We start from the raw sequence: 288358 nt of genomic DNA on the forward strand, positions 1-288358 counted from the left end.
GTTGGAAACTTAATCCCTGATGCGACAGTGTTGGGAGGTAGATCCAACAGGAGGTGATTGAGTCATTAATCTATTAATATGCTCTGCCCTCACTAATGGATTAATGTTATCTCAGGAGTGGGTTAGTTATCAGAAGAGTGGGTTTGTTGACCTCTCTTACCCATCCACCATCTGCTATGGGAGATGAAGCATGTAGGCCCTCACCAAGTGCTGATGCCATGGTCTTGGATTTCTCAGCCAAATAAACTTCTATTGTTTATAAATTGACAAATCTGTGCTATTCTATTATAGCAACACAAAGTGGGCTAAGACAATATGTGACCAATATAATGATTATATGAATATAATGTGATAAATATATAAAGTGATTAATGGGTAATATTATCATTATATCTGCGTTTCATTCAACATGGACCTCAAAAGTCATGAACAATGTGACAAAGTCCCTACACTTCTAAAATTAGGTGCTAGAAGTCTTTAAGACATATTCAGAGATTGTGAAATTGGCTCAGTCAACATTGTCCCATTAGCCATTTCCAGCTGAATATAAGAAAACAAAGAATTATCTGAGATTAAAAATTCTGTAGGGAGAATTGTTTTGTAAAGAGTTGACAGAGTATGATATGACCTCCTCTCAACTGCCCATGGGAGGAAGAAGAAGAGAAAGCCAAATGGAAAAAAATTCAAGATAATACTCTGGAGCTGTTAATATGGGTCCACTGGAGCTTGAAGACCACTGAAACAAGGACTTGCATCACACTTGCAAAGTGTAAAAAGGAGGGGCTATGCCTGAGTGGAGTACTGAGGAAGCCTGGGAAAAGGGCTTTCATGTGGAGCAAGCTATGCTTGTTTGGGCAAAGCATTTCGGGGGATGCAGCTGGCTCTGAGACTTTTCATAAAGGACCCCAAGGATTCTCTTGAATGGAGAGCAGGAGTTGTACTGGCAAAGGCAAGAAGCCAAGGGAGGAGTCACAGGCAGCTAGCATGTCCCACCTGCAATTGGAAGGTAACATTAGGGAACTCTACAGTACTCAAACAAACAAACAAACAAAAAAACAAAAAAAAACACCTACTCAAAATATTTTCAAAATGGAAAATCTTCCATCAAAGAGGCTAATGCCTGTAAGGTTCAAGTCCTTTTAATTCTCTGCCACTTCATGAATATGAGGGACCTAGATGCAGGCTCTGGTGCATACTAGCAGAAGGGCACATTGCAGCCACTCAGGGAGAATTAGGTGGCTCAAAGGGAGGCACTGCCTGAACCAGCCCCTGACGGTTGCATCTGGAACACATCTGGGACACAGTTTTCTCTGCCCAAAGTTCCAGCTCTGATGAGTAAGATTGTCTTATTATATATGTGGCTCCCTCTCGACGAAGACAAATCTAGTCCCATGAACACAAGGTCAGGGCAGAAACCAGCTCTCTGCCACCTTATGAACCCAGAACACCAAGCTCCTAGTGTCCCATCTGTCATCCACGTGGGGCCACAACCTTTGACAAACCAAGGCTATGGCCTCTTAGCCATTACTAAGGAGAGCAACTCCCAGTGATTTAAAGATGTATTATCCATCTAACCAGAGCTGCCCTCAGTGATTCTACAGTAATTTCTCATCTTTATTTGCCTGTAACATTGTGCCAGGTTTTTTTTCCCTACCAAAGAGAGGGGGAAATCTACACATTCACTCTCTTGTTAGGCAACTGGGAGGGAAGGGCACCCGCTATGTGTGAACTGCAGTGGATCATGGCTCTCTACTTAGCAAAATGTGAAGTGACTGAAAAATTTCAAAAGGGGCAATGATAGGATGTGACAATGAGTAGAGGAGGAATGTAAACATTTCTTTTCTCGAAATTTAAGAGAGTAAAAGTTATGCAATTCCATTCTATATTACTAAGCTCCTTTTCATTGCCACTTGATCCCAACATTTTATTTTTTAATTAATGTAACTTCCACTGTCCATCACTTTTTTTTTTAATCTTCTGGTGGTCACACATTATTGTTAATATATAAGTTGATGTCTGGTCCAGTAACATAACCTTTTTTTCACTTTTTTCCTGTTCTGCCCACTAAGGGAAGGGAATATACCACACAGAGAAGAAACCTCTGTATGCTTCCAGTTCTCTGGCTTCTCTTGGGTCCTGCCTGAGGAATTAAGTGTGGAGCTACCTTTACTGGGCATCACATGCTCCAGATGTGATAATATCCCCGCTCCCACTCTTACCATTTTGAAACTGAAATCAAGTGCATTCCATCACATAGCAGCTGGGCTAGGCATATTTTGGGTATTCCAAATGCTCAGACACCCAGGTTTTTTTTTTTTTTTTCTAAAAAAAAAAACCAACCCTTTCCTCTGCACTGCTATACTTTTCCACAGGGGAACCAACACATGCTGCTTATGCTCAACCTTTGTCTTTTTTTTTTTTTTTTTTTTTTTTTTTTTTACAGAAATCTTAATGAAACATTTCCCTTTTTATTTAGAATCCCACCAATCCTTCGAATATCTGCACATTTGCAAGACTCATGTATCATATTAGACCATTACTGCCTAGATGACAGATATTTCAAACTACAAGTAACAAAAAATAAAACAAGTAACACGAGGCGCTTCCCTGTGTGATTAGACTTTGTTACTAGCTTCTCTGCTTTATTCTCTCTTCCCTTCAAGGGGATGAGTTAGGTCTTTCATGAGATTTTCAAGTCCCTCAAGGAATTCACTTTTGCAGTCTGCCTCATCATTCATCCAAATTTGAGAGAATCCCGTAAGTGAGCAGAGTTTGGGATGAAGTTGGCATCTCTCCCTCAACCCAATCCCACTTCCATTCCACCTACTGAATTCTAGAAAATGACAAAGGATGAACTTTGTCCCTCAGAACCCTTTAGTTTCTTAAAGCTTTCCCTTGGGGCCACCATGAGAAAGGAGAAAGGGTCCAAGTTGGTGGCGTTTTGTGCCCCAGCTTCAACAACAGTAGCTCTGCTTCTATCTGTTTTATTTTTTCTCCCTCATGAGCCTCCTTTATAAGGAAGAGTTCCAAGAATTTTATTATTTCCCAATCCTGAATCAGTGCTAAAAAGTGGTCAGAGTGATAAGTTATTCAACATTGATAGCTATTAGCTGTAACTGGTATTAGTGTAGTCAATCCTAACTTTTTGCAAATAGATGGTGACTATCAGGCAATTCAGGAGAACATACTTTCAGGGTAAAATTTGTCTTCTCCCTAAACTTTCATTATTAACAGTGGCATAAAACTAACATTACTTTGAAGTGTCCTTGCCTTTTGATATGGTTTGGCTCTGTGTCCCCACCCAAATCTCATCTCAAATTGTAATCCTCACATGTAGAGGGATGGAACTGGTGGGAGTTGATTGGATCATAGGGGCAGTTTCCCCCATGCTGATCTCATGATAGTGAGGGAGTTCTCATGGTATCTGATAATTTACATGTGGCAGTTTCCCCTGCACAGTTTCTCTTTCTCTCCTGCCCCCTTGTGAAGAAAGTGCTTGCTTCTGCTTCTGCTTTAATTCAGGAAACCAGAATTAAGTTTCCTGAGGCTTCCCCAGCCATACAGAACTATGAGTCAGTTAAACCTCACTTTTTAAATAAATTCCTCAGTCTCTGGTAGTTCCTTATAGCAGTGTGAAACGGACTAATACACTTTTGAAAATTAAATTCTCTTGCCCTAAAATATGTGTATAAAGATTTTTCTCAGGAGATTGAATATATTTATCACTGCTACAGTCTTTGCTTTGTTGAGGCATACACTACAGTTAGTTTTTCATACTGTTTGAAAGGCATGTAGAATTGAAGTATCGTGACACTTTTTATAGTACAGCTATTTTGCCTCTAAATAGTGCCAATTTAAATGTGCATTATTATCTTTGGTGGTCTTAGTTTCTAAAGTCATTATTTGAAATACTCTGTGAGTGTTGCTAGATTGTTACCTGCATAGTTATTTTAATAGCCTGGTCACCTTTATCTCTTAATTTCAAAATGTTTTTCCTATTGTGTTATTTTGTAACCTACATAGAGCACAGTGAAAGGTTAATGGTGAAAAAGTTGATGTGGTACAGTGCCTGGTCTCTGGCTTGGTGAGCAAAATATTTCTAAATGAATCAACCAACCAATCAACAACCAACAACCAAAACCCTGAAATCAATTTATAAAGCAAGAGTCATCTGGGAATCCCCTTGTCTCTTAGAGAACTGTTCCAACTCGACTTGAACCTACGGCCTAATCCAATCTAAGACCCTCAAAGAGAGGTATTTGAGTTTTTAGGGTTTATTTCCTCCTGTGACTCCTTACCTTTAAGCTGTTGTACCTATAAATACTGCCTTAGCTTTGCCTCATATCAGGGTGAATGTGAAGTCTAGGTAATTCATTGGCTTCAGAAAAATCATGAGACAGTTTAGCTTTGTGAATATTGAAGACTATCATGAGAGAGAGTCACCTACCAGAGTGACAGGCCTCTGCTCCTAGTGCTGACACCTCTTCCAACTCTTCCTCTCTTCCTCTTATCCTTCTTCCTCTCAGAAGTAAAAGGCAGCTCTTCAGGTCTCCCCCTGAGACAGTTCCATCCGCTGTCAAATGTCCCAGAGTCTGACAGGCTCACTTCATTTTTTTTTTTTTTTTTTTTTTTTTGAGACAGAGTTTCACTCTGTTGCCCAGGCTGGAGTGCAATGGCGTGATCTCAGCTCACTGCAACCTCCGCCTCCTGGTTCAAGTGATTCTCCTGCCTCAGCCTCCTGAGTAGCTGGGATTACAGGTGGCCACCACCACAACTAACTTTTGTACTTTATAGTAGAGACGGGGTTTCATCATGTTGGCCATCTGGTCTCAATTTCCTGACCTCAGGTGATCTGCCCACCTTGCCCTCCCAAAGTGCTGGGATTACAGGCGTGAGTCACCACGCCTGGCCAGGCTCACTTCTTAAGTGTTCTGGTGAACAAGTCTTTCACCATTTCATTACAGGAAAAACTTAAGGAAAGTTTTGTTTTATTTTGCTTCTTGTAGTACTTTTGTAGTTGTTGAGAGTTGGAGGGGGTGACAGTTTTGCTGGGTTGCTAAGCCACTTCTTTATATAAAGGAAAGGATTTCCTAAGTTGTGGAATATGGTCATAAGTGGATTTTCCCTTTCATTAATATGCAAAAATATCATGAATAAGAATGAATTAATGTATCTATTAAACCAGAGATAGTAAATCAGAGTAGTGGAATTTCAGATACAGCTAACATTTAAAAAGTAACAGGAAAATAGGAAAACGTAAAGAGAAAAAGCAAGCACATTCTTATTTCTGTTGAGTTGAGCTGAAAAACATAGTTTGCAGTTTATAAATCTAGAATGTTATAAAGAAGGGAGGACACAGAACTCTTTTGAACTTAGTTATTGCTCTAATTTCACTTTATTTCTATAGCTACAAAATCATCTGTAGGCTTATTAGCAAATTAGAAGTTCTCCATGTGGATTTTATTTTCAAGTAATGATAATTTTAGAATGTGTTTTCACGTATCTTGAAAATACTGTGTGACAGATCTTAGGCACTATGCTTTATGTAGATTTTCTCATTTAATCCTTTTATCAAACTACCTCACAGAGGCAGGTGCTATTTCTATTTCATTTTAACAGTGAGAAAATACAAGAACAGCAAAGTTAGTCATTTGCCTAAGTACACACAGCCAGAAAGTGCAAAGCAAGGATTTACACTCCAATAATCTCAGGGTAGTATCAAAGGTCATTTTTAAGAAGATCTTGAAGTTCACACTGATTAAGATGACTTTGAATTGTGTTTTGAGCATCAAGTGTTTTAGTATGATTAACAGAGTGGAAGGTTATCCCAAATAAAATAATACCTTTTAATTAATTATACCTTAACAATTTAAAATGTCTGATAACAAACTTATAATTACCTTACAAATTTTACTGATGGAGTTGATAGAGTATTTTCAAAATGCATGCTTTTGTTCCATTGATTAGTGCTACATCTCTTATTACTCATTAGTAGATTTGGAACAGGAAGCAATATAGAATTAGAACAACTAAGGTGTTAACTATCTTATTCACGTTGTGTACATTTTGCTGAGACATTATCATCCCAGACTACGTTAATAATTGCAGTACCCTTAAAAAATGAAGACTCCAAATTCAATCCCAGAAGCAAGAACACTGGGAAACAATGACAAATTAAAGAAGAAAAAGAAATGACACTTCTCTTTCAGTGTGAGTATCTACATAGTAGCAGAGATTCAGAAATGCATGGTAATTAGGAAATATCCTGCATTAAATTGTTTAGGCAATATTCCTTCAGGAGAATCACAGTAGTATTTACTGTGATGGCTATTGCAGACATATCTAATTTAATAGCACAGTTTAAATGAATTCTGATAACTAGTTTGTACTTCATCTATGTTACCTACAACAATTGGTATGCAACCTTTCACAGACATAGAGGCAGCCTTGTCATTTATTGGTGTTGTCAAGAAGCATAAATAATCACTAGGTGACATTTTGACACGAGGGTTTATTTAGTGATGTTTGCATCTTGACATTGACAGAATATGTGAGGACATTTTATCAGCAGCACCTCCAGCCTCACAGAATGCAAAAAAGAATGTGCACTTTACTGATAACTGAAAGCGAGATTTGACCTCCCTCTCCCAACTTCCTTATGTTTTCCTCCACATTTCTCTAATCGTTACATCCCCATTCTTTGCTTTTATTAAAAACAACTTGCTAATAGAACCTTCCTTGTATCCAGGAAGTTAATTCATTATTTGGTAATTTCATGACATATTTTTATTCACTTTTTGACGTCTGTTTGTAACATTAACTACACAGAATGTTAATGTTAAACAATAGGTATCTCCTTAATATTATGTGTCTGATACAGTGCTAACATCCATTCACCCTCTTTAATAGGGAAATTTGTGTATTTTCAAAATTCTGTCAATCATCTTTGTTGTGTTTGGCGAATAGATTTTCCAATTAGTAGATAGAGATGAGAGAAGGAAAAAGAGTAGCTTTTGAAAATCATTACATTTTATATTTTAATTGGCTATTTGAATACCAAGATGTTTCTAGAGTCACATCACCTATGTGGTAATAATAAATAGGTAGATGCAGGCCGGGCGCGGTGGCTCAAGCCTGTAATCCCAGCACTTTGGGAGGCCGAGACGGGCGGATCACGAGGTCAGGAGATCGAGACCATCCTGGCTAACACGGTGAAACCCCGTCTCTACTAAAAATACAAAAAACTAGCCGGGCGAGGTGGCGGGCGCCTGTAGTCCCAGCTACTCCGGAGGCTGAGGCAGGAGAATGGCGTAAACCCGGGAGGTGGAGCTTGCAGTGAGCTGAGATCTGGCCACTGCAGTCCAGCCCGGGCTACAGAGCAAGACTCCGTCTCAAAAAAAAAAAAAAAATAAATAAATAAATAAATAAATAGGTAGATGCTCCCTATGAATGAATTGAATACAATTTTTATTTTCAGATTAGTTTTAAATAATAATTGTTAATTACTCAAATGGAAATTTGAGTTACAAGCATGCATCTTGTAGGGTGGAGGAAAGACCATGTAACAAGGAAGTAGAGAATTTTAATACATTCCCACTCTACCAATAAAATCATCCCCAGGTCCTCTTCCGTTATTTCCAGGAAAATCATGAAGATGATTTGAGGCTGGGTAATCATGAAAGTGGGTGAGTTTTAGTGGCCATTTTGTAGGGTAAACTCAAAACAGTTCTTTCCTCAAATGAAAATATTTTAAAGTTCCCTTGAGTAAAAACTGGGAGAAATTCTACAAATGAGTGTGTAAAAATGACATTCTAGTTTCTAGCATTTTTTTTTCTGTAGTTGTTTTTTACCCACTATCTAGAGATCTAAATAATCATATTATATAGAGCAGGTGACCAGCATGACTGAACCCGGCTTGGCTCTGTATCTTTGTGGACACACAGTGATGTGGTCTTCCTCCAGCTTAATGGTAGCCTTTGTGAGAATTTTGATTTTTGTGTTCTTCCTTCCTCCTGGGAAGTATGATGCATAGTGGTGAGAATTATAAAGACAGAACTTCTACACACACACACACAAAAAGCAGAAATATTACCAACGGAAGAAGTTTAAACATTTATGGTCTTTACAATTCAGCCGCTCCAGACTCCCCCATCCATGTTCGTTATTTATGCCTGCATGGGTGGTGGCACTGGATGAAACTGCAGTCACTGTACAGTGTGTCCTGCTTTTCCCAGTTGCTTTTCCACTGAGGGGAAGATTCTCCCATGAATGAAAGTTTATATCCACACGTTGGACTCTTGCGATCTGTGAGAGAGCAGGGAACCAGGGTTTAATTTCAGCTGTTCCTGCTGCCAAAGAATGAGGGCTCTCAGGAGTGAGGAAGGAAGATTGATGGTGTTTCTGTGTGTGACATTTCCCAGGGAAGCTCCTCTGCTAACAGGCATGCCGTTCCCATTGATCAGTTTCTTAATACTAGCTGTGTTGTCAGAATCACCAATGGAGCTTCTGAAAAATACCGATGCCTTGGTCCTCCCCCAGATGTATAATTGATTGGGAGTGGAGTCCTGAGGTGATTCCAATGCATGGCTAAAAACTATAAACACAGCAATTTAATTTCAGAAAATTCATTTCACCATTCTCCCTTTATGTTCACCATTCTGTTTACCACTCTAACCTGTATTACCTGCCATTAAATGTTTGAGTTCTATTCCCTACCCCTTTGTCACTGAGGGTCTTTCCTGCCTTTCTGGCTTCTCCCTTATTCCCCGTACATCCTATTGTCCAACTATTCTGTTTCTCCCTTCTCCGCCTCCGTACTGGAGGATGCTAGAGGAAGTTACATAGATACATGTATATCTTTTAGCCAATTATAAGCAAAACAAAGATGAGCATGGATGGCTATGGGTTATGCCCTATACCTCTGTCACCCTTCACTCCACAAAATGGAATTCATGTGATTGCACCGAAACTAAAATCTAATGCATACATTCATAATCAGCTGATTAGATTATAGAAACATTTCTGGATATTCGTAACAAAACTTCTGAAGAGATACCCGTAAGTTCCATTTCTCTACTCTGTCTGGCAGCCATGGAGATATGCCACTGGATCTTCCTTCAGGAAGAGCTTGCCCTTCAGCTGGAGGCCATGCAGTTAGCTCACGGCCTCCAGCTACAGCACCCTTCCAGATCTGAAGTAGCATTCAGCTGAAGACAAGGACTGACAAGGGCAGCTCCCAGACACTGACAACTCGGTGGGCCATTAGGACCAGGCCATCTTTTCCCAATGTGGTACTCTTCTAACGGGCAAGCTGGGCTCGGGAGCCCCCGATTGAGTTAGCCAAGACTTTATCTGACTTACATCTGATTTACATCATAGTCTGGGTCCCTCTCTACTCAATTCTTCCTACACCTCTCCATCTTTCCTTTCATGGGTGTCTGCATCAGAGTTGAAGGCTGTCTCTGCTTCATTTTCTTTTTTCCCCTTTTATCTTTCTTAGGCATTGAACCCTGAGAAATTTCCCCTCTTAGCTTTCTCTCAGCATCTGCTTCCCAGATAAGCTGTGTTGACATTATTATCTGCCTTAATATTTTTAAACATTGTTTAAAAGTTGTATTACTGTTTTCCAATTATTGAAAAATAATTTCAATCTTTTCTGTATATATATATATACACACACAGAAAATTAGAGTGAAAACTTTACCACCTCTAAAATCTACTGTTTGTATTTTTCTCCCAGAATTTTATTACATGTTTGAAAGGTTCTATAATGTGGTTACAAATTATTTCTTATTTTATTCTAATTGTGTAAAAATCTTACCTCTTAAAAATGTTGTCATTAAAAATCCATTTTCAGAGTTCTAAAATTAAGTAGTCTGAGCAGAGAGAATTTAATGTTGAACCAAATGTAAGTGATTCCAGTTTGATAGGTTTGGAAAACTCCCATTAGACAGAGCCATATTTCCTGAAGGGACTTACTAGTTCCTCTGACTGCAAATAAAGCAGTCCTCTTCCTTTAGGTACTTACCACATTGTATTGATTATTATTATTTTCATTATTATTTTGAAAAAATACATGTTGTCATAATATATTTTGTGGCATAATTTCTTCCTTTCTGATCTGCACAAACCTTGGCATAGTGCTAGATACATGGTTTGTGCACATTAAGTGTTTATTGTACTGAATTAGGCAAAATTCTTACAGATGTTTTGACATTTGCAACTTCATTGGTGTTCTCAGGGGAGACATCCTCGGTATAACTTCCATGTACATATGAGAATAGGAAATTGTTATTTTTCTGTGAAGCCCTGCCAGAAAAACTTTAGGTCTGATAAAAGTTATTTCTTTTTAAACAGATGTCGAGCTCTTGAAGACTTTAAAAGTCCTTATTCTTTCATAAATCAGAATACTCCAATGTACAGCTTTGCAGTAAAGAGAGGGTTTAAGTCAGGAAAACCTTGCTAAATAAATGGTCTACAAGTTAGAATGGCATATTGCCTTTCTCTGAATCCTCAGGCAGAGGCCAGGGTTTGGAGCCAAGATTAAAGGCTGGATGAGTCATCTGCCATGGTATGGCAATGCCTCTGTTCTCACGTCTGCGCAATCAAATCTCAAACTGATTTCTCCTTCTCGTTTTTTTCTTCTCTTTTTGGCAAGAGAGAAAATAACTTCAGCATTCTTTTTTAGGAGGGTAAAAAAAAGGAACACCATTCTATTTCCCAAAATTGCATATAGAATTTCAAAGAGTGACCTCTTCCCAGATATAGCAAAACTTATGGTGGCAATGGGAATGTGTCACCTTTTGAAGTATGAAAGCATTAGATCCCCAGGCCTGCCCATCTCTTCATTGTACTTTTGGAGAATGGTAGGATTAGGAGTAAAGGAGTATTAAATATAATATCATCTTCCCAGAGAGTAATTAATATTTCTGGCCATGCAGACTGTCACGTGGTATGTCACAGTGGCAATAAGTGAATGACGAGAAGACAGACTCCAGGGATACTGAGATGTTCAAAGCCTTGCTTTTGTCACAGTTGGCCGATTAAGTCATTTTTAGAATTTGGACTTCTCAGGGGCAGAGGTTTTTTCTTTCATATTAGATATACTCTTTTCCCCACACCATTCAGTTACATAATAGGATAAGTGCATGTACAAAGTCATGCCTTTTTAGTATAAAACACAGAATCATATTCATTTTTGAAGTTATAGTTATTCATGATATTACTAATTTTGGACACAGCAAATAAGACATTGCCAGAAGTACTTTCCAGGCAGAATAAATATGTAGCTTGCTCCTAGCCGAGTTTGTTAAATATAGCTTTGATCCCCCCACCCTCATGAACTGTATGGTAGTTTTCTCGTAATCTACCACCCTATCTTTAAATGTTAGACTCCAGATGATTTTGTATTCTGCAGTTACATTTTCCAGATCTTTCCTGGCTTTGTGACTTGGCCTGAAGTTGTATGCCTCTCTCTCCTTTGACCCATTCTGCTTGCAGTGTTTCACTTCAGTTCATCAGACAGCACCTGATTAGGAGGCCTTCTATCGTCCATTCCCCACACATCCGCCTGGCCTCTGCACCATGGGGCTGGCTGCCCTCCAGAAGCTCATCCTGGAAGCAGCTGCCCTCACAGGAAAAGATGAGTTTGGTTCATCTGTGAACATTTTCAAGGAGTTGGACTCAATGTCACAAATAGGTCAAAGCCTCAGTCACATTTAAAGTGTGACACAACGGCATCCTTAAAAATATTTAATTTCCCTGGCAGGACTGTGTCATTAAAAGAATAGAAATCTTGACAATAAGCAGATGTGTTTTGGAATTACTGCTTCACTGCCTTTCTATCTATATAATATAAATACTAACCTGTAAAGTTCTAAGCACATTACCTGGCACATTAAAGTAGGCTCTTAATAAATTTTGGTTCGCTCTAAAACTCTATCAAGTGTTTATCATGCACAAGGTCAGTTTGGATCATGGAATAACGGATGGTACCAAATTATTAAGAAGTCGATGCTCAGGGTGCTCAGAGGGAATCTTGGTAAATTCTAAGCTGAAATACAAGTTAGAATGTGAAAAATGCCACATTGCAAATCTAGGGAACTGAGAGTTCAGAGGAGGAATGTATTACTCTTAGTGAGAGTATAAGGAAAAACTTTATGACAGCAATAGCAATTGAAATAAAACATGAAGAAATCCTTCCCTTTCCTTACATACTAGTGTCTATTATTTGGACTTCGCAGGTGTAGAAAAAAGATATTCTAAGTGATGAGAAAAAAAGCGAGCAAATGAAGATAATAGAGGGCATGTTTGAGAAATACCTAATAGTGAAAGTTGGCTAGAGCAAAGTACCCATTAAAAGGAAGACAGGAGATAATTTGGAAAGCTAGATTACGCCATATGTTGGAGGATCTTAGATTTCACCTGCATGAGAAGCTAGGCCTATTAAGGAAGAAGACCTTTGCTATGAATCAGGAATCCTAGGTCTCTTTCTTACTCTGCCACTACCTGGTAAGGGACGGCAGAGCATCCAGGTTCTACAGTCATATTGTTCTGTGGTCAGATCTCAGTTTCCACTTAATCAACTCTGTGTCATTGAACAAGTTATTTTGCCTTTCTATCCCCAATTTCCTCACTTGTAAAATGAGAGGATTAGACCAGACCATGTCTCCTGAAGTATAAACTTATTTGTTTATAAATTTGGTTGCTAGAAAATGGCAAAGGTTTTTCATGAAAAAGTGTTTTTCAAAAAGTGGGAATGTTTTAAAATCTTCCAGATGAAATAACTGGAGAACTTTTATTTTCTATGGCAATGCTAAACATATGGTGTAAGGCGAGAGATCTAGTACTACTATCCCGGGCAGTCTGAAGGAGAGGAAAACTGAATAAAGGCAAGAAAGTTATTCAAGTTGGGCCTAACTTGAAATGAGAATTTGAAGAAGGATAATGATATTTTTTTTAAAGAGAGGGGAAATTATGAGAGATATTGCAGCAATAACAATAAAAAAAGACTTGGAAACTGATTATCATTTCTAAAGCTAATGAGCATAGGAAGTATTACTCTTTTTAAACAAAAACTTACATGTTTTTTATATTGTCATATAAGTGATCTGATTTAGTGATTACTTTTATTTAGTTCCATATTACTCAGAGAGTTTCAATGCATGTAGAGTTTCCAGTGATATAGATTGGCACGTTATTGATCTAATACATATTTATTGTGGACCTAGTATGTGATACTCTTCTAGGTGTTGGAGACATAGCAGAGAACAAGACAGACAAGGTCCTTCCTCTTGTACAGCTTACATTCTACAACTGATAATGGTGGAAGAGAAAGACAACAAACAAATGAAGAAAACAGTAGCTGTAAAAAAGAGCGTGATGAGGAAGATAGATAAGGTTGATGTGACGGGAATACCTGTGATGCTAGGGAAGGCTTCCCTGAGAAGGATGCATTTAGATTGAGAGTTGAATGAGTGAAGGAGAGAGCAACATGGAGCGGCAGAGCAAGAACTTTCCAGGTAGAGGGAACAGATCTAGTGCAAAGGTCCAGGGCTGGAGCTATGCTCTGGTGGGTATCAGGAATTGAAAGAAGCCAGGCTGCCAAGGGCATAATGAGCTTGGGAGAGAGTAGTCAGAGATGAGATGAGAATATAGGTGTTAGTTCACAGCATAAAGCTGATTTGTAATCTCTTCTTGGCCTCGTTGCAACTTTATAGTCCACTATACAACATTCTTCATAGCAGAAATTAAAAAACACATTTACTCTCTTTTTTCATACCAACACTAGGAAAATGTTCAAACTCCCAATTTTTCAGGGGAGAAAATTAGGTCTCAAAGTTGTTCAGCTACTTGCTCAAGGTCACACAGCTTGTAAATGGCACAGATGCGACTCAAATCAGGTCTTATGATTCTAGGACCAGAGAAGTTTCCACTTCCCACGGTGTCACTTTCCCTTCTTATGTAATCTTAAGAGAACAAACAGAGAGTTACTGACCTTTTATCAGCGAACTGGCAGGAGAAGCATCTGTAACTGAGGATAGATGTTTTAACCAAATAACAGTGAAAGAGTCCCCTGCTTATGGCTGACAACCTGACACGCACTTTCCTGCAGTTGGTTTATAAGTAGAGAGGTAGAGAGGAGTACCTATTGGCAGAGAATGCAGAGAGTAAATTATGTACTTATTTTCCTTTCCATGGGAAACTTATAGCAGCCTTTTGCTTTTATAATGCCATGATTTGATGAATTTCCAACAAAATCAACTTCATGTATCTGGGTTGACTGAAATATGCCATAAGATACCATGGCATTTTAAAGCAAACGTGAAATGTGGTAAACAAGCTGGTATTTACTCATGGGCACTCTATTAGCTATTTCTGCACTTTGCCCCTCCATTAAGTTAACTGCCAGGCTGAGGCCATTAAAATCCAGCCTTCTTCCTTCAATTACAGGCACACGTTAACTCTAGATATTCTGAGCCTTTCTAATAGAGCCATTTCCAGAAAGGATTTCTATTAGTGTCTCTCTTCTTTCTGTTCTCATCCTAAGGCCCCTCCTGCTTCCTGCAACTTTGAGTTCTGAATATGCCTACCTCAGAGCCAGTTGGGATCTCTGTTTATGATGCAACCCCAAATCCAGGCATCCGTTTAAACGAGTGCCCAGTTATAGAGACATATTGTACTTCTCTTCTTTCAGAGAGCAGCATTTGCTTTTTGCTGGGGGCTTTCTGACTGATGCAGGGGGCGAGGAAGGAGAGTTGGCGGGCGTTTGGGAGCAGATTTAGAGCCGCTTCTCATTGGAGGGTCTCGCTTTTCCTGAGCTGCCAGACACTGCAGGCTCAACTGAGGCTCGGAGGTGCAATTCAGGCTGGTGGAGCAGCGGGGGAAGGCAGGGACAGGCGGGGCTAGCGCAGCTCTGCAGCTGATCACACGCACCACCACACACACCACATTCCTGCTGCCCCAGCTTGCGCCTCGCATCTTCCACCCGGGGCCACCGAGGCGCTGAAAAGGAGTGGGGGACAGAAGAAGGAAGAGGCAGAGGAAAAGCTAGAGCGGCGCTACTGTTTAACCTGAAAGTCTGACCGGCAGCCCAAGGCTCGAACCCCGTCCAGCAGCACCGCTGTCGCCTGGAAGGAGGGCACAGCGCCAAGGAACCCACGAGCCCCCGCTCGAGTCATTCTGTGGTCTGTGCGCCAAGGATCTTTCTGGCAGGGACAGCGCGGTGCCCTCAGGGAGGTGCGGAGCTTGGGGGACCTGCATTGGCGCCCATCGTGGTACACCAGGAAAAGTGGGAACGAGGAAAACAGCCGTGAGCGCAGAGTGCGAGGCCAGGCTGCCGCTACCGCCCGCTGCGCCGCCTCCTGCCCTCTCCCGCTGGGTGAGTGCCCAGGCTTCGCGCACTGCCGTGTCTCAGCTGAGCGCGGGGGCGGCCTGCGGGCCCTTGAGGGTCCGCCGGAGGGCCCCGGTGGCGCCCGCGGAAACTCGGCGGTCGGGGGACGCCAGGCGGACAGGTCTCTGGAGTCCAGAACCCGGGAATCTGAGCCCGGAGGGCGCGGGTAGGGGGCGTTGCACCAGTACCCGGCAGACATGCCTTTGGGCGGGATTTTGGCTAAAAGATAGGAGACAGGTGCGCCGGGGGTGCGGGGAGCGGTCCCAGGGGGCGGGAGATTGGGGAGCGGCGGGGAGGGGGGAGGGTCTGGTCCAGGCAGGTAAAGGCAGCTTCTTAGTCAGCCAGCGAGTTGGCAGGTGGATTAGGGCTCGCTGGTCAACTCATTTATTTTAAGCAGCCAGTTTGGGGGTACTGCAGGATAATCAGGAGGGCCGTGGGGAGTCAAGAGGTGACCCGGGATGCCGGTGGTGGAGAAAGAAAAGAGGAGCCTCGGGAAGCTTGGAGGCAAAATTGCGCTTGGGTTCCTGGTCCTTGCATCCCTCCAGCCTTGAGTGCGGGAGAACACTTTTTTAAGACTCACCTTGGCAAGAAAGCCTCCGTCCTAGGGGAGAAGGAGAGGCGTCTTCTGCAGGGGGCAGAGACCGCAGCTACCTGCCGGGTGCGCCCCCCACCCAGGAGCGCTCGCTTCGCCCCCTTTCCTCCCCCGCCCCCACCTCTTTATTGGTGCTAGTTTGCAGCGCCCAGCTCCTGCGCCTTCGCTTTGCGTTTGAATCTGGCTCGCCCCTTCGTATTATGTCTGCACTCCGAAGGAAATTTGGGGACGATTACCAGGTAGTGACCACATCGTCCAGCGGCTCGGGCTTGCAGCCCCAGGGTCCAGGCCAGGACCCTCAGCAGCAGCTTGTGCCCAAGAAGAAGCGGCAGCGGTTCGTGGACAAGAACGGCCGGTGCAATGTACAGCACGGCAACCTGGGCAGCGAGACGAGCCGCTACCTCTCGGACCTCTTCACCACGCTGGTGGACCTCAAGTGGCGCTGGAACCTCTTCATCTTCATTCTCACCTACACCGTTGCCTGGCTCTTCATGGCATCCATGTGGTGGGTGATCGCCTACACTCGGGGCGACCTGAACAAAGCCCACGTCGGTAACTACACGCCTTGCGTGGCCAATGTCTATAACTTCCCTTCTGCCTTCCTCTTCTTCATTGAGACCGAGGCCACCATCGGCTATGGCTACCGATACATCACAGACAAGTGCCCCGAGGGCATCATCCTCTTCCTCTTCCAGTCCATCCTGGGCTCCATCGTGGACGCCTTCCTCATCGGCTGCATGTTCATCAAGATGTCCCAGCCCAAGAAGCGCGCCGAGACCCTCATGTTCAGCGAGCACGCGGTGATCTCCATGAGGGACGGAAAACTCACGCTTATGTTCCGGGTGGGCAACCTGCGCAACAGCCACATGGTCTCCGCGCAGATCCGCTGCAAGCTGCTCAAAGTAAGTGCTCCCCGCCCCTTCCCCACCGGGAGACCTGCGTCCCCCAAACCCGGGGAGTAACTCGTCTGAGAACCAGCCCGGGCCCCCTCCCCTGGTTCTACCTATCGCCACAGGTAAACTTCCTTTTGTGAGGTTGAGGGTTGGAGGACTGGGCAAAGAATGCGGTTGACAGTTCTGTTCCTTTTCCACTCACTCTCGTGCTCTTGTTTATATTCGTCATTTCGGATGTGCTTGTATCACTTACTGGACTAATAACACTTGAGGACTGGTGTTGGCTCCTGGAGCCATGAGGGCAATTAGTGCCCTGTTCCCCTTCCTATCTCTGTTGTTTCGCTCTCCAGAGCGATTTTATTTGTTGTCGACACACTACCTCATTCAATGTGGGGTACTAGAACTCAACTGAACAGCTGTTATTTTGAAGAATTAGGTGCTGAACTTGCCTCAACTTTCACGATGGGCTTTTCTTATTTATTTATTTATTTATTTATTTACCACCTAATAGTATTGGAGGCGGATTACTCCTCTAGACCCAATGACTTTAACTCTATGGTCATCTTTTTAAGAAACAGATACAGGAAGCAGATAATAAAGTGAAAGAAACCACACTTGGTTCTTTTAAATTTTTATTTTTACCAAATATTTTCTTAGAGAAGTATTCTTTGAAAGCTTGAGTGCTTTTCCTGTAGGGCCTCTTGTTAATTTTGTTCTTAATTGCCTGTTTCTATGAAGGCTTTGTCAATTACAGATTTCACTTGAAGCTTTCAGTATCCATTAAAGAAGATTGCTTCCTACCATCAACGGTGTAAATGCTAAAACAAATTGCACATGGAGTCATTATTAAAGCAAGGTCCGTCTAGTCGTTAGAGGGCACCACCACAAACAAGAGAAGTCCTTCTTAATCACTCATCCAATTAGAGTATGGGAAGGGAGACTTAAAGCCCAGTTGTTTGTCTCTGTGTGATTTACAATTCATTTTTTTCCCTAGAGGGATTTGTCTTAGTAGTTTTCAAATGTTCATAAATTGAAAAAGATGGCCTTAAATAAATAGTTCATACAATGAAAAATATTTATCTGAGGTTGTGTAGAGAACTGAAGCTAGATTCTGAATTTAGTATTAATAAAATGAAAATCTGATCAATATTTGAGATTTTGCCTTTGAAATTTCAATTTCCACTCTACAAGTACATATTGTTTTACACAGCCCCAACTTAATGTTGTAGTTAAAAGGGATCCAATGTGCTTTTAAAAAGTTTTACTCTTGTGTCATTTTCATTATTCATTTACAAGATGTTAACATAATTATCCTTGACCAAGTTGCTCAGTAAAGTGTTTAAATTAAAGCAGTTCACTTGTCCTGTCACTTCATATCATATACATATTTACTGTGTTACATACAGTAAATAAACTAAATGTTGTATATACCATGGTGGAAAATTATCAACCTGGTTCTGATGTAAGTGTTCATTAAGGTAACTATGAATAAATAATTTGAGTAGATCATATTCATATATAATTAATTTCAATGAACTGCATACAAAATTTTACTTAGTGTATTGTTATTGACCACTGTTTGAACCAAGCAGTTTGTCAGATCAAGCTGAGCAGTTGTGTTGTAGATATGTTATTACAATGGTAACTGTATGTGTCTGTATCTTTGCATAGACCACAATATAGCACCTGTTTCTTTAGGTTAGGCCTACTAGACAGATAGAAATACTTTGTTACTATAGTGGCAAGGTTTCTGTTCAAGCAATCCATGTTTATGAATCACTTTGAGACTTACTGAAGAGTAGTTTACCATATTAATTGATGTAATGGAAATTGAAAATTAGACATTAAACGTTATTTATAGTCATTTTCTAGTTTTTTAAACATATAAGGTTATTTATTACAGATGTTTTTTCTAGACAAAATATTATTGATGTTTATAGATTTTATTACATTTTATTTCAACAAAGCCAGTCATAATTAGAGTTAACCTATATGTTAGTTTTTGGTTCTTTTCTTGATACAAAGGTACGATGATTCTGAAGCACCCAGTCTCTACACTGGTGCAGAGTACTGATTATAATTTTTCTGCCTAAGGAATGTACCACATATACCATAAAGAGTATGCTAATTAAAAAGATGAAAGCTTTATAGTGTTGACAAATTTGGAGCAAGGTGCTATATTAACACAAGGTGATAAAAACATCTAATTAAAATAATACATATAATATTCTTATAAAGTCTTTTACTTTTGATTCGTTAGGAAGATGTCAGTGCTAGACGTAAATATGATTTACCTGTGGCATCAATTTATATTTAAACACAATGATGGTGAAATTCTCCCCTGTTTTTTGTAAAGGGAGAGAGTTGATCCGTGGGTAACTTTTCAACTAGCCAGTTAGTGTAATTTGTTCAAAGTTAGTATTTCCTGTAGCCATGGTAATTTAAATGAATTATTGTAGCTCTTGTTATTCCTCAGACTTCATTAAAAAGGAGTCATATTTTATTGGGGAAATAATAACATTCAGCAAAATTAGAGGAGAGATTTGCCTTTAACAAGTTGTTCTCATTTTCTCTTAGGAACTGAGATTAAGTGACCTAAAACAGTCAACTCTATTTTTAAAGAGAAGCTATACCAAAATCTTGAAGTAATAATATGTCCCTATCAGTTTTATACATTATTATTATTAAATGTACACACAGTTTCCCCCTTTAAACTTCGATTTAACAATTTAAATGCAAAATTTATGTGTCTTTAATGCAGAATGTGTAGAATTTTTAAGGCAACAAAATCCAGTATAATATTTAATGCTAGTAACTATAGTGCATATATGCTTTTCCTATTACCTAATTTAATTTACTAATTTTTCTATTGCTGTTTTCTTATTTGCTAAATAAAAGCTTCTTTAGATAAATACAACAGTTCTATTTAATAATTAGAAAGCACTTTTTGATTCTTGGGGAGACAATAAGAACATGAGCATGGCTTTCTAATGCTTTCTGTTATGAAATTTCTCATGCATAATAGTTTTCAAATGCCTAACTTTTGGTGGAAGTTTTTTTGTAAAACTTCTTTGCCTAATTTTTAATTATGCTTTTCACTTATTTGAAAGCATATTTTATCTCATCTCTATTCCTGTCATCCAGCCTTACAAACACTAAAATTTCTTTCAGTAGTCAAATATAGATCTTTCAACTTTATGCCTGGAGGGGTCAGTCCTTTTTCTACTCATAAAAAAAGAAAGTAGATTAAATAAAAATCAAAGGCTATAGTTTGAAGTTCCTCATTAAAGTCTGTGATTGAACTATAAATATAGCCATAGACAGCTCTTTTAAAATGAATATTCTTTCTTCCTCTCCTCCCCATATTGAATTTTTACTTGAATTTTCCATTTATTTTAGCTGTCTTTTCTTTTTTGGCTTTACCCAGAAAATAGGGACTAGCTAGTATCATGGCTATGCTAAGTTACTATATCATCCAATTGAAAGTTTTTATTAAAATGCCTGGATTAGGGAGTTGAGACCAGTAGTTGTAATGTTGAACCCTATAGTTTAGTGCTGGGTTTAAAGGATTTGGAAGTCTTACTTACTCCTTTCTACCAACCTAACAATAATGGTTAATAGACCTAGGCATACAACTTGTTAGGCCAAGAATTAATTACTATTCTTTGATACACTGTTCAATAAATTACAAATTTATTATCTCAGTGCCATCATGTATATGGTTATATTCATCCAGTCAGCACACATTTTTTATATAAACATAAAATAAACTATGATTGCATTCATATTTTGAAACAAAAAGATAAGGATTAATTTTCTGGAAGCATAATGTTACTTCCTTGTAGTTCTATTTATTGCCAATAGGCATCCTCTTTCTTTCCTAAGAGGTCAGCTATGCAGTCCTTAACTTTCACTTGTCAAAAGGTAATAGAGTACATTCTTTTCCTCTTCTAACATCACATATGTTATTTTTGTGCTCACCTTCTTTTATCCTCCACATATATATGTATATATTTATATATATATTCCAAATTGGATATTGTCTTGTTTCTCCATATGACTATTATCAAGTGCAGATGCAATAAAATATGGTGGCCTGAAAAACCATTAAGCTATTTATCCTCATCATATGTCCTAACATTTTGCTAATCTAACCACAATTCCTGAATCACAGGATTCCTGCAGTTTTCTCATATATTTATAGGTTTGCTTTCATTTTATATCTTGCAATGAAATGTGATTATGTTTTTGACTCAGTATGATCTTAATTTTATAACTGACTCTTCACCAATTGACCATGGCCAATTTGAACTTTATTTTTAATCATGAGACAATTATTTACCTCCCTTTCCAAAAATAAAATCCACAAATGAATAGCTAGATTTGTATAAGCCCTGTTCTTCTGAATATCATCTAAGCCATTAGTAAAAATACTCTAGTGGTCTAAAGCTGAGTACCTCAGAATGCTCAGGAGCTAGGTCCCATATTGATTGGTGAGTCCTTCAGGTAGATTCATTTTATCCTTAAAATTAGCACAGTTCCTATTTAGTCCAGTTTTTCTTTCTCTGACACAAGTATACTAATTCTCTAATAAGTATAGAACTTGGCTTCTAAAAATATAATTATTATTCTCTTTGAAATAGTAGTAATGCATTTTGTTTGGTTTGGTTTTTTATTTTTAATATGATTCCTGAAAAGTAAAGGGTGGCTTGTGCTCAGGGAATAAAAAGTGAACAGAAATGAGGGGCATAAAGACCCACAAATAAACAGCAGTAGGTAAGAACAAATGATAAAGAGAAGCAGGAAAAATCACTTGATAGATTGGAGGGTGTTTGGTGAGTAGGAGGAAATGTGCAGTAGGGTTACAAAGCCTGTCCTCAGTTATTATAAATGCCACAAAGGCCCTCAAAGAATTAGAAAGCTGCTCTTTCATTTGAATGGTATGAAAGTCTCACATAATCTATTATAAGATAAATTACATTGCATTATATAAGAAATGTTCTTTTCATAAAATTGAACATATTTTTGTGGGTTAACTGGCTCAGCATTAAAAATCCTTATTTTGGACTTGACATTGGGTCATAGTTTTCCACCTAGTGTTCATGTAATTTCAAGCTTAAGGAGTCCAAATAAATGTACAATGTAATTGTAGACAATGCCAATAAAATTCTAGGTCTATATTCCCCTCCACCTGACTACTTAAATTTTGGTCTGGGCACCAAAACCATTGCCCTAACTGCTTTGGGTCACAAGGTACTTTTGTCCCTGATCCTGGTACCTGCGTTTGGGTCATTTCCCAATGTTAGTTTCCAGATATTACTCTGACCTCGTTCCATGTAATTTTTTTTATGACCGCAGCATATATTCAGCATGCACACATACACGCACACACACACATAAATGCATATTACAGGTATAAAGAGGATAAGTGAAATTACAGATAAAATGGTGGGGAGGTGGTAGGCAAGAATGGCCTGCTCTCTCTGTCTTAGCCTTCTTTGCTTCCCTTCCCAGACCACTGGCCCTGTGGGCCCTTTTCCAGCAAGGACTTGTGAAAGGGGGTGAGGCATGGATCAAACTTTAGAATATGATAGAGATAAATCTATAGTGTAGGGCAGTAGTGATTTAATGTGCTATTCAGAATTCCTTAAGCCTCACTCTAAGGTAGGAAAGAACATAGTTACACATTAGAGAGATGGGAGAGAGAAAGGGAGCAAAGATATGGATTGCATTGGTGAAATGTGGCCTTGACAAATGAATGTGGACACTTGGCCACATATCCATCAGAAGGAGCGGGGGGGCAAATGTGGATTTGCTTGTGCCAGGGCAGTGCTAAATGTGTATCCTAGGATCATGTATGTATATGGATGTGAGTGTCTGTCTTTGAATAAGCACTTAACAGTTGCCCTCTGTAATATAAAGACTGTTTGTCTGCAAAGTACATGACAATGATGATCCATCCCTTCTAGGCACCTGTGACTTTTGATTCTTTTTCCACCTATAGTGAGAATTGTAGTTGATTATCTTGTAGGCCTCTTTTGGGGCTCTAAGGAAGTTCAAAGGCCTTTGACTTGAATTGCTTCTTTGAAATTAGTATAAATGACTATAAAATGTGGCACAACACTTAAATTCTACACATAGGGTATTTACATATAATGAAAATGTGACTAATTGAAATATTATTATTAAATGATATATGTATTACAAGTAACTTCAAAATTATTGCCACAACCAAAATTGTACAGAATTACCAAAAAATGCCTAATGTTCACATTATAAATTTTTGGACAGTTAATTTAAACAGTTAATTTATTTAAACAAATTTTAAGCTCTAGATTTCTTCAACTTTTCTAACTCCCAGAATTTTTTGTAATGCAATCAACAAGATATACTAAAATGGTGGAAAGACCTTTATTTCCTTCCCAAGATTCTATAAAATTGAAAGGAGAAGTTGTATGGAAGTCATTCTCAAGCCATAGTTTTTTCAAATTATCTTACAAATTTTTAAGAATTAATAATTTTTATTCACTTTCTTTAAACTTCTCTCTTCCTTATTTATTCCACAGTTCTTGTGATTCTAAATATTTTTCTTATAAACTAAAAGTTAAACTTAGTAATCAACCTTCTTAGAAATTTAAATAATTTACTGCATAAATCTTAACTTTTAGCAATCGCTTTGAATTTGGAAATAATTTAAATTATTGTTGATCTAGACCATATCAATTTATACATTTGTATCTAGAAAATGATTCTGGTTCTATGTTTCCTTGGGAATTAGAAATTTTATTGAGCTAAAGGAGATAACTGCATCATCAACAAATTGCTCTATCAATGGAAGGTTTCTTATAATGCTTAATATGACACAATGAAGAAAGGTTAAAGTGGTTTTTATCTCAAAATATTCTGCTTATTATCAAATATTTTTGAGTGAAATATGGTAGTTAATTGCTAAGTAATATGAAACTGATGGAGTATCAGTGGTGCCAATTTATTATATACTCAAGTTACAGAAGAAAATTGATTTTATAAAGACACATACATAACTCACCTTTATTTTTTCTTTCACTTTCATATACATGTGTTTATCACAGTTCCTTGAACAAACATTCAAACACTCTCTCACTCCTCTTATACAAGTTGAGATTTAAAATTAAGACACAGGCTTTTTTTTTTTTTTTTTTTTTTTTTTTCCTCCTGCAAATCCCCAGAATTGCACCAGAATTAGGACAGCCTAGATTAGAATTATTTAGAAGCCTAAAGTAGAATGTATGTGCTTCTGAAAATGTATTTGGTAAGCATGTATAGGTTTTGAGAGCATCAAAAGCATGTGACTAAATCCTGCTAAGATAACTTGGCTGTAGTCAGAAGCTCAGACTTCAAACAACTCTAGTATTCCAGGCACCTGCCACATTATAACCACACCCTTCACTTTTGACCTGAGCCAAAGTCTATGGAATTTCAGTGATTAAGAGGCTCCTCAGTGTACTACAAAGTCAAAGAAGAAAGAAAATCAGGGAAGTGAACGTATTAATAGTTGAAATAGTTGGTGACCTAATATAAAGGAAGAAGGAACTGGGCAATAGAATTGTGAATATGTGTAGCATCTTTGTCATTTTAAGAAAGGTTAAGTCATATAGTATCCACTGGATACATATGTAAATAATTTGATACATATGTAAAGAATTTCACTTATCTGAAAAATATATAAACATTGAAAGCATGTTTCCCAAAGTGTCATATAATAGGAAGACCTGGATAGGATATAAAGTATTTGCGGTGGGAGGGTGGGGATAGGGTAATTTTGAGTACAGGTGTAATTTTGAGTGTATAGAGCAAATATTTAAAATCAGAAGGTATATTAAGTCTGAATGGAACAGATCTATGCATATTTAAGCCAAAATTACTTATGTCTGAATGAACTACTTTGGTAAAAATAAAGTATTTCTTATTCCAAGTTGTCATCCTCCTGATAGCCTGCCTGTTTCTAGACCACTTATATCCATGGGTTGTTAAGTGATTAGGGAATACAAAATTTAATAGCTTACTCTAAAGCCTTTTAGAATGAGGCACAGGTATAAATAACAAATGTATGAAAAAGGAAGACAAATTTTAGTATTTGTGTACATATATAATACTTGGGAAAATATATCTTCTTTGGGGAAAATTAACTTTAGAATAAATGGGAGATTTAGTTTCTAAAAGAATTATTATTGTCAACAATGCCATGTAGTTCAGAAAAAGCAGAACTTAGAATGATCAGCAAAAAGACCCAAATTAATTATACACATCAGAATACCACCTTGTGTTTATATAGCACCTGTTTCTTAGTAGGTGAGAGAAAAATGACACAAGGTTTTTGTTTTTGCTGCTTTAATTTTGTTTTGTGTTTGGAATTTATTTTGTTATATTAATCAATACTTGTTATACAGCCATGTAGTTGGAAAGATGTTGGTCTCATTTATATTTTACTAATTTGAGAATAGATTTAGAAAAACAGGTGACTCAAAAAGGCTCTTTTGGGAGCATTTTCAGGATGTCTTGGACACGCCTAGTTTTCTCCAACATTGGTTGCTAGAGCTGCTGTTTTAATTTTTGCACCATCAGATTTTTCAATGGGCTCTTTTATTTGTTTGTCAGTAACCGTTTTTTTCATAGTCTTCTTTTTTCAGCTACACACAAGTTAGAGAAGAAAAATAGTCTCCCTTTCATTAGGATTTTGTCTACACAAATAGTGTCCCTGAATATTTCTAACTACAAAGTAGCCTCTCTAGTTGACTAATTCTCCTGTTGAAACTCTTTGTAACCATTGCTGCCATAATAAAGCACCACCAATTTGGAACCCTTCATTCTGTTTTGCCACAAAGGACATGTTGCTAAGCCACATTTCTCAGTGTTTTCAGACTCACTTACTCCACATAAAAAGTCAATGCATTTTTTTTTTTTTTTTGGAACTCTGAGAGTAAGAATTTTGTCTTCAAACTATAATTTCATTGGGCAGACCAGTCTTATAGATTGTTTTGTTATTAAATTAGTTTTACATGGAATCTATTAAAATATATTGGATTCATCAAAGTCCTATTTGACCAGCAGCGTGCTCCACCTTCCCCCCATTTTTTCTGTATTTAATTCCTAACCACCTAGCCTTTATTTCACCCCATAATTACATAAATTAAATGTATATGTTTGCTTGTGCATGATTATTATATGTGACAGATATGGAAAACAAAGAGAAAATGAAGATGAGTAATTTTACTCTTATAGTTTGCTAATTTTTAATAGTCATATTAAATTTTCTCATAGAGTCCTAGCATGAACACAATTTACTTAATTAGAGTGATTTATACTGAAACTGAATGCCACTACCTTAGAAACATTTTATTAAATTATGTTTCTCCGGTATAGCTTTTCGAAATTGCATTTTGATTAAAGAAAGTTCAATTTAGTGCAGTTTTTTCACTGTGTTTTAAAACTCATGGAATGACAGAGAAGCAAATATTTATAATGCAGTTTATTATTAGGAGTTTGAAAACCATTAGCTAACAACATCTGCCATTTATTTTTATTATGTAAGCTCTTGTGTACATAACAGAGCTTAATATGAGAACATCTTCACTCTTCTGTTCAATTTTATATATGTTTGTTACTTTTCGAAAGTCTGAAAAATAAATTGTTGTGTTTTGATTTTTAGTAATCAATAAATCTCTTTCTAAATGATGGTCAATCTTTGTCAGCTTTAACACACTCCATAAAATTGCCTACTTACTTATTTGCTTTGTCGAGAAAAAAAATATCTGGCATGCAATGAGTTATCCTGCAGTGATTGCTGTCAAGCAGCAGCACATGCACACTCAGTTCCACAGTTTGTGCTAACAACCATTGTTGGACCAGGCATTTCTCCAAAGCTCATGAGTTAGGGAATGGTAATTATAGCAAGTTGTGTATTATAAATAATGCATGTATGTTCCGCATGAGCTATGTGGGATTTCGGCCCATTTGCTAGAACATAGTTGCATAATGATTTGTTTGGATTTTGTTGCAGATGATTGATAGTGCAGAATGTTGGCAATGATGTAAATTACTGTTGGGCTGCCTTGAAATTTTCAGTACAAGTGGTGATTTCTTCTCTTTTTCTGTGTGCTTGTCTAGTCTCGGCAGACACCTGAGGGTGAGTTCCTTCCCCTTGACCAACTTGAACTGGATGTAGGTTTTAGTACAGGGGCAGATCAACTTTTTCTTGTGTCCCCCCTCACAATTTGCCACGTGATCGATGCCAAAAGCCCCTTTTATGACCTATCCCAGCGAAGCATGCAAACTGAACAGTTCGAGATTGTCGTCATCCTAGAAGGCATTGTGGAAACAACTGGTGAGTAAAAACAGATATGCCATAAAGTTTCTTTATACCATAATGACATTATATGATATGCACAATACCTGTCATGAATTGGGCGAAATGACTCAGAGTTTACAATAGTAAAAGTAATGATTTGCCTTTTATTTATTTGTAACATTAAATTGATACCGTTTTGAAAATTAAAATGTACTGTGTTGATGGTTACATACATAATATTAACTCAGGAACACTCACTGTAAAAAAAAAAAGTGAGATGACTGCTTATAAATGATTATGATGTTCTATTGTAATTACAAACTTGACTTTCTTATAATCATGATTTTTCTTTAAAGATTTAAGGCTCAAAAAATGTAGGGTAATTAGTGAGCAGCCTGAAATCAGCATTCATATTCTGGCCTTGGGGATGGTGATTTGGGGTGTCATTGATAGAGCTTTGATATCCGCTATGTGCAACCTCAGTGGAAAATTCCCTGTGTGTGTATCTGTGTATGCTGTGTGTGCTAAAGCAGCATTTTAATTTCGAAGTGGGTCAGCGGATTTCCCCAGCTGAACCTTGACCAAAATTTCATTTCAAAAAGAGATTTGTATTCTTTTTCTGCTCCTGTATAGCTATGTGCTATGTGTTTTTCCTTAGCATGCAATATTACATTGGTCTGCCCCAAATACCAATACCATTTGCTATTGTCTGAGGACAGTTAAGTTGACAAAGGAAATAAACAATAGTTATGAGCATATTATTTGGGGCCTAAACATTTCTTAGTCTGGAACCTACTGGATTTTTGCGATTAATAATGTAGTATCCATATAATTGTATGTATATGTGTGTGTGTGTGTGTGTGTATTTTGAGTTGTACACTTTCTACAAGTACTGAGAAGACAAGAAATATTTTAGCTTTTAATTGTTTTCTACTAGTATCATCTGAATTATATAATGCTAATGATTATGTATAAGCTATAGCAATATTGAAATTAGCACTGGCAATACTATAGAGAAATTCAAGCTTTATACCAAGGTGGAAGATCCTTGATTACGTAACAGTCAGTATTGTCCAAGGAACAGAGGGAGGCAAGTCATTGTAATTTTAGCATGTCTGTCACATAACACCTATCTGAAATTTGCGCAACATATCTACTCTCTTAAAGCTTCTTTTCCTCCTCTTCAAAGTGAGGATGATATAATAACCACCTCAAAGCTGCTTGTAGTATTTTAAACTGAAGTACTATTATTAGTTACTGAAGCACTATTATTATTACGATTTTAAGGGCAGTGAAAAAAGATTTAATGTATTAATCTATATATGAAATTTTATTTCTGCATACTATTTTATGATTTAAAGCTCTCACTCATTTTTTCAACTTATAATTGAAATATCATAATATTTTTAAAAATACCATATATTGGTAAAAAGTATAACCAATTTATAAAGGCTCTTAGTCCAAGAAATCTTTACATTTCCATTTTGATTCATCTCATTTATTAAAGTAGTAATGTATTAGGGCTGAAAAACAGATGTTGCCATTTTTATTGGTTTATTTCTTATGGCATATGATTCTTTCTTTCATACATCTGCTTATAGTTTACCAATTGCTTATTACTATTCTCATCACTGACATTAATGCATTTTTGTTTCACTTGATAGCCTTAAACATGTTTTATTAGATCTATCTATCTACTTATCTATCTAGGTACCCATTCATTCATTTATGTTTTTCCCTAAATACTGTATATATTTGTTAGGCGTGAATGCATTTTTCTATGAAATCACAGTCTAAAGATGAAATAGTTCTTCAACATTATTTTGTGTTTCTTAACCTTAATATACTTGAAAAATTGGGCCAAGCATTTTGTGGAATGTCTCAATTTGGATATGTCTGTGGTATCCTTATTCATTCTTTTGATATTTGGCTCTTACATGGCATCTTAAGGGAATACTGAAGCAGGTTGTTTGTAAATTTTACCTATTTTTCAGAAGATCATGGTTAGTACATAATATCCTATATGAGATTATAAAGAGTTTTATAACATAAAATGTTTATCAGAATTATAGATGTTATTTTACCACTTCCTCCCTCCTGCCTTAAAAAAAATAATAAGCTGGAAGATAATACTTTCCACAGAAAATGTGAAAACTTGGCTGGAGACTGAATTTCTTATTTAGAGATTGCCTTTTTTGGAGAAGAGCTTAAAGTCCACTTCCTCTTAACCTCTTAATTAAGCCTGTTTTCTAGATCTAATATAGCAAGACAAATAAGAAAAACGTTACTCATAATTTATAGAATTTATTTTGTGGAAAATTTATCTGACATTTTGTTTGTGTGCATGCCCTAACTAATTAAATCTCACACTGTTCAAACTCTATAAAATCTCTGTATATTTCCAGACCTCCCCGAACCTGGTAAAAATAACAAAGACATGTTTATGTCCATTTGATCATTTAAAATTTTACTGAGATTTATTTAGGTTCATCTTTAAGGATGTTTCTTCCTTTATCCTTTCATTCATAATCAACTTTACCTTCTCATAATATGTATTGCCTAGAACAAGAGAAATACGATCTTATGGGATTGTTTCAGGGAACAAGGATACTGTTTTTACTTCTTACTATCTTGTGAATAAACTTTTCACTACTTTGTGAATGAAGTTAGTTGATGTAACTTTCTATCATATTTAGCATTAAAAAACAGCTTTTCATCATTCAGTCACTCATGTATTAGATAAGTATGTATTGAATGTGTGTTGTGCGCTTGAAAGTGTGTGAGATGCTAGAGATGTAGCGTGACCTGGATAGATAGAATTTCTTTCCTCAGGGGGGTTATATTTTAAGGAGGTGGCAGAGTACAACACCCAGATAAATAAGGGAAATATCAGATAATATTGTGCTGCTGGGGAGTGGGGAACCATACTCAGGAGGTGAAGTGGAAGGATCGCTTGAGCCTGGGTGACACAGTGAGACCCTGTGTCTAAAAATAAAGAAACAACAAAACCAAGGTGATGGGATAGGGATAAAGGGTTCCTGTAGGCTGCTTTAAGCTAATAGTCAGGGAAGGTCTGAAGAGGGGACACTTAAGCTGAGACCTGACTATCCAGAAGGCCCTTCTGGGACAGTCTGGGGGAAGAGCGTGGCAGACGCTGTGGAACAGCTGGTGCAAGGGCCCTGAGCTGGGAATGAGCTTGATTTATTCTGGTAACTAAAAAAAAGGTGGAGGTGGTTGTAGCAGAGTGAGCCATGTGGAGAGTGGGGTGAGAAGTCAGAGAGGAGGAAGGGCCGTATCTGCATTCTAGATGGTTTTATTGCACCTATAGGAAGTGTTAGGATTTCATTTAAAAGCAGAGCCTGTATTTATATGAAAGAGTAATAATTTAGTAATCTCAAAGTGTATATAACAACAAAAAATCCACTTTTTACCCATAGTGGGTTGCATGTAGTTAATTTAAAAATTAGTCATTCTGAATGTCTTGGAAATGCATTCTGAGTCACTCTGATGTCTCAAAAATGCACAAAATTTTAGACAGCTACCACTTTTGTATTAATTGTATTCCCTCTTTTACCCTCCTACCCTAGCACCCCTACCCAATTTCTCCATTCACAGCACTGCGCTGGTGGTGAGAATCTTCTCATTTCATTTAGTTTTTGCTCATTCCCATTGTTGTGGTCTCAGCAGGAGTGGTAGGGGGAGGGGAGTGAGAAATTAGCTTTCTAATTTCCTTGAAAGTTTCAGCTTTCAGCCTAGGACTCAAATGTTATTTTCCCCACTTTTTTGGAAGTGCTCCTCATTGATCAGACACAGGTTTGTTGCCCTCCTTGCTTCAGATGAGTTGGATTTTCATTCTTAAGCTTTGCCTCTTCATTAATAAGCTTTACATCTTTGCTCATCTAGCAAATTTCAAAACAGAGGTTACCTCTCGCTCTTGCTCTCTTTGCAACTTCTCCCAGGAGAGAGAGCACTGCTAGCGGCAAACAAAGCATTGCAGATTTGGCTCATTAGAACTCCATGCTTTCAAACTTCAATCTGGTTTCTGCTGCTATTTGGCAGTCTTTTTAATTGTCTTTTCTGTACTCTCAGGCCTGCTCCCCATGGGATCTATTTTAGACCTTTTCTCTCTTTCTACACTCCCAGTCCCAGCTGTCCCATCCCTGCCTTGGCATGTCATCTCTCCACCTAGTCTATTAAAAAGACTGTGACACTTCAATTTTTATACATTTCTTTATCTCTATTCTTTTCTCATAGTTAGCTTCTCTTTCTCTTTCCTGGTGTCTGGAGAAAAGTGTCTATTCTTTTCCAAAACTATGTCTTTTATAGCTGCAAATGTTTCTTATGCATCGCTTTCCACCACCTATGACTCCAGCTCCAGTTCTTAGCTTCCCTGACATCTAAAATCCCATTGACTCCTTTCTGTTTGCTCTGAAATATTTTCAGTTCTTTCATACTGGAAAAAAATAAAACCCTGTTATTTATTTGTCCCTTTATACATTTAAGGTTCTCTCTGAAATTCAGAGACACTACATTTTCCCTGCTTTCTCTCTTTTTTCTTTCTCTTTATATTTTTCATTTGTTCCATATATCCTACATCCCTGCCTCTTCTTACTCCTCCTCTCTCCTGTAAATATTTTTTAGTTTTTCCTTTCTAGTCTAGATATTTCCTTCGTTTTAGTGAATTCACAAAGTGCCCACAAGCCCATCATTTCTTTTATCTCCAACTATGAAACTTCCCCCCAGCTGTGATCTTCTATTTGTTATTTAATTTCTAGGCCATTTTTTCCCACTTGAATGTCAGTATTTTAATTCAAAGTCACCTTGTTCAAATACCAAGTCATCAACATACCCTCAAATTATATCCTCATTCAGAAAATCTGCATCTATTAATGGTAGCTATTTTATCCCAGCCCCCTGTTTTTTCTTTTATTTAATTAATTTGTTCTTCCAGCAAATGCTTATTGAGCAGGTATTGTAGGCTAAACAATTCTAGACTTTAGGAGACACAGTTTGCAAAACAAAATCCCTGTCCTGTATGGATACTTACGTTATGTGGGATACAGACAATAAACAGAATGAAGTGCATCATCTAGAATGTTAGAAAATGATAAGTGCTTTGGGAAAAAATTGCAGCGAGGCAAGAGGGATTGGGAATGTAGGGAGGTCAGGGAAGGCTGAGTAAACAGGTGATAGTTGAGCTGAAACTCAGTATTTTGAGCAAAGCAAATACTAATAACTCAGAGTAGAACTTTCCAGGTAGAAGTATCAGCAATTACAAATGCTCCAAGCGGGGAGGGTACCTGGCTGCTACTCCCTGTTAGTAATAACTCTCAATTTAACTGTTCCTTTTTAAGCCCACATCATGGTACTTCTAAATCACAGTAGTTGTCTCAGAAGTGGATTTAGTACCTGGAGGATCTCTGTTTGCATACAGATAGCACACTACTGCCTGGTAAATTTGTGTATAGCACTACTCTCCTGATATACTTGTGCTCAAAGCCCCTAATGACTGCTCCATCAAAACACACACATTTCTATTTATTTATTTATTTATTTATTTATTTATTATTATACTTTAAGTTCTAGGGTACATGTGCATAACATGCAGGTTTGTTACATATGTATACTTGTGCCATGTTGGTGTGCTGCACCCATCAATTCGTCAGCACCCATCAACTTGTCATTTACATCAGGTATAACTCCCAATGCAGTCCCTCCCCCTTCCCCCCTCCCCATGATAGGCCCCGGAACACACACATTTCTTATTGAGAAAATTAGGCTGCCCTTCCTATGGTACTGCTCATACACTGATGCTCATTCTTGCCTACCATATTTGTGATCATGTCATTTTTCACTGCCTAGGATTTCTGTCTTTTCTCATATAGCACAAGAGTGACATATTTGTTGAATCTTCCCTGGGCAACTTTAATCCATAGTTTTTATTTAATACCTTATTAAAACACAACTTTTACTATGCAAGTGCTATTAAATGCATTCTTATTATAGAAAAAATGTAAAAATATGCAAAATATAAAGACTTTACTCTTAATTTTATCTGTTGCACTGTCAACACATTTGTGAGTAACCTTCCAGGGTTTATATTCAGATATATTATACTTATGCTACATGTGCCATGTTATAACTGGCTTTATTGTTTAATCTATTATTAATCTGTTTCATGTCAAGTTACTGATCTACACCATTAGTTTTAATGACTTTACTGTATGCTAGTTTATATATCTATCTCAATTTTTTATTATTTATCTCCTAGTTTTGGATCTTGAGGCATTTCATTTTTAATAAGGTTAAATACATTTATAGGTCCTAGTTTCAATGTACTTATCACCAACTTTACCATTTTAGATATATTCTCTGCAGACAGAATTTCTGGGTAAAGGCTCACATATATCTGCTGGTTCATAATACATATTTCAGGGTTGCTACCAAGTGCCGATTTCCTCATACCCTTGCTAATAATGGACATAATTATTTTATTTTTTCAATATTTTTTCTCTTTGATTATTAATAGTAGTGAGATTGAAATTGTTGTGTCTCTCTATTGGCTATGAATTTTATTTTGCAAATTGTCAGTTAATATCGGTCATTTGCTTGCAACTCTTCTTATGCATACATTGCTTGTATAATTAGCACATTATTAGACAAAATCATAGTTCTAATAGTCTGAATACTTTTATCAAAATGTCTTCCTAATGTATATGTGTATAATTATATTTATCTCAAGTGTTTTGCTACATCTCTGAATAAACTATAAACTTCCGATATTGGTTATGGACCTTGTTTATGGCTATTTTATATGCCATAGATCCTGGAAAGTGATAGAACCTAGTAAACACACTTGATCTGTTTGTTTTTATTTTTAACTGATTTTAATAGAGTTGCCTTCCTCTTATAAGCTTACTCTTGTGGAATTTTTTCTTACAGGAAATTAATCAATAAGTGTTTGTTGGTTACCCATGTTATTTTAGGTTCAAGATAGTATAAGATTGATTAAGGAGAAAGTCCGAAGTCCAGAGGGAGAAAGGAACTGAATGAAATCATAGTAGCACTGTGTACTGAAATGAATAAATTAGGCTACAGCAGGGACTTAGAGGAGTGGTCCCTAATGGATTTCTTCCAACGGAGGTCTGAGAAGTCTCTCCTGAGAACATGGTGTGAACTGAAACCTGAAAGTGAAGCAGAAGCTCAACAGGCGAGTACAGGGAGCTAAGCCTTCTGGCCAGAGACAAGTGCAGGCACTTAGGATTCATTTTATTAGGGGTGTCATAAATAATTTGGTATAATGAGAGTGTAGAACAAGTCTAGGGGAACTGACTGGAGATGAGCCTAGAATTAGCCCTGGATAACAGTTTGGACCTAATTCTACAGACCATAAAGCTCTTGAAGGATTTTAAGCAAGAGAATGCCATGATCATATTGGTGTGCTAGAAAGATGCCTCTGGCTCCAGGTGGAGGATGGATTGAGTGTGGCTGAGACTGGAGACAGCCCAGTTATTAAGCTGTTACAATAGGCTTGACCAGAGGTAATTGGGTCCTTCATGAAATTTTCTGGCTCAGACAACCTGGGACTGTTTAAAATAACAAAAAAAAGCCCTTGGTTTCCAAGATGTTACTTGTGATTAGGGAAAAATGGCCTCAGGATTCTTCCTCCCGAAGTTCTGTAGGCTACTTAAAAAGCCAAGACACCTAGATAAATAAAAATGATAAATTAAGAATGATAAATAAAACAGTACTATCAAGCCATTGACTCTTTTCCTTATTAGTGAAAAACAGCTAGGAATTTTCTAATGAATATATCATAAAGTAGAAGCTCCATTTGTGAATAATTGAGGTGTACCTGTAATTTTCCTCTCTGAATGATTGGACAATATTTAGCTTTATTAATTGTAATTAATCATTACTTTTTAGTGATCTGTCAAAAGACAGTGATCAGCAAACTACCTAGTGTTATGGTAAGTGAGGTAGGACTCTACTGACCATTGGAAATGTTCTTTATCCTTCCGAATTGCAGTTTCTGGGTCATTAACCTGAGAGCACCGCACTCTTGTTATAGCCATAATCTAAGTCAGGGGTGTCGTGTTTACCTCTCTAGTTTCCCTGTTTCTGCCCAGATTGCTGATTCCTTTTAAATTAATTCCTGGTGTTTTAGAAGACTTGCTACCTCATCAGGAAAAACAAATGACACATGTATTTGTATAGATTGGACATCTCGAAGTAGGCTCCTCCTGGTAATTTCCATTGTTATTTATTTACTATTCATTGCTTCTTAATTGTGAATTTATTTCTCTTTAAGACATATCTTATCAGTAATTCATAGGTCAAAACTCAAACTTTTTGGGACCACAGATTCCTTTTCAATCTAAAGCAACTTTTTATGAGGAGTTCCTAACTAAAATCCTACTTTATTATTTTATTTTGATAGGTAATTGTAGAAATTTTCTGCAGACTAAAAAAAAAAACAACTTAAATATTGAAGCATGAAGTAGGGTGACAACTGTCTTAGTTTGCCTGAGGCTGAAAGGTTTTCCAGAACATGTGAAACTCAGTGCTAAAACCAAGAAAGTCCTGTGCAAACTCTGATGGCCACCTTACTCAGCAGTCTGAGAATGTTAATTCAGCCTTCCTAACTGCCTGCCTCAATTTAATTGGGCAGTTTACTCTACTGATAGTGAAATATCTTTTTGCACTTAGGATTGGTATATTCCACCATTTCCTGACTTTACTTTTGTCAAGGCTGAAATCACAAAAATACATGGAAAGGATATTTGCACATATGTTATTTTCTGTATGGTTTTCATTGCAGTGTTTTATAGAAAATTTCATTAATACAGCCCTTAACATCTTAGGGTGGACATTTTTCATTTGCTATGTGGGAGATTGGTATGGGTGAATTACCATACTAATGTGAAGTGGGTTGAAATAGGGCTGACACTACATTTGTCATGATCAGGACTTATATGGACAAAGGAAGTCAGCACGCCTTATGGATAATCTAGTTAATTTTTAAATGTAAGCACAGGAAAATTGTAGTTGGGGGACAGGCAGTTTTGGTTAAGATGTGTCATCATGCAGTGACAAGGAACTGCACAATTTACAGTAATTAATTTCCAGAGTTTTTCAAGATGAGGTCTTGGGACTCCCTGTATCGTAATCTCATGGGATTATTATTAAAATGCTGACTTGCGGGCCCTCACCTAGATTTTACAGTGTTAAAATGTCTGAGGTTTGTGGTCCAGGAAATGTGCATTTTTAAAAAACACACAGATGATTCTTAGTAAGAGCACTAAACTATAGAACTCCTCCATCTAGCAACTAGGAAAGCCACTAGGATTTATTGAATTAACAACTCAACTGCAATAGCTTGACTTAACCTAAACCATCGGCATGTGGTAAAATTCCAAGAGAACATAGCCCTTTAAATTTCTGAAGTCTTTGGAGGTGAATCTTTGTTGTTAATTCAGACTGTGCCGATCAATGTAGCCAAATGAAAATTAATGTGGGTAGAAAACAGTGAAAATCAAGAGTATGAATTAAAATGCATGACTATTCATTATCATAACCAAGAACAAGATGTGATATTTATTGTGGAACATTGTGTGAAGATGTAATATAAATGCCATATGAGGATGTTAGTGCCACTCACTGATGGAGAGAATTCTGATCCTTGAAACTGCTACACACTCATGAAACCAGAACACCATGTGCGATTATTTACTGTTTCATGGGAGAGAATATCATTATGCTTACAGCAAAGTTCAAAATGACAATTCTCATAATTTTACACGGAGGCTAACCCTGGCTGTTAGTCATTAAAACTAAACTATTTGAGGGCTTCCTTTTCTGGGGAGAAATTTCCAGAGTTAACAGCGATTAAATATAAATAGGCTTTTAAGAGGTAATGATAATGAGTTGATAAGGTCTGAGGTCCAGATACAGTGAGTCTCTCTTGACAAATAAACATTCTAGGCCTACTTTGACATTGCCTCAATTTGATTCGTTTTAACTTTGTTATTTCTATGCCCTAGGCTCTGTCTGAGAAAGAGCTGAGATTATTTGACCTACTCGATTCATAGCAGTGACCTTAGCACTCAAATTCCAGTGGAAAATCATAGCTGCTCTTGTTATTATTACTGTTGAAAATACACGTTCAATGAGATAAAATAATATGACGTTATTTTATAAACTGGAACATCCTAATATTTATTAATGGTAGAAGCAGAGCACCATCAGAATATTGAGAAAATATCCTCTTGGGACAGGCTAGGGAGGGAAGGAAGGAAGACCATCAATCCTTTGTTGTCCAGGGGTGACTTACCCTTGGAGCATATTATTAACTGTGGTGATTACATATGGTGTGTATTTGTTTAGCCTTTTATGTCAAAAATATACTCATAAGCCTAAGAGTAGCTCTAGTTCTGATCCATTCCTGCCGCCCACCTCAGAGAATAGCTATGTCTAGACCATTTTAGAGGGATGATTAGATCTTAAAGCCTTTTGAAGAAAGAACATCTTAGTCTCCCTTAAATTACTGTCAAGCAATTTTTCCATATGACTCTAAATTAATTTTTAATATAATTTAAGCCCTTAATTTTATTTTACTCTATTTTCCTTTCAGATTCCTTGTCATTTAAGTTGGAAAATGTCCTGTTCATATTTCAGAGCCATCTTATTCACATGCAGTACCAACTCTGTGCTATACCTTACCATTTAGATACAGGTAAAATCTGGTTCCTTGGAAACAAAATTTTCTCCCAAACACACGTGAATATGAGAGGATAAGTGTAGGAAGGGATGAGTGCATAGTGCTTTAATGACTAGAGAAGGTTTGGACCTTATGAACTGAACGTACGTGTATGTGTATGAGCTTTCAGCACTATTTTAGTACTTTTTCTTCACTAAGGGTTTACTTTCTGACTCATGCTCCTGATTCAGCAGTTCCCCAGAAATGGCTTCAATCCTTCTGTATTTGGCAGCACTACTTAGAGAATGTAGAGGGAAAATGATGTAGCCTCTTTGTGTGTGTGTGTATTTATTCAGATTAGCATTATCGGCTCTAAAAATGTTTTAGCATGTGTTATCTAGTTTTTTTTTTCTATTTTTGCTTTGCTATACATTTTTCCCAGTGGCCTTTTAAAAAATATGCTTCATTACCCTCCATTTTAATTTTTCTGCATTCTGTGCAAAGCTTTGTTAAACTCATGTGATTTATTCTATTCATTCAGTTAAGATTTTTAATGTTTTATAGCCTGTAGATTGTAGAACAGTAGTGCTTTACAATAATCGTTTATGCAAAAGGTCAGGTCTTTTAAGTGTTTAAAGCAAGTTTTCTAAACTTGAGGGTAGGCTTTGGTCTTGAACTTTCTATGTCCCATGCTGTGTAGCACACTCATCTATTGGTTTTAATTCAGTTTTAATTAATTGCATATTGTTGGAATTCAGTCTAACAAGCTGAATTTGTCTTGTCTGCTAAATATATCTAAAATGTTACTAAATGAAGAGATGTAACAGAGAGCTCTCCTAGGTTCCAAGTTCTACTAGACCAGTAGTACATTTAAAATATTGTTTCTTATTTGAATTGATCATTTAATCATATCTACTTGATATGTCTTCTCTGGCTTGGATATGCTTGGTAAAATCTAACATGACATGTTCAGCTTTGGAAAGTATATTTCTTTATTTTTTATAGTGGAAGCCAAAATATTATTGGAACCAGAAAACAATGAGAGTTGGAAAAAAGGCACATTTATGATTTTTTAAATCTTAGCTGCCATCAAGTTGAAAAGTAGAATTGGAATGATAAAATTATAAAGATAAAATGCATCTTAATGATAATCTAGTTAAAACTCTCCATTTTACAGAAATGGAAACTATGATTATTGAGATGAAACAACTTGTCTGTCTTCTCAGAGTCCATTGGTGGAATGATCTGGAATATGTTTTTGTGCTTTGATTCTTATTCCAGCGTTCTTCCCATTACCAATAATGTTTCAGTTATTTAAATGCATGTCTTGCTTGCCCACTTTAAAATAATTTATAATGACATAAAGACTATATTTTGTTAACATTTGTCAATAATCTTTTCTATTTCTAGGGTCTAAGTTTCAGATGAGATCTGATAGTTACCTAGCTAACTAGAGAGGAAGGCAAGTCAATAGATTTTTGTTTATAGGTAGTCCTTCTCTTGAACAAAATTGCAAATAATTTTTTTTTCAGCAAATACACTAAAAGTTGTAGCTATTATGACAGCCATATTGTCTGTAACTGTGCATAAACAAACTACGTGTCAAGCACTGTGCCAGACACTGAGTACACAATGTTGAATAAGAAAGTCCAGGGGTCTCAGCCAGTGTAATTCATAATCCAGTGAGAGACAAAAACATGTACACAGGCAGTGATGAGTAGTGTAAATTGGGAAATGTACCATGCTACTAGGGGATGGATGAGATCACAACTTAGGCTGAGGAAGAATGAGTGAGACTTGGCAAAGGAGGGGAAAAAGAAGATTATCAGAGGAGTGAAGAAAGTTCGGAGACCTCAAGTGTAAGAGAAGAGAAATACTTGCTGTTCAAATTACTGAATGCTATTCATATGGTTAGAGGTAGAGTGTGTGTGAGCTAAGTGTGTTTCAGGAGATATTAGTGGAAGAGTAAAGGCTGGAAAACATAGCACTCCTAAGTCACATATGGGCACTTAATTGTAAACAGCAATGGGGGAGCCACAGATGGCTTTTAAGCAGGAAAATGACATAATCACAATTGTGCTTTAGAAAAAAACCACACTGGCTGACCTTGGAGACAGTGTAAAATAGGACAAAACTGGAGGTAGGTAGAACAATTAGGGTACTACGGCAGTAATTGAGTTGAGAGATGATCATTTATTCATTTATTGCTAGAGGAAGTTTGAAGAAGCATCCACTTTTGCTGGGGTGTAGGGGAAGACTTAAAAACTCAAAGTACGTAGCATTTAACTTTTCCCTTGATAAAGTTTCATGCTTGAAGATGGAGAGGAAGACATTTAAGATGGTAAAACAGTGCAGGTTTTAGGGTATGAAAATGCAGGATATAGGCTGAGCGTGGTGACTCATGCCTGTCCTCGTAGCACTTTGGGAGGCTGAGGCAGTTGGATTACTTGAGCCCAGGAATTCAAGACCAACCTGGGCAATAGAAGAAGACCCTTTATCTGCAAAAATTACAAAAATAATAGCTGGGTGTGGTGGCGCGTACCTGTGATCCCAGCTACAGGGGTGACTGAGATGAGAGCATTGCATGAGTCTGGGAAGTCAAGGCTGCAGTGAGCTGTGATGGTGCCACTGCAGTCCATCCTGGGCAACAGAGTGAGATACTGTCTCAAAAATAAAAAGATAAAGTAAAAGCAGGAAATATATAATGGAAGAATTTCTAAATTCAGATTTGGACTGCGGGGTGAGATATATGAAGAGGAATAAGATTAAACAGTAAGGTGTAAGCTAGAAATGTATTGGGAGTAGGTTGTGGATAGCTGAGAGAGCCAGACCTTCACTTTATGAGGCAAAAAACAAACAAAAAAAGAAGCTATCACAGATTTTTGAGCAGGAGATCGCTGGGATCACATTTGTATTGAAGGCCTTTGGGTAATAATATGTAAAATAAGTAACAATAGTATACGTAAGATTGTCTTTCTCATTTTATTATGTTCTGTGTTCATTTTGTCCCTTTTGTGAGAGGATAAATGAATCTAGTTTGAATTCATTTAGATTTGTAAAAAATGCTTTACATTAATGGGATAAGTACATTTAAAAACTAAATTATATATGCTCAGTATTTCAGTAAAAATAAATTGTCCAAATTATTATTTTTACAAGTAAAAAAATTACAAAAGTTTACTTTTAGGAGAGTATTTAGCTACCTAGAATTAGTTTGTGTTCAAAACATAGTCTTTTAAAAATCCTTCAGAGTGATATGAAAAATAAATTACAATTTATAGCTTAAATTATAATTCCAAATTATAATTAGATTTCTAAAAAGCTTTTTAACAGGAAATCTGTGAAAGCATTTGAATCACCCAACTATACATTTGTATTTCATAATTTAAAATTAAATTCTAGAGAGCACTGTTGAATCATGCACCGTTTGTCTTTCAGAATTCTTTGACAAAGAAAAGAATGACTGTGAAGAAAAAATAAAATATCAAAAACTTGATATGTGTTAAATTAGATTTATGCTTTGTGTGAAGATAAAATGATGAATGTTATAGTTACAGAAATTAGTCTTATGGTGACAATGTCCCATTAATAAATACCAGGAAGATCTGAGATTACACAGTGTTGTTGTGGGTGTGTGTCTGTGTATGCCTTCTGGCTTCTGATGCACACAGTTAAGGTTAATCAAGGACCATTAAAATATAATCATGGTATTATTATTTTATCTATGCTATTATTAGAATAGCTTAGTTCAGTAAGTGCTGACTATAGATAAATTCTGCCCTTTTTTTTTTTCTTTTTTTTTTAACAAAATGCATTTAAACTGATTCAGGGAGAGAAAGGTATAGATAAGTCCACTTTTCCTACAGCTCGAGAATTTTCTTTTGATGTGTCACCAAGGTCAGCCTAAGTTATTAAACCTTTCCTGCCCATGCAGTGAGCGAGCAAAAGTGAGAGTAGAGCATAACCTGTTGAAGAATGCCTTCCCTACACATTTCAATTCCTGGAACTGTGCCGGCAATTATGTACTATAGGAATGGTTTATTGCCTTTTAGCTTTAGCTTTGCCATTCTCCAATATAATGTCATGTCAAATGGGAAAATGAAGATTTTTTAACTGCCTGAGAGAATAAAACTTACTGGAATGGGTGTAAGTAAACTCTATACTACTATCATACATGTAATGTTTATTTTAATTATTTATAAATAGAAAAATGTTATGTTTTATTATATATGTGTGTATATATACAAGATATATATATACACACATAAATATACATATATATATGTATATACACACCTTTGATGCAGACCTGAGACATGAAGAAATACTTTACTCTGAAGAGATTTTAATGACTCACCTGGGCTTTTAGTGTTTCCCTTGGGAGATTCTTCTGCTCCTTAATGGTACGTGTTTCAAAAATAATTTTCTTAGACATTCAAATATCTCCTTCAAGAAATATAACTTTATTGGTATCATATCAACTATAGTCTATTGTTTGTTTGAAAATAATGTCTTTCTAATTGTTACTGGTTTTGATCACATTCCAACCTTGTCATTCTCTAGTCAAACAATAGATGGTTATGTTCTGTTTTTTTTTTTTTTTCTTCAAACTTCTCTTCTATAGACATGCCCTCTACTACTTTCTATTTTTTATATCTCACCATTCTTCATCAACTACCCAGATGTTTTGGGAAGATATCTTTTCTTTGTAAGTTTGCTTTTTTTTTTTTTTTCCAGAAAATAGTAGTAATAATATAGTAGTAATAATAGCATCTCCACGTAACTGTCAGATTTATCCTGAGAAACGCTTTCTAGCTCAGTGTGTCATTTTGTCTTCCATTTTACATTCCCCCATCCCCTGCAATTATTTAAAACTATAAACTTTCATTGTTCTACTCCCAGTGTTTCTTTCTTAGAAATGCTTGATAATTTTCCTGTATCAGACTTTATTTTATTAGTTCTTCTAGAAAAAAAAATTCTAAAATTCATATGAAACCAGAAAAGAGCCCACATAACCAAAGCAAGACTAAGCAAAAAACAAATCTGGAGGCGTCACGTGACCCAACTTCAAACTATACTTACTATCAGGTTACAGTCGCCAAAACAACCTGGTACTGGTATAAAAACAGGCACATAGACCAATGGAACAGAATAGAGAACCCAGAAATAAAGCCAAATACTTACAGCCAATTGATCTTTGACAAAGCAAACAAAAACATAAATTGGGGAAAGGACATTCTATTCAACAAATGGTGCTAGGATAATTGGTAAGCCACATGTAGAAGAATGAAACTTGATCCTCATCTTTCACCTTATATAAAAATCAACTCAGGATGGATCAAGGACTTTAAGACCTAAAACCATAAAAATTCTAGAAGATAACATTAGAAAAAACCTTCTAGACATTGGCTTAGGAAAAGATTTCATGACCACTATCCCAAAAGCAAATGCAACAAAAACAAAGATAAATAGATGGGACTTAAACTAAAAAACTTCTGCACAGCAAAAGATTATTTCAATCAGTGGAGTAAACAGACAAGTCACAGAGTGGGAGAAAATTTTTGCAAACTATGCATATGGCAAAGGACTAACATCCAGAATTTACAAGAAACTTAAACAAGTTTCTTGTTTTAGCAAGAAAAAAAGAAACCATCCCATCAAAAAGTGGTCTGAGGACATGAATAAACAATTCTCAAAAGAAGATATGCAAGTGGTCAACAAACACATTAAAAAATGCTCAACATAACTAATGATTAAGGAAATGCAAATCAAAACCACAAAGCAGTACTACCTTACTCCTGCAAGAATGGCCATAATCAAAAAATCAAAAAATAATAGATGTTGGTGTGGATGTGGTGAAAAAGGAACACTTTTACACTGCTGGTGGGACTGTAAACTAGTACAACCACTATGGAAAACAGTATGGAGATTCCTTAAAGAACTAAAAGTAGATCTACTATTTGATCCAGCAATCTCACTACTGGATATCTACTCAGAGGAAATGAAGTCATTATATGAAAAAGATATTTGCACATGCATGTTTATAGCAGCACAATTCACAGTCACAAAAATATAGAACCAGCCCAAATGACCATCAATCAAAGAGTGGATAAAGAAAATGTATATATATACACCATGGAATACTACTCAGTGAAAAAAAGGAATAAAATAATGGCATTTGCAGCAACCAGGATGGAATTGGAAACCATTATTCTAAGTGATTCAAACTCAGGAATAGAAAACCAAATATCCTATGTTTTTACTCAGTGAGAGCTAAGTTATGAGGACGCAATGGCATAAGAATGATCAGTGGACTTTAGGGACTCGGGGAAAGGGTGGGAGGGGACTGAGGGATAAAAGACTACACATTGGTTACTATGTACACTGCTAAGGTGATGGGTGTGCCCAAATCCCAGAAATCATCACTAAAGAACTTATCTGTGTAACCAAGCAGCACTGTTCAAAAATGTATAGAAATAAAAAAAATTTTTAAAACCTCTGTTTTACTAGATCTTAACAATACTCTTAATTTTCCATTTTTATCAACTTGTTGTAATCTAGACAGATCTTACAGTGACCTGAAAATTATATTAATTTATGAAAAGAGTGTAAATGGCTGGGCACCGCGGCTCACACCTGTAATCCCAGCACTTTGGAAGGCCGAGGCGGGAGGATCACCTGAGGTCAGGAGTTTGAGACCAACCTGACCAACATGGAGAAACCCCACTTCTACAAAAAAAAGAAAAAGAAAAAAAAAAAAAAGAAAATACAAAATTAACTGGGCATGGTGGTGCATGCCCGTAATCCCAGCTACTCAGGAGGCTGAGGCAGGAGAATTTCATGAACCCAGGAGGCGGAGGTTTGTGGTGAGCCCAGATCGTGCTATTGCACTCCAACCTGGGCAACAATAGCAAAACTCCGTCCAAAAAGAAAGAAAGAGAGAAAGAAAGAAAAGAAAGGAAAGAGGGAGGGAAGGAAGGAAGGAAGGGAGGGCATGAATTAAATTTATTTTAAAACTGTTTCTTTTAGTGTTTACAGAATATCATAGGTTCAATATGATTTCTCTCGTTAAAAATTTGCTTAGATTGAAAATTTCTAGGGTGCGGCGTTTGTACATGATGTTAACTTTTTTTAAAATGGCGTTTAGGATAGTCTAATACCTGTGAGGTCAGCTGTCGTAGTAGAAAAAATGCTGGGTTAGAATCCAGTTCTGTCCTTTACTGGTCATGTTATTGTTGCCAAAGTCAAATAATAATCTTGACTATAATTATCTTTGTTTATAACATATAATTTATAATATATAATATATTTTTTTATTTAGAGTATATGGATAATATATTATCCTGGAATTTGCTAAATAAAGTGAAATATTTTATAAAATTATCAAGTTCCATAATGTGAAAAACAATGATTTTGATTAATGAAAATAGCTTAAATATTATTTTCCCATTATTCTTATTAGTATTTCATTCAATTTCATTTCATTAGCTCTTTTTTTGATTATATCAAAATTTCATTAGTATCCTATGTCATATTGCATACGTATTAGTATAGATACATTCTTGGTTATTCATTTAGATCTCATTACTCTTAATGATAGTGTGGTTATAGCCAGTAAAATTGCTGATACTCTTAGCATTGTTTATTATTTACAGAAATGAACTTGTGTCTTAATTTTATCTACTTGCTTATTGGATGCTTGTCTTTATGTATTTTTCCAATGCTTTGCTCTAGTGCTCTGATGCTAGGCAGCCATACAAATGGCCAAAGCCATACAAAAAAAAGAACTGCTTTTTATTGATGTCAGTTTGGAAAGGGGATATCTAAAATAGCATATCTTCTCAAAGTTTTGTGAAGTTACAATAAACCTTTTCCCTATTAATATACCACAGGCTTGGTCTCACTTTTTGGGAATTTATGTGGTTGTTTCCTGGAAACACTGGAACAAATTTGCCACCTTTAGTAAAAAAATTCAATATCCACAGAGTTGTCTGAATTTCCTGTAGAAGAATGTACGCCGGGCGCGGTGGCTCACGCCTGTAATAGATTCCAGCACTTTGGGAGGCCGAGAGGGGCGGATCACGAGGTCAGGAGATTGAGACCATCCCGGCTAACACGGTGAAACTCCGTCTTTACTAAAAATACAAAAAAATTAGCCTGGCGTGGTGGCGGGCACCTGTAGTCCCAGCTACTCGGCAGGCTGAGGCAGGAGAATGGAATGAATCCGGAGATGGAGCTTGTAGTGAGCCGAGATCGCGCCACTGCACTCCAGCCTGGGCGAGGGAGTAAGACTCCGCCTCAAAAAAAAAAAAAAAAAAAAAAAAAAAAAAGTAGCACATGATATTTAAAACTTGCCAATTTAAAAATATGTCAGGTGATTGGGCTATAGTAGTTTGAAGATTTAGCACCTGTGGTGAATTTTGGTCTAGACTGGAGTCAGATTGCCTGGTTTTAGTTTCTATATGCTATGTAGTATTTGTGGGATTCTGGGTCAGCTGAATAACTTCCCCTGGCCTTGGTATCTTCATACGTAAAATGAAGGTAGAAATTATACCAGTCTTTTTTTTTTAGTAGGAAAGGGAAGGATTAAATTAACAATATTAAGGTGTTAACAATATTAAAACATGTTAGTGGGCTTAGCACATTATCTAGTACTCCAGGCCATCCAGTAAATATTAGTAATTGTCATTTTTGCCATCAAAATCATTAATATCATAGGGTTCTAAGTTAAACTCAGTTCTGAAGACTAATAATGTTTTAACATCTGTAATATATACCAATTTCTTAAATTCTCTAAAATCATTAATCAAGAACGGAAATTGTTTGAAATTACAACATATTTACAAGAAAACCTTTTTAGTGAGTGCCAGAAATGAAGTCTTCTTCAGTTTCAGAATTTTTTTAGTTGACAAGTGCACATTTAGCGTGACTTGAACAAACTGCAAATCGGGTTTCTGTATGCCATTTTGGGAGGATTACTTCCAAAATTTATATGCTGTACAATTAACTTTGCTAGCCAGATCATCATAGAGGAGTTTAACTAATCCTTTAATTTTTAAATGCAATAAAATGTCATAAAGTGATAAGAGGAGAAACTTTTAACTGATTGAGCCACAGTCATTTAATTAAGTTCCTTTGAATTAGACTATGAACCTAAATATAGTAGTCAGTGTTCTCAATACCCCTTGTAGATTTTATTTTATCAACAACTGTAAGTTTAACTCCTAGTTGATTTAGGCCTTTTTGTTGTTGTTGTTATTGTTACATAGCATTTTTGAAAGTGTTTTTCAGTAGCTTAATCATTATATGGACCATCTGCAATGAAGCAGAATATTGGTTTATAATGTTTGATAACAGAAGTTAATTACCATGAGTTCTCATCATCAATGAGAAGCAGAGACTGGGGACTAAGATGCTATATATAAAGCAATACAGACGACATAAATCAATTTTTAAAAACAGAGTGAATAAGAATAATGTTTTATTAGAAAGCAAACTGTAATGAAATAATTTTAAATCAGAATAACTTTATATCAGAAATCTGGGTTTATACTTGCAGTAGATTTTCTTCTAAATAATACTGCATGAGTTAGAAATGCATTTGATTGCACATAGTAGAAAACCCAACCAACCATTACTTAAATAGCTGAGTGCTTATTTTTCATCTGTAAGGAGATGTTCAGCAGCAGGCAGTCAGGCTGGTCCATCTGCTCGAAGACTTCATATAAAGGCCCAGGCTTCTCTTACCCTCCTTTACCGTCTTTAACACTTGCTTTTCCTAGTTGGGTTCATTGAGATGGCTGCTGCACCTCTAGGCATCATTTCAGAGTTATAAGCAGAAAACAGTTGCCCCTGCTTTCTGCTTATAACTCTGAAATGATGTAACTAAGGACCAACAGGGCTTTCTCCGGGAGAGACTCTGCCATTTTATTCAGAACAGGACATTGCCTAGGAAATTATCTCTCCATTGCATTGATCAGAACAACCTCCTCCTACCCACTGACCCCAACTGGAAGAGTTAAAAAATGGAGTAGTTTTAGTTGTACATATTTTTTGATTAAATTAAAAGATTCTCTTAGTAAGAAATAATGAGATGAAAGAATGGATAATCCGAGAAAAAAGGAAATCCTTCCTCAGCCAAGTTTTAAAAGTTATGTTAATAAAGCAATAAAATGAAAAGGTATTATTTTATATAAAATTTCTCAAGCTTAATAATTTAAAAGTCCAAGTAAGACAATGAAGATATTTAATATTTTTCCCATAAAAGCTAACTTAAGTAGGAAAAATAGTGGTAAAGAGTATTAAAATTATTAGTTTTAGTGATTTGGTGTTAACCTGTATTGCTTTTTAAATATGAAATAAGGCTAAGGTGTAAATAAAGAAAAGCTGCATCAACTTTTTTTTTTAACTACCAATTAATTTTGCAAATATAAACATTAAACCTCATAAAATATTACAGAAACAACAAATTTTATTGTAACCTTAACTGTGCTCAGATGAGAAGCTCTTTTCTTCCATTCTTTTCAACACATTCTAGTTTGAATCTCATCATAGATTAAAAATGCCCTTCCACTAGATGGTTCTTCATCTACAATACACTGTCAGATCACACTCTGCACTAACCTATAATTATTCCCTATTTGAAGTATGGTGAAATAAACCTACCAAAAATTGAAATCACATTTAAAAAGTAATTTAGCATATTTTTTTCTAAAAAGAGGTAAGAATATAATTCATTTAGACTCTGTGTTATGATTCTTATAATAGAAGGATGTGGAGTACAGAAGGATCATTTAGATAAGAATATGATTAAATGCCTCTGAGAGTTTGAGGTCAAGGTAGCCTATTCAGATGAAATGTCATCTCACTAGAATTTTAAAACGATGAATAGAATTTTAGCCAGCACTAAGAGCAAAGGCTTGAAGGAGTGACACAGTATGGTATGATTTGAGTAACATTACCTGCCCTTCTATGTGAGACAGGGTGTGAGAACTCTGAAATTCTGCCTATCAAAAATAAGAGGTGGAGTTGCCATATCATGAAGCTATTCAAATAGATTCTTTTGGATTAGCAAAATCCCGAACAATTTTGAAAACTCAAATTTAGATGATGAAAATTTTATGTTAGAATTAGTAGCTTTAGTTTCGTATCATTTTTACACTTTGTACCTAAGTACAAAGTGTGAAATTTATCTGTTTTGTGAATTTATCTGTTTTGTGAATAAGATAATTTATCTAGTTAATTAAAGGAATATACTTTTTCTGAAATGTATGTGTTATATACATATTTGAGTTGCTCTGAGTAAGGCAAATAACTTCTTTTGGTATCTTTTAAATATATGTATATAATATATATATAAACTAGTGCTTTTTGTTTATAAGGATGGTATCTATGCATTGCTGTCTTATATATTTGTTGTCATATGAAATTGCCTTTTCAAATAGTGATAGGTGAACAGATCTTGCTCTGGAAAAAACAGAGAGACAGTTTTTGTATTCAGTTCTTTTTCAAATAAAACAATCTGATTCACTTTTTTTTTGTCTTTTAAGTGGAGGGGATTCCAGGGTAAGCCCATGCATTCTTAGATAAAACATCTTCCTATCAAATGAAAATAATTCATTTCAGTGGGTCTTTGTATGGTAAAAAATTATCATCATGTTCTACTGATATGTAATGCTAGTACAGCAGTAGTGTATTCATTACAATGTGCCAGGGAAGACAGTAAACATGTTAAAATACACCTTTTTTTTAAACTCACACTATCTCCATGAGTTAGGCATTATTTCCCCATGTTTGTAAATGAGGAAATGTCAGAGAATAACTTGCCTCTTATAAGTCAAAGTCTCAATTTAAACTTTGACCGGCGTGATAAAAAGTCAAGGTACTGCCTATTAAGTTAAAAAGTACTAGAAATACATTTTATTAATTTTGATCTCCTTATGAAATGCAATTTTTAGAGTTTTGTAAGAAGTTAATTTTGCACCTTGCATACGTGTGCATTTTTTATTTCTAAATGTCTTATTTATCCCAGGACAATTTGGTTGCTACGGGAATTTGTCACTGTTTCCTAATTAGAATAGCATTTATGGGTTCTGTTTTTCATTCCTTACTTTACTTCATGACAGTCAATACTTTTCCTACCCATTGGTGTTTGGATAAATGAAAGACAATTGCAGACTTTAATGGATTCTTGAGAAACAGACAAACAAAAACATGTTACAGGCTCATATTTTGGAACAAGATTCAAAAGACTTGTGACTTCAATCAGTTTTTTTCATTGTATTACCACTCGGTTTGAAGTTTTGTGTGATAAAAAATTATCATCATGTTCTACTGATAAATAGTGCTACTATAGCAATAGTATATTCATTACATTGTGCCAGGGAAGAGACTAACACATGTTAAAATATACCTTTTGTTTACTCACATCATCTCCATGAGTTGCCATTCCAAGTAGCTCATTAGCTGCTCATTTCTGTTTTCTTTGCACTGTTTTGTTAACTGCCTATCAAAATCCAATGTGTAGCTTTGGGCCTGCTGTTAACAGTCTGGCAAGAGATCATTCAAAATCATGCATTATTTACAGATCACTTGGAAGTACCAGGGATTAATCAAGGATGGAAAGTACAAAAGCACATTTAGCATTTATCAGTGATTTATTTTAAAAGTGGAAAATAAATCACATGTTTAGTGTATTTCTAGGAAACAGAAGCCAAGTCTGCCCAGAACAACACTGGAAAAAGCAAACTAATAAAAAGTTAGTGTTGATTTTTGGTTAACCTATTTGTAGGTACATATTTTGTTTTATTAAATCTACTTTCCTTTTTACAAACTTAGAGATAAACCAGTCATTTTACTTATGGTAAGAACCCATACTGGGTGTTGAAACAGATTCTATCACTGGCAGATTCTGTTTTACTTCTTTTATTACAAAATTAATTTTTTAGTGTCTGTATTTGAACTATCTACCCTTAAACCTAATTCTCAAGTGAATGCTTTTTAAAATTAACTTGCTCTATATTGATTATACATTTAAATTTAAAAATCTTAGAGTCCTACCTCCTGCAAAATTAACTTGCAATGTTTTCCTTTTCATTGAGATACAATGAACATTTATAATAAACAGTGAATGTTGTGCTTTGTTTCTATTTTGCCTTGAAAAACAAAAACAAGTTTTCCTAGGAAAATAAAATAAAATATAAAATAAATTTATCTTCCTGCATATTTTCATTAGTTTTAAGTTGAGGCCCTCTTTGGATGAAGGAGGAAGCCTGAGTCAGTGATATCCACTTGCATTGTCTCAGGTGAATGAATGCTTATATAATAGACATTTCTATGAAAAATTCCTTGCTGTCTTAAATTGAAAGGTTGAAGCCCCAAAGCTGAAATTACTGGGTAAAAAGTGCCTAGCTACATTCATGTAGGACTGTCAAAAACGATTGAAAAACTACTTCAGTGACTATTCACCCCCATTGCCAGTCTTGATTTGTGGAAGTATGTTGACAAGAATTATTAATGCAGAATGTGTCAGCCTATTGGGGAGTTTGTCGTCCTGGGGCATTTCATCATTCTTATCCCATAGAAGATTGAAGAGGACAAATCCTAGTGAGAGTTCCTAGGAGACCTGACACGTGTTTGATGCTGTTGGGGTTCGGTGTGGCTAAGTGAATAGAGACTGTCAGAAGCATCCAAGATTTGTGAGTCCTGAAACTTATACAATATAAAGAACTCTATATTATGTTTGCAAATTTTACAAACTTTCACAATGTCAACATATTTCTAAGTCTCCTTTATCAGGAATTTGGAAGAGTCTTATGGAAGGGATGCTGAAGTTTAAATATCCTTAATTTCAAAATGAATATACTTCTAACAGAAACAAATATTTGCACCCCACTTGCATGAAAATGTGCTGAAGATACCCTAGAAGACAGAATTCTTCAAGACTGAAAGCAGATAATGCGTCTAGCATTTTAAATGGCAAGGATGCCTTAGTTTGCCATAAGCGAACTGCATTCTGGAGGAAATAGCTGGAAATACCTGTCCTAAGAAGAATTTGCCAAAAAGGGCTACTTGCTGGAGGGGAGCACCTCCTAACCTTAAGAAAATCTAGGATGATTTTCCGTGGTTAGAATCTGAGAAAGAAGTCATTAGAATTACAGCTCACCCTTTCCTTCATCCTCTACAAAGAGTGAATTAGTAAAGTATCAACCATAATTAAGTGTGAGGCACCTCAGAACAAATCAAAACAAACAACAACAACCCTATATGTGTCCTATAAAAAAAACCAGTATCTGTTGATTGCTAGAATGGAGAGCAAGACCACCAGCGTGTGCTCCACAAGATAGAATCGAGAGGTGCTTGTGTTTCACCCCTGTACTATTAATTACCATGCCTACTGTCCTGTCCAATTTTGTAAGAAAGAGAAGAAGGAAAGAGGGTGAGGGAGGAGATGGAGAGAGTGAAAGGTCAGACTATACATCCCTATTGATAGCGAGTGAAAAAAATTAAGAGTGAGGTTTGATTTTAGAGAGTTTTGAACTACTTAGTAATAAAAGTGAGTTGTAGTTATCGGTAAAGGTACTCTTTTATACCAGGAAGTTACCTGAAAGGCTGAGATGTTGTCAGAGTATTTAAGAATGAGGACTCAACAGAATGAAATGAACGGCAGAAAATAGAGAAAAAGGGAGACTTCCCCCCCAGCCCCACATCAACTTCAGGCTGTTCAGTAAACAAGTTCCACTTATGTTTAGTCAAGTAATAGTCTTGGCTTTAGCTAGCTAACTTTTCACTCCCCTTGTGGGCCTCTTTCTCTCTCTCTCTCTCTTTCTTTCTTTCTGCTGTGGTTTTTTTTTTTTTTTTGACGGAATCTAGCTCTGTCACCCAGGCTGGAGCTCAGTGGTGCGATCTCGGCTCACTGCAAGCTCCGCCCCCTGGGTTCGCGCCATTCTCTTGTCTCAGCCTCCTGAGTAGCTGGGACCACAGGCGCCCGCCGCCACGCACGGCTAATTTTTTGTATTTTTAGTAGAGACGGAGTTTCACCGTACTGTTAGCCAGGACGGTCTCGATCTGCTGACCTCGTGATCCGCCCACCTCGGCCTCCCAAAGTGCTGGGATTACAGGCCGTGAGCCACCTCGCCCAGCCACGGGCCTTTTTCTTATTCTATATTCCTGTTCACTTAAACCACCTGAGATTGGAAGACAGTTTTATAGGGTAAGAATTATTTTAATTATGTGGCAGCTTTTCTCCAAACATGAAGAGAAACGTTAGAAATATACTTAATAAAATTCTGTATTTTGTTTTCTTCTGGGAAGTAGTTAATTTAATTTTCTTGACTTTTTGATGTTAGTACAAAACGTTTTTGGTTATTAAGAATTCCAGATGTTCAATTTAAAAATGGAACTAGACATACATACAGGCATTAACAATTGTTCTGAAATGTAGTTTGTCCTTTATAAGTTATCTTAGATGACTTCATTTAATTACTATTTTAATATTTATTTTCTACAGAATATTCCACATTTTTGAAGAAATACATTGTTTGGAAATCTTTCACTTCGCCTGCCCTATAGTTTTCAAAGCAAAAGAAAACTGAGTAATCTTGGAGTGACATGCCTTTCACTGTTTCATAGCAAATTGTTATGGCTTGGATTTAAAAAATTATCTCTATCTTTCTTAATTGATACCTTAAAATCTGTAATAAGTCCCATTTTGAGTTTTAAGTTATAATTTCTACTATTAGGGAGAGACTACTGTGTCTCTATTTAAGTCCGAGGACAGTGCGTAAAATTTTTTGTGGCTTTACTTTTTGGAACCTTGCAATGTCTCCTAAATTATTCTTGGAGTTTCTGTTTCCTGTGCTCCTCTTTCCTCTCTTGTCATTGTAAATGATATATAGTTTTTCTAAGTTTGTCATATTTGGTTGGTATAACGAGTCATAATCTTAATTATTGCAGCTCTTATTGTGGGTCATTTTAATACTTAGAACCTCAGCCTATTTTAAAACTAAGAGACACTCAAGGTGCGAAAAGTGCGTACCTGTTTGCCATTGGATCTTGCCCTTTTACAGTGGAAGAGAGTGACAGGAGTAACTAGTTCATAAAATAGTAATAATAATAAAAAAATAAAAATTAAAAACAAACTTGACACTGGATTCTGCTTGTGGCCCCCTGATTTGACTTACTCTAAAACAACAACAAAAACAAAAACAAACCTGACATTGGATTCTGCCTGTGGTGACCCTGAATTAACTTACTCTTACCAACTCAGAGGGTTTTACAATGTATATATGCAATGAAGCAACAGAACTTGTAAAGAGCAACAAGTGTGGGGAGAAAAGAACAAAAGAACAGACTCTTATCTTTAAAAGGATATATATGAAAGAAAAGCAAATCCAAAATTCCATACCTTCAAAGATGGAGTAACAGGGACAAGGTATACTCTTCTACCTGAATCAACTGAGCAAAATATATTAAACACCAATTTTCAGGAAAATTGGATGTCAGACAAGGAAGTCCGTGATTCCTGAGAGACAAGAAACAAATGAGGTAGGACCTAAAACTGCCCCAGCTTACTGCTTATCCTTTTTCCAGATTGTGGGTGCAGAGAGGGGAACCCATGTGAAGCATAGAGGTGTCCTTGAGTTGAGGAGAAGTTGGAATCCGGAGAGGTCATCATAGTGGCTAGAGTTTATAGACAAAACATCAGAGAGGGGAGAGCTACAACAGAGAAATAACTTTGGACATCTGCAAAGATCTATAGTCTTCACCTGGGGACTGATGAGCTCATGTCCATGAATGAGGACACTACCTGAGGCTGAGAAGGAACCACTCAAAGTGAGTAGAGGTCATGTGCTGGAAATCAGGCAAGGCCAGGGAAAGTTCTTGTTCACCCAGACAGAGAAGAAAACCTCATAATTTTGTGACATTGTGTAGAATATGCAGGCAGGTTTTGTTTCAATATTGGGGCAAAATTGTCTCTAGATTGAAGTTTGTTCTAGATCTGCTTAAAAAGGTTTAAAAGCAAGATTTGAAAAGGTGAAACTATTTACAAATAAATTTGCTCAGAAAAAAACTCAAAAATATTTATGGAAATACAAAAATATTTAGTACCTAATAATGTAAAGTTCACAGTTTCTGTCATCCAATAAAGTAAATTTCACAATTTCTGGCATCCAATTAAAAGTAACCAGGCATTCAAAGAAGCAGGAAAATATGATCCACAAAGAGGAGAAAAATCAATCAAGGACATTAAGACAGTTATTAAAACTGTATTCCTTATGTACATAAAGCTCGAGGAAGGACTGAACCAGTAGAGATACATAGAAATATTAAAAATACTCCAACCAAGCTTCTAGACTTGAAAACTGTAATGTTGGAGATGAAAAACAAACTGTATGGAATTAATGGCAAATTAAACATTGCAGAAGAAAAGACTGGTGATTTTGAAGACATGGTAATGAAGACTATTCAAAATGAAACACAGAATTTTTTTTTTTAAAGATTATCAGTCAGGTGGGGGTTCTCTTAAAGGTGAAGAGTGGGGAGACGAAATAGTTGAAGAAACAGTAGCCACAAATTTTCCAAATTTAATGAAAACTAAAACTCCGTGTACATATGTATTCAAGAAGCTCAATAAATCTCAAGGAGTTAAAACAAAGAAAACTACACTAAGACATACCATAATTAAATTAATTAAAATTAATGATAGTACTCCATTGTATATGTACCACGTTTTCTTTGTCCATTCATCTGTTGATGGACACTTAGGTTTCTTCCAAATCTTTGCTAGTATAAACAGTGCTGCAACAAACATAGAAGGAGATCCAGTCATTTGCAACAACATGGATGGAAATGGAGATCATTGTGTTAAGTAAAACAAGCCAGGCACAGAAAGACAAACATTGCATGTTCTCACTTACTTGTGGGATCTAATAATCAAAACGATTGAACTCATGGAGATAGAGAGCAGAAGGAGGGTTGCCAGAGGCTGGGAAGGGAGGTGGGGGGGTGGGGGTGGGGAGATGAGGATTATTAATGAGTACAAAAAAGTAATTAAAGACTGAGTAACACTTATTATTTGGTAGCACAATAGGATGTCTGTAGTCAATAATAACTTAATTGCACATTTTAAATAATGTAATGCCTGTAACTGAATTGTTTGTAACTCAAAGAATAAATGCTTAAGGGGATAGATAACCCATTCTCTATGATGTGCTATTTCACATCGAATCCTGTATCAAAACATCTCATGTACCCCATAAATATGTACACCTACTATGTAGCCACAAAAATTAAAAACTATATACTACAAAAAAACAATTAAAAATTAAATTAGTGTAGACAATCTTAAATGTAACTGGAGAAACAAAAAGACACGTAGGTATAGAATAGAGGATGACAGCAGATTATCCTCAAAATGAATGCAAGCCAGAAGACAGTGAAAAATATCTGTATACTGAAAAGGGGAAAAGAAACCAAGCTAGACTGCTGTAAACAACAAGGACTATCTTTCAAAAAACGAAGGTGCAATTAAGCAATTTTTTTTCATACATACAAAATTGAAATAATCACCGAAAGCTCCACATCACGAAAAATTTTTAAAAGAAGTCCTTCAGGAGGAGGAGAAAAATAGTACCAGATGAAGTGAAGAACATGGAAATGGGGACTACATTAGTAAATATCTTAGAAACCCACCCAGAGTTCTTACTTTAAATTACTTTATTGTTGTTAGTGTATTACTTATTTAAAAAACTAGAAAGCAGAAATCATAAATTGTATAATTAAGAAAAAATAACTTTCAGACTTCTTACCTTCTAAAGTTACTTTTATGGGAGTGGGTAGAACCTCAGGTGCTGTTTTTATACTTTTTAGTATAAGGGAGTTTTTGAAATCTGTAGCATGTGGGAGTATTAACCTATTATACTATTTCCTATGCAAAACGAGATCTTAAATTACTACAGAGAACTAAGTGTTATTTTTATACGATAACCACTGTACCAGCTTCTGAGAAAATTTTCAACTGTGTCCAAAATTTCACATTGGACAGAGCGCAAGATATTTTTTCTTTCATGTCCTCATTCCCACATAAAGAGTTCAAGTTCCCAGTCTCTATTTAAGATTCTTAGAATAAGCGTCCACTTGAATTTTCCATGAGTGATGAGTTGGTGCTCTCATACAATAGTTGGTTACTCTCTTTTTCTCTATCTTTCTCCTGTCATTTGGCTTCCTTATTACCACTTGGGGAAGGACCATCCATCCTTCTTCACCTTCGTTTTCATATAGCTATAATTTCCTACTCCCCAGAGATTCCCAACCTTAATCCTATCTTGGCTTTTGGAACAGAACAACTCAAGCATACATCTGAGTCTTTCAAATACTTCTTCTATGCCCAGGGGCTTGAGGCTTCTTTGAGTCATTGTTTTAATATGGGTAGGGGAAAAGAAAATTAGCTCACAAACTGGAGTTCCCTTCAGATTACGGAATGAGAAGTGTGCACAAAATGTATACAGAAGAGTACTCAGGTGAATACTTCAAGATACAGCTCACCAAATATGTTTTGACAAATGTGTGTTTTCTGCCTTTATTTCACTATTTGGCAAATAACTCAGCATTTTCATATGTGTTCAGCAACAAATATGGCATTGTATCCTATAGGGACATATATGAGTTTTCCTCTCTGTAAATAGAAACGAGAAGCAGTGGGGTACAGAAATGGAAAGGACTGACTGATGAGAAGAAAATCTCTTAATCTATTAGCCTTAGAGTAAAATGATATAAAGCAAACATAAACTCCCCAGATAATAGTAGTAATTATAGATTAGTTTTCATTTTTAATGCTGGATGTTACCTTTGAGTTACCAATTTTTATTATCACATAGTTGTCAGTGTATTGTTAAAAAAGACGGATATATTTCCTTATTGTTTTTAACTCTGCATTAGGATTGGAAACTATTTTTAGTAATGGCTTCTGTTATTATTTCCCTGATTGATTTTATGTTTCCTGTTGTTGCCAGTGATTAAAAAAGTACCTGCTGGTCTCTTAGAAACTTGTTCAATAGAGTACAGATTTTACTTCCAATACCACAGACCAGTATGTTCATTTTTGTTACTAGAATGTTAGTAGTGTAACTATTTAATGGAAGCCATTCTTCATTAAGGAGGGCGTTTTGTTTTTTTCAATAATACCTCATTGCCATTGTGGTGACTGTTGCCGTTTTCGAGAGAAATTATAGGACTCTGATGTCACGCCCTAGATGAGACTTTCCAGTTTTAGCATCTGTCCCCTTGGCATGTTTCCTGGTGTTGACAGTTGGGTAAGAAGACACCCCTGGGTTTTATAAAGTCCTCCTGCTACAGATGGTAGGCTTTTGCTTTTAAAGAGTCTGTTTTAGCACTGACTCTCTTTTTAATCTCCTTTCTATATTTTTTGGTGAAAGTTTTATATAATCAAAAAATGACAATTCTTGCATAGAAAATCAGTACAAAATCATTTTAATGTGGTACATGAGATGAAATCAAAACCACAAGTTTTGGATTGTCAGAATCTACCAGTTCTAGATCTGCATCTGACTTGTCAGATAGAAAATAATGCAAGTTGCAAATAAGACCAGTACAAAGCACTTTAGTCACCTTCCTTGAGTGTTTGTACTGGGCATCAAATAGCTGAATATTTCATCCAGCACAATATAGGTTTCTATAGAATCTTGTAACTGTAATTAATGTTGAGAGAATATTCAGTCTGAGTTTCTGGGAACCACTCCATGTATGGTTTCTGAGAACCACTCCATGTATGGTTTCTGAGAAACACAGGTTTTAATGATCTTAGGAAATATTTATTGAGAAATTGTCAGATGCTGGTCTTTATCTTAAGTGTTTTTATAGATTATTAAGCCTCACATTACCTTATGAGGTATAAACTGTTATTACATTTTACATTAGATGAATCTGATTATAGGAAAGATTAAGTAACAACTTCAAAGCCACACAGCTAGTTAATGGTGCATCTGAGATATGAACCCTTGCAGTCTGACCACAGACCACATTCTGATAACTGCTTATCTCCAGGATAAACTATAAGCCCTCTTTTGACCCACATTTCCCTGATGAGTTTAATTCTAACTACCTTATAAACAAAAATATGTTTTCGTTAACTTTGATACGTCATTTTATAGAGTTGCATTTTAACTAATTTTTTTTCCATTTAGGCTTTTTGTTTTAGTCTTCCTTAAAATGATTGACAGAGAATCAGTTGTGTTAAAAATTATCAGCATCAAAGTGTTTTATTATTATTGGGATGTGGTTATTTCTTCAGTCAAATCATCTGCTTAGGGAAGTAGGTAAAATCAGATGAAAATCTAAGTAAAATGAATTTACAATAATTATATGGAAAATCATAGCTGAAAACAGAATTTAGAGGACTGACTTGAGGTTTATGATGGCAGATTAAACACGTGAGTTTAGTTCCCCTCATTATCCAAATTTATTTGAAATGACAGAGAAATATATGTGCAAAGAAATGAGTCTGTAACAATCCTGGGAAACAGAAAAGAATACTTACAATTATTGATGTAGCTTAAGACATTTTGATGAATTTTGTAGTTTTCAGCATACAAATTCTGTATTTTTTTGTGGTAAAATACACATAAAGTTTACATCTTAACTATTTAAAATATACAATTCTGTAGTATTAAACACATTCATAATGTCATGCAATCGTCACTATCATCCCTCTCCATAATTCTTTTCCTCTTAAAACTGAAGCTCTGTACCTGTTAAACAATAACTCCTCATTCTCCCAGACATGCTCAGTCCCTGGAAACCACCATTTGACTTTCTGTCCCTATTATTTTAACTTCTCTAAGTACATCATCTAAATGGAATCATATAATATTTGTCTTTTTATAATTGACTTATTTTGCTTACCATAATGTCCTTAAGATATAATCATGTTGTAGCATGGTCAGAATTGTCTTTCCTTTTAAGGCTGAGTAATATTCCATTGTATGTATATACCACATTTTGCTTATCTGTTGATAGGTACTTGCATTGCTTGCATATTTTAGCTAATGTGAATCTGCTGTAGTGAACATGGGTGTACAAGTATCTCTTTTAGGACCCTGCTTTCAGGTTTTTTGGGTATATACTCAGAAGTAAAATTGCCAGGTCATATGGTAATTTTATTTTAAATTTTTGGAGGAACCACCATAGTCCTTTACAGCAGCTATTCCCTTTTATATTCCCACCAACAGTGCACAAGGGTTAAAATTCCTCTACATGTTCACCAACACTTGTTATTTCTGTTTTGATACTAGTCATCCTAATTGATCTGAGGTGGTATGTGATTATTGTTTTGATTTGGAGTTCACTAATGATGACTGATATTGAGCATTGTTTCATGCTTTTTGGCCATTTGTTTATTTTCTTTGGAAAAATGTCTGTTCAAGTTCTTTGCTCATTTTTGAATTGGGTTGTTTGTTTTATAGTAGTTGAGTTTTAGGAATTCTCTCTATACATCAGATGTCAATTCTTTATCAGATATATGATTTGCAAATGTCATGGGTGGCCTTTTTACTTTATTGATAGTGTCTTTTGAAGCAAAAAAAATTAAGTTTTCATTAAGTCCAATTTGTTTTTTATTCTGTTTTGTTATCTTTACCTTTTGTATCATAGCCAAAAAAAATCAATGGTCAATATTGTAAGCTTTTGCCTTGTGTTTTCTTCTAGGAGTTTTATGGTTTTAACTTTTACATTTAGGTCTTTGATTCATTTTGATTAATTTTTGTGTGTGATGATATGTAAAATTCCAACTTCATTCTTTTGCTTGTGGGTATTAGGTTTTCTTAGCACCATTTGTAGCAAATTCTGTCCTTTCCCTCATTAAATGGTCTTGACATCTTTGTCAAAAATTATTTGACCATGTACATGAGAGTTTATTTCTGGGCTCTTTATTGTATTCCATTGGTCTATATATCTGTATAAACCCATACCACACTGTTTTTATTTTTTATTACTGTAACTTTATAGTGAATTTTAAAATCAGGAAGTATGAATCTTCCATCAATTGTTTTGGCTATTTGGGGTCTCTTGAAATTCCAAATGAATTTTAAGGTGGGTTTTTCTGTTTCTTCAAAAAATGTCATTGAGGTCTTGATAGGGATTGCATAGAATCTATCAATATTTTTGAGTAGTATTGACATCCTAACAATATTGTCTTCCAGTCTATGAAGATGGGATGTATTTCTGTTTATTTATATCTTCTTTATTATTTCAGTCATGTTTTGTAATTATATACATTTTGTCAGATTTACTGTTAAGTGTATTCTTTTGAGTAGTTATACATGATGTATTTTTTTTTGTTTTAGTGTCTATATGCTCATTCATTGCAAGTGTATAGAAATAAAACTGATTTTTTTGTGTTTATCTTATATTTGTAAACTTGCTGATCTTACGTATTGTTCCAAGAGGTTTTGTATTTAAAGGTTGCTAATTTTTTTTTCACAAAGAAAATCATGTCATCTCCAAAAAGGCAGTTTTATTTTTCTCATTTCAATGTGAACACATTTTCTGTTTTGTTGTTGTTGTTGTTGTTTTGTTTTTTCCTCCCATAATGTGGAGTCTTGAACTTCCAGCACTATGTTGAGTAAGAGTGATAGGTGTGGACATTCTTGCCTTATTCTCTATCTTAAAAAGTAGCTTTCAATCTTTTAATATTAAATAAAATATATCTGATTTCTGTAGACATTCTTTACAAAGTTGAGAAAGTGCCTGACTACTCCTATTTTCTGTATGTTTTTATTATGAATGGGTATTGAATTTTGTTAAGTGTTAGTGGTATTGTACTAGCTGTATCAGCTGATATGATTTTGTGATATTTCTCTTCAGTTAGTTAATATTGCAGATTAAATGGACTGATTTTGAATATTGAATCAGCTTTGCAAACCTGGAATAATAAACCCTACTTGGTTATGATGTATAATTCTTTTTATATGTTGCTGAATGCTATTTGCTTAAATTTGTTAGAAATTTTTATAGCTTAAGTTCGTGAGGGATATTGATGTGTAGTTTTCTTTTTTATGCTGATTGTGTCTGCTTTTGGTATCAGGATAATACTAGCTTCAAAAAATTAACTGAATAGACTTGTTTTTTGGAAGGTATTGTTTATAACTAGTGTTAATTCTTCTTTAAATGTTTTATAAAATTCTACAGTGAAATTAGCCTGAAGTTTTTATTTGGGCATTTTTAATTAGGAATTCAATTTCTTTATGGCTATGTGACTATTCAAATGTTCTATTTCATATCATATTTTGGTAGTTCATTTTTTTAGAGAATTAGTTCTTCTAGGTTGTCAAACTTATATATGTAGAGTTGTATATTATATTCCCTGTTAACCTTTAGATGTCTGCATTGTCTATAGTGATATTCTCTGTTTCATTGCTGATATTGGTAATTTGCATCTTCTCTCTTTCTTTGCTAAAGGTTTATCAATTTTATGGATCATTTCCAACAACCAGGTACATGTCACATTGATTTTTGAGTTGTTATTCTGTTTTTAATTTTATTGATTTTGCTCTTGTCTTTATTATTTCTTTCCATCTGCTTGCTTTGGATTTATATAGTGCTATAAGTTTCTGTCTCAGCACTGCTTTAACTGTGTTGCTCTAATTTAGATATGTTGTGTTTTCATTTTAATGCAGTTTAATCTATGTTTTATTTTCCTTGAGATTTCTTCCTTGACCCACGGACTATTTAGAAATATGTTGCTTGGTTTCTGTTTGGAAATTTTTTTGTAATCTTTCTGTCACTGGTTTCTAGTTTGATTCCATTGTGTTCAGGGAACACACTCTGCCTCATTTAAAACCTCTTACATTTGCTAAGGCTTGTTCTATGGTGCAGTATAGACTATCTTGATACATGCTCTATTGGTACTTGAAAGAAGTATGTATTTGATGTTAATTGGTGGAATGTTTTTTATGAATTAGATCCTATTGGTTTATGGTGTCTAGAGTTCTTCTATATCCTTACTAGGTTTTTGTGTAATTGTTCTATCAATTGTGGAAAGACAGGTGCAAAGTCTTTAACTCTTGCTGCCAATCAGTATATTTCTTCTTTCATTTTTATTATATTTTATTTCACACTTTTTAAAATCTCTGATGTTAGTGTATATACATTTAGGACTGCTATATCTTCTTGATGGATTGACTCATTATTTAATATACTTCTCTGTCCTTGGTAATTTAAATTTCAGTTATTGTGTTTTTCAGTTCTAAAATTTTCATTTGGTTCATTTTTATATTTTGCATTTCTTTGCTGCCAGTATTTTGTCATTGTTTTCAAGTGTGATTACAATTTCTCATTAAAGCATTTTTAGAATGTCTGCTTTAAAACTTTTTTCTAGAGAAGTCTCACACCTTTGCCATCTTCATTTGGCCATCTATTGGTTGTCTTTAACATTTATCTTCATGGTTCTTGGAATAACTAGAGATTTTCAGTTGAAACCAGGACATTAATTGAAACTTAACGTTATCTAAATTTTCTGGTTCAGCTGGCTTCCTTTCATACTACTTGAGCAGAGGAAGGTGAAGTACCACATCATAACTGCCAGTTGTAGGTAGAAGTTCAGATTCCCACTCAGCTGTCATTGATGTCATAGCTTTCTTACTGCTAGGCAGAGGTGGTAGTGGCCTCCTGCTAGGTCTCCATTCCCTGTCTGGGAGGTGTAGAAATGCCACACTACTGTTCCCCAGGTAGCTACCCCTAAGACATCAAGACCAACTCCTCCTCTTCCTCTTCTTTCTCAGCTTATTCAACTTGTACATGACAAGAATGAACACCTTTATGATGACTCACTTCTACTTAATGAATAGTAAATAGATTTTCTCTTCCTCGTGATGGGTTTTTAATAATGTTTTCCTTTCTCCAGATTACTTTACTATAAGAATTCAATATGTAAACATATAACATTAAAATATTTGTTAATTGATTGTTGAAGTTATTGATAAGGTTTCCAGTAAATAGTAGAGTGGTTATGTTTTGGAAAGTCAAAAGTTGTGTGTAAACTTGTGCCTGCATGGTAAGTTGGCAGCCCTAGCCCCCACATTGTTTAACGGTGAACTGTATAACCTATGTACATCCTCCTATACGCTTTAAATAATCTCTAGATTACTTATAATACCTAGTATAAAATAAATGCTATGTAAATAGATGTTATACTATATTGATTTTTATTTATATTCTTTTTATTACTGTATTATTATTTTTACAAATATTTTCTATCTGCGGTTGGTTGAATCCATGTATGCAGAACCTCTGTATATGGAGGGCCAACTGTATGTGTGTGTGTGTACACACAGATATATATATATATATGTATGTTTTCAAATATTTCAAGATATTTCAATTTTGAAATTTATTTGGAAAAGGAAACACAGGGAGCACAAGACAATTCATAAAGTCGTTTAAAAACTACATAGGAAATTAACAGGCACCAAACTCTTCCAGTTGGAGGTTTTCTTTCTATAACTTCCTGGAAAATGATTTGTGAAATATATTCCCTAAGTCATTACATCATAATAATATGGACAATTATTATTATCTAAATTAGCAATAATAGCAAGTTGCTTGAATCTTACCAGTAACATCTAGTCTGCGTCTGGTAAAATGACAGTAAGAACTTCAAACAGGAAAACTACTTTCTGCTGTTGCTGTTGAAAGAACAGAGAAGTCCCATTACTTTTGTACAACAGGTAGCACATCTCAAACTTACAGTATATTTTTATTGTATAAAGCACTTGAGAGTTGTATTTTATGGTTACTGAGTAAGAAGTGAATTATTTCCATTTTTTACTTAGTGACTATAGATAATAGTTTATAATTTGCCTCTCTAAGGAAATCAGTATTGTACTTGTCATAAAACATACACCCTTTGAGCTATTAACAATTAGTCCTTTTACTCGTATGTCAGTATGATTAGGGCTGTGGTCCCTAGTTCTTATAGAATTATTTGTAAAGTAGAAGAGTTGTAAGAGATAAGATTAAAGGGTTTTTGAGGGAGAATTTGAAAAGGTTTAATTAACATTCTACTTCATTTTTAATCTTTTTGCTTATGTACGTAATTATAAAACTTATATAACAAGGTATATTTTTAAGAAAAAAAACCAGTGCCCAGGATTTTTTGTTGCTATTGACACATTAGGAAAGAGTGGTACTAATTTGTATTCTCCCCATTTCCAGGTAGGCAGGGTTGGGGAATAGCCTTAATGTTTTCACAAGTCTGACCTCTCCTTATCTTACCCCTGTCTCCATTATAAGTGAACAGCTTTGTGATTTCATTCCTATTCCAGAATAGAGAAAGGAGAGGTTATTGCTTTAATTTGAAAAAGACAAATAGCCCTGCGTGGAGTTAATTTCCCAAGAGAAATGAAATTAGAGTTGTAGGTCTTGGAAGTGGAAAAACTTTTAGCCTAAAACTTATAGAACCCCAGATAAAGGCCTGATGTTTGATGAGTAATGTATGGCTCCTGGGAGCTGAATACCAGGGACCTTGGTTTGGGGAAATAAGGTGAAGATTCCAGTGGCCAAGGCAGAAAAAGAATCAATTGTTGGTCAAGTACATGGTCTTGGTCAGGAAGCATCCTGACCAGTTCTTACCAAACTCAATGTTCTTCTTCAAGTTTTTTGGATGGAGAATGCCTCTTTGGGAATCTAATAAAACCCTAGAACCCTAGAGATTGTTGAGGGTCCCTACCTCCATCTCCCATCCCAAAATACAATACATGACTGATTTAAAATTTTCTGTCAACCCTATGTGACAAGAAGAAATAAACCATATTAGATTATTTTTGATTTTTTGAAAAGTTGTGAAATGACTTTTCTTTCACTTGAATGACATTCGTGGACCAAATTCATACCTAAATACACGTATTAAATAACACTCTTTTTATAAAAAATATAATGTGACTTTCATATTAAAATTAACTTAAAATCACTTGATTTATTTCCTTTTCTCTTTCATGTGCTAGGGATATAGTGGCCTTTCAAATAAAACTTGCAAAAAGATAAAAATACATTGGCATTTTGAAGGTTTGATAGTGCTCCTTCCTTGTTCCCTCTAAGAAACGAAAAGTAGAAAATCATGTGTGGAGTTTCTGTTAAAAACTAGGTTTTCCTTTCAACTTGTTATGGAGTGTGATGTCATCTAGTGAGAGCAAGTGAGGAAGCAATTCTACATGACATTTCTGGGATGCCCAGTGCCCTTTGTCCTGTGCCTTGGAACCAAACTCATGCAGTTGTAAGATATCTAGTTTAAAATAAATATGAGTGAATTGAACACTATCAGTCGTACATCAATTGACAGATTACTGTCAGTAGCATAGAAACCTATGCTTGTCTTCATTGAGTTGTATTAGGAAAATAGAATAAGTAATTACTTACACCCTCAAGAAACAGTGATAAAATTCAAATGTTTCTTTTAAGTACAGCTGTCAGTGAGAAGACAGATCAACATACTAGAAAACACAAATCATTTCACCTGTCGAATCTTTGGAGATTAGACATTTGGTAAATGTACCATGGAAATGGACATATTAACAGTTATCTGTCAGCTACGTGACTTTTCCTCGCTTTACAGTGAAAAATGAAGTGACTTGTAAGGCACTTTGCAAGTTTCAGCTGACCTGACTTATCACAATGGAGAACTACCAATGTTTTTATTCTCCAACATCAACAGATATTATTCCCATTTAATTTTTAAAAGTTACCAGATGTGCTGTGTACTGAGAATCATTACTTTTGTTTTTGTTTGGAATGGGCAGTGGTGGAGTGAACTGAGCCCATGCAGAAGTCAAGCTGTTCTTGTAGAAGTCATTAGTTATAAATTATCATTTGGAAATTAGCCACTGAACACTAAATAATAGATTCACTAACAAGTAAGAGACCTTTCAAATGAATTTCGATGATACCAAGAGACCTCCCTCAAAATTAATTAAACTTTCTGAGATATGTGCCTTTATAGCAGGCTCATCTACATGTCCATGGAAAAGTAGGATATGCTCAACAGTTTTAGCAGATCTGCTTTGTTATGGTTCATGCAAGTAATCAGTTTGCCAGTCCTTAGGATGGTAATCTAGTTCTCTGTCAAACTCAACATTTAGCAGGCATGTTGTGGGCAAATAAGCAAAATTTTTTTTCTTGCATCTAATTGTGATAATTTTGCATAGACATAACTTGAAATTTTGAACTCTGTGAATATGTAGCCCATGTCAGAGGGTTGTACTGCAATATCACGTGTTTTGTGCTTTCCTTTATTTTAAGATGTGTTTGGCTGCTGGTTTGGTCACATAGTTTTATGACCTTGCCAAAGTAACATAAATTTCTTCACACTCATTTTCCCTTATCTGTAAAGTGGGAACAGATTATTACTGAGGGAGTGGTAGTGAGTGCATATATGTAATTTTTTTTTTCTTTTTTTTCCTCTTTTTTCTTGGCCCCTTTCCTCCATCTTTGAAGACAGCAATGGAAGTCAAGCTTTCCTCATGTCTTGGCTCTCTGACATCCTTTGTGTCTCTTCCTCTATGTATAAGGACTCGTGTGATTAGAGTGGACCCACCTAAATAATCCATAACAATCTCCCTGTCTCCAAACTAGCTGATTAGTGACCATAACCACTGAAATAAATGCTTATTTATTTACCTTTGTATAGACTCAAAACTGAAAATCATGCCTAAAATAGTAGTTTATTGTAAATGTCTTGTGGAAGAAAGCCTAGCGAATAGGAATAAAGCAAGTATATCCTCTCATTAGGGTGTTGCATTTCCAGAAGTTATATTTTTTCTCATATTTCTCCTATTGAGCAGTATTAAAGAATACATTATATGAATATTATATGCAACATATAAATGAAATAAGAGCTTCCTTATGTTTTATTTGTACACAATTATATTACACTGCTATAATTAATTAAGTGATTAATTGACAAAGACTTCATTTTAGTTTCAGTATCTATAGTGTTAGGTCATAAACTTTGCTAATTTGTAATAGTATTATGCTACTAATTGTTGCTAATAAAATTGAAATATCTGTACTGAAGAAATTTTAGATGCAACTAATATATGTAAATTATGGAACTTTTAAACATTTATAAAGTTACGTTGCTCCCTAATGCAATGGTAACTTATTCCAAAACTGATTAGAATTCTATTTCTGTAACTTTTATAAATTCTTATCTTGAAATTATGTTATTTATGAGATAGCTTCTAAACAGCATAATTTTATTGCTATCCGGCTAGCATAAACAAATAGAAAAATACACAAGCAACAACAATAAAAACCTTACATTATTGATTTATTATCATAGCTGCTTGTGCCTTTCATACAATTTTTTCACCATCCGGAACTAATTTAATCTATGGCTTGGATATGTCCTTGTGGATTTGTAGATTTGTGATCAATAGCAGCTTTTGCTATTTTGTTTTCATTGCAACTCTTCCTTCTATAGATCAAAATGAACAAAGGTGTAGGTTTGGAGCCTCAAATAACAGTGAAAATTCTCATTATTTATATTTTCTAGTCAAAAATAAGTATATTTCACTTTTTTCCATGGTGGTAGATAATTATTTTTCTCCAGAAAAACTGAAAATTTGTATTTGCGATTTGGAAAAACTGAGTTTTACATATTATCATTGTAATAGCAAAACCCTTCGTTGTCTATATTGCTTTATAATAATAACTTGGGGGTGAGGGATAAAAGACTACAAATCAGGTTCAGTGTATACTTCTCGAGTGATGGGTGCACCAAAATCTCACAAATTACCACTAAAGAACTTACTCATGTAACCAAATACCACCTATTCCCCAAAAACCTATGGAAATAAAAAAATTTAAAAATCATAAGTTATTTTACTGATATTTTTCTATTTTTTGAAATGGAAGTTTAGCTTATTGACTTTTGGCTTATGTTTTTAATATATGCTGTACACTTTCTTCTAAGATGCAAATTTCTCTCTAAGGAAAGCTTTAGCTATATCTCATAAATTTGAATAGTATAGTATTTCATTACATATCAAAATAATTTCTAATTTTTATTTCATTTTTGAACCAGGATATTTAGTACTTTATTTCATAATTTTCCAAATATGTGACATTTCAAATTAAGCTTTATTATTTGTATCTAGTTTAGTTGCTTTATAGACAAAGAATATGTCCTACACGATCTGCATCCATTCACCTATCCATTTTTATTATGTGTGCCTTTCTGTGTATTTATTACATTTCACCTAAAAGGTTGAAAGGTTAAAGCAGTCTCTCATAATATGTAATACAATTAAATAATTATATCCTTTAAAAAAAAAGGTTTTGTTTATTTCTATTATAGTAGTTTGTTAGGGCTGTCTTAATAAAGTACCGAACAAGATGGCTTAAGCAATAGAAATTTGTTTTTTCACAGTTCTGGAGGCTTGAAGCCCAAGATCAAGGTATCAGTAGGGCTGGTTTCTTCTGAGCCCTCTACTTGGCTTATCAATGGAATCTTCTCCAAGTGTCTTCACATACTTTTCCTTATGTGTTTGTGTGTGACCTAATCTTCTCTTCTTATAACGACAACAGTCATATTGGATTAGGGCACCTTAATTACTTCATTTTAACTGACGTACCACCTCTTTAAATACTCCTTTGCCAATACAGTCACAGTCTGAGGAATTGGGGGTTAGGGTTTTAACACATGAATTCTGGAAGGACACAGTTCACACCGTAACACCAATTAAAATTACTTTTTACTAATTAAAGGCAATGTAACTTCCTTTATTTTCATTACAAAGTAATTTCATCTTACACATTTCCATACAAATAAAATAGCTTGATGTTTTCTTAAGTGCTGAAAAATATATTCTTGAACATGTAAACATTTTGGCGTACTCAAATTGAGACTGTTTTTCTTTAGAAAGTGCTATTGTCATCATAAAAGTAATACAACAAAAATATAGTAGTTTTCCTTTGCAATAGCAATAGTCAACTAGGAAATGTGATGGAAAAAAATCAAATCCATTCATAATAACAACATAAACTACCACATAAACTACAAAATACAGATGAATATATCTAAGAAAGAATGTGAAAGATAGACAAAATGAAAAGTATAGAACTTTAAAGAAGGATTTTAAAAACGATGAAATTGAGAGATATATGTTTTTGGTTAAAACAAAACTTATAAGCTATTAATTTACTAAAATTATTTATATGGTACATTATTAAGTATAAAAATTGGAGATATTATGAAACTTTCTATGATGATCCCAGTAATAGCTAATCACTAAGTTTTCCTGACTGTTTACTATTTGTAAATTTTCAAGTGCATATTATTTGTCAGGTCCAAAAATTTCTCAAATATTTACTATTTGTAAGATTCTATGTGAGTCTTCATACTTCTTTATCCTTGATATCCCGAACTGTAAATTGGGGACAATAATTGTGCCAGTATGACAAAGTGTTAGTTAGCTTGAAACTCTGTTAAACTACATAAACATATAGAACACTGTAAGTAAAGGAAGCTATTCATGATGTGACTTGATGCAGATTAAAATTTCTTTATCATAAAAAAAATCATGAAGAGAAACAATAACAAAACAATTATGTCTAAAACATTAAAAATATATAACCAATCAGTATGTGACACTGTTAATAAAAATATGTTGATCAATCTTTAGGTATCAGTTATTGTTCTAAGACAGCAATTCTATTTGGTTAGCATTATTGACCTCAGATGAAGACTCTAATTCTCTCTTATTGGATAAGAATTTTTCTCTAATGATGTTTAATGCAATGACCATTGTTTTTGTAGCAAGACTTTTTCAGTGATTAAAATATTTCATTGTAATGGATTGCTAAAACTATAATTATAAAGTAAAAGGCCAGTGATATGAGAATCCCCTGTTGCTTTCAATACAGGTTATACCAATTATACTCCCACAGAAATGGATGATAGTAATGTTTATTAATAGAAACATTCTGATTGACTAAAAGCCATTTAGAAATTGCATGGCATGTTCGCTTATTAAAATTTTGTTGCTACTAACGTTAGGAAAAATGTCTGTATTTCTTTTGTTATTTCTTTATTTATTGTTGCCTTTATGCACATTCAAGATTGTAAGAAATCATATTAATTGTGGAGTTTTTTTCCCAGATTTTAGCACTGAAGTATAAATCCCAGTCCTTCACTCAAGTTTTAATTTTCAGTGGAACTACCTTTTCTCACACTTACTGTGTTTTATGTTATGATTTCAGATCCTGAATATTTTGATTTCTTATAATTACATGAATTGTTTTTAATCATGGTTTTAAAATTACATTTAAAAATATTATGTATTTGACAACTCTGAAAGAATGGAGATGGAAAAGACTTCTAGAAGGTACTGCAGGTGTTGGGAAGGGCTGACTCTGGCATTTATAAGTGACAGATTTTAAACGTCATTCAGAAGACATTAAAAAAATTATACATTTTCTTCTGTTGTATAAACATAGATTTGTTCATTTATTCATGAAATTTGTCTTATCCTTTTTTTAGAAAACATATTATTTTGAAATAATTCTACAGAAAAGTTACGTAATTAGCAGAGTTCCCACTTACACTTAACCTCACTTTTAATTTTAGTCTTTTAGAACCATAGTACAATTATCAAAAACAGAAAATTAGCATTGACTCCATAATTTTTTACTACGACTCTTACTTGATTTTTGTCAATTTTCCCACCACTGTTTTTAATAACCTTTTTACTTTAGAGTAGTTTTGGATTTTATAGGACAGTTGCCAAGATTTACAAAGTTCTCATCTATTCCCATTTTGTATCATGAATAAATACTAACCATTATCAAATACTATTTCTCAATCTACTGAATGGTCTTTTTATGACATTAATGTGATAAACAACATTGATGTTTGAATATTAACTTAGCACTCTTTTAATAAACCTTGTGTGAACATTTCTTTCTTTCTTTCTTTCTTTTTTTTTGAAACGGAGTTTCTCTCTTGTTGCCCAGGCTGGAGTGAAATGGCACGATCTCAGCTCACTGCAACCAACCTCTGCCTCCTGGGTTCAAGCGATTCTCCTGCCTCAGCCTCCCGAGTAGCTGGGATTCCAGGCACGTGCCACCACGCCCAGCTAATTTTTTGTATTTTTAGTAGAGATGGGGTTTCACTGTGTTGGCCAGGCTGGTCTCAAACTCCTGACCTCAGGCAATCCACCTGCCTTGGCCTCCCAAAGTGCTGAGGTTACAGCCGTGAGCCACTGCACCTGGGTGTAAACATTTCTTTAATGATACTTCAATACATGGTATAATATCCTTTTTATAATTTGAGTTGGAACTATTTTACTTAGGGCTTACATGTCTATTTTTGAGATACTAGCTTACAGGATTTTTTCAGTGAAAGTTATATATAATGTCCTTGTGAAGTTTGTCATGAGGTTATACAGGCCTTATAAAACTAGTTGGTAAAACTTTTCTCTATTTTTAAGAATGCATAAGATTGATATTATTTCTGCTTTAAATATTTGATAAAATTTGCTTGTGAAGTTATCTGTGGTTGGCATTTTTAATGTATCAGGTTTTAATTGCAAATTTAATTTTTAAATCAGATAGAACACTATTAAGATTTTCTACTTTTTATTGTGTTGGTTTTGGTCAGTTATATTTCTAAGGAATTTGTCTATTTATTCTAAGTTGTCAAATTTATTGATGTAAAGTTGTTTGTGATACCTTTGTATTATTTTTATAATATTTTCAAGATCTGTAGTGATACATCTCTTTTCATTACTATAATTGGAAATGTGTATTTTTTTACCTTTTTCTTCCCATCAGTATTGCTAGAGATTTTTCCACATTTTTAAAGTTTTTCAGAGAATAAAATTTTGAATTTCTCCATTGTATGTCTGGCATATTTGCCACTAATTTATTCTATTACCATTCTTTTTTTATTTATTCTACTTCTTGAGATTGATTTACCATGTTTGTTTTGAGATGTAAGCTTACATTAATGAGTTTTTAAATTAAATTCAAAATATGAGTATTCTCTGGTTTTCATTTGCATAAGTTTTATCATGTGTGTTTAGAGTTTTGTTGCTAAATTTTCAAATATTTTAATGTTTTACAAAATCTGATATTAGTCATTTACAAACATTATTCTGCCTAAGGAATCCATGCCACAAAAAAGGTTAATTTATACCTGTAAATAAATGTAGCCATAGGAGGTACTCAAATTCAAGTAATTTTGCTTTTTATTCCAGCATACTAGATTATTTCTGACCATGGTCAGCATTTTATGTTCCTAAAATCTACGAGGGCATAAATATTTTGTACTAAGGTTCTTATTCACATTGTTGTTACAAATCTGTTTTTCTTCTTTGCTTGAAATTGAATGCAAACTAATATGTTCCTTATTGCTTTTTAAGTTTGCTTAGAAATGAAGTTATACAAAAGGAATGTAGAAAATGTAACAAATAATTCCATCTAAAGGCTAGTGTGATAGGGTGGGCAATTTAGATTTGGTTCTGTCTTGTACTAGCTTTCTGATATTAAGTTAATTAATAAAAGTTTCCTTGAGCTTTTTCATATGTGAAATAGGGATAGTTAATAGAGATACAACTGTCTCGAAGATGTTAAAACAATTTCTGTTACATTTTAAATATGCCATTTTTCCTGTACATCATCTACCCCTAAAGATGTCACTTTGGGGCAGACCTTTTTTATTTCAGTCTTCAGCATCTTTATATTGTGCTTCCTAGATATCCAGACGGGTTTATATCTTTATGTAAGCAGCATACTTATTACGTACTTTTTATTATTGATATTTGATCGATCTTTCTTACAGTCTTCATTTTGAATAAACTACAGAACTTGATACCAGTATCAACTAGAATTAACCATTACCTATCTAGATAAATAATAATGATAACGATAGTAGCAATTGTCATATATATTATTTCTTATAGGAAGGTTCTAGCTAAAATACTTTACAGTTGGTATTTTATTTTTCAAAACAGCACTGTATTATATATTTATGCTCTGATATCCTCCAGCCTAATTGTGACTCATGTTTGGTAATTTAGTGAATATCAAATAGATATATAATATTAGATTTTATATAACTGGTGCTGTAATATTTTCATAATGCCATTTTCATTGAAAGTGTTGTGTCCTAATGTTATCCCTAATGCTATCCCTCCCCTAGACCCCCACCCCCCTGACAGGCCCTGATGTGTGATGCTCCCCTCCCTGTGTCCATGTGTTCTCATTGTTCAACTCCCACTTATTAGTGAGTACTTGGGGTGTTTGGTTTTCTGGATAGAATTAGGAGAAATACCTAATGTAGATGACGGGTTGATGGGTGCAGCAAACCACCATGGCACATGTATACCTATGTAACAAACCTGCACGTCCTGCACATGTACCCCAGAACTTAAAGTATAATAAAAAAAAATAAAAAAATAAAACACAATAAAATAAAATAAAATAAAATAAAATAAAATAAAATAAAATAAAAGTGTTGCATCATATAATAGAGCAAAGTCCTTTGTTTTCAGTTTTATTTAATATTTAGGACAAAAGCAAATTTACAAATGTGACACCTAAGACATTTGTACCGTAGAAAGAGTATAAGATATGTGTGAGAGGATTTTGACTGAAATATACTCCTGGAAACTATATAATCTTGGAAAAACTGAACTCATCTGTAAACTCCTATATTCTTCCAGGACAAATGTATACAATAGGATAATTTCACAATTCATTAGAAATAAATTAAAAATGAATTTAAAAAGTATTTTTAAATGTCAAAGTATTATATATATATTTTTTTTCACAGCAATATGGATTTTTCAAAGTGGAACAGGACATATATGAGTAGATAAAATATTATAAATCAAGAGTATAAGTCAAGACATTTGAATTCAACAGAATGCCCTTTCCATCCTTGTTTTGTGTTTTGGGCAGGTAGGGTGGCTTTTTTCAAGATGAGCAACTAAGGAAAGCTGCTGGTTTTCTATTTGTGAGCAGTAGAGCAGTAAAATAAGTGAGGTAAATATTTTTGGGAAGAAAGTTTAGTATTGCAAAGGCTGGCTCAAGCTGTTCCCTTATCAGAAATAGTGTTTCTAGAGTATCAAAAGGAGGAATAGGAGCATAAAATACAATTTTTACTCAACTAAATTAATTCTGTGCCCTTTTCCCCCTGCTGTAAATTTCTCTCCATATCTCCCCATTCTATATATGTGCATATTTTGTTGTTTTTTTCCCACATGGAATCTTATTATGTAGTAAAAATTAGAAAAAAAGGATGTAGATGTAATACTTCACTTTATTTTGTAAATTTGTTTTCAGTCTCTGATTTTTACGGTGTCTTAAACTGTTCAGGCTGCTATAACAAAATGCTTCAGGCTTTGTGATTTATAAATAATAGAAATTTATTTCTCACAGTTCTAGAGGCTGGGAAATCCAAGATCAAACCACCAACAGATTTGATATCTGACGAGGACTCTCTCTCTACTTCAGCAATGGTGCATTGTTGCTATGTCCTCACATGGTGGAAAGGAGCAAGGGAGCTCCCTGGAACCTCTTTTATAAGGGCACTAATCCCATTCGTGAGAGTGGAGCCCTCACGGCTTAATCACTTCTCAAAGACCCTACCTCTTAATACTATCAAATTGAGTATTATGTTTTAATATAGAATTTTGGGAGGACATGAATATTCACATCATAGCAGATGGCATTAAAAAATTATATGCTTAGTATTTGAGAAGTACTCAGCATTTCAAATTTATTGAACATTATTTCTGCTAGATAAGGTTCCTTTATTTCAGGCCTTTTAAAATTTCTTAACAATAGAGAGCGTCTTGACACTTGTTTCCTACGTTTAAGCTGAGTGCATTTGCAGGGCTTTTGGTGGGGAATCTCAGAATTTCAGAGTAAGGATTGTTTTTCTTATGGCTACTATGGCACTTGATCAGTAGCATTGTTTAGAATTTATACTTGGTGTTGACTTCTAGAGAAGTGGTACATTAAATGAAATTGAATAAAAATTAAAGACAAACATACAACATAGTACAGTTGTTCCTTGGTATCTGTAAGGGATTGGTATGAGGACCTACCTCAGGTACCACATATGTGGGTGCTGAAGTTTCTGATATAAAATTACATAGTATTTGCATATAACCTGTGCACATCCTCCTGTATACTTTAAATTCATCTGTAGACCACTTATAATACGTAACACAATGTGAATGCCATATAAATAGCTGTTATATTATATTGTTTAGAAAACAATGACTAGAAAAAATGTCCTTACGTGTTCAGTGCAGACATGACTATCCATTTTGTTTCTGAGTATTTTCAGTCCCTAGCTGGTTGAATCCACAGATGGGAAACCCCATGGATACCCAATAAAATACAGTTGTGTTCTAATACTAGATGTCTCTGGAGAAATTACAGTCTTGCAAATCAGATGACATGTGTTAAGGGAGAAAGCTTCTTTTGTTGACTTGAAAAAATTGTGACTTGAATCAAATGCTGATCTCCATGTTGGATTAAACATTAAACTGAATATGAAAGAGGACAGTTGAACCAGTTGAGAACCCAGCTTTAAGGAAAAGGGCGTTCTAAAGTATTTGTCTTGACAGCTCTTTTTTAAGCTTTTTCTTCAGGGCATTATGTTTAGTTATTTCAAGTTTGCTTCTCATGCTGTTGATTGGAGTCTTGGATTTGCCCTAGAGGCCTTTAAAAACAGAAAAACAAGTTTCATAAGCAAAAAAATAAAATGGTTGGTGGAAATTCTCTGTTTATGCTGACTCAGGAACAGATGGTACTTATAATCCTTCTATTAAATGCCCATTTAGAATGTTCATATCTGTAGCCAACACAGAGCAAGTCTCATGGCTATGAAAGCACAGGATTGTGTAGAATTGAACACTGCCACAGCTCCTAGTGCTGGGACACTGAATTTTGTTCTTATTTTTTTTGTATAGTTGAACTAATATAATACTTTGATCTTGTGTTTGGACTGAGAATGAGTCTCTAATGCACCAGAAGGATTTTTTTTGATATTGATAATGGTTTTAGAAGTCTTCTTTTTTACCATTTGAGCTGGGTTTTTTTGTTTGTTTTTTGCAATATACCTAAAGGACCTTCATATTGGTGTTAAATTCAACTTAATTTTATTTGTACAATATATTTCAAACATATAGGTAAGAATAAATCCTTGTGTATATAGCCTCCAGATATAATAATTGTTTATATTTTGAAATATTTGTTTTGTATTTCTTGAAATATTTATTTTTTCTTTTAAAAAAATCTGTCTATAGATATATTATATATAGATAGATATAGACACATATCTGTATACATAATCACTAAGGCCAAAGCACCTTTTTCTCTCTACTTCTTACTTCTCCCAAGGAAATTCAAATCCATATATTGATTTTTATTTTAATCATATTTATATAAGCTCATGAAAACAAATATTGTTCTACTTTTAAAATGTAGGTGAATTGTATCATTTGCAGTTTGTTTCTTTAACTTCATTGTACTTTTCAAAAAATAAAATTTTCTTCATGTATTTGAACTGCTGGATGGTCTTGCATGCTATGAAAGAGTGTTCAATAATCAGTATTTCATTGATGGATCATTTGTTTCTAATTTTACATATTAACCAGCGCCACTGAAATCCATATCATTTTAGATGTTTCTTTAGATAAGACAGGGTTTTACAAGCCTACAGAACTATTTAAAGAAGTACTGATTGGTAGGGAATATACATCAACAGATTTTCTAAATACTGTAACACAATGCCAAATTGCTCTGCAAAGTGATTACTCCAGTTACACTCCTACCAGCTAGTCATGAACTCTATAACTAAGACATACTAACCAGCCCTTGATGTTATTAAATCTTTAAAATTTTGGGCCAGCTGGGTTACTATGAAATGTTACACTGTCATTGTTTTAATTTACATTTTCCTGATCCTAGTAGAGTTTAACCTTTTTTTCATATAATTATTACTCATTTGATTACCTTCTGAATTATCTATTATTTACTGACTTACATGAGATAGTCATTATTTTTCTGACATAACCTTTTATGAGATATGTGTGTTATGACTATTTTCTCTAAGTTTTGGGCTTTAAATATTTATGTAGGAGTTTTTGTTGCATAGTAGCCTTCAGCATATTATTAAATTTATCGTCTCTTCCTTTAAAAATTAGTTGTTTTGTTTTAAGGGATCTTAATTACTTTGAGTGAATTCAATTTTTCCAAATGTTGTGAAGTTTTGCTTTTCACTTCTCTCTCTGTCTCTCGACAGAATCTTTCTCTCTCTCTCTCTCTCTCTCTCTTTCTTGGCAGAATCTCATTCTGCCACCCAGCCTGGATTGTAGTATTATAATCGTGGTCTGGTGTAGCCTAAAGCTTCTGGTCTGAACTAATCCTCTCACTTCAGCCTCCCAAGTAACTAGGCTTACAGGCTCATGCCAACACCCTGGCTATTTTTTAAATTTTTTTTTTTTTGTAAAGACAGGATCTTACTATGTTGCCCAGGCTAGCTTTTTACTTTTGGTCTGTAATCCTTTTAGAATTCATTTATCAGTATTATATGAGGTAATGATTTAACTTCAACTTTTTTTTTTTTTTTTAATTTGGATAGTTGACTTGAACAGAAGAAACAGAGCATATTTTCTCCATCAAACTGTAGTGCCACTTCTACCTTCACAAGTTTCTGATTATATTGCCATCTGTTTTTAGGTTTTAACTTCCTCAGAGATATGTATATCTATCCCTATATCAATCCCTACTAATTTAATTATTGCAATTATAAAATAAGACATGATACCTTGTGGGCATATGCCCCATCATTATTTTTTGTCATTTGATCTCTTTTATAATTTTAGGATCAGCTCTATCAAGCTCAGAAAAAGGCTTACTGTGATGCTGGTTAGAATTTAATTGCACTTTTAGATTTATTTAGGAGAACTATGAACTTCATAATATTGGGTCTCTACATCCTAATATGTCTTTTAATTACATCTTATTTTATTATGCTTTCTAGGACACACATACATATCGAATGAAATAGATAGGATTTTTTGACTTTATTCCATTTTTTACTTTAAAGGGAATAATTTAATTTTTGCCATTAAATGTGAATCCCTTTTTTAACTTCTGGAAATGGCTATATCAGAGCCTATGAGAATTATGTAAAATGTAATTAGTTAGGGTGTTTGCTTTTTAAAATTTACCTTTTGTAGTAAGCAGAAAAATGACTCCTTAAAGATATCCAGGTCGTAATCCTCAGAACTTGTGAATATTTTACCTTACATGGCAAAAGAGACTTTGCAGATGTGGTTATGTTAAATATACATACCTAGATTATCCAGGTGTACCCAGTGACATCACAGAGTCCTTATAAAAAAAAAGTCTGAGAGGAGGATATAATGATGCAAGTGGAGAATAGATTGATGCAGCCAGTAGTCAAGGAATGTGAGTAACCTCTAGAGGCTGGAATAGACAAGTAATGAACTCTCTCTTGGAGCCTCCAGCAGGAACACAGCCCTCTCAATGCCTTGGTGTTATACTTCTGATCTCCAGATAGTAAGGTAATTAATGTGTGTTGATTTAAGCCATTAAGTTTGTGGCAATTTTTTCACAGCAATAATAGGAAACAAATATACTTTGTCATGAAATTGTTTTGCAAGACTCTGATCGGATTCAATGTAATAATAATAATAATAATAATAAAGCGCCTTTAATATTATGTGTCAAATAACAAATGTTCGTTTAGTGACATTAATCTAGAAGTAGAGAGGCATTTAGAGAAGGTTCAGTCTTAGCAGTTAGACATTCATGATTTATGCACAGGCCCCTGGAGAGTGGGCTAGGATTTAAGGCTGGCTGAATATAAGGGAGGTAGCCAGTTGTAATAAGGAAGTTCTAGACTAGATTTTTTAAGATCTGATAGTCATTTCTTTACAAAAGTATTCCCAGCAAAGCCAAATCCCCTCGTGGGAACTTGGTTTCCTTTTGTAAAATAGGGTTATAATAACTTTATTTTTTTTCTTTTTTTTTTTTTGAGACGGAGTTTCGCTATGTCGCCCAGGCTGGAGTGCAGTGGCGCGATCTTGGCTCACTGCAAGCTCCGCCTCCCGGGTTCAAGCCATTCTCCTGCCTCAGCCACCTGAGTAGCTGGGACTACAGGCGCCGCCACCACGCCCGGCTAATTTTTTCTGTTTTTTAATAGAGACGGGATTTCACCGTGTTAGCCAGGATGATCTCGATCTCCTGACCTCATGATCTGCCCTCCTTGGCCTCCCAAAATGCTGGGATTACGGGCGTGAGCCATCGGTCCCAGCCAGTATATTCTATCTCCAGGAGTTGTTGGGAGAAGTAAATAAAATCTTATAACTAATTCTCAAATTATATACAACATAATATGATAAGAGGAACTCCACTCCCTGGGACCCACATAAAGGAAGCAGTATTGGAAAGAGGAAGGCAAATTGGTAATGACATTACACTGGCTATTGACTTAAAAATGTAAATGGCCTCAATGGTTAGAGGGCTGGGAAACTTTAAGCTACATGGCCTAGAGAAATAAAAAAGGGGGCCGGTAGGGGTGGATACAATGCCTTGTAAGTGGTGTCAAGGACAGTGCAGAGAAAATTTCATTTTACCATGAATTATCTTCTCAGATTCGAAATTTAATTTCTCCAAGCCTAAGTTTCTTCATCTGTAACATGACAATTGCAGAACTGTTGTGATGATAAAGGGAAATAATATAATGACAATACCCATTCCATTGTATCTGTAACTTTGGGATTCACATTTCTGACAATTTTGTGAGAACTTTATTAAAAGCATAAATATCTTAGAGTGCACCTTTTAAGTTTGTTTTATATGCTGCTAACAGAATGAATCTAGTCACTTGGCTGTGTCTACCCAATAAGGCTTAGAAGCTAATGTGCTGTCTAGAAGACATAAACGGAATCTTTTTCTTCCCCATTGGATTTTCTCTAGGTGGGGCTATGGTTTTCATCCTTTTAAGGTGTTTCTGCACAGGCCTACGCTGCTTGGAATACTAGCATTTCTTACTAACATGAATGCTTGTTCTTTTCAGCTGCTGCTTTTATCTGCATTACTTTTGGTGACCTGGAGGATGTGAGATAGTGCTGATCCATGTCACTGACCCTCTATTCACCATTGACCCCAGGGCACAGGATGTGATAGGCTTTCTTCATGAGAGAAAGATTTGGATGTAGGTGCTCACTTCAGGGTCTTCCCAGCAGCTGTTAGAACACTAAGGAGCTAGAATGCAGAAGAAGAATCACTTGCAGAGTAGAGGAAAGCTAGGTTTTCCCCTTTACAGAAGGGAAGTATGATATGGTAGGAACTTGCATAGCGAGAGATGCTGATAATCAAACCCCAGCTCTACCTTCTAGCTTCCAGCTTCTAGCTTCTAGCTGCCAGAGCTGGACAAGTGACTTTTCCTTGTATAGACTTAGTTTTCTTTTTCTTAAAATGAAGATATTTGAGAGGTTAAATAGAAACAAGTGAAAAGATTTAGCTTTAAATGTGGCATATACAAACTAGGTCTTTAACAAATACTACATCCCTTCTCTTTCTCTCTGTTGTTCAAGTGCTAATATGAGGAACAATTTTTAAAGAGTCTTTGTTGCTTATCATAGATATTGTCTGATGGTCTATAAATTAGGATGTTGCTGACTATGTGTATCACCCTTGAAATATCCAGAATTATCATTCAAACCGAGATAGTCTCTCTGTTCTCAAGTGTGATATCAATGTTAGTTGTCAGCTTACTACATCATTGAATTGTTTAAGCATGAAAAGTGCTAGCACTATCTCAGTTATATTCTAGGCTAACATGAATATTGTTAAGAGTAATGAAAGTATTTATTGAAAAGGAAAGCTAAGGGGTGAAGATAGCTCTGATTATATTTTTAGAATGCCCTCCTCTCTTTTACCCTTTGGTTGCTTTGGTTTGATCAGGTTAGGCTTGATCAGCCTTCAGAATCTGCTAGCTGCTTAGTTGCCAGCACATCCATGGTATGGCCACTTAATGACTGTGTGGGTTTTTGTATAGACAACTTGCCTTCCATCCTGTATCACATTTCGTAGAAGAAAATGTCGAATACTATATACAGCCTGGCACTGGCATGAATAATTAAAATAATAACCATTAATCTTCCTTCTACTCTAAGGAATATTCAGGCAGACTCACTTTTTTGATTACATTTTCTTCTAACTTTCTTGAGTGAATGTTGAGAATTACTGCAACTTTCTACAGCTGGTGGTGTCCAATCTTTTGGCTTCCCTGGGCCACATTGGAAGAATAATTGTTTTGGGCCACATGTAAAATGCACTAGCACTAACGATAGCTGATAATCTAATTTAAAAAAAGGTCTGGGCATAAATTTCATAATGTTTTAAGAAAGTTTATAAATTTGTGTTGGGCCTTATCCAAAGCCGTCACGGGCTGCATACAGGGCCATGGGTTGGACAAGCTTGTTATCCTTCATTAACACCAGCCCTCTCTTGGATCCTTGAATGCACCATGCTTTTTGCATTTCAGAGTCTTTGCACATGTTGTTTGCTCTAGCGGAAATGCCCATTGATGCTCTCCACCCCCCAAACATACACCCACATACACTTTTTTGGCTATTTAAAAACTTTTACACTTAAGAACATTATTTCTCAAGGTGGACGCGATTGACATTTAGGGTCAGGTAGTTTGTCGGGGGAAAGGGGCATGAGGGCTGTGCTATGCATTTTAGGTGCTTAGCAGCATCCCTAGCCTCTACCCACCATAGTGCCTGTAGCATTCTCCACAGCCCCAGTTGTAGCAACCAAAAGAAATTTGCCAGATGTCCCGTGGGGAGCAAACTCGCCTTCAACTGAGAACTACTGCTTTAGAGCTTACTGCAAATCTTATTTGCTTATTAAGGAAGCCTTCTTTTATCCCCTGAAATAACTTGGCTCCTTTCAACTTTATTTATTCTCAAGTCATTCTATCCTATTCGTCTATCTAAGTCTCCTTTGTGACACTTATTACCAGTATCAACTACAGAATGAATATTTATGTACATATTTTGCTTTAATTTCTCTTGCTAGAATGTAAATCCCAAAAGGAAGTGACTTGTTCTGCCTGGTTCCCTACTGTATTTCTAGTGCCTAGCATACTGCCTTGCACATAGTTGGCACTCAATATGCATTTGTGAACTTAATGATCTTTGATTTTGGTTCTCTTTATTCCTACTACGTAAAACTAGTATTTTTGAAACTAGCGAATATTTGCAGTGATCAGAATCCTAACAGTGAATTTTGTTATTGTGATTATATTAATATTTAGCCTAGTGGTTCTTTAACTGGGGAGCACAGCACTGCAGTGAACTCTTGGGAGACTGTGGAATATTTTAATCTTCAAGGAAAATGCAATAACATTTACATACATCCTGGAAACTAGTAGCTCTAGTTAGTTCACAGCTTCAACACTATAGCACATTACATTACTTCTTACGATGTCATATCTTTGCAAAGCTGTATTTTTGACAGTTGCTGTGATGAAAAAGCAAATACTAGAAGCAAAATCAATGTGGAACAGAAAATGAGGGTGGTGATGTTTAGTCTGATTCTAAGATTCCAGAAATGGTGTGGCACCAAACAGGTGCACACATGCCATTAGTAAGTAACTGTCGTTACTAAAGAATGAAATGAAATGCTATTTTTCTATTGATGTGTACTAGTTTTTGAAATGATCATCAAGTTGCTAAGGACATAAATAATTAGTAGGTTGTTTGAATTTAACTGCTTAAGAAGCAGAACAATAGATACTCCTTTTTGCAAAGGGGCATAATTAGCAAAAACGATAAGGGGGTGATGAAGTGAGAAAATTTGGAATCTGCATTAACCAGTTTAACCATTTTCATTCTAACCACTTTCTTTTTATAGACACTATTTTGCATTTCCTTATTAAGCAATAATATATTTTAACAGGTCTGAGTGTAATATATTTATGCCATTATATATCATTGTGATCTGTAGAATATATGGCAAGAAACTTAGGAAAGATATAGGTGCAGGTTTTCTTCTGCTGTGATGCTAAAGCTCAGTATTCAAAGAAACTGGTGCTGATTTTAGAGACTTTTCCAGGTTACCCAAAGTAGATAAAGAAATTTTAATAAAAATGATCCATCGTTATTTATATATTATTTATTTATTTACTTATTTTTATTTTATATATTTTTAAGACGGAATCTCACTCTGTCACCCAGGCTGGAGTACAGTGGTGTGATCTTGGCTCACTGAAAACTCCACCACTGGGTTCAAGCGATTCTTCTGCCTCGGCCTCTCGAGTACCTGGGATTACAGGTGTGTGCCACCATGCCTGGCTAATTTTTGTATTTTTAGTAGAGTCGGGGATTCACCATATCGGACAGGCTGGTCTCAGACTCCTGACTTTGCGAGCCGCCTACCTCGGCCACCCAAAGTGCTGGGGTTACAAGCATGAGTCACTGTGCCCGGCCTAATTTTTATTTTTATAGGGACCATCTATCTGGTAATGCCGAAACTAAACTGTTATGCTGAGTAGACTTTATGACTGTATCTGCCAGAGGGTTACTAAGCTACTCATAGGCTATTAATATCTTGACTGTACTAGATAAGGCTCTTAGAAGAATTTGTTTGGAATAAGTCTTACCTGTCACTTTTCGTTAAACTATAAATTTCTTTACTTTTTGTTTTTTCAGTAATTTTCATTCATTCGTGCCACAGAATGCAAATCCTGTTTAACTGCTAGTACATTCTTTACCTTTTTTTTAATGGACTTTATATACTATCCCAACATTCTGTGGTTATATGAATTACTGCAGAAATAGGTGGAAGGAAAGCTTTATGAATCACAAAACTAATAAGTTTTGCTTATTGGTATTTTTCCTCCATTGATAGTTTTAATGAAGAAATTTTCAGTAATAAATTCAAGCTTTTTAAAAGGTATTTTAAATAAGATGATTATGTCTTCAGCACTATATTATTACTGGTTCTGAAAAAGTATTTCTAGTGAAAGATTAAGTTTCAGAATGAGTTGCCCACCTTGACTGAGGAGACAAGTATGTCATCGGGAGGCAATTCAACAATCTGCAATTCTCAGTATCAAATATATTTACCACAAAGTTTATAATCACGAGCTTTACTTTGCTTCCTTACACCCTCTCCTTAGTACATAGCTTTCCATTTAACTGCCCTCTGAACAATCTTCTTTGAAATCCCAGATATTGTACACTAAAGTAATTTGTGAAGAATTTGTATCACTGAGACTTCTTAGAAAGAAGAGTGGATTTCATGTTGGTGGAAATCTTCCTAGTTCTTAATTCTGTTCCATCACAGCTCTTGGAAACTGGGAGGAGCATTTTTGGCAGCTTGAAGAAATTTGAGAAATGGGATTTTTTTTTGCCGCAATTTTTTCTTTTTCTCTTTCTTTCTTGTCTGTAGTGTTTTAAGGATATATTATTGTGTAGTATCTTGATCATTTCCTTCCACTGTTGATAGATGATTTTGTAATTCAAATGAGTTGTCCTCAGTCTATTTAATTTATTCCACTGCTGATTCTTTTTAAATCATAGTTTTATTGTTGTTTTGGATTTTGAAAAGTACTTAAGAGTAGGTTAGGAATCATAAAGATCCATAAAGCTCCTCTAATTTTCATTCACTAGAAAAGTAGTTTTGTTACTCCCTATTGTAGTCTCTGGATGACAGCTCTTCTACAACAAAATACTCAAGACATCATTTTGAAGGTGTGAAAAGAATTTGATTTATGGGATAAATTTGTGATTGTAAAAATGTTAAATTTATTTTCATAGTAAGTCTCAAGACGATTTTTTTTCTTTTGTTTTTTTGAGATGGAGTCTTTCTCTGTTGCCCAGGCTGGAGTGCGGTGGCACAATCTCAGCTCACTGCAACCTCAGCCTCCCAGGTTCAAGTGACTCTCCTGCCTCAGCCTCCCAAGTAGCGGGATTACAGGCACACACCACCATGCCTGACTAATTTTTGTTATTTTTTGTGGAGACGAAGTTTCACTATGTTGGTCAGGCTGGTCTCAAACTCCTGACCTCAAGTGATCCACTCGCCTCAGCCCCCTAGAGTGCTGGACTTACAGGTGTGAGCCACCGTGCCCTCCCAAGAAGATAATTTTTAATGGTTATTTATTAAAGGAAATTTATCTGGAAGAGGAAGGGGAAAAGCCATTGATTCCGTCCACCATGTAAAATATGGCTTTTTAATCAATGATGTTGGGACAAGTGAACAATCATCTGGAAGAGAAAATAAATTCGGATGCATCACTTGCCTAAGCTAAATTGCAAATATATCAAATATTTAAATATATAACCTGACAGCATGAAAGTAGTAGATGAAAATACTGGAGAATTGCTTTATAAACATGGAGTGATCCTATGAAAAGCTAATTTGATTTCAGTGAGCAGGAATCTAGAAGAAAGTTTGGAACTACTGAAGTAGGGCAGCTAAAGGGATAAAAATGAGTGTGCAGAATAGGGCATACTCAACCATGGGACTAGAGAGGTTGTCTGTTCCAAAAGGTAGAGCCCCGTATACTCTGGACCAGTTATCAAGCAATTGTTCTCCATTACAGTTGGTATCAACTGTGTCCAACTTGGCTAGAATGTTTTAAGACTCCAGTAGAAAAGGGACAGTTCAATATGGTTTAAGAGGCAAATACACTCTGGGAACTAGACAATATTGTTGAGAGATGGCAGGACCATACCTTAGATTGGGGTCATGGGTTGTACTTCTCTAGTCTTAAGGGAGGAATTGGTATCAGCAAGGTTGAAGCACTATGCAAATTACTAAATAGATACCCTGGAGTACAATAGTGGTGGCTTCACACCCACGGTCACTTGTTACTAAGTATTAGAGTAATATGCTAGCTTGAATTCCTATTGCTTATGTTTGCAAATACTGTAATTGGAGAAACCACCCAAGGTTGAGGACATTTAACTTCATGTGTGCTAGAAACAGATGCAGGGACAGAAATGAAAGATCTGTTGTCAAGAGGCTAAAAATACATAAACTGAAAGATGACTGATTGGCCTTGAGTGAAGCCGTAAAACAACATTGACACTAACTAATCATTTGTAATGACAATTTGAATTTAAGCGAAAATCTAAATAGTGATGAATATTTTACTAACTGTTTTGCAAAAAGATAGGATATTTTTGTATTTTATATAGTGAATATTGTCCTGAGTGGATCGGTCTCATATTCCTGTTCCCACTCCTTACATATGGGATAGTACATTATAAAAAAGAGAGAGAACAAGAGATAAAGGCTGAGAGTCACTATGGCGAAGGGTTTGCTTTTTAATCTCAGTTCATTTCTTAATTTGCTGCATACATTGGAATATATGAAAAGCCTAATGTGTTTTCATGGGTATTAAAAATACTTCATGGAATTTGTAATGGTTGAAACACAAGTACTATAAAATCTACTTTAAATGTTGGTTTTATTCTTGAAATAGGATTTTTGAAAGTACAATGCTACATGGTCATTTTAACCTTTAACTTTCCATTTTACTTTCCCTCAAATTGTTAAAAACAAATATGTACTGTATAATGAATGAATGTTTACAATATTTAATCTAGTTTAAACATTAACTGAGAAAATAAGAGTCATCTGAAGTCTGGGAGTCATGCTGCAATATTATCCCTAAACTTCTGTTTTCAGAGACCATTTCCTGTAAACCTAAGTAGAGATGACTGCAGCAAACTTCGAGCCTCAGTGTCTTTACTCATCTCAGTGTCTGAAAGTCACAGAAAGCTTCAGTCATACAAACTGCAGTTAACCAAGTGTGATGATTTTTTTTCCCCAAAGTAATTTTATTAACTCAATTTTGTTTTAAAATAGTATTTCCAAGTTTAAATATACCTTATTCTAGAAAAAAATCATTGGAATATTTAGTGCTATAAGATCTACAATCCATGAATCCCTAAAAAGTGGGATTGCAAATTGCCCTGAATACATTAATATAAAGTAGTGAACTAAATTAAGCAAGGGATAAAAAAGAAACCTTTGGTGAAAAGTTATCACATGTAATTGGGGAAAAATAGCACATTTTCACTATTGAAATTAACTGTTAATATCCATTATTTTAATGCATTTAGTCTTTGCTTTTAATATGTAAGCATCTTTTTGCATGACTTACTGTATTTCCCTACACATCATATCATAGGATTGCTTTCTTTTTGATTACCTGCTGAGATTAGCACCAAAATATAAATTTTAAGAGCATGTGCATGTGTGTGTGGTGGTTAAGGATGATATGTATCTTTGGAGCATGGGCTGTTTTGCCAGCTGGTTGGCTTAAGTGTGATTCTGAAATAGGAATTTTGGGGTAGATTAAAGGCAACATTAAGATATTGGGTATGGGGGGGGAGATTTATTGACCCAGAGATTAACTTTGTTTTTGAAATAATTTCCGGTGATATTTAGATCCATGGTGCTGTCAAATTCACTTGCTCTTCCACATGCCAAGGACGATTAAGCCAGAGTCATGTGAAGTCATGTTTCAATTAATGTCTTTTTATTCTGACTTTGATATCACTAGTATTCTGTATTTTAATGGCTCTTTTAATAATTCAGACCTGTCTTTTTTAGGTTGCACATTTTTCATTTATGCATTTTCAGAAGTTTTGAAGGGTTATTAAATTGATTGAATGTCTGATATTCACACTTGAAGCATGTCTTAATATGTAAATTATATCTACTAAAAATATTGTGTAGTTATTATGAGATGTTAACTTTCTTCAATACTTTGTCAGAGAATGACTTTTTCGTTGCAAATGTATTAGTCTTTAGCTATTTTTATACTTACTATCCAGCTTTAGTACCACCAATTCATAACTGCCTGATGTTGTTCTTCAATTCTGTCCTTTCCCTGGGATTCGTATTTCCATATATATCATCCCAATGAGCTGCAAAGAAGGTTTACAAATGTAATTTTGACATGTTAAGTTACCAAAGATGCATATTGCTCTCCTATTTTATTATGTTTAAAATTTCATTCAGTAATACTTTAATATCACTTCCAAGTAGACTGACTCTCATTTGGCAATCATAATTAGCTTCTAGCACATTATTTTAGAAATGACATATATTCTCAAAATGAAACAACTCACTGGTCCAGGACAAATTCTTTAAAGGAGATTTTATAGAATAGAACTAGTTTATTCAAATAAAAACCAATTTCCATCCCTGTAAACTCTACTTCATTTCATCTCATCTCCAAGACTAGTTTTACAACACTTGGATAAATAAGGCTATGCTCATTTACCTTTTCATCATTTGCATTGCTTCAGTGTCTTAATGTAGCAATTTATGGTCAGAAGGGTATATCATACTATATAAAATATTTATAAATATTAACATCTTCATTTAGAAAAAAATGATGTAATTTTTGACAACATTTTTGGCTTATTTTAAGATTTAATTATTTAAATTAATATTTGTGAAGAAAACGATAGCCTTTAGAGGGGTAATGATTTTCATTGGTTTAAAGACCTGCTGCATTACAAAAATACAAATATTTTCATGAAATGGTTAAATCAAGTGGGAACACTATTCTGTAATACATGGAAAAATATCTTAAAATTATGAAGATATTAGAAATGGGGAAAAGGCAATTGCAAAGTTACTTTTATGAAATTATGATAAGCCCTTTAAGATGTCACATTTTTTAAGCTTTTATAGTGACTATCACTGGGAACTTTTATGTTTAAAATTTAGATAAAGAAATGTTGAAGTTATCCTTCTATTTTTGTTAACATCTCCCAATGAATTTTATTTTTGCTAACTTTTTTCTTTTTTTGTTGTTTTTGTTTGGTTTGGTTTTAGAGATAGGATCTCACTCTGTTGCCCAGACTGGAGTTCAGTGGCACGATCATGGCTCACTGCAGTCTCTCTACCTCCTTGGCTCAAGCGATTCTCCTGTTTTAGTGTCCGGAATAGTTGGGACCACAGGCATAAGCCACCATGCCTGACTAATTTTTGTATTTTTTGTAGAGATGGCATTTCACCATGTTGCCCAGGCTGGTCTCGAACTCCTAGGCTCAAGCGATCAGTCCACCTCAGACTCTCAAAGTGCTGGGATTACAGGCATGAACCACTGCACCTGGCCTATTTTTGCTAAGTTTTCTTTGTTGTAAGACGAAAGAATTGCCTTCTTCATAATATTTAGTGAATATCACAAAAAATTATAAATGACATGTTTTCAGTTGGGTAGAATTAAAAAAAATCATTTCAAAGATGCTTGGTTAATTTATTACACTATTCTGGAATCAGTATTTTGCAGCAGACATTTTGCTAAACCACTCATCTATATTATTCGTATCTGATTCCTGTATCATAGTGCTATTTGCTTCCCAGAATTGGGCATGATTTTTTTAGATGTTTCCTTAATATGTACATTCCTTAATGTATTTTACTTTTGTAAATATCACAGACTGCTAAAAAATAAAAGATTGAGCTTACAAAGCATTTTATGAGATAAGTAAACAAAAAAAAAGATCAAATAATACCATTTACTTAAATATACTAATTGAATTTAGAAGAGATTTTTATTGTTATACATGTCACTAGGTACCTCAGTATTCATTTTAGGATTAAGGAAATTCAATATATGTCCTTTTGGGAGTTTACAGAGGTTCTCCACTAAAAGCATTTGGGTACAAGTAATTGCGTAAAACATGAAAAGACAAAAGCTTAGACCAGGACAACTTTGGGAAAATATAAAAAGTACCAGGAGAAGGGGATGATGTAACAAAAGTTTAAGTAAACTTACCTATGAGGCAGACAAAAATTCCTTCCAAAATACTGAGCTTGTTTTCTTCATATTGTATTCTGCAGTGCATAGTAGCATTTCTATTTTTCAGACAGATAAGCTTTTTAAAAAAATGAATTCAGGAGAAGGGTTTTTTTTTTTTTTTTTTTTTTTTTTTTTTTGAGATGGAATTTCACTCTTGTTGCCCAGGCTGGAGTGTAGTGGTGCGATCTCGGCTCCCTGCAACCTCCGCCTGCCGAATTCAAGTGATTCTCCTGCTGCAGCCTCCCGAGTAGCTGGGACTACAGGCACATGCCACCACGCCAGGCTAATTTTTGCATTTTTAGTAGAGACGGGGTTTCCCCATGTTGGGCAGGCTGGTCTCGAACTCCTGCCCTCAGGTGATCTGCCCTCCTTGGCCTCCCAAAGTGCTTCGATTACAGGCGTGAGCCACCACTCCCGGCCAGGGATTCTTAGTATTTGTGCTCTTCCTGCATCACAGTTCCGTTTCCTATCCCCAACCCCCATCTCCTACAAGGTTTAGAAAATAGCTGGGGAGGGAACTTGAACAAAAGCATTTGTTCGTTATTGGCCATCACAAAATCATGTACACATAATATATTGACACATATATTAATTAATTAAGTGGATTTGAAGCTGAAGATTTCAATTATTTCATGGTAACTTTCAAACCTCATTATTTAGTAAAACAGGTTCTTATCATTCCTGAAATTGTCACATATCTAATTTAGGAAACATTCTTTCAATTATATGACTGTACCTCTAGAATATAATTCAGTAAGGAGACATAAGTACTTTGAAAATATTAATATGATTATATTGAATTAATATCCTAGTCCCTCTGACGAAAAGATATGTAACTACAATCTCAGTTGAAAAAAAATACCATAGTTAAATGATTATGACAGTACTAGACATTTAGCAGTGTTCCCAAGATGATTGAAATGTTATTATCTTTGGTCTTTATTTTTACATTTCTTAGCAATCCATTGGCAATAAATAGAAAAAAAAATTCCTCTACATTAACAAAAAGGAACTTAAGAAGAGTGGAGTTATGATCTAGTGTTCTATTTTAAAATGACATCACACATACCAGGCACACTCCATTTCTTAATGTTCCAAGGAAATCTTGTGCTAGTTTATCCAGAAGTCTTTCCAATCAGTTTTCACACGTACACACACACACACACACACACACACTCATTAAATTGGAAAGATGCAGTTGGGACATGAGCTAAATTTGTCCAAAGGATCAAAATAGCAAATCCAGCCTGCAAATATCTCCATACATAATGCACATATATGAAAACATTTTGTGTAACTAGGGTCTTTTCAAACAGTTTTCATTGAGAATGTTTGAATTGCATTGCAATAGGCCTCATTATTTTCCTGTGACTACAGTGTTTCTACGACTTATTCTTGAATCTGTGTGTGTGTGGTTGTTCGTGTGTTTGTGTGTGTCTCAAACGTAAGCAAATATTCTTTTAAATTTCCCATCCTCAGTGAAAACCATGTACATTTATTGGGTTAGCCAGGTTGGCATTTTCTGCTATCGAAAATTACTGACCCAGAGCAAACCAAAAACAAACAGTCTTGTGAAATTTATAACTTATCTTCCTTTTCTGTCACAAATTTTATTTATCTTTTGTTTCTACTTCGCTTTTTCCCCTTCTTCATTTCCTGCCTGCAAACTGATACTTTTTTATAGCTCTGCATGATATAGGATATTGGAAGGGGTATTATTATTAGTTGAATCAGTAACTGCTTTTTCTCCCACCCCCACCGTGTGGTATATCCTGTTTAGATACATAGGACTTTGGGAGTGTTTTAATTTTTTTTTCTTTTGAAATGTATTTCTTCAGTAATGCTTTTGCAAAGGCTTAAAATATTTTTCGCATAAACCTACTGAATTTTTCAACTCTAGCTTCTCTGAGTCAGTTGTCCTAATTTAATTTAGACTCGGTTGGCAAAACATACTGAGGAGAAAAAGGGAGATTGGCTTTATGGTAGCCATTATAAAATAAAACATGAACATATATATGGATCTTTAATATGGAGCTTTCATGGCAAAAACGAGCTCAATAAACCACTTCATCAATAGTTTGTGCTTCCTGCTATGCCAAAGTAGTGGATATTCCCTAGCTAGTTTATTAATTTATACTCTCCTAATTCTTCTTCACGAAGGAGAGGAATAATTAGAAATCGTAAAGAAAAGATACTAGGTGTAATACTTTATAGCATTGTGTTGCCTTCTAAATCTTTACTGAAGAGTCCTTAGGTCTAGCTACACAATTTGATTATTGAAATGATAAAGGTTTCTTCAGTTTTTATGACCAAATGCTTATTTGTAGTTTCACTACTGAAACTCGTATTTTGAAAAAAAAAAAATTCTGAAAAAAGTGTTATGTAATAACTCATTTTGTTCTTTTATTAAAACAAAGACTTAGCAATCATAGCTTCTAATTAGTATGTGGTTACCAAGATTACTGTAGTGAATTGAGATATTTAAAGGCTAGTGCAAAACAACAGATCAAATTGTCCCTTGAAACTCTTTCAAGAATAAATGACAGATTTCCATGTGATAATTTCTGTCTAGTAACCAAAATCCCTAGGACGGGAAGTATGTTCTGCAGTATCAGTCAGGAAGTGTTGTTTATAGTGACTGAAAACATTAAGCTCCTTTCAAACTCTTAGCCTATTACATTATAATGAGATTTGTCACAGAATTAGACAGGGATAGATTTCCCTTAAGACAATTAAGCACCATGTAAATGATGGAATAGGTTTAGGAGCTGAGATAATTTTTATTTAATTATTATTGATGTATTTAATCATTATACATATGCATATGCTCTTTTTTGAAAACAATAATATTCTTATAAAATTATAGTTGAGATCAGGAATAGTTCTTTTTTTCTCCTCCTTTCCTGTGGTTAGAAGAGTGGTTAATTACTGAAATATTTTTTTCCCTTAGGTCTATGGGGATGTAGAAAAACTTAAGAGTTTAGGGCATCAGCTTAGTTACTGAAGGGGTCTAAAACTTTTTACCTTAGCACCAAAAGGTTGATGCAATGCCCTAAATTTTAGTATTCCCCTATGTGAAATAGAGATAATAATATACTTCTGAGGTGCCATAGGATTAAATATGTGTAAATTTCATAGGAGAGTGCTTGGCAAATGGTCGGTACCTAATAAAACCTTAGCAGTACTTATTCTGAAATGAAATAAAAATTATTGCTAATTTTTAAATGATTTATTCTATTCTTGTGTGGTACAGGGAAAACCACACAATACACTGACCACTCGTTGTATAGCTTAGAGCAAGATTTCATGCAGAATCATTTGAGAAGTTTAATGGTGTTGGTTTTGAGTCACTTACCTCTAGCCCAAAAGTGATTTCTGTAGACCTTGTGCAAACAAATTATTGGTAAAAAGAGACCACATGAGATGGTGCTTAGGAACCTAAAAGTTGCTCAAAATACTGGCTTCTCTAACAGGAGAGCTCCTCCTGCATCCCAGTGGACTCAAATCCTCGTAGACTTACGAGGTCAGTTTATTAGACTTGATATACATATATATGTATATATATTACATATATATATATATATATATAATTTTGGAGACAGAGTCTTGCTCTATACCCTAGGCTGGGGTGCACTGGCATGATCTCGGCTCACTGCAACCTCCACCTCCCAGGTTCAAGGGATTCTCCTGCCTCAGCCTTCCAAGTAACTGGGACTAGAGGCACACGCCACCACGCCTGGCTAATTTTTGTATTTTTAATAAAGACAGGGTTTCACCATGTTGGCCAGGATGGTCTCAATCTCTTGACCTCGTGATCCGCCTGCCTTGGCCTCCCAAAGCACTGGGATTTCAGGTGTGAGCCACCGTGCTCAGCCAAGTTTGAATCTTTTATGTGCCTTACTAGTTTAGGATTATGATAAGGTATTATAATTTTATTTTCTATGGCTTCACAACATGCCTCTGTTTGTACTGTTGTCTTGTTAAAAGGAAGAGGAAAGGAAGAGAGGAAAAACAGGTGTGTGTGTGCATGAGAGAGAAGCAAGGGCATACATTCAAGAGTAATGTAATAAACACTCTAATAGAACAGTATATCATGTACCATGGGAATACAGAGAATGAAATGTAATACCTTGGAAAGGTCAGGAAATAATTTACTCATGAAGAAATATTTGAAGTGGATTATGAAGAGGAGTTTTTGAGACACATGAAGGAGGGATTGCAGTAAAGAAAAAAAGGCACAAATGCAGGAGGCAACCTGGTACGTTCTGGTTATAATAAGTGTTTCAACATGGATTAAAGTGTGTGTGTGTGTACATGCACATTCGCACAGGTTTGTATGCCTGTATTGTGAGAGAGGCTTGTGTTTTAGGTGATATGACAGCTGGATAGAAACAGCTGCTTTCTTAAATGACTTAAGTTTATCCTGTAGGTGATGGAGAACGATGCAACAATTTTAAGCAAAGAGGACATGATAGGATTTACATGATGTATAATGACTGTGTCATCAGTATGAAGGATGTTAGGAAAGGAAACCACTGGTAACAGTCAGTAGGAAGAATTCAGGCAAAAAAATGAATGGGATTCAGAGCAAGGCAGTGGAGACAGAGAAGAGGAAGCTAGTTATTAGTGCAGTGGGTTAGCAGGAGTGTTGTGGGTTGGGGGCCAGGGAGGGGCTCCTGAGTTCCAGCTTACACGGTCTCTCAGATATGGGCTACAGTATATTAATGCTTATGATTTTTTTGTTTCATACATATATATCATACATAAATGTTATACATGTATATCATACACATGTATTTAGAAATATATGTCCCTCCAGCTTTCCTCTTTTTTGAACAAAGAAGTTGACATAAATAATTTCTGAACGGCAAAGAAACAATGGTCCTTTTGTGGTAGGAAGAATAATGGCTGCCCAGAGGTGTTCACTTGCTATCCCCAAACAGCTAAATATGCTGCGTTACATGACAAAAGAAAATTAAGGCAGCAGCAGGAATTACAGTTGCTAATTAGCTGACTATAAAATGGGAAGATTATTCTGAATTATCTTGGAAAGGGCTTTCACTGTAATCGCACTTGGTCCTTAAATGAGGATGAGAAAGGCAAGAGAGTCAGCTTCAGAGTGATGAGATGTGAGGACAACTGGCCTTTTGAAGATGGAAGCAGGCCGGACTAAAGGCAGCCTTTAGAAGGTGGAGAGGCAAGGAAATGGATTCTAGCCTAGAATCCCCAGGAAAGATTGCAGCCCCGCCAGCACCTTCATTTTAGCCCAGTGAGACATGTTTTAGGTTTTTGATTTATAGAAATGTAAAATGATCTTATTTTTATAACAAATAAATTTGTGGTATAGCCACAACAAGAAATTAATTCACCCTGGACCATGAATGAGCCTTATGGCTGTGTCTTTTTTTCTGCCATCTTGTGCTCAGTTATTTACGTGAAGTTTGCAACTGATAGATGAATATGAAATTATCCATAACTTTTCCAAGGAAGCCTTACCTTTGAATTTTAGTATTTTGCTGAGAGGAAAAAAATATAGTCTCAGAAAGAAAAAAGAAGCAGCACACAACGAAACAAAGTACAGATGCAAGAATTAGCTATGAGGAATCTATTTTGAAATCTGTACCACTTAAAGTGTATTTTAATTGCTGAAATGATAGCAGAATTTAATAGCGTGCAAGATCTTGACTTTTGATTGGTTTGTTTCTTGGCCACTGATATTGCAGGTTAAAAATAGATCTTAAATTGAAAAAAAGTCAATATTTAGATAATTGTTATTTGCCTGAACCATTTAATAATTTGTTTGCAATAGCTATGTCTAATGAATATAGAGATTATGATGTAGATGTGGAGTATATCTGTGACTTTTAATTTCTCCAACAATGCTTACTTTACTCTTAGGAAGGGCTCAATAGAGCCCTAAGGAGTATAATTACATTTATTCCGTGTTTTAATTAGTCTGGTTTAACAAATGGTGAACTGGTCTCTAAGTTCAGTGGTTTTGAGTGCTTAGAACATTCTTATTTAACCGGATAAATAATTCTTTGCACTTTTAAATCTGTTTTTGTGATGATTTTTTTCATGATATTGAAGTGTATACAATTATTGTTTAGTTTTGGGGTACTTGTAGGAGCTTCATCATGTTCATGTTTGTGCATTCAGTGATTATTAGGAAATCTTAATGAGTGAGATAGTTTAAAGAAACATTGTAATGCTTCAGAGGAAGATCCAGGGAGCCAGAATACCTGGTTAAACTTGGTTCTGCTACTTGCTAACCAAGTAATTCTGGGAAAGTTTCTCATCTGTCCATGCATCAGGATTTTTACTGTGTATAAAATGGGGATAATAATAATGCCTATTTCACAGGGATGTTGAAAGGATTAAATGAGTTAATACATTTAAGGTGGTTTGAACAGTGATTGACCCATGATAGTTGCTAACTAAATGTTAGCTTTAATTATTTACGTAAGCAACATATTCTATTGAAAATAAGTCAGGCTTGCATTTAAAATTGTCATGATATGTAGCATAATAATACCCTACATAGTCATATTCCTACAACATACAGGCACACACACACACATACTCACACGCAGACTTTCACATCCAACATGCATTTTATAGGTCAGAAATTGAAGGCAAAATGACATGATAAAATATCTACTAATAAATCTGTGTCCCCAATTGCCTGTCTAGTGCCATGCATGACAATAATAAGTGTTCTCTCTGTGAAAAGATTTGGAAGAGAGATATGGTTGTCTCACAGTGTTCTACAACTCAGATCAAAGCACAGAGAAGCCTATCCCTACATGGTTTAATTTTTCAGTTGGCCAGGGTGTATACAAGTACAGAAGAAGACTCGGGTTAAAATTAAATTAAAACTTCATATTTCCTTTTGAGCTAAAAGCTCTGAATTTAAATCCCAAAAGAGTACTTTTAGTCTAGGCGTGGTGCCTCAAGCCTGTAGTCCCAGCACTTTGGGAGGCCAAGGCAGGCAGACCACCTGAGGGCAAGAGTTCGAGACCAGCCTGACCAACATGGGGAAACACTGTCTTTACCAAAAATTCAAAAAAATTAGCCAGGCTTAGTAGCGGGCACCTGTAATCCCAGCTGCTCGGGAGTCTGAGGCAGGAGAATAGCTTGAATTCGGGAGGCAGAGGTTGCAGTGAGCCGAAATTGCGTCACTGCACTCCAGCCTGGGTGACAAAAGTGAAACTGCCTCAAAAACAAAACAAAACAAACAAACAAAAAACAGTACTTTTAGTATGTTTGGGTTAAGAAATATGCAGAGGAGACACTGAAACAACAAGTAGGATTTTAATAGAATTGGAATAATCAAAGCTGTTAAAAAATTTGTATGTGCTTCTTCAGTGCATTTTACATAACTCAGATTTTTTAAAATGAGCTTTAGTGATGTTAACAGATCTGTTCTTTGTTTGTTGGATTCTTTGTTTTGCTTGGAACAAGACAGAAACAAGGAGACATCAGAATATGCTTTCACATGATGCAGCAAGAAAAGACTCTTTATTATATTTTCCTGCCACTAGTAACACCCTGGATCTGTCTCAAAATTATAATACTTACGTGACTTTTGAAAAAACACATACAGAAGATGGTATGTTCAAATCACATTTTAAGTGCCTTATAAATATTAACTTATTAAATTTTCATAAAAACTTCATGAGGTAGGTATTATAGGCATTCCCATTTTATGGAAGAGAAACTAAGGCACAAAGAGGTGAAATAATTTTTCCAAGTTGGCACAGCTGCTAAGTACTAGAGTCAGATTTAAACCTAGGTGATCTTATACCCTACCTCCTTAACTACAAGAGATAGTGTTTCTTCTCTTTACAAGAAACTCAATGGCAACTGTTTCCATTATTCTATTTTTTTTTTTAATTTGCTCAATTTAAATTCTATGTATGCTGCAACCTTAGAATGAATTTGGATTACCACTATTATTGATTGAATTAGATGCAAAAATAATTTCCTGAACATATATAATGATGGAATAATACAGCATTGATTCATAGAGGAATGATAGAAGAGTGTAGTGCTTTTTTATTTTACCAACCTTACATAAAAATCCAGTAGTTAAAATTTCTTGCTGGGTGATAACATTTGAGGTTTATAAAATGACTTACTTAGATGTGAAGGTATTGCTTTAATGATATGTCAACAATTGTAACAAGCATAAGTACATTTGTGAATTGATAATGTTAACTCAAGGATTTTCAAACCATGTTTAGTATTTAAAATTTCTAATTTATCACAGAAATATTATTTGTTATAATGGCAAAGTTGGACAAAATTTAGATTTAGCTTATCTGAGCTAAAAAGATCTTTGCATTTTGTAAAAGAGAAAAATGCTTGAGTGAAAAGTGGACGTGACTTTTGTAATGAAGACAGGTTATTTTAACAGAGCGATTGAGATAGAATGAAAAACAGTCTGTTTGTTTGTTTGTTTGTTTGTTTGTTTTTTGAGATAGAGTCTTGCTCTGCACCCCAGGCAGGAGTGCAGTGGCACAATCTCGGCTCACTGTAACCTCTGCCCCTTGGGTCCTGGTTCAAGCAATTCTTCTACCTCAGCCTCCCAAGTAGCTGGAATTACAGGCACATACCACCATGCCCAGCTAATTTGTGTACTTTTAGTAGAGACAGGGTTTCACCATGTTGGCCAGTCTGGTCTCAAACTCCTGACTTTGTGATCCGCCTGCCTCAGCCTCCCAAAGTGCTGGGATTATAGGCGTGCCACGCGCCCGGCCTGGACAGTCTAATTTTTTAAAAGTCAAAGTGGTATTTTGGTAACCCTTTAACATATTGGTTAAATAACGCAAGTAATGTTGTGCTATCTACATTGCATTTGTAAGCTAGCTCTGCAACTTTGGTCAAGTTACTTAATTTCTTTGTGTCTGTTTCCAAATTTTTGAAGTGAGCACAGCAATAGTACCTACCTTACAGAATCATTGTGATAATTAAATGATTTAGTGTGCAAAGCTTTTAAAGTAGAGCCTACAACATACTATGTGCTCAATAAAAGTTAGATTATATTGTGATGGCGATAGCAATGTGAGGAGGAGAAGAGGGCTTTACTGAATAATGGTCTAAATGTGCCAAAGAGCAGATAAGACATAGCAGCATTACATGAGTGAAGTATTACTCCAAATGCTGATGCTATAAACTCTTCTCTCATAGAGAATATATGATGGCTAAATAAAATGTGTAATTTCATGTAAATAGCAAGATGTGTGGTAAAGTCATTGGGTTAGTTTGCTAGGGCTGCAGTAACGAAATTCCACAGATTGGATATCTTAACAGAAACTGATTCCTCACAGTTAGGAGGATCCTAGTCCAAGATCAAGGCGTTGGTAGTTTCGGTTTCTTCTGAGGACCCTCTTCCTGCCTTACAGATGGCCATCTTCTTGCCTTGTCCTCACATGATCTTTTCTCTGTGCACATGTGCTATGGTTTGCGTGTTTGTCCCTTCCAAATCTCGTGCTGAAACTTACTTGTCATTGTAACAGTATGAAGAGGTGGGGCCTTTAAGAGATGACTAGGTCATAAGGGATCCACTCTCATGGGTGAATTAATGCTGTTATGGAGAGAGTGTGTTAGTTACTAGGGGAGTGGGCTCCTCGTAAAAGGTTCATTGGCTCCCATACCATGTGATGCCTTTTACTAATGGGCTTACCCTCCCCAGTTGCCATTACAGTGCTCTGCACTTCTCCACCTTCAGAAATTTGAGAAATAAATTCCTTTTCTTTATAAGTTACCCAGTCAGTGATATTCAATTATAGCAACAAATATGAACTTAGCACATATCCCTGGTGTGTCTCTCTGCATTCAAATTTCTCCTTCTCATAAGGACACCAGTCAGATTGGATTAGAGCCCATCTTAATGGCCTCATTTAAACTTAATTACCTATTTAATGGCCTTTTCTCCAAACAGAGTGACATTCTGACATACTAGGGGTTAGGGCTTCAACGTAAGAATTTGGAGAGGAAACACAGTTCAGCCCAAAGCTGTCACTTTTGAGGTAAATGAATTTTAAGACCTGTGACTAAATGTCTCGGCTAATGTTAAGGTGTCAGTGTTTTAATCATGAAATTGATGGTTATCTATCTTTTAGGACTACTGTAGTAATATGGAGCTTCATCTCTTGGGGAAATGGATTGCTTGTAGTAGAAGCACAGCTCACTCAGACTGAGGCCATTGTAAAGTTTCAGATCTGGTGCTTTTAGATTAGGGTTTTGACTACATTTATTTAGAGATAAAATAGCCACCAGTTAGAAGAATTTAGTCTTTTTACCTCAGTGTATTTCTAACGAACATTTTATTCCATTACTTTGATAACTGTGGGAGGAGAATTATAAACATTTCTTTCTGTAGACCCTTTGGAACCAAGGGGACATAGAAAACCAAACATTTTCTAGAAAAATAAGTACTCAATTTATAAATATTTCATTCATTTCTGAAGGATTAGACAATAGACATACAAAATGTTTTCAGTATCAATGATGCTATCCACCAAAGCTGTATAAATTAACAATTTGTTATTGGACACCATTTATGTGAGGAATGAAATGTCACTTGCCACATTATTTTCAGTCAGTCGAATTGCTTCTGAGTACTTGACGGTCTTCTATTTTGTACCAGTGAGATGCAGATATATATGTATATATGTATTTAAGATTCCTCTATTATGTATTGCCCCCGGCCCAAACATGCCAAATGAAAATATTTTCTGCCTACATCATGAATTGCTGTACACCATAAATAAAGCTGTCACAAAATGAATTTTTAGTTAACTGAAAAAAAAAATCAAGAAAAAATACATTTCCCTTTGTTTAGAATAGTAGTTGCCAAAATTGAATTATAAAATGTATTGTTTTTCATTGAAGAGCAAACCAAAAATAGACATGGACTCTCAGGGGATAATGTCCACTGGTACAGGGAAAGCAGATTTAGTGGGTATGTTTGCAATATGAGCCAGAGAATACTAATTTGTTATTCTAAAATGTAGCTTTCTATGTAACTTGAGGTATGAAGTGGGAATAGGCTGTTAATAATTATAATGGTTGGCTTACTTGTTGAATCTTCCAATAAGTGTTTTTATGACCACTAGAAAAAATGTGTGTAAATTTAAAAATAGTTATAAAGTATATTGAAAAGATAATTTTAAAATTGAAAAAGGAAAAAAAACAACTTTTAATATTCTGTTGTGGAATTATGACTCTCTTTCATCCTCCTCACATTTTCAGTAACACTTAGTATTATTGACATAACTTTGTCTTACTTGAATTGCTTCTTGAGCTCTACCATTCGCTGGTGGCTTTTGCTTTTAGCATTGTTGTGAAAAAATCAATTTTCAGTCTTTTTTTTTCTTTTTTGTGACTTCTTAATACTGTTTTTGAACAAAACCTTTAGTAGAATTTCAACATATCATGGAGCTGCTCTCAATCAGGAATTGACTCAGCCTTGTGCGGGGACTGAACTCTCTTTTTCCCTCTTCCTCCACCACTGCAACAATCATCAAGAGCCTCTTTGAAACCTCAGGACATCAGGAGCAAAGGGTGAATGTGGCTATTCCCAGCAATGCAGATCCATGTATTTACCTCTTCTTATTCTTTCTGTTTTCTCAAACTTTTCTGAGTCCAATTCTCACAACAAGTACCAATTAATATATGGCAAAGCCATATCTTGGTGGATTTAGATGTAGATAATTTGGCATCTCTTACCCACTCTTCATGCTGTACTGCTCAGGTTCCTTGAAACTAGCCTGTGTCATTTTGCACTCAAACATTTTTTTCATGACTTTCCCTCTAACTGGAACACAACTTTTTTTTTTTTTTTTTAAATCTCTTCCATTTGAAAACCTGTACATCATTTGGTAGTCATTTGTAGTATTCCAAATATAATTTACTGGTACTGTCAAACTAAATGAGATCTAGTACTTTTTATGACAATTATTTAACCCCTTGCTTATAATATGATTCAGCATATACTTGTGTTAATTGGTCAAAAGCCAATTGGTTTTTGGAGAGAAGAGTGTTCAGAAAGACACATAGACATCTGTCCACACCCATTTTTTCAGTCTAGAAAATTAAGAGATGGAACAGCTGATATTTCTATAAAATGCATGAAAACTGAGCTGGGAAGATGTGCTTAGACAGATCATAGAAGGTAAGCAATATTTAAGATACAGAAAAGAAGGCCATCAAAGAGAGTGAGAAGAAGCAGACACATCCTACATCTAAATTCTTTTTTGCTATACAAGGTAAATAAAATCAACATAAGTATAGTCTAGCCAAAATATGCAGCTGGCAAAATGGAGATATTGGGAAGCTGTAATAAAGAAACTAGAAAAAAATATTGCAAATTATTATATTCAGCTGCTTTCTGGTAGATAGAAATTGCTTGAGTTTAAGTTCAGGAGGAGAGTCAGTGGCCCCAGTGAATAATAGACTGGTGATATTCTAGACTTTAATCAAGGTGCTATATTGCTACAATTGTGAAAAAATGGTGGTCTTTTTGCATTTTGCAGAAAAAGCAATTTACTGGTTAGAACTTTCCTGTGTCTAAACAGATGTTTTATCATTTTTCTCATATTCCTTTGATACTTACTACTGTTTGTCTGCTAGTAAAAGTTGTCTTTTAAATAAATATTGATGGGAAAATTTGAGAGAGCCAGTAACACTTATTATTGACATATGTTTTGCATGGTCATGAATTTTTCCTCTTTTTAACATAGTGATTTAAAATATATTTATGCTTCCTGCTGTTAAAATTTCCGTAGATTTTAATATGGTTGGGAAAATATCAGTATGTGAGTGTGAGGTGTTTTTTATTTTTTTTAAAAAGAAAAACTCAGGTGTAAGAATTACTAGCAAATATATTTGAAAGGATAATTTTCAAGAAGTGAGGCATCATGCTGCATGAAAAATAAATGAGGATATACTGGAGAAAAAGGTTACTCAAAATTTGCCTCAGCGTGTCTATAGCGGTTCTTTAAAAGAGCTGTGTTATCTGTTCTTGATTCAGAGTGGTGTATGACTCTCATTGTGAAGTTTGGTTTTAAAGTTTGAGAAACCTTTACCACATGGTTGAGAATTTGTTGGTATGAATGTTATTTTTTTGCTATCATAGATTGTCCTGTGTTACGTTGACTCCAAAACCTTCAATTTGTTGAAGATATGGACATTTGGTGGCTATTTTCCAAGTTGCATACTATTGCAAAAAGAAAAAGCACAAGGATCTTTGAATATTAGATTTTTTAACCAACAAAACCAGAAGTTACCATGTACCTAGGGCCTAATAGTAATTAGTAAAGTAAAGAAGACAGTCGCCACAGGGGAAATTAAACTGACTGTCTCCTTGTTTGTTGGAATATCATGGGGCTTTTATGTGAGGAAAACATATTTGTTTTATTTAATAATCTAAATTGTGTAAATTTGCTTTATGCAAGGCTTTATTAGGAATTAGAAGAGCAAACGAAGCTAGGGACCTAGAGTTACCTTCTTTAGAAAACATATTGTGCCCTTGATATAATTAACAGATTGGTGTAGAAGTCAAACCTGATTACTGGGATAATGCATTCAAAAATGCCATGCAAAACACCATTCAAATGTTAGATATTGTTAGTTTATTAAAACATAAGCTTCTGGGCAAGGTAAAAAAGTAGCCAGAAAATACATATGCGTAATTAAACTTACTCCGTTTATCCTCTGTCCTCACATTATATACACACATATGTATTTGCACTCAAGTAATCCAAATTGTCGTATAATTTTTAAAATCTTCGTTGATGTTCAGTGTAAAATATGTGACTTTGTTATTGAAATACTTGCCTAGGAAAGACTTTAGCTATTCAAACATAAATAGGTCTAGAGATAATCGAGAGTTCAAAGATGGTGCAATGGGGAAAATAAGGTTTTGCAACAAAGAGAATTTGAGGCAAAATAAAGGAATATAAAATGAACACTAATTTTATCAGAGTTCTTTAATAGGAATATGATGTATAATAATTTATAATGTTTGAGGATTTCACAGAAATCAAGTTCCATCAGGTCTTAATAAGAGGCAGTTTCATTCCCTGTAGGAAAAAAGGAAAGTAAATGATCTGACATGTTTCATAAATGCCAGTGTCATTGGGAGGCATGATCTTACCTCTCTCTGATGACAGATAAACAGACAGAGAGAACACTTTTTAACAGAAAATGTCCAAAAATTGCACGGTGTTCAAGACAAATTGACCAGATTATCCAACGTAAAGCAGAGAACTAGAAAGATAACCAAAGAATATTTGTTTTTCCATCACAGGTGATGCAGTGATTTATAGAACAAACTATAACTTTAATAATCCAACTCTAGAAACTAAATGGCTAGGGAAACAGAGCAGCAGACACCAAAGATAATTTGTACCCTCTCTGACACTTCTGATGTTTTCCTAATGGTGTTGTTGCATAAACTTCAATCATCTCTTCCATTTGCTTTTGTTATGTCTCTTACATAGTTTTTCTGAACCTGACACCCTTGAACTCATCTGAGGCTCCCCAAAAGAATGACTAGGAGGATATGATGATAGGATGATAGATACACTAATGCTTAGCTATGTTGCATGTCTCTCATTTCTCACTGTACTTCCATGGTGAAGTTAAATGCTTTGAAGAAAGGTATCGCCCCCACAAAATATCAAACAGGTTATGAAGTGTCAGTTATCACAAGATATAAGAGTGTTTACTTCTTCATGTTTAAAATTTTGCATTTTGGGGGGATGTAGAAAACATAGGCCACTTATTAGAATGCCTACATTTTCAAGTCCATGTACTTTTAATGCATGTGATGATCCTAGCAGAAAGATGTATGCAATATACAGCAGGAATTGCGTGGGAGTCCTGAGAGGTCTGCCAGGGAGAATCTGCCTGTTTTGACAAGGAATGGGGTAGTGGAGAGACCCCCAGAAAGGGGAGAGAGTGATCTTTGAGTAAGTCAGAAAATAATAAGAGATTACCAATTTTGTATTTCAACAATCTTAGTAAAGTAAGACTTTCCTCTTATCATCACATTTGTCCCCCTTATCTCCAGTATGGGGCCCCAGAAGCTGTACAATGAGTACAGGGTGGGGCTTGGAGGAGGTGAGGAAGAACACAGGAAAGAGTACTGGAGAAAGACAGAAGCCTCACTCCACTGTTGGCCGGTGAGATTTGCTGGTCTTTTTAGGGAAGTGTTGAAATTTTATTTGGTTAAGATTAGAGTCTTAGTAGCTTAAAATACATCACCTAAGAATTGCTTATTAATTAATTTCTGAAAGCCGTTAAAGTGCTAAAGCTTATGCCCAAAATTTGATCTAGGAAAGAGGAAGATAAGGGCGCCAAAGCTGATTTTGGAGGTGTTAAAACTAAGTGATAGAAACAAGTAAAGTTTGTTATTCTTTCCTTAAGCCTTCGAGTCCAGGCTGTTCTGTAAACTGGTTACATGTGCTTTACTTCATTGAATCCTTATGAGATGGATTCTATTATTGTTATTATTTGAAGAATGTGCATTCAAGAGAGGTTATAAAACTTGTCTGAGTTCACACAGTTAGTGGATGGTAAGGCCAGATTTTGAAACTAGACACTAACCCTTATCCAGGATGGATAAGTATGAGAATTGGGTAAAATGGGAGGTAAGAGCCCATGACTGTGGACAGCAGCGGTATAAAAGCTCTGAAATAGATAAAGGATAGGAGATTTAAAGCCAGGGTTTGGGAACCAGACGATAAAATCAGAGACTAGAAAGCCTTTAGTGTTAGTCTACAGGGTCAAGACAAATTTTAATACAGCCAGGGTTAGTGCTTCAAGCAGAAAATACACAAGATCTGTGTGGTTAATCAGCAGAATGCTCAATAGAATGTGACAAGTACACTGGCAAACAGAATTCATTTACTCATTCAAGAAAAATATATTAAAAACTCTAGTACAGGCGAGATTTTGTATAAGGCCCAGAGATTGCATTAGTCAGCAAAGCAAATCAGGGCTTCTGTCCTCATGTGGCTTCTTTAGGAGGCAAAGTAAAAGTGGGTGTTTTGTCTTTTAGCTGCTTTTATGTTTCTAGTCCTGTACACGTGGCTTCCCAAACACAAAACAGTGTTCAGATCTGCTGGAAGGCAGTCCACCGCCGTCATCTTGTGCTCCCACTTGTCTTCCTGGGTGTGCCAAAATGACAAGGCCCTGACTATTCCTTCACCTGTGCCTTTTCTCAGGATTGTTTATGCAGCAGCCATTTCTGGAAACTGAGGCCATGCATCCCAGGAATGCATCATGTTTACCTGAGGTATGCTTGGTCTCCCCATGAGTAGAACAGAGGCTTGCTTAATGTGTATTGTAAAAGTAGTGTGCTCCTTAAACTCAGGGCTCCTCTCTGATGATACACCCTACTGAATATACAGTCTCTACCTAGCCCTTTGGGTTGCCCTGTGGAATTTAGGGCTTGGGGAATCAGCACTAACTGATCAACAACTGTGCTGATATTTCTGCTTTTGTTACCCAGGAGTCCTGTGTCTGCTGTCAAAGTCCATGGAGCTCGACAAGCTAATGAGTTAGCTTATACAGTTGTTGCAGTGTGAATCGTCCTGCTACAAGGTCCCCTCCCAATATCACACATATTGAAGTAGGGTAAAATTTCAACAGACTCCTCTTAGGAGCCATGCAGATTATTCAATCAGTCACTAGTATGAGATTGTGTTTGCCAGGAGAATCATTCTCTACTTTTTCATCACCAGTCCCAAAGGCAGAGATATCTATGGCCTCACAGAATGGTTGTCCTTGTTTATTGTTTTCTCTTTTCGTTATTTGGGTGTTTTTAAAGAAATGACTATTCGACCTAAAAATATTTGCTTAGTTTATCATGCTGTCAACCATACTTCAACCCACTTGGCAAACTGTTTTCTGAACAAAGTTGTCTTGTAATTATAAATGGAGACCATGGAGGTAGGAGAAAGATAAATGTTTACCACAAATCCCTAGGATGAATCTTTAAAAAGATGTCTACAACAGTTTTATTTGAAATGAAAGGCCAGAGTTGTACTAATTAGCACACTGGAAAGTGCTTCTTTACATGGTTTGTTTTATGGGAACAGAATAAATTTAGGACACAGTCTGATTTAAGATTTTTTTTTCCCTCCGAATATAGTATAGTTTCTAAGTATTCGTATCATGACATTCGAAAGTGAAAGACTTCAAGATTTTGTGGAAATAAGTGAGTTCATGAAAAATGCAAGCATAGGTCATAAGGATTATATTATATTGGCGAGTTTTTACTGTATTTTTTTCCCTCTCTTTGAGGCAATCCAATACTTGCAATCTTCTTTTCACGACTTCTCTTTGCTCACCGGACAATATTCACTGATGACAGTGAATCATTTTGAATAATCAAAGGTTACTGCATAAACCCTATCAGGTTTGTGCCTTCTAGGAACATGCTTATCAATTTATGGTGAAAGCTAGCAACTGCAGGCCTATATACAAAGAGAGAAAAACAAGAAACCCACACTGTATGAGTGATCTTCCTTTTAACATCTTTTTTAAAAAATATGATTTCCAGGACAATAGTGTATCAGAAAAGTGCGATTGCTTGGGCTTACCGTGACTACATGGCCCTGAATTCTTTCAAAAATATTTCTTATCAAATTAAATTTTCTAAAGTGTTGTCTAAAGCTGTATCTGTAGTTTAAAACACATACACTTCTAAAATTTTAGTTCTGCGAAGTATTAGCCACTAGAAGTTTCTGATAAACACAGATACACACGTAAACTGAACTGAGGTTTAAGTTTTCCTGAGATCCAATGACTAACCGTTAATATGTTTATCTGTAAGCTCTTCAAGTAGTACAGGGAGCCTGGCATTTAAATATTTGCTGGTTGAATGAATAAATGAGTGAGTTGTATCAGAGGGAATGGCTATGGATTAAATACATGTAATTGGATTTAATGCCTCTAGGCACTTGTACTGTAGATTCTGAGCCCAAACATTATGGTATTTTTTTTTTTTTTTTTCCTGAAGCAAATGCCTTGCTATTTTCAGGGACTGTTATGTGTTCACTTTCAGCAATGTAATGTGGAGGTGTCTGGAATCTCCTCAAAGCTAATCTATGAGAAAAGTTTGGTTTTGCTGAATTGGGAGATGACATTTCAAATCTAACTAAAGAACCAGATTAATATATTCTATAATTTTATGTCTTGGGCTATTGGGTAAGAATTTCAATTGCTTTATTTTTAGGAAGCTGGTCAGATAAGGTTGTTTTTGCCAGATAAAAAGTGACATGTATTTTCCTGTCATTTTTCTTTGATGTTTTTATTTCCTTTAAGAGAAATGATTTTACATTAAAACTTTTATTCTTATTCAGTATTTCCTTTCAACATTCTTTAAAAATATCTGCCAATGAAACTAATTCACCTTCTTGCAAAATGTTAACATTTTCAATTTTAAGTAGAAACCACCTTGCCAACAGTGTTATTTCAAAACGTTTGATTTGTCATGATATGTTCAGTCTATTTTTAAGATTCTCCAAATTGAATTTTGAGGTTGGTGCTTGTTCCAAGTTAGAGCAGCATGCAATATGTTGCAGTATGACTGAGTGGAGGAGAGAAAGAGATCCAGGAATAAATATATCTAGAAGAGTGCTCACAGAAAAATTCTGTCTTTTCATTTCCCCAGCAAAGAAGATTAACTTGCCAAATGGCATCTTGCCCTCAAAGTCATAATGAATCTCATTGATGAACAAGTGTGATAGTTACTTTTGATGAATATTTCCATTTATGTGAAGCACAAAATATTGCTGAAGAATAAATGAATTATCTGATTTCTCATTTTCAGTCAAAATAGTTTAGTGATTAGTCATATTGAGATGTTTGTGCACGATGCTGAGCACATAGTAGGTATTCAGTAAATACTAGTGAACGATGAGGTACTGAACATCCTTAAAAGAAAGCCTACTACTCGTCCTAACAAAGAATAATTTTCTTTTCTAATACCCAACACTAAATGCCAAGCACTGTTTAATTAGACATAAAAATGAGGATAAGACAACATTCTAGCCATCAGGAAGCTCACAGTGAAGTGAGGGATACAGACCTATAATACTAAGGGGGAAATATTGCTAAGGACATTAAGGAACCTTCATCAAGGAAGACTGTCCTCTTAGTGACATTTACAAGTATCTTGGAATAACTGGATTGAAACTCCACCTTTTTGAATAATCTGCTTTTTAAACAGCCATAGTTTCTTTTTATTTTCTATATGAATGCTATGTTTTAATTTAGCAAACACGTATACATTGTTTAACAGCAATACACATATCCCTTGGCACAAATCAGTGCTCCTCAGTAAACAATTTTGATTGAAAGAATGACTCTTTACTAGATTACATTTAGATTTTTAATATTAAACATGTTGATTTCTCTATCAAGAATGTCCCAATTTTAATTTTTTTCTTCTTACATTTATACTTTAAGGAAATCTATGATTTTTACTGACCCTCTTGTTACTCCTTAATTAGGCTTGGTGCATAATTATGACGTATTTTCCACAATTTTGGAAGAAAATCTGTGTTCTATAAAATTGGAGATTTTAAATCAGTAATCTGTTGCAGTTAACATTGTTTCCACATTTAATGGAATTTTTACGTCTTTAGCTTATGAAGGGCATTTTTATTTAATGTTCCAGAGTCAATCTAATAGGCTTAAAGTCTTTAATGTTTCATGTTGATTTGGTAGCTTTCTAGATGAAATAATTTATGAGTTTTTTTTTATTATGTACACTGGGAAAACAGGCCTCTTTTTGAGTCATATAAGAATACCTGCTGCTTTATTTTTGCATTTCTTTGTGAAGTGCTTTCCCTTTTATCCCCTTTGCTAAATCAGTGTGGAGCCCAAAGCATCGTTACAGCATAAGGAAAGAATTGAATTTCTACTTGGGAAATTGGATTTTGACGAGTTGGATTTCCCCAGTGGAGTATGAATGACAGTAACTCAAACTCTAAGAAAAGGGCATCTTTGGAATATCCTTGTAGAATAGTTCACAGAATCCTGGGCCATAATTTTAGTGTTCTTTTCTTTTACCCTACTAGATTGTAAATTTCCTCATGTGCCTTTCTTTAACTATCATGCATATAACCTGAGTGATGGACTGAAATGCAAACTGTGAAGATTGTCTTAACAAAGGTTGGGATGCAGTGCTAAATTCCTTAATCGTGTGAGGTTATCTGAGGAATTAAAGGAATTGAGGTCTACTGCTGAGGTACAGTGTCTATTTGTACAATAGAAGGATTCATTCTAGGAGTGGCACTGAGAAGATGCAGTCAGAAAAGAAGAAATGCCAAGCTGGGTGGACATTCAAAAGCTTCTGTGGATTTCTGTGGACGTATAATACCTCTTCATACCAAAATTAAAAATGCAGTTTTCCAATTATGTTGTCCAGACAGTATTGAAGTATTCCAATTTCCTTTATTATTATATCTCAATGATTTCACTGTTATATTGACATAGTTACTTGCTTTGTATCTTTTAAACACCTGACCACCTTGCTAAATGAAGTGATACCTTTTGGGCATTACTCAGTTGAGGATCCTGGGTCATGTTTTGTACCAAATGCAGGCAAAGAATTTAGCATTTGAGAAGGCAGTGTAGAAGTCTGTGCTGCTTATTAATGTTTGAGTCACTGAACTCAAATCATGTTTTAAAGTTTTTGTGATAATTATGAAAAAGCATGCTATATAACAGAGTTGAATGACCTGATGTTGACAACATTTAAAGTAGGTTACCTAGAATACTAGTTGATTACCTTGTTAGCATTATTGCAATTTATTAATTTAAATTGGGAAGGGTGCTTAAGAGTCACAGAATATGCTTATTAGAAGAAGCTATATTATTCAATTTTATAAAATATTCTCTTAAGGATAAAAAATAGTTTTCAAAATACTTGCATCAAAATCAGTAGCTATAGCTGGCTGAGCCAGCCCATTTTATTCTAGACTCATTGTAGCCCATTCTATTCTAGGACTGCTGGCCTAGAGACTTTAGCACATACCTGTTGAGCGATGTCTAGCAAAATGCTCACCTGTACAAGGTGTGAGAGGAGAAAGAGCCTCAAATTAGATGTTAAGATTGCTGGTCTCTAGAAACAGTCTATCTTTTATTCATGCCATTGAGCTTTTACTGAGAGACACAATGCTCCACCTAATGTGGGAGGTGTTTGGCAAATGTGGGCAGCTGTCACTTGTCTGGTGTCTTAGTTACATTCTGTGGAGCATCTTTTGACTTGTTTTCTCATTTGTAAAACTGAGGTATTAATGTGTGGTTGTGTTTCACAAAAGTTAATATGAACTTTAAATTAGATAATATATTTTTGGAAAAAGCCTTTTATTTGATACTATGATACATACATAAATATATATTTAATTATAAAAGTAAAATATGAAATATGTCTTCTTTTTAAAATATTCAATAAACCAGAACTCCATAAAATAAAAAGTGAAATTCTTCCAGGGCAAACCCTGCTGTTTATAGTTTAGTGTGGTATCTGATGATTTTAGCCGTGGTTATGTATAGAAGCAAACACATTTAACTTTGATATTGTTGCTGTTTTCAGTGTTATTATTTTATAAAAATTAAAAGATGTATGTATGTATGTTGGTGTAATTATATATACATATACATATAATCACTATATATATGTATTCATATAAAATCACATATGTACATATGTCCTACTGTAACTTGCCTTCTCCTTAGAAGTTAAATTTACATTGGGCACACTCTTCCTATATAAAATGTTTTACAGAATATATGATGATTTATAAAACCATTCCCTTTAGATTGAACATTCAGATTGTTTCTACTTATTGTTATTATATTGTATTATTATCATAAAAGTACTTAACATGAGATATACTCTCAACAAATTTTTAAGGGTAGAATACAGTATTGTTATCTGTGGGCACAATGTTGAACAGCAGATCTCTAAAGCATATTCATTTTGCATAATTGAAATTTTATACTTACTGAACAATTCTTCATTTCCTGGTCCTCCCAGCCTCTGGCAACCACCATCAGCACTATTCATAAGAGCCAAGATGTGGAAACAGTGTTACATGTTTACACACACTACACATAGAGCATTCACATACACTCCACACATACCATGCACATATACACACTACACACACTCTAAATGTACATACACCACAAACACCCATCATTCCAACACCACACGCACACACACACAATATCTGTTCTCTAGCCGCAGAACTCCTGCCCACTACAACACCAAACGAAAGACATATGGTTAAACTTAAAAGATTACTGGACTAAAGGTCCTATGCTTCAAATACGTCAACTTTTCCCAAATACATATGAAATTCAGTGCAATCTTAATCAAAATCTCAGCAGGTCGCTTTTTTTTCTGAGGGCGTGTCAAGTTTATTCTAAAGTCCATCTGGAAGACAAACTGTGCGAGAATAGCCAAGATATTTCTTAAAACAAAGTAGAATATTAAGGGATATTTCTTGCTATCAAAACATACAGAAGGTCGCAGTGATTAATATAGAATGGTTTGGTGTCCTGGGATATATTGGGATATATCAGTGACAAAAAAATAGAGTCTGTGAATATTGGAACCTGAGCATTAAGATAAGTGAACCATGTTAGTCCCTGCAACTTCATTTAATATTTTTAAAAAGGTAGTCTGCCCTTCTCTAATGGGAATATTACCTTAGCATAATGTCCTCAAGGTTCATCCATGTTGTTGCATATTGCAAAATTACCTTATTTTAAAAGGCAGACTATTTCATTGTATGTTTATAGCATATTATTTTCAGCCATTTATCCATCGATAGAAAATTAACATTTTTTCCACATCTTGGCTGTTATGAATAGTACTGATGGTGTGTATAGTGATGTGTATGTGCATGCCGTGTGTGTGTGTGTATGCCATGTGGTATGTGTATGTGGTGTGTAGTGTGTGTGGTGTGTCAGGTGTGTGTGTATAGTGTGTGAAGTGGGAGAGAAACAGGGATGAATACATTAGATGGTAGATCTGTGAGAATTATGTATGTAATTCTATGAATTTAGCAACTCCAAAGTCAAAAGAAAAGAAATCGTAAGGTTTTCTGTTTTGTTTTTGTTTTTGTTTTTGTTTTTGTTTTTTGTTTTTTGTTTTTTGACAGGGTCTTGCTTTGTGGTCCAGGCTGGAGTGCAGTGGCACGATCTCAGCTCATTGCAACCTCCTCCTCCCAGGTTCAGATGATTCCCCTGCCTCAGCCTCCCAGTAGCTGGGATTACAGGTGTGTGCCACCACGCCCGGCTAATTTTTACATTTTTATTAGAAATGGTGTTTCACCATGTTGGTCAGACTGGCCTCGAACTCATGAACCTCAGCCTCCCAAAGTGCTGGGATTACAGGCATGAGCCACCATGTCTAGTCAAAAAAGTAAAATTTTAAAGCAGTTCCTGATAAAATTCTGAGGAAGGAGGAGGGGTGACTGGGTCTGGAGGGAGGAGGATGGAGAAGACAATGATCTAATCAACCCCAAGATGTTTCCAAGGCTCTGCATGCTGGACGCAACTACCCTTTTTTCTTTTACCTTGGACAGTGCAAAGGCTCAATCTATAGCCATTAGAACTGTCTCCAGACTTAGCATACAGTTCCCTCTTCCAATCTACCATTTCAACCATATTTCAGGTTCTTTAAGTGTAAGTACTTGAGGCCTGCTATTTCCTACTGTGTGTGCAGGCTGCTCTCCAACAACTTCCTAGGTACTTCACTCCTTAATAAATCGAACACTTGTTGATATCCTAATATGCATCAGGTCCTCTGTTCTTGGAATTCATACCTGAACAGCATTAAAAATGTCCCATCCCTCAAGAAGCTTACATTCTAGTCATAATTCACAAGAAATTGTGTAGTGTGTTAGCAGATCTTAAGTGCAAAGGATAAATAAAAGTCGAACAGAGTGGGATCTAGCTGGAGAGTGGGTTGAACTTTCAAACAGGATGGTCAGGACAGAGCCAAAGACAAGATAACATTTGTACCAAGTCTTGAAGGAGATTGGTGGATTTATCAGTGGAAATACCTGGACTCTACACTAAATATCATGTTTTCATTACCCTTGATGCTCAAAACAAGATGTATATATTGGTCCATTTGCATGATGCTTGTCTGGTCTTCATTGTTTTATTTTGATTTATAGGTTTGTGACCTCTTTGTCTCCAGCTCTAGAAAGCTTACTATTAATAACTTTGAATATAGTTTAGGCTGTTCTGGTTTCCTCTGCAGGCATTAAAAGTCAAGCAAAATGAAATCAAGTGTTCTGCTTCTTTCAGTTTATAAATTCTGTAAAAATATGGACATGATTTTAAAGGCAAGAGGTTTCGATTTTGGTCAGTCCCAGGTAAATACTTGTTAAGTATTTGTGAAATGGAGGAAGGAATGTAGAGATTTGTACTCCATTCTCTTTCTCCCACACCTATCACATTTCTTGTAGTTTTTCAGTGACTTTCTTCTTTATTTTCACAGTGCTCTCATCAATTTTATGTTTTAAATTCTACTTTTTATTGCCTTCAAGATGACTTTTAATTGAGCCTTAGTATTTAGAATATTTTGCATTTTTTCTTATTTCTGCCGACCTCTTTATACTATCTTGTTCATCCTTGCTTGTCTTTTCCTTATGGCTCATTTTCCTGTTTCATTGATCTTGACACTTTTTGATGACACCAAGCAATTATTTTCAGAAATGCATTTTAAATCCCATTTAAACAATATTTGTCACTGCTGTGCTGTTCTATAGTGCCTTTAGAGAAAGATTCTGCTTTTTGTATAGATTATATTTGAAGTACAGTGTATAAAAGTATAGCTGGAAGATGTCTACACAATGCAGAATTATTGGCGGTACCATCACCATCAAAAGAACAAGCTCCTTGGCCTTCCTATCCCTATGAGCCTCCTGCCCCTCTGGCTCCCACGTGACTTGGGGGAGACATCTCTTAGTTGTTTTAGCATCTATCTTAGACAATCTCACTGTTTTAAAGCCTTGGATATAGCAAGTACAATGTAGTATTAACCCTGTGTACTCTGGAGCCAGATGCCTGAGTTTAAAACCCACTTTGACTGACCTGTGTCAGCTCCATGACTCAGGGAAAGCTACTTACCTTAATTTCCCTGGTCTTCCTTTTCCTGATCTATAAAATAGAAATAACCACTGATTTCAGGAGGATTAAATGAGTGAATGCAAGCACTCTATGAATGTTAGCATATTTATTCTTAATTTTATTTACTATTAATTATAAATTCCATAGTTTTAGTGTATTGTTTCTGTTTCCCAATCTTTGAAAGAGAACACGTATCAATTTTTAGCTTCTGGTACCAGGAAGGAATTTTGTCTACCTACCTCAATTTTTTCCAGGGGCTTGGAAGGACCCCTTCCTTCCTTCCTTCCATTTCTTCCCTCCCTCCCTGCCTCCCTCCCTCCTTCCTTTCCTTCCTTTCCTTCTTTTCCTTCCTTTCCTTCCTTTCCTTCCCTTCCTTCCCTTCCTTCCCTTCCTTCCTTCCTTCCCTTCCTTCCCTCCCTCCCTGCCTCCCTCCCTCCTTCCTTTCCTTCTTTTCCTTCCTTTCCTTCCCCTCCTTCCCTTCCTTCCTTTCTTTCCCTCCCTCCCTCCCTTCCTTCCTTCCTTCCTTCCTTCCTTCCTTCCTTCCTTCCTTCCTTCCTTCCTTCCTTCCTTCCTTCCTTCCTTCCTTCCTTTCTCCCTCCCCTTTCCCCTTTCCCCCCTCCTTCCTTCCTTCCTTCCTTCCTTCCTTCCTTCCTTCCTTCCTTCCTTCCTTCCTTCCTTCCTTCTTTCCTTCCTTCCTTCCTTCTGTTTTTTTGTTTGTTTGTTTTTGCTTTTGAGACAGGTTGATACAGGGTCTAATTCTGTCACCCAGGCTGGATTTCAGTGGTGTAACATTGACTCACTGCAGCCTCTACACTCCAGATTCAAGCTATCCTCCCACATGAGTCTCCCAACTAGTTGGGACTACAGACATCTGCCACCACGCCTGGCTAATTTTTGTATTTTTAGTAGAGACAGGGTTTTGACATGTTGCCCAGGCTGTTCTCGAACTCTTGGGCTAAAGCGATTCACCTGCCTTGGCCTCCCAAAGTGTTGGGATTACAGGTGTGAGCCACTGCAACTGGTCTTCCTACTTTCTTATTACACCTAGAATTAAAACAAAACAGAACAACAACAAAAGTGATTAGCCTAACCCCCATCTCATTTTCTTGCCATTAATGTTGTTTGCATCTGTAGAACTACTGCTTTGGGATTTTTCTCCTGCTCTGGCTCTTTGGTTCTAACTGCAATTGTGTCAGGAGTAATGTCTATATGTTTATATATCTTTGATAAAAGAACCTGCTGCCCATTATGTAATTTTTTTTAGGTTTTTAAGGATTTGGGGAGTTTTTTTTTTAAGGCAACAACTTTCCTCTTATGCATTACCTGTAGCTTGCTTGTCACCCAAGTTGTTTACAGTGACATAGAATGTGCTGTAATGTTCCATAGATGGGAACATAGGTGTGGTCATGTGAGGAAGCATGGTTCCCCGTGGCTTGGATTAGGGATCTTAATCAGGATTATGGTTGCCTGACATTATGGTCCCTGCCATGACTTGATTGTATTATCTCACATGTAGTTCATTTCACATTGCCAGTTTTTACAGCTGTATATTTTCATAGTGTTTTTGAATAAATAGCGAGCCGCAGGGAAGGACTAAAGGAAACCTGGGTTGCATGCTTTTAATCATGATTTTATCTTTTAAGTATATTGACATTTTGACTAAAAGATCAACTGTACACTTGCATGATACATATGCATGACTACATTTTCCTATAATAAAATAATTTATATTCCCAGTTCTCTTTCATATACACAGTAATTCATGGCTTTAAGAAATTAATTCTATCTTATTCAATCTCATAGTTTCATAGATATGTGAAACATATTTATAATACATTGATTAACAGTTTTATAGTAAGATACATAGCAGCACAGCCATTTTATAAGGTAACTAACTGAAGGTGATACAGATAATTTATTGACTTTTAGTTGGCTTTTAAAATGAATTACACATTTTTTTTTGAGGGGATGGAGGAATTGCCTGTATGGATTGAGTAAAATAGTTTACAGATTCTAGATTTTGCAATCAACCTACCCAATTTCTAGCAGTAAATTAAATAATATCTTAAAGTGTCTGAAACCAATGGTGCAATGTAATTCCACTATTGGAACTAATGATGAAAAGAAAAGAGATTAAGGAAATAGCTGAGAACAATGTTAAGTTGTAACTTACTGTTGCTTAAGGTTATTTAGATGATCTCCATGACATGGTGGGAATAAATTTGGAGATTTCTTAAATTTTGCAGATTATATCAATATAAAGTGTTTTAAAATTTATTTTAAATGCATTTTTCATATTCAGAGAATGTATTATTCAAGAAGCCAAAAAGCTACTTTTTAGCAAATAGTATTTATTTCTTATATTTTCTCATAAATCTATGAAACGTAAATTTGGTATATCATGAAATTAGAATTGAATTAAATGAGCATCTGTTTTAAAAAATAAGAATTGGAATAATTTAAAAATCATTCTCAAACCTTTTTCTTTTATAAAGTTATTTTTAAATTAAAATAATTCACACACAGAAACACACAGAAAATAATTGATAAGGATTCAATATATTAATTTATAAAATATTTAGTGGCAGTTTCAAGTATGATGGCAAAAGAATAAAGAATGATAAATCACACTCTTTCCTACACAGAGTTAAGAATCTAGTATAATTAAACTTAAACCAAATTATTGTCTCCCTTTAATTATTACTTCAAAAATCTAAGATTTAAATTCTGAGTTCTAATTTACATGATGGTAGGTTGACATTTATTTTTTTCTCTGATGAAGTTGAAATAAGAATAAAAATAGTTAATTAGAACATCTCACTGACAATATGCATACAGAAATAAAAATATATTGTGGTATGGAAATGAAATGCAGTCAAGATTAATGCTGAATTTGAATTGAAGCTTAATATAAAATGAGTAAGTAATGATTGTGAAGTTACATTACACTTACTTGTGAAGTAAGTGGTTAGGCTGTATGTGAATAAAAATATTCTGGATTCAGAAAATTATGACATTTTAAGTATCATTTCTGAACTGAAGGAAAATTTAAAAAGCAAAGGAAAGTTACAAAATTTAATTGTTGCGTTACAGTATTTTAATGTATTCTAACAAGTTTTTCAAGCTTATTTTTTAAAAAGGTTTTATATTTCTAAGAATGATTTCAGTATTTTGAAGGCCATTTCAAAATTTGGAGTCCTTAAATGTTATTGGCTCTTATAAAGACATAGCTAATAAAATGATTTTTTAAAAAAACCAATACTTTAATAGATAAAAAATAATATCTGTTTCAAAGGGTAGTCTTCAGACAGAAGAAATATAATACATGTAAAATTGCACAACCTATGATACATAGGGCATCCCAATGAATGCTGGTAAATGTTGAATCCAAGGGTGCAGGTGTACAAAATGTCCCTAAGGAAATAATGATAAAAGTTTCAACTTCAGTGAAAAGTGCTAGTTTTAGTGAAAAATTAGTTAAACATATTTATGATTGAGCTGTTTCTGATACTGGGTCACTTGATTTTCTTGTCGGTCTCAAACTTTTCTGTTTTCCTCCACTGTCTGCATTTGCAAAATTTCTTTATTTTCCTATTGTTTTAGAAGATATCTCACATTGTTGTAATGGGAAGAAATAGTCAGGTGAGTAAGAATGAAGCAGAAGCCATCTACTGTACTCTTATTGAATTTTCTGCTAAATTTCTCATCAGGTAATAAGAGCTCTGACTTACTTTGTAACAAGTAAGTGTCAAGTATGAGGCAAGGTGCTGTTTATATAGCATCCAATCCTGTGAAGTAGGTATTATCTACATTATATTGACAGATACTCCAAGACAGAGAGAGTTAAGGAGCTTATCCATATTCATACACTAAAAAATAATGGTGCCAATTTTGAAATCTGGGTCAGTATGACCCGAAGCTGAGTTCCCAACTGGAGGAAGTATCGTTCCTCTGACATGGTCCTAAACTTTGTAAACATTAAACAAAAATAGTCTACAGTAAGAATTACACATTATCAGGTTTTTTTTTGTTACATCATTTGAGTTGTTTATATTGAAATATATTTCAATATAAAATTATAGAGAACCCCCACATTAGAAATGGATTACGTTCCAGAAATTTATTTCTGTTATCAGATCTTAGAATGTAAGGATAAGAAACACAATGAAGGACTGACAAATGAAATCCGGAGAAGAATGAACAATTTTCCTAAGAAGTAAACTTAGAAATTGGACTATGGTATGGAATTGAAAAGTCGCAATCTGTAAGTTTGCGTTCAAGAGAGGTGAATTTATTAACTTGTGAAATATCACAGAAAAAAATTTTTTTGGGGGTACAAATTGTGACCTAACAGACTAAAGGGGGGGCTAATTTGAGGCAAGATAATTTCTTCTTGTGCTGACGAAGTATTGCCATCAGCCTGGGGTGGGCAGATTGCTGAAATTGTGTAAGTGCCTTGATAGGAACAAAAGCTTCAGAGGGAGTAGAAGAACGCCAGGCTAAAATGAAGGAGAAATCTTGTGAAGTATTTTTTTCTCTGCTTCAGAAAACATTTCAATAACATTTTGAAATGATTTTAAATTTGTCTTTCTCTCCTTCTGGTTAATTATTGAATGGTAGTGCAGGGATAATTTTAAAGTCAGCACATCATATGAATTACACTTGGGAGCAAAGGAGCTAAAAGATTGTATTTTTACTTAGCAAATTCCTGGCATCTAAATTTGTGGAACTTTTTAGTTAAAGGGCTATGATAGAAGTATATTTAAATTATTTTAAATATTGAATCAACTCTCTTTAACTGTTATATGCAAATGATAGATTATGATGTGTAGCATGAGCATATTACAATTAAAGCTCTAGTTTAAGAATGTGCATATATCACACAAAATTAAAAAGAATAATGATGAGACTCATCAAATTTACATGAAGTGATTTCCAATTTAGAAAATAGGATTTAAAAAAATTGTAGTTAGTGAGTTATAAGCAGAATTACATAAGACAGATATGGAAATTTTATAAACAAAATTTAAAATATTCTAATGTTTCAATATTCTACATGAACATATAGGGAAGCATAGACAATAGCCAAAAATATGTTCTACATTCATATACTAGTTCAAGTCCGAGTCTGGCTACTTTCTAAGTAGTGTGCCTTTTGTCAAATTATAAAGATACATTCCATCTGTTTTTTGAAAATGAGTGAGATGCTTAAATAGAGTACAGTTATCTCATTCAAAGTGTATGTTATTTCCTCTCAAGATTGTGAAGGTTCTGAGATTTAATTTTACTCTACTTGTAAGTGAAAAGGCAGCCTTCCTCCATTACATGAATGCTGACAGAAGACACAAGACTCTTGGGTCAGACGTAAAGGATGTTATTACTCATGACACAGTGAGCAGTATGAGCATCAGCATAGTTATATCTGTCTCCTTTGCCTCTCAGGTACCAGTGGAGCAATGCAATGGAACCAGGTAGATGTTATACAAGCAGTGGGTTTGCTTCACAGCTGAGGAATCCAGGACTAAGGGCCCAGAACTTTTTGATCAAGGATCAAACATTGTGGCAAATGGCAAACGAGCAGATTCCCTGTCCACCAGGGAGCAAGCAGTTACATGGTTGTCATACTCTGGTAGACTTGACCTATTTAGTTGCTTATGCGATTAGCTAGAAAAACTGCTAAGTATCAAGAGACAAATAAGCCTTGAAGTCTGGCGTGCTCAGCAATAACATACTGGATGCTCAGAGACCTGGAAGACTTCCTCTCCTCCCCCCCACCCCAAAAGAACACTCTGTGGCCCTACATATTCTTAGCTGCACTCAGATTTTCACATCATGTGTAAGGCTACTATCAATCTGACTCCAATCAGCAGGATGGCACCGACCTACACTATTCACCTCAACCATGTCTGCCTTCCTCAGGTTTCCAGATTTAGCTAGCTAAGCAAATCCTATAAATTTTAAAATATAGCTTAAAAAGACATGTAGCTTTCTCTTTAAGTCTCTGCACTGACCTTTCCTCTTGTCCAAGGGAACAAATCCAGGTACACTAGGGTATATTAGATTGCACAGGTTTCACCGTGGTCTCAAAGAGGGATGCATAGGACAATACTGTTCTCCATAAGAGTCTTGCCAGATAGTTGAAGTGACATAAATGCCTCTGTTTCCATAATGGTGTCATTGATAATTTCAGCTAAAATCAGGGACATATTTATTATCACGATTTCTAATTGAATCATATCAGCCATAAAAATAACCACCCACAGAGTGCACAGAAACATTCGGTCATTTCTTCCCCCTGGAAGCTCCTTGAATAGTGGCCTTTTCCAGAGAGATTGCCACATTCATCCGGGGACTACGTGATTGATTAGTAGTGTTTCATCAAACATTTGGAGGGCTCTTATGACCATTCCTTGGGTACAGGTTACAGCAAGCTTGGGGGGAAGACAATGAATAGCATTCACAAAAATAGTACAATCTTGGTGACACACATAGCACCCTTGGAGTGAAAATGTTAATTATGATAGTCATTCACCCATTGTGTGACCTACATCAGTCAAGGACACAGGTTGACAATGCCTCTGATGTGGCTTCCTGGCTAGGTTGTAAGCCTTAAGGTCTCCAATTCAGTTAAGCCTTTGTCTTTGGAGGGATAACCTGAGAACAGCAGTCTGATCTATAATATTTGTCTATACCAACTACCAGGTAGCATTCATCTATCCCATGGGACGATCTACTGATACAAATGGGGATGGAGATGAGAAGACATCTAAAGGTGGTGACAGGTGTTTTGCCTTGGAGCTACAGGAGCTAGGGTTGCCTCTTAATGTTTCTGATTGACTCCTTGGTAAACTTAGAGACTGGTGATCAAGACATGGCCACCACAATCAGGTGAAGAGTGGCAGATCTAGGAGTTGTTTAAATTTAAACAGCTTGCTATCCTTTAGGAGAGATGCACTGGGACACTGGGATGTGTTTCTTTGTGAGGAAGGCACCAGGGTGACTCTGAAAGACAAAAATATCATTGGTGTCTCTCCCTGCTCTATCCCTCTTGAATTCTAAGGCATTTCCTCCCCAGGTGTTGGAGTTGGTGCTCTCTCTGTACTCCCCCAACATCCGTGTGTCTCATTCTAGTACCCATAAACTCAACTTTTCCTCAATCATAATCTACCTGCACCCAAATGTTGCATCTGGAGTGTCAAATGGAAGAGGAATAAGGGCATTTAAAATAATTTTTTTTTCGAGACATAGTCTCACTCTGTCACACAGGCTGGAGTGCAGTGGAATGATCTCGGTTTATTTCAACCTCTGCCTCCCAGGTTCAGGCAATTCTCCCTGCCTCAGCCTCCCGAGTAGCTGAGACTACAGGCACATGCCACCATGCCTGGTTAATTTTTGTATTTTAGTAGAGATGGCAATTAATCATGTTGGCTAGGCTGGTCTTGAACTCCTGACCTCAGGTGATCCACCTGCCTCGGCCTCTCAAAGTGCTGGGATTACAGGGGTGAGCGACCACACTCGACAGGATAAGGGCATTTAAATAAAATGTGTTGAGGTGGATTACAATCCCTACTTTGCCTCCTGTGGGCCTCTATCACAGACTCAGGATCAGTGCACTCAGTTAGTGATCATTATCCTTATGACCTAAGAACAGTAACAACCCAACAAGTCAATTCAGGTGGCCAAACAAGAATTAAGTGTTACTTCCTTAGACCACCTTTGGTCCAGGTTGCCGTCTAGTCTGAGTACCTACCAGGCTGGCTTGAGGTTGTTTCTAAGGGCAAAAAAGTAGCACCATGACCAAAAAATGCATGGTGGCATTCCAAATTAAAAAAATAGACTCATGTAACTCCTCAACCATTTTATTTTGATTATTACCCATGAGATAATCAAGAAAAAAAATTAACCATTTGGGGAAACTGCCATATTCTGTGACCAAATTGCCTTTAGTAAAGTGTATGGATCAGGAGAAGGTGAAGGAGGTGGGGTCATGAATCTTTTTCTGTATATTTTTATACAGTATATTTTTATATGCCAACTCTTAATGACATCAGCATTTAAGAATGAAAAGGGGCATGAAATGTCCATTGGATACCTTGATTATTGGCCCACTGCTAGGTGACCTTTCGGACAAAAGTTGTATCATTGTCAGATGGAAAATGGTCTGGAAAGCCAAAAGCATGACACAGTTTAGTTTCATGGGCCACAATGATATAGCTGGAGTTGGCTAATCATCTTGGAATAGTAACAGTTTTCGTGACCCCTACCCACCCCACAAGCTTATTCCCTCAGATATAATCAGCCCTAGACAGCTTTGGGTAGCCCGGTCCAGCAATGAGCATCTTACTGCATAGCAGAGGAAAGGCAAGAGAGGAAACCTGCAACTCCTGGTAAATCAACCAGGTTTTTTCTCTAGATGTCACCAGTCAGATAAGTAAAAGCCCAGTGAGAGGAGGTTTTCCATTAATGCTGAGAGGTCAGAATTTTTATTTCATTACAGAGAAGATTGAGAAGAGGAGTGAATGATCTTACCTACAATAAGGCTGTAAAAATGAGTAGGCTGGATAGTTGGCTAATTAAATGAGATAATCAGGTTAATTACCAAATTGAGAAGTAAAATGAATTGTCTATAAAAGCAATTATCAGAAACACTCAGACAAGGCAGAGAATAAGTAACAACAGATTGACAAAGAGTGGTCAGTGTTTTCATTTTAGGACCTTCTACCACAGAGAGCCTTGGCTTGAGGTTTTCCTTTATTCACCGGTTTTCTATTATAGGCAGAAAGGTCCATTGTCTATTTGTGAACTTGAAACCAAAACTTAAAGTAGTCTTGGTCATGTACTCATACAGAGCAGTAACATACTTTGCAAAGTGATATCTTATCCACAATAATTTTTTTTGCCTAATACTCAAAAAGCCAACATTGCATAGCTAGTTTATGTAAGTTTTTATACCTGTGTGCGAATATTATAAAGAAATAACATTGTCTATTTTACATATTGCATATGAATTTCTACATCATAGAAAATATTATATATATATATACACACACACACGTATATACTATCTGGATATACACATATATACTATCTGGATATACACACATACATGCATGCACAGATTTATTTTATTTATATTTTTCCAAAGTTCAGTTCAGTATCACATATATGGAACATTTATACGTGCAAGACACTAAATACGGTTTAAACAATGATTAATATTGTTCTCTCTCTCTCTCTCTGCCTCCCTTTTTAGAAGGGTCTCTCTCTGTTTCCCAGGCTGGAGGGTAGTGGCACAATCTCAGCTTACTGCAGCCTTGACCTCCTGGGCTCAAGTGATCCTCCCACCTCAGCCTTCACAGTAGCTGGGACTACAGCTGTGTGCCACCACACCTGACTAATTTTTTGTACTTTTTGTGGAGATGGGGTTTCACCCTGTTGCCCAGGCTGGTCTTGAACCCTTGGACTCAAGGAATATGCCTGCCTCGGCCTCCCAAAGTGCTGGGATTACAGGCCTGAGCCACGCAATTGTAATTGTGGTTACAATTGCAATTATAATTGACTGTGGCCCAGTCGATACTGTTCTCTACGATAAATTCAAGGAATAAGAAAAACAGGCAAAACAAGAACACATTTAGAAAACATTTCCTACCAGATAAGGTATCATAAGGGCCAATTATTGAATCAATTATTGAAAACTAAGAGATCCAATATTTAAAATAATACTATTATAAGACTAGCCAGATCAGTTAATCAAAGTAGAAGAACCAAAAATAAATTTGGCATTTAACTGGCATTTCAAATCTATTTTTATTTTAAAAAAACATTAAGTGGTACCATAACAGTTGGCTTACTATTTGAAAAAACTAGTAAAAAAATACCAAATCAAACTACAGATGAATTAAAAAAACAAAATTTAAACCAAAATTAACTAGCTAGAAATATAATTGAAGTATTTATTTGAGCTCAGTGTGGCTAAACTATTTCTCAGGCTACTAAAATTTAAGAAACTATAATGGCTAAAGACTCTAACATATAACTTTCTTTCCTGGCAAATGATCTCAGATGCATATAAAACTTTGTCAGAATAAAGATATTTGCCAGTGCTCATGGATGATCCTTTTACTATCCCAAGTTAAACGTTATTTTAAAGCACGCTGTTGGAATGTCTCTTGCATTCTCTTGTCCGAATGAAAATAGGATGACTAGGTTTGTTCCTGTGTGGGATAAAGCCTGAACAACTTTCTTCACCTTCATATGTTTATTACATTTATTGTATGCTTAATATGTACGAAGCACAACTCTGGGAAAATCAGGATGTACACATTCAGAAGCTTATGCAGTAGGGGTGTGGCTTGGGGTTGTCTCCTCCCACACACCTTCTAAATCTTCTGGAATGCATGGCCAGAGAGGGCTAGGAGACTTGGTATATGTCAAATGACAAGTTATATTAAAATGTGATGGGAGGGTGGTGACTCAAAACTGGTTCCATATGCTCTTGGAGTCTCTGCCAATGAAATACTTCCTCAGGAAAGATAAGTGTTCTGGGGGCAGTTTTCAGCGAATTTTCTCCCTCAGCCTCTCAAGTAGCTGGGACCACAGGTGCGCACCACCATGCCTGGCTAATTTTGTGTGTGTGCATGTGTGTGTGTGTGTATTTTTAGTAGAGATGGGGTTTCACCATATTGGCCAGGCTGGTCTCGAACTCCTGACCTTGTGATCTGCCCACCTTGGCCTCCCAAAGTGCTGGGATTACAGGCATGAGCCACCTTGCCCGGCCCACCCTATCACTTTCTTAGATGGGGGGAAACTTTGTTGCCTTTTGTCCCCTATCAGTTCATGAGCCCTCACTCCACTATACCATTGTCACTTCTTGCGCTACTCCCATGAGCTCTAGCAAGCCTTTGGTATCCAGAAACATCTAGTTAAGAAGCAAATTTCATTGTGTTTTTCAGCCATCTTAGGGAAATGGGATGGAGGAAGAAGAATTGTAGGTTTGTAGCAGAGATGGGTGGTATTTTACTTAATTCTGCCACATTTAATATACTAGCCTGGAATGAAGGGTCTGCTTCCTGTTCTTTCAGATTATCTTTAGAATAAAAAATACTTGAAGCCTCCTGTGTTTCCAGGTCTTTCACCAGTTTTCAATTGTTGGGCAAAGAAAAAAGTCCTGTTCAGCCTCCTTTTCTATTAGTGACAACTAAACAAAATTCTTTAAGAAGAAAATGATCTCATTTACCAGAAGTAGAAAATAACTTGGAATAACCTTGAAAAGAAATGTTTAGGACACATTTTAAGAGCATTGCAAAAAATAATTGGGTGACATTTATGTATTCCTTTGATAAATGCTTACTGAGTGATTATTGTACAAAAAACTTTGAATACCATTGTCCTGGATGAGAAGAGTCAATATTATAAAGGTAAAACTTGGCTCAAATTTATCTCTAAAATTAATACAATTTTAATCCAAAGCCCAGTAGAACCAAACAGATGCTTACATAATCAAGAAAATTTTGACAAACTGCCTTGTCATGGTGTGTGGGACACAGAATATATCCAACTTTTAGGTGAAAAAGAAGAGTTAGGACAAAAATTATAATATATATATACACTTTTAATTTTAAAAGGGTCTTTAAAAAATCTCTAAGCTTTCCTCATCTACCATTACTAATTCATGACTCTTCTATTGTGAAAGCTGTAGAATCTTCGGAATCTGTTGAGAAGACAAATTAGAAACCTCAAGTTGCTTGGAATTTCTTGTAGGACATTGATTTCATCGTAAAGCAGTGGTTCTGATCGCCAGACTAACCCCCTTCTTTTGTACTAAATAATTTTTTTTTTTTTTTAATCTGGGGAACTTTCATTCCCCAGATGAATGAATGAATGTTTTTTCATTCATATAGGTGCAGTACAATATTGGGAGTTGATATAGGCTTTTCAACTGTTTGCTTTGATTTATTTTGGCTCTCCTATAACCAGGTTAAAATATATAAACAGTTTATAATTTTCTTTGCTAGGTCATATGTCAGATTGACTATGAATCAAGCTAGAAAAAGGGCAGTAAAACTTCATTCTGGATATTGTATAAAATAATCTTAAGTAACATTTATTGAGCACTTCCTGTATATCTTATATAGTATATCTTATATATGTTAGTGTTTTACATTTAGTGTGTTCACTAATCCAGGCAGTATCCACAGGTAAGTATTGCTATCATTCCTGTTTTTCAAATGCAGAAACTGATGTTAGTAAGGCTAACTCATTAACCCAGGTTACACAGCTAGTAAGTAGCTGGAACTCACTCCTAATGACTATGTTGGATTGTTGAAGAGTTTCATTCATAACTTAGTAGTTAACAGGACCAATCACATATTTTTTTCTAATCTACTTGCCCTCTTTAGTAACTAGCTTGCAGTTGTGCTTCATTTCCTGCTCGGCACAGAGGTCTTTTCCACGTGCAAATCATGGAAAGCTCTGTGAAGCTTCTGTTTGAAGCACTGCTGATAAGAACCCCCATCCGTAATCTCTCCGAGATCATATTGTTAATGGTCCCCTGAGTTCTGCTCCACTTGTTTCCTGAACAGACTTTTCCATCATGCATGGAGCCCCGGATCAAAGTGGCCTTTCCATCCTCTGGTTCTTTCTATACTCTATTTAGCAGAAATTACTTCTATTAGAATCCAAAGATTTTTTTTTTTCTTTTTCTTATGTTGTTGACTGCTTCAGTGAATTCTGGTAGAACATAGGTTTAGATAGATACGCTAATTTGCCACTTCTCAAGACAAATTTGGGATGTTTTATCACTGGTTTAGCAAAATATGTACTATGTAAAATATGTAATATAAATTATCTTGATACTATCCAGTCACTTGAATCAAATTTCATATCTAGAGATGGAAATGTATAACTCCTGTTATTGAGCTTATAAATGCAGCCTTTTTGCCCTAAGGATACAATGTTAACACTGTGTGAGAGAGAGCTTTAGTTATAGGCCCCGATGATGTCAACTGGCATCTTCCTCATATAGGACAATGCTTTACAGTCCTACTGAACCAGAGATAAATGCATTATCCCTTTAATGTTATTGAGTTTACATGCCCAGATAAATAGTCACAATTTGTTGCCTTTAAAAATGTGTGTATTAATCAACCTGTTGTGTGGTCCACATATTTGCCACTGACTGGTCAACTGCTACATTTCTCCTACAATGTCTTAAATTCTGGTCTCATCACATTCTCTCCTACCCTGTCATTACTTCCTCAACAGTTCTGTTAATATTATTGCTTAAGACACATTTTTGAAAAGTTTAATTTTCTTTTTAAAACTAAATTGAGTAATTTATTTTGTTGTTCACCTAATTGTGTGACTTTTGACATAAGGTGACAGCTCTATTCCCAGGGCACATGCAATACGATAAATTACTAGCAAATCTTTCACATATATAGTGTCCAATATAATGTATAAGTATAAAAATATTATAATCCTCAACATATGTATCAGATATAAAATGAAGTATGTTGACTGGGTGCGGTGGCTCACGCTTGTAATCCTAACACTTTGGGAGACTGAGGTGGGCTGATCACCTGAAGTCAGGAGTTCGAGACCAGACTGGCCAACATGGTGGAACCTTGTCTCTACTAAAAATACAAAATTACCCAGGCGTGGTGGCAGGATCCTGTAATCCCACCTACTCAGGAGGCTGAGGCAGGAGAATCATTTGAACCTGGGAGGCGGAGTTTTCTGTGAGCCAAGATCGCGCCTTTGCACTCTAGCCTGGGCAACAAGAGCGAGACTCTGTCTCAAAAAATAAATAAATAAATAAATAAATGAAACAAAATAAAATAAATGAAATATGTTAAGGGAGGAAATCTCTCAATACATAAAATGTACAAAAATCATTTTTACTCACCTTTTAATCTTTTTATTTTATAATTATCTCCATAGAAATGCCTTCACAGGCCTTCAGGTAAAAATTTGTAGTCAATGACTTTATATGCCTTATCATGAAAGATGACACTCAGGAATATTTTGTAATCTTTACTAAGTTCTAAGTTCTAAGAAGAAAGTGGTAGAAACAGCGTTTAATATAAGATAGGAAATGTAACAGCTAATACTTTTAGAGCCAGAAAGCAATTCTGGACAAGATTACAACCGTAAGAAAGACGGTTAAAGCAGGCATCATGACTTGCACAAAAGCAAGGCTTGTGTGTATACGGTGTGCTGAATGTGCAGGAATAGCTGCTACTGTCCCTAGGAGTCAGGCAAATGAGTTGCCTAATTCGCTTGACTTCTTTTCAATATAAACATTTCCTTTAAAGCCATATCTGTATATAAATTATTTTTTTCTGTATCTTTTTTTTTTCTCCTTAAGGAAGAGGGTCTTCTCAGCTTCTTCAATATATGTTTCAATTTTAACTAAATCCTAAAAAGGTAAACATACATGGTTATTAATTCAGATGTAGACAATACCCAGAAATTTTAAAAATCTCAATGGCTAATTCTATTCCAAAGATCTATATCAATAATTGGTAATAGCAAGCAGGAACTGCATCTTTTGTTCAGTTCTTTTTTATCTCCTCTTTCTTCCTTTTGAATCTGCATTAGACATTAGTATTGATTGTGTAGTCAGCTTTCAATGTTGTCCTTTGTAATTTATTTATAGGACTATCACACATGCCCATGTTTACCAGAAACAATCAATGACTAAATAGATGGAAAATGTATTAATTAACCCAGTATCAAACTTGGGTGTACTTATGCATAGGCATACATGAAGTGCTCATGCATTTTGACTTGAGAGAGAAATGCCCTTCCTGTCTTCCTTGTATGTTATATTTTTTCTGTCAATCTATGAGGCCTGCATAAGCAGATTCCTTACTTGTTCCCTGATTCAATTATTAATATTCATTGCCTCACTGCAGGCCCTTCAGCCATACTAGACAGAATACTGCTGTTCATACTTACCAAGCCTGTATCCATCTCAGGGTCTTCGCATTTACTGTCCTTTTGCAGAAACCGAGTTCTTCCACTTATTTCCGTGGTTTTCTTTGCTCACTTTATTTACATACCTACTCATCAGGGAAGTGTTGCTTGGCAATAACTTAATAAATATGTGTGTCCCACCATAGTGCTTTAGTATTTTTCAGAGAATTGATCACTGCCTGCAAGCCAATTATTTGTTTGCTTGCTTACTTTTTTCCTCTCTTTTCATTAGAATGCAAACTTCATGAGGGTGTTGTTTTGCCTCGCATGTAGTAGATTCGCAAAACTGTGAATGATATAATGAAGAAAACTGTATTTGAAATTCAGAATATTCTTAAATACAAAGGAGTAAATTACTTAACACGATCAAACAGTTAAAAAATTTTATAAAAGTAGCTGCAGTATGTGAGTAAAAAATGCCTTACACAATATTATGCAAAAAGAATATTGCTGTTGGGACTTGATCAAAGTCTTTAAAAAGTTGCTCATTTAAAAATAGCTTCTACACTATAGTTTGGATGTCACTGATTAAAAAGGAAAAAGCGCATCATCATTTGGTTTTTGTTTTTGACCTGTTTTTAACTTTTCCTTTTATGCAGCATACATTTTAGAATGCCTGCTGTATCACGCAGTGTAGTATATGAATAAATGAAATCCCAAAGCTGAAGGAGCTCATTTCTATTTGGAAATAAAAGCACATTCACAAATATTTTTAAAGGCATGTGAACTGGTGAAAACAGAAAAGTACTGACAAATGACTGTAATAAAAGTTATACATATGGTGTTTCATAAATGCAAATAATTGTATATTGGTAGGCTCTATCTTTATAAATTTAGACCATAAAATAATGGATAGAAAAATTTTGAATACATCAGCAGATGTCATAGCAAATAACTTTCACCATTAAACTTTCAGTTTATGTAAGCCTTAGGAAAGACAGATTTTCCCGAGGTGATGTTTGCATGCAAGTATTAATAATTATTCTGTACACACATTCTAAAATATGGATGTAAAATGTAGCCCTTGTATCCTTATTGCAGTTTCTCATTGGCCTTTACATTAATCAGGATATTAGTTTCATATCTGAAAGATAAAGCCCTGTGAGTGATTTTAAACAGTTTATGACTTTATTTTTCTTCTCCTGGCAAGTCATTTGGCCCTAAGGCATTATATCACATCTATGGCAGTCCTCAGTATAAAAATAATTAATGTGAGGAAACAAGAATACCACAATCATTTGAGTGCATTAATTGCATTCAAGATACAATCTTTTTCTTCCCCCTGATAATAAGAACCTATGTTTGGTTTTCTTCCCATTAATTTCATACTTCTTTTGCATTCCAATAATAACCTGTAGTCTGCAGCCTTAATCATGATAAGCAGTCTCAAATCACTTTATCTCATCACAGTGTTGGATAAACACTTCTGATTTAAATTTCAATAATTCTACATTAGCAGTGCCGATAGGAACCTTCCATGTCTGATGGAAATTCTGCACAGGGATTACTTAGTAATTATTGGTTTCATTGAGGTTTATGTTAGAGCCGGAGTTAGCTTTTTTGCCAGAAATCCAAGCCCCAGAGAGCAACGTGGACCAAGTTTGCACAATCACTGCTGTTCACCTATTAGATGTATCATAAAAAATGAAATTAAAGTCTCTCTAGTGAGTGATCAAACTGTCTAAAAAACTCATAGAATTTTAGGATTATGGAAATTTAAAGATGAGACAGCTCTATTAGGTTATCTAATCAACCTATCTCCCCGCTCTTTCTCTTGAGGGACTGTTCTTTTAATGCCATTTTTGATTATTTTGTCTAGTCAACTGAAATGATTTGGTCCATAAGACTTCTATAATTCCCCCAGGATAACTTTCCCTGCTCTAATAGATTTCATTGTTAGGAAGTGCTTCCTAATTACTAAACCTTCCCATTCACCCCCTTTAATTCATGCCGTTCTCGTATTTTAACCTTTGTTTTACTGTCCATTCGTTCCTGTACCTTGTATAAAACCCACATCCCAAATAAGTATTGCCTGTATCCCATTGAGATTCAAAACATGGTCAATAAAAACATGTCCAACAAAGTCATATTTGTTAAATAAGAAAATTTCTTATTTCATGTCTTGTAGAAACTGATGTAATCATTTTTATACTATTATCTCTCTCTCCATGTTCTTATATGAAATAATGAGCCACACTTGATCATGCAAAGCTATTTACACCCCCTTTTCAGTGGAAGAAAAGTTAGAATAAATACTCCCTTTATCATATATTAACTTATATATGATATATGGGTTATATGGTATGATAAAAGTGTACTTCATTTCCTGATACTTTTATCATACCATATATAACCTTGGACTCCTCTAGGTTATGGAGAACAACATAGCCTTTCTCAATTTCTGAAATTATTTGAAGTATGGGTTTTGGATTAGAGTTAACATTGAAAATATTTTCCCACCGAAATAGCTACGGAGGGAAACTAGATACAAGTTTTTAAATTTGACACAAACTAGTTGTTTGCATCCTGTCACAGACCAATATTGTTCAAAAGAAACATCTACTCCATCTGGAGAACAGAAGAATTGAGATAGCATCATTATTACTTCATTTTACTTAGCAGTTATTTGCATCAAACATTTTCCTGAGTGTTTTACATGTGATATCTCAGTTATTTCTCAGAATTCCAACTACAGGTATTATTCTCTTTTGTCAGATGAAGAAACTAAAGCTTAGAGAGAGACTAGAAAAGCCATACACCTAATAAAAATGTCTGATTCTAAATCCTGGTTTTAACCTTACTTCTATGCTGCCATTCTATACTTATTTTGAAACTTTAAAAAAATGTGTAATGACAAGAGTATGCAGACATTTAAGAAACTACTGTTTTCTTTAATTGGTCTGTGATTACATGCATAGAAGTTTCAAAACTTCTGAAAAACTTAAGTGTGGACAAAACACAAGTGATTCTTTTGACATTTTGTCCGTTTTGTTAGAATTCAGCAGCCAGCTAAACATAATAGAAATCCAATAGAGCTTGAGCTGCAGCTGCAAAAGCCTTTTTTTTTTTTTTTTTTTTTTAAATCATCTTGTGAAATTCTACTGCAGGCCATCAGGGACTGCCAGGCAGTCCCTGCAATAGCCAAGATCATGAGGCAAGGCCAGAATGTGTCTATAATCCCAGCTACTCTGAAGGCAGAGGCAGGATTGCTTGAGCCTAAGAGTTCGAGACCAGCCTGAGCGACATAGTGAGACCATGTCTTTGAAAAAGAAAAGAAAAAAACCAAAGATCATGAGGTAACTATTGCAACTCAGCATATAGTGAATGAAAGGTATGGGCAGAGGCTGAAATGGGCCCAGAACTTTGTTCTAGTTTCATGGCCAAGCAAAAGTTACAAAATGGAAACTTTTAAATAACTTTTTATTGTTAGGGTTTGCAAACAAACACAAATGTGGAGATGATATTATAGTAAACTCCCATATACCCATCCTCAGATTCAATCAGTATCAGTGACAAATAATCAATGCTTAATTTTCTTTTTCTGTTGAATTTTTCAGTTGAACACTTAGAATCATGACATTTTATCACTAAATACTTCTGTGTTTTTCAAATTAATGATATCGTCTTCTCTAAACACAGTAACATTTTATATTTATTTATTTATTTATTTATTTATTTATTTATTTATTTAGAGATGAAGTCTTGTTTTGTCACCAGGATGGAGTGCAGTGGCGTGATCTCGACTCACTGCAACCTCTGCCTCCTGGGTTCAAGTGATTCTCCTGCCTCAGCCTCCTGAGTAGCTGGGACTACAGGTGTGCACCACCATGCCCAGCTAATTTTTGTATTTTTAGTAGAGATGGGGTTTTACCCTGTTGACCAGGATGGATTCAATCTCTTGACCTCGTGATCCACCCACTTTGCCCTCCCAAAGTGCTGGGATTGCAGGCATGAGCCACCACTCCCAGCCACAATACCATTATTATAGCTAACAAACTTAAGTTTAACGTATAATACTGAATTTATATTTAAGTTTTCCACATTGGCAAAAAAAATCCCTTTATACTGGGTATGTTCAAATTCAGAACAAAACAAGCTGTGTGCTTTGCATTTGTTGTGTTTTTGTCTATTAAGATTTTTTAATTTGAAATAATTTTAGAATTATGGAAACATTGTAAAATAGCACAGAATTGGATAATACTCTTCCCTCAGCTTCTACTAGTATTAACATCTTACATAGCCATAGTGCAATAATCAAAACCAAGAAATTAACATTGATCACAATATTATTAATTAACCTACTGGTGAATTCAAATTCCACCAGTTGTTTTCATTAATTATTTTTTCCTTCTTCTTCCAGGATCCAACCCAGGATCCCTTGTTGCATAGACAGCCCACTTTCTCTCCCAACGTTATCAAGTTATTGAAGAAACCGAAACAATTGATAGGATTTCTACATTCTGAATTTTTCTGTTTATCAGAATGTTAGTCACTATGTATCTTTAGCCATTGTATTCCCTGAAAATTAGAAGATAGACCAAATGATTTGATTTGATTCAGTGTCATCATTTTTGACTAAAATATTTCAAAGGCGATGCTGTATACTTAATATTGTATCACATCAGGAGACACAACATTTGCTTGTCCCATTTTAGTGGTGTTTGGAGGTTGAAGGGTGCAGATGCTTGCAGCCAGGTTGTTCTATTGTAAATTTTCCCATCAACTTTTCTCCTGATGGTTTTAGTATTATGAACAAAAGTTCTCTGAAAAGAGATTTGGAAGACAGAAACTTTATTCTAGTGAACAGTTTGCAACCCGGCAGATAGAGCTTTCAGTGTCTAAATTCCTTTTCAGAGAACGTTTATTCATAGTATCCATTGGTAATCATTGCATGAATCACTTATTTCATTTGAGGTTGCAAAATGATGGTAATTTTCTAATTTTATTGTTTCTCTTAAGATTTATTGTCTAGAATTACTCTGTAAAAGAAAATTTGCCCTTAACAACTAAAGTGATTTAGTTACCCTGAATTTTAATTTCTCCCTTTAATTACCAACTTTTAGAGTAAAGGGTTGGTGCTGCAACTACCTTCAGTTGAAACAAGAGATTTGATTTTCTCTTTCATTTTGTTTGAGTAATTTGTCTCTGTATCACATCTATGTTTTTAAGTATCATCATGAGCTCCTGGATATTATACATTCAATGTTTCTCTTAATTATGCTCGTTCTTCTTTTCCATGCTCAAATTCCTTGTCTCTTATCAGTACTAGTCCAGTCAAGCTGGCCCTCATGCCCTTTGCACACAATTTCATTAGACATTGGCAGTTTTCTTGTTCGTCAGCACAAGCTGTCAGTCTCATCTTGTGCATTTTTTGCCCCAGATCTGGAATGAGCCGATCCTTCAAAAAGCCCAAATTTGTCTCTTTGTGAAAGAAGGTGAAAATGGTATTAGGAGATAATAGCCTGGATGTGAGAGTCAAGACATAGACACTATTTCTTGAAAGTGCATTATTTTCATGAGCAGATTACTAGGCAACTGACTGTTAGAAAACAATCCACTACAAAGTTTAAGGTAGGAAATTTTGTTTTGAAAATATTTTCCCTGTATCCCTTCAAAGCCAAGCTATCTACAAATCAGTTTCTGCACAGTAATTGCAACAAGATTTCATTAGCGTATTTTGTACCTTCCTTGGGATGGCTTTCTAATTTAAAGAACAGCCTACTTCAAAAGCTTACAGTGGCTGAGCAGATATGCTAGCAGTGACTTTTCCAAAAAAGAACAAGAGAATATGTGACTTTTTTTTTTTTTTTTTTGAGATGGAGTCTCGCTTTGTTATCCAGGCTAGAGTTTAGTGGTACGATCTGAGCTCGCTGCAACTTTGCCTCCCTGGTTCACGCAATTTTCCTGTGTCAGCCTTCCGCGTAGCTGGGTCTACAGGCGTGTGCCACCACACCCGGCTATTTTTTGTATTTTTAGTAGAGACCAGGTTTCATATGTGAGCCTGGCTGGTCTCGAACTCCTGACCTCAGGTGATCCATTCGCCTCGGACTCCCAAAATGCTGGGATTACAGGGGTGAACCACTGCACCCAGCCTGAATACGTGAATTTTTTTTTAAATGTGCATCTGTTGACAACAGAACTACACCAAAGAGTGCAATCATTCTACTTTCTTATTTCTGGACTTAATGTATGACAATGTTACTGTTCACTACCTATACAGTATTACACTTGCCAAACTTAATGATGATGTTCTCCACGAAACCGTCAGAAACAAGGCAGCAGTGTAACATTTTTCTGACTTCAGTAAATAGTTTTGTAATATATTTGCAGATGTTTACAAATGAACATGAGCAGGTTTGCAAATATCTGAGGTGGAATAAGTCAAATGTATGTGATAATGTAAATTTTCTTAATATGTGAGATTGAAACTACGGTACTAAATCTACAGTACTAAAATTCATTATACTTTATATTTTTGATCTGTATGCCTCGTAATTATCTTGAACCACTAAGGCATTTCTGCAGCTCTAACTGACCTAGGATGACATTTACAAATGATCTGTTCAATTTCTCTAATTGACCAAATGAAATAGTACTGTGGCAAATACTAGAATTGGATCCATGAAAATCTATCCATTCATTTTTACAAATAAAATAGTTTTCTTTCCTCTTGTCATTTCTTCATTGACAAGATGAACTGTAACCAGTTTAGTTAATGTAGTTGACACTTTATGTAGCAGTTTCTGAACATTTTGCTGTGCTAATGAATACTATGTTTGAATGGGAGTAAACATACCTGTTTGATTACAGGAGTAAAGTTTTTGTTCCTCCAAATAAATGAAACATTAATTAATATGCTAATAAGATACTTTTAAATATATATCTTTAAATTGCTCAAATTATTTAAATAAAGTATATTTTCTAAAAGTACCAGCAGTTGAATTCACAGTATATCAAAAATAGTTGAATAAAATAATCTGATATAGTAGACAGAAACAGTTTGTGGTACCATAATTCTAAATGCTTTTAGCTTGACTAAGTAATAGTGTAATATTTGTTAAATTTGGCACTGGATATTATATGAAACCATTAATATAAGTATATAATTACTATGTATTAATCATATGTAATTAATATTTAACATTAATATGTTTCTTATGCATATTAATATATTCAAATCTGATATTTTTATAACATGAAAGATATTATTTTTATGAAGTACATGTTTGAAGTACATTGCTTGACTACTGGGAACCTGAACAGATGTTTCTAATAATTTACATTGCAAAATAATATTGATATGGTACTAATAAAAAGTATGGTACATACAATCATGCATATGCAACATTGAGTTGACTTTTAATCCTTTATTACTGCACAATCAATGGAATTATATGAATAATAATCAAAAGGACAAAAGGCAGTGATAAAATAAAGAACAGCTAATGTTTTGATAGAGAATTAGAAGGGCAGAAGGAGATAGAAAAGAGAGAGAGAGAGGGAGAGAGAAAGAAAAAGAGGCCAGGATAAAGTAAAGAGATTTGCAGTACCATAGAAACTTACCACATTATTTTTTTTTACATCAAGTCAATGACTAAAATCCAGCAATAATCATGGTTTTATTTATTCAGTCTTTTATCTCTTCAACCAGCAGATATTTAGAGCATCTACCATGTGGTAAGAACATAGATCCTAATGCCTATATCTCTCAAATGTAAACTCCTTCTCTGATCTTACTGCCTTCATTGACTCTTGAATATATCAATTCCTTGTTTTTTATTGCCCTTTTCAATATAGTGTATATCTGCATTACAAACTCACTTCATATATTGCCTCGTAAGTAGTGTCCCCAATCTTAGCCCAATATAAATTAGTTTGTTTCCTGTTATCACAATATTTATACACATACATCTTAGTTTATTTGTACTACTTTTTTGTAAGGTGTTTATATTTTTGCCTTTTTTTTTTTTTTTTTGATACAGAGTCTCGCTCTGTCACCCAGGCTGGAGTGCAGTGGCGCGATCTCCACTCACTGCAAGCTCCGCCACCTCCCGGGTTCACGCCATTCTCCTGCCTCAGCCTGCCGAGAAGCTGGGACTACAGGCGCCCGCCACCTAGCCCAGCTAATTTTTTTGTATTTTCAGTAGAAATGGGGTTTCACCGTGTTTCCCAGGATGATCTCGATCTCCTGACCTCGTGATCCCCCTGCCTCGGCCTCCCTGTAGAAGACTGTGATGTCCATGGAGTCAGGGGTTTTGTGTAATTTATTCATCTTTGATCTTATGACATTTTAGTGTTTAGCATAAAGAAAGTACTCATCATATAATTGTTGAATAAATAAATTAATGAATGAAGAGCTACAACTTCCTTGAATTAAAACTTATTGGTGTATAGAGTTTTGTTTGTTCCCTTTGGAATGAGAAATTGAGAAAATTATATTTGGCTTTAAATTGCCCTATACTTAGGCCTGATGTAGTATGGCTCACACCTGTAATCCTAGCACTTTGGAAGGCGGAGGTGGATGAATCACTTGAGCTCAAGAGTTGGAGACCAGCCTGAGCAACATGGTTAAACCACATCTCTACAAAACATACAAAAATCAGCTGGGCGTGGTGGCATACACCTGTAGTCCCAGCTACTTGGTGGGCTGAGGCGGGAAGGATCACTTGAGCCTGGAAGGTCATAGGTGCAGTGAGCTGCGATCGTGCCACTGCACTCCAGTCTGGATGACGGAGTGGGATCTCATCTCAAGAAAAATAAAAATAAAAAATTGCCCTATACTTAAGAATGTATTACTGTCATATTATTTTTATTAATATTTATTCTTGATATATTCACACTAGTCTCCTTAAATATTAAATATCAACTTTTCATTTTAACAATGGTTTGAGTGCCTAAAATATGACAGACTATGTAAATTCCACTGCAACAAATTTGTGTTTTAAAAGTGATTTTAAAGTCAAGAATTTTTCGAGGTTCTACCACAAATAAAACTAGTGAATAATCTATAAGAAGCTTAAGACATACCTCTTATTTGCAATGATATTTCTTGTGTTGAGAAAAAATATAAATGTATTTTAAAAATAGGAAAACAGTGTTTATTTTTAAACTATGTAACACAAACCATTGTCATGTATGGAAATCAGGGAGCTGAATCCAGCCACAAGAAAAGAACGTTTCAGAAACCGGATGAATAGTTGTGTAACTGGAAGATGGCTTATGTAAAAACCACATTAATAACTTACCTTGCAGGGTTGCAGACCAAAACAACTGCTGTGCACTAATGACTGCAGTGGGGTCTTCTCAAAAGTAATGCAGTGAAGCATGTGCGAATCCTCTTTATGGGAAAATAGTATGTGGATGATTTGGTGTTGCAGTTCTGTGCCATCTGTTTTGAGTATTTCTCTTAAGATAAAGTTCAATCTGCTTACTATGGTTTCATGGTTTTCTGTGACCCGGTCACTGCTTGTTTACTTGATGTCTCTCCGCTTTCTTTTTAATAGTCTATGCCTTGTTTATAACTTGTTTTCTTTAACACATTGAAGGTACTATCTGACTTCCCTTTTGAGCATGCTGATAGGCAGATCTCTTGGCCTGGAACAGTCTTCCTCTCAACTTCCCCTTCCCTGTCATCCTTCTGTGTTTTTCCTACCTTGGGAAGTCTTCTCACTCTTCTTGACCTCATGCTCAGGGTGAATGCCCAGCTTTGTGTTCCAAAAGTGCCTGGGATGGAATTCTCAAACTTTGCCAAAATGTTGTATTCAAAAATCTATTCATTGCTAGTTTCTTAGGTCCATAAGAGTGGGAATCTAACCTGTTTTGCTTACCCTCAGTGCCTAGTACAATGTTCAATAACTAATGTATGAGTGAATGTTAATGATGTAACTGAAATATTAGGAGAAATGTTGAGTAGCAAGTAGCAATTTCAAAGATCTAGTCATAGTAATGAAGGTTCAGGGCCCCAAGAACTCATGAATCTATTTATTTATTTATTATTTTTTGAGACAGGATCTTGCTGTGTTGCCCAGACTAGAGTGCAATGGCATGATTACAGCTTATTGCAACCTTGACCTCCCCAACTTAAAGTGATATTCCCACCTCAGTCTTCCAAATATCTGGGACCACAGGCATATGCCACCACACCCAGGTAATTTTTTGATTTTTTGTAGAGAATGAGGTCTCACTATGTTCTCCACACTGGTCTCAAACTATGGGGCTTCAGTGATCCTCTCACCTCGTCTTCCCAAAGTGCTGGAATTACAGTCATGAGCCACTGCACCTGTTTTTTTTTTTTTTTTTAAATTAATAACCTGTTACAAACAAGCTTAATTATGCAATCACATTCCACCCATACAGGGCTGTGATAGAAATGTTAATAGTCAGAAGATCAGTGGTAGAATTACCTAATATAAACTCACAATTTGTTCTATTGAAACAAATCTTTGATAATACTTCCCTCCCATTTATTGGTCTTATAGCGTAAATATTTCCCATATTTAACTTAGAGGGAAGAATAATAGAAATTGATTGAGGCTCTGACTAACTTACCTATGGCATCCTTTGTCATTTGGTTTCAAGATTCATGAATTGTTTATTGAGGACCAGCTATGTACTAGACTAATCATTAGAAGGGGCACAGATGAATAAGAAATAGTCTGCCCAATGGGATATGTGAAAACGTTTATAAAGAGTGGTTCAGAATACACAGCAGTTTGGCTAACAACAGCTTTTCATTCTGAAATGTTACCTTTGGCATCTGGAAATTTTCAAATACTTATAAACTGTTGAAAGAATTTCAGATCCTTATGTTTTCCTCTTACTTGTATAAAATGGAATTTCTTGAAGACGCTAGTCATTTGCAGTGTTGGTTAATGAAGTTTTGAAAATTTAACTTAATGTTGGAAAAGCCATTACTATTTTCACATACATAATTTACTAAAAATTGTCAATAATATAAGCTTTGCAGATATAAAGTTAAACCTCGTTTTACATGAAGCTAGAAATAAATACATGCAGATACTTTTGGACTGTTGTTTCTCTTTGACAGGAGCACCTTGAGGATTGGGGTTGTCCCACCATGATATATGATGAGTGTTAGCAAGACTCCTTGTTACAAAATGCTCCACAGTGAATTCAGAGAGCACCAATTTTGTCATGCATGTTTAGATCAGACATTTTATTTTTATTAATGAACCTGTTTGTGCACATGTTTGAATGTGTGTGCATGTCAGGAGCGGGGAGATATTTTCTGCAATTTCATTTTAATTTAAAGCAGGTACACTTCATTTATCAGAATTTTGGACTTAATAAGTTTGTATATTTTGTATTTCTTTTTCAAAACAGCATGTGTGATTTGGGGACCTCTGGGCATCTTGGACAGTTTCCTTTTTCAGAGCAGGTCAGAGTGTGTGTGTCTCTGTTTAGCTGAGGCTCCAAGATCCTTGTTTCCTTTTCTGAGTGGTATATCCTGTTCTCGGGGATGAACAACCTCTTGCTGAATCGTATCCTTCTCCCAGCTTAATAAGCCTGTTTTTATTTTGCTTGAACTTTTTCCATTCTGATAGTTTAAAATAAGCGTATCTTTTAATTGGCTTATATCTTTTTTGATTTGCTGAGAAAATCTGACTCCTAAAGGCAAAGCATTCTAGGCATAGGCTTTTCTTTAGCTTTTTAATTTCTTGGCTTCATTACTCTTTGGGGTATTTTTCTATTTTATTCAAAAAGATTTTCAAAAGAACCTCTCATTCTTTTTCACTTGTATGTTGATAAAATCTATCATTGTCCTGTGATTTAGTGCTCTAACCCAGAAATTTCCCCTAAGGCCTTTCAAAGGTGATATTTTTCCTAAATCAATGTAACAGATGTTCTGCTTAATATCCTGCTTTATGTTAATGAGACTGTTTCTGCTTGGCAAGTATGAAGAGACAGGGACCCTTTCCAGTAATGACTCCTGCTTGAAACACAATTTACAACAGGCTCTAAGCCTCTGGAAGCCTCTCAGTCTAGTGACATTTGGAAGACTCAGGAGGAGAGGAGGGTGTAAACAAATTGAATATAGGCTTATATAGGTGCTTTCCATAAATGTTCAAGAAATTATTAGGTTTTTGGCATGTGCATTTAAGGTTTTATTCTTAACCAGGCTTTTACTATATTAGCCATATCCACTGTAATATACACTAATCAAGTGCATCTTAATAGACATTAATAAATGTAAACACGTCCTAGTCATAGAGTACCTTATAAGCATTATAAGCAATTTTGTTCTTCAATATAGCTTAACAATTCTAATGATCAAATTCTGGAAAGAACAATATATTTTCTGTAACTAACTTAGATTTTAGAAAATATAAACAGATACTTTCAGATATTTAATCTTGTGTTAGACAAAAGAACACATAATTTTTTATTTCTATACTTCATTATCTTCGTATGAATTCTTTTCACATTAAATGGGTGGCAAAGTTGATATCCTCATTGTAGTTATGCTAAAACTAAGTCTTAGAAGACAAACATTTATACTGTAATGACTCAGTTCTGAAGAATTACTACTACTTACCTATTATTGTCAACATTTAAAAATTATAAGGCACGGTTTTTACGTTACTACACGGGTAGGTTTCACTGGTGAGAGCCATCATATGAAAACCACATGAACCTGAACTTTGTAAAAGCTATCCAAGTATTTTAAACAGATATTAAAAGCTTTAGATATCCTACTGGGGCTCCCAGTGATCGCAGTCCTGCCCACCTCCCATATGCAAAGGCCATCAGGGAAGGGAAGCGTGGAAGTTCCTGTGTTCTGGGAGTGGGGAAAGTTAGAAGCATCAGTATGATCAGGATCATCAGTTTACTGAATGGGGCACAAGTGTTGGAATTTTTGGGTGGTGCTTTGTCAAGACTGGTTGAGATTTGAAATAATCAGTGTATTTCATGACTTTGAGTTTGAGAGATGTCAACATTACCCGGCAATAAGAACAATAACTAGACTCTTAGCTCAGACCAAACAGGGCTATTCTAGTCCAATGTGAAGCACAAGTTTGGGCATCTCCTCAGTTCCCAAACTGCCCCTTGAATGCTATTCCCTTTGGCAGAGGTGAGAAATTGCTTATAAACTAATTATCTCTTCTCTCCATGCCTTTGGGTATGTAAAGTCTTGTATCTTTTCAAAATAAATAACGTTTGCTCTATATTGCTAAATAGGGAGATTTAGGGGTAAAATATTTAGTTTGATTAATTTTGTTTTTTGAACAAAATACAGTGGAAAAATAAAACTTATTTAACCGATTAACTAAATAAAAATATATTATACCAGGTATGTGCTCTTATGATATATATCTGATTTTAGATAATGTTTATGTCTGAAGTTAAAAAACTTAATAAACACTTAATAATGACTATATCTGCTGTACCATCTTGATTGTGTTACTTTCTTCTGTGCCCTGGTAAAGTAGAGGTTGAAAATATCTGAAGGGACTTCAGAATGGGTATACTAAGGGACTGAAACTCAAATATTATTTATTTATTTATAACCGATATTGTAGATTTAGGGGTGCATGCCCAGGTTTGTTATATAGGCAATTAGCATGTCACAGGGGTTTGGTGTACAGATTATTTTGTCACCCAGATAATGAGCGTAGTACCCGATAGGCGGTTTTTCAATTCTCACCCTCCTCCAAGCCGCTACCCTCACTCAAGTAGGCCCTGATGACTATTGTTTCCTTCTTTATTTTCATGTGTACTCAGTGTTTCACTCCCATATATAAGTGAAACCATGCAATATTTAGTTTTCTGTTCCTGCATTAGTTTGCTTAGGTTAATGCCCTCCAGCTCCATCCATATTGCTGCAAAGCACATGATCTTGTTCTTTTTTATGGCTGTGTAGTATTCCATGATGTATATGTATCACACTTTTAAAATCCAGTCAACCAGTGATTAGCATTTAGGTTGATTCCATTTCTTTGCTGTTGTGAATAATGCTGCAATGATCATATGTGTGCATATGTCATTATGGTTATAGTCTTTTGGGTATATACCCAATAAAGGGATGGCTAGGTCATATGGTAATTATTTTAAGTTTTTCGAGGAATTGCCACGCTGCTTTTCAGTGTATAAGTGTTCCCTTTGCTCTGCAACCTCACTAGCCTCTATTTTTGATATTTATTAATCAATAGGAAATATTAATAATAACATTGTTATTATCAATTAATAATAGCCATTCTGATTGATGTGAGATGATATCTTATTGTGGTTTTTATTTATATTTTTCTAATGATTAGTATGTTGAGCATTTTTTATATACTTGTTGGTGACAGATATGTCTTCTTTTGAAAAGTCCTAAATATTATTTATAAATGATAGTAGAGAATGACACAGATGGCTGTTTCCTTCACATATACTAGTAGCAACCTGTAGTTAAAATAAGAGGTAACTCAGAATGTAAGTAAACCTGTACAGAAGTTCATCTAGAAAACCTTGGATTATGTTATAAAAAGTGAAAATAGATAAGGCTAGGATATGTACAGGTAATTCCTCCTCTGTACCTCAGTTTCCCTCTTTGATATAAGCTAATGTTTTTAAATTATGTTTCCTCAGGCTTCTTCAACTCAAATTAGTATGGATTTTTAAATTGCACTATTCAGGCAATAAGGTTATTCACTTACAAAAGACGTAATTTTTATTTCATCAGATCTGAATAAAATACATTTTCTTTGCCTGTTTTGTTCTCATATTCATGAAAATGTAGCATTGAATTATGGCTATATTCCAGCAGATTCCTGTTGATTATAAGAAAGTTAATGGCTTTTATTAAAACTGTATTTTAACATCACCAAAACACTATAAGATTATTATACCTGTTTGTCCAGAAAAGAGCCTTGGAAAAAACAGTTGCATTAAGATGCACATCTTGTGTTTCAAACTTAATGTATTTAATCTGATTAGTTGGCTGAGACCCAGCCAGTGCTCTGTCAGCAGATCAGGAGTAAAATAAAGAGGCTATAATTAATGAAATTAATGCCAGATATAGAAACTTGAGACTTGAGGTGACACTTTGGTCATAACATTTCCTTTGAACTTGGCAGAATGGAGAGACAGCTTAGTTGGAAGTAATTGTTCTTAGTTTAATGGCACATGATTAGATGAGAATGATTATTTTTCTCATTCTACTGGCTGCTAAGACTGTTGGCAGGCATGACTCTACAAAACTGTCAGACAAATTTGATCAAAAAGTTCAGAAAATGAAAGGGCGTGATTTAATTTACTATTTTTATCTTTTCTTTCTTACAAGAAGTACAAGTAAAATTTCAGAGTATGTCCATCTTCATCATTGCAGCAATAAGAAATTGTTCGTAGCCAGCCTTCCTCACTTGCTAAATCCAATTAGTTGTCAAGTCCTGTTAAATTTGCCTCCTAAATATCTTTTTGATCTATCTCTGCGGTCACTTGTTTGGCCATTGTCTTTTACTGCAGCTTCAGTAAAACCATCCCAGTTGGTTTACTTGCTTCAGTCTTGACCTCATCAGATATTTTCTCCAATGGGCAGTCAAAGTGATCTCTGCAAAACACAGTCTCATAAGACTGTGTCACAGCCTTTGATAAAGCACAACAGTTACCCCTCACTGAATGGAATAACATTTTTTTCAGGTGATAAGTGCAGTTTCCCTTCAATATACAACACCAAATACTCCTTATCTGATGGAGGTTTGTCATCATTCAAAAGAAATGGAAAAATCTATTTTACTCTAAAAATAGTTTTGTATAAGACCCCATTTCATAAGATTAAATATTGAAATATTAATAATTATGGTGCTAATAATAGTCAATATTTATTGAGTACCCCTTGAACGAGAAGAAGGGCGATTGTGAGGAACAGTTTTAAAGTCAGGATAATTGCCAGGTCTGTCAAAGACTATTGTCAGGACTAGCTTTAGCATGAGGTCAGGGAGATGATACCAGGTATAAGGACAGTGTCCAATGGGCTATAGGTATGGATAAGATGTGTAATTGAGGGAAAATAGGCAATGTCTATAAAAGGTGTGCAGAATGTGTATTCTGCTCTCAGTATTCATAAGTATTAAGAACAGAAAATTTATGCAACGATACCACCAAGGTACTGGCAAATATTTTTAACTGTACATGCAGTCCAGGTCGGGGAACATTGCTTTGATTACATGTTGTAGCACTTTGCAGGAGCACATCTAGGTGGGGATGTATATTAGTCCATTTGTGTTACTGTAAAAGAATACCCAAGGCTAGGTACATTGTAAAGAAAAGAAGTTTATTTGGCTCATAGTTCTGCAGGTTGTACAAGAAGCATTTGCTTCTGGTGAGGACTCAGGCTGCTTCCAGTCATGGCAGAAGGTGAAGGGGAACCAGTGTGTGCAGAAACCACAGAGATCATGTGGTGACAAAGGAAGTGAGAGAGAGAAGGAGGTGCCAGGCTCTTTTTACCAGCTGTCTTTGGAATTAATAGAGTGAGAACTTACCACCTGGAGAATAGCACCAAGACATTCATGAGCGATCTGCCCCCATGCCTCAGACACCTCCCACCAGGCCCCATCTCCAACATTATGGGTCAAATTTCAGGAAGATATTTGAAGGGTTCAAGTATCCAAACCATAGGAGTGGGTTTCAATTTAATAAAAAAAAAAGTATGAAATCAAATGTATGAAAATGGAAAGGACTTGTGCTAGTGAGTCCCTGAAGCTTAATCTTCACAAGTATGTTAAATCCACCTCTGGCCAATTGAAGTTTTGAATGTTTAGTTATTTTGAAACATAGTCTACGCATTTTTCTCTTTGTTTGATGGTGATGGGAACATTTCTCTTTTAAGATTATAGCATATTCTCATTATAGTCCTAAACTTGGATCTTATGCGATAATACTTTATAGTAAGCTCTGCTTCTCCCACCATTTATTAGATATTTTATGTACTTAACTAATTGGTGTCTAAAGGAAGATTAAGAAAATAATATGTATTGCTTGAGGGAAGAAGCAGATATGAAAGAGTATGATAGCAGCCGATAAATAACTTGGAGTTATTAACATCCGAGGAAATGGAGCTTATAGAGTGTATAAGCAATAGTGATGGCTTTAAATGGAGATGCTTTACATTTTGAAGAATGATTAAATAATTTTATCTTTGTTCATGGAAACTTTAACATTAGACTGAGGCTTCTTAAATTGGCTTATAAGGCACAGAAAATCAACATGTTTCTTGCCTTCATTTGTTTTGGGGAGTTGTGTGGAGATATGCAATAGGTATGACAAAACAGATTTGCCTATTTAGTTAGGTCACTAGGGAAAATGTTGCCAAATGTGGTGAGCAGGGTATTTAGAATACACAAATTTCAGCACAACAGAAATAGGGTTTGACTATGTGACTTCTCATTCCACCCTTAAAGGTATTGTTTTAAAATTTTTGAAATTCCTTTAAGTATGGTTCTACGAATTATTATAATGAAAATTTAGAAATTGTTAAACAAGTAAGCAGATTTGGTGATAAATCTTTATGTCAATAATTTTTATTTCATTTCATCATATGCATCATGGTACATAGGTCCTTTATGGCATAGTGAAATGGCTGAAATGTAGCATATAATCATACAACCTTTGTGGAATAGTTAACTAAGTATAGAAATAATGTGGCTTCACCACTTACAAGCTGTGAGGCCTTAAGCAAGTTATGTAACTTCTCTTAAGTACAAAGTTTTTCTGTTTTTGTTATTTAAATTTTTTAAACTTAAAAATTTTCCAATTAATAGACTTTATTTTTAGAGCACCTTTAGACTCTCAGCAAAATTAAGCAAGTAGTACAGGGAGTTTCCATGCATGTTCCCCCCAGCCCAGTCTCTACTCCAGCTTCTCTCACCATCAGTATGCAGCACATTGTGGTACATCTGTTACAATCAATGAACCATACTGACACATCATTATTCAGGCAAGTTCATAGTTTACATCAAGGTTCATGCTTTGTGTTGTATATTCTGAGTTTTAACAAAGGTATAATGATGTATAACCACCACTGTGTATCAAACAATAATTCCACTGCCCTAAAAATCTCTGGTGTTCTATCTATTCATCCCTCCCTCTCCCTAAACCCCTAGCAATCACTGATCTTTTTACTCTCTCCATAGTTGCATTTTCTAGAATGTTGTATAGTTGAAATAATACAGGATGTAGCCTTTTCAGATGACTTCTTTCAAATCATAATATACATTTAAGGTTTCTTCATGTCTTTTTGTGGCTTAATAGTGCATTTCTTTTTATTACTAAATAATATTCTGCTGTATGGATGTACCACAGTCTGTCTCCTACTGAAGGCATCTCGATGGCTTCCAAGTTTGGGCAATTGTGAAGATTTTTGCATGGACATAACTGTCCAGTTCAACTGGGTAAATATCAGGGAGTACAACTGTTGGGTCGTATGGTAAAAAATATGTTTAGTTTTGTAATAAACTGGTAAACTGTCTTCCGGAGTGACTGTGCCATTTTGCATTCCCATGAGCAATGAATGAGAGTTCTTGTGATTCCATAACCTTATGAATATCTTTTCATACACTTACTTGCCATCTGTATATCTTCTTTGATGAAGTCTCTGTTAAAGTCTTTTGCCCATATTTTATTCACGTATAGATTTTTCATCTGACAAATAAAATATTAATTACATTACAAGGATTTGAAAATAAATCACTTACATCTTTTACCATAGAACCTAGCATATAATATATATGCAGTAAATTTTAACTGATGCCATTTTTATGAGTTATCTACATCATAATAACATACTTAATAACAACTTCTCATTCCATCCTTAATAGTAAATTTTACAAGTTTAAAATACCTTTAATTATAGCTTTATGAATTATTTTAATCAATTATAATAATTAGAACCAAATGTTGCTCACTGCTCCTCACCCCACCAACCAGCTTCTCTTCTTCTTTTTTCTTTTTTAACATCAATACCTCTGATATTCTTCCTTTTGATTTGGCTTAAAGTATTTCTGTTATTCTTGATTCATAAACTAAGTACAGGAAAATTTCTGTCATTTTAAACTTTTGTTAAATAAGATATGAATCAGTCATTACTTCATTAAGTAGGCTTAGAAAAATTTTGGATGCTTTTGTCAATATGTATAAGAAAGGATTTAATCATATACAGTTTATATATTTTTCAGGTTAATTGGAATATTACCTTGTTAATTTTTGAAATGCTTATAGGCAGCTTAAAATGTTACTTAAAATAACTTCATGACAATAAATTATTTTCTACTTTTTGTGTTTTTTTTTGTTTACTGTTCAAAAAGTAATATATTTAAGGGTAAATATCACTAGCTAAAAGGATGTTAAAAATTTGCAGATTACCTATGAAGGTAGGCATTTTCTGAATGACATAATAATTCATACCTATGGATAAGTTTGGTCACAATGTAGACTTTTTCTTCACCAATTATTATTTCTATCTAATGATTCCTAAGTGAGTATATGGCCAAGAGCTCGATTTCCAAAATCCCAGGTGGATTAATTTACCCAGCCTTCCTCCTTTCTCTTTCCCTTCCTTGTTTAGACGTTAGCTATGTCATTTCGTAATATTAACAAGCTTTTGAATATTAGGCAGTTTAATATATTTTATGTCTTAACATCATTCATATAATATGGATAATTATGTTCGCAAATGTCAAAACATTCTTCAGATATGAAAAAAATTTTCTGAAAGGTCACCAGACTATTAGAGAATTTTACATCTAGACCTTGGCTCTTTATTTTGACAGAATGCTTATAGGCAGTTTATCTTTTAGTTTAAAATCCAGCCCAGCATTTTGGGAGGCTGAGGCAGGTGGGTCACCTGAGGTCAGGAGTTTGAGACCAGCCTGGCCAACATGGCGAAACCCTGTCTTTACTAAAAATACAAAAGTTAACCTGACGTGGTGGCATGCGCCTATAGTCCCAGCTACTCAGGAGGCTGAGGAAGGAGAATAGCTTTAACCCAGGAGGCAGAGGTTGCAGTGAGCCAAGATCACGCCACTGCACCCCAGCCTAGGTGACAGAGCAAGATTGCATCTCAAAAAAAAAAAAAAAAAAAAAAAAATCTATCTATCTATCTATCTATCTATCTATCTATCTATCTATCTATCTATCTATCTATGAGAAAATCTAGCCTGCCTTGGAGTTGAGCTACATTTCAGCATTAAACTTTCAGAGCTAAATTATCATTTCTTTTCTGAAAATGTCAATTTTAAGGAAGTCACTGTTTGCATCTCATATGTTATTTGTCTCCGCATTTTTATATCTTTGACTTTTTAAAAGTGATTTTCTTTGTTTTTCTTAATTGAAATAAATTACATCTAAGGAAATGAGAAACCATGTAGTTTAGGAAACTTTTAATAATTTGACTTTAAATGCCTATTTATATGATGGCAGAAAATTAAATTCCTTTATCAGACTTGTATATAGATGGTCAAAGCAATCATTTATTTTTTCTTTTAAAATACATGTAACTATAATATATATTTGTGATTATCAGTGTGCTGCATTTTCGCAACCAAAATAAAAAGCATTCCAAAATGTTTTCATAAAATTATAGGGAATTTATTTTTCACTTAGGTTCTATAAATAGCATAAAAACAAAATTAGAAACAAAATTCTCTGACCTTTTACTGCAAAGCATAGAACCAGAACAACTGCTGAACTGCAATTATTTATTCAGGCCCTGTTTTAAGCCTGCAAGCAAACAAAATGTATTTGAATTTCTGCCAAAGGAGATGTTAAAAAATAGCCATAGTTTGTGATTTTAAAAAGATGTGGCAGCCTATGTAAAGGGTAAGACTCATGAATTGGGGTAAAACAATTTTTAAATTGTCAGGTAAAAATAGATACAGTGTATTTTAAAGGTGATCAATTATAATTGCACTAGGGATAGAAATTTCACCAAAACTTTAGATTCCATGGAGGTCAAGTATTTAAGTGTATCAAAATGTCCAATTCCTGTAATTATTCTATGGTTTAATGATTGAATGACGATAAAGCCAACTTCTTTAATAAATGTAACTAGATATGGATCTATCTGTGTATAATTTCATAAAGGTGAAAGAAAAAAACACATCTGGTTATTACTGAATTTGATTTGTCAGCAAGTGTATCTTTCTTTTTTGTGTAAAAGTCATTCATGATTTAAACAACGATTATATATAATTTATGTTGACATTCTTTCCCCCTCACTAATCAATATAAGGAGCTCTTTGTATGGATGTTTCAAAGTCTATTTTTGAGTTCATGAGTTGAATTGATTAACATATCATTGTCGTAAAAGCACAGGAAATAATCTAGATTGAAATGTTGCATATATCTATTTCAATAATAATTATATTCCTTTCATTTGTATTTGTGACCCTCTGGAATGGTGATGAAGTGGATTGGTATAGTAATGGGAATGGAAGATCTGTATTATTCAGAAAGTTGACTTCACCTCTGCTAACATTTTCAACCTTCCCATTCTTCCTCTTTCTCCATTCCTTCTGCTGTCTCTCCTGTGGAATGAATTAATCATCTCATACCTGGCACAATGCTGGGTGAGGGGATGAATAATGTATATAAGAGCTCGCTTAAGAAGCTTAGTGTAATCTGAAATGTGTCTGTACTGCAGTGGATTATAAATAGGAATTATATGTTGACTGGTGATGCCTTTGCATGTGCTCTTTTCTCATCCACTCCAGAATGTAGTTTTCTCACATTGTGGATATAGACTATATGATAAACTGCTACTTGTCTTTCAAGAATAGGTTTAAAAATGGAATTTGAGAGAGTTTATTTTTCACTTTATTGCCATAACATCTTGTAATTTAGCGTCTAGAAAGCCTGGCAGAAAGGAAATTTTAATAAATAAATAAATGTTAAATATTATTACTGATTGAACTCAAGTATGTATGTCATTGAGACGTTTACAGTACATAGCAGGTGTGGGATGAGTGTGTGTATATGAATGTATGTTTGTGTGTGTGACAATATGACACATTCAAAAGACAAATTCAAATGGAGAAATCAGGAATGACTTCATAAAATTAAGAGCATTTGGTCAGCCTTGAATGTGAGGAGTTATGTCAACAGATGGACAGATGGAAGAGGACATGCCAGGCAGTTGAAACAGCATCAACCAAGTAATATGAATAGGAAATAGTAGTTTCTATCTAGTGGAAAAGTCAATAATTTATGAAAACAAAATAACAGAACAGCATGGAGGTGAAAAAGGCTGGCTCTAGAATTGAGAGACTGAGTGTGTATTTTGACTACAACCATCTCTTGTCCTGTGATTCTGGACAAGTGACTTTACCTCCCTATACCTCAGTATCTTTATCAGTCATGTGAGAAAAAGAACCGTACCTACTTCCTAGGGTAGTGAGGAGAATTATATGATAATACACAAAGAGACACTTAGGATCCGGCACATGTTTTTTTTTTTTTTTTTTTTTTTACTAGGTGTGTGGTTATTGTTTTTAAAGATTTTTGAGAGTGAAAACTGTAGTGGTAAGTTAGAACTAGATTTTGAAGGAACTAGAAAGACATGCTAGAACATTTGGGGTTTATTTTTATTTTTTTTATTTCCTACTTAAATTTTATTGTTTATTTTATGTATATGTAATATTGTAAAGCATAGCTTTAAAGAAAGCTTTCTTTCTTTTCTTTCTTTTCACTGTAAAGAAAGCTTTAGTAATCATTGAAAACAGAGATTAATCTAAGCACTTGATTATTGTACTTTGCATGTAAGATTTAGAAAAAGTTGACACATATGTCATTGCTTTATACGATATTTCAAAAGATTTTCTTCCCTATGCTAGGGATAATGTTTTCCAAAATAATTAAATTCCAGCATTGCCTGAATGTTCCATTTTTTTAAGCTAGAAATTTTTAATTAATTAATTAATTAATTAATTATTATAATTTAAGTTCTAGGGTACATATGCACAACGTGCAGGTTTGATATATTGGTATACAAGTGCCATGTTGGTTTGCTGCACCCATCAACTCATCATTTACATTAGCTATTTCTGCGAATGCTAACTCTCCCCCAGCCCCCCACACCCTGTTAGACCTCAGTGGGTGATGTTCCCCGCTCTATGTCCAAGTGGTCTCATTGTTCAATTTCCACCTATGAGTGAGAACATGCAGTGTTTGGTTTTCTGTCCATGAGATAGTTTGCTGGGAATGATGGTTTCCAACTTCATCTATGGCCCTGCAAAGGATATGAACTCATCCTTTTTATGGCTGCATAGTATATATGCCACATTTTCTTAATCCAGTCTGTCATTGATGGACATTTGGTTTGATTCCAAGTCTTTGCTATTGTGAATAGTGCTGCAATAAGCATATGTGTGCATGTGTCTTTATAGTAGCATGATTTGTAATCCTTTAGGTAGATACCCAGAAATGGGATTGCTGGGTCAAATAGTAATTCTAGTTCTAGATCCTTGAGGAATTGCCACACTGTCTTCCACAATGGTTGAACTAATTTAGGCTCCCTCCAACAGTGTAAAAGCGTTCTTATTTCTCCATATCCTCTCCAGCATCTGTTGTTTCCTGACTTTTTAATGATCACCATTCTAACTGGCGTGAGATGATATCTCATTGTGGTTTTGATTTGCATTTGTCTAATGACCAGTGATGATGAGCATTTTTTCATATGTTTTTTGGCCATACAAATGTCTTCTTTTGAGAAGTGTCTGTTCATATCCTTTGCCCACTTTTTGATGGAGTTGTTTGCTTTTTTTCTTGTAAATTTCTTTGAGTTCTTTGTAGATTCTGGATATTAGCCCTTTGCCAGATGGGTAGATTGCAAAAATTTCCTCCCATTCTGTAGGTTCCCTGTTCGCTCTGATGCTAGTTTCTTTTGCCAGGCAGAATCTCTTTACTTTAATTAGATCCCATTTGTCTATTTTTGCTTTTGTTGCCATTGCTTTTTGTGTTTTAGTCATTAAGTCCTTGCCCATGCCTGTGTCCTGAATGGTATTGCCTAGGTTTTCTTCCAGAGTTTTTATGGTTTTAGGTCTAACATTTAAGTCTTTAATCCATCTTGAATTAATTTTTGTATAGGGTGTAAGGAAGGGATCCAGTTTCAGCTTTCTACATATGGCTAGCCAGTTTTCCCAGCAGGGAATTAAACAGGGAATCCTTTCCCCATTTCTTGTTTTTGTCAGGTTTGTCAAAGATCAGATGGTTGTAGATGTGTTATTTCTGAGGGCTCTGTTATGTTCCATTGGTCTATATCTCTGTTTCACTACCAGTACCATGCTGTTTTGGTTACTGTAGCCTTGTAGTAGAGTTTGAAGTCAGCTAGCATGATGCATCCAGCTTTGTTCTTTTGGCTTAGGATTGTCTTGGCAATGCGGGCTCTTTTTTGGTTCCATATGAACTTTAGTTTGTTTTTTTGTTTGTTTTGTTTTGTTTTCCAATTCTGTTAAGAAAGTCATTGGTAGTTTGATGGGGATGGCATTGAATCTATAAATTACTTTGGGTAGTATTGCCATTTTCATGATATTGATTCTCCAATACATGAGCATGGAATATTCTTTCATTTGTTTGTGTCCTCTTTTATTTCGTTGAGTAGTGGTTTGTAGTTCTCCTTGAAGAGGTCATTCACATCCCTTGTAAGTTAGATTCCTAGGTATTTTATTCTCTTTGAAGCAATTGTGAATGGGAGTACACTCATGATTTGGCTGTTTGTCTGTTACTGGTGTATAGGAATGCTTGTGATTTTTGCACATTGATTTGGTATCCTGAGACTTTGCTGAAGTTGCTTATCAGCTTAAGGAGATTTTGGGTTGAGACGATGGGATTTCTAAATATACAATCATGTCATGTGCAAACAGGGACAATTTGACTTCCTCTTTTCTTAATTGAATACTCTTTATTTTTTTCTCTTGCCTGATTGCCCTGGCCAGAACTTCCAACACTATATTGAATAGGAGTGGTGAGAAAGGACACCCTTGTCTGGTGCTGGTTTTCAAAGGGAATGCTTCCAGCTTTTGCCCACTTAGTATGATATTGGCTGTGAGTTTGTGATTTTTGCACATTGATTTTGTATCCTGAGACTTTGCTGAAGTTGCTTATCAGCTTAAGGAGATTTTTGGCTGACACGATGGGATTTTCTAAATATGCAATCATGTCATCTGCAAACAGGGACAATTTGATTTCTTCATTTACTAATTGAACACCCTTTATTTCTTTCTCTTGCCTGATTACCCTGGCCAGAACTTCCAACACTATGTTGAATAGGAGTGGTGAGAGAGGGTATCCTTGTCTTGTGCCAGTTTTCAAAGGAAATGCTTCCATTTTTTGCTTGTATAGTATGATATTGGCTGTGGGTTTTTCATAAATAGCTCTTATTATTTCGAGATACATTCCATCAATACCTAGTTTATTGAGAGTTTTTAGCATGAAGGCTGTTGAATTTGTCAAAGGCCTTTTCTGCATCTATTGTGATAATCATTTGGCTTTTGTCATTGGTTCTGTTTGTGTAATGGATTATACTGATTGATTTTCATAATGTTGAACCAGCCTTGCATCCCAGGGATGAAACTGACTTGATTGAGGTGGATAAGCTTTTTGATGTGCTGCTGGATTTGGTTTACCAGTATTTTCTTGAGGATTTTAGCATCGATGTTCACCAGGGATATTGGTCTAAATTTCTCTTTTTTTGTTGTGTCTCTGCCAGGCTTTCATATCAATATGATGTTGGCCTTATAAAATGAGTTAGGGAGGATTCCCTCTTTTTCTGTTGATTGGAATAGTTACAGAAGGAATGGTACCAGCTCCTCTTTGTACCTTTGATAGAATTCGGCTGTGAATCCATCTGGTCCAGGACTTTTTTTAGTTGGTACGCTATTAACTATTGCCTCAATTTCAGAGCCTGTTATTGGTCTATTGAGAGATTCAACTTCTTCCTGGTTTACTCTTGGGAGGGTGTATGTGTCCAGGAATTTATCCGTTTCTTCTAGATTTTCTAGTTTATTTGCATAGAGGTGTTTATAGTATTCTCTGGTGGTAGTTTTATTTCTATGGGATCGATGGTTATATCCCCTTTATCATTTTTTATTGCGTCTATTTGATTCTTCTCTCTTTTCTTCTTTATTAGTCTTGCTAGCTGTCTATCAATTCTGTTGATCTTTCAAAAAAGCGACTTCTGGATTCATTGATTTTTTGAAGGGTTTTTTGTGTCTCTATCTCTTTCAGTTCTGCTCTGATCTTAGTTATTTCTTGCCTTCTGCTAGCTTTTGAATGTGTTTGCTCTTGCTTCTCTAGTTCTTTTAATTGTGATGTTAGGGTGTCGATCTTAGATCTTTCCAGTTTTCTCTTGTGGGCATTTAGTGGTATAAATTTCCCTCTACACATTGCTTTATTTATATTTATTTATTTATTTTTAATTATACTTTAAGTTCTAGGGTACATGTGCACAGCGTGCAGGTTTGTTACATATGTATACTGTGCCATGTTGGTGTGCTGCACCCATTAAATCGTCATTTACATTAGGTATATCTCCTAATACTATCCCTCCTGCCTCCCCTCACCCCACGACAGGCCCTGGGTACACATTGCATTAAATGTGTCCCAGAGATTCTGGTACGTTTTGTCTTTGTTCTCATTGGTTTCAAAGAACATCTTTATTTCTGCCTTCATTTCGTTATTTACCCAGTAGTCATTCAGGAGCAGGTTGTTCAGTTTCCATGTAGTTGTGCAGTTTTGAGGGAGTTTATTAATCCTGAGTTCTAATTTGATTGCACTATGGTCTGAGAGACAGTTTGTTGTGATTTCTGTTCTTTCACATTTGCTGAGGAGTGGTTTACTTCCAATTATGTGGTCAATTTTAGAAAAAATGTGAGGTGGTGCTGAGAACAATGTATATTGTGTTGATTTGGAGTGGAGAGTTCTGTAGATGTCTATTAGGTCTGCTTGTTGCAGAGCTGAGTTCAGGTCCTGGATATCCTTGTTAGCCTTCTGTCTCGTTGATATGTCTAATATTGACAGTGGAGTGTTAAAGTCTCCCATTATTATTGTGTGGGAATCTAAGTCTCTTTGTAGGTCTCTAAGGACTTGCTTTATGAATCTGGGTGCTCCTGTATTGGATGCATATATATTTTGGATAGTTAGCTCTTCTTCTTGAATTGATCCCTTTACCATTATGTAATAACCTTCTTTGTTTCTTTTGATCTTTGTTGGTTTGAAGTCTGTTTTATCAGAGACTAGGATTGCAACCCTTGCCTTTTTTTTTTGCTTTCCATTTGCTTGGTGGATCTTCCTCCATCCCTTTATTTTGAGCCTATGTGCATCTTTACACATGAGATGGGTCTCCTGAATACAGCACACTGATGGATCTTGACTCTCTCCAATTTGCCAGTCTGTGTCTTTTAGCTGGGGCAGGTAGTCCATTTACATTTAAGGTTAATATTGTTATGTGTGAATATGATCCTGTCATTATGATGTTCACTGGTTATTTTGCCCATTAATTGATGCAGTTTCTTCATAACATCAATGATCTTTACAGTTTGGCCTGTTTTTGCAGTGACTCGTACTGGTTATTTCTTTCCATGTTTAGTGCTTCCTTCAGGAACTCTTATAGGGCAGGCCTGGTGGTGACAAAATCTCTTAGCATTTGCTTGTCTGTAAAGGATTTTATTTCTCCTTCACTTATGAAGCTTAGTTTGGCTGGATATGAAATTCTGGGTTTAAAATTCTTTTCTTTAAGAATGTTGAATATTGGCCCCCACACTCTTCTGACTTGTAGAGTTTCTGCTGAGAGATCCACCGTTAGTCTGATGGGCTTCCCTTTGTGGGTAACTCGACCTTTTTCTCTGGCTGCCTTTAACATTTTTTCCTTTGTTTCAACGTTGGTGAATCTGACAATTATGTGTCTTGGTGTTGTTCTTCTCAAGGAGTATCTTTGTGGTGATCTCTGTATTTCCTGAATTTGAATGTTGGTCTGCCTTGCTAGGTTGGGGAAGTTCTCCTGGGTAATATCCTGAAGAGTGTTTTCCAACTTAGTTCCATGCTCCCCATCACTTTCAGGTACACCAATCAAGTGTAGATTTGATCTTTTCACATAGTCCCATATTTGTTGGAAGCTTTGTTAGTTTCTTTTTATTCTTTTTTCTCTAACCTTATCTTCACATTTTATTTCATTATTCTGATCTTCAATCACTGATACCCTTTCTTCCACTTGATCAAATCAGCTACTGAAGCTTGTGCATGTGTCACGAAGTTCTCATGCCATGGTTTTCAGCTCCATCAGGTCTTTTAAGGTCTCCTCTACACTGTTTTTTTCTAGTTACCCATTTGTCTAATCTTTTTTCAAGGTTTTTAGCTTCCTTGCATTGGGTTCGAACATCCCCCTTTAGCTCAGAGAAGTTTGTTATTACTGACCTTCTGAAGCTTACTTCTGTCAACTCGTCAAAGTCATTTTCCCTCCAGCTTTGTTCCATTGTTGGTGAGGAGCTGTAATCCTTTGGAGGAGAAGAGGCCCTGTGATTTTTAGAAGTTTCAGCTTTTCTGCTATGGTTTCTCCCCATGTTTGTGGTTTTATCTACCTTTGGTCTTTGATGTTGGTGAGCTACAGATGGGGTTTTGGTGTAGATGACCTTTTTGTTGATGATGATGCTATTCCTTTCTGTTTGTTAGTTTTCCTTCTGTCAGTCAGGCCCCTCAGCTGCAGGTCTGTTGGAGATTGCTGGAGTTCCACTCCAGACCCTGTTTGCGTGGGTATCACCAGCAGAGGCTGCAGAAAAGCAAATATTGCAGAACAGTAAATATTGCTGCCTGATTCTTCCTCTGGAAGCTTTGTCCCAGAGGGGTAGCCGCCTCTGTGAGGTGGCTGTCAGCCCCTAGTGGGAGGTGTCTCCCAGTCAGGCTACACAGGGGTCAGGGAGCCACTTGAGGAGGCAGTCTGTCCATTCTCATAGCTCAAACGCCATGCTGAGAGAACCACTGCTCTCTTCAGAGCTATCAAACAGGGATATTTAAGTCTGCAGAAGTTGTCTGCTGCCTTTTGTTCAGCTATGCCCTGCCCACAGAGGTGGAGTCTAGAGGCAGTAGGCCTTGTTGAGCTGTGGTGGGCTCTGCCCAGTTCAAGCTTCCCAGCCCCTTTGTTTATCTACTCAAGTCTCAGCAATGGCAGATGCCCTTCCCTGAGCCAGGCTGCCGCCTCGCAGATTGATCTCAGACTGCTGTGCTAGCAGTGAGCAAGGCTCCGTGGGCGTGGGACCCACCAAGCCAGGCACAGGAGAGAATCACCTTGTCTGTTGGTTGCTAGGAGCTTTGGAAAAGTGCAGTATTTGGGCACTTCCAGGTAGTCTGTCACAGCTTCCCACAGCTAGGAAAGTGAAATCCCCCAACTCCTTGCGTTTCCTGGGTGAGGCGACATCCTGTCCTGCTTCAACTCACCCTCCGTGGGCTGGACCCACTATCCACCCAGTCCCAATGACATGAACCAGGTACCTCCGTTGGAAATGAAGAAATCACCCATCTTCTGCGTCGATCACATTGGGAGCTGTAGACCAGAGCTGTTCCTATTCGGCCATTTTGGAATGCCTTAAGCCAGAAATTTATTCTATTTTTCTTTTGGAAAAAAAAATGTATTTTTTGAGACAGAGTCTGCTAGGTCTGCCAGGTTGGAGTGCAGTGGCATAATCTCAGCTCACTGCAACCTCTGCCTCTTGGGTTCAAGCGATTCTGATGCCTCAGCCTCCCAAGTAGCTGGGATTAGAGACACGTGCCAGCACGCTCGGCTGATTTTTGTATTTTTAGTAGAAATGGGGTTTTAACATGTTGTTTAGGCTGGTCTCGAACTCCTGACCTCAAGTGATCCACCCACTTTGGCCTCCCAAAGTGCTGGGATTACAGGTGTGAGCTACCACACTGGGCCTGAAAAATATCTTTTCTGATGTCAGTCTTATGGAGTATCTCTCAACAATAGTTATATTATATTGTAGTTAGATAGTGAAGATATTTTGAAAGCTAAAAATTGTATCTTACTGGGGAAAACAATAACATGAATTTATTTAGGTAGCTATTGCTTTTATTCTATAATTAACAATGCAAAGAAACATGCTTTAATAAATATCATGAGGAGAAAGCAGAAAAAGGTGTGAGGAGACTGGGACATTTCCACTATTCCACTGTTCGATTATTATTAAAGTAATAATAATCAATTGAAAGTGAATTTGGGCTGTGTGCGGTGGCTCACGCCTGTAATCCCAACACTTTGGGAGGCTGAGGCGGGTGGATCACTTGAGATCAGAAGTTCAAGACCAGCCTGGTCAATATGGTGGAACCCCTTCTCTACTGAAAACACAAAAATTAGCTGGGCATGGTGGCATGTGCCTGTAGTCCTAGCTACTCGGGAGGCTGAGGCAGGAGAATCACTTGAACCTGGGAGGTGGAGGTTGCAGTGAGCCAAGATCGTGCACTGCACTCCAGCCTGGGCGTCACAGTGAGACTCTGTCTAAGAAAAAAAAAAAAAGGAAAGAAAGTGAATTTGGCAAATTCTGCAATGCTTCTAATTGAAGTAAGAGTAGAGAGTTAAAGGTAGTGCTTTGTCAACACGGCAGGTAAATCAATTATATTTTGAAGAAAGTAGTTACTACAAAGTTAGTTACTAGAAAGTTAAGTCAAATTTGTTCAGAGCAGGCCAGGTTGACAGTGATAGTAAATTGGGCTCAGTTCCTCATGTTTGTTTTACTCAGTTCATTATATACACTTCCTCGGATTCCAGATAAATATAGACAACACCGTCTGTATCAAATTGCCAGAAATTAACTTGGTGAAAATTATTCTATGCATTGATCTGTTTCTGAGAAATTAGATGATCACTAAAGAATTATTTAAAATATATCTGAACTAATCTTTTAATTAATTGGAAACTTAATAATCATGACTGATAATAGTGATCAATGATTGAACCTTTATTATTTAACAGCTAATATAGTAGGCCCATAAATAGGTTATATCATTTATAGTCACAATAACCATATACATTATATATTTTATATGGTACTACTACCCATATTTTATAGCAATCAAGGTTCGGATAATTATAACATGCCCAAGGTCTTACTAACAGTGAGATATCCAAACAGGAACAATCTCAAGTTTATATTCAAAGCCCATGTTTTTTTGCTTAATATTTCCCTGTCTCTCCTAAATCTATTTTCAGCAATACGATTGTGAAGTTTCTGTCATGTTTTCTACCTGACCGTGAACTTTTAGCATCTGCACTTATCTTCCTTTTAGAACATCTAACGTTGTGTTCTGTTAATCATTGCTAAAAATCTGTTTTTTCTTTTGTTCTGGGAATTTAGAAACCTTAAGTATTGTATTTGAAATATTTGTTTATAAAATTCTTACTGAAGCTTTATTTTCTGACAAATATAACTGGGCTTTTCTTCTTTTGTATTTTTAGTTTTTTAAAATTCTTTGACCTAGCTTGAACAGTAGTGGCAAACTGATGTCTGAGAACACGTTGTAAGACCAAGTGCTTGTAAATAATAGAGGATAATATTGAGTTGAATGCATGCCAGAACCTTCTACTCCTCACTAAAAGTCTGTTTTGAGCAGAATATGTGGAGATAAAGAGATTCCATCTTTTTGAAAACTGCAGTTTCTGGAAGCAATTTATGCATTCTTAATGACTTTGCAACCTATATCTCAAAAGAGCCTGTTGCCAGTAACCTTATATTGTTGAACTGTGTTGTATGCAGTGTCTTTGTGTTTTATAAACAAGATTTAAAAATAAAAACATCATAAGCTTCTTCAGAAAGTTTATACTTTGCATTTGGGTTCAGCTCAGTACAACGCAATAGAGAACATGCAGAGAATGCCAAGTTAGTGTTATAGTTAATATATCTTGGGAGATGGGTGAAATTTTGGAAGTACCTTAGAGAAGAAACAGCTATAGTCCTCATTTAGTAATCCTCAGGGCAATATGTAGAGTGGACTAAGAAGTTACTTGGTGATATACAACATGCTCTGCATGCTAAGCTATTAGCTGATTCATTTATTGAAACAACTGCCAATTTGAAGAAAATAATAGGATAGATTTAGGGAAAAAAACTAATATGTTATTTGGTTAAATTTTCAGGTTTTTTTCTTCTGTGTATGTGCCTGTGTAAATTAAAGTTGTAGTCATATAGCCTGTATTTAAGGATTCTTCTGGGAAAAAATTATCAATATTTATTGTGCATGTAGTTTACATATGTCACTTAATTTCATTTAATTCTCACAATCTTCATGTGAAATTAGCAGGGTGGGCCTTAACTTACAGATAATGAAACTAAAGCTTAAAGAGACGTATTAGTTTTTTAAAGGTCACGTATTAATTACTGGTGGAGCTGGGATTCAGTGTTTGATGTTAGGTGCATCTGGCATTAAAACTGATGCTTTACCCTCTCTGCAACTGGCCTCTAGGGCTGATATGACCTGCTTACTGTGGATACCAGAATATCAGCTAGCATTGTCCTATAGAATCTCTTTGCTTCAGATCCTTATAGTGATACCCAAAGGTTTTGTTTATTCAGGAAAGTAGTTAAGAAATCTGGATCCCACACTAGAAACGAACAGTGTACAATTTACTTAATAACTAATAACTCAAATATATGTATATACACATACACATATATCACCTGTATATATTTGTACAAATAATATTAATTTTTAATTCTATGTTTCGGTTTAATATGCTTTCACTAAGGAAGTCATTAGATAGTAAAGTTATTTGTTAAGAGCTTAGGTTTGGGAATCAGTATGAGTTCTGGACTTAGCTCTGCTGTTTACTCTCTGTTACTTGAAATTTCAAGCTCTGTCCTTCTCCTGGAAATATGAAAATAATAAAATCTTATTTATAGTTTTGCCTTTATGAGATAGTGAGATGAAATACATAAAACCTATATATAGCACACTACTTGGTACATTGTTACTCAACATGTAATTATTATCACCACTATGATTTTTATGTTTATAATTAGCAATTTTAACCAACAGCCACATGAGCGAATATTTATTTTTCCCATCCAGTAGGAAGATGATTCATTCATTATTTTAATTCTTAAAAATTCACTCATCAATTGGTTTCCCATACTTTTTCCACATGTAATAGCAGCTACAATAAATATCACTAATATTTATTGAGACATTTGCTAAACACATTGCATACAATACCTCATAAAATTATTCCAATTATCCTAGAATACAAGTACTATTATTATTATTATTATCAAGATTAGGAAAACAGGGGTTCAGAGAGGCAAAGCGCCGTCCCAAAATTAAACACATTAGGTGCTAGAGCCGGGATGCGGCCCCATGGTTGTCTGACACCACAGTACTTACTCCAGGCAGTTGTGCAGAGTGCCTCTGGTGTTCATCCCTGAAGAAAGGTTCATTTCTTTCATCACTTGCTTTTATTTTTATTGTGTCAAATCTGGTCCCCTTGACCACAAAATCACAGACTTGATGCTCTTGTACCCAAAAGTTGACACTTTAATTTGAATATTCGTTAATTATATTACTAGTGCTAAACTCTCTTTTGTTTCTTCTTTTGCCTGCACAGTACTACTTGATAGAGAGACAGTATTAAGAGCATGAATCCTCAAGCCTGATTTCTTATGTTCAATATCCAGCTGCTTCAACTTTATGTGATCCTACTATCTTGTATCCCTCTGTGACTCAGTTTCCACCTCTAGAAAACAGGAAGGGGGATAACAGTCTCTTCCTCGAGGAGTTGTGAGGATTAAAGACAACTTGTAAATAGTGTTTAGAGAGATACTTGACATATAATCCTATAGAGACATTATTACCACATGGCTTAACTGAAGGGGATTTGCTCTTTATTTTTCTGCTGTTGTTTAACGTATGTGTGACAAAACACAGCCACAGCCACCATTACAGGAGAATGCTCTTTTGCTCTCTCTCCTCTCTCTTTCTCTCTCTGGCTCTGATTCTCTCTATCCTTCTATCCATCTTTCCTCCTTCCCTTTCTTCTCTTCCCCAACCTCCCCCAAACACATCTATATTGGGTAAGGTTTAGATAAAGCCTCCATGTGCAGAAGTTATTGATTGTGTGATACTTTCTGTGTCACAGCATTCAGACATTCCCTATTGGCCTGTAGTTACATTGTTTTTAACCATATTGTGCCCGCTTTGTGTGAGTGGCACATCCACCATCTCCAGCTAGGAGAAACAATGGAAAATAACTGAGTTAGAGATATCCTGAAAGTTTAATTAAGGACTTGTCAAATAACAACTCACTTTGTCATTTTCACTTTAAAACCTTCCACAGATCTGTTCTTTGAATGAATGTTTAATTCAGTTAAAAGGATGAACTTAGTTCAGTTTAAAGGCAGAGTCAGGAAAGGAAAATGTCAAAAATAAAGAGGTTAGACTATGTTGCTTCTACCATTTTAAATGGACATGCTGATACTGGAATAAATTACACTAAACAGTAATATATACCCTTTTAAATCTGTGAATATTGCAATGCAATGCACAGAATAATCTTTTTTTTCTTTATACAAATTTTTTTTTATCTAAGGATTCAAAAGTTCCAGCTATTTCCAGTAGCAGCATCTGTTGCTTTGCCAGTTTCCACAGAGATGAGCTCGTGTTGATTTTCACCACATTTGTTCAAGTCTGGAATCTGGTTAAAACATGCAAACAGTTGTGTTGCTGGCTAAGAGGTGCAATCGCATAGTACCCTTTGAATAATAGTAGTCACTTGCATTTATTTTAATTCAAATGGCATTTCCAGTTATGAATCTAAGCATGGATTATTTTAAAATAACTTTAATTAGAATAAGAAATATAAAGCATTCTAATTCTAGAAGGAAGAATGAAATGATACATGCATGTTCTTAGAAACCATAATGATATCTGCTTTAAATCTTCTCAGTTGAAATTTGCATTTTATTTTTTCATCACCATTTTGGGATAACTTTTGCAAAAAGAAGTACTCTCTCAATTATATCTTATCTTAGTTCATTGTCTAAGATGCAGATTGGCAAACATAGACATTTTTCTGTTATCCAATTTATAAATCTTCTATATCCTTATCCATATATTGATTGCAAATTCATAAAACCTGAGATGAAACCAAGTTTTAAAACTATGATTGTGAATTGGAAATGTCTGCTATTTGGGTACCTACATCTAATGAAAGTAGGACAGGAGCAGTAGAAAAACAAACAAAGGTTAAGGTGCTGGCAAATGTTCTTGGCATGTTTAACATAGTATTAACATTGATTTTAGCCATTCTGCTTGCTGCAAGCCTTTTAATACACCCCATATGTCCATACTTAGTCTCCTCTGCTATTAGGGATAGTTAGGTGGAAAATGTTGAGAAACCCTAAAAGCTGGAAATATGAGTAATATAACTTCTTTCTATATTTTTAAATATTTTGAATGTTTAATTGTCTGACAATTTTAAAAGCAAATTACTGGCCGGGCATAATGGCTTATACCTGTAATTCCAGCACTTTGGGAGGCTGAGGTGGGAGGATCACTTGAGGCCAGGAATTTGAGAGCAGCCTGGGATTTGGGAGGCTGAACTGAGAGGATCACTTGATGCCAGGAATTTGAGAGCAGCCTTTTGTGAGACCCCATCTTTACAAAAAATTAAAAATTAGCCAGACTTGGTGGCTTGTGCCTGTAATACCAGCTACTTGGGAGCAACAGGCAAGAAGATTGCTTGAGCCCAGGGGTTTGAGGCTACATTGAGCTGTGATCCCACCACTGCACTCCAGCCTGGGTGGCAGGACAAGATCCTATCTGAAAAAAAAAAAAAAAAAGTTATAACATAGCCAGTGACTTTTAAACTTAATTCTTAATTTTCTATATTACTAATATGGGATAAATTACAAAAATGTAAAAATTGCTCCCACATATTAAGTCACCTTACTAATTTTCAGGAAGAACAGGAAATGCAAGTGACTAGTATAGAACAATAAAAACACTAGTCATTAATGGGCATTGCCTACACAGCAAGCAAGGTTCTATATCTTTTGCTTTCAAACTCTCAGTAGGTTTCTAAGAGAAGATATGTTGTTATATCTAATTTATAAATGAGAAAACAGGGCGAGAGAGCTTTAGGTAATTTTCACAAGCTATTTAATAGTGACATTGACAGCCAAATTCATAAACTTTTTAATCATGTTTCAGATGTTGCCTCATGTATGTGAGTTTGCTGGGAAAATAAGTAAAGTTAATTTTATATAGTAAAATAGATTCTCCACCTTCCTTTTCTGTCGAAATCATGCATTGGCATTTCAGTAACAATGATTACAAGTATTTTAATGCCAACAAACATTTGAACACACGTTTCCACTGTAGATGTCGTAGCACTTTAAGTAACTTAATAATTGACGGCCTGTTTTCCCAGTGTTAACATTTTATAAGATTTTATTTTCCCAATTGTCATGGTAAAAGCAGGGGCAAAATTTTGATTTCTTATTTAATATTATTTTCCCAATGTAAAAAAAAAAAAAGACCACCAAAATGAAATTGGCTAAGATGGTGATATCATCAAATTTTATTTCAAAATTTACTTTGTGATTGTTAGAAATAATTGAACAGACTTCATAACCTGAATTTACTTTAACTTGATGTTAATATGTATTTATATTAATCAAAGGACAAACTTACAAACTTTCCTTACATTTTAAGACACTGAATGATATTAAGTATGTGACCTCACTTAGGATAATTCTGCCTGACATCAATTTTCCATGAAAGAAGTTTTTAAAATTAAAAAAATGGCTGGGTTCAAAATGAGCCTGAGTAACATGGCAAAACCCTGTCTCTACAAAAAAAATACAGCTACTTGGGAGGCCGAGGTGGGAGGATCACCTGATCCCAGGGAGGTCTAGGCTGCAATGAACTGAGATCGTGCCATTGCACTGCAGCCTGGGCGACAGAGACCTCATCTCGAAAACATAAAAATAAAAAAGATTGTAAGGCGGTATTATCACTTAGTAAAAATATACTTAGAGTCTTTTTTCTCAAATTTAAATTAATGTCTTGGATGGGAAAGACTTAAAATGACAGTGGTTGCTTTTAGGGAGAAAATATAAGGCACTTCCACATTATTTGTTTTATTATTTCTTAACAATAACATCAGATATTTATTCTTTATTCTAGATACTTTTCTTTATCTTTAAATTTCTCAAAATAAAACCAAGTAGATATATCAGGAAATACATTTATTTTTCCTGATTAAGTGATAATCTATGATTTTTCTTATGAAATACTTAGAGGCCAGAAAGTTATTAGAAAACACGGAATGCTACTATGTGTGTGTTTACACTTAATATTTTAAAACTCATTTTATTGTCTTATATATAAATGTTTCTGGGGCTATTCCTCACATAAAATTGATTATAAACACAGATATTTGATCATGGTCAGATTTGCACCATTACAGAGTTTAAGTGATAACTACATTCCTAAGTAAAATATTAGAGACATTAAGCAAAGTAAAATAACAATGACAATTAAACACACACACACACACACACACACACACACACATAAATAGGATGATACATTTTTTCTCTATAGCTTATTAGATCTGTGCTCAAGAAAGGTCAAGAGACTTAACCTCTCTGAGCACTAAATTCCTCGTTTTTAAAATAGATACAAGAATATCTTCTTAACAGGACCCATACTGAGGATTAGAATGGAAAAAAAAAAAAAAAGAGGGAAGAAGAGAGAGAGCACCTAACACAGTGCTAGTCACATGATAGATACTAATTTTCTACATGAGTTTATTTTAAAACTGTCATAAAAAATAGTATATAGTGGTAACTAATTCTTTGGTAATATCTAACAATTTTCATAAGGCAAGATTTTGGAAGGATTCAAATGTGGCTCCTTAATTACGCATTATATCCTAATTATCTATATGTATTGCATGTGTGATTGCTAGTCAGTTAGAAAAAAGACAGACATCCCTTCCTCCAAACTATGCCAGGCTCAAAAACAATAGAAATTACTTATAATGGATGGAGGAGAATTGAAATGAATGAAGAAAAACTATCATCATTTATTTAAATTATACTTAATTATTGAAGGGATGATTTTTAAAATTCATCGTTATCTTACATTTTAATAGCCTTTAACAGAAGTCTGATAGAATTCTATTAAAGTAGAGAAATTGTTGAATTTTACTACTTACAGAAAATCATGTCTTTTGACTAACATGAGACAGAAACTTGATACATGTTTTTAACTTATTCCTGTACTTCCAGTCTTCACAAAATGAATATTCACAAGTTGACTGATTTGATTGTGACACAATCGAAATAAATGATTTATGAAGAGAACAAAATTGAGTAAAGTAGAATACCATGAGGCAAATGATATTCAAGGAACATAATTGATAAACTGAAAAAATTTACATCTGATAGCCAGCATCCAGGTCCAGATATTCCTAGAGCAAGAGTGTAACTTGATACATCACATGGCCCAGATCACTGATCACTGATTTTAGCATATGGATTTCTGAAACTTGAGCAAAAGTTTATTCTGGCCTTACAGATGCAAAAGAATGGAACCACCATAATGGCTTTTCTTTTTCTAGCATTGTAAATATTACTACCTTTTATTGGTTTAGCAAATACTTGGGAGAGTTACCTTTTGTCCTCCTGCCCGCCCCCCCCCGCCATAGCAAGCCTTTGCTAGGTAAAGAGAAAAAGGTAAGCTCTCATTAATGGAGTCACTTATTGTAGATATTATACAACAAATTTTACATGTCTGTATGTGTTATTTCATGATCACAGCAACATTGTGAGACAGGTATTGTTGACAGTGCTTTACTCTGCAGAAGAATAAAGTGATACTCAGTTAAATATATTTTCTAAGTTTACACAGTATTAAAGTTTAGATTCAATGTCAGATTTGTTTTATTTATGACACTGTTTCTTAAATGATGAAAAATTGTTACATAATTTTTCCACTTACCTCCTTATAGGGACACGTATGTTCTGAAATTATTCTATGCTACTTCTGCTTTTGGTTTGTGGTTAATATTTATGTAATGATGCATCGTCCTTCTATGTATCAAAGCCATTAACTTAGAGTACAAGTTTTAATCTATTCTATTATTCAGGCTTCAGATAAGCAGTCCAAAACCTACATAAGAAAGTGAAATGAATTATTTAGGCCAAACCAGCTTTACATGTGCTTCCACTATGTATAATTTATCAAGAATTTTCTCTTTTCTTGTAGGGATGACTTGTCAAGCTCGAACATCATATACTGAAGATGAAGTTCTTTGGGGTCACCGTTTTTTTCCCGTAATTTCCTTAGAAGAGGGATTCTTTAAAGTTGATTACTCCCAGTTCCATGCAACATTTGAAGTCCCCACCCCACCTTACAGTGTGAAAGAGCAGGAGGAAATGCTTCTCATGTCATCCCCTTTAATAGCACCAGCCATAACTAACAGCAAAGAAAGACATAATTCTGTGGAATGCTTAGATGGACTAGATGATATTACTACAAAACTACCATCTAAGCTGCAGAAAATTACTGGAAGAGAAGACTTTCCCAAAAAACTCTTGAGGATGAGTTCTACAACTTCAGAAAAAGCCTACAGCTTGGGAGACTTGCCCATGAAACTTCAACGAATAAGTTCAGTTCCGGGCAACTCAGAAGAAAAACTGGTATCTAAAACCACCAAGATGTTATCTGATCCCATGAGCCAGTCTGTGGCTGATTTGCCACCAAAGCTTCAAAAGATGGCTGGAGGAGCAGCTAGGATGGAAGGGAACCTTCCAGCCAAATTAAGAAAAATGAACTCTGATCGCTTCACATAACAAAGCACTCCCTTAGGCATTATTTAATGTTTGATTTAGTAATAGTCCAATATTTGGCGATGAGGTAATTCTCCCTAAGGAATCTGAAAGTATATTTTCCTCCCAGTTCTACAAGCATATTTGAGAACCCTTCCTTTCCCAAGTATTGCTAATGTGCAGAAAGCAACAGTTACGGAGGGAGGACATCATAAGGAAGTTATTAACGGGCATGTATTATCACATCAAGCATGCAATAATGTGCAAATTTTGCATTTAGTTTTATGGCATGATTTATATATGGCATATTTATATTGTATATTCTGGAAAAAAATATATATATATATATTTAAAGGGGAAATACTCTCCCTGACATTTCTAACATATATATTAAGCCAAACATGAGTGAATAGTTTTCAGGGCGATAAAACTAAATATATGTCTGTGTGTGTGTGTATGTATACACACATATACATATATATACACATACATACACATACATACATACATACATATATATCTGATAAAATTGTGATGTTTTGTTCAAAGCTGTAGTTCTTGTGCATGTTTACTTTATTAGAGTAGGAAGGCTACTGGCATTAATTATTAATACCAAATATTTTAGCCTTAAATTTTTGTCATTTTAAAATCTGATTTAATGTTTTCTGCTGTTTAAGGTCCTGGGAGGCTTTCAATTGTATTTTATATGAGAGAATCACACAAGTTTGTGCTATCTATGGCCCTGCAAAAATATAACCATTACATGTTTAAATTGTAAACTTTAGAGCATACCAGTACTCAGTATAGCACCGAACATTTCTTATGATTTTTAAAAGTTGCTAGTACTGGGGAGAAATAACTATTGATTAATTTGAGAATTATTCCTTTCCTAGACTAATTAAAATCTGGAAATCTATTTTGTATATGATCTAATACAAAGATGAGCTCTGAACAAACACTGAATCATGTTATTAGACAGTAGCCAGGTTATATTGAATATATCAGAATCTGTGTGAAGTTATTCAATTAATGGTCCCTGTTTCAAACTGAGTAAATTGGAAACATTTTCATTCCTTTTCTGGAAATTTTGTCCATTTTAAAGATCAATCATTTTAAGAAGACATGACAGTGCAATGAAACAGATGATAAATATTTATGCTTAAAATATGTATGTCTAATTGAGTCTCTTTTTAATTCTGTTTTCTTGTTTATGGCATTTGTTGTAACAGGATAGACTTTTTCCTCACCTAGGGAACCTATCCCATGCCTGTCACTTATAGTTCAGGAGGAAGTTTTTGCACAGACCAGAGAGAAATTAAAATTAGATAAATTGAAGATATCTTACACACAGTTTTTTGGTGAACACTGATTTTATTGGTGTCTTGGATCCCTGGTCTACCCAAATAATTTTAACAATACTGTTTTTTCTAATCCTGAAGTCTGATATTTATGACTTATAAGCAGGAATCAAAACTAGTGATCAGTAGAACATTTTCAAAATAAAAATTTGGAATGCAGAGACTTTTATGAAATTTTAAAAGTGCTCCTTAACAGAATATCATGGGTTTTCCTATAAAAGTTAAGTATTTATAATTTAAGTCTGACCCAAATTTTAAAAAGTTCTCATTAATATGTAAGTCATTAATTGCTAGTTTGGGCTCTCATTATTTCCTATTTTTTAACAATTTTGTGATAATTTTATTATTGGCAAATTAATACATCACTTAAATCATTGACTATAATAATACCTTCTGGCTACCTCTGTATCAACCAAATTCTGTAGGTGCAAACATATACCAGGGAATTCTTACTGGCAAAATGATCAATCTTGAGTGTGCATCCACTGTGAATGGAGCGAACTGCCCTATACCCATTGATAACCAAGCTTTCTTATTTTGTGGATGTAGGAAACAAAATAGTGACAGAGACAGAAAGGGGTACACAGGGCATGGTATATTGATCAGCAGTGGGAAAAAAGTGCATAGATCATTTAGTCCAAGAACTTAAAACTAAATAGAGCCATAATTTACTTTGGAGAGTCATTTTAATTTGTCTTTGGTACCAAGGAGAAGACAGAGCCAAAAACAAACTCTCCAAGTGTATTCACACATTCAACAAAATTTTTGCATGCCTTCTATGTCGTAGGCATTTTTAGTTCCTGGGGATTTGGACATGGCTAAGTCAGAGGAGGCCGTTGCTCACCATGAACACTGTATACCAGAAGGAGAGTGGGGAGAGACAAAAAACAAATAAGATCACTTCAGACAGTCAAAGTATCAGTTAAGAGAAGAAAACAGTCCTGACGCAGTGGTTCACGCCTGTAATCCCAGTACTTTGGGAGGCCGAGGTTGGGGCATCACCCCAGCCTGGACAACATGGTGAAATCCCGTCTGTACTAAAAATGCAAAAATTAACTGGGCACGGTGGCAGGCACCTGTAATCCCAGCTACTGGGGAAACTGAGGCAGGAGAATCGCTTGAACCTGGGAGGCGGAGGTTGCAGTGAGCCGAGATTCTGCCACTGTACTCCAGCCTGGGTGACAGAGCAAGACTCCATCTCAACATCTAAAAAAAAAAAAAAAGAATAAAAATAGGGTAACATAATGCAAAGTAACTGTGTGGAATAAAAATTGATTATTTTAGAAAATGTGACTGGCTTAGGACGGGGATAATATGTGAACAGAAATCTATCTGATGAGAAAGAGCTACTGTTGTTGAAATTACCTTATCTGAGTGAATGTTTTTTTTTTTTTTTTATCTTTTCCACGCATGCGTGGGAAAGGTATGATTTCTGCATGTAATTGCAGTTTAACCCTTATTTCTAGGTTGATCATAGGTCCCAGTTTACCCAGGAAGATTCCAGTTTATACCTGTTGTACCTGTGTAATTATTGGTAGCACCCCCTTTCACTCTTACAATGTCTTGGTTTGGATGATATATGGTGAAGTTTTTGTTGAAACTAAATTATGAAGTCTGATATATTTGGATAAAAATAAAGAATTGCTTTTCTTCTCCTTTTGCTGATTTTTTGATACATCATTCTAAGCAAAATCATCTCAGCTTCATATATTTCAGCCTGAAGTAGTTCTTACCAAAGTTGTTTCATGTAACACTTGTTCAATATGTTCGTGACATGCCTTTCAGTAATGAAAAGTTATGCTTTTTATTGAATGAATAAAAACCTAACCTCTGCTATTTCCATTTCTGGAAGTTGTAAGAGCTCACATTAAAGAAAGTAAAAGTCAATTTAAGCCAAGATCGTTTTCAAACCACCAATGTCATGACTATTGGAAAGGGAAACCTAATGTGATCATTGAACTGAATAACTCTACATAACAAGTGGAAACTAGACCTTTTTTGTAGCATTTTCATGATATAGGTCCTGTTATAGTAAGATATTTCATTCTATTTATCAAAATGGTGTAAATAAAAGAAACAATTATTTTGATAATGCTTATCTTCATTTTAAATGTTTATTCTTTTCAGAAATAGGTAAATACACTTTTGTAAATATATACAAAATGAAAAATAAGGATATTTTACCATTAATTATTTCTGAAAGATTCTTCTTATGCTATTTTAAATTTATATATGGCTAAAAATATTATGATAAGAGCCTTTTTGTCTGGACAAAATGGCTTATCGTACGGTATTTCTACTGGAGGAAGACGGGTCATGGGAAAGCTGGCTTACATGCTATTAGTTCTTACATTCTTCAGAATTTATGTTTGAATTACATTGTACATATTTAAATTCGCATCAACCTAATTCCATTTTCTGGCATGCAATCTATAATTATTTAAGTGTAAAAGGTCATTTAGGTTCAAAAATATAAACTCATGTATTCAATACTGCAAGTTCAATTTTATAAAAAATGGTATTAAACTTTTGAAACATGATGGGGTTTAATTTTTAGTGTACTCATCCTTTTTGCACTCTTGACCACTTAATTATTCACATTTCTTGACTCCATTTGTTTATCATAAGACTCTTAATTCCTGGAAGACAATCATCACAAATCATTCCTTGATAATTCCTTTTATTTTGGCTGCTTATTGGTAAGATGCTTCAGCAGTACCAAACGTCAGCTTAATAATGCAGATACTCAGGACCTATGTTTCTTGGAGGAAGCTTCGTGGTTATCCTACCCCTTGCTGAACCAGTGTTTTAAAAACTACAGTAAATAAAGCAGTAAGTAAAATGCATAGTTTTTCTAATTTTGTTTAAATATCTAATCATCTTTTAATAAAGCATTCAGTTGCTTCACCTGTGTTTCATAGAAAAATGTGTTCTTAATCTTGGATTAGATGAGTTTTGTGATGTGTAATGTACCCAACTCCCAGTCACCTCAGAGAATTAATTTAGAAAAGCTAAGTTGCTGCAGCTTCTGACCTGGTAGCGTTCCATGCAGATGGTCTTTTATCATTTAGCAGAATTGTTAGGGTTGTTCCTCACAATACATTTTGTTGTTGGGTTTACAATTTTCTTCTGGACTTTCTTGTTGCTTAAAAGTCTATTATATGTCTGAATGCTGTGTTTTCAGAGAGGAGGATGTTTGCATATTCTCTTTGACTTAGATATTCTTCAGTTTCACTGTGATTTCAGTTTCACTTGTAAAGATTTTTTGAAATTATAGCTCTTTCAGACTATCTGGGCTTTTTCTGACTAATGGATGCTATAGAGAACAAATACAGTAGGACCTACTATATCCTCCTTGTTTACAAAGAATCAAATCCATACTTCTATTTATCCTTTCCCAGTTCTGAATGTATCAATCATATACATGGTGACTTGTACACATTATTTAAATATTAGAAACAACTCTGCATGGTAAAGATCATCCCTATTTTACACTTGAAGAAACTTATTCTCAGAGAGGCTGTTTAGCGGGCTTTTTAATTAAATCCACAAACATGAGGTATAGTCTCTGCTCCCTGGGAGGATAAAGAATAAAGAGAATCCCTTTTTTAAACAACTGCATATTCCAGAAAATTTGGATGCATGAACATAAATATTCAATGACTGTGTGCAATGGCTTCTAACCTAACAGAATGGCTTTTACAGTGGAGTTTGCTTTTTTTCCTGGCTGTCATTTGGAGAAGTGGTGGATGGAAAATGATAGCAGTATAAGGAGTAGTTGTGGTCAGAATTGTGTGTTGGTTAGAGGGGGTAAAAAAGGAGGTAGAAAGCAAGGACAAATAAAAATGAAGAAAATGTGGAGGAAAGTAGACACTTGAAGTATTGCACAAAGACGTACCTAAGTTGCAAAGAGGTAAAATGAAAAAGACAAGTTAAAAAATCAAGAGTTCACTGGATACTTGGAAAAATACTTCAAATAAGCAGAGAGTTTCTTCAAACCCAGGTACTTCAGACCCAGAGGTTTTTTTAAAAAATGATACAGTAACATTTTGCTGTATTTACCTCGTACTTATTAAATAAATAAAGTGTCATAGAAATCTAAAACAGGCCGGACATAGTGTCCCACCTATCATATCAGCACTTTGGGAGGCCAAGGCAGGAGGATTGCTTGAGCCCAGGGGTTCAAGACCAGCCTGGGCAACAGTGAGACCTCATCTCTACTAAAAATAAGTTTAAAAAAAATTAGCTGGGCATAGTGGCATGTGCCTATAATCTTAGCTAATAGGGAGACTGAGGTGGGAGGATCTCTTGAGCCCAGGATTTCGGGGTTGTAGTGAGTTATGACTTACGACACTGCACTCCAGCCTGGGTGACACAGTGAGACCTTGTCCCAAAAGAAAAGAAAGAATAAAAAGAAAAAGAAGGAAACCTAAAACAGTCACTTTGTCTCTTCCAAACTCTACGCTATTCCATTTCTCTTCCTCATCGGAAGCCATCACTACTTAGAAATCACTATATATTTCCTGTGCTGGTGTGTATATGTATACTGCATATACATAAATTTATATGTAATACATACCATAACAATCTGATATTTTACTTGAATATATTTCTATACAAATGTTTTATATAAATACATAAAATATATTTGTTATATAAATATGTTTCTATAAAATATGTTATATATAACATGCTATATAAATATATGTTTAATATAAATACAAATATTCATAGACACACACCTACTGATAAATTTGTTTTTGTTTTTTCTTTCTTCTCTTGGATTTTGTATTTTCTTTCATTGCCTTTTTAAAAAAAAGTTCCATGTCTATTATTTTAGTAACGTTCAAAATTTAAGCCTGCGTACAGCAACTAATGAAACCAAAGCTAATTAACATCTCCACCTTCCTTTCAAACAACACAAGGATCTTACAGCATATTAAATTCAGCCACATCTCCTGTTTTCTCTGCTATTTTTGCATAGTATTATACTTGTTTTTAATGTTGTAACAAAAAACTGTTATTTTTAAGTCAATGCATCTTTATAATTGCCTATATATTTACTGATGATTCACCATAGCTTCTTGCATCCTACCCCTTCATTCTTCTTTTTTTCTTAATTAAGTATATATTTTAACAGTTATTTAGGCAAACATCTGTGATAAGAAAGCCGCAGTTCTTGATCATCTTAAATGTCTTTTTTCTTTTTTTTACATTTTTTTTCTGGACATTCTTGTTGATTAAAAATACATGTCTAATTGATGTGTTTTCAGGAAGGAAGATATTTTCCTATTCATCAGTTTCACTAGCATTTCATTTTTCAGGAGCCAGGTAACAAAAATTTCTTCACATGGGATATCCTGGATAAATTATCCATAATTGCATGATGCTTAGGTTTGAGGTTTCAGCTTCTCCCAGAATGCCTTCTGCTGTCTCCATAGCCCCGTGCACAGACAAGCTTCCTTGTCACTGGGGCTTAGGTGGAAAGTTTGGTTCCTGATAAGGTTTTACAGAGCCCTAAACTTATTCAGGGTCTTCAGTTCTAGTTTCCTGTTTAACAGGTATCGAACTTGCACCTTTCGCATTATAGGTGTTAAAATCTCAGTACCCAAATTAGAACCTATCTCCATGTCTAATTCTCTTGAATTTACACACACACACACACACTCTCTCTCTCACACATATGGAAGAAACTCCTGAATTTTAAAGACATTGTTTCATATGTCTCATATATATATATAAACACACAGACACACATGCATTCATACAGATATACATGTGCATATATCTGTGTGTTTGGATAGACAGATAGATAGAGAGATGAAAGTCACACATACACATAAAAAGTCATGAAGTAAAAAGTCAGGAAACAACAGGTGCTGGAGAGGATGTGGAGAAATAGGAACACTTTTACACTGTTGGTGTGATTGTAAACTAGTTCAACCATTATGGAAAACAGTATGGCGATTCTTCAAGAATCTAGAACTAGAGGTACCATATGACCCAGCCATCCCATTACTGGGTATATACCCAACGGATTATAAATCATGCTGCTATAAAGACACATGCACACGTATGTTTATTGCGGCACTATTCACAATAGCAAAGACTTGGAATCAACCCAAATGTCCATCAGTGACAGACTGGATTAAGAAAATGTGGCACATATACACCATGGAATACTATGCAGCCATAAAAAAGGATGAGTTTGTGTCCTTTGTAGGGACATGGATACAGCTGGAAACCATCGTTCTTAGCAAACTATCACAAGAACAGAAAACCAAACACCGCATATTCTCACTCATAGGTGGGAACTGAACAATGAGATCACTTGGACTCGGGAAGGGGAACATCACACACCGGGGCCTATCATGGGGAAGGGGGAGGGGGGAGTGATTGCGTTAGGAGTTATACCTGATGTAAATGACGAGTTGATGGGTGCAGCACACCAACATGGCACAAGTATGCATATGTAACAAACCTGCATGTTATGCACATGTACCCTAGAACTTAAAGTATAATAATAATAAAAAAATAAATAAATAAATAAATAAATAAAAGTAAGGTGATAGGTTTTGCACAGCTAAGTTTGTGGAGTGAAAATCATGCCAACTATAAAGAGCAAAATAAAACAGACAGACTTAAATTAAAAAAAAAAAAAAAAGTCATGAAGATTTTACAAGGCTTGTTACAATAAAAACAGCCCCCACTCTCTACCTACTCTCTCCTCACTCTCTCTCCAGAGACAAAGACTTTCAACCCTTTTAAATGACTCCATTGTTATTTACATGCAGATTTCTAATCATTCTTTTATGGTTTCTTTTGGTTTTCCATTTTGGGGTATTATTTGTTTGCCTTCCACTGTGTTAAATGATTTAGTTCTATTTTAACCCTTGCTACCCACTATACGTCTTCAGCATCCACTCTAGTATGGTTAGATTTCCAACAGTTATATTTTCATGGTTTAATTTTCAATGTCCTCATTAAGTTCTGTCACAATCGAGCCCCTTGTATTTTCATTTTTCTCACCCTTTGCAGCTTCTTCCTTCTAGAGTTGATAACTGACTTCTTTGTTCTTTGTTCATTTATGTATATATCACTAATACAGCCATAGAATCTTTCCCAATTATGTAAATGATTTCCTGTTAATTTGTCAGACTCATTAGATAACCTGCCAGTTTCATCTTCTTGAAGAAGCCTCCACCAAGGCATCCTGACCTGCTCTACGAAGGAAAATTCTTTTTACTGCTGTACAGTTGTTTTCTTGGGATCTTCCTTTGTCATCATCCTGGAGAGTCCGTTCGCTTTGTCTTGGTGTAGAAACCCTGTTTCATGGAACATGTTTTTTTCTTTCTGTCTTTACCCTTTGTTTTGTTTTGATAAAATTTGTTTTGATAAAACACATTTTCCAGGAGTTTCTGAGAAAGAAATAGTGATTAACTTTTAGAAGGCTTGAATATATTTAAATAAATCTTTACCTTGTAATTGTTTGGCCTCCTGTAGAAATTATTTTTTCTTCCGAATTTCAGTGACATTGTTCTCTTTTCTCTAGTTTCCAGTGTTGCTACTGAGATGTTTAATACCGTTTTGAATTTTAATTTTTTGTATGAAACTAATTTTTCTCCTTAAAGCTCTTAAGATGTTCTACTCTTCCTCAGTGTTCTAAAATTTTCAAATGATCTACCTACGTATGGGCCCACTTAATCCCTTTTGCTGAGCCTTTGCAATCTGTATCCTCATGGTCTTCTCCATTTTCCTCTATTCTTTCTTTCTGAAATTTTTATTGTTTGACTGTTGGAGCTTCCGGACTGATTCTCTAATACCTTCATATTTCCTCTTTTGTCTTTTTGCATTTTTTTCTGTACTTTATTGGGGACTTTCTTGACTTTATCCTTTATGATTTTTATTTCTGTCCATTTATTTCACTTTAGGTCATTTATCTTCCAGATTTTCATTTCTGCTATACTAGTTTTAATTTTCAAGTACTTTTTCCTGTTCTATAAATGTTTCCTTTTTTGAGAGTCTGTTTGTTGTTTCATGAATGCTAATTTTAGCTGTCTCAAATTATTAAAGATAGCATGTTTTAAATGTTTTCTTTCTCTCTGCATTGTACCTATTTCTGATTTCTTTTTATATGTATGATTTGGGGGTCTATATTTCATATTAGATTGTTTTCTCATATATCTGATGATTGTTAGGTCTTTTCTCATACTTAGAAATGGAGCAATTGCAATGATCAATGAAGTTCTGTTTTAATGTATGGAATAAATCAAACTGATCTTCACTGGTGTGTGATGTGGTTGAGCTATTTACCTGAGCTTAGTATATCCTTCAGCTTGTTATTTAAGGCCAGTAACTGTGCCCAGGTAAGACTTTCAATCTCCTCTTGCAATCTCTGAAGGGTCTGTACCTGGCCTCCAGTGTTTACAGGGAAGAGTGAGTTCAAGTATGACTATCCTACTTTCAGAACAGTATCCTCATTCTCAAGACTGTTTAGGCTTCTGATTCTATATACAATTATGCCCCCATCCAGAAATAAACCTTCAGTTTTCTGCCAGGATATGAGAGAAGCAATCAACAAGTTGAGTTGATTAGAAGGGAATCTGCTCCTTAAATGGGCTTTCAGTGAGTTTCTTGCTATCATTTCCTTTTCTGACCTCGTTGCTCTACTATGCTTTAATATCCCCCAACTATTGTTTTAGTGATTTCAGAAATAAATAAATAAATAAATAAATGCTTATATTTAAGTTATTTTGAGTCTTAATGAACAAACTTAATGTATTTAATTAGACTATAGTATCACTGTTGTGATAAATTATCACAAATTTAGCAGCTTAAATAACACAAATGTCCTGTCTCACAGTTCTGAAGCTAGAAGTCTGACATTGCTCTCACTGGGCGAAAGTCAATGTCTTACCAGGGCCGAGTCTCTTCTGGCGGCTCTAAAAGAGAATTCATTTCCATGTCTTTTCCAATTTCTAGAGCCCATCCACATTCTTTGGTTTGCCCTTTCCCCCATCATCAAAGCCAGCAAAATGACCTCCCTCTTTGCCTTTATTCTATAGACACATCTAGCTCTGACTCTGTTCTACATTATTCTAACAACCATGGGAAACATTGCAATTACACTGGGGTATGTAATCCAGGATAATCTCACCATCTCATAATCTGAAGTTCCTTGGCCTAATCACGTCTTCCAGTCCCCTTTGCAAAGTAAAGTCATATATTCACAGGTTCCAGATACTAAGATATAGACTTCTTTGGGGGTCATTATTCTGCCTACCTTACTAACCTTTCTTTCTTCTTCCCATTTATAAAAAGAGAATATAAGAATAATTTTTTAAAGTATGTTCTTTCCCAAATTTCAGTATATTTATGAAAATTTTAAAATAAGAGGAGACACTTATTGCTATTAATGACATCTTTCCTTGTGAAGAAATATATTTACCCATACATTGTTTAATTATTCTCTTAAAAATCTATTTCTGTCACAGTCTGTAAACAAATGTCTGGCCAGGTTTTATTTTATACTTCTTTGTGGAAGATAAAACAAAACAAAACAAAACGAAATGGATTAAAATTAACATCTATAACTTCAGTATTCTGAATCTAAGAATGTATCTCAAGTCCACTTTCTTTTGGTTCGCTACCCTACCCTATAGTCTTAAAACAATGTCAAGGTTAGATTTAAGTTTCAGTAGATCAACTTGAGAGCTGGTATCAGTGTTTATTGGGAGAAAAATATTACTGTGCCACACAGACACGTAAAATGTATAAAAACTTGTGGCCTAGAAATTAATTTTAGAAATGAATTCCGATGTATTTTAACCAGGTGATCAATGAAGTGTATATAGCGACTTTGGATGAGCCCATGATAGTGGACACTTTGATAAATTTTTAAGTTTCAGTGATTGACTCAGTGAGAAGAACAAGTCAGAAAATACCATTTAGATGCAGGTTTAATTTTGTAAATGAAAGACGAAAACATATCCTCTACTGGTATCCCATTGTCATACAGAGGGCTGCGAAGTCTGATGAGATTTATGGCTTTCTTTCTTAGTAAAAATTCCTAAATAATTATTCTTTTTGTTACCAACTTTTATCTCCCATCCACCTCACAGCTTAAGTGATTTCTTAGTTTCATAAAGCAAGCTATATTGAGGGGGAAAGTGGGCAAAGAATAAAACAATTATATTATAGTCCCATATTTTTGTAATACTATGCAAGTTTCACTTCACTGGCTCTTGCTTTCTGTATATATAACATTTGTAGTGTGAAATTATATTCCAATACTTTTCATACTGAGATTCATATTTCACGTTACCTACAACTTTTTAAAAATATCTAGATTTGGACATGAGAATAAAATCTCTCATCTAACTATAGATTTTTTAATTAAATATAAGAATCTTGTATAGAATACCAGCCATTACAGAGTTGATGCTCAACCCTTAAAGAAGATATTAAGTGGAAGATATTTAGAAAAGTGATACCTACACTATGTTAGAAATATGTAGTGATTAAAAAATAAACACTAATCAGAAAACTGAGGCTTGTTAATTGATAAAATTCTTATTGATGGCTAAGTCATAGGAAAAAATTGCTTTGGAAATTATGCATCATACTTAGCCTTGAAGAGGGTCGTTTCCTCTTCAGATGAGAATTAAAATGTTGGAATAGAAGAAAAGCTGTGAATGAGCACTATTCAAACCAATATTCTATTATCCTGAGCCAGAAAGAGATTAGTCACTTTTTATGTTTTTATTTGTTATTTTTTTCCCCAATACTTTATGATAACTTTTGAAATTGTTAAGCATGGATTTTTATGGGGGAAGCTCTTACTTGAGAATTATGGAAGCAATTTGTGCCGTATATAGAATCTGCCCCATCTCTTGCCGATTTACATGAACTTTGTTATTATTCATGTACAGGAGTTTCAAAGTTCCACAGAGACCCATCAACTTAAAAGCATTAAGTCAACAATCACTTGTTTGACCAATTTCATGTCATGTTGTAGGTGTTATTGTATGCACCAGGATTATAGAAAATAATAAAGGGAAAACGTTATAAACTTATTCAAAATGACTGACAATTAAAATACAGCAAATGTTTTGAAACATAACTACACAGCATGTTATGGGAAAACTGAAGAAGGTGATTTAACTCATGCATGATGTGGAATTGGGTGAGGCTAAAAAAGGTGGGAAGATCTTGAAGAGTATTTGATACTAAAGAATACTGGAATTGTGTTTTAGAAGATTTGAATAAATTACATAGACAATGAAGCGGAGGAAAAGTAAAGAAAGAAGCCTGTATAGAATTTGGAAAGAATATTATGTTTTGCAAATACAAGTTTAAGAAGACTAGAACATGGGGTGTGAGAAGAGGATCAATATGGGACATACATAAAGAAACAAGTAGGCACATTGATAATGTGTACTATAACCTACAGAAAATAATAGTTAGATTTTTATGTTGAAAGCAACTTTTTAAGATGTTAGAGAGATGGCAGGACCAGATACGCATTTTAGAAAATTTACTCCACCAACATATATTAAAGATAAATTAACTCTATAATTTTTCATTTTATTGGAACCAATGTATTTTTCATTAAACTTTATAGTTCACATTTTTCAGAAAAATAATTTATGAAGCTTAAAAATGTTACATGAAAAGATGAATAATATCAAATACACAATGAAGATAAGGGAAAAAGCAAAAATAATTTTAAACGCAGAAGATAATATAGATGCTGTTACCGAATGTAGTGTTTCACTCTTGTCAGATGAGATTCAGAAAAGCGTGGGGATCATGTGTGTGGTTCCCCTTATCTGAAAAGGGGAAAGCCAACAATTGCCCAAAGGTCAACCAAACATTTTAGTACTTTTTAGTTCTCATTAGACTTTCACAACAATGTCTCTTTCCTCAAGCGTTGCAATCAAGCACTCCATCTGAACCATTACCAAAAGGAAGCTGTTTTGAAAGTTTATTTTCTTAACGTGGGCACATTGGCTCACTCCTGTAATGCTAACACTTTGGGAGGCTGGAGTGGATGGATCACCTGAGGTCAAGAATTTGAGACCAGCCTGGCCAATGTGGTAAAACCCCACCTCTACTAAATATACAAAAATTAGCTAGACGTGTTGGCGCGTGCCTGTAATCCCAGCTACTCGGGAGGCTGAGGCAAGAGAATCTCTTGAACCTCGGGGTGGAAGTTGCAGTGAGCCAACATCATACCATTGCATTCCAGCCTGGGCAACAAGAGCAAAACTCTGTCAAAAAAAAAAAAAAAAAAAAAAAAAAAAAGCGTATTTTCTCTCTTTTTTCCCTCTTGTTGCATTTAAGAGTATGAAGTTTGTTTAAATAAAGGCAGTAAAATCCAGAGTGTGAAAAAGCAAGTATGAGAAATATAACAATATTGATATGGAGATGCTTGCTAACCAAGAGGTGATTTTGTATTAGGTATGTTTTTCAGATGAATAATTCCTAGATGAAATTTTTAAAAAGAAAATAAATGCCCAGTTGAGCCATCTCAAGTAATATTACGGATATTCCATTATTTGAAATTTAATAACAGTCATTTGTTAAATCACTAGAATTTAAAGTATATCCAACATAGGGCATTTTTTCAATAATTATTTGCATTAAAATAAATAATTGGTTATTAGGATATAATAAATGTTCATACATTAAACCTCCCCTTCAACAGAGGAGTTCAGGAAAGTGACTGATCAATATAGACAATATGTGAACTGATGATATTCATACATAAGCCATCTGCATTTACCTTCCCGGAACTTGTATGAACTCTGATGAACTACAAATCAGAGCTGCTGCTTTACACTTTTAATTTACAACTAATTCCCAAATCTAGAAAAAGAGAAATGAAAGCACAGCCAATCATTGGCATTTATGTTGGTGTCCCTAAAATCAAAGATCATTTTGAAATACCAACAGAAATTGACTACCCTAATCAATATCTGGCTTGAAGGACAAAAATGCAATATATCCTCTGAAGAGTTTGGTTGAGTTAAACATATCCCAGCTTCCACTTAGTCTTACAATATAACAAATGGAAAATTACACAAATATGGCAGATGTTTTTGAGCTTTCTAACACAGGTTTATTTTCAAATATCTCTCAGAACATCTTCTCAAGAGAGTGCTCACTTGGAAGAAATTCATTCCTGGATTTATCTGAGTACCCAGAATGATTACTAGCAGCTGACTGGGCAAAAATCAAAAGGGATGCAACACTGAGAAGTCTGACAAGAAAAAAACAAGTCAGCCAAACTCCACCTCAAATCAGTTTTGTGAAAAAATATATAAATTGCCAGATCACTAAACCAAGTAAGTTGCTTTAATTAGTGTTAGAATCCATGCCTATTCAATGCATAAAAATAACTAGATTATAGTTTTGTAGTAACAAATGACCTAATATATTTTGGTGTACATATAATTGTACACATTCTCAGAGAATTTGAAATGGGAAAATTATGCTATCTTTGTTAGGAGAGAGACTACATTTATTATTTTAGATGCTTACATGCACATGTATAAATGATTTCAAAATAGATGCGTAATTAGTATAATATGGAAAACAGACAAAATACTCAGATAATTTTTAGCACATCAAGAGAACTACTTCTGTATTTATTAATGAATGAGCCACTTAGGTCATGGAAAATTTCAGCTGGGTCTTGAGGAGAGAACTAATTTTAATGGAGAAAACTCAGTGCCATTAGTCAGCACCAGGCCTCCATGTAGAACAATCGGGATGTTTCAAACAGTTTCCTTCATGCTGTAGCTTGATAGTTTGTCAATAACTATTTTCCATAAGCAGATGACACCGTAATCGCCAAACCATAGATAGCTTTTTGTTTTTCTTAGCCATTTTCCAGTGAGAAGTCCCATGCTAGTAAGAATATATTAATATTTCCTACTGACTTACATCAGGTTCTTCTCTTTAATTACGGCACAAGGAAACAAATTTCTCAGCTGAAAATGAGTGTGTAATTACTGTTACAACCATCCCCCAGAAAATTTTAGATAGGAATCCAGTGAACTCTTACTTAATCTGCATTCCTTTCACATCCAACACAATGGTAGCTCTTAATATAAAATATGCAATATAGTTGCCGAGTGCTATTTCCCTGATAAAGTCTAATTAAAGTCACTCCTTTGATCTCCCAACTTTGTATGAGAAATATATGAATCTACTTATTCCTGAATAATAATTAAGTGATGCACTATTATAATCCTACTGCTCAGAAGTAATATAATCAGGGTAAGTAAGAAAAATTTCTTTTCTTATAGCTGTAGGATTCATGGCAATGTACTTCTTCAAAGTTAGCAAGGGAAAGAGAGAGGGACCCCAGTAGGACTGTTGCTATACTTTCATGTATCACATACAAATAATCTAAATCCCATTGCCTTCGGCACATTCATTTCATTTAAGCAAGCCATAGGTCTTGCTCATACTCAAGAGGAGAGGATTATATAAGGGCATTAATCCCAGGAAGTGGGAATCATATGAGAGATTTTTTTTCTCTCTGGTCTGGAGACTGATACTTTTAAATAGAGTTTAACAATCTGAACATATAGATAAATTCCCAAGATTCTAGGTGAACAGGCAATTGCCAGAATATGTCCTCTGCTACTTTCTCCATCTTACAAAATATCAAATATGGAGGACTCCACACAAGCCTCCTGTAACTTATCAATTACGTTTTTATTTAGTCCTATATAAGTTTCAAAATTTCTAAAATTACTCAAAACAAAGATACAAACCTATGAGTCAGATCTTACCCATGATGATCTTTATGAAAAATCTGCGTAGCGGTAAGCAGGTGAGAGAATTTTCTATTTATCTTATTTTCCTTTTCCAATATCAACTACAAATATGTACCTACTCTATTTACTTGTATATTTATTCATTATTTATTTTACTTCTTTCTCTGCTTTTTAGATCCTCATCCACAAAGGATTCTGAGATAGCTTTTAAATTACAGTAAAACTGTAAAATTTAAGCAAAGTTATTTTTAATATAATTTTAAAATGCTCTTAATAAGAGTATGCCCAAATCTAAACTAAATAGAAATTTGTGACATATAAGGCCTTATATTTTGTTTTAATTTGGCTGAGAAATTTGGGCTCACTTTACAGATAAAGTGAAATAAGGAACATTTTTTTTTAAATATGAAAAAACAGGAAAACAATAAAAATATTTTTAAAATAATAAAACCACTACAATATATCAACTATTCACATTGTATTAGGTAGTATAAGTAATCTAGAGATAATTTAAAGTATATGGAGGGATTTGCATCGGTTATATGCAAATACCATTTCATTTTATCTAGGGACCTGAGCATCTGCAGATTTGTGGGTCTGCAGGGGCCCTGAAACTAATACCCCATGGATATTCAGATTATACACTAGAGAAGCTCAGTCACATTTATACCAGGATACACATAAAAGAGTATTCACAATAGCATTGCACATAATGTAAAGATCCATATGTCTTTTAATGGTAGAAAGGAAAAATAAATCATGATAAATTCATAAAATTAAATGTAATAATTGAAAATAAAGGATCTAGCTTGTAGATAATGATGTGGATTTATCTTGCATGCATAATGGGTAAAAGAGAATTTTTTTTTCAAATTTATTTTTCACATGCAGTTTTCACTAAGGATACCTTGACGGAAACCATAGATGTCCTCAGATTTTGTCAGAAACTGGTTACTGAAATAGCCAGGCTTATGTAGCATCATCCTCTAGTGTCCTTATGGTACATAAAACCTAACAATCACCCACCCTGGCTATTACCACAATAAAACCTCAAAAACTATATTTTGAAAGTTTCAACATACTTATTTAGGTAACAACTTATAAAATTCATCAAGAAATGTTGTGATATTGCATTTCCCATGAACATAACCAATAACAAGATGGCAATTTCTGAACATGTTCATGGACTAAATATTAACCTGTCTCCAAAAGCCCAATGTGATTTACATCCAATGTTTTGATTGTTTTTGGTGTTTTCTATGGATTTAGATTATATAATGTCTTTTTAAAGGGAAATGATTTATCAACAATTTTTTCCTTTAGTAATTTAGGCTTTGTATTTTTCCTTAAAATCTTTTTTTACAGAAGTAAATCCAGTGTGAATTTAAGCCTATGCATACAAATTCATTCAATTACTGGATTCAAAAATTGTTTTCAATCAGTAAGCATGTTTGAAACTGAATTATTCTATAAATATATGTCCTTGTGGTAAAGTCAAAGTACACTTAAATCTTAAAAGTACAAATAAGAGAAATGTTTATTTCACTAGGTTTAATTAAAAAAGCAGAACAGTCTTTGATGGTGGCCTTCATTTTGGGAGGGTAAAAAAAAGATAACATTTTTTGTGTGTATGCATAATACATGTTGGGCATACAGTAATTGTTTTAAAATATTTCACCTTCTGAGATCAGTTTTAAAATTGGATGTTGAAATTTTAAATTAGCAATGTTCAATTCAAAAATTCTTACATAAGATAATGTTTTTCATAGTGTATCTCAAAATCAGTAAGATCTTTAGATAAAGCTGATTGCAGAGTAAACTACTTAGACATTTTGACATTGACATTCTTAAAGCTTTTTGATGAAGCAAAAATAGTGTTACTAATTTGCTGGTACAATTGTATCCATTTCTCTAGGGAGTTATGTTTTAGGCAATGCAGCAAGAAGAGTAAAAGCATAAAATTGAAGATGACAACAAGAATGAGTGGAGATATATAAGTAAAATTCCAATAATACTGAAGGGAAAGTGGTTTGTTACTCAACTGAAATGGAAAATATTTAAACAGAAGTTATATTAAGAAGTGAAATGATTTAGTAATAGAGGCTAGAGGCTGCAATTGCTTTCGAGAATTAAAGCCTTGGGAAGATCAAATGTTTACCTGTATGTTTTGGACTTCACAGCTTGAGTCACGAAACAGATGAAAGATGAATTCTTTGCTTCAAAAGATGATGTTTTGATTTGACAGTATACAAACAGGAGATTTATGATAAAGTGAAGTAGCAAGATAGAGGAGATGAAATTATAGAATTGAAATGTACTGCCATGGTAGTTGTAGAACGGAAGGCAAATACTAATAAACTTCTGGAAGTATGAGTCTTCTCTAGTTAATCAGCTTTTAGTTGCCCAAACTCTTTCAGATTTGAATAAGCAGAAGGTTTTTTGTTTTGTTTTTGTTTTTGTGTTTCTAAGAAGCCCACATATGAGCAAGCATATGTGATATTTGTCTTCCTGTGCTTGGCTTATATCACTTAATGACTTCCAGTTTTATCCATACTGCTGCAAATGACAGAATTTCCTTCTTTATATGGCTGCATAATATTCTTTTGGGTACATACATCACTTTATCTATATCCATTTATCCACTGAGGGGCACTTACGTTGATTCCACATTTTGGCTATTGTCGTTAGTGCTGCAATAAATATAGGAGTGTAGATATCTCTTTGATATGTTGATTTCCTTTCTTTTGAATATATATTCAGTAGTGAAATTACTGAATCATAAGGTGGTTCTATTTTAATTTTTTGAGAATCCTCTATACTATTCTCCATAGTGGTTGTACGTATTTACATTCCCATCAACAGCTTACTAGGGTTTTCCTTTCTCTACATCCTCACTAGCATCCATAAATATCTTTTTGATAAAAGCCATTTTGATACTCATAAGATGATATCTCATTGTGCGTTTGATTTGCGTTACTCTCATCATTAGCAATGTTCAGCATTTTTAATATGCTTATTGGCCATTTGTATATTTTCTTTTGTGAAATGTCTATTCAGAACTACTGCCAATTTTAAAGCAGATTATTTATTTTTCTGCTACTGAGTTGTTTGAGCTCCTTACATATTCCAGTTATTAATCCCTTGTCAGATGAAGAGTTTTGCAAATGTATTATCCCATTCTGTGTGTTGACTCTGCACTTTGTCAATTGTTTCCTTTGCTGTGCAGATCCTTCTTAGATTGATGTAATCCCATTTCTCAATTTTTGCTTTGATTGCCTGTACTTTTGAGATTTTATATAAGAAATATTCCTGCTCAGGCCAATGTCCTAGAGCTTTGCCCCAGGGTTTCCTTCTGGTAGTTTCAATGTTTCAAGTATTAGATGTAAGTTTTTAATAAATTTTGATTTGATTTTTGTATATGGTGACAGATAGGGTCTAGTTTCATTCCTCTGCATACGCTTATCCAGATTTCCCAGCACAGCCTATTGAAGAGATTGTTCATTTTCTTATGAATGTTCTTGGTGCCTTTGTGGAAAACTACTTGGCTGTGAATGCAAGGACTTATATCTGGATTCTCATTTCTATTCCATTGGTCTATGTGTCTGATTTTTATGCCAATACCATGCTGACTTGGTTACTATAGCTTTGTAGTATATTTTGAAGTCAAACAGAGTAAAAACTCTACCTTTGTTCAGAATTGCTTTGGTTATTTGAGATCTTTTGTAGTTCCGTATAAATTATAGGATTTTGTTTTTCTATTTTTGTGAAGAATGTCATTGGCATTTTGATAGAGATTGCATTGAATCTACAAGTTGCTTTGGGGAGTATTGTCATTTTAACTATTTTATTTATCCAATTTATAAGAATGAAGTATCCTTCCATTTTCTTGTGTCCTCTTTAATTTCTTTCTCAGTGTTTTATAGATTTTCTTGTATAGATCTTTCACTTATTTGATAGATTGATTCTTACATAATTTTTATTTTTTGTAATGATTGTAAATGGGATTATCTTTTTAAATTTGTTTTTTAGGTTGTTCTCTGTTGACATGTAGAAATGTTATTGATTTTTTAAAAAGTTTTATCTTAGGTTCAAGGGTACATGTGCAGGTTTTTTTCTATAGGCAAATTGTGTGTCATGAGGGAGTGGTGTACATATGATTTCATCATCCAGGTAATAAACATAGTGCCCTATCAGTAGTTACTTACCTTCGTCCCACCCACCACTCTGAGGTAAGCCACAGTGTCTGTTTTTCCCTTCATTATGTTCATGTGTACTTCCTGTTTAGCTCCCTCTTATAAGTGAGAACACGCAGTATTTGATTTTCTGTTACTGCATTACTTTGCTTAGGATGATGACCTCCAGCTTCATCCAAGATGCAGCTAAGGACATGATCTCATTCATGTGTAGTATTCCATGTCACACCTTTCTCTTACTTTAGTCAGAAAAGGCTATCACCAAGTCCTCCTCCTGAGATTTTCAGCATTCTGCATTCTTTATGCCATAACTACATTTCTTTTCCTCCAAATTCTTAACTGGATTCTTTTTCCAGTTTCTCTTTCTCTCTCTCTGTTTTCTTTTCCCTTTCCTTCTCTTTATACTCTTTCTTCTCCCTTTTTAAAAAAACTTATTTCAGGTTCGGGGTGACATGTGCAGTTATATAGGTAAATTGTCTGTCATAGAAGTTTGGTGTACGGATTATTTCATTACCCAGGTAAAAAGCATAGTACCTGATAGGTAATTTTTCAATCCTCACCCTCTTTTCACCCTCCACCTTCAAGTAGGCTCTGGTGTCTGTCGTTCTTTCTTTATGCCCATGCATACTCAATGTTTAACTCCCACTTACAAGTAAGAATATGTGGCATTTGGCTTTCCTGTTCCTGTGTTAGTTTCATTAGTACCATGGCCTCCAACTGCATCAATGTACCTGCAAAGGACATGATCTTTTCTTTATTATGGCTGTGTAGTATACTATGGTATATATGTACCTCATTTTCTTTATCAAGTCCCCCATTGATGGGCACGACATTGAGTCCACGTCTTTGCTAATCTGAATAGGGCTATGATGAACATACATGTGCATGCGTCTTCATGGTAGAATGATTTATATTCTGTTCGGTATATACCCAGTAATGGGATTGCTTGCTCAATTGATAGTTCTGTTTTAAGTTATTTGAGAAATCACCAAACTGCTTTCCACAATGACTGAACTAATTTACACATCCACCAAGAGTGTATAAGCATTTTTTTTCTCCATAACCTCACCAACATCTGTTATTTTTTGACATTTTTACAATAGCCATCTGACTGGTGTGAGATGTTATCTCATTGTAGTTTTGACTTGCATTTCTCTAATGATTATTGCTGGTGAACATCTTTTCATATGCTTGTTGGTCACATCTATGTCTTCTTTAGACACTGTGTGTTCATGTTCTTTGCCCACTTTTTAATGGGGTTGTTTGTTTTTTGCTTGTAAGTTAAAGTTTCTTATACATTCTAGATATTAGACCTTTGTCAGGTGCATAATTTGGAAGTATTTTCTCCCATTCTGTAAGTTGTCTCTTTACTCCATTGATAGTTTATTTTGCTGTGCAGATGCTCTTTACTTTAATTAGGTGCCATTTATCAATATTTATTTTTGTTGCAATGGCTTTCAGAGTCTTCAACATAAAATCATTGCCAGGGCCTATGTCCAGAATGGTATTTCCTAGCTTACCTTCTGGGCTTTATAATTTTAGGATATACATCTAAGTTTTTAATCTGTCTAGAGCTGGATCTTCTCTTTTTTTTCATTATTAGTCTAACTAGTGGTCTATCAATCTTATTTATTCTTTCAAAAATTAATTTCTGGATCCATTGATCTTTTATATGGTTTTTCATGTCTCAATTTCCTTCAGTTCAATTCTGCTTTTGACTTATTTATTTCTCATCATGTGCTAGCTTTGGGGTTACCTTATTTTTCTTTTCTAATTCCTTTCAGTTTGATGTTAGGCTGTTACTTTGGGCTCTTTATAACTTTTTGTTATGTGTATTTGGCACTGTAAACTTTCCTCTTAACACTGCTTTAGCCGTGTCTCAGAGATTCTAGTATGTTGTATGTTTCTTATCATTATGTATGTTTCAAATAATTTCTTGATTTTGCCTTAATTTCAATGATTACTGAAAAGTCATTCAGGAAGAAGTTTTAATTTCTATGTAATTGCATGGTTTTGAGAGATCTTTTTAGTATTTATTTTTGTTTATATCACAATGTGGTCTAAGGGTGAGGTTGGCATAATTTCAATTTTTTTTTGAATTTGCTGAGAATTGCTTTGTGGTCAATTGTGTGGTCAATTATAGAATATATGCCATATGCAGATGAGAGGAATGGATATTCTGTTATTTCTGAATTTTGGTTGGAGAGTTCTGCAGTTGTCTATTAAGTCCATTTGGTTAAGTGTCAGGTTCAGGGCTCAAATATCTTTGTTAGTATTCTGCCTCAATGATCTGTCTCATACTTCCAGTGGGATATTGAAGTCTCTCACTATTATTGTGTGGTTATCTAAGAACTTGTTTTATGAATCTGGGTGCTCCAGTGTTGAGTGCATATATATTTAGGATAATTAAGACTTCTTATTACGTTGAACTTTTTATCATTATGAAATCCCTTATTTGTCTTTTTTTATCATTGTTGGTTTAAAGTCTGTTTTGTCTGAAATGAGAACAAGAGCCCCTGCTTTTCTCTGTTTTTCAGTTGCTTGGTAGATTTTTCTCCTCCCTTTACTTTGAGCCTGTGGGTGTCATTGCAAGTGAGATGGGTCTCTTATAGACATACATACAGTTGGTTCTTGCTTCTTTCTCCAACATGCTGCCCCGTGGCTTTTAATTGGGTCATTTAGCTCATGTACATTCATGTTTAATATTGATATGTGTGTATTTTATCCTACCATCATGTTGTAAGCTGATTATTATGCAGACTTGATTTTATAGTTGCTTTATAGTGTTAATGGTCTATGTATTCAACTATGCTCTTGTGACGACTGGAAACAGTCTTTCAATTCCATATTTAGCACTACCTTAAGGACCTTTTGTAAGGCAGGTCTGGTGGTAATGAATTTTCTTAGCATTTGTTTGATTGAAATGGATCTTATTTCTCCTTCACTTATGAAGCTTAGTTTTGCTAAATATGAAATTCTTGGTTGTAATTTCATTAAGAATACTGAATATAGGTCCCCAATCTCTTCTGGCATGTGTAGCATTTCTGCTGAGAGGTCCACAGCCTGATGGTGTGCCCTTTGTAGGTGACTGACCCTTTTCCTCTAGTGACCTTTAACATTTTTTCCTTTCATTTTGACCTTGGAGAATCTGATGACTATATGTCTTGGGGATGGTTATCTTTAGAGTATATCACAGGGATTCTCTGCATTTCTTGCATTTGAATATTGACCTCTCTAGCACGATTGGGAAATTTTCATGGACAATATCCTCAAATATGTTTTCATGATTTTGCTCATTCTTCTGTATTCTTTTAATTTTCATCGCCTAAGTTATTTTAGAGAACTGGTCTTTGAGATCTGAAATTTTTTCCTCAGTTTGGTCAATTCTTTCATTAACACTTGCAACTATATAATGAAACTATTGAAGTGAGTTTTTTTTTTTTCCCTAGCTCTTATCAGATCAGCTGGCTTCTTTCTTAAAATGGTCATTTCGTCTTTCAGCTCTTGTATTGTATTATTATATTCCTTTGATTCCTTGAACTGGATTTTGAATTTCTCCTTAATCTCTATGATCTTCATTCCTGTCCATATTCTGAGATCTATTTCTGTCATTTGTGACATGTCAGCCTTTTTAAGAACCATTGCTGGGGAAGTAGTGGGATCATAGGAGGTAAGTCAACGCTCTGGCTTTCTGAGTTGCCAGAGTTCTTGCATTCATTCTTTCTCATCTGTGTGGGCTGATGTTCCTTAAGTCTTTGAAGTTGCTGTCCTTTAGATGAGTTGTTTTTTTTTTTTTTTTTTTTTTTTTTTTGCTTTTATCTTATTTTATGCCCTGATATGCTGCATGTTTGATTGTGACATAAGGTGGGTTCAGACATCTGGCTTCATTTCTGGAAGTTTTCAGGGGCCAACACTCAGCTCAACCTCCTGACCTATGTACTCTTACTCTGGGTGTCTGTACAGGGCCCCCAGCTTTGTTGTCTGGCCCCTACAATTTAGAAACTTGCTATGCTGGAGGGGTCTAAGTGTTCTTGGTCTGCCATCCACAATATCTGGATGAATAGTGCTGTCCAAAGCACTTCATTGGGATGGTAGCAGTAGGAACCGTGCTTGTTCACTCATGCCAGCAGCTGCAGTATCACAGTGGGGTGTACATGTGCTGGCTGGGATGCAGTACTAGCAGGAGTCAGGCTGCTGCATATCTGTATGTGTTTACATCAGCAGCAATGGACACAGGGCACTGGTGAAGGTGTGGCCACTGTGTCCATGCTTGTATTCACAAAACAGCAGCAGTGGTGGCATGGGATTGCCCACTTCTGTGCATTGGTTTGCAGCAGCTGTGGTGGCAGTGTAGGAGGGCTGGGTTTTTTGGCATCCATGCATGTATTCACACTGGCAAAGGCAAAAAACCAGGTGCCTGTGTGTCAGCAATGAGGTGGCATGGTGGGGTGCACTCACACTGTCAGAAGTTGCACAGGTGCCGTGTGTTCACATGTGGTCCAGTGGGTAAGTGGTGGGAGGTGAGTTCCACCTGTACACATGTGTCAACAAAGTGGTAGGAGGGTGGTCATTGACGAGTTGTGCTGAGAAAGCATTGTGGGAAGGCTCTGAGGTGAGGGGTTGTGGGTTGGCTGTTGCCTGTCAGTGGGAGCCAATCTGCTGGAGTTCTTTTGTGGTCTGGCATGGTCTACCAGTGAAGGAGTCTGATGAGGACCCTGAGGAGACGCCCTGTTTGGGCATCTAAGGCTGTATTGCAAGCAGACATGGTCAGGTTGCAGCCCAAGGAGAGGCAAGCAGACAGATGGCCCTCAGAACCTTGTGGCCCTGGCTAAAGGGTAAAACTATGCTGCTTCGTCCAGGTCTGACAGTCACCTAAAGGTTAAAGTCTCCTAGAGGAGTATGGACGGCCTTGAGGGATAGCTATCCCTGGTTGTGCTTTCACTACAGACATACCCACACAAAACCATAAGGGCTCTGCACAGGTCAGAGGTCTACCCCTACTACCTTTCTAAGCAGCTCTCCATCCTAACTCAAGTGTCCTTGGATGCGTGGGGGTGTCCTGCTGTCTGGATTCTGGAGATCCATAGCAACAGTGGGCCATTCCTCAGCTTTTCAATTTACCCTTTCCCTAGGAGTTGCTAGGTCCAGGAACATGTCCCCATGCTTGGTAGTGCTGTTCAGCAATCCCAGCTTTGTCCCCCATCAGCCCAGTAACAGCATCCTCCCTCTATACACTGTAAATGCCTTTACTCTGAAGATATGCTTGGAGTATGCCAGTCTTCCCAATGTTCAGTCTTTTGGTGGGAGATGTTCCTTCTGGCTGCATCTAGTTGCCCATCTTGGTTTCTCCCTCTAACCTTTGCGATTGTTTTCTTGATTTCTGAGTTCTCTCCCAGCTTTCAGAGCTGAGGAGTGTCACTACTTATTTTTGTATGTTGATTTTGTATCTTGTGATTTTACAGAATTTATCTGTTTTAACAGATTTTACATAGTCTTTAGGTTTTCCTAAGTATATACAATCATGTCATATGCAAACAATGCTAATTTGAATACTCCCTTTCTGATTTGGATGTCATTTATTTATTTTTCTTACTTAATTGCTCTGGCCAGGACATTCAGTATTATGTTGAATAAAAGTGTTGAAAGCAGTCATCCTTGTCTAGTTCCAGATCTTAGAGGAAAAGCTATCGATTTTTCCCTATGCCCTACGGTATTGGCTGTGATTATTTTGAGTTATGCTCCTTTTATACCCATTGTTTTGAGAGTTATTATCATAAAGTATTGTTGAATTTTATCACATGCTTTTCAGAGTATCTATTGAAATGATCATATGATTCTTGGTATTGGTTATGATAATGTGATATACTGTGTTTATTATTTTGCATATGTTGAACTATCCTTGCATTCTGGGGATAAATCCTATTTGATCATGGTGAATAATCATTTTAATGTGTTGTTGAATGATTTGCTAGTGTTTTGTTGAACATATTTCCATCTAAGTTCATCAGTGATACTGTCCTATAGTTTTCTTTTTTGTTGTGTTCTAGTCTGCTGGTTTTGATAGCAGTGTAATGCTGGCCTTGTAAAATGAGTTTGGAAGTATTTTATCCTTTGCATTTGTTTTGAGGAGTTTTAGTAGAATGGACATTAATTATTTTTTTTTAATGTTTGGTAGAATTCAACAGTGAAGCTCTCAGGTCCTGAGCTTTTATTTGATAGGAGACTTTTTAATATAGCTTCAAACTTCTTATCTGTTATTGGTTTGTCGAAGTTTTCTATTTCCTCATGTTTCAATTTTGGTAGATTGTATGTGTCCAGGAATTTATCAACTTCTAATTTTTCCAATTTTTTAGAGTATAGTTGTTCATAATAGTTTTTAATAATTCATTATATCTCTGTGGTCTCAGTTGCTACATTTCCTTTTTCATTTCTAATTTTAATTTGAGTCTTCTCTCTTTTTTCTTAGTCTAGATAAAAGTTTGTTGATTTTATCTTTATCTTTTTATAAAACTAAGTTTTTGTTTTACTAACCTGTGTTATTTTAATCTTAATTTCATTTATTATTGCTCTAAACTTTATAATTTCTTCTTTCTACTAATTCAGGCTTGGTTTGTTTTTGCTTCTCTAGTCTTTTGAGGGGTATTGCCTAGTTGCTTACTTGAAGTCTTTCAACTTTTTAATGTAGATGTGTACTGCTATATACCTCCTCTTAATAAAGCTTTTGCTCTGTACCATAGATTTTGATATGTTCTGTTTCCATTTTCATTTGTTTCACAAAACTTTTTACATTTTTTCTTAAATTTTTTATTGATCCGTTGATCATTCAGAGTCATGTTGTTTAATTTCCATGTATTTTTGTAGTTTCTGAGATTCCTCTTGCGGTTGATTTTTAGTTTTATTCCATTGTGGTCAGAATAGATATTTGATATGATTTCTACCATTTTTAATTTGTTGAGACTTGTTTTGTGGCCTAAGATATGGTCTCTTCTGCAGAAAGTTATAAGTACTGATGAAAATCATATGGATTCTGTAGCAGTTGGGTGAAACACTCTGTTAATATCAGTTAGGTTCATTTGGTCAATTGTGTAGTTTAACTCTGATCTTTCCTTGTTGATTTTCTGTCTAGATGATCTATCAGTTGTTGAGAGTAGGTGTCCATTATTGAGAATTAATGATCCTTACTACTGTGGTATTTAAGTCTATCTTTCCCTTTAGACCTATTAATGTTTGCTTTATAAACTTGGGGGCTTTGGTGTTTTGTGCATGGAGATTTATTATTGTTATATCCTCTTATTGAATTGACCTCTTTATCATTATATAGTGACTATCTTTATTTTTTTTTGTAGCCTTTGATCTGTTGTCCATTTCATTTAAGTATACTTAGATTTATTTCAGTCTTCTTTGTATGGCTTGTGTTTATTTATATTGGGTATGTTTACTTAGTGATTCTCTGTAATTTACCTGTTGATATTCTTTTTTTTCTCTTTTTAATCTGTTACATCACTACCTTCTTTTCAGTACTAGATGATGTCTTCAGTCCATGTTTGCCTTGTTTCTACTAAACAATCATAGCGTTGCCTTTTCCAAATGAGAAAGGTCCCAAAGATAATCTCAGTAGTGTGGGAAGGCTGGTTAGGGGGTTCATGCCCGGGGAATCTGTGAAACAAATCTCTTACAGTGTGGTGCTGCCCAACAGCCACTCTAATTTAGAGTGACTAAAGTTATAGAGCTTTTTGCCAAGTTACAGAACAGAGTTTTTCGGGCTAGTTATGTTAGTCCTGCTTCCTGCTCTTTATCACCGACTGTCCTCAGGAATATTTCTTCCTTCAGGAACTCCCAACATTTCCTGTGGATTGAGACAAATACTGGTCTCTGGCCAGAGATTCTAAAATGGCGGGGAAGTTTGTTGTCCCTCTCAATCTTACATTTTCCAGGGTAGAAACTATGAGTTAGGGGAAATTTCCACATGCTTAGGGATACACAGATTGGAGGAGGGGCATCACTCATATAGAAGTCAGATTTGTTTGCTTGGAGTTTTTTCACTTCTCTGTGGTCTTAGAAACTGGGTCTTCCTCATACTGCAGTTCTGGAATACTGCTAGTAATAGTCTATTCTATATATTTGTGTGGGGTTTTTTTGAGGAGGAGAGTGAAGCCAGCTTGCTTCTATGCTGCCATTTTGAAATTGGAAGTCTAATGCCAATTCTTTTATGTGAATTTTTTAATTTTTTTATCTTCATAGGCATTTAATGGGATACATGCAATTATTACCCTTATATTGAAAATGAATATATTGACAAAGGCATGTTCTGTAGCTAGACTAATGATCTTCAAATGCAGGGAAGTACATGCTTAATGACTGGAATGAATGTATAAATTTATAAGAGAAGATAAAAACACCCAAAATAAACATAAACATTTTCTCTTAGAGAAAATATTATAGTGTTGGAAAGATAAGCAACATACAAAACAAATAGGTAAGATATATCATATGTAGAAAGTGATAAACACTATGCTGAAAAATGTAGGAAGAGAGACAAGTGATGCTAGAGTAGGGAAATAGGAAGTTTTTACTGAGATAATGACATTTGATTGAAGATCAGTAGAAGGTTCCAGAGCTCTCTTGAAAGGGAAAATTCCCAAAAGTGGGAACTCTCTCAAGGCAGAAATGTGCTTAGTTATTTGATTTCAAAGCAGCAATGACAATTTCTCTTGGGATATTTGAGAAAGGTCAGATTAAGTAAGTGAGGTAATTGGAGGACTTGGTAAATGGAAGGTGTATGAAGTTGTATGAACCATTTTAGTCACTGCCATGGAGTGAGAAGCTGTTAAGAGAATTTTTGAGCAAAGGAGTTTTGTTGATTTGATATATATTTAATAGAATCACACTGGCTTGTGTTTAGCACAATACACTAGCTGCTGTATTGCAAGCAAATGATAAGGAGCACGAACAACTCAGGGAGACCCTTTACGTGGCTTTTGGCAATAAGCCACAGAAGAGATGCTGAGAAAGGAACTAGGAAGATGGCTATTCATTTAGTAACAAGTAGTTGTATTCTGAATATTTTTGAAGATAGCTGGTGGGAATTCCTGCCAAAATAAAATGAAATTGCCTTTGTAATTTTAACATAATGCATGGCAAATCAAAGTTTCCATGTTCATTTTGTAAACCTAGCACACCCACCAAAAGCATATTTTAAATGAAAACTGTCAAATAGGACTCTGATGTAAAAGCATTTAGAAAAGAAGCAAAGTCTACTGGCAAAAAAATCTTACAAGGGAAACCAAGAGTACTGGCTTAACAAAAAAAAAAAAAAAAAAGAAGCTCAGGTATTTAAAGCAAAAAAACAAAACAAAACAAAAATGACAACAACAACAAAACAAAAAACAACAACAACAATAACAAAACAAACACCCACAGAATAGCAAGATTATTGGTGGAAACCTGTCATTGATAGAAAACTACAATTTCTCCATGTGATTTTCATATTTTCCAGGCTGCTTATAGATTTTTCAAAAATCAAAACTCCAAAGCCCAGATTAAAAAAAAAAAAAAGTTATTCTTGGAGGAGAGGTCAGGAAAAACTCAAGGTTTCATTTATTTGAGGAATTAAAATAAAATAAGCTGATATAACCCAGATGAAAAGGTTACTTACTTAATTATATTAAATTAAAATTTAAAATTAAATAATTAAAATTTGTTCCTAATCTAATGGAACAAACATTTCTTCTTTTCCTCTTCTCTTAAATGGTTTCTGATAAACTGGTCACTTTCAGTGGAGGTAGAGCAAGGAGTTAGTTTCCTTTAAGGTAACTTACTTTAGCTGATATTAAGTGGACTGTTGGTTCTAAACTGTACCTGGAATTTGTCTCCTCCTTAGGCTGGCAAAAGCAGCTTTTCCGTACATTGTTGGGTGGTTTGTGCTTTGCCTGAAGGGCTGATATCCAACCTCTGCACACTGGCAAAACTAAACATTGTGATACTTACCAGATGGGGCCCATTTTGTCTAATTGCTCACTCAGAGAGGGGATTTCTCTCTCCTCTGTCTTTCCAGAGGGAGCTCCTTTTTCTGATTTTCGCCAATGTGCTGTATTCTGAGCCCAGGTTTTTGAAGGTAGTATTACATACTTCGTTATGACTGATCCTAAGTAACAGAATCTTATCCTTGCCTTGAAATTCGCTTCAACAGTTAATGAAAGAAAAAAAAATCGTATACCCATGGTACCCTAAGAAACTAATTAAATGAATCAGAAATATTTTCCTTTCTAGTACATAGTTAATATTAACACAGTAATATACAGGTAATGAGTTTAATCAAAAACAAGAGTAAGTAGTGAATAATCAGAGACTCCCTGGTGGCAACTCAGGTAATCACATCAATAACATCTCATGTGTACTTCTTGAAATAATACTATTAGTCAATCACAGGTAAATTGAAATCTATAGTTGGGGAAGAAATTTTAGAAAATGATGGCTAAAGTTTTCTTCTACTGTAGAAAAGAAATGTTATTTTTCAAAAATAGAAATGCCCATTTTAATAACTGAGATGGTGGAAGAGTGATGGATAATATAAATAAAATGAAAAAGAACTCTTAGCTGTTGGCAGAGACCATTAATGTTAATTTATAATTATTGTCATAGTACCTAAAATTGTTAAAAGAAATTCCAGAAAATATATGCACTTACAATTTCATATTGGATTTAAAAGCACATCATTTGTCCATCTCCAGCTGACAACATAAATGTAATTGCTATGACATATTGGACAAGAACTTTGAGTCTTAATAGGTTTAGCTCTTAATGTTACTTTTCAAATATATGCTTGCAGTATAAAATTCAGAATTTGCAATAGTCTGTATGGTGAAAAGTGTATCTCCTATACTTTTCCCACTGAGCCACTTCACTATTGCCTGCACCTTATGTATATACCTAGAAATATTCTATGTAGTTATAAATATATATCACAGAATATTTCAGAGACATCTTGTACAGTTCTAGACATAGAATTCATAGAAAATTATAGGAGCACACACACTCATATTGGGTGTTTGCGTAGTTGTATATAACTATATGTGTGTATATATATAGTTTTAAAACATTTGTTTCCTCTCACACATTGTAGCATACTACAAATATAGGTTCAATGGTCTCACCTTTTCTTTTATTCACTTAATGTATCTTGGAATATGTCTACAATATAAAAAAAAAAAGGTGGAAGTGTGTTTTGTGCAAAACAGGGTAAGCTCAAGTTTAAATTATACAGAAAAACTCTAAGTAGGAGAATCTACCATCTACACACTCAGACATATTTACACAAGAAGATATAAATATGAACATGCAAGAAAAGGTCAACAGAATAATGGGTAAAGATTATAAACTAAATATTCACAGAAAAGGATAAAGAAGCCTTAAATATTAAATTTTTTTTAATCCAGTGGAATTGCTTGATGCAGTGGAATTGCTGGATCAAGAACAATCCACAAATTTTCAGTTTTGATAGAAAATGCTTATTTCACCACCTAGAATTGGTACTCGTTTGCATTCTTACCTTCGATGTTATCAACCAGTCTATTGTGCCAAACCCTTCTTTACAAAGTTGTTTATCAGTTTTATGTTACATTTGTCAGACTTGCAGATGACGTATACATGCAGTGTATTTTACATTGAATTTATTTCATTAGAACACAGATTAGGCACATTTTAATATTTAAGTCCCCTTTATCCTTTTCTGTGAATGTTTAGTTTATAATCTTTACCCATTACTCTGTTGACTTTTTCTTGCATCCGCATATTTACATCCTCTTGTGTAAATATGTCTGAGTGTGTAGATGGTAGATTCTCCTACTTTTCATACAGTTTTTCTGTATAATTTAAACTTGAGCTTACCCTGTTTTGCACAAAACACACTTCCACATTTTTTACCATGGCTAATGTAAACATTAATGGTATCACGGGTTGGATTTTTGGGAAAGCGTTCAATGTGAGATGTTTATTACAAAGTGACATGGGCATCCAAGTCTATGGAGGGGAGTGGGAGGAAGCAACACTGAACAGAATTCAAGATGTAATGCAGGTCCCACAACAGCTCTGCTGACTGTACAGGAAGCTCTGGAACTAAAATGCCCCTGAGATGCCAGGCCTCATTGTGCCCTCATTGATCAATCATTGGATGCAGCTCTCTGCAAAGAGAAAGAAGCTTGAGATACTCTGGAACTGAGGCAACCCTTGAATAGGCTGACAGCTGAAGGCATCTGTCCACAGCACTTCCAACAGACAGGACAACAAGTCCATCACTGAAGAAATATTGCATGTGCACACATCACAGTGTGTACAATAGCTGGGGAAAGAGATCTGATGAAAACCTAAAAATGTGATTCCCTCTGTCATTAATTCTCTTTTAAAGTGCTTATATTGGTAGTTGGCATTAGTTAAATTTGAATCACATGGACAGTTTTTAGCCATTTCACTGGCTTTAATTTGATTCTCAAAGGGAGTTCTTCAGGTTTTTTTCTAAATATATTATAATAACAATATTGTTAAGAAGTCAGAATTCTGCATAATTACCATGAGATTAGGAAGTTGTTATGTTTAGTTTGGACATAATGAAATTGTAAATTGCATTCAAGATAACTTCATTTAGAATATTTTGATCATTTTTTATTAGTTATACACTTGGAGTCATACCCTTGGAGAGGAGAGTATTTTATCAATATTTTAATGGGTCAACTATTAAAATTATTTCACAACTTTGAATAACAGTACACAAAGGTTTCAAAAAATAAGGCCAAATTGGAAACACTTCAGAAGAAAACCAGTGACATAGTATTAGAAACAGCTCTGACTGTGAAACTAATGAAAATATGCTGTTATAGACCAATAATAATGGTTTACATTATTTTAAATTATGAAGTAATCAAAACAAAGACTCTTTATCTTGTATTAATGTTTACACTAATTTGTAATTTTGGTTTTTAAAGTAATTTTAGTTTTATATATATCGGAATGTGATTTAGAAACCAAATCAAAATTGCCTATAAATTGGATGAGGTTACAAACCAACTAAATGAGAGGAAAGGCAACATAACTTACAGAATTAGCACAGTTGGTAGTCAGTGCAAGGGGTATTGATTAAATTACAGAACTAGAATATGATAAATTTTTGAAAGAGATGTGATTTGTAGACGGTAAAACACTATTTACAATACCAAAGACTTGGAGCCAACCCAAATGCCCATCAAAGATAGACTGGATAAAGAAAATGTGGCACATATACACCATGAAATACTATGCAGCCATAAAAACGAATGAGTTCATGTTCTTCGCAAGGACATGAAGCTGGAAACCATCATTCTCGGCAAACTAACACAAGAACAGAAACCAAACACCACATGTTCTTACTCATAAGTGGGAGTTGAACAATGGGAATACATGGACACAGGGAGAGGAATATCACAAACCGGGGCCTGTTGGGAGGTTGGGGACAAAGGTTGGGAGAGCATCAGGACAAATACCTAATGCATGCAGGACTTAAAATCTAGACGACTGGTTAATGGGTGCAGTAAACCACCATGGCACATGTATACCTATATAACAAACCTGCATGTTCTGCACATGTATCCCAGAACTTAAAGTAAAATAAATAAAGAAAAATTAAAAAGAAGTTAAAACAAAAGAAACTTGGATTTAAAAGTATTTCAACATACATTATTTTTTGACTGTCATTTTTCTTTCTTAGGTTAACTAAGTATATTTTTCTTGCAAATAAACATTTCATACAATGCAAATAAAAGTGTTATGGAATTTCATGGCAAAGAGAGAACAAGAACTGTAAAACTGATGAATTAGATCCTATAAATAGGCATTAGAAATAGCTTTGGTTAACAATGTATTACATTTTATTACAAAGGGCATTTTTTTTTTTTTTGACATGGAGTCTCACTCTGTCACCCAGGCTGGAGTGCAGTGGCGCAATCTGGGCTCACTGCAAGCTCCACCTTCTGGGTTCACGGCATTCTCCTGCCCCAGCCTCCCGAGTAGCTGGGACTACAGGCGACCACCACCATGCCTGGTTAATTTTTTTTTTTTTTTCTATTTTTAGTAGAGACGGGGTTTCACGGTGTTAGCCAGGATGGTCTCGATCTGCTGACCTCGTGATCCGCCTGCCTCAGCCTCCCAAAGTTCTGGGATTACAGGCATGAGTCACCGTGCTACAAAGGGCAATTTAAACATTTTGGCATAACTCATATACTTCCATAACTCAGAAATGGCTTGGCAGGTATCCAGATTCCATTGTGGGTAAGATTGCACACAGTAAAAAAGTGATAGAATTTGCCTACCAATTCTATTGAATGATTGGACAGTAGGAAGAATTTGCCTCTATTTTTTAAGAGACACAAGTAAAGGATGCTGATAGATATACAATAAGAATGAAACTTCAAATAAACCTGAGATAGATACATTAAAAACAGGCAAAACAGACTTTAAGTCGAAAACTTTACCAAAGTCTATGAAAGACATTCATCACAAGAAGATACAACAATTTTCAAGTGAAATGACCTAAAACTATAAACATAAGAGATATAAAAGAATAAACTAAAATAAGATATTGATAAATTCACAATGATAACAAAATATTTTAACAATTCTCTTTTAGTAATTAAAAAATTGAATAAAAATTATTAAGGATATTGGAAAAATAAGATTCATTACAAATTTATGGATATTTAAATAGAGCATTATGCTACCCATAAAAGCATGACATTCATGACTTTAGGTATACCTGGAACATTCATAAACATTGATGATACATGGACCATGAAGCATGTGTCCATTATTTACAGATTTAAAGTCATAGCATCTGCTATCTAGCCATAGCACAATTTAGCTGTTAATCAACAGGACAAAGCTAACTAGAAAACAAAATCCACATATTTAAAAATTAACAAAGTACTCTAAGTAGTACATGGTTCAAAGAATAAATAATGATGGGAATTCGTTAATACTTAAATCAATTTTAACATAAAACTAGTGATCAAAATTTGTAGAATCCAGTTAAAGCAAAGAGAATTTTATACTTTAAATGCATGAAAATACTAGAAAAAATTAAAATTAATGGGCTAAAAATCTCTCTTAAGAAGTTAAAGGATAACAAAATAAAACCAGAGGAAAGATGAGTAATAGAATAATAGAGATAATAAGAAGAATTCATAAATTAGAAAACAAATTAAAAAATAGAGATAACATACGTAAAAGTTTGATAAACCTCTGTCAAGACTGATCAAGAAGAAAAACTTCAGGAATAAAAAAGTAATTATCATTAGAGATGCTGCAGTTAATAAAAATATAAGAATTGGATATTACAATGATGTCTTTGAGAATTTAGATGAAATGGAAATTTTTCCTAGAAAGTGTCAATTACCAACACAGATGTAGAAATACAAAGAAATTGTGAAGAGTTCTACAATCATTATAGAGATTGAATCAGTAAATAAAATCCTATGGCAAAGAAAACTACACGGAGAGTTTCTTTAGTAAATTCAATCAGCAGTCATAAAATAAATTATTCAAATGTTAAACACTTTCAGAGAATAGAGAAAGAGGCATTTTCTCCAAATTAATTTATGAGACCAGCATAATCTTCACATCAAAACCTGAATAGTACTTTCTGTGAATCAAACACTATAGTCCAATTTTACTCATGAAAAGAGAGAAGTCCTTGAAAATGGTTATTATTAAACCTTGTTCAAAAACATTTAAAAAGAATAATAATACATCACTTGCAAGTTGGATTTATCACACACATGCATGGTTAGTTTAGGAATATAAACGTTACTCAGTATAATTCACCACATCAACAGGATTAAATTAGAAAAGTGATAGGTGTAGAAAATAATTTTGGATAAAATCACCAGCAGTTTATTTAAAAAAAAAAAACACAAAAAACTATGAACTTTTACTGTCACAGGGATTAAATAAAAATCCTTTAAGTGATTTAATATTACCACAAAAATTTTACTGCAGAATACAAAACTTAAGAATGAAACACTGGGCTGGGTGCGGTGACTCACGCCTGTAATCCCAGCTACTCGGGAGGCTGAGGCAGGAGAGTTCTTGAACCCAGGAGGTGGAGGTTGCAGTGAGCCGAGACTGTGCCACTGCACTCCAACCTGGCAACAGAGCGAGACTCCATCTCAAAAGAAAAGAAAAGAAAAAAAAAAAGAATGAAACACCGACAGCTATCCCTTCCTATTCCCACTCCTAGTTACAGTATGCCCTGGGGAATAAACAAAAAAGAAAATTTGGGAAAACATCTAAATTTGTGATTATTCAAAGACAAAATGCTTGTATATATAGAAAATACAATTTCACACATCTACTTTAAGATTTAATGATTACTTTGCAAAATTACTGGATTCAGGGACTACACACAATAATCAAATGAAAAGGTCTGCATCACCAAGAAATATTCTGCAAAAGAAGTGTCATTTATAACACCATCAAGAAAATAAAGTACATGGAAAAAGTAAACTAACAAAACCAGGGCAAGACTTGCATAGGGAAAACTACAAAACATTATTAACATTCCAGGAGACTCAAATAAATGGAGCTATATGCTATATTTTTGTATTTGAAGACTTGACATTGTAGAGATGTCAACTCTCTCAAATTTATGTAACCAATACAGACCACTCAGAATCCCATCATTTATTTTTAAGCTGAAAAACTCTTGTTAACATTTCTTAGGCAATACACAGTGCCAGTAATAGCTGAGACAGTCTTAATAGTGACGTTTACTTTTAAAGCTGAAACTTTAGCAAAATTAAGGTTTATTATAAGAGTATCACAAACAAAACAGTATGAGGTAACAATGAAACGAAATAGAAATCACAGAAACAGGCATGCACATTTATGGGAATAGGATTTAAGGAAAACATGAGAGAAAAATGGAATTTTTAATTTATAAAACCAAAATGCCTGATAAGGGAAGACTCTGTACCTGATTTGTTTTTCAAAATTTTATTTGTATTTAAGCCCTTTAATTTTCACCTTCTATATCAGATTTTTAAATTCTATGAAAAGCTCTCATGGAATTTTGATTGAAATTGCATTATATTTTGGTATAACTGAGAAGAATTTACAATACTGACTCTCTACATTAACAGAGAGTAGTATTTAACTTTCCATTTATCCAAGTCTTATTTGATGTCTTTTAATAAATATTCATGATTTCCCTTTCATGTTTACACATAATCTATTAAGTAATATCTTGATACTTTTAGATGTCACTGCTTTTGTGAGTGATATTTTAAAAAAAGCACTTTCTTCAAAAATATTATTCATGAATAGGAATGTTCTGATGTGTATCTAAAATTCTAAGTTTCTTGGATTTTGTATGTAGATAGCCATATATTTTTGGATAGTGATTTTTTTATTTCCAATCCTTATGAAATGTGTACTTTCTAACTATAAAATCAACTTATTTGATAAAAGTTTCAATTTCCATTCCTTATTTACTTTCCATTCCTTATATATCTTATTTATTTTAATACTTTTCTTAAACTAGGACCTTGAATGAGATTTTGAATACAAGTACTGATATCCAGTATTATTGTCTCATCTCTGATTTTAAATTCCTGATTCTATCTTTAATAATCAATGAGTATTCAAAAAAATTCTTGTCACTCACAAGATTCACCAGATATTTGTGAATAAAAATTCCAATACTACCATGTTATTTAACAATGCAGAAAAGGAAGGAAACACTTTAACTTGCTAGATAAATTTAACACAGTTTTTAAAGAAAAATGCTGGATAAAGGTGAGATAGAACATGCAACATTATGAGCTAATTACACTAATACTTTTTGAAATCATTGCAGACCACATCATTTACCAATTTTATGATCCAATTAATTTAAAATGCATTTGTTAAGATTCACATTCATTACTGATGAAAACCCATGCCAAGCAGTATGAAAAAGGACATCAATAACCCAGTAAAGAGTATCTACCAAAACTTCAAAATCTATTATAGTTCATGAAATGATGAAAACATTTCCTCTGAGTTAGGGAACAAAAGATTGCCTCATATGATCACTTCTAGTCAACAGAATTATCCAGGGACTAGTGAGCACAGTTCAAGTTGGAATAAATGAATGCAAGGTATAAAAATTGGAAAACCTTTATTCTTTGAACCCTCTCTCAGATTAGCTAACACAAAGCTAAATCTTGATAACAGTTCTTTCAATACTCTCTGAGCTATCTCACCATTTTCCATGGTTTACATTCTCCCTTTCTGCAATGAATAATAAACCAAACTTCTTCAACTACAGATATATCCCTGGTGATGTTTGAATAGAGGGCATCAACAGAATTGATCAAAATGTTGAGTGAGATTTGCACAGTGATATGTAGGGATAAAATCACTCTTGGTTACATGAATAGTGTAAGAAGACATATGGGCAAGGTAAAGGGCAAGATATGTGAAAAGGAAACAGAAAGTTGCCTAATGTAACTGGACTATCAAGTGTGGGAAGTTCATGCAATAGAGAATGAGAATAATAACAAATTGTGCAATACATTTTAGATGAAACATGACACAGGTATCTCAGTTATGTAAGTAAATAGGACAAATGTATTTTTTTCAGTTGTCTAAAGCAGATGTATATGGTAGAAAGATTGGAGGATGTAATAAGGAATAGATGAATAAGACTAACGCTTCCAACATCAGTGAGATATGTGTGTGTATATATATGTTTGAATATATGCATGCGCACACACACACACATGATTTAATTAATTATATGTTTAAAATCTATGTGGTTTGAGACATGGTCAGTTTTAATATCATGCTTCTTATTCCAGAAATACAGTACATCTTTTTGAACCAATTCAAAAGTTAGAACAAGATTATATATTGGGAAACATATTTGCTGTTCTCTGTTTATTTTTTAAAAATTATCCCTCATAGTCCACATTTTAATTGTTTTAGGGCTAATAACGATATTTCAACTTAATAAAATAAACTTTCCCTGCTCTCCTCAGAAGTTGATGCCTTTATGATTAGGGGTGGCAGCAGGAAAAAGTCTTGTGTTTAGTTTTAACTGTCCCTTATCTTGGCTCAAGATAAAATCTTCACAATCTTTGTCGCAACTTAGAAACAGACTGTGTTTATGAGCATATTTCAGCTGCAAACAGAAAAGTAAAAGTAATGTCACTTTGAATTCATGCTTTAAGCTAATGTATCTCTGTAACTTGGCTGTTTATTTTGATAACTTTGAAACTATGACCCCTGTTGAATAAATATACTACCTAGTAATAAAGAGAGTGGTTGCCAAAATACCAAATAAATATGTACTTTACTTAACACATTTCATTTGTAATGGTAGAATTTGGCAACTACAAGGTCTTCACTTAAAGTAATGACAATAAAGGAAACACATGGGTAGACCTCTTGGTATTTCTAAAAACATTATATTTATGTGTGTGTGTGTGCATGTGTGTGTGTTAATATTTGACAAACCTAAAATAATTCTTTTAAAACTCTGATATAATGTTCAAATATCTGTGCCTAAGAGCACCATGTGCAAGAGCTCAAATTCTTTCTCAGCCTCCTAAAGGGAAGATTTTACTAGTGGCCAAATGAGCTAAGGGATGTGTTTACACTATTGCCAGAGTACGCACTAGAGGGTAAAACCTCCCATCACAAGAAACAACTTCACCAAGGTTCAAATATTTTAGATCTTTGTGTTTAGGAAATTAGTAAATATTATTTCTATCGCCAAGGAGTTTACAGATAACTAACATGTGTATGTTATAGGATACCTACAGGATAAGTAAGATAACCAGACCCTGCCTCCCCACAAAAAAAGCAGAAAAAAGGGAACTATAGTTAATACTGCCAACAATGGAGAATCATCTGTACTTCTGATAACACTATTTAGTATATGCATAGATCTAAATCGATCTTTCTATCTGCTTCCTTTTTCCTAGCACATTTCATTAGAACTTTGTCTGATTTTTCTAGGCAAAAATCTGTGTCACCAAATATATAATAATAAATCTATTGAGAGGATACATCTCTCTAAGTGAACCAAAGGGTATTATAAGAAGCTCTGTCAAATGCCTTACAGAAACGTGAGTATATTTTATGTGGTATTTTCCAGGTATATAAGTGGACCTTTTGAAATAATTTCCAGGGATCATAATTTCCCTTTCTCTGTCATTTTAAATAATTACTGTAATGATATATTAACAGATACATAAAGTATTAAAGGACAAATAAAACTAATGTCCAATAGTAGAGTAATTCTGCCAATTAAAATTTTTTATAGACAACTTCATATATTCATTTAAATTCCTTCCTGGAGAAGCGCAGTCCTCAGTGAAATAACTAGTGACTATCTTACGATTCTCAACCTCTCTTCTCACCTCCTCATCCAACTTAGCAGGCAACCAAAATAGACTTTTTTGAATGGAAACAAAGTCTTAAGCAAAAAACAGTAAATGTAGATAGAAAACAAAGGATTAGTAGGTATGGATTTGGTGGAGAGTAAAGTCATATTCATGTATAAACCTTGAAAGTACAGATAAGTCATGCATAATTTATTTAAGTCATGCATAACCATAATTATGAAACAATCCCAAGGTCATGGTATCACACAACACATTCTGTGTTTCTGTGTTACACATAAAATGTATTTTTTAAAAGTCTTGTTGAGGTATAATTTATAAACACAATATTTACCCAATTAAAATTTTCAGTTAAATGACTTTTAATAAACATACAAAGTGGTGCAACAATCAGCTAATCCAATTTTAGAACATTTCCATTACCCCCAGAAGATTATTGATGTCCTTTCGTAGTCACTACTTTTTCCTGCCCCCAGCTTCAGTCCACTAGAAATCTTTTCGTCTCTGTAGATTTGCCTTTTTTGGACATTTTATATTGGTGTAAGCATAAAATATATGATATTCCATATCTGGTTTCTTTCACTTAGTATAACGTTTTAAAGATGATCCACAGTGTAGCATGATGCATCGGTAGTTTCTTCCTTTTTATTGATTAATAGTATATTAATGAATGTATATTCTTACAGATATATCACATTGTGTCTATTCATTAATCTGTTGATGGGCATTTTGGTTGTATGCAATTTTTGGCTATTGTGAATAATGCATTTTTAAACGTTCTCATACAAATCATTTTGTGGTCCTGTGTTTTCCCCTCTTTTGGACAAAGTATTAGAAGTGGATTGACTGGTTTCATTGTAAATTTATGCTTAAAATTTTGAGAATTATCAAACAGCTTTGCAAACTGGTTTCACCATTTGACATTCACACCAGAAAGATATGAGGGTTCCGATTGCTCCACATCCTCATCACTTTTATTATTGTTTGTTTGATTATTGCCATTGTAGAAGGTGTAAAACGGTATCTTATTGTAGTTTAATGTGCATTTCCCCTGTAAATAATGATTTGGAACATCTTTTCATATATTTAGTGACCAATCATATGTTTTATTTGAAGAAATGTCAATTCTAGTATCTTTTCACATTAAAATTTTATTTATTTATTTTCATTTTATTTTTATAGATTTAGGGGGGTACAAGTGCAGTTTTCTTACATGGATATATTACATAGTGGCAGTCTCAGTTTTTAGTGTACCCACCAGCTGAATGGTGTACATTGTCCTCAGTAGGTACCATTTCATCCCTCACACCCCACCCATCCTCCTGTACTTTGAAGTCTCCACTGTCTATGTGTACTCGTTGTTTAGTTCCCACTTATAAGTGAGAACATGTGGTTTTTAGCTTTCTGTTTTTGAATCATGTCACTTAGGTAATCACCTCTAGTATCACCATGTTGCTGCAAGAAACCCTATAGGCTACATGTTTAATCCAATCATCTATTGATGGACACTTAGGATGATTCCATGACTTTGTTATTTTGAATAGTGCTGCAATAAACATGTGAGTGCAGGTGTCTCTTTGATATAATGATTTATTTTCTTTTGGTAGATACCCAGAAGTGGGACTGCTGGATTAAATGGTAGTTCTATTTTTAGTTCTTTAGGAGATATTCGTACTGTTTACCAGAGAGATTGTACTAATTTACATTTCTACAAACAGTGTCTAAGTGTTCCCTTTTCTCCACATGCTTGCCAACATCTGTTGTTTGTTCATGTTTAAATAATGGCCATTCTGACTGGTATAAAATCCTATCTAATTTTGGTTTTCACTGGCATTTCTCTGATGATTAGCAATGTTGAATATCTTTTCACGTATTTGTGGGTCACTTGTATGTCTTCTTTTGAAAAAATGTCTGTCCATGTCCTTTGTCCACTTTTCAGTGGGTTTATTTGCTTTTTCTTGTTGAGTTGTTTGAGTTCCTTTTAGATGCTGAATACTAGCTCTTTGTTGGATAAATTGTTTGCAAATATTTTCTCCCATTTTGTAAGTTGTCTATTTATTCTGTTATTTCTTTTGCCATGCACCAGCTTTTTGGTCTAGTTAAGGCCCATTTTTCTATTTTTGTTTTTGCTGTATGTCCTTTTGCATGCTTAGTCATAAATTATTTACCTAGGCTCTTGTCCAATTAAGTTTTTCCTAGGTTTTCTTTTAAGATTCTTACAGTTTCAGGTCTCTTATTATATTCAAGTCCTTAATCCATCTTGAGTTAATTTTTGTATATGATGAGAGATAGGGGTGCAGTTTCATTCTTGTGCATATTAATTTCCAATATTCCCAGCACCACTTATTCAATAGGGTGTCCTGGTATACTGTTTGTTAACTTTGTCAAAGATCAGTGACTTTATTACTGGGTTCTCTATTCTATTTCATTAATCTATGTGTCTGTTTCTATATGAGTACCATGTTGTTTTGATTACTATAGCCTTGAAGTATAATTTGAAGTCAGATAATGAGATGCCTCCAGCTTTATTATTATTTTTTTCCTGTGGGATTTCTTTGACTATTCGAGTGGTTTTTGTTTTGTTTTGTTTTGTTTTGTTTTTTTGGCTTCATATGAGTTTTAGAATTTTTTTTTCTAATTCTGTGAAAAATGACATTGGAAATTTGATAGGAATTGTGTTGACACTGTAGCTTACTTTGGGCAGTATGGCCATTTTTACAGTGTTGATTCTTCCAATCTGTGAACAAGGGATGATTTTCCATATGTTTGTATCATCCATTATTTTTTTTTCAGTGTTCAGTAGTTTTGCTCCTAGACATCTTTCATCTCCTTGATCAAATATGTTTCTACATATTGTCCTTTTTTTTTGTAAATGGCAATGAGTTCTTGATTTGGTTCTCAGCTTGATTATTGTTGGTGTTTAGAAATGCTACTGATTTTTGTGCATTAATTTTATATACTGAAACATTACTAAAGACATTTAGGAAATCCAGGAGTCTTTGAAGGAGGCTTTAGGGGTTTCTGGATATAAGATCATATTATCTGTGAACAGATGTAATTTGACTTTCTGTTTTCCAATTTGAATGCATTTTACTCTTTCTTTTGCCTGGTTGCCGTGGCTAAAGCCTCTAGTACTATGTTGAATAGGAGAGGTGATGGTGGTGATGGTGGACATCCTTGTCCAGCTAAAGTTATTAGGGGGAATGCTTTCAACTTATTTTAGTTTCACATGATGTTGAGTGTGGGTTTGTCATATCTGCCTTTTATTATTTTGAGGCATGTTTCTTCCATGCCTAGTTTGTCCAGGGTTTTCATCATAAAGGTATGCTTGATTTTATTGAATGCATTTTCTGTTCTATTGAGACTATCATATGGTTCAGGTTCTTAATTCTGTTAATGTGCATATGTGATTTGCACATTACTGATTGCATATGTTGAGCTATACTTGAATCCCTGGAATAAAATCCACTTGATCATTGTGTATTATTTTTTGACATGCTGTTGGATTTGGTTTGTTAGTATTTTGTGGAGGATTTTTGTATCTATATCCATTAGGGTTCTTGGCTTCTAGCATTCTTTTTTTGTGTGTGTGGTGTCCTTGCCTGATTTTGGTATTAGGCTTATGCTGGCTTCACAGAATGAATTAAAAAGGATTCCCTCTTCCTTGATATTTTGGAAGAGTTTCAGTAGGATTTGTATCAGTTCTTCCTTGTATGTCTGGTAGAATTCAGCTATAAATTTATCTGGTGGTGGGCTTCTTCATCTTAGAATATTTTTAAAATTATTGATTCAATTTCACTACTCATTATTAGTCTGTTCAGAATTTCTATTTTATCCTGGTTTAATCTTAGGAGATTGTACATTTTCAGGAATGCATCTATTCCCTCTAGGTTTTCTAGTGTGTGCACATAGAGATGCTTATGACAGTCTCCGATGATCTTCATATTTCTGTGGTATCAGGTGTACTGTGACCTTTATCATTTCTGATTGTGCTAATTTGAATCTTCTTTTTTTCTTGGTTAATCTAGCTACCAGTCTATCAACTTTATTATCTTTTCAAATAACTAACTTTTTCTTTTATTAATGCTTTATATTATTTTGATCTCTATTTAATTTAGTTCTGCTCTGATCTTTGTTATTTCCTTTCTTCTACTATCTTTGAGTGTGGTTTGTTGTTTTTTTCTAGTTCCTTGAGGTGCAGTGTTAGGTTGTTAATTTGAGCTCATTCTATCTTTTTGATGCAGAAATTTAACATTATGAACTTTCTTCTTCACCTTGCTTTTGCTGTATCCAAGAGGTTTTCGTATGATTTGTCTCTATTTCCATTTGTTTAAAAATTGTTATAATTTCCACCTTTATTTCATTTTTACTGAACAAATATTTAAGAATGGGTTGTTTAATTTCCATGAGCTCCTTTAGGTATTGATTTCTACCGTCATTTTGCTGTGGTTTAAAAAATATTTAATAGAATTTTGATTTTAAAAAATTTATTGAGACTTGCTTTGTGGCCTAGTATATTATCTATTTTTGAGAATGCTCCATGCACAGAAGAGAAGAATGTATATTCTGCAGTTGTTGCATAGAATGTTTTGTAAATGTTTGTTACATTCATTTGGTCTTCAGTTCAATTTAAGTCTAGACATTCTTTGCTAAAATTCTGCCTTGATGATCTGTCCCATGTTGTCAGTGGGGTGCTGAAGGCCCCTCCCCATTATAATTTTATTGCTATCTATCTAATTTCTTAGGTCTAGTACTGTATTAGTTCATTCCCATGCTGCTATAGGGACATACCCAAGACTGAGTAATTTATAAAGGAAAGAGGTTTAATTGGCTCATAGTTCAGCATGGCTGTGAGGAAATTACAATCATGGCAGAAGGGGAAGCAAACACATCCTACTTCACAAGGTGACAGGAAGGAGAAGAATGAGGGCCAAGCAAAGGTGGAAGCTCCTTATAAAGCCATCAGATCTTGTGAGAACTTACTATCATAAGAATAGCATGAGGAAAACTCATTGTTATTCAATTCCCTTCTACAATATGTGGGGATTATGGAATCTACGATTCAAGAAAAGATTTGGGTGGAGACAGAGACAAACCATACTATTCTACCCCTGGTCCCTCCCAAATCTCAAGTACTCACATTTCAAAACATAATTGATATGATTTGGCTGTGTCCCCACTCAAATTTCATCTTGAATAGTAGTTCCCATAATTCCTATGTGTTGTGGGACCCAGTGGGAGATAATTGAATCATGGGGGTGGTTTCCCCCTACTGTTCTTGTGGTAGTGAATAAATCTTATGAGATCTGATGATTTTATAAGGGGTTTCCCCTTTCACTTGGTTCTCACTTCTCTCTTGCCTGCCACCATGTAAGATGTCGCTTTGCTTTTGCTTTTTCTTCCACCATGATTGTGAAGCCTTCACTGCCATGTAGAATATGAGTTCATTAAACCTCTTTCCTTTATAAATTACCCAGTCTTGTGTGTGTCTTTATTAGCAGAGTGAGAACTAATGCAACAATCATGTCCTTCCAACAGTCCTCCAAAGTCTTAACTCATTCCAGCATTAACTCAATAGTTCACAGTCCAAAGTCTCATCTGAGACAAGGCAAGTCCATTCCACCTATAAGCCTGTAAAATCAACAGTAAGTTGGTGACTTCCTAGACACAATGGAGGTACAACCACTGGGCAAATATATTCATTCCGAGTGGGAGAAATTGGCCAAAACAAAAGGGCTACAGGCCCCATGTAAGGCCAAAATCCCATAGGGCAGTCATTAAACTTTAAAGTTCCAAAATGATCTCCTTTGATTCCATGTCTCACATCCAGGGCATGCTGATACAAGAGGTAGGCTCCCATGGCCTTGGGCAACTCCGTCTCTATGGCTTTGCAGGGTATAGCACCCTTCCTGGCTGCTTTCATTGACTGATGTTGACTGTCTGCCATTTTTCCAGGTGCACAGTGCAAGCCATCTACCATTCTGGGTTCTGGATGATGCTGGCCGTCTTCTCACAACTCGACCAGGCAGTGCCCTAGTAGGGACTCTGTGTGGGGGCTCAACCCTACATTTCCCTTCCTTACTGCCCTAGCAGAGGTTCTGTATAATGGCTCTGCACATGCAGCAAACTGAACATCCAGGTGTTTCCATCCATCCTCTGTAATCTGGGCAGAGGTTCCCAAACCTCAGTTCTTGACTTCTCTGTACCCCCAGGTCCAAAACCATGTATAAACCACCAAGCCTTGGGGATTGCATCTTCTGAAGCAATGGCCTAAGCTATAAGTTGGCTCCTTTTAGCCATGGCTGGAGCTGAAGCAGCTGGGATGCAGGGTATCATGTCCTTAGGCTGCATAGAGCAGGGGAGCCCTGGGCCCAGCCCATGAAACCATTTTTTTCCTCCTAGGCCTCTAGGCCTGTGATGGGAGGGGCTGCCATGAAGGTCTCTAACATGCCATGGATACATTTTTTCCATTATTTTGGTGATTAACATTTGGCTACTCATTACTTATGCAAATTTCTGCAGCAGACTTTAATTTCTACCCACAAAATGGGGTTTTCTTTTCTATCAAATCATCTGGATGCAAATTTTCCAAGTCTTAATGCTGTGCTTCCTGTTGAACACTTTGTGGCTTACAAATTTCTTCCACCAGATACCCTAAATCATCTCTCTCAAGTAAAATTTCACAGATCTCTAGGGCAGAGGCAAAATGCTTTCAGAATCTTTGCCCAGCAAGAGTGACCATTACTTTAGTCCCATTAAGTTTCTCATCTTCATCTGAGACCACCTCAGCCTGGAGTTCATTGTCTTTATCACTATCAACATTTTGGTGAAAGCCATTCAACAAGTCTCTAGGAAGTTTCAAACTTTCCCACATTTTCTGTCTTCTTCTGAGCCCTACAAACTGTTCCAGTCTCTGCCTGTTACCCAGTTCCAAAGTCGCTTCAACATTTTTGGGTATCCTTATACCAGCACCCACTCCTGGTACCAATTTACTCTATCAGTCCATTCTCATGCTACTATAAGGATATACCTGAGACTGGGTAATTTATAAATAAAATTGACTCACTTTTCAGCATGGCTGGGGAGGCTGTGGGAATCTTACAATCATGGTAGGAAGGGAAAAAAGCATGTCCTTATTCACATGGTGGCAGGAAGGAGAAGTGCCTAGCAAAAGGGGGAAAAGCCCTGTATTAAACCAGTAGATCTCTTGAAAAGTCTCTCAGTATCACAAGAACAGCAGCATGGGGGTAACTAGCCACCCATGACACGTGGGGATTATGGCAACTACAATTCAAGATGAGATTTGGGTGGTAACACATTCAAACCATATCAAGTACTACTGTTGTATAAATTTGGGTGCTCCACTATAGAGTGCATATATTTTTATAATTATTATATTTTCTTGTTGAATTGATTCCTTTATCCTTATATAATGACATTCTTCATTTTTTAACTGTATTTGCTATAAAATCTGTTTTCTTTGATGTAAATGTAGCCACTCCTGATCATTTTTGTTTCCAATTTTCATGGCATATCTTTTTGCACTCCTTTTCCTTTCAGTATATAACTGTCTTTGCCAGTTAGTTGGATTTCTTCCATGCAGCATATGATTGGATCATGATTTTTTATCTCATTCCAACAGCCTACATATTTTCAGTGGAGCATTTAGTCCATTTACATTCAATGTTAATAAATGATGTAAGAGATTTTGTTCCAGTCATATTGTTAATTATTACCTAGTTGCTTTGCTATCTCAATTGTGTAATTGCTTTATAAGTGAAAGTTTTATGCTTCCATGTGTTTTTATGATGATGAGTATTGTTTTCCATTTCCATATTTGGAACTCTTTTGAGCACTTTTTTAGGGCCAGTCCAATGGTGAACAATTCCTGCAGTGTTTGCTTATCTGGGAAAGACATTATTTTTCCTTTGTTTATGAAACTTTATTTAGTAGGATGCAAAATTCTTGGATTGCATTTTTTTTTTTTTTTCTTTAAGAAGACTGAAGATAGGATCTCAATATCTTCTGGATTTTACAATTTCTGCTGAGAGGTCCACTGTTAGTCTGATGTTATTTTTATTTATTTATTTATTTTTTAATGATTAGATGTCTTTCTCTTGCCACTTTCAGAAATATTTCCTTCATGCTAACTTTGGAGAGCCTGATAACTATATGCTTTGGTGAAGCTCTTTTTGCCCTGTATCTCCCAGGAGTTTTCTGAGCTTCTTGTATTTGGATTTCCAGATTTCTAACAAGACCAGAGAACTTATCCTGAATTATTCTCTCAAATAGGCTTTCCATGCTTTTTACTTTTTATTCTTTTCCCTCCAGAGTAGCTACAATTTGTAGGTTTGAGCACATCATATAATCCCATATTTCTCAAAAGCTTTATTTATTTTTAAAAAAATCATTTTTCTTTATTTTTGTCTGACTGAGCTAATTCAAAAAAATCTGTCTTCCAATTCTGACATTGTTTTTCTTCTGCTTGGTCTAACCTATCATTAAAGATTTCAATTGTATTTTACAATCCTGCAATATTTTTTTATATCCAAAAGTTTTCTTTTTAAAAAGTAATTATCTTCTCTTTCAATCCTGAATTGATTTTCTGATTTCTTTGTGTGAGGTTTCAATTTTCATTTCAATCTCATTGGCCTTCTTTAAAGCCTATATTTTGAATTCTTTACATATTGCTTCAGAATTTTCATTTCTAAAGAGTTGGTTTTATTCTTTGAGGATTTCCTAATGCTCTATTTAATCATATTGCAAGAGTTCTTATGCTGGTTCCTTCTCCTCTGAAGAAGCTGTTACTTTTATTTTTGAATTTACTTTCATTTAGATTATTTAGATGGAATCTTTTTTTTCCTGCCTTGAGGATGTGACTGTAATGTTTGTTGTGTTTGGATTTAATTCTATGTGCATTCATGGGATTAAAGCTCTGTATGAGTTCCTTGGTTATAGACAGACTTTGTGTTGGGGGTTTCTTATGCGATGGTTATAGTAGTAATGTACTAGGCATATAAGCAGTGCTCACTGTATTCTGTGTACTGAGGTCTCCACTGTACTGAAGTCTCCACAGTAGGGAAGGAGACAGCACCAGCTTCATATCCTTGGCAGGCAGGAACATGATCCAGTTCTCTATCACATTCCTGTCCCAGGGCTTGTGACTCTCAGTTCAGTGACTGTCCTCTATTTCAAGGTCACAATGTAGACAAGAGCCATGGAAAACACCTGTCCCACAGTTCTCCATGGAACTGACTTTAAGGTGAAACATCTTCCCTCAGCAAATACAGACAGCTTTGGGGCTCACCTGTCCCCTGATACAGGAACAATGCTGTGATGCTCTTTTTTGTAGAGAGGGGAAAGGGCTATGCCTTTTAGTGCATGCTGGTAGGTGTCAGCTGTGGTGGTTTCAGCTGGTTGGGTCAGCTTGACCTCAGACCCTGGGAGGAATGATCAGGTGCTAGACATGATGGACCAGGCGAGGAAAATCTGTAGTCCTCAAGCCCCTAGACAGCCCTCTGCATGCACAGGTCTTGGAAGAACTGGGCTGGGACTTGACCAGGAGATTTGCCCTTAGGTCTCCAAGTTCACATGCTGGTAGTGATAGGGAGAGGTGGTCAGGTTTTTGGGGCATGCAGGCAGAACACTCAGGCAGTGGCAGGGTGGCTGCACTGTGGACCTGCCAACAGGGTAGGCAGGCCCCTCTCAGAGGGAGCAGTGGCGGCAGGTAGTGGAGGGATGCACAGACTGCTCATGCTTTTGTCCTGAAGGAGCAGAAGCAACAACAACTGTCCGTGGTATGCCTGAAGGCCCTCAGTCTCCATGTACTCTCCCTGGCCTGCTACCAGTGGCAGTGACAGCCCCATCATGGAATGCAGGCCACTGGGGACTGGGCTGTCAGAATGGTATCAGGCTGCTGCTGAAAGGTTCAGGCAAGAGCGGAGTAGCTATGCCATGGAGATGTTGGGAGGGAAGGCAGGCCCCTCTCAGCAGGAGCAGTGGAGGCTAGCACCTGTCAGGCATGTGGCCCACTCATGCTTCCATCCTTCAGTGGCAGCAATGGTATTCATTGTTGGGGCACATGAAGGTTCCCAGTCTCCATACTCCCTCCAAGGCCTGGCTGCTGTGGCAGCTGCTGAGGCAGCAGTGCCAACCACAGGGCAGAACACAAGCTTCTAGCGTTTGGGCTCTCAGAATCATGCTGAGCTGCAGTTGAAATGCTCAGGAGGCAGCAGGGTGGCTGCACTGAGGGCCCACCACTGAATATGGCAGGCCCACACAGAGGGAGCCAGTGGAGGCAGGCAACCATGGGGTGCATAGTTCACACTCTCCTCAATCTTGTAGCAGCTGTGGCTGTATCCATTGCTGGGGCAAACATAGCTGCCCAGTCTCCACGATCCATCCCTTACTTGGTGGAAGCCATGGCACAAGTGGTGTTGGCAGTCCCAGAGCAAAGCTCAGGTCTCTAGGGTCTGGGCTTTCAGAGTGGCACTGGGCATCAGCTGCTCAGGACTCAAATGCATGTATGATTCTATGTGATTTTGAGCAATGTCTCTGTGCAATTTGTAGGCAACTCTCTGTGTTACTCTGGAGGCCTCGGGTTGGGTGGTTGAGAGGCTCTCCCATAGTTAGGGCTGTAAAAGACTTCAGAGAAAGTGTGGAGCCTCAGTAGTTCCCTACTCATCCCTTCCACAAGTGAGGGAGCCTCTCCCAGCTCCATGTTGATAACAGCCCAGCAGGCTGCCTGGGTTCACTCTCATCTTCTTTCCATAATTCCTGTCACTTTTCTGATGAAATCCTTTGTTCTTTCTTAGATAATCTGTCTGAAGTGTGAATATTTACTTGTTGTTTCTGTTTCTCTCCATGGAAGAGGTGCCCACTAGCTACATCTAGTCAGCCATCTTGAACCAGAACTAACTTTTCTCATTTTTAATGGGCTAAGGATATTTTTAAAATATACGTTTAAGACATATTATTTTCATATCTGAATGGCAATATTTTCCCTTAGTATGTGACTCTTGCTTTTCACTTTTTTAATGGTGTCTTTTGAAACAAAATTTTTTAATTTTGATAAAGTGAAATTTATCATTGATTTCTTCTATGGATCACAGTTTTAGTGTCATATCTTAGAAATCTAGAACTTAAAATCATGAACATTTTCTTGTATATTTTCTTATAGAAATTTTACAGGTTTAGCTCTTACAGTGAGAGCTATCATTCAGTTAAGCTAATTTTTTGTATATTGTATGAGTCAAAGAGAAAGCTCTGAATATCAACATTACATTGCCCCAGTACCATTTGTTGATAAGTCAATTTTCCTCCCATTGAATTGCCCTGGCACATTTCTGAAAAATCAATGTACCACAAACATAAAAGTTTATTTTAGATCATTAAATCTATTCTGTTGATCTACACGTATATTCTTATGCCACTATCAGACTGTCTGGATAATTATAGATTTAACATTAGATTGACTTCAAAGTGAGCAAATGATTTTACACGAAGCATACAGGTAATAGCATCACATGTATATGTATACATAATGTATATGTATATGTATAAGTATGGTATATGTGTTCATCACATTTAACTTACACAATCTTACTAGTATTGGAAGAAATGCAAATTAAAAGAATGCTAAGAATCAAGTAAATTATTATTAAACAAGAATAATGAATTAATAATAAGATAAAATCAAGTATACACATAGGTTTTGCAATTTCATGTTTGAGACTATACCCTGGGGAAAAAAAAAAAAAACATTTATTTTTAGCAATGAACACTATGCAGTGTATTGTGTGAATGAAAAGTTTCTCTCAATTAACCAACAAAATGAGGATAAATCATATGGTGTACCACAATTTCAATAAAAGGAAATAAATGCACAGTCAGAAATGAAAATACAGCCTTAAAAAAAGCATGTTAAGTTGCATACGCAAAACTGAGAATAAAACAGAAAAACTCTTAGAGCATTTTACTATATTGCTTGTGATAAATGACAATGATGACATGTAAATTTTGTGTGATTAAACAGCATTATTAGCCTCACATTCTTATGTTTTGCAAATTTGTCTTTTATTAGATGTATTTTTTTCTTGGAAATTATCTAAATTAACAATTATCACACAAATATATATTTTAAAATGGTAACATAATTTTATTAAAAATTATCCTTTTCTTTTCTTCTGTGTGTACGTGTGTCTGTGTAATGTGTGAGCAAAGAAAACAACGATTAAGATACATCCTAATCTTATTGTGTAATAAACCTATAGATCTTAACATTTATGAAACAAGAGTTTTGAGTCAGAATAGATTTCAAGTGATAGCTCAGTTTTATTGAGTCAAGAAGACAAATCAATAGCCACAAAGTTCTGGAAAATATTTCCTCAAGAGTAGACCTTACATTTTTGGAGGTTTTAATGGTTTTATTATTTTTTCAATCTTTCCATTTCTTGCATTTTATGTCACTCCATTTCTTACATTTCAATTAACCTCACCTCACTTCCACTGCATATATTCTTCTACATTTCTCCTTCTCTTGTCTCTCTTATTATCTCAAGCCTATAATTGTTTTGAGTCTAGTTGTTTTTAAAGGATAAGATGTCACCACGATTAGGGTCTCAGCACTACGGGGATAAATAACAAATGAATAAAATGAATGGCATATCTTATCTGTTCTCAGAGGCAAAGATAATACTGTTAGCATTTTTTCCTCCTTTGAGAGGAAAGACAAAAGGCCAAGCTGGGATCTGGAACAAGTGATTCCAGATAAAAACATCTGCAGCAACGCAGTTTACTCTCCAGTATCCCCACACATGATACATTCTGACATGCCCTGTGCAAAAATCCAGCAGTTCGATATCAGGAGTTTTAAGAGATATGCATGGGGATATAGAAACCTAATGGTCTTTTCTTACTAGTGTGAATATCTGTATTGCCCTCTTAATAATATGTTACTGCTATGAGAGAGGGATCAGAAATATTTATTCTCTACTCATAAGAAGACCATATTTTAAACAATCTTGTACAAACCCATGTGTTAATTGTGATTTGACTCTGACAATTATGATGTGTTTTATTTTTTTCTATATCTTCTTTGTTTTTTCCTGGCATCATTCTAATGCCTGGTATTTTAGCATGGCCTTCTGTATTGTTCTAGCAGTTTAATGTAATCTGTAATCCTTTTCCATTTAGGTCACAGAAGTTAATTTATGTTTTGCCTACTGAGCTATTAATAATAGATAGAGTGGAGAGGAATCTCTCCATTACACCCTATGCATTGCCTGACAGTGCCTCTGGTCTGTGATGATGTTGTAGTAAAGTTGTAATTGCAGAAAGAATATTTACCATCTTTGTTTAGCAAGAGAAAAAATTATTGCCTCACCTCATTATGTCAATTAATCAAAAATAGAAAAGCAAAATGAGTCTTCCAAATGTCAGTCCTCACAATATAGTTGCAAGTAATTTGATCTCTAAATCAATGCATCTGTGCAAGATAAATCATAATTACCTTCTACAAGTAAATTAAATAATAACCAATGTATTAAAATACTTTAATATTTTCTTTACGTTATGATGTTTTGACATCTTAAAAAACTTTTCTAACTGGGTCGTGACTGCTTCTCTCTGGGCTACTTAATTCTTAAAGATAATAAAGGGCTCATGTCTTTGATATGGAAACCAACCAATCAGGAGTTTTATCTCCTCCGTCTGGTTCATAAACCCAGAAGGCAATATGCCTCTGCCTTAATCATCCCAGGGCCAGGTGCCAGGGAACTAGAGATTACCCTGGTAGCCCAACTCCTTCTGTAATTATGCAAACTAGACAATCATCAATGGTTCAATCCATCTGCCTTACCTTTCCTTTGGGAACCTCAATAAAGGCAGTGGCCTATCTCTTCCCCGCTACTGTCTTCTGCCTCCTGACCACCACGGTGTCTTTCCCATGTGAACTGAGGTGGCATTTGGTGCCTCTAGGACCTGTGAATATTAAAAAGTTTTGTTTTCCTGAGCCTCTCCTGTGTCTGCTCTTGTGGCTACAGCTAACTGAACAAACTCACGAAAGAATACAAAACAACGAACAACTTTAACTTTTGGTCGCTACAACAAAAAGTATGGTGAGATCTCTTAAGACATAAATCTGCAGTCATTTTAGGGATTTAAATGTTTACTTTTATAAAATAGTTTTAGGTTTATAAAAGTTATGATTTTATTGATTTATTGATTGCTTTTGCTGATTACTTGGGGATGAACTCACTGTTTTGAGAGAAAGAGCATTTGATAGACTTTTTTCCATTTATTTATAAATTTTAATAAGTCAAAAATAGACTTTAAAATGAATTAATTATAGCTCCATGAGATTACATAGTTATTTTCCTTATGTATTATTGAATGAGAAAAGCAAGCCGCAGTGTATCATCAGTCTAGTTTATTCTATATATGTGTATGTGCAAATGCATGTGTGTGTGTGTGTGTGTGTGTGTGAGATAGATATATGGTTCTATTTAGCTTCCCATTAGTCCAGAGAACAATAAAAGAAGACATTCAGTTTTTTCTTAACAATTAGATTGGGAATAGGGGCTCAACTATAGAGTGAAAAAGAGAACAGAAGTAAAGAGTTACCAAGCAAAGAAGAAAAGAAACAACAATGACACCAAACTGTCCTTACATAAAAACAATCTGGTATTTAGTCACATTTGTTTATCCACATAAAATTAAATATATATATAAATATATATGTTAAAAATATATATTTTAATTTAACATGTTGGCTAAGATGAATAAATTAAAACACACACATATAAACTATTAAAACTGTGATTTTAAAGACTTAATGAGACATAACTTCAATGTAAATAATTAGTGATGAAGTGTAGAATTATTTTTTGCAAGCCTTAATGACATACATAACATTGCACTGTGCATATACTTGATAATCAATAAACAATACACATTTATAGATGGTTAGGTAGAACATTTTAACTGCTGCCACCAGGGATTCTGTAAGAAATAATTTTTTAAACATTTAGTAATTATTTTTAGTTTGGGAGAGGGTATTTTTATATGCTGTCTTAGGAGGGGAAATCTGGGCCTTTGATGCCTTCGTCTGTAGAACACAAAGTAAGAACCATATTGTTATTCATGAAACATCGTTAAGGAATTTTGTATTTGGTGCAAGCAGGGAGAAATGGGATATGAGAAGGGAGGTAGCAATGCAATAAGACAGATGAAGTTGAGTTCTGTGGCCACGGGGGCCAGAGAAATGATCAGTGGTGGGGAAGCTAAAGAATTCAAGAACAGTGGTAGATGTTTGCGTTTCTGATGTACAGAAATGCTCCACCACTTAACGCATCACTAAAATTTGCTCTGCATTAAAGACTTTAGATGCAATGGGTTTTGGTAAATAGTTTGGGAGGAAAATATGGAAAACTGACTTGGTTTTCCTTCTGGATGAGTGTGCTAACGCAGAAAGCAGTTATCCATGAGAGGAAGAATTCAAGTGAGAATGGGTGGAGCAGAGGCCACTGGTGTTGATAGTCCAAAATTGCCGTGAAAATATACACTTTCAGAATTTTGCTTATGTTTTAAGAAAGATTTTGCACTGCTTCTGAACAACAGGGGAAATACAGATTACCTCAAAGCCTCAACCAGATAATTTTGGGTTCCCAGTTGATTTGCAATTCCTCCTATGTTATTGAGGTTTTATTTGTTTGTTGTTTCTAGCTCCCTTGTTGATGGCCACAGTCCACATCACTTAAATTTCTCTGAATCCCTCTTACTCTTACAGTGTAATCTATGGTTCAGGGTTCAGACACATTAACATTTGGAGAGCTTTTTAGAAATGCAGAATATCAGGTCCACCCTAGACCTACTGAATCTGAATGTTAACAACATCCTAAGTGTTTCCAATGTACCTCTAGTTTTAGAACCACATCCCTAAAATAGTGATAAGCCGAATACCTACTAGGCTCTGTGCAAAAGTGAGATAAATGTTAACTTCCTCCTGATTTGTCATCTGGATTTTTGAGAGCCATTTATGCCTTGTGCCTCTAAGATTCTCTTGTGCAAACAACTTTTTATTTTCACCTTAGAGTTCCTCTTTCTATAAGTCTCAGGCAAAAGTTCATTTCCCCTGCTGGGAAACTGTTACCCAAGATAGGCAGGATGCTATCTTCTGTAGTCTTTTCTAACTCTCCTAGGCAGTTGTACAGAAATCTTTCTCCTATTTTTTTTTTTTCCAGCTTAAAAAAATCTCTCTTGCAAACAGCTCCTGGCGAATTCACCAACTGTACACGGATCAGCCTAGAAACAGGCTGAGTCAAAATCTTGTGACACTACAGTCAATTATACAGTGATATAATGTGGTGGTTGAGAACACAGATCTCCAAAGCTACACACTCTGGGATGAATCCCTGATCCTTCGCTTGCTTTCTGTATAACCTTGGGTAAGCTCTGTAACCTCTCTGTCTCAATTTCTTCATCTATACAATGAAGATAATTATAGCATCTATAGATTAAATGGGTTAACCTATGCAAAGTTTCTACAGGGCAGTAGATAATATTATTTAAAATTACATATATTAGATAATGTTAAATGATAAACATTAGATAATACTGTTGTTTCTCTTGAACAATAATATGATTTACTCAATAACTGTGACCATGATCCCCCTTTCACCTGAACCCTCTGTGAGTACTTCATACTAATGAGGTAGGAGCAGAGTAGTATCTGCTTATAAGAAAACTAGGTGGTGTACGAAACTTTGCCCCTCTGATCCCTGCAAGTTGAAAACAATTGAAATGGGTTGGTTAGGAATGAGCTACCCTTTAGTGAATCCAATTAGCACATAAGTGGTAGACCAGGACTGTCATACACTCATCTATTAAATAATTATTGAGCTACAACTATACAAGAGCCTGGGAACACAGTGATGGCAATAATTAGTTCCCACCACTGAGAACTATAAAGTTTAGTAGAAAGATAGATATGAACATATAAAATTATAAAGGCATTAATAATAATGTGCATAACATACAAGGTAAAGTGGAAAAAGTGTTGGAAGATATTAGGTTGATTTATATGAGCCACACAGAACATCACAGAAGATGCAACATTAATCTAAGACTTGAGAAAAAGAATACGATTCCTCCGGTAAATAAGTCAAATGATTACATCAGAGCGATGAACCACAAATGCAGAGATGGTGCCACAAATGTGAATTGTGCTTTGGAAACTGCAAATAATTCAATATTTCTGTAGCCTAGATTTGGGGATGAGGGTGGCAGGAAAGGGAGCCAGATGATAAGGGCTCTGCATCTCATGTAGTAAACATGGAAATGTGTCTTTCAGATAATGGGAACCTTTGAATAATTTTTAACAAGGACATGATATAATGCAACTTGTTGATGTATCTCCAAGACAGAAGTGATGATTAGAAGGACTCAGATACTAAGTGTCAGAGAGGCACTGTTGGGTGTTCAGCTAAGGGATGACCAGTTCCTTAGTGAGAGGGAAGCTAGTGGAGTAAGAAGTGAGGGATTTAAGAGATATATAAGTAGGAGAATTGTTTCAACCTTGTGATTGCCTGGGTGCTGAAAATGTGTCCACATGAAGAAAGAACACTTTTACATTTCTAGCTAGATAATGAATAGATGGTGGAACTCATATAAAGGGCCAGCTTCCCTTCCCTTCTAGCCTAAAATATTCAGCACGTGGATTTCCTTTCCTCTAAAAGATTCTCCAAAATTGCTTAGAAACGACATGCACAGGGAAAATTATCATCCATTGTGTTTGGTGAAATCATCTGTAAGGTGCCAACTTTGTGATAGATTTACCATAAATAATACAGTTACTATTCTTTGTCAGGTACCATATATGACATTATTGCTAATTATTGCAAAAATCCTGCAAGGATTCTTTAGTTTTACTTTTACAGATATGGAAAAGGAAGATCAGATAGGTAATAGCTTATTAATGTCATATGCTGGGAAATGGTGGGTGGGGTCAGTATTTAATCCCTATGCTGGATGACCTTACTTATGACTTCATGTGCCACATGACATTCTCTAGTCCCTGAAATTATTTTTTAAAACATAATGAAATAGAGACAACTTACATGTTAATTTGTTTTCTAGGATTATCTAAATGAATTCTATAGAATCAACTCACTAAGGTATCTATATTAATCCAAAATAAAGAATAATATAAATTATAGATTATTTGTCAAAAAATTATTTGCTACATCTGAGAAATCAAAGGCTTTAACTTGATGATTTTTTGTCATTGTTTTTTGAAGCTATGAAGAGTGGAGCAGTTATGCAGTTATTGCCTAAAAGTTTTCTGTCTTGTGAGGCCACTCCTTTTCTGTTATTTTGTCTGGAGAGAGAAGGGTTTTGTGGGCTTTTTGTTTGTTTTTCCTTTACTCATTGACATCTCCATGTTGCCAACTTTGTCATTTCCATGTCTGATACATAAGAAACAATATCAAAACCAAGTAAGGGCCAGGAGTGGTAGTTCACGCCTGTAATTTTAGCACTTTGGGAGGCTGAGGCAGGTGAATCACTTAACGTCAGGAGTTCGAGCCTGGCCTGGCTGACATGGTGAAACCTCGTCTCTATTAAAAATACAAAAATTAGCTAGGTGTGGTGGTACACATCTGTAATCCCAGCAGGTGAATCACTTAAGGTCAGGAGCTCGAGCCTGGCCTGGCCGACATGGTGAAACAACATCTCTATTAAAAATACAAAAATTAGCCGGGTGTGGCATCTATAATCCCAGCTACTTGGGAGGCTGAGGCAGGAGAATTGCTGGAACCCAGGAGGCACTGCACTCCAGCCTGGGAAACAAGAGCAAAATTGTGTCTCCAAAAAACAAACAAACGAACAAACAAGTAACCCAAGTAAGGTCACCACTGTGTTATTCTTTAGATCCCAAGTTATCTTTAATATATACCTTCTTCTCTTTATCCTTCACAGCTTTCTTACTTCTGTTTAATATATCATGTCCATGGTTTTTACTCAGTAGAAAAAGTAGGGAGAAGTACTTCCAGTCCATCTTCCTGGAAACTGAAGTTTTATGAAGTTATATAAACAGGTTTCAGACAGAAGTGGTGAATTAAAGAAAATATCATTTCCTTTCGTGACTAAGTATTGCTCATTAGCTTGTGTCCAGGTCTCTTATGAAGTTTTAAAGATGTCTGTCTGAGAAACAGTCATCTCAAGACTTGAAAGAAATTGAGGATGCTCTTCTGAGTTGTTTCACTCACACGGTTGGCAAGCTTGTGCTTCACGTTACCAGGAGGCCTCTCTTCCCCACACACGGGTCTTTCCAGAGGCTGTTTTAATGTTCTGATGACATCGCAGATGGCTTTCCCCAGAGTAAGCCATTTCGGTAGAGCATAGCACAAGTAGCAATGACTCTAATGACTTAGTCATAGGACACACACATAGTTAATTCCAAATATTTTATTGCTTACATAGGTCTCCACACTTTATCATAGAGGTGACTACACACACTGATAAATACCAGAAGATGAGGGTCAATGGTGGCGATTTTGGATGTAGGCTACCACATGTGTTTTCAGTCGTCTTTGAAGCTTCCTTACAACCTGGTATACCAAGATTTTTCAGGATCACATTCTTTGCTTCTTTCCCCGACACGGACTCATTGATTTTGGTTTGTTTTAATGGAAAACATGCATGTTTTCTATTCGTTTCCATATATAGTTTGAATCTGTAAGTTTAGACCTAGAGATCTTCATTCCATGAGATTGGTCTTTGTTTCTAAGTCATCTCAGTTGGATAGAGCTGGAAATCTGTGTATTTTTGCATGTACCCAGAGCTAGAGATCTATGTATATGTTTGCATGTACACATACAAATGCATATGCATACATATGTATTTTAGGAAAAAATTATTCATAATTTACACTATTTGAATTCGTGTTAAGGATAGAGGACTTTTACTTAATATCACGTATCTTATTCAGTTCGTCTTTTCTTCCATGTCAAAAATAGTCTACCAACAATGTAATTACTGAAACAAGTTTAAATTTTTTCAGTATTGTTTTTCCTTGAGATATATCTTACTAGAGACATACAGGAAAAATACATTATTGTATTTTAAAGTCACTTCAAATAGTTTCTGTGTGTTGCTAATTATGCATCTAACAGAGTATGTAGATTTTTTTTTTTTACTTGAGACTCTTTAGAGGTTGCTTTTAGGTATTTTGTTATTATGTAAAATAGTATTACATAGTTAAAAAGTAAATCTTCAAGACAAACTATATTTAGGGAAATTTAGCTTCTGTCACTGTCCCCTTAATCTTAAGCCTTTCGTTTCCCAACAGAGGATTATTGAATAGAGATTTGGTTTTTGTTTTCATTTTCTAAAAATTATAAGCAAATATGAAGGCTTATGCTTATTCTCTACTTTTAAGGAGAAAATCATAGCACAATATGCAAATCTTTTCCCCTCTTGATTGTTTATTTGATAACATATACACAAGATCATTTCGCAGCAGTATATTGAGATATTTCTTATTCTTTTTTAGAAATGCATAATATGTAATAATGTGTAGGAACCATAGGTGAATAATGCCCTTTATCCACTATCCACTGCTGAACCATTTTTGTCAACTAAGACCAACATGTAAACTAATATTTTCCATCTTGAGTTTATCGTTAAAGTGAATTTTTAAGAGATTATTGCCAATTATTATGGGCTTCATGTATTCTTTTTAATTCTGTTTTTAATAAATAAATTTTCTATGACCTTCCTTAGCTAAAGTCCCTCCTTTTGTGCATGGAGTTCCATCTCTCACCCACCATCTACTTGGGGACATCATACTTGGAAAGGAAGAAATTAGACTATTAGAAGTATAGAATGAGAAATTAAAAATTGAAATTAAATTGTATCTCTTATAATAGCATAAAATATGAAAGATTTAGGAATTTCTAGATTAAAAACTGCAAACATTGTGAAGAGATACTGTTTAAAAACCTAAGTAAATGCAGACCTATACCATATTTGGGGATTAGAAGAAAAAAATATGTTAAGATATCAAGTTCTCTTCACAATAATCTATAGAATCAACATAATCCCAACCAAAATCCCAGTTTTTTTTGTTTTTTGGTAGAAATTGACCACTTAATTATACAATTTATATGGACAAAAAATCAAAACACTTCTGAAAAAAAAGAAAGAAACTATAGGACATGGACTATTGGATTTTAAGATTTCCTATACATGAAGACATTTTCAGGAAAATAAAAGCTGAGAAAATTCAAGGCAGTATTGTTTTGGAGGAAAAAGGACAAAAACATCAATAAAAGTCCAGAAGTACACCCACATATCAATTTATTAATTTTTTAAAATATGCCAAAGTAATTCAAAATGGAAAGGATTTTCTTTTGAACAAAAATCTGCAATAATTGAAATTCATATCAAAAATGAATCTTTACTCTTAATTCACACTATATACAATATTTATTTGAATGAAATAGACCTAAAATGAGACAAAAGTGAAACAATTTTAGTAAAGACATAAAAGAAAAATTATTGCACCTTGAGTTAGGCAAATGTTTATTAGAACAACAAAAAGCCCAAAAACATAAAGAGAGAAACTAATAAATTAAACTTCATCGAAACTAAACATCCACTCTTTGAAAGGCACTATAAAAAAACATAAGCCATATATTGACAAAAAATACTTGCAAAACATGTATCTGATAAAGGACTTGTAAACCAGACTACAGGAAGACCCTCACAACTCAATAAGAAGAAAAACACCCCATTAAATTATAGGGCTAAAGATGTGAACAAAAGAGCATGTATAGATAGCAAATAAACTCATGAAAAGATGCTAAGCATCATTAGAAAGGAAATGCAAATTAAACAGAATGAGATACCTCTACACACCTGCTAAGATGCTTAAATTTAGAAATACTGGCAATTCCAAATCCCAGTGATGGTGCAGAGCAATGCATCTCTCTTACCTTGTTTTGGGAATGCTGTATGGTACAGCACTTTGGAAAACAGTTTGACTTTTTTTAGGAAGATAATTATACACCGAGCATAGGAACCAACAATTTCACTTGTAGGTATTTACCCAAGAAAAATGAAAAGATATATCTACATAAAGACCTGTACACAAATAATTATGACTATTTTATTCATAATCATCCCAAACTAGAAACAACTCAAATGTCCATCAACATGTAAATGGCTAAATAAACTGTAGTACCTCAACACAATGAAATAATTCTTAGTTTCAAAGGAAATGAACTACTGATATAACAATATGCATGAACCACTAAAGCCTTTTGCTAAGAGGCAGAGACCAGATTTATAAGGCTTGTGTTTTATTACAGCATTTATGCGACATTCTGTAAAAGACAAAACTATAGAGGCAGAAATCAGATTAGTGATTTCCAGAGGGTTGGGAAGAGATTGACTACAAAGTGCAAGATATAACTTTTGGAGAGTTGGAAATACAGTTTGCTTGTGATATGGCCTCACTATCACATTCATTTGGCAATATTCAATGAACAGTACACTTTTAAAATAGTACATTAAATTAAAATAACCATAGTTCTTGTAAATTAGGAAAGGTGTTTCTGATCACCTGTCATATATATTTTATATAGCCTTCCTTGTTTATTTATGATTATGGCCAATTGCCATTTTTACTTCAGACTGCAGAATAATTATAAAAGTAGATATTACATTTCCTATCATTTGGGAACTCACAATATAAAAGATGTCATTATAATTATACATTTCATTATCGTCAAGGATTCATGTTATTTCATGAACTATCAACAGTATAATGAATGCTTTAGGGATGGTGACACTACATATTTTTGTTAAATAAAATCATTATTTTTGGGGCAAGGGGAAGGAGAGCATTAGGACAAATACCTAATGAATGTGGGTCTTAAAACCTGGATGACGGGTTGATCGGTGCAGAAAACCACCATGGCTCATGTAAACCTATGTAACAAACCTGCGTGTCCTGCACATGTATCCCAGAACTTAAAGTAAAAAATAAAATAAAATAAAACAAAATCATTATTTACATTTCATTATTAGGATTCCTGAAATTAATTGTGTAATGCTTTCTAAATTTAGACTGCCTTTTCAGTTTGTGCAACACAAGAAGCAAAGGACTTTCTAATGTCTCCTACCACAAAATTTAAATAAAGAACAAAATGATTATTTCAGAAATTGGTAGGTATTTGTTCTAAAATAAAATTTAACTTAAAATTATTTCATCATTTTGTATTTATCTGCAATATTTAGGTTCACTGTACCTAAAAATTACATTGAAATACAGATTCGGTTGCATAAGTAAATAAGAATGAACTGTTGTAATTAAAAAAGGAAGATGAATGGGACTCTTCAACTCTTCATACTTTTTCTACTACATATGCCAAAATTAAAAACAAAGTCACAATATTTCTCTTTGAAAGGACATCTGAAACATGCTGAGGAGATGATAAAGCAAAAAAGTAATGATTTTTAATTTTTTTTGAAAATCTGAAGTGAATTGCATGAAAATTAATCTTTTAAGTGCTATTAGAAGTGTTTTTTTTTTTAATGTTTCTAAACTTTAAGCATTAAGGAAGGCAATCTGTTCACCAAGGAGTAGCCAGATGCATATTTAAGATCACCTCCCTTTTGAACCTCTTTTCTGCAAGTATTGATTTGTTCAATCAGATATTGCAGAATGTATTGATTCTCATTATTTGGATAGATTTACCACAGACATTTCTTTGCCTCCTGGTTCCTGGTACTAAAAATAGTTCTGTTTTCCTTATTTTCTAAAATGAAACTTAAAGATTAAATAATATCTCAGTGCTTTGTTATTCATGTCTATGGTAAAAAAAAAAAACACCTCATACAAAAGTATCATTGTTTGTCTCATTAACTACAATGAGATATAAAATCTTGTTTACAGTCTTAAATAAGAATGATGTGTAATATATCAATCACTGGTGCAAAATGATGCATTTCTTGTTTAGGGTTAGATTTATTCTTTGATGGACCTAGAATACTCTTTAGCAAAAAGCCCTACTTGTTATCACTAACAAGGATTGAGCAAGAGTATGTAAATTTCCATGAACATTTATTTTCATTAGTACTACTTTTGATGAATAAGACATATGAAGGGTTAAGACGGAGACATCTACTCAATTTCTTCCCCAAACAGTTCCTTTAAATGTAAAGGAGAAAAGATTTTGTTATCTAAGTATAGGACTGCAGCTATCTTCTTAGCTTATTAGGCCAGGTATATAATTTACAATACATGTTGCAAGTGACAAAAAATACAGCTACAAAAATATGTAGCATGTAATTAAATGTGGCCTTAGTTTTAACCTTGTTATCATAAAATACCAATAGTTTTCAATTTATATTGTTACAAACTCATAATAGTAAAAAACAAGCACCTGCCTCGCTTCTAGCACCACCCCCCCACCGCCTACCTGCCCCAAAATCCTTTGTTTCATTGTCCCTAATTGTACCATATGCCCATCCTTAAACCAATTATAAGGCCAGAGAACTTGGTTAATTGCAATATTCACTTCTAGAGAAGAGTGGAATCTACCACTGGAGCAGCACATAGACTGAATATATTCCCTAGAACAGCAGTCCCCAAACTTTTTGGCACCAGGGACCAGTTTGATGGAAGACAATTTTACCACGTACTGGGGTGGGTTTTGGGGGGATGGTTTGGGGATGATTCAAGTGCATTATATTTATTGTGCACTTTATTTCTATTATTATTACATTGCAATATATAATAAAATAATTATACAACTCACTATAATGTAGAATCAGTGGGAGCCCTGAGCTTGTTTTCCTGTAATTAGATGGTCCCAGACGGGGGCATCAGCAGTTCCCAATAGGGTTCACTCTCATTTGAGAATCTAATGCTGCTGCTGATCCGACAGGAGGCGATGCTCAGGTAGTAATGCCGGCGATAGGGAGCAGCTCTGAATACAGATGAAGCTTTGCTCTCTCACCGGCCTGCTGCTCACCTTCTGCTGTGCAGCCTCGTTCCAGTACTGGTCCGTGGCCCAGGCGTTAGAGAACCCTGCCCTACAGGGTATTCCCCAGAGGATATCAGTCAGAAGTTACAAGAAATGGTGTGAAACAGCAGTTAACTATTCTGGGCACTTACTATGTGCTAGGCCAGTTTATAATTGAGTTACAGGTGGTCTTAGTTTACTTAATGTTCAGAAAAAACCCTCTTTTATTACAATGAGCAAACTGACAATTGAAGAATATAATAAGTTGCCTGAGGTTGTATGGCTAGTAAGCAACAGAACTTCTATTCCAGCCCAGGTAATCTGGCTTCAGAGACAAAATATCTAGATATTTTTTCAGAAAGTATAGGTAAAAGTTATATATAAAAAAGAACATATTCATTTCTAATGCAATACAGAAAGAAGGGAAAAGAGTGAGGAAATTAGCGAAGGCCTTGAGAGTGTTTATATCAGATAGAAGCTCACAAAAGCCCAGGAATAAAGGAAAGACCAAGAGAATAAAGTGTACTCTGTAATCTCACTTCCCCAACTAATTCACATGATATTGTTTGGGAATAATCTCCAGCTCCTTTACTCAGGAAATTTATTAAACTTCCATTGAGATACAGACTAAATTTATTTTGGAGAGGTTTGGGAAGTGAAAAGTTAGGCAGGATTTATACCATTAAAGGGTAGAGTCATCACCCATATTCTGGACCAGCCAACATCTAGAGATGAAACAGCTGGAGAATGAGTTAATACCAGAATTCACCCTCCCTAGGAGATAGCACAGCTTACCCATTGTGAGACCAATGAAATTAAATCTAATTATAAAGGTTAAATTTGCTTCATGTTGGAAACATGTATCTCTCTCAACTACTAATGTCTCTGACAAGCTTTCGAGGTATATAATAATCTAATACTGTCTTTGAAATTCCTTGTTACCGCTCACTTTGCCCCAAAATATGGCATCTTCTCCATTTAGATCAAGCTCCTAATTTGCCCTACAATAGATCCTAGCAATATCCACTTTGATGACTTACCTCGTTTTTTTAATTTTATTTTTTTTCTTGGAGTGCACTTGCTTGTTCTATTCAAGTTCTTTGATTTTTGAGGTCCATTGGACATCTCTAATTCTGTTACAAATAAATTGCTTTTAAATATGTCTGTTGCTTCTGTCTTATAGTATCTATACTTCATGCCATACTATTTATTATTTATAATAATGCAGTGTAGATTGAGAATAGAAATAATATTTTATATGTAATTTTTAGTCCTTGCAAATAAAGTTGCTGGGAAAACTGTCAAATTTAATAGGTAAGAGTCCTTAATTATAATATGTAACATGCATCTCAAAGTGTTTTTATATTGATACTTTGGAAATTAATCATCATGATGATCATAAAATACAGATAAAATATAACTGAATCTATGTATGCTCCGCCAAGTCTTACCAATATTTTTTTGTGAGACAGTCTCATTCAATTGCCCAGGCTGGAGTGCAGTGGCATGATCTCAGTTCACTGCAACCTCTGCCTCCCGGATTCAAGCGATTCTCCTGCCTCAGCCTCCCGAGTAGCTGGGACTAAAGGTGCACGCCGCCACGCCCAGCTAATGTTTGTATTTTTTTAGTAGAGACGGGGTTTCACCATGTTGATCAGACTGGTATCAAACTCCTGACCTTGTGATCCGCCCGCCTCGGCCTCCCAAAGTGTGATTACAGGCATGAGCCACCGTGCCTGGCCTAAGTCTTATAAAATATTAATACATAATTTTGCTTCAGGTTTTTCATGAAAAATTTGAAGCAAATTTTTCACTTTCATGAAAGTAGAATGCTATACATACATTTGAAATCTACTTTTTTTCTCTCCACAGTTCCTTCATCCTTTTATTACGTATTCACTGTTACTTGAGATCATGAGTATTGTAAAAATCAGATTACTGAATTCATATAGCATTGATTTTATGGTTTTACAACAAATATAGTTAGCTAGCTAGCTAGCAAGATAGATAAATTTGTGGTAATATATGTATTTATTGTCTATATAGCTATCCACACACATATATCTAGTCATATAACAATATAATATATACATGCATATCTATTCATATGTAATATTTGATGTACATTATATATTGTATGTTGTTATATATTACTTTTATAATACTCATGATCTGAAATGAAATGAGATATATGCGCACACACATATATACACATATACCTAGTTATATATGTTATGTATATCTATCTATATGAATGTATAAATGTGCATATCTCTCATATATACTTGAAGAATATCTATGTATACATATATATAAATGTGTATGTATATGCATATGTGTACATATGCATGAGTGTTTTTTCTAAATTTCACTTCTTTTTTTACTATTTCAAACAATTCTACACCCAACATCTGTTACAGCTCTTGTTGTGTAGCTGTTGCAAGTATTTCTAGAAGGAGAATGGCTACCAGAATTCTATTAGTTATAAGCATTGTAAATATTCTCAGACTATGTATTTACTTTTAACTCTATGGGGTAATTTTGTTTGTCTCCTTTAAAAAAGATTCTCTGCATTGATGTCATAACGTTGCTTTCATATATTTTCTTATAAATGTTTCAATATTTTCATTTTCACATATAGGTATTTAATCCATCTGGAATTTATTTCAGGCATGGTAAGAGGTAGGCATCTAAATTATCATTCTCCATATGGAGAGCCAGTTGTCCTAGCATCATTTATAGGAAGAGGCATCTTTTCTTTGCTGATGCATAACACTTCTTCTGCCAAGACCACCTTTCAATATATTCAGAGGTCTGTTTGTATCACATTCGCAGTATTTTTTCATCTTTTGCTAGTGTCTCTCTCTCTCTCTATATATATATATGTATTTGACTAACACTATTTTGAAACTACATTGTTTTAATTAGTAAATACATTTTTAACTCTGATGGACAAATTTTGGTTGCTTATTACTTTTTAATATTGTCTTGGCTACTCTTGTATTCCTTTATTAGCCTTTTAGATAGCTTCGTCAGAATTGTTAAAACCCTGCTGAGATTTTTTTTTTGAACTACATTAAATATATCACTTAATTTAGGGAAAATTATCTCCAAATAGGCAACATTTGATAGGATTATTTCTAGATATGCTATACCAACTTAGATCTACAGAATAGGATTTTAAAAATTATATTATCTAATTTGTTGTTCCTGATATAGGAAATTTTATCACATTTTGTACATAGATTCTATAGCTAAAGATACTGCTGAAATGTCTCATGAATCTCCATGATATTTTGTTGAATCTTTTGAATTTTCTGTTATAAGAATGAATAATTACTGTTGTGTTTTTTTAACTCTCAATCCTTAAACCTCATTTCTTGCACTAATTGATTGCATTAATAAGACTATTCTCTTTATATAATTTTGAAAAGGTGTATCTTCCTAGGAAGCAATTCTTTTTTCCAAATGTATTTTTGAAAGGTAGTTCATAGTAATTTCATGTGACTACTGTCTCTTATTATGTTGATTTTTATTTCTAACATTACTTTTTATTGAAGAATGAGTCACATCAATGATGTATATCAATACACCAATCATAGGTGTATGTTTCGATGAATTTTTAGATCTGGATACACTCTTTTAAATATCACACAGATCAAGGTATAAAATATTTCAGCTCCCCAGAAAACTTCCTTATTCCTCTCACAGCCACTACTATCCCTATACACACCAAGGTAACTGTTATTTGGACTTCTGATCCTGCAGGTTTGCTTTGGTTATTCTTGAATTTCGTATAAACAGAAACACAAAAATAAATAATTTTGTCTGATTTCTTTCATTCAACATTTTGTCTGAGATTATTGATATACATTGCATGTAAAAATAGTTCCTTTAAAAAGTTCTGTCTGGGCGTGGTGGGTCACACCTATAATCCTAGCACTTTGTGAGGCTGAGGTGGGTGGATCACCTGAGATCATGAGTTCAAGACCAGCCTGGCCAAAATGGCTAAATCCTGTCTCTACTAAAATACAAAAACTAGCCAGGCATGGTGGTGGGCACATGTAATCCCAGCTACTCAGGAGGCTGAGGCAGGAGCCTCGTTTGACCCCAAGAGGCAGACATTGCAGTGAGCTGAGATCACACCACTGCACTCCAAACTGAGTGACAGATCGAGACTCTATCTCAAAAAAAATAAAAAATAAAAAATTTGTAATTGCTATGTAATATTGTATTTTATTCGTTCCAATCAATTTTGATGAATACTTGGTTGATTTTCAGTTTTTAATTATTATGAATAAGGCTGCTACAATCTTTTAATAGACACATTAACTCATTAATCTTGAGTATCTCCTCAAGAGCACAAATGGATTATAAAGATCATAAGTTATATGAAGGTTTGACTTTTTAGCTATTGTTAACTTTTTAAGTGGCTGAACCTATTTAAAATCCTGACACAAATATGACAGTTCTCGATGTCTACATTCTTGGCATACACTGGAAATTACTAGTGTTTTAATTACTGTTATTCTGATACGATGATCCCCTTCTGATTTTACTTTGCATTTCCTGAGGTCTAATGAGGTTGCACATATTTTCACATGCATGTTGGATAATTTTATAAACATATTTTATTCAAGTATTCAAGTGCATTTACTGCAAGTCTGTGACTTTCCTTCTCACTTTCTTATTATTATCATATGATAAGCAGAGATTAATTTTTTTTTTTCTTTTTTCTTTTTTTTTTTTTTTTTTTTTGAGACGGAGTCTCGCTTTGTCGCCCAGGCTGCAGTGCAGTGGCGTGGTCTCGGCTCACTGCAAATTCCGCCTCCTGGGTTCACGCCATTCTCCTGCCTTAGCCTCCCGAGTAGCTGGGACTACAGAGGCCCGCCACCATGCCCGGCTAATTTTTGTATTTTTAGTGGAGACGGGATTTCACCGCGTTAGCCAGGATAGTCTTGATCTCCTGACCTCGTGATCCACCCGCCTCAGCACCCCAAAGTGCTGGGATTACAGGCCACCAAGCCCGGTCTGTTTTCCTTTTATGGTTGATACTACCCGTGTTTTTTGTTTTTGCTTTTGTTTTTTGTTTTTTGTTTTAAATGTTGCTATCTCAAGGTCATGAGCACATTTTGTTGCACTAGGCTTTCTTCTAGCTGCTAATTGTTATACCTTTACATTTAGTTCAAGTATTCATCTCAAATTAATTTTTAGGAATGATTTGAGGTAATGGACACATTTTTTAAATGGATGTTTAATTGAGCACCACACACCATTCTTTCATAAAGAACATTCTTTCCTCATTGAATTGCAGAGTTCTTGTTTTTTGTCATAAAACAAGATACTTGATATGTGAGGGTTTATTTACAGTCTCTCTTCTGTTCTGATAATTTATTTTTCTAAACTTATGCCAAAATCATCCTACCTTAAATAAATAATATTTAAAAAATCTAGATATCCAGTATAGAAACTCTTTCCCATTGTTATCCCTCTAAAATAATTTAGGTTTCTTGTTTTCTTAATCAGTTTCACTGTAAATGTTTCTCTCTCATGAGTGTTTTTAAGGAGGATTGTTTCTGATTTACCCATCATTATCACGATTTTCAAATTTGTCTATTTTTTTTCCAACTTTTATTTTAGGTTCAGGGGGTACATGTGTAGGTTTGCTACATGGTAAGTTTCATGTCACGGGGGTTTGGTGTACAGATTATTTTGTCACCTAGGTAATGAGTATAATACCCAATTGGTAGTTTTTAGAGCCTTACCCTCCAACCATCCTCCACCTTCAAGTAGGCCCTTATGTCTATTGTTCCCTTCCTCATGCCTGTGTGTACTCAATGTTTAGCTCCCACTTATAAGTGAGGACATGCACTATTTGCATTTTGGTTCTTGCCTTAATTTGCTTAGGATAATGGCCTCCAGTTCCATCCATGATTCTGCAAAGCAGATGATTTTGTTCATTTTTATTGTTGGTTAGTATTCCACGGTGTATATGTACCACATTTTCTTTATCCACTTCACAACTGATGGGTATGTAGATTGATTCTATGTCTTTGCTATTGTAAGTAGTGCTATGATGAACATACACATGCATGAGTCTTAGGAGGCCATTATCCCAAGCAAATCAATGGTAAAATAATTTATATTTTGGGAGGTATATACCCAATAATAGGATTGCTTAGTTGGATGGTAGTCCTGCTTTAAGTTATTTGAGAAACTGCCACACTGCTTTCCACAGGAGCTGAACTAATTTACATTTTGACTAGCAGCATAGACATGTCCCCTTTTCTCTGCAACCTTGCCAGCATCTGTTATTTTTATTTTTAGTAATAGCCATTCTGACTGGTGTGGTATGGTTTTTATTTGCATTCCTTTAATGATGAGTGATGTTGAGAATATTTTCATATGATTGTTGGCCACATGTATGTCTTCCTTTGAAGTGACACTTCATATCTTTGCCCATTATTTAATGGAATTTTTTTTGGTTTTTGCTTGCTATGTTGTTTAAGTTCCTAGTTTGCAAATATATTCTCTCCTTCTGTAGGTCGGTGGTCCTCCACTTATTTGGGACCAGGGACTGCTTTCATGGAAGACAATTTTTCCATGGTTTTTAGGGGGTTGGTTTCAGGATAAAACTGTTCCACCTCAGATCATCAGAATTAGATTCTCATAAGGAACACACAACTTAGATACCATGCATGCGCAGTTCACAATAGTGTCTGAGCTCCTACAAGAATCTAGTGCCGCCACTGATCTTACATGAGGTGGGACTTAGGCAGTAATGCTCACTTGCTGTCAAAGATCAGACGGATGTAGGTGGGCAGCTTTTTTTCCTGGGTTCTCTAATCTGTTCCATTGGTCTATGTGTCTGTTACTGTAACCATGCTGTCTTGGTTACTGTAGCCTTGTAATGTAGTTTGAATTTGGGTACTGTGATGCGTCCAGTTTTGTTCTTTTTACTTAGGAATTCTTTAGCTGTTTGGGCTTTTTTGGTTTCATATGAATTTTAGGATAGTTTTTTCTAGTTTTGTGAAAAATGTATTTGGTAGTTTGATAGGATCACTTTGGGGATTATTGTCATTTTAACATGAGCATGGAATGTTTTTCTATTTGATGGGGTTGTCTGATTGCTTTCTGCACTGTTTTGTAATTATTCTTATAGAGATCTTTTACCTCCCTGTTTAGCTGTACTTCTAGTTATTTTGTTGTTTTTGTGGTTCTTATGAATGGGATCACATTCTTGATATGGCTCTCAGCTTGGATGTTATTGGTGTATAGAAATGCTATTGATTTTTGCAAACTGATTTTGTACCTTGAAACTTCACTGAAGTTATTTATCATATCGATGAGGCTTTGGGCAGAGAGTATGGGGTTTTCTAGGTATGAAATCATATAATTTTGAAAGAGAGATCGTTTGTCTTCCTCTCCTCCTATTTGGATGCCTTTTATTTCTTTGTCTTGCCTGATTGCTCTGGCTGGGATTTTCAATACTATGTTAAATTGGAGTGGGGAGAGTGGGCTACCTTGTCTTGTTCTGGTTCTCAAGGGGAATGCTTCCAGCTTTTGCCTGTTCCATATGATGTTTGCTATGAATTTGTTATAGATGTCTCCTATTATTTTGAGGTATATTCCTTCAATGCCTAGTTTGTTGAGGGTTTCTTTCTTTTGTCTGTTTTTTTTTTTTTTTTTTTGACATGGAGTCTTGCTCTGTTGCCCAGGCTGGTGTACAGTGGCGTGATCTCAGCTCACTGCAAGCTTTGCCTCCTGGGTTCACGCCATTCTCCGTCCTCTGCCTCCTAAGTAGCTGGGACTACAGGTGCCTGCCACCACGCCTGGCTAATTTCTTTGTATTTTTGGTAGAGAAGGGTTTCACTGTGTTAGGCAGGATGTTCTTGATCTCCTGACCTCATGATCCACCTGCCTCGGCCTCCCAAAGTGTGCTGGGATTACAGGTGTGAGCCACTGCACCCAGCCAAGGGTTTTTTGTTTATTGCTTTTTTTTTCTTTTTTTTTTAGCAAGAAGGAGTATTGACTTTTATCAAAGCCTTTTCTGCTTCTATTGAGATATCATGTGGTTTTTGCTTTTAGCTTTATTTATGTAATGAATCACATGTATTCATTTGCATATGTTGAACACAAAGGATACTTCTATCCCAGAAGTAAAGCCTATTTGATCATGGTGGATTAGCTTTTTTGGTGTGCAACTGGATTCAGTTTGCTAGTATTTTGCTGAGAATTTTGGCAAGCATCAGGAATATTTGCTTTAAGTTTTGTTTTTTAGTTGTGTCTCTGCCAGGTTTTGGTATTGTGATGATGCTGACCTCATAAAATGAGTTAAAGAAGAATCCCTCCTCCTCAATTTTTTGTAATATTTTCAATAGGATTGGTCTCACTTATCCTCTATATATCTGGTAGAACTTGAACCAGCTATGAATCTATCTGGTCTAGTGTTTTCTTGTTGGTAATTTTTTTTTTAATTGCTGATGCAATTTGGGAACTCATTATTTATCTTTCTAGGATTTCAATTTTTTTCTGGGTCAAACTTTGGAGGTTGTATGTTTCTAGGAGTTTATCCATTTCTTTTAGGATTATTGTTTGTGTGCATAGAAATATTTGTAATAGTGTCTAAGGGATTTTTGTATTTCTGTGGGGGTGTGATCATGTCGCATTAGTCATTTCTGATTGTATTCATTTGGATCTTATCTCTCTTTTTCTTTATTAGTCTAGTTTGTGGTCTGTCAATCTTAAAAAACTAACTTTTCGTTTTGTTGATCTTTTGTATGATTTTTTTGTATCTGAATTTTGTTCAGTTCAGTTCTGATTTTAGTTATTTCTTTTCTTCTGCCAACTGTAGGGTTGATTTGCTCTTGTTTTTCTGGCTCCTCTAGGTATAGTGCTAGGTTGTTGAGAGCTTTCTAACTTTCTGATACTTAGCACCAAAACTTTACTTTTAACACCACTTTAGTTGTGTACCAAGAGACTGGTAGGTTCTATCTTTCTTCTCATTAGTTTCAAATAATTTTTTGATTTCAGCCTTAATTTTATTGTTTACCCAAAGGTAATGCAGAAACAGGTTGTTTAATTTCCATATAATTTTATGTTTTTGAGAGATCTTCTAGTACAGATTTTTATTTTTATTGCACCGTGGTCCAAGCATGTGTTTGGTATGATTTCTGTTTTTTCTTTTTGAATTTTGTTAACAATTGCTTTATGGCTGAGGGTGTGTTTGATTTATAATATTTGCCATCTGCAGGTCAGAAGAATGTATATTCTATTTTTCTTGTAGTTGTCTGTTAGGTTCTGTAGCTGTAGCTGTCTGTTAAGTCCATTTGGTCAACTGTTAACTTCACATCCTGAATGTCTTTGTTATTATTCTTCCTTTTTGATTTGTCTAATACTGTCAGTGGGGTGTTGAAGTGTCCAACTATTATTGTGTAATTATCTAAGCTTCTTCTTAAGTCTCTAAAATGTTTTTAATGAATCTTGGTGCTGCAATGTTGACTGCATATATATTTAGGATAGTTAAGTCTTCTTGTTGAATTTAACCTTTATCATTATATAATGTTCTTTTTTGTATTTTTGGATCATTGTTGGTTTAAAGTCTATTTTGTCTTTAATAACAATGGCATCCCCTTCTTTTTTTGTTTGTTTTTGTTTTCTGTGTACTTTTCTGTGTACTGTGTAGATTTTTGTCCATCCTTTTACTTTGAGCCTATGGGCATCATTGCATGTGAAATAGGTCTCTTGAAGACAGCACACAATTGGATTTGCTTCTCTATCCAGCTTGCTACCTTGCACCTTTTAATTAGGGGCAGTTAGCACCTTTACATTCAAGGTTAATATTGGTATGTGAAATTTGATCCTGTCATTGTGTTGTTAGCTGAGTATTATGTAGACCTGATTGTGTAGTTGCTTTGTAGTATCAATGGTCTATGTACTTAAGTATGTTTTTATGGTGGCTGATAATGGTCTTTCGTTTCCATGTTTAGCACTTCCTGAATCACCTTTTGTAAGGTAGGTCTATTGGTAACAAATTCCCTTAGCATTTTCTGCAGTGAAAAGACTTTTATTTATATTTTGCTTCTGAAGCTTAGCTTGGCTGGATATGAAATTCATAATTGGAATTTATTTTCTTTTTCTTTTTTTTTTTTTTGAGACAGAGTCTTGCTCTGTCACCCAGGCTGGAGTGCAGTGGCCGGATCTCAACTCACTGCAAGCTCCGCCTCCCGGGTTTACACCATTCTCCTGCCTCAGTCTCCCGAGTAGCTGGGACTATAGGCACCCGCCACCACGCCCGGCTAGTTTTTTTTTTTTTTGTATTTTTTTTAGTAGAGGCAGGGTTTCACCGTGTTCGCCAGGATGGTCTTGATCTCCTGAGCTCGTGATCCACCCGTCTCAGCCTCGCAAAATGCTGGGATTACAGGCTTGAGCAAATACAGAATGTAGACCCTCAGTCTCTTCTGACTTGCAGGGTTTATGCTGAAAGGTGTTCTGTTAGCCTGATAAGGTTTGTAGATAACCTGCTCCTTCTCTCTAGCATCCTTTTATAGGTTTTCTTTTGTGTTGACCTTGGAGAATCTGATGACTATGTGTCTTGGGTCAAGTTCATGCCAGTGGGGGCCCATCTGCAGAACCTTTCCCACAGTTAGGTGGGGCCGGTCAGTGAATGAGCTATGGTAGTAGCTGCTGGAAAGCACTCTAACTGAGCATCTGAGGCTGAGCTGCAAATGAGCACACCCAGCTAGGAACTAGGGAGAGGCCTACAGACTGGGGTCACTCAGAACAGACTGTCACAGGCAAGAGAGCTCTGTTCTGTCCAAATTCACATAGGCTGAGTTCTGTCTCTGTCACCTCTCTAAGCATCTCACCCTGCCAGCTCAAATGTCCATGAGGGTTGAGGGGTCTCTTGCAGCCAGAATTCTGGAGCTCTGTGGTAACAGTGGGTCATTCCTTGACTATTTAACTCAACCCTTCCCTAGGAGCCATTGGGGGCCGGGAATGAGTCCTGGTGCTTGTCAACCCTATGCAGGGTTCCCAGCTTTTCTCCCCCTTTAGCCTAGGGTCTGTATCCTCCCTCTGTCTGCTCCCAATGCCTTCCTTCCAAAGATCTGCACAGAGTGTGCCGGTTTATTGAGGGTCTTTTCTCTCAGCGGGAGATGCTCTTCCTGGCTGTGTCTAGTTGGCCATCTTGGCCAATTTTTATATTTTAATTATTTATACAGATATCATTATTTCCCTTCTTTGTGTTTGTATATTACACTAGTTTTCTATCACTGCTGTAACTATAAATGTAGTGGCTTCAATCCATTCTCATTAACATTAAATTCTGTAGGACAGAAATCAGAGTAAGTTTGACTGATTACTCTTCTGTAGGTCTTACAAGGCCAAAATTAAGATATTGGCTCACCTGGGTTATTTCTGGGGAGAAATTTTCATCTAAGCTGTTTCATGTTGTTTGCAGATTCAGTTTCTTGTGGCTGTGGGACTCAGGACTTTATTTCCTTGCTGTCAGCAGGGAGCCTCTCTCAGCACCTAATGCTAGAGCTGCATTGCTGTTATATTGCCCTCTTCGTCTTCAAACCAGCAATAGCATGTCAAGTCCTTCTGGTGCTCAAATCTCTCTGACTTCTTCTTCTGCCACATTTCTTCTTCTTCTGGAAAGTTTTTTACTTTTAGGGGCTCAAAAGAAAAAGACCACATGTTGTACAATTCTATCTGCAAAAAAATTAGAAAAATAAAATGCATAGTTACAGAAAGCAGATGGGGAGTTGCCTGGGCCACAGGTGGGTGTTAAGATTGATTGAACAGGGATATAAGAGAACATTATGAGGTGATTGAAATCCTCTCTATTTTGATTATGTTAGAGATTAAATTATGTGTGCATTTGACAAAATTTTTGAACTGTACACAAAAATGGGTTTAATTTATAAAATGCATCTTGTATTTCAATAAAGTTTGTTTCAAAAAATATAATTCTCCATTGTTTAGATGAGCAATGTCAAGTTCAGTCATTGGTTTCAGGAGGTTTCTAAGAATATATTAGAGAAGAAAGGTAGCTGATTACTATGCTCTTTGTCTTATCTCTCTGCTGAGTCCCAGGAGAGAGAAAAGACACAAGAAAATCATTCTGAAAATGTGGAGTTCTGAGAGAAACAAATACCTGTACTAGATTATGCATTTCCTATTCCTTTCTGTCTAAAATTTGTCTTTTGAATGGTGCACTTAGAATAGCTTTTGCTCAGTTGTAGTGGCTTTTATGGCAAGAAATGCATAGCATTTTAAGATAAGAATAGCCTCTGAGAGGGTGAATTTCAACTCTTCATATGTGTTCTGAAAAATGTTTTACATTTTGTTCTAACTATAATATTCATGGGTTTCATGGTCAATGCCAAATTTTGCCCCAGTAATTACCATGTTATATTTCATGAATTAACTCTTTCAGAAGATTTCCTTTGATTTGATGCTTACACTCTGTAGACACTGCTCTAAACAGATTTTTTTTTTTAACTTTTAAAATGGTAGTAAAACATATATAACATAAAATTAAACATTTTAACAAATTTTAAGTGTCAGTTTCAGTGACATTAAGTAAATTCACACTGCAGTGCAACTATCACCACTATCCATCTCTGGAACTTTTTTATCTTCCCAAACTAAATTTCATACATATTAAACAATAACCTGCCAAGTCAGCTTCCCCCAGCTTCTGGCCATCACCATTCTACTTTATGTCTTCATGAATCTGTCTATGCTAGGCAGCTCAAATAAATGAAATCCTGCAACACTTTTTTCCTTTGTTACTGGTTTGTTTTATTTCATGTGATATCTTCAAACGTCATCCATATTGAGGCATGTGTTAGAATTTTCTTCCTTTTTCAGGCCGAATAATATTTCACTGTGTGTACATACCACATTTCATTTATTTATTCATTCACTGATGGACTCTAGGATTGCTTCTCCCTTTTGGTTATTGTGAATAATGCTTCTGTGATCATTGGTATACAAATCTCTGGCCCACCCCTGCTTTCAATTCTTTTGGGTCTATGTCCAGATATGGTATTGCTAGATCACATAGTAATGTTATGTTTAATTTTTTGATGAACAACCATTGAATTTTCCACAGTGGCTGCACCATTTTAGATTCCCACCAGCAATGCACAAGGGTTCCAACTTACTTACATCTTTGCCAACACTTGTTATTTTATCTTGTTTTTGTGTGTATGTGTGTGTTTTTTAAAATATATCTTAGCCATTCTCATGGACATGAAGTGATATCTCATTGTGGTTTTGACATGCATAGCCCTGATGCAAATCGCTACTGATGTTATTAAGCACATTATCTTGTACTGGTTACTCATTTGTATATCTTCTTTGGAGAAATGTCTATTCATCCTTTAGGCCAGTTTTAAATCAGTTTTGTTTTTGTTGCTACTGAGTTGTAAGAGTTTTAAAATATATTCTGGATAGTAATCCCTTATCACATATATGATTTACAAATACTTCATTATACTGTGTGGGTTGCCTTTTTACTCTGTTGCTTATGAGCTAACGCACAAAAGTTTTAAATTTTGATGAGTTAGATTTTAATGGTCTAATTTTTTCAATTTTAACATTTTTTACATATGATTTTAGTGTCATATCCAAGACATTTTAAACAATTTTAATTGAACTGAATATATGTACTCATATTCATATGAAAACTGAAATTTGTATATGTATATTCAGTTCAATGAAAAATTATATATTTGTTAGATATAAATATATACTATAAAAATTATAATATATAAATAACATATATATACATATGACATATTCATATATAAAGGAATGTGAAGCTATTTATTGACTGCTATACACCAGTATTTAAAATAAAGAATATACAGCTGGATAACATTCTGATTATCACAAAGCTATTGTTTTCCTTGACTTTCTTGGCTTCTGCTAAACCAGTAACCCAAATGCTGAAAAAAATGAGCCTACATGTAAGGAATGGGTTGGGTAAAGGAAATCACATGCAGGTCAATTGTTTACATTATACAAGTCTCTTCACCCATTTATGGCAGCAGGTCTTAAACTGCCTTTTCTAAACTTAACTGATTAGGTTTCCATGAGCCAAGGCTGAGACATTCCACAAAGCATGAAGTTTTAGTCAATATAGCACAAGGATTACAGCTTTTTCTAAAGGAAAGGCTCATTAGAGGAATCTTTAAATATGTCTATTTGACTAACACTTGCTTAGCCAATTAAAACAGCAAGATTTGTCTAGTTTCCTCATTTGAGTGAGGAGGGTGTTGGTTGTAATAAAAATCTTCCTTTTAGATATTTTGAAAACAATCACGTTTATATGAATATAGGTATAAATGTGTGTTTTGATGTGGATGATTTTAAATTGTCCAATTAATTATAGAATCATCTATGTAATTTGAAATATTACGACTTCAGGAAAAATTTCAATTTAACTTGAAATGATTTATTTCTTAGTTTGCACAGAATTATGGCATCCCAGGACCATGGGCCTACCCATGGTTTTTGTTTTGGTGAAAGTTTAAAAATAAACCAAAAAAGAAAACCATGTACATTTGTATTTTAAGCATAAACACACAAAACAAAAACTCAGAATCATTCTTAGGCATATGAGTTAAACACAAGTACTGATTGTATAATGACTAAGGAAGTTTCCCTCAACATTAAAAAAGCTGTTCCCTAGTGCAGAGGACAAAATATGCCATGGTATCAAATGTTCTTTTCTGATAAAGAAAGCAACTACAGAAAGTTTCATTTATTTGTTGAAAGTAACCAATGTGATTGACGCAAAAAAAAAAAAAAAAAATCCCCTGACAAATCTCCCAATACTACTTTGAAAACAAGCATATCAAACTTGATTTTCATTATAATGTAGAGATTTCTTCACATTAGTAAACCAAAAACCAAGATCCAGATTTTTTATATATATATATATATATATATATATCATACATATGTAAAAAGCAATGCCAACAATTGTTTAGCTTCATCTTCTAGACAAGAATGTCAAGGCAATCGCTCTTCATGAGAAGCAATTACAATTTGATGACTCATCATGTTTGCCTCTCTTGCCTACCGCAAGTCTGCCTCATTGTATATACATACACAAATCTCCCATTCTCGGAGAAACATCCATTCCCCACTTCTCTCTGTAGCATTTTTTCTTTCTGGATCGTGACCTCTGGCGAATCCTCTTTGTTTGTCAGCAGCATCTCTTTCCTTTGATTTGCTATCATCAGATTCACTGTCAGATAAACATTTCCTTTTTGTATCATCTTTTTCTTTGCCAGCTTTTTGAGAATTAAGAAATGTTTCAGTTAACTCTAGACAATCTAAATAGTCTTCCGGTTCCCAAGTACTGTCAGCATTTGTAAATCCCTTCCACTTCTGGAAATACTCCAGCTTCCCATTTGCTATTTCCACCACACATTCTTCAGTCTCTGCGTCTTTGACTTTTTTACTCTTCCCATTCTGCTACTTTCTAATTTTTTGCAATGTAGTTTTATTGGAGGTCATTTTTTATTGCAGGCTTTAAGAGCTATTTACTACCTCTGAGCTGCTCCTGTTTCTGGCCCTGCATGCCTCACATACATATGTTCTTATGCAGCATTGTGGAAAACATTTGAATTTCACTTGGCATAAATGTAAAACTTAGGAGTTAAGTCTCTCTGAATTATTTTCTAGACAGTCCAGGCAAAATAAACTGTGTCGTCTGATTTTAAATCAATCCTAAGCTGAAACACTAGCGTTAAAATTGGTAATGCCTGGCTAGGATGTAATTATCAAGATATATAGTCCAGAATGCATGATTAAAGTGTGTGTCTAAGTCATTATCAAAATATTGAGACAACATTAAATATATTCATAAAGAATTGAAAACTCTTAGGCATATGTTCATTCATGTCATTCATGTTTAACTATCTTATTCCAGTTGACGAATGGTAAGTAAAGGAATTCCTTACAGCAAAATATGTTGACATACCTGAACACTGATGGAGTCTATTTAATGAAAGGCTTTGAATGTACTCTCTATGGTCCCTTCCAGAGGAGACTCTTCTGTGTTTAGAGCATGAAAGCTGTGCCATCAACATGCCCCTTACCTTTCAAACGTGCTAGGAAACAGTAATGGTGGCTTAACATATTCAAAAGTATTAATCTATCAATATATATGCAGATTCACATATTCCTACTAAATCACTCTTTATCTTTCTCCTCAGAATGTCTTTAATTTCCTTTAAAACCTATTAAATATTATTGCATCAGAATTTACAACAATTATGAATTTTAGGCATATAATTTATTATTTGATATGCTTCATATTTATACAACCCTTAAAGAAATGAATGCAACCACTTCAAGTTTCACAGAAACATGATTTTATGATGCTGAATTTAAATGTAAATACAGAATTTAATGCAACATGCTTTAAAAATAGAATTATAGCCTCTACTTTTAGTCAATTTATTAGCAATGTTCTTTTATAGGTATATTATTTTGGCATCACCAAAATTATGTATTGTGGTTTAAGCATAACTCATATTTATGATACATATGTTCTACCCAATATAATATGTAATATAATTCTAAATATGATCATTTAAAATATTGGATACATAGCCTACAAATGACCAGTGAATAGTGATTGTCATTCTCTTCTAAGTTTATATTTTTTTCTCAGTTGATGATTCAAGTATCTCATTATCACCCATCTGTTAAATTAACTTTACTTATAATTAATGTCATCTCCAGTGAAAACCTCCTACACTTAAATATAACAATGTATTAAAAACCACAAGTTTTTTTAATAAATGAAAACTACTTCAAGTTAAAATTTGAAGCAACATGCAGAACATCCTTTCCTGTTAGTGGGTTGTATAAAAATTAAAAAACATAAATGAATCAGAATGGCTTGAATCCTCATAATGTTAAACAGGAGACATTAATGAGGGTGCGATAACTCTATAACCTCTGTGTTGATGCTGACTTTCAGCTCAAATTTTTGTCTGGAGAAATCCCAAACTCTGTGATGATGTTAATGTTAGAGATAGAAATCCCAAAACAGGCTGCTTAGATGATTTCAAAGTTTTACACAAGACAATGGGAATATGACTTTCCAGATCTTGGGTTTCTTGTTTGTTGGATTTACTGTCTAGTAATGAGTTCCAGTTTAGTAGTCAAGAAAATGTGGATATATAACCACATGCTTTATAATTGAATATTGACTTTCCTTCTCTACCAACTACCCTGCCACCCAAGGAAAGTGATGTTAATAAGCAGAACAACAGAAATCATGATTTATTTCATCAAGTACTTATTGTGTAACAGGCATGATCCTATCTCATTTCAACCTGAGAAAACTGTGTTCAAATAAAGAAAGAACAACTGTTAGAACCACATTTACATTTAGAATTTAAATGAATTTTCTTTTATTAGCCTGTCCCAAAACGTAATAAATATCAGCCAAATAGTATAGAAGATTTTATGGTTAAAATTTTGCCTTTACCAACCTTTCCAACTCTAATATTTCTATCCTGAAGGAACATTTTAACAGTCTTTCTCTTTCCATTTTTCCTAGTGATTGCCTCCATAATTATAGATATTATTTTACCATATTTTCTTTATTTATCAACTTCAGGCAGTGCTTACTGGCTGTATCGTAAAAAACTAAAATTTTAGCTCATTTTATCTCCTACCTTCTTGTCCACTAATTTTGTCAATGTTTGATTATTAAATCATGGTTTTATTGATATTGATTCTTAAGTAACTTTAAATATTATAATCCAAGTTTTTATTGTTTCAGCCATTTTAAAAAATTTTGTTGACTCTTTGTTTGTAAATATAAGAATAATAGTGCCTCTAAAATTATTTCTCTTTTCTTCCTCCTTTCCAGATGCTATTTCTATTCATTTTAATTTTATATTGTCAAGATAATTAATATCACATTACATCCTCAATCATAGCTAAGTCTTTCTTACTTTGTACCTTGACTCTTGAAATTTTAGAATAGTTTTATTATCATTTTGTTAAACATTGTTTATCACTGGCATGCTAGGGTTCAATTTCGTTCTGTCTAATGTCACTGTCCCTCAGTAGACACAGTTCAATTTACTCTATCCCTCATCCCTCATTTCAAACTCCATACACCTGATGATTACAATCTAGATTATGTCCTGAGTTCTCATAAACAGTTACACTCTCTTATTTCTTTAGTATCCATGCAGCAGCCTCCTGTGTATGACTTCTAGAAGTTAAAAAATCTTGTCCTTTAATAACCACTCCCTTCAATTTTCTTTCCTTTACAGTTTTATTCCTTTTGTGTAACTTTACTTTCATTTCAGGAGTGTTTTTGATCCAAATGAAGGCAATATATTTGCACAGGCTGTCATCTTCAAATGGAATTCATGAAAATTGGTAACTGCTTAGCTGTCTCCATGGTTCAGGCCTCTTCTCTCTAAATCATTATGGCAGCGATGGATTTGATATCTCGACACTTTTTCAACCATGTCTACTCGACACAGGATCTTTTCCAAGGCCACTCTTCCAGGAAAGGTCAATGGGATCAGGCCTCAAGGAATCGTGGAAACAGGTAAGGTATTACTACAATGAGTTCCCATGTGATGGTGAATTAATAATCCTTCCACTTAACTACTTTTTACCTGCTTACAACTGGTGCATTTATCCCAAAGTAAGGGGTTAATTCTCAGTATAATCTTCACACCTAACAATAGTGTAAACACTGTTGGGTTTCCTATTATGGTTAGTCAGCATAATACTTAACTAGTTTAGGGAGACTAAGATTAAAAAATTCATGCTATTTTTATATTCAGGCATAACAGACCCATAAAGAATCTTAATTGTTGCATTTTTATTGATAAAAAGAAATAAAATAAGATAATTTGCTAAGTTCCCAGGACAAAAATCCTATTTCGTATCCATGATTGCTACTTCTCCCATAGGCAGGCATGGTTTCACCCATAGAGAACTGGAATCCATGGGATAGTGGTGGCTTGGGGGAAAGGAGGCAAAAGGAAGAGTAGAAATACCAGAGCAGGAGAGGTAAACTCTTTTGTTTTGGGAAGTCATAAAAGGAAAAGGAAACTAAAAATAAAACAAAACAAAATTCTAAGCAGGTCACCTTTAGGAATTTCAAGGATCCTCTTTGAAAGGTGAGAATTCTGGGCTGGGCAAAGGGGGAAAAGATCCTGTGTCGGTATCTGGGGAGCATTACTTCGAACCAAATTCTAGTATTCCTTGATTATGGGGGTGTCTTAATAAAGACTTAGAAAATCAAAAAATGGTCTAGCACTAATACATAAGTTTAATTACTGTAGGAAAATAAATGTGGAAGAGCTCTTGCTCTTTGACCAGCATACAGGTTAAGATAGTTGAACCATGAAAGTTGGGAAACTGAAAAAAATGTAGTAACCTGAGTCAGTGTTTCTTCAGGCATCTAGATTCTGTTAAAGTGTGGGTCCTCAGTTTCAGTGCATAATACAGCAGACTGCTTTCAAATCCTACTTGTTCATGGAAATGTATTTCCTAATATTCTGCAGTCTCGTCTTCTTTCTGTTTATGGGGTGAGGCTAGGAGAGATGTAGATCTGTAATTTGCTTTGCAGCTGTTATAAAGTCTTGAAATTTAAACGTGATGATAAAATTCTTCTTTTAGTTTTATCAAAATGCCTCGTGCTATTATTTTATTCCAATGTTTCCTTTTAAATTAACTATTACAATTCAAAAATCAATCATTGACCATGACATGCTTTTCAGTAGGATTATGCAGATCAAATCAGATCCTCTGTTCTCATGCTCCCTGGACACTGAACAAAGGTAGATATGATTTTGCCACAAACACTCCTCTGTCTCTGGTTGTCTATTTTCTTATTTTTTTTACTCACATGCCACATTAAGCAATATCCAAAAGCATCACCAGTAAATTTACAACACTAAAGAACAGCTTGCTTGCTTAATGCTGTGAGAATCGACAAGATCTAAAAAGCTAAAGCCAGAAATCTGTGATAAACTTCAGTCTGATGAACACATGAGTCAACCAAACAGCCTTCAAGAACCAGATCAATCTAAAAGTTAATAGAGAATCACTTGGTCCAAGCCATGATTTTGCAAGATATATTATCTGGTGCTATAATCCAACTTTTTAAGCATCTCCTAAAAGCAGACTTTATGTCAGAGCAGGGTTATCTAATGTAAGGTAGCAGATGTAAGTTTAAAAAAAAAATGTTGAATAGAAAACATACTACAGGAGACAAGCACATAATGTAATACCATATTTCTTAAAAATTGTAATTTAATTGTTTTCATTTAAGTGTAGCAGCATGGTTATGAAAAAAATGGGAAAATGTAGACAGAAAGAATGTGACAATGTTTAAAGCCCAATAAGAGGTTTCACTTATTTGTTTTTTTAACCCACTGACATGCCCAGAGCAACAAATTTGCATTGTGAAATTTTGCAAAAATTTCTACTTCCAGAGGGCAACCTACCTAAGGACTAATGTTTAAGAACAGCTTGAATTTTATAGGCAAGGGGTGGCAAAAACACTTTAATAAAGTTCACCCTGCTGATCTTGCTGATGGTACCTCCTGCAATGACTTACAACTTCTCTGTATGCCAAATGGCTGCAGTTTTAATCCACAATCATTACAATACTGAGCTTTTTAAATCCTGGAGACACAGATTTTAATAACTAAGGAAGACAGCATAAGAATAAAAATGTTCCAGTTGGGAATCCATTTATCTGCCAGATCTCCATAGAATTACGTGTAATTGGTCAGCTTGTGAAAAGAATCCTTGTTTCTATCAGAGTATTTTTAAACAGATTTTTTTTTTCTGAATTGAGTGTTAAGTTTTGTTTTTATAAACATTTATGGTATGTATTTAAGTTAGCATGAAATTCTCAAATTTCGCCTGTGAGCAAACTGAGAAATTAAAACGAACCAGTAGAAACTAATTTTCCCAGTTAGGGGAAAAGTCATAACTAGGAATAATGTGATTTGACCAAAGCGGATACAGGGTGTACAGTTCACAGTTACGTTAACAATTCAAATTTTATCATTCATACCAGCACAGGATTTTTTTCCATCTATTTCAAGTAATATGAATTTATTATCCATCTCAAGTGACATGTTTCCTATTTGTACAGTCTAATTATGGATCAATTAACACTATGGAGTTTAAACACATATCGTGTATTTTAATGCCCTATCTAGAATTAGACAGATGTTACATTTCAATATGAGAAAGATATTAATTATCTAACACTTAAAATGGTTTTAAATGATGATGAATGACATGTAATTCTGTGCTCTTTGATGCCTACAAATTTACATAGGCAAAGCATCTTTACTTGGCGCAATATTTACAGTTATTTAGCATGTAAGGCTCTTGAGTACAAAATATAATTGGTAATTTTAACTAACAAATCATAGGTTCACAATTTATTGGCATTTTGGAATTGTTTCTAGCTCTTATGTTGTGTTTTCTGAGGCAGAGACAGGTTGCAATGTTGTGATATACTACATGCTTTTATTTACATAGAATTTCTTTTAGTCTAAAGCTAATTTATTTTAATTCCTCATCCTGGGATCTTATACTAATCAGAGAACAAAAAACACCTTGAGCTATTCTACCACCAGCTGCTTGAGGTGCTCTGAGCTCTCACTATAACTCTGTTTTAAGGGGTTGCAGAAGCAAATATGGACAAATTAAGAAAAAATACAAAAATAATTAAATATAAAATAAAGATATAAACTCAGAAATTTGCTGTAAATCATGAGCGATTATATTCTGACATATACGAGAAAGTACTACATTTCCATAGCTAATTTTCACTGTTCAAATTATCTAATCATACACATCATAAGGGGCACATATTTCAGAAGTAGAAGAGACAATATTTAAATAACTTGTCTTGCTGAAATATCTGTTACCATAATTTTGTGCGCTTTTTTTTTTTTTTTTTTTTTTTTTCAATACGGAGTCTCACTGTGTCTCCCAGGCTGGAGTGCCGTGGCCAGATCTCGACTCACTGCAAGCTACGCCTCCGGGATTCGCGCCATTCTCCTACCTCAGCCTCCAGAGTAGCTGGGACTGCAGGGTTCCGCCACCAAGTTCAGCTAATTTTTTGTGTGTTTTTAGTAGAGACGGGGTTTCACCGTGTTAGCCAGGATGGTCTCGATCTCCTGACCTCGTGATCCGCCCGCCTCGGCCTTCCAAAGTGCTGGGATTACAGGCGTGAGCTGCCACACCCAGCCAATCTTGAGGTTTTTAAACTTTCCTTAACATTGTAATTTAAACTTAAGCTATTATTTGCCTATAATTGCTTTTATAAAATTAAAGGTAATTTGATATTTAACAAGAAGATATATGACAATACAAAAACATATTTTATTAACTGGAAATGGATCTATCTCGTAAACAGAGGTAGCCATCTGTATTCTAGTGGATTTCATTTGTGATACCAAGTTGTACTATGGAACATGGGTCTCAGCTATAAAATTTTGCTCTGTTACTGAGACACTGAAAAAAATTCAACAAGTCTCTGACGTTGGTAAAATTATGTTTAAATTAAACAATTTTTAAAAGTCAACTGTCATTAATTATTTAAAGAAAATGTGTTTAAAGTAAGAATTAATAAGCCTAGGTCAGTGTAAACACTGGGATCCTTAAACTAAACTGCCGGGATTCTAATTCCAGCTATACCACATAATAGTTATGTGACCTTGGAACAAGTATTTATGTTCTGAGTGATTCATCCACAAAATGAGCATAGAACAGTATCTACCATGTGCAGTTATTATATAATTAAATTAATTGATGTATATAAAATATTATAAAGTAGTGCTTAGTGTGTTAGTATTTACATCCTTCTTGCTGTTATTTATTTAAATTAACTATTTTCTCATATTGCTATATAAGATGAACACCCAATTCATACTCAGTGGGCTGTGAATCTAACTGCAGACAGCAAATTTGAAGAGTCATTATTTAGGGTATTAGCATCATCTATGATTTAATACTTAGCCAGATTCAAATATTTTTGACATCACTGTGGTCCTTGTACTCGTTTAGGTTTATGATGTGATGCTAGAAGAAAACATCTACCAAAATCTTTCACAGAAATAAAAAGTTTCAAATCATTTTCTTCTTTTTCTGCATGCCCTCTAATTTACCTATGCTTCTCCTTGTCAGTAAACAATGACACTTTATTATATCTGATGGTAGACTTTATACTATACCGTTCTATTCTTTAATTGAGTCTTACGTGTTTTCTGTACCATAGTAACCTAAAAAATGCATGAGCTAATGAATTGTTAGCTCATTTTTCTGTCCAAGACTCAGCTCACACAAGGTCCCTTCTATTACAGATCCTACATTATAGTATATCTACTATAATCTATTTTATTTACATATTCTACTTTTAAAACATAACATATTTTTATCTTTAAATATAAACAATTTATTTCAAGAAATATTTCGTTGTATATGAATTAATATTAATAATATTTCTGTTATTTTTGAGGGACTATCAAAACTATTAAGAAGATTACCTTATATAAAACCCTCAGGGTTGTCCAAACACATTATCTCAGAAGAAAGTCTAAAAGAACAATTATTTTTTGATCTTTTGATTATAGCTATCTCATAGGCACAAAGTTTAGTCCTGCAAGATAGCTATAATCAAAAGATCAAAAAATAATAGATGCTGGCATGGATGCGGTGAAAAATGCACACTTTTACACTGCTGGTAGGAATGTAAACTAGTAAAACCACTATGGAAAATAGTGTGGAGATCCCTTAAAGAACTAAAAGTAGAACTACCATTTGATGCAGCAGTCCTACTACTGAGTATCTACCCAGAGGAAAAGAAGCTATTATACAAAAGAGATACTTGTACACACGTTGATAGGAGCACAATTCGCGATTGCAAAAATATGAAACCAGCCCAAATGCCCATCAATCAATGAGTGCATAAAGAAATTGTGCTATCTATCTATCTATCTATCTATCTGAAGGAATAGTACTCAGCCATATAAAAAGGAACAAATTAATGGCATTTGGAGCAACCTGGTTGGAACTGGAAACTATTATTCTAAGTGAAGTAACACAGAAATGGCAAAGCAAACATCATATGTTCTCACTCATAAGTGGGAGCTAAGCTATTAGAATGTAAAGGCAAAACAATGATACAATGAACTTTGGGGTCTGCGGGAAAGGGTGGGAGTGGGGTGGAGGATGAAAGAATACAAATTAGGTTCAGTGTATACTGTTTGGACATTGGGTACACCAAAATCTCACAATCACAAATAAAGAACTTACTAATGTGACCAGATACCACCTGTTCCCCAAAAACCTATGGAAATAAAAAAGTAAAAATAAATAAATAAATTTTATTGCAACTTTAGCAATAATCATCAAAATAATTTTAACAAATAATTTAATCATAGGTATATTATTGATAAAGAAAAGAGTCTGTATTCTAAAACTTATAATTTAGTAAATGGATTGAAATGAGCTTTGTTTGGCTCAAAACAACATTACATACAATCACATGAAAATTACAAGCTTTAAAGAAGTTTAATACCCTCTCTTTGTGGCCAGCATTTCTTGGTATGCTTTGCCTTGCTTCTCTGTTTCTGTTTAACGAGGAAGCAAGTGGCCACATGTACTCTTGAGGTCTGTTCTCCATTGGTCTGGGACCCAAAGTTGGAGAACTATTGACTTAGAGATGAGAATTTCATTAGAAAACAAGGGCATAAGGAATAAGGCAAATTGGGCCTCTCTTGAAACACAGCCTTATTTGTTCTAAGAATGACAAACTCCAGTGGCATCAGAATCTCTCTCCTCTCCCACTTTTGTTGCCTGTTTCTGCAATGCCTTTATATAGGGTAAAATGCAAACTTTACTTCTCTGAAATTTGAGGTTAATGTAGACATAAAGGTCACAAAATATCTATGACCCTAGACTTGTTATTGCTTCAAAAAATACTCAAAACAATTTTCTTATGTAATAATAATGAGTTAAAAAATTAAGAATTTTAATTGTGGGGACATTAAATAAAACATCTGAGACCTAGGTTTAGATTAGTGGAAGCCCACATTTCATAAGCAAAAATACTGATAATCATACTTCATATGGAGCCTCCTGTGTGTTTGGTCCTTAATTCTTGGTATTTATCTAATACCTTCCTATATAGTAGAGGGACTAAAAGCCTGAAGACATTCATAAGGTATGCAAGCAAGCCAGTCTACAGCAACAATATGAGTATACCTCAGGTCTTCTAGCATCTCAAAACTCTATAGGCAACAGTGGGAGAGGGATGAAAATTAACGACACGAATAGAACACATTTTACCTAGGGCTTATTATAACCAGAATGCAGTAGTCCAAACGTTTTATAACCCATAGTGCTCAAGATTGAGAATAAAAATGGATGGAGACAGAAAATATTGAGTTAGCTGCTTATTTTATGAAAACTCAAATCAAGGAGGGTACTCAGTGTGAAAGCAGTCATTAACAAAATTGTATTGAGGCAGTGGGTTGGGAGGAATAACAAAACAATTCATAGATTAGTAAGTGAGCAGGTTCTGCTGAGTATGTGGGTTTCAGTCCTGGTTTTGCCACCTACTAGTTGGATGCCCCAGGGAAACATATTTCATACCTCTGTGCTTCACTTTTCTCATCTATACAATGGGGATGATAGTAATAATAGTGCCTTCTTTAGGGTCATTTGAGGATCAAATTAAGATCTGTGAAGTACTAATATATTTGGACCTTGTGGGCACCCAAGAGGTTCACTGTTATTAATGGGCAAGGAAACAAATAAGAATAGCTAATGAAAAAGATAATAGACATGGAAAGCCAAGGCAAAACTTAAGTAACAATCAACATGATCAAAGCATAGCCATTGTTTTTCTTCCATTAATAATCATCTTTAATATAATAGATTGAGGATAATTTGTTCTAAATTTACCTGTGGTAGAAAATAGTGAGTTTTTTGTCAACGAAGAAGTTTAGTTCAATTTTATGGTATGTGCACATCAGAGTTTCTGGAATCTTTATCATATATTTCAAGGTTTCTCAAAATTTAGAATTTATAAATATACCTTTTATCTCCTGCATCCCTTGTCCTTCTGTATTTCTCTTCATTTCTAAGTTTACTTTTTGATTTTTAACACATGTTAATCTCAAAATTATCTCAACATCTAACACTAAAAAAGTTATTTGTTTTCTGAAAATTGCCTTCAAGTTGTTTTTGGTATTTTTACATTATTGCCTAGGTGCTAGGTTTTATTTTGGACAGACATAGTTAATATACAAGGTTAACTCTACGCTGTGATATAGCCCACTCAAAAAGTCTCAGGTAGGTGGGACCTGTTGGATTATGATTTTGGATTTTTTTTTGCAGAAGTTCTATTTGCATCAACATTCATTAGTTTTCATACAGTATTCCAAATTCCCTGGAACAATTTTTGATATTTTTTTTCCTATTTTCTTTTATAATTTCACATTATGATCTGCATCATTAAAACCAAGTATAAATAAAGCAACTGTTCTGAACAAAGCAGACAAAGGAAGTGGTTGCCTAGCAACAGAAATCACAGAACAGATCCTGAACTCCTACTCAGATGAAGCCTTCATACCCCAGCTTGATGGTGAAAGCATTTCTGAGTATCTATTCTATTACTGTGCATGTTCCTTACACTGGAAAAAGAGGCAGCTTTTGATCCTGCTATTAAATAGAATTGGAAATTAATAGGCTACAGTAGAGTTTGTACCATTTCTTTAAGGTTCATGAATTATTATGTTGAAGATGATGAATGTTACACGCCTGATATGCTCATGCTTTTGTTTTAGAGCTGAGTGACTATGTACCTGAGAATTATTCTGAATGCTCATGGGGTGACCATATGGGCTGAGCTGGAGATTAAAATGCATCTGAATCTGTGTGTGAACAAATCCAAAGCGAGCACTGGGACATCCTAGAAACCAAGTCAGCTTGATTCTCTCATATTGGGAATGCTATTGTATACGGCTCTGGGATTGCATATTAGAGTTTGTGAACCCATGCAAATTACAACTACTTTATATTTTAATTTATATCATAATTCCCTGTGTTTGAGCATAGGAATCTTCAAAAATCAAAAAAAAAAAAAAAAAAAAAACCAAATAGATTTTGTTCTCTTGCCTTGTGTGTGTATTTTTAAAAATTATCTCTGAAATTAGTAGAAAGACCAGTATATTTCACAATTATTTTTTATTATTTTGAGACTATAAGTTAAGCTTTTTATTTCTTTATGGATGTCAGATGCACAGAATTGGGTCACTCTTCATTTATTTTCTTGTTTAATATTATCCTTCATCCTTGAAAGGCCTCCTGGATTTTAGATATTTACTTAGCAGTATATTTTTAGTGCCTACTTTGAATCTGGTTATCTTTCACAGATAAGTTAAGCCTTGTCATTGAAATCAAATCTATGAGCCAACTCATACATAGATTCTGAGAAGTCAGGTTGGAAAGCCCTCCTGAGTGGAAAAACTAAACTTGATTCTGACAATAAGTACCAACCTGAGTGGAATTAATGGAAAGATGTTGTAAAAGCAGCATAAAATGTCATTTGTAAGAGAAGAGCATGTAACACCACAGACAAAAGAGACAATAGAACAGGAACCAGCTTTCCTGTGGAGATATGAAGAAAGTACAACGTGAAATGAAGTAAGCTGTTGAGGGCCTAGACCATGAACCCTAAACCAATCATCTCAGGAGACAGTGGATAATTGCTAGTGGGGACTGTCTATGTGGGTATAGGGGGAAAGTTGGTGGCTGAGAGTAGTATGTTCTGAACCTTCTAAGGCACTGTTTCAGGTTTTGAGGATCAAGTGAATATATAGTAAAGAAGTAAAAAATAAATAAAGTTCTTGCTCTCCAGAGTTTACGCTAAAATAAAGGAAGATGAGCACATAAATCAATGATTCTAAATTATGGCAAGCACAAGAACAGAGATTCACATGGCATGTTTCACAGTAAAAGGGAATGGGGACAAACAACTATACAGAGGGGAGGTATGGTCAGACTAGGCTTTCCTTCGCTAGATAGTATGTCCTGTCAGTTCCCAAAGAGTTACATTCATCATGTAGTAAGAGATTTTCAGGCACATCTCCATGGAGATTCAATCTCCACTACACTGTGGACTCTACAGTCATAACTTGGAGATACTGCAGGTTTGGTTGCAGATCACTGCAATAAAGAAAATATTGCAATGAAGTGAGTTGTACGTATTTTTTAGTTTCTCAGTACTTATATAAGTTATGTTTATACTACACCATAGTTAACTCTGCAATAGCATTATGTCTAAAAAACACAACATCCATACCTTCATTAAAAATACTTTACTGCTAAAAATAATGTTGTCATCTGTGCCTTTAGCACATTTTTATCTTTTTGCTTGTGGAGCCTTGCCTTGTCTTTGATGACTTTTGACCAATACGAGTGGGGGTTGCTGAAGGTTGGGATGGCTGTGGAAATGTGGCTGTGGACATTTCTTAAAATAAGACCACAACGAAGCTTGCTGCATAGATGAACTCTTCCTTTCATGAAAGATTTCTCTGTAGTCTGTGATGCTGTTTCATAGCATTTTACCCACAGTAAAATTTCTTTTGAAAGTGGATTAAATCCTCTCAAACCTTGCTGATGCCTTATCAACTAAGTTTATGTAATATTTTAAATCTTTTCTTGTTGTCTCAACAACGTTCACAGCATCTTCACCAGGACTACTTTCAAGAAACCACCTTATTTGTTCATCCACAAGAAGCAACTCCTCATCTGTACAAATTTTATTATGGGATTGCAGCAATTCAGTCACATCCTCAGGCTCCACTTCTATTTCTCTTGCAGTTTCTATCATATCTGCAGTTACTTCGTCTACTGAAGCCTCAAACCCCTCAAAGTTATTCATGAGTGTTAGAATTAACTTCTTCCAGGCTCCTGTTGATGTTGATATTTTGACCTCCCATGAATTCCATTTGCAATGACATCTAGAATGGTGAATATTTTCCAGGAGGTTTTCAATTTATTTGCCCAGATCCATCAGAGAAATCACAATATATGGCAGCTATAGCCTTATAAAATGAATTTCTTTCCCTTTTTTTTTTTTTTTTTTTTTTCAGATGGAGTTTTGTTCTTGTTGCCCAGGCTGGAGTGCAATGACGCCGTCTCGGCTCACCTCTGCCTCTCGGATTCAAGTGATTCTCCTACCTCAGCCTCCCAAGTAGTTGGGATTACAGGTGCCTGCCACTACATCCTGCTAGTTTTTGTATTTTTAGTAGAGATAGGGTTTCACCATGTTGGCTAGGCTGGTCTCAAACTCCTGGTCTCAAGTGATCCACCAACCTCAGCTTCTCACGGTACTGGAATTACAGGCCTGAGCCACTGTGCCTGGCTAAAATGTATTTCTTAAATAATAATATTCAAAAGTTGAAATTATTCATTGATCCATGGGCTGCAGAATGGTTATATTTGTAGGCATAAAATAAACATTAATTTCTTTGTACGTCTCCATCAGAGCTCTTGAGTGATCAGATGCATTGGCAATGAGCAGTAATATTTTGAGAGGAATTTTTTTTCCTTAGCAGTAGGTCTTAATATTGGGCTTAAAATATTTATCAAACTGTGCTGTAAACAGATGTGCTGTGATCCATGCTTTGTTACTCCATTTATAGATCACAAGGAGAGTAGATTTAGCACAATTCTTAAGGACCCTATGATTTTCAGAATGGTAAATGAGCTCCACATGGTAAATGAACTTAAAGTCCAAATGGTGAATGAGATCCAAATGGTAAATGAGATTGAAGTCAACAGTAGCCCCTAACAAGAGCTAGTGTCCTTTGAAGCTGCGAAGTCAGGTATAGATTTCTATTTTCTAGCTATGAAAGTTTTAGACGGCATCTTTCTCCAATATAATATTGCTTCACCTATATTGAAAATATGCTGTTTAGTGTAGCAAATTTCATCAATTATTTTAGCTTGATCTTCTATACAACTTGTGGCTTCACGTTGAATTTTCATGTTACGGTGGAAGCTTCTTTCCTTAAATTTAATGAAACTAATGAACCAACCTCTGTTAACTTCAATATTTTCTTCTGCAGCTTCCTCACCCCTCTCGGCCTTCACAGAATTGAGGAGAGTTAGGTCTTTGTTTTAAATAGATTTTGACTTAAAGGAATGTTATGGCCGATTTGATCTCTCCAGACCACTACCACAAGACTGTTTTGGTTTTTAAATAATTTTTTGTGTTCACTGGAGTAGCACTTTTAATTTGCTTCAATAACTTTTCCTTTGCATTCACAACTTGGCTAACTGTGTACTGCAATAGGCCTAGCTTTCAGCCTATCTTGGCTTTTGACATGCCTTCATCACTAAGCCTAATCTTTTCTATCTTTTGGTTTAAAGTGAGAGAAGAGATATTCTTCCTTTCATTTGAACACTTGAAGGCCATTGTAGGGTTATTAATTGGCTTAATTTCAATATTACCATGTCTCAGAAAATAGGGAAGCTGGAGGACAGGGAGAGAGATGAGGGAATAGCCAGATGGTGGAGCAATCATAACACATACAACATTTATCAATCAAGTTAGCTGTCTTACGCGGGTGGGGTTCTTGGTGCCCCAAAACAATTACTACAGGAACATTAAAGATTACTAATCATAGATGACCATAACAAGTACAATAATAGCAAAAATGTCCAGGCACGTTGGCTCACACATGTAATCCCAACACTTTGGGAGGCTGAGGCATATGGATCACTTGAGGTAACAGTTCAAGACCAGCCTAGCCAACATGATGAAACCCCATCACTACTAAAAATACAAAAATTACCCGGGTGTGGTGGCATGAACCTGTAGTCCCAGCTACTCAGGAGGCTGAAGTGGGAGAATTGCTTGAACCCAGGAAGAGAAGTTGCAGTGAACCGAGATAGCACCACTGGACTTCAGCCTGGGAGGCAGAGTGAGACTCTGTCCCAATAATAATAATGAAAAATTTTGAAATATTGTGAGAGTTACCAAAGTGTAACACAGAGACACAAAATGAGCACGTGCTATTGGAAAAATCGTGTCAATAGATTTGCTTGAAACAGGGCTGCCACAAAATCTCAATCTATAGAAAACACCATATCAGCAAAAATCAACAAAGCCAAAGCTCAATGAAGCAAAGTCTACCTGTACTTCCCAAAGATGTGACTTCCCAGAGTTCCCAGAATTCTGTCAGCAGCTATCACTTTGGTACCTTTTCTCACCTGCCCAAATCAGAACTAACTTAGAGGTTGCCCTTTCAGAGCAGTTGCCCCTCTCCCTCTCTAACATAAATGCATATATTATTTTCCAAAGCTGTCTTTCATTTTAGTAAAGTTGGTTCCTTCTCTAAAGATCAGGAGTAACTGCACGAAAGTAACACAGAATGTGAACGGTTTAGAGGCACTCAAATAAGTGTTCTCTTTAGTTCTGTGATTGTTTTCGGTTTCAAAATTGCTGTGAAATGAAAACATACATATAGCTAGACAGAAAACCCTACTGGAATTGGCCACAGTGCTAATTATTTATATCCCTCTCACTTCTTTAATTTGTTGTGGTGAAATGAACGTGACCAGCATGGGGATTCATGGTAGGTAGGTGGCTTTGCAGATAGACTGTTTTAAGCTATGTCTGTATAAGTCAAAGTCTTTATAGATTTCACTCATCCTGCTTCTACTGCTACCTTCTATGTTGCTGAGGAATTCAGAGGTTCTTTGGTTTGAACATTAGGACATTTTCACATTCATAATAGTCTCTTCTTTCTGTATGGTATATAACATTAGAAGGGCTATAGGCTACATGGGTAGGATGGAAGTTAAAACTCAGTTCACTCATCCCAGAAATTATTCAGATGGCTGTGAGGCAATATTCTTCCTTGAAGGATAGTAGGGTGAGAAGAAAGAGCACAGGAAATTGAAGACTTAGAGTTGACATTTTGGGTCCACCATTTACTTACCATATGGCTTTGTTTGGTAGTTAAGGGGAAAGGAACTTAATTTTCTTTGGTGCAAAATTAGAATAATGCCTAGCTGTCAGTGTTGGTGTCAGAATTAATTAAGATAAACAGAAGGGCCCAGCGTATAGATAACCCTTAACAAATGCTGGACTCTCCCCTTTGCTTAGTTTTCCTATTTGTTATTCCCTGATATATCAGCCTTATGTCTAGATGGGACTGAGACTTTGACGGTTTGGGCATATCTATTAATTAATGCTAATTTGTGAATTTAAGCACTGAGTGTTGTCACTCCTCTGATCTAGTGAAAAACTATCTGTCGAAAGACTTGAATTCCATCATTTTACATTTTGTGTGGTCCACAGCTCTTTTCTACTGTGGTCTAAAAACCTTAAGGGCATTCTCCTAGTTTCTTAGCCTTACTCACCTAGTTAGCAAGTGGAGTTACTTTGCAAATTTATAAAAATCTTCAGTTTGTGCTATGACATTTACATGTAGCTATAGCTATGATATTAAACCACGTATTCAGAATTATTATTTTTTTGTTCCTTTATTCATATATAATATTTGTTTATATTTATGGGGAACATGTGACATTTTGATCTGTGTACACAATGTGTAATGATCAAAATTCTTCCTCCTGCAATGCAGAGAGAGGCTATTGACACCTGAGAAGGAATATTTGACATACATTGACAAGAGTGCATAGGTAGCTAGGGGATGTGTCTACTTCTGAATTTTGACAGAGTCATTTGCTACATTTGCATTTGTTCATTTGCTTATTTATTATTTATTACTTATTCAACAATTGTTTAATGTATACTGATTCTATACATGACCTTGTATTTGACAGGCTTTATGCTGCAAGGCATACACCATGATTTTTGCTTTCTCATAATAATGTACTTAGTAAGATGTGTTACACATTATGGTCATTCAATCCTATTGAAATGAATTCTTGGGAAAGAATTGTGTAGTACATTTACTTTAGTGTTCTCTAGTGTTCTATGATATGATAGATAAAATAGGGAAAGTAGAAAAATTGGTAGATTTTATTAATATACAGGCACTAAATTTTTTTTCTATTATATGTACTGATCTTTTATTTTTAAAAATCAGCCACATATGTCATATCATACTTATACCACATCTTTGCCAATGTAGTCATTTTTTTGTATTCTTTAATAAATAACTATGTTCAATAATTTACTCTACAATGCAAAAGTCCGTTTCGGAACTCATGCTGTATTTCATTTTCAAGCTACAGTGAATGCTAAATACTGCATCTTACCAGATATTCATCTAGTTAAAGTATTTTTGGTAGATATGTTTTAAATAATTAATGACAATATTTATAGCACTTTAAAATATATCATGTGACATTGTAGTGAAGCATACAGTTATATTTCATTTTATAAGTGATGAAATTGAAATTTCAGAAATTGAGAAAGACTTGCCCTTTTTAAACTCAGTGCTTTAAAATATATGTATTTATCCATAATAATTCCATCTCTGATTAGTTTCAATTTTTTGACATAATATTAATTCATGTTGAGCTGTATAAAATATAGATAATATAAACAAATTCATAAAAATAAGACAGATTCTGATGACTGACATCGACATGATTTGCTCAGACATTTGTTTCGTTTCCAAATGCACACACAGTCCTTCCTCTAAGGAAATATTTCTCAAAGGTTCATCTATAGGCTACACACCTCAGAATCACTCGGGAAATCTAACAAAATGAACATTCCTGGCTACTTCCCAAACTTCCTGAATCAAATTCCATGAAAGTGGAATCCTGGAAATTTATAGTTTTAAAAGCTCTCTTCCTCAATCTTAGGTAGATGAAAGTGTGAGAACAGCTGCTAAATGACTGTGCCCTTCCTGCAGTATAAAAATGTAATTCCATATACTGTTGATTATCCTGAGAGCCGGCCAGTCATGCAGAGCATCCAGGTGTTGAGTTTTGCAGCACAAATAATCCTCACAAGAACAGATGATTCTTGATAGCATAGCACAGTATAGTCATTTTAGAGAAAGAAGAAATATACGAAGCACAGAATGTGATGTCGCTCCACATTGACATTAGGAAGCTCATGCTTGAGAGAAATAATTTTCCTTCTAGTGTGATCAGCATTGTTGACACATGTAAATAAGCTGTGTATATGTAAGTTTGAGGTGGAAAATTCAAACTTACATATTCAAACAAATATGTAAAATAAAATAAAATAAAATAAAATTTTATTCAAAATAAAATTCAAACTTTGAAGAAGTTTCCTTCTTCAAAGCAGGAAACTTCAGGAACTTCAAACTGAAGTTTTCCTATAAAGATTTAGACAGTATGGCAAAATACGATGCTATCCAATGCAAATATAATGAGCCAAAATGCAAGCCATATACAAAATTTCAAATTTCTAGTAGCCCCATTATAAAAAAGAAAAAGAAGCAGGAAATATACATTTTAATACTGTAATTTCTTTTACCTAGTACATCTAAAATATTATCATTTCAATATGCAAATAATATACAAATTATTGAGAAAGTTTACATCCTTTAATTCATCTCAAGTTTTCAAAATCTCATCTCTACTTTTCACTTAAAACACTTCTTGTTTCAAACTAGTCATATATCAGGTGTGTGCAGCCACTTGTGGTTAGTGGCTGTCATATTGGGCTGTGCAGGTCTAATAGGTTTAACAGAGAAGAGTTATGTTCACATCTTGTGCTTATCACTTAAATGTCTGGTGATGTCTGACAAGTAACATAACTTTTGAGCCACAGTTTTCTCATCTGAAAAAAATGTAAATTGGGAATAACATATAACATATAACTTACAATATTATTTTATGAGTTATACTGTAAAATTATATGTTATATTTTAACTTATGATATTATTTTATCAGTTATACTGTAATCTGCAAGGTACTGGTTATATGTGTACATACATATGATGGTATGCTGGCTGTTACAAATGACTAAGAAAGAAAATTTCTAGTATATTTAAGTTAACAAAAGGTTATGTTAAGATTGTCCAAGTAGTTATGGGCACAGAAATACTCTATGCTGGGTGCACAGACAATGGTTTAGAGTCACAGTTTTATTTTTTGGTTGATAAAATCTTTTATTCTCTCAGAGAACGGAGTGTAAATGGCAGAAAAAAGTGTCTGGTGCACACATACTTACACGTCCACCCTGTGCTTTTGTTCACGAGGGAAGATAAGGATAGCTAAATACAATTTAATGTTGAGTGATCTATTGGGAAGCTTAGTTATCCACCAATATCCCAGACCTATAAATTGTAATAGTTATATCCTAATTAGTTCCTTCACCTGGAGAAAGCTTTATCTAAAGTGTTTTACATTTTGGGTTCATAACACTGAAGAAACTCACCAATTTACTTAGGATTTTGCATTCTGGAAAACATCTGAGAAAACTTCTCTGCTTTAAAAGATGAGGTTGTTCTGAAAACAAAGGAATTAGCTATGCATTAATGTGTTCTGTGATTGTACCATGCACAGCACAGTTGCATTCCAAAATGAAACGACAAAAGGATTCTTATCCTTTCTTTAGACATCTCATGTCAGGAGAGAAGAATGGAGTCTAACAGCTTTTTGTTTATTTACAGGAAATATGTGCAGTAAAGCAAAAATTGTACAAAATGAAATATTAGAGCAGGTTTAATAACCATTTATTTATTTAATTATTTGTGAACTCTAAAGGGAGGGAGAAATGGGGAGATACTGAGAGGCTTGTGTTTTCTTACCTTCAATCAACTCAAATTCATAGCATTCTGGTTGAAAAATTTTTCCCCTATTATTTTATGAATTAATCCAGATTACATATTTCGTTTTAGAGCACATCATGTTTCCTTCTTTCTTTTTTTTTTTTTAATACAGTCCAGGGGTTCCCATTCTTTGAACTTTTCTTTCTAGGATCTAAAAACACATAATGGCTAATTGCAATAATGTGTTCATGGTTTACCATATTTTTGCTTATTCAGTCCGCGATGTTTATTTTGGAGCTGTGTGCAAAATAGCATAACAAATTAATGTATGCTTTTTTTTTTTTTTCTCACAGAACCATCTCCAGAGATAACTGCCATTACATTAATGATGTAGGTTACTCCTCCCATTGATGCCCTGTGCCATGGCTTGGCATGATTTCATTTCCACTTTTCAGATTATGAGACTCACACAGAATGTACAAAATTCACAGCAAGGTTTAGAGTCACCTTGTTGAAAGCAAAACAAAGAGCTGAAAATAGCAGAGCCCACATCCTACTTTTACTTCACTTGTTTTTTTCCTCATTAGCACAGATTATTTTGCAGAAATGGCTTCTTACCAGATGATTCTCTGGAAAACATCTTTTTAAAGTTCACTTTCTCTCTTTTGAGCTAGTTCTAATTTAAGATGATCAGAAATGCTCCATTAGGTACCTCAGAGAGCACCTTCTGAGAGCCAAAAGGAATCTGTTTGTAAAGTGGGGTTTGTGTAAAAAACAGTTCACCTTAACGTGCTATCATCCCTGTTAATCTTGCAACAATAAGTAATTAAGAAATTCATATAGGATATCTAAAAAGTAATTTAAACAACACGTGCAATTAAGAGAATGTCAACCTAGCTTAAAAAGCCACAGTATCTGAAAAACCACTGTATGTTTGTATAGAGCTCATACATTACTTTCAGCAAATAATTATGTCATCCTCACTATGCATGAAGCACTGTATTAAAGCCCAGGAATTTCAAGAAGAGTTATATGTGGTCCCTAAGTTTATGTAGCCAGAGTCTGATGGAGAGATACTTACAAGTGAATAATTTAAGTAACACATAAGAATTATGTAGTAGAATCATGTCCATGATTCTTGGGAGATGAAGAGGTGGACTTCCTTTTCCCTGATTGGGAAAAGGGTTCAGGAGACAACTTGGATGAGGAAGTGATACTCGGAATGAATCTTAAAGAATGATTAGGTGCTTTCTAAATGGGCAAGAGGAAGAAAAGTATTCCAGGCAGAAGGACCAGCAAGAGAGAACATAGCTCATTCAGTGGATCGTGGGATATTAAGATGTCAATAGCAGTAGGTAAAGATGTTTACAGGAGACAGGTACAGGTTAGATCCTGAAGGAACTAGATTTTTTTGTTTGTTTGTTTTTCCTATATTGTAAAATTTTGTCTTTTTAGCTCATTTAAAATAGAAGATTATAAAAATTAACTTTTGTCATGGCCCGAATGTTTATATTTCCCCCAAGTTCATAAGTTGAAATTCTCACTCCCAGTGTCATTGCATTAGGAAGTGGAGCCTTGGGCAAGTAATTAGGTCATGAGAGCAGAGCCCTCCAGTGGAATTTGAACCCTTATAAAAGAGGACAAAAAGAAGCTCTTTACCTCTTCTGCCCTGTGAGGACTCAGTGGGAAAACTGTGAGGAAGCCAGCCCTCACCAGATACCACATCTATCAGTACCTTGATCTTGAACTTTCCAGCCTCTGGAACTGTGAGAAATAAACTTCGTTGTTTATAGGCTGTCCGCTTACGGTATTTTATTATAGCAGCCCACATGGACTAAGAAAACTTCTTTTTTTAGAATGAATACACTAGTGAGCACTCTGGAGGTTATACAAAGATACAATGAAACTTGGAGGAGGTCCAATTAGAAAGCTATTATAATAATCCAGGTAAGACATGAGGGGGGCATGAACTAAAGAAGCAACAATGAAAATAGAAAAGCAGCTGAATTCTAGAGATACGTAGGAGTCAGAATTGACAATATTTGATGTCTGAATGGATATGATAATTAAAGGAAAAGGAATTAAAAAGGCTTTTTATATTTGAAGGTTGGGCAACTGGATGAATGTTGGTTCCCAACACGAAAATAGTGTATAGGAAGAAAGTATGTTTAAGATGTGAGGTGGTTGCCAGAGTTTATATTTTACTTTGTGTATAATTCTTATTATAGGAGGAAACTGAGGCTCACATTTGAGAATTCAGAATGGATCCTAGGACTGTAAACTTATGGTTTATTTTCCAGTCTGTGTCCTTTATCCTAGATTCTCCTGTACTATTCGCTGGTATTGCTGAGCATATTTCTAAATCCATCTTTGTTCAAGGCTGCAGGTCCTTTCTTCCCCTGGTAACCTCCAGTGATTTACTGCGTGTTCAAATGTTTTTTGTTGGAATTGCGAAAATATTGGATTATAGTCATGTATCTCACCGAAAAAATAGAAAATTGGAAACCAGAAGGTGATCTGACATAATTATTAGAAAATTGGTGGGACAGTAAATGTAGCAGTGATTCATTATAGAGACCCTCTACAGACTGCTAGTGTGTATTATAGCATATTGGACAAAGTACTAACTAGATTTTAAACTGCAGACTAGAAGATTCAGTCAGGGATTGATGACACGATTGAAACAACAGATAGCCTAATCACTGTGTTCTATTGATTTGTATGATATTTTTCATAGTCTTTCCTTTCCTCTGGAAGGGGAAATGAATTAACCCAGTTGCCTTATGTCCCTCTGAGTAGGTGCAGTAAATTTTACAAATTCACAATTGTGTCGTCATCTCCAAATCTCACAGTCAGGGTCAGATTATTTTTGTGATGCAATTGTGATCCTGTAAGCATACATGCAATACACAGGGCCTAGATAGAGATGGCTGAATGAAGTATCCCATGGTTTCCTAGGCTAAAGAGACTAAGCGACTATAGAATGATAAAAATGCTTTTCCAACTTTGCTTACTACATAAATTCCATCTGTATTTCTCAGGCAATTTCTCATCTCAAGGTGATCAGATGTTGTATGTGCTTGGGGACATAGTTATGTCATTTTAGGCAAAATTAGAAATAAGCCAAGCTTATCTTGGCATCCAATTTGCACCTTTCCCTGCCTTTTTCCCTAGCTACTCTGCCTGGTCTCCTACTCCAACCTCTCCAGACACTCATTATGGTACTTTGTCCTTACTTTCTTCATCCTCAGTCTATTAAAAGCTTTTTATTTTTGGTCGGGCACAGTGGCTCACGTCTGTAATCCCAGCACTTTGGGAGGCCAAGGTGGGCAGATCACAAGGTCAGGAGTTCGAGACCAGCCTGGCCAATATTGTGAAACCCTGTCTCTACTAAAAATACAAAAATTCGCCAGGCATGGTGGTGGGCGCCTGTAGTTCCAGCTACTCAGGAGGCTGAGGCAGGAGAGTCGCTTGAACCGCGGTGGAGGTTGCAGTGAGCCAAGATCGTGCCACTGTACTCCAGCCTGGGCGATAGAGACTGACTCTGTCTCAAAAAAAAAACCCTTTTTTTCAAGAAGGCACTGGATACACTCCTTTGCGCTAGGGCTTATATTTCTGATAAGACTTAAAGCATTACTCCTCTTTGTTAGATCAGTTTTTCCTTCAGCCATAGGAACTTTAAGTTCACAAGTGTAGGACTACAAGGTGCCAACAAACAAGTGGGTGATGGGGACACCACTCTAATTCTCTCCCCTGGTTGGACTACCATCACCAAGCTCTTATTAACCATTAGCATTGTGAGACTGATAGTCCTCTTGCCTCTCTGCTTTTGCACCTAGGAAAAGCAAAGTATGCTAAAAGTGATTCGGATGTCCAAAGTAGCTCCCTCACTCTCTCCCCTCTACCAGAAAATAGCGAACTGTGGGGATATTCCACGAGACTTTTTACTGTTCTATCAGCTCTCTCCCCTATATTTTGCTTGCTCGTTTTCTGTTGTTTCTTTTTCCAGTAGGTCTTACGATTCAAGACAATGTCCTTCTTTCTTCTTTAAATGTTCTGCTACATTCTGTCACTTGGAATGCTTCTTCCATCCAAATAGGTTTCTTTTTCCTCCGTGTACTTCAAGTTTTCTGCGTTAAAAACAAATAAACAAAGCTGTTAAAAAGTTTTTAATGTGGCTTAATGTTCACTCCTACAGGGCAGCATGCAACTAACAAGAACAACAAAGAAGGGTAAGTGCTAAGGAATAGCCCCTTTGAAGGCTCAGAAAGGGTGGTTTCAGTGTTCCACTTATAAAATCACAGAGCCGTCTTTTTTCCTGGTTCAGAAAACAACAAGAAGTCAAATTGAAAGCTGTATGTGAAAAATGAAAAATTTTTATTGTTATTTCGTTAAAAATTTCGTTAAAATTTTTATTGTTATTTCGTTTATTGTTATTTGTTATAAGGTTAGAAAACTGAAAAAAAGAGAAACATTGTAAATAGCATTTTTAAAGGAAGTGATAAAAACCTTCATAAATAAAATTATTTATATATTTTCCTTTCACCTACATTTAAGAAATATATTAATCCAGTTTTACTGATTGATTAAATTTAGGACATATGCCCAAAAGAATCTAAAATTTTTATGAAGACATCATTAGGGGAACTTGAATATTCTTAAATATATACTATTTAACCAAATATAAGCAATCATTAAACAGATGAACACTTTTATTCATTTCTTAGTTCCTAAAGATGTTTTTCTACAAAATCATGTAACATGGATGTCATAAAATACAGAAATATGTATTTACTTACAATATATTCACTGTTGAGCCGAGATTACATCACTGTACTCCAGCCTGGGTGACAGAGCGAGATCCTGTTTCAGAAAAAAAAAATATATATATACACACACACACACACACACACACGTATATATATATATATATTCACTGTCACAGACGAAGGTTTTCTTCTCTAGGTATTCCTCCTTAGAGCCACTTTTTTCCTCAAAACTTCAAGTATTCAGGAAAGACAATGCCTATGGTGACTAGGAGGAACAGGACTAGTTTAAACCAAGCATAAAGTGTCCTCATCTTCCCTCTTAGCCGAAGTTAGTTCGGTTTTAGTGGTTATTTTCATCTTAGAAATGTATACCCAGGAAACCTAACATAATTTGTCTAGATAAAAAATTTTCAAACATGCTTATGCCAAATTATTTTTCCCCTGTGATTTTCAATCCCAAATTGTCACATAAATTCCAAAAATATGACTCCTGAGAATTTAGCAAAACCTAATTTCTCTTCAGGAATCATTAGCAGAACATCATGTGGACTTGATCAAGGAAAGACTTCATTTGTCACATGGCTCGAAGACTTCCCTGACTTCCACCCCTCTTACAATATCTGAGTATGAAAATCTTCAAGAGCTGAAAGAGGAAGAAATCCAAAACAAGTAGATGCCCATAGATGATGAAGCAGAAACAGAATCACCTTCTTACATAAAGGGTTACTACCTTTGTGCCATGAGGGCTGACGGTGAATAAAGCGTAACTTTTGGATTTGTCACATGCTACAGCTATCTTATGAAACATAATTTTCTGACTTGGTCAAGAAATAGGTGGAGTATTTAAAAGATTTTGACTGGAAATAACTTATGTAACGAAGGGACTATTTACGGTAGTGGTGGCAGATTTACAAACACTAACCCAGGGATGATGAGACCCCTAGGGATTAGCAATAGCAGGGAGCTATTTACCTTCCCTGTACCTAAAGAAGCAAGGGAAGTAAAATTTGGATCTATAGGACAGGGGCAGTCCTACAGTAGCTGTGGCCATACAGGGATGTAGCCACTGTCACTGATGAACTGGGCACTGAGCTAGGGGAGATAGAGGCCAACTAGTACACCACCACACATTCTGTTCTCTTTTTCTCTGATTCCCCATTAGCGTCTCTTATTGGCTGACTCCAAAGCGAAGCTTGTAAGTGAAAAAGCAAAGGAGATGCAGTCCACAGGGGTTAGCCTCCCAAATTAAAAGCAGGGCACAGAAGGACAAACCTTGGATTATTGGGTTTGGGGGTTAAAACAGAGTAACAAAATAACTGGTATGTTTGTACTGCCGTGATTCTCATTGGGAGTAACTTGACACGAACTTCAAGGCTGAAGATAATATGTTTGGTGCAGAGAGAACTGAGAAGTGGGAAAAAATAATTGTAAGCCTTGTGCCTTTTTTCCTATTGTGTCCAGAATTGGTGGGTTCTTAATCTCGCTGACTTCAAGAATGAAGCCGTGGACACCTGCGGTGAGTGTTACAATTCTTAAAGATGGTGTGTCTTGAGTTTTTCCCTTCAGACGTTCAGATGTGTCTGGAGCTTCTTCCTTCTAGTGGGTTTGTGGTCTTGCTGACAGCAGTGAAACTGCAGACCCTCATGGTGAGTGTTACAGCTCTTAAACGCAGTGTGTCTGGAGTTGTTCACTCTTCCCATTGGGTACGTGGTCTTGCTGGCCTCAGGAGTGAAGCCGCAGACCTTCACAGCGTGAGTTATGGCTCTTAAAAGCAGCATGGACCCAAAAAGTGAGCAGCAACCAAAATTATTGTAAACAGTAAAACGAAAAAGCCTTCACGTGTCCAAGAAAACCAGAGCAGGTTGCCACTGGCTGCTGCCGCAGCCTGCTTTTATGCCCTCATCTGGCCCCACCCACATCCTGCTGATTGATCCATTTTACAGAGAGCTGATTGGTCTATTTTACAGAGAGCTGATTTGTCCATTTTACAGAGAGCTGATTGGTCTGTTTTGACAGAGTGCTGACTGTTGCCTTTACAATCCCTAAGCTAGACACAGAGTGCTGATTCGTGCATTTACAATCCTCTAGCTAGACACAGAGTCCTAGACAGAAAAGTTCTCCTAGTCCACACTAGGTTAGCTAAATACAGAGTACTGATTGGTGTATTTACAAAACTTGAGCTAGACACAGAGTGCTGATTGGTATATTTCCAATCCCTTAGCTAGATATAACAGTTCTCCAAGTCCCCACTAGACTCAGGAGCCCAGCTGGCTTCACCTAGTGGATCCTGCCCCAGGGTCACAAGCAGAACTGCCTGCCAGTCCACGTGGTGCACCCGCACTTCTCAGACCCTGGGTGGTTGATGGGACCTGGCACCTGAGCAGGGGAGCAGAGTGCTGGTCAGGGAAGATCAGCTGGCGTGGGAGCCCACTGCAGCGGGGGTGGGGTGGTTCTGGCATGGGGGCTGCAGGTTCCGAGCCCTGCCCCACGGGGAGGCAGCTGAGGCCCAGTGAGAACTCGAGTGCAGTGCCAGTGGGTTGGCACTGCTGGGGGACCTGGCACACCCACCACAGCTGCTCGCCCGGGTGCTAAGCCCCTCACTGACCTGGGCCGCCGGTGCCAGCTGGCCGCTCTGAGTGCGGGGCCTGCTGAGCCTGCACCCATGCCCTCCAGAACTCGTGCTGGACTGTGAGCTCCATGTACAGCCCCGGTTCTTGCCAGTGCCTCTCCCTCCATACCTCCCTGCAAGCAGAGGGAGCCGGCTCCAGCCTCGGCCAGCCCAGAGACGGGCTCCCACAGTGCAGTGGCAGGCTGAAGGGCTCCTCAAGCGCTGCCAGAGTGGACGCCGAGGCCGAGAAGGCACCGAGAGCGAGGGCTGCTAGCATGTTATCATTTCTCACTATTAGAAAAAAAATAGATTTTAAAATTTCTGTTAGTGTTAAAACTCGTTTTCTAAGCATTTTGGTTAAATGAAATGGTTAAAAAGAAAAACATATTTGTTGTAAAAAAATTAAGCAAGGCAATCTATAAAGTTCCCCTTTACCTATGCTTTTCGTTCCTTTATTTCTTCATAAATTCATTCATGGTGTTATTCCTTCAAAAGATTTTAGCTAATAATAATAACTGACATCTATAAGTATGTGCCAAACAGACCTCAAAGTACTTTATTTGTATTTAATCATCAGAACATTAAAGAGAGTGCTACTTTGTCCCAGTTTGGCTAAAATAAGGTTAAGTAAATTGCTGAAGGCCATAGAGTTGCTATAGAATTGGAATTGAAACACAGACAGGTTGATTCTAAAGTTTTGTTCTTAAACACTATGCTGTGTTGTGATGAACAGATATTTACTGAGCATGCACTATGTGGCAGGGATTTTTCTAGGCATTGAGCATGTAGGGATAAAAACAATAAACAATGTTTCTTTCTCATGGAATATCTTTTCAGTGGTAGGTATAAGCAATAACCAAAGGCATTAATGCACTTATAATTTCAGGTTGAAGTAAATGCTATAAATAAAAAAGTAAGATAAAGCATTGGAGGGGATGTGGGGATATGTTTTAGGATGAATAGGGCAGTCTCTGTAGAGGTGATATTTGAATGATCTCACATCATTCATCAGAAACAAATGGTTTAAGAAAGGTACTTATGAAAAATGTGAATAAAAAATTTTCCAGACAAAAAGAAGAGTAAATGAAGCAAGCCATAAGCTGTTTAAGGATAAGTAAAGTCAGTAAAAGTGGGAAGGGACACTAAATTGTTAATAAACACTGATACACTATTTATATCAGGTTCTGTTCTGGGGGTTTTACTAATATTAACGTTCAATTTATTACAATAATATGAAGAATATCCTGTTATATTCCCTAATTTATAAACAACATAACTGACACTCACTGCTACGTAACTATTAAGGTAAGGATATAGTTTTCGAACCAAGGCAATGTGGCTGGTTCATAGTGCCTCAACTATTCTGACACTGTTCTTCCTGGATTGATTCTCTAATTCACTCCTGCTTTCCCTTCAGTCATCTGTATCTTTGTCCAATTTAAAATTTTTGTAAATGCTTCCTCAGAGTTGTTTTTTTATTCTTCATTTTTAAAATTATCTATATTTTACATTTCTTTTTGTTCTTTTTTTTTTAAAATAGCATCCTTTGTTTTAATTTGTAGATAGAGATGGATATATTGTAGATTTTGAAGATTTGTTTTTGCTGCCCACATTGTCTTTGCTTATTTTTATTTTGTTTTTTAGTAATCTTTGGAATTTCTCACATGGATTATTTTCCCAAAAGTCAAGTGAACCTTGGCTGTTTATTTGAAGAAGAAGACACTAAAAAAAATTTGATTGGAGGCTCTGGATGAGTACCAGATTCACACCAGATTTTGAGGTGGTGAGCCAGTTTCTTCTTTGTGAGACATGCAAATGACAATATATTTTTACTCTGAGTACATTTAATTTTTGTAGAGATTAATAGTTCAATCTCTTTCATGGTAGTGGTAAAGATAGGTTTTTATGCTTAGCTACTGGCATTCCTGAAACAGAATAAGATGCCATGGTCTTATAGTTTAGTGTATAAACTTCCATGGCTTTTGCAAGTTTTCAGCCCAGTGTTAGTCCCCAATCACTGTGAATATCCCCAAGTACAGAGCTTCCTTGGTTTTACTTTTCTGCTTTTGTAGTGAGACAAAGGCATTCTGGGAAGTATAGCCAATTGAAATTGAGGCTTTAACAAACATTTATTGAGCACCTACTCTGTCATACACCTTTCTAGATGCTGGAAATACAGCAAGGAAAAATAAGTACACCATTACCTGAAGTCATCTATTGCTTGTATAGTTCACTTTTTAAAACAGCTTGATTGGCATTCCATTAACTATCCTGGCAATTGTGTGTGGTGTGAGGTAGTGAACTAACATCTTTTATAAAAACTAAATATTTAAATTTTATGTGTTGAAGGTATTTGTTTTGTTTTGCTCTTTTTGATTTTGTTGCATGAATTTAATTTCAGAATATGATTTATTTTTCTCGAATCACCAGAGAAATATCCATTTTGCTCATTTTAACACCATCACTTTCTTAAGTTAATTCTGTTTCTTTGGAGTTTTTCAGTTTGTTGATATTGATTTGTCTCTTTTATTGATGTGGCAATATTTTCTCAAAATACAGAAGATTGCTTTTATTTTTACATCTTGTGGAGAAGGAGGTAAATTACTTTTTGAAAGGTGGAGCGTATTTCTTAAGCAGTAACAAGTCACGCTCTTTGTGTGACATCATTTTTTTATTAAAGTTTTCAGGTGATATATGAGAGAGAGAGTCTGGATATGAGATTGCATATAGTGAATGAATTATCACAAACACTGCTTTGATTATCAGGCCCTAGCAACCATGGTCACTCTAAGAGTGTCCCATCAGAGCTATGACTTTAGAGAGCAGTGTCGAGTGATTTAGCCTTGGTTCCTGTTCTCAAGTTGGCTGCTCTGAGTGTGGGGAGCTACATTTAATTAATTTTAGTTTTACCACGTCTCATGTTTTTCATCCTTCATTTCTTCTGTTCCTGGTTCTCTTCAGAGTTCTTTTAGGAGATAAATGTGTTTTTTTGTTTTCTTATCGTTAGTGTTTCCTTTCTTTCTTTTGTCTTTCTCTGTATTTAAATACTTTCTGCCTTCTGGTTTCTATTTGGAGTAGTATGTTCTTCTGTTTTTTTAAGTAGATTTTGCTCCCAGTCTACAGTCATCTGCCTTATGCCATCTAGAATATCCTCACTGTCTTCGTTTGCTGGTGATTATTATGTATTTCTCATGACTTTGCATAAAAATATATTTATTGTGTAATTTCCTTTGGATTTAAAGAGGGGAAGATAGATGTCTGGAACATTTCTTTTTTTCTGATATATCCTTTCTCCCTCTTTCTTTACCATCAATGACTTACTCTACTGCCATTTATCTTCACTTATGATTTAGAAGGTATGTAAGATGTAATTTTAGTATTGTTTGTCTTTTTGCCTGTGTTTGTTAATATACTTTGAGATTTGATACCCAGATTCTTGTGATCAAATCATAGCTATAATTTATTTCTCCTCTTAAAATATAATGTTTTATTATTGCTTTTCATTTTTAACCATATTTGCAAGTTTACTTTAGAAAGAAATCTGAGAAATCGTGCTCCAATAATGTGAGAGTTATACTTCATAGCATAAAAGGATAACTCTCCATCTCTGTATCGAGTGATTTGTTTTTCTTAACTGGGTCTTTCTTTGCAGTTAGTAGAAATACCTTAAGTTAATCGGTTCTAAATTTCAGTGGATATCTTTTCTTTTCTTCTACCTTCTGGGATTTTTAGGGAAAGTTAGGAGAGGTTTCATCATGGATGCTTACCAAACAGTACTTCCTTATTCATCCCAATACCTAGTGCCTTTATAATGTAGACTTTTAATAGTTAAGCATTAGATTAATATTATTCCTCATGTCATACTCTTTTATTGTCTCAATACCTTGTTAAAGTCTCCTCTAGTCTAGCCTGAGAAGTAAAGCTGAAAGACTTTATGCTTATATTATTTCTTCAATGTTATTGATCTCATCTGTTGTTTTAAAAATAAGTTTAAGGGAAATCTTTATTTCCCTTGAAGGAAAAAGTGGCTCTTACACTGCAACTAGATGATCTTAAATGTCTCAAATACATGTAGTGGCCAGTTGCTGGCAGAAGAAGAAGCATGATGTTTAAAAAATGAGGCATTGTATTCTTACTGATACATCTTCAAATTCTATTCATACTGAGTCAGTTTGATGGAAACAATAAAATCTCTAAGGAATAGTTTGTTTACCTCTTGCCCAGAACATTATCACTTCCGCCATATTATGTTAGATAAATAGATTGATCTAAATGATAAAACTCAAGCTTTTAAAGTGAAAGTACAAGAAGATAAGTTGTAGATGAAATATAATCAAGTTGAAAATAAGTATATTTTATATGAGCATTTATATTAAAGGTTCTTGTAAGAATTTGTCTAAAAGGAACAAATGTTAATATGCTAATATTAATGTATATTACCTTGCTATTATTACTTATGTAAGTATGGAAATTTAATTTTCTCGAAAACATGTAGTTTGATACAGGTTCCTTTCTTCAATTCGTAGTCTTTCTCTGAGGCTTCCCTGGAAAGAAATCATGTCTAATAGTGACCATACAATAACACCATCAACAGACAACTCATTATTTATGAAAACTTCACTTCTCTGTAAATTATCTGAAATGTTTGATAGCTAATTTCTGCCAAGCATTGTACATTTTCCCCTCATCAAATAAAACTATTTCCAAAGTACACAATAATCTTTTTATAAGATAGCAATTTGAATGGAAGTTAGCTTTTCTTATATTTTTATTTTTACAACATGGTTAAGAGTAATTTTCTCTAAGAGGCATAGAGGCAGATTTCCTCAAGCAAAATCAAGCTAGTTAGTTACTGTTGCATGGCTACTACAAAGGCAGAAGCGTTCTGGGTGGTATAAAGGGAACTTCTGGACAATTACATTCTTTGAAGCCTCTTTAGTATCCAGTAACATTCTCTCCAAATACAAAAAAGTCATTCTGATCCACAAAAAGACTGGGGCATGCAGATGTATACAATTGATTTAAGAAAACTATGAAGTTTCTTAATGCTGTAGAATCAAATACAGAAAAGCTTGAATGGGCTTTACAAATTATACCATTGAAATGAAATGTGATAATAATGTCTGTCAACCACATTCAGTGTTCTCTTTGTGTCACTAATATCATCTGTGCAAAATAAAGCCTCAACCAAACAGTAATGTTTGGGATTCCTTAGAATGGTTTGTAAAACATTTATAAATGCTCTAAGGAAGTCAGTTTAATTAGTAGCTGGAATGCAATATTATTTCAAAGCCCACACTGATCTTTATCTTACAAAACAAAATGTCACTCAGAATCTAACATAGAGAAGAGTCTTTTTTCAAATTAAATCATGTTTTAAGATGTAGTGTAATGTTTAACAACTCAAGGCAGGACTTGAGTCAATGTTTATAGACTCAAATGTATATTCTTTGTGATTCTATTTGGAAATATGTTCTTAAAAATGGACATTGCCATAGTAAATGCATTTCCAATGAACTTGTTTTATTACATTTAACATATACACTATTCATCACTAGGCATGCTGCTGACTTTTCATGTTGCTTACATACAGAAAGAGGACAAACATATTAGAGTAAAATGACTGTTTGATCTTCATGACAATTATATTTCTCCTTGTAAGTTCATAAGTATTTTGACATCATTATCAATGTATCTAACATCTAACAGAGCCTGGTATACATATAGTAGGTGAAATGTATATACATATATATATATTTCGTGTGTGTATATATATAAATATATAACTGTGTATATGTGTGTATATGCATAGTGTATGAAATATATAGTTCATATACATATATATGAAAAATATACACACATATATACATGCACACACATATATACACATAAATATATGTGAAATATAAAAAATATATGTACATATATGTGAAATATGTATTATATATTTACCATAAAATATGCTATATATACTATATATACACACATATATTACACACATGTATATTTCTTTTGTTTTTTGCTTTTGTTTATTTCTGCATATGCCGTAATTCTATATACTGCATCAACTAAAAATCCCAATTACCCTATGTTTAGATACATTGACATGACTCATTTTCTGAGTTATTAAAGAGACTGACTTTAGGCATTACTGAATTCACCAAGTTAAAGGCCATCTTGGAAAGATCTCTCTTGGTTGCCAGTTATCTTTTCCTAGGTGACACTGCCGATTTTTTATGATGATAAGTATACCTTGATGTAGCACATAGAGTGGGTATGGTTTAAAGGCTTTATATGGATATTCCTTAATAGGTAGTTTGTTACTTGGAGGTGAATGGTAATTTATAGCAATACATTTAACTGCATAACTGAGACTTTTTTTAGAAAGTAGAATATCCTTCCTACTTTCTAAAAATCTTGAGATTGAGAGACCATTAAGCTAAGAAATTGAATAAAACTTTTGTCCAACATAGATAAAACATGGACATAATTTACCATCCCCTCACCTGCTTCTATTCTGAAATGACACAAAAATGGACATATACAGTGGTTTCCAGAAAGTGACCATCAGATAATGAAGAATGATAATTTCTAAGTGATGGGAAACACATGAGATGAGCCCAGTTATTTAGCTTATTCTCTTGAGCTACCAGAGTAGGGCACAGGGAGAGGATGCACACGCAAAGCCCAGTAAACTGTGACTCGAGCAGATGAAGAGTTCATAAAGAGCATATAGGAGAGTAGAGAGCTGTGTTTAGAAAAAATTTCAGGGAACTATAGAAAGTCCCTTCAAGCATTCAGCTAATCATTGAGTGAGTGCATATGAAGAAACTATGCAAGCCTGGGGGATGAATTTCCCAAAAGGATGTGAGGGAACAATGACAGGGCAACACACGGGGTTTAGAAGATTGCCTGTACCCACCAGCCAGTTTGGAAGATCTCATGATTCACAGTACATAGCGTAGAGTACTTTTAAATATTTTGTCTCAATACTGGTAATTTCCTCTAGACTGGGCATGACTCTGCTTATAACTAATAAACCATAAAAACCCAAGTGTTTAAAGTCTTTCCAACAAACAACATTTTCCTAGAAAAAAATCTGAAATATAAAAATATGAACATATTCAAAACATAACAAGGTAAGGTTAACGATTTCTGACATCCAACCAAAAATCATTAAACATGAAAAGAAGCCAGAAAATGCAAACCAAAATGAACAGAAAAACTGACCCACAACTGTCAGAAATGTTAGAATTAGCAAACGATGGCTTTAAAATATTATAACTGCATTTCATTTTTTCCAAAATTTAAGGAAAGATATGAAGGATATATATTTAAAAATCCCAATTCAAACTTCTAGAATAATGAAACAACAACATATGGGGTGGAAAATAACTGCATTGATAATGGAGTTGATATGGCAGAAGAAAAGGAAAGTCAAACTTAAAGCATAGCAATACAAATGATCCAAAATGAAACCACGAGCAAAGAGAATAAAAATAAACAAAAATGAGCACAGTGTCAATGAACTGTTGGACAATTTTGAGCAGCCTAAACATATGTATATTTGGAGTCCTCCAAGGGACAGAAGCAAATAAGAGAGAAAGGAGGATTAGGAAACAAAATATTTGAAGAAGCAATACCAAAATTTATCTAAATTTGATCATAGCTATAAACCCATAGATCTAAAAATCTCAATGAACGCCAAGCACAAGAAATAGGAAGGAAACTGCACAAAGGTAAATTAAAATAAAATTGTTCACATCCAGCAATAAAGAGAGACTCTTGAAAGTAGTTATAGATACATTATGTGCAGAGGAACAAACATAAGGATGACAGATTTCTTGTTGAAAACACTGCAACTACATATGTATACAAATTCTTGTACATAAATGTTCCTAGAAGCTTTATTTGTAATATTCTAAAACTGGAAACCAAGCAAATGTTTATCAGAAGGTGAATATATTCCAAACTGTGGTATATTCATGGAATAGTCATGCAATGGAATACTACTTAGCAACAAAAAGAAACGAACTATTGACACATGCTATAACATGGATGAATCACAAAATCATTATGCTGAGCGAAGAGGCCTGACTGAAAAGAAGTAGAGATGAACCTTGAATAACACAGGGATTAAGGGCATCAACCCCATATGCAGTAAAAAATCTATGTATAATTTTTGATTTCCCCAAAACTTAACTACTAATAGTCCACTGTTTACTGGAAGCCTTACTAATAACATAAACAGTCAATTAACATATATTTTCCTGTTATATGTAATATATCACCATAAAGGTCTTCATCCTCGTTGTCTTCATATTGGGTAGGCCAAGGAGAAAGAGAAAGAGGAGAAGTTGTTTTTGTTGTCCTGGGTGGCAGAGGCAGAAAAGGTAGAGGAGGTGGAAGGGGAGGCAGGAGAGTTGGACAGGAATATTCAGTGTAAATTTTGTTTTAAAAAAATCCACATACAAGTGAACCTGTGAAGTTCAAGCTCATATTATCCAAGGGTCAGCTGTATATATTTTGTTATTTTGTGGTTTTTATTTACATAATTTCTAGAAAATAAAAATTTATGAATAGTGACAGAATGTTGTTTAGTGGTTGCCTGGGGATAGAGTAAACGGTGACT

The 288358-nt window shown here is 35.1% G+C and overlaps 2 protein-coding genes across 4 annotated transcripts; one reads left to right on the forward strand and one right to left on the reverse strand.

The window, feature by feature from the left end:
* Window positions 1-7432: 7432 nt before the first annotated feature.
* On the reverse strand, window positions 7433-15646 carry LOC140712569 (uncharacterized). Of its 2 annotated transcripts, XR_012094189.1 has the most exons (3): window positions 15072-15646; window positions 13997-14146; window positions 7433-8593 (listed from the first exon to the last, which is right to left on the reverse strand). XR_012094189.1 is itself a non-coding variant. In XM_073019697.1 (2 exons), exons 1-2 carry the CDS (start codon window positions 15588-15590, stop codon window positions 14048-14050), a joined length of 618 nt encoding a protein of 205 aa, XP_072875798.1. In that variant the 5' UTR covers window positions 15591-15646; the 3' UTR covers window positions 7433-14047. The 2 variants fall into 2 exon arrangements, 1 of the variants encoding a protein (XP_072875798.1); XM_073019697.1 differs by having other exon boundaries at window positions 7433-14146.
* Window positions 15647-15698: 52 nt separating this feature from the next.
* Window positions 15699-173789, forward strand: KCNJ3 (potassium inwardly rectifying channel subfamily J member 3). Of its 2 annotated transcripts, XM_007964990.3 has the most exons (3): window positions 16083-16885; window positions 27023-27239; window positions 170216-173789. In XM_007964990.3, the coding sequence occupies exons 1-3, from the start codon at window positions 16184-16186 to the stop codon at window positions 170800-170802; spliced, it is 1506 nt and encodes a 501-aa protein (XP_007963181.1). In that variant the 5' UTR covers window positions 16083-16183; the 3' UTR covers window positions 170803-173789. The 2 variants fall into 2 exon arrangements, with proteins under 2 accessions (XP_007963182.1, XP_007963181.1); XM_007964991.3 differs by lacking the exon at window positions 27023-27239 and having other exon boundaries at window positions 15699-16885.
* The last annotated feature ends 114569 nt before the right edge of the window (window positions 173790-288358 follow it).

Source organism: Chlorocebus sabaeus, chromosome 10, assembly GCF_047675955.1.
Source record: "Chlorocebus sabaeus isolate Y175 chromosome 10, mChlSab1.0.hap1, whole genome shotgun sequence".
In the NCBI taxonomy this organism is placed as follows: domain Eukaryota; kingdom Metazoa; phylum Chordata; class Mammalia; order Primates; family Cercopithecidae; genus Chlorocebus; species Chlorocebus sabaeus.

Excerpts from the sequence above, each read along its gene's own strand:
- KCNJ3 (XM_007964990.3), top strand. The coding sequence starts at position 16,184 with ATGTCTGCACTCCGAAGGAAATTTGGGGACGATTACCAGGTAGTGACC. Across the intron at positions 16,886-27,022 it reads TCCGCTGCAAGCTGCTCAAA|TCTCGGCAGACACCTGAGGG; the intron begins GTAAGTGCTCCC and ends GTGCTTGTCTAG. Across the intron at positions 27,240-170,215 it reads AGGCATTGTGGAAACAACTG|GGATGACTTGTCAAGCTCGA; the intron begins GTGAGTAAAAAC and ends CTTTTCTTGTAG.
- LOC140712569 (XM_073019697.1), bottom strand. The coding sequence starts at position 15,590 with ATGTCTGCCGGGTACTGGTGCAACGCCCCCTACCCGCGCCCTCCGGGC. Across the intron at positions 14,147-15,071 it reads GCTGCCGGTCAGACTTTCAG|GTACTCCTCTCTACCTCTCT; the intron begins GTTAAACAGTAG and ends CTCTGCCAATAG.